Below are 288,358 nucleotides of genomic sequence, written 5' to 3'. Positions count from 1 at the left end.
CCCTTCTGCCCCTCCCCCCACAGCCCCTCAGCCCCCAACCCTGTCCTACCTGCCCTGGACCTTCACCCCCTGGACCCTCATTCTGGCTTCTTCTCTGGCCTGTATTTCATTCTCCCTTCATCCATCTCTTCTCAATTTCTCTTTCTGGTTTCTCTGCCTCTACTCTTCCCTGTGAGCCCTGGTGGTCTGAAGGCTCTATCCTCAGCCCTCCTGGTGGACAGACAAGGAGGCAGAGGGGGACAGGGACTGATGAGAAGAGCAGAGAGGACCCCATGCGGCCCCAGCCATACCCACACACTTTCACTAGACAAGCTCATCCAAATCATGGCTTAAATGTCTGAGTCAGGGGTCCCCAAGACCACCACCATGCCTGATGTTTTGCTAGAAGGACTTCCAGGACTCAACATATAGTTGGATTCAGGGCTGTGATTTATGACAGCGACCTTGAGCCTTAAACAGTGCTATCATGGCTCTGTCTCCCTAGAACATAGTAGGTGCTCAACAAACGAGTCTTGCACTGACCCTTAGAGCTTCCGTCATCAAGCACCCCTTATACACATCTCCCCTAGAGACCCAGGTCAAGAGACCCTAGAGACCCACAGCCAAGTCTTGCATCTTTTCCCAGGGGCAGGGCTTCCTGGGGCCAAGCCCGACGTGATCTCCCGTCTGGAGCGAGGGGAAGAGCCAAGGATGGAGGAGAGAGAAGCCCAGCGGGTTATTTGTCCAGGTGGGTGAGAACGTCCAACAACAACAAGCCCTGTTCCTAACTCTATCTGTCATCGTCAGTGACTTCATTGAACAATGAGGCAGCATAACACACAGGCTATAATTGTGGGCTTTAGAGTCAGGCAGCCTGGGTTCAAATCCCAGGTCCACTGCTTCCTGGCTCTGTGACCTTTAGAAAGTCTCTTAACCTCTCTGTGCCTCAATTTTCTCATGTATAAAATGGGAGCTATCATAGTTGGCGTAGTGGCACAGTGGTTAAGAGGTATGGCTGCTAACCAATAGGTCGGCAGTCTGAATCCACCAGGTGCTTCTCGGAAACCTTATGGGGCAGTTCTACTCTGTTCTATAGGGTTGGTATGAGTCAGAATAGACTTGACATCAACAAGTTTGGTTTTTCTTTTTGTTGGGGAGGAGGTTATCACAGTTCCTATATCCTAGGGTTGGGAGGATAAAATGAGTTAACACATACTCATGGTGGCCCCATGTGACAGAGTAGAACTGCCCCATAGGAATTTCTTTGGCTGTAATCTTTACCAAAGCGGATCACCAGGTCTTTCTCCTGTGGAGTGGCTGGGTGGGTTCAAACCACCAACTGTCCAATAAGCAGCCAAGTGCTTGTTCGTACCACCAAATCAAAAATAAATAAACCCATTGCTTTTGAGTCTACTCTGACTCATAACAACCCTATAGGACAGAGCAGAACTGCCCTATAGGGTTTCCAAGGCTGTAATCTTTAACGAAGCTGGCTGCCACATCTGTTGCCTGTGGAGCAGCTGGTTCAGATGGCCAACCTTTTGGTTGGCTTATCAAATGCGCTGCCAGGGCTCCTTTAATCTCGTTTGTCGCTTCAAAAAAATTCCTCTCTTAACATTTTAATGTAGTTCCTTTGAATAATCCCCCCCCCAATATCTTTATTGCCTTTTCAAATTACAAAGGTAAATAAGAATGGTAATTTAAAAACTCTCTTCCACCACATATACACCCATGCACATAAATACATAGAAGATCTCGAGAGGATTCATAAACAGCCTGAAACTGTAGGAAAAAGGGAAGAAGGGTGATACACTTTACACTGTAGTCACTGTTATGGATTGAACTGTGCCCCCCCAAAATAGGTGTTGTAAATCCTAACCTCTATACCTGTGGTTGTAATTCCATTTGGGAATGGATTTTCTTTGTTATGTTAATGAGGCAGTATTAGTGTAGGGTGTGTCTTGAGTCAATCACTTTTGAGATATAAAAACAGTAGATTAAGGAAGGGAGGAAGTAGAGATGGGGGTCTCCAAGGAACCAGGAAACAAGCTGAAAAGAAACAAGGACATTCCCCCAGAGCTGATAGAAAGAGCCTTCCCCCAGAGCTGGTGCCCTGAATTCGGACTTCTAGCCTCCTGAACTGTGGGAAAATAAATTTCTGTTTGTTAAAGCCACATACCTGTGGTACTTCTGATATAGCAGCACTAGATAACTAAGAGAGAATTTGGTACTGAGAGAGTGGGGTGCTGCTCTGACAGATACCTAAAGTGAAACACATTTTAAAATTCTTAAAGTGAATAAAACACTGCAAATACATAATGTAGAAATTTCCTTATATTCTTATCAATTCGCTTATTGTTAAACAGCTTTTTTGAGATGTAATTCACATACCATAAAATTCACACATTTAAATTGTATAATTCAAAGGCTTTTAGTATGTTCACCAAATCGTATATCTAACACCACAACTAATTTTAGAACATTTTTATTGCCACCACTTGAGGGAGGCCCAGTTGAATCTTAAGAGTCCAGGGATCTTAAAGAGAGTTGTTCGTGTAGGCACATACCTGCCGTGTAACCAGCCATGGTGCAGACCCCAAACCAGGCACCAGGTACACAGGATTCTTCATGTTTACATTAAACAATGATGACAGCCTGGTATGTCTTGCTTCTTGGCACACCTCAGGCATACAAAATAACATCTTCAACCAGTAACTGTGTAAACATTCTAGAAGTTTAGTTGTCAGCTGTTGGCCCAGGGTCATTGCCATGGTTACAGAGATAAACAAGAACTGAGTAAAACAGGCCTGTGTTAACCCTTTCCTTGCACACTCCTACCAACACAGTGTGAAGATGCCTTGGATATTATGAATATTTTTAACATTTTCCAATCTGAAAACTATAAAATGGTATCTGAGTAACTTGATTTTTTAGACTATTACTGATGTTGAGCATATTTTCATGTATTTATCAGCCACTTGTTTTTCTTCTGTGAATCATCTACTTATATTCTTGCTTTACTAGTTTATTAGATTCTTTTTTGTATTGATTTGTAAAAATTCATTGTATAATACAGTTAGTAAACCTCTGTACACATAAGCTATTTTGCACCTTGGTTCTTTTTCATTTTTAGAATATATTGAGGCCATCATTCCATGTCAGAATGTGAATCTCTACCTCATGCCTTCTAAAATAGTGTCTAGCATCTGAACTCACCCAGATTCCTGAGGGATAAGAACCAGGATCAGCAGAAAGCTGGTTCCTATGAGATGGAGGTCAGACATACAGGTCTCCCCTGCTATCCAAAAGCAGAGCGGTCCTATGAAACTTTTCGTAAGGCAAAATGGTGTACAGCGAAGACACAATTAACGTTAGTTTATACGGGAAAAAACTTTGAGCATTCCCAGACCCAAAAGCTAATTTACCAAATCATAGCAAATAACACATAAAACCCTTACGAGCTTTCTTAGGCTTTTCTGATACCTTAAGACACATCTTGCTAATTGATGCACAAAATAAACTGAGATAAAGCACAGATGCTCACAGACACAGTTCAAAGCTATGGCAGCTTGATGCTGAGATGCTGAGTGTAGTTCCTGGAGAAGGAATGTTCTGATGCCACTCTTGCTGCTTGGGGTGCACGCTGCCTCTTTAATGGTTGGCTGCAAAATAAATGCTGAATGTTATTTCCGCTTTTCGCCTCTTTTTTGGTAAAAGCAAAAATCTTCCTCTGATTTCTTTTGGTTAGTGAGAACAGGTATTAAAGTAGGTCTTTCGTAGAAGTGGCGTAAAGTGAAAAAGCAGGGGATACCTGTACCTCCACCCTCCAATTTCTTCACCATTTCTGACACCAGCCATCCTCCCCATGGCACTCTCTACTTCTCTCCTGGGTTTGATAATTCGTTGCAGTGGCCACACAGAACTCACAGACCATACTTACAGTTAAGTGGTGTATGAGGGAGATAACAGGCTATAACTTGGGATCAGAATCAACTTGAAAGTAACATGAACAACTCAGGATCAGGATCAGGAAGCACACAGGCAAGGTTTGAAAGGCTCTCCCAAGGTTGAGAGCACATCCCTCCCTTCCTTGGTTCAGGACAGCTTCCAAGCAGGACAGCTCTATCAGGCCATTCTTGGCTAAGTTAGGAGGCAGGCCCTCCTCTCGGCCGTGCACACCCCCTCTCAGCCTTGCAGGCCTCCTTTCAGCCATGCTAGCAGGCCCTTCTCTCAGCTGTGCTAGCCTCCTCTCAGCAATGCAGGGCTCTCTGCCTTTAGCCTCCCGGCCGTCAGCCTCTCCACTGCTAACTAGCCCAGCTTATAGCCAGTATAGCAGCTTGCTCGGCTCTCTTAGCTGGTTTCCTAGCTGCAGCTTTCTGCCTGTTACCACCAACTCTGCCACAGGGCCCCTACCAGGCCTGTTGATGTCTTCAGTGTTATAGCCCTTGACCTGTATTACCGCTCTTTTAGTAGGTTTCTCACCTCCTCTCTTTCTGCTTCTCCTCTCTTCTTGCCTCTAAAAAAACCTTTGTGAGTTTGGCTATTTATATAAGCAAACTTTTTGTCAATTTCAAGGCATGGCTCTCCCAGCAGGACCATGAACTGACCAATCTCCTTGGTGGATGCAAGTCACTCAATTTGCATAGTAAACCTACCAATCCCTGCGAGGTGTGTAAAATAGACCAATCACAGGGAAGACTGCAGCTCTGGGCTGAGCAAAAAGTATCCAATCATCAAGTTGTTTACAGTTTACCCAGGAGATGTCAATCAACTTGGACAAAGTAATAAGCCCTCTGGGGTAAAAAACAACCTGGGGGCCTCGCATCCCCCAAGTTGCTTATCCAAAGAACTCTGGCAAAGGTAATCTCTCAGAGTTTAGGGGGAAAATCTCCCAAGATGTTTTTCCAAAGAACCAAGGCAAAAGGCCACACAAAGGAACTCATTTCACCACAAATAGCAAGATAAACTTTAAAAAAAAATTAGTGGTGAAAATGTACATAACAAAACATAACACCATCTGAACAATTTCTACATGTACAATTCAGTAACACTGATTACATTCTTCAAGTTGTGCAATCATTCTCACTGTCCTTTTCCAAATCATTCCACTACCATTAACAGAAATTTAATGCCCCTAAGCAAAAACTCCCCCTCTCCCCTAAAATAGTTACGTAAACTTTGAAATCCTTCTTTTTAAAAACTATGATGCAAATTCCACATAATCAGGTTCTTTTCTCCTGGTACAGATGATATTCATATTTTCTATTTCTTTCAGACTTGGAGACGAGCTCTGTGTCTACTCAGGAAACGCCACCAAAAAAAAGCATTTCTGAAGAGTCAATATCCCTCATGGGAAAGATGCAGGGAACTGTGAAGAGTGTGTTTGGAGATGTCAAGTTGGGAGAATCCTGGGCATGTCACTGTTGGTTAGAGGACCAGGGAAACCAGGAAAAACCCTTAAGGTGTCTGTTTTCTACTGCTAAGGAAATTCCCTCTGGGGAGAGAGACTTTAGCTGTACTGAGCTTGGGAGAAGCCTCAGGTTGACTTCAGCCCTTGTCAGGAAGCAAAGAGTGGCTGGTGGAGAGAGAATCGGGAAATGGCATGGGCCAAGAAAGAGCTTGAAATACCAGAGGACCTTCGTGGAGAAGAAACCATTTCACTGCACGGAATGTGGGAAAGCCTTCACTTACCATTCGGACTATATTCTCCATCAGAGAGTTCACACTGGAGAGAAACCCTACAAGTGTAATGATTGTGGGAAGGCATTCAGCAACAGCTCCTATTTCATCCAGCACCACATCATTCACACAGGAGAGAAGCCCTACTCATGCAATGAATGCGGTAAGACCTTCACCCAGAGCTCATCACTCACTGAACATCAGAGGATTCACACTGGAGAGAAACCCTACAAATGTAAAGAGTGTGGGAAGGCCTTCACGCAGAGCTCCTCCCTCATTAAACACCAGCGTTGCCATACTGGGGAGAAACCCTATAAATGCAACCAGTGTGGGAAGTTCTACTCACAGGTTTCCCACCTCACCCGCCACCAGAAAATCCACACTGGGGAGAAGCCCTACAAATGCAGTGAGTGCGGCAAGGCCTTCTGCCACACTTCCTCCCTGACCCAACACCAGACGATCCACACTGGGGAGAAGCCTTATAAATGTAACGAGTGTGGAAAAACCTTCAGCCACAGTTCCTCCCTGACTCAGCATCAGCGAGTTCACACTGGAGAGAAACCCTATGAGTGCTCTAACTGTGGCAAAGCCTTCAGCCACAGTTCTTCGTTGACTCAGCATCAGAGGATTCACACTGGTGAGAAGCCCTATGAGTGTAATGAGTGTGGGAAAGCTTACACACAGATTTCCCACCTCATGAGGCACCAGAGTATTCACATGGGGGAGAAACCTTACATATGTAATGAGTGCGGGAAGGCTTTTAGTCATACCTCATCTTTTACTCAACACCAGACTATTCATACTGGCGAGAAGCCCTACAAGTGCAATGAATGTGGGAAAACTTTCAGCCAGAACTCTTCCCTCACACGCCACCAAAGGATTCACACCGGGGAGAAGCCCTATGAATGTAAAGTCTGCAGGAAGGCCTACACCCAGATTTCACACCTCATTCAGCACCAGAGGATTCACACTGGAGAGAAGCCCTATGAGTGCAGTGAGTGTGGGAAAGCCTTCAGCCGGAGTACCCACCTTATTGAGCACCAGAAAATCCACACAGGTGAGAAACCCTATAAGTGTAAGGAGTGTGGGAAGATGTTCAGTCACAATTCATCCCTCACTCAACATCAGAGGATTCACACTGGTGAGAAACCGTATGCCTGTAAGGAATGTGGGAAAGCCTTCAATCAGAGCATCCACCTCATTCAGCATCAGAGAATTCATACTGGAGAGAAACCGTACAAGTGTAACCACTGTGGGAAAACCTACACCCAGATTTCACACCTGATTCATCATCAGAAAGTTCACAGCAGTGGCAACCGCTATGCATGCAAAGAATGTGGAGAGGGTTTCAGCTGGAATTCACACTTTACTGAACATCAGAGACTTCACACTCGGCAGAAAGCCTATGTCTGTGATGATTTTGACAAAGCCTTTGCTTGGAGCACACAGCTGGCTGAACATCAGAGAACTCATGCTGACTAGTAATCTACCAGAGTGTGCTGTTCAGTGAAGTTCAACCTTCATCAGCACTAGTGACTTCCTTAAAGAGAGGAACCCAAAAACTATATATTCAGACAAGTTTATTTCCTACAGGGAGGATGGCACAGTTTACCACCAGCTGGGAAAGTTTCTGATCACTTTGCAGCTTCAACCCACATTATTTCCTCAATCCTATAGTGTCTCTAGGTGGTGGTATGGTTAGGGAGTAGTCTAAATCATCTGAGATCTTTAATAAGAACCGTTATCTCTGAGCTTTTAAAATTATTAATCATACATTAAGATGGAGTCTGAATACTCCAGGGGAGGAAAAAACCCCAGAGCTGTAAAGATTAACCCTTTAGAGTAAAAAATCATAAATATATGTAGCTAAATATAAATGCTAGATTTAATTTCCTTTAAGACTTTAAACTACAGTTTTCATAATCTGTGGTTGGCTTAAACACTATCTTTCACATGTTTACAACTATTTTTTATGTCCTATTGTTTCTGTCTTTTACATTTCCAGGATTTAAGCTTTACAAAGAAATTGCCCTATTAAACATTACTTTCACCTGATTTTATTCATGGCCAATGGGAGGTTTTTCTTTCCTCATACTTTTGAAACATAGTATTTTTTTAATTGTGAAAATAATATATTGGTACTTTTGTAACAGGAAAAATGTATACAGTAAAACCTGTGAAAGCCAAAACCTGCGTAAAGCAGAAACCCATCAGAGAACGAAAATTAAAATATTTCCCACTAAAACAAGGGATAGAAAAGTGGTAAGACTGCACACTGTCAAAGGCAGAAAACTTGCAAGACTCAGAAAAACAAGGCAATCCCATCGAGTTCAGGCTCTCACAGGTTTCACTGTAATAATGTGTGCTCATTGTGAAGGGAAATTTGGTAAGTATAGACAAATATGAACAATAAGAGCAATTTCCCATAATCCTACCGCCCAGAGAGACTCACTAGGCATTTATGGAGTGTATTCCTTTCTGGTTTAGTTTTGCTTTGCATTCCATATCCATATTTTTAATTGTTGGAAATTTTGAATCAAACAATAAAAGCCATATGCTCACCTACAATTTAGCCACACTCAGAAGTCATATTGTTTTTAGTTTTTTGTGTTTCTTTCGAAGTCTCATTTATAAATAAATGTAACCTTATTTCACTGTAGTGTGTTCAGACAATTTCAGCTTCTGCATTTCATGTTCATTCCATCATCACTGTAGTAATGAGATTTCATTGAGTGGGTATAATCTACAAATCCATTTCCCTGTTTAGGTTTTGCTCTAAGCCACAGGTTATTTCTCTAATGAATAATGGTATAATGAGCATTTCTGTGCTTGTTAGTTCCTCCCTCCTTTTGGGAGAATTATTTCTGTGAATTGAATTTCCAGGGAATGATAGTAGCCAAGACTCTAACCATTCTCCTAATTCTGGGAACATTTTGCCAAATTGTGTTCCAATGGGGCTGAACTTAACCTACCTGCCACAAGCAGGGTCTAAGAATCACCGTTTCACTAATTTTCACCAGCACTGGGTGTCAATCATTTAATTTCTCCCCCAATGTCAAACATGTAAAATAGCTAGTGCTTTCAGTATGCTTACTGTGTATAGACTCTAAGTACCTGGCATATATGAACTCCTTTCATCTTCACGGCAGCCTCCCCTGTTGGTGCTGTATTGTCCCATTTTACAGATGAGTACACTGAGGTACAGAGACGTGAAGTGGCCATAGTCTTACAGCCACAAAATCATGGAATTTGGACTTAACGTGGAGCCCATGAACTGACCTCTACTACATTATATTGGGATTAAACATATCTCACATGTAATATTTCTTAAAATAATACTTCTTGTCTTCTGTTGTTGTTGTTAACTGCCACTGAGTCAATTCCAACCCATGGCGACCCCATGTGTGCAGAGTGGAACTGCTCCATAGAATTTTCAAGGCTGTGACCTTTTGGGAAACCCTGGTGGCATAGTGATTAAGCGCTACGGCTGCTACCCAAGAGGTCGGCAGTTCAAATCTGCCAGGTGCTCCTTGGAAACTCTATGGGGCAGTTCTACTCTGTTCTGTAGGGTCGCTATGAGTCGGAATCAGCTTGACAGCAGTGGGTTTCGTTTTGGTTTTGGGGACCTTTCGGAAGCAGATTGCCAGGCTTTATTTCCAAAGTGTCTCTGAGTGGGTTTGAACCACGAACCTTCTGGTTAGTAGTCCAACACTTTGTGCCACCCAGTGGCCCCTTACTATCTTTACTTGTTATAAAAGCCAATACTCACTTATTATGGAAAAAATTTAAAAATCCAAGGAATCATGAAGACAAAAATAGACATCACCAAAAGTCCAGTGCTACCCAGAGATAAATAGCGACACTTTGATACATTTCTACTCTTAAAAATGTAATATATATTGTTGTTAGTTGCTGTGAGGCTGATTCTGACTCATAGCGACCCTATGCACAAAAGAACGAAACACAGCCCCATCCTGTACCATCCTTGCAATTGTTTCTATGCTTGAGCCCATTGTTGCAGCCACTGTGTCAATCCACCTTGTTGAGGGTCTTCCTCTTTTTTGCCGACACTTTACTTTACCAAGCATGATGTCCTTCTCCAGGGACTAATCCCTCCTGATAACATGTCCAAAGTATGTGAGATGTAGCCTGGCCACCCTTGCTTCTAAGGAGCATTTTGATTGTACTTCTTCCAAGGCAGATTAGTTTATTTTTCTGGCAGTCTGTGGTATATTCAATACTCTTCACTAACACCACCATTCAAAGGCCTCAATTCTTTTTGGTCTTCCTTATTCATTGTCCAGCTTTCGCATGCATATGAAACGACTGAAAAAACTATGGCTTGGGTCAGGCGCACCTTCGTCTTCAAGGTGAAATCTTTGCTTTTCGACACTTTAAAGAGGTCTTTTGTAGTAGATTTGCCCAATGCAGTGCATCTTTTGAGTTCTTTCTTTTTTTAATTGTACTTTAAGTGAAAGTTTACAAATCACGTCAGTCTCTCACACAAAAACTTATGTACACCTTGCTACATACTCCCAATTGCTCTCCCCCTAATGAGACAGCCCACTCCCTCCCTCCACTCTCTCTTTTCGTGTCCATTTCGCCAGCTTCTAACTCCCTCTACCCTCTCATCTCCCCTCCAGGGAGGAGATGCCAACATAGTCTCAAGTGTCCACCTGATCCAAGAAACTCACTCCTCACAAGCATCCTTCTCCAACCCATTGTCCAGTCCAATCCCCGTCTGAAGAGTTGGCTTTGGGAATGGTTCCTGTCCTGGGCCAACAGAAGGTCTGGGGGCTATGACCACCAGGGTCTTTCCAGTCTCAGACCATTAAGTTTGGTCTTTTACGAGAATTTGGGGTCTGCATCCCACTGCTCTCCTGCTCCCTCAGGGGCTCTCCGTTGTAGCCAGGCACCATCTAGCTCTTCTGGTCTCAGGCTGATCTCTAGTTTATGTGGCCCTTTCTGTTTCTTGGGCTCGTAATTACCTTGTGTCCTTGGTGTTCTTCATTCTCCTTTGATCCAGGTGGGTTGAGACCAATTGATGCATCTTAGATGGCTGCTTGCTAGCATTGAAGACCCCAGGCTCTTTTGATTTGATGGCTGCTTCCATAGCTGTTGACTATGGATCCAAGTAAAACGAAATCCTTGACAACCTCAATCTTTTCTCCGTTTATCATGATGTTGCTCACTGGTCCAGTTGTGAGGACTTTTGTTTTCTTTACGTTGAGGTGTAATCCATACTGAAGGCTGTGGTCTTTGATCTTCATCAGTAAGTGCTTCAAGTCTTCTTCACTTTCAGCAAACAAGCTTGTGTCATCTGCATCATGCAGGTTGTTAATGAGTCTTCCTCCAATCCTGATGCCCTGTTCTTTTTCATATAGTCCATCCTCTCAGATTATTTGCTCAGAACACAAATTGAATAGGTATGGTGAAAGGATACAACCCTGACACACACCTGTCCTGACTTTAAACCATGCACTATCCCCTTGTTCTGTTTGAACGACTGCCTCTTGATCCATGTACAGATTCCTTATGAGCACAATTAAGTGTTCCAGAATTCCCATTCTCCACAATGTTATCCATACTTTGTTATGATCCACACAGTTGAATGCCTTAGCATAGTCAACAAAACACAAGTGAACAACTTTCTGGTATTCTCTACTTTCAGCCAGGGTCCATCTGACATCATCAACGACATCCCTAGTTCCACGTCCTCTTCTAAATCCATCTTGAATTTCTGGCAGTTCCCTGTGGATATACTGCTGCAGCTGCTTTTGAATGATCTTCAGCAAAATTTTGCTTGCATGTGATATTAATGATATTGTTCGATAATTTGTAGCTGTCTCCCAAATTCCTTGGCATAGAAGAGCGAGTACTTTCAGTGCTGCATCTTTTTGTTGAAACATCTCAATTGGTATTTCATCAATTCCTGTAGCCTTGTTTTTTGCCAGTGCCTTCAGAATATATTATATATGCTTTCTCAATTCTCGGGTGTACTGAATATACAGTTTAGTGCCCTCTTTTTATTTAACTTTATATCATGAGCATTCACACACATCATTAAATAATCTTTAACAATCTGATATTTTGTGGCTTATGTGTATTCAACCAGTGCATTCGTTAGTCCCTCCCTGGACATTTTGTTTTCCAGTTTTTGGCTTTTTTAAATGTGACATGGAATATTTCTTGCACTAAAATTTTGGCTGAGGGCCTGTCCATTTCCTGGGCGAAATCCTACCTCCGAGATCATGACTGGTTGGCAGTTCGCCTGGCAGTGTATGGGAACATGACTCCACCTTCATCCGTGGTAATTATTAACATGTTCAAAAGTTTTTGTCCAGGTATCTCTTATTATCTTCTGGGGCTTCTTTTACTGATGATTGAAGTACTACATGTTTATTGTGAATAATTCAGACAACATATAAAATGAAGAAAGGTATGGCTCCTTATCAGTCTTCTTTCCAAAGATTCTAGGTTTTTTTCTGTGACTATGCACCTTTTTTATGAAATCAGTATATATGTTATACATTTATATTCTACATATTGCAAATATATGTGCATATATCCTTATTTTTAATGCTGTTGTTGTTAGGTGCCGTTGAGTCGGTTCCGACTCATAGCAACCCTATGTACAACAGAATGAAACACTGTCTGGTCCTGCACCATCCTCACAAGTATTGCTGTGTTTGAGTCCATTGTTGCAGCCACTGTGTCCATCCACCTCATTGAGGGTCTTTCTGTTTTTCCCTGACTCTCTACTTTTAATAGCTGCATAATATTTTATGCTACAGTTTCTTGAATTTATTTAAGCAGTCCCTATTAATGGGCTCTTTTAAGTTATGTTCATTTTCTTTTCCATCACTGGACATTTGACACTTGAGCAAGTACCTCCACACCTCCATAAAATGAATTCCTCGGTGTAAACTTGTGGGATCACAGAGTACCCACGTTTAAAATTTTAGTTATTACTAAATTCCAGTTCGTTACGTTGAGTCGATTCAGACTTACAGCAATGCCATGTGTGTCCACAGTAAAACTGTGCTTCACAGGGTTTTCACTGTAAGCAGATCACTAGGCCTTTCGTCCTGTTGCTAAAGTCTTCTGGAAGGGCAAACAAATTTACACAACTCCTGCAAGTGCATATGAGTGCCTATTTCTGTTTCTTCACTTCCTTAGCAAATACTTGGTAACTGTCTTTTTAAAAAACATTTTTAAATCACTAGCTATTAATAGTGAGATTAATGACTTTTTAATATGTTTATTGATGTTTTGCATTCTGTGAATTGCCTATTTATATTCTGTCCATTTTCAATTGGGCTGCCTTTTTGTATTGATTTATAGGAGCAACTCTTTATATATTATGCATATTAACCCTTTGGTATATAAGTTAGTAATATTTCCTCTCAATTTGTTCATCGTCTTTCAGTTTTATAGTGTATTTTGCTATATAGAATTTAAAAAATTTCAGGCATTCAAATCTATTCGTATTTTTCTTTATACTTCCTGGACCTAATTCCTCATTACAAAGGTTATATAAAAAACTTTTTTGTATTTTATTCTAGTGCTTTTATGATTTACAACAATTAAATATTTACCCCACCTGGAATCTATTTTTATTTATGGTGTAAACTAGACATTTATTATCAGCCAGAGTATTTGCTTTCTAAGGAAGACAGGGAACTTATTGGTGTATTAGTTTCCCAGGGATGCTGTAACAAAATACTATAAACTGGGTGGCTTTTAAGAACAGAAGCTTACTGTATTACAGTACTGGAGGCAGGGAGTCCAAGATCAGGGTGTCAGCCGTGTTGATTCCTTCTGAGGCTTTGAGAGAGAATCTGTTCCAGGCCTCTCTCCTAGCTTTTAGCTCAAGGAACTACTTGGCTTTTTAAAAATTATTTTATTGTGTCTTAGGTGAACATTTACACAGCAAATTAGATCCCATTCAACAATTCATACACAGATTGTTCTGTAATATTGGTCGCAACCCCTGTAACGTGTTGGCACTCTCACCATTTCCACCCACCTACGCAGTTTCCACCCATCCAGTTTCCCTGACCCTCCTTGCCTTCTCATCTTTGCTTTTGTGTAAATGTTGACCATTTGGTCTTGTATAATTGGTTGTTTAAAGGAGCACATTCCTCATGACTGTTGCTTATCTTATAGGCCAATCTATTACTTGGCTGAAAGGTGACCTCTAGGACTGGTTTCAGTTCCAAGTTAAGGATATCTTAGGGCCATGGGCTTTGGGGTTTGTCATGGATTGAATTGTGTCCCCCCAGAATGTGAGCCAACTTGGCTAGTCCATGATTCCCAGTATTGTGTGACTGTCCACCATTTTGTCATCTGATGTGATTTTCCTCTGTGTTGTAAATTTGACCTCTATGATTTTAATGAGGTGGGATTAGCGGCAGTTATGTTAATGAGGCAGGACTCAATCTATAAGATTAGGTTGTGTTTTACATCAATCTCTTTCAAGGCATAAAAGAGAAAAGCGAGCAGAGATGGGGGCCCTCATACCACCAAGAAATATGAGCTAAGAGAATAGCGCACCCTTTGGACTTGTGGTCCCTGCACTGAGAATCTCCTAGACCAGGGGAAGATTGATGACAAAGACCTTCCCCCAGAGCTGACAGAGGGAGAAAGGCTTTCCCTGGAGCTAACACCCTGAAGTCAGACTTCTAGCCTCCTAGACTGAGAGAATAAATTTCTCTTTGTTAAATCTATCCACTTGTGGTATTTCTGTTATAGTAGCACTAGATAACTAAGATAGGGTTCCTCTGGTCTCTCTCAGTCCAGTAAGTCTGTTTTTCTTAAAGAATTTGAGTTAGGTTCTACATTTTTCTCCCATTCTAACTGGGACCTTCTATCGTGTCCCTGATCAGAATGATTGGTAATGGTAGCCAAGTATCATCTAGTTCTTCTGATCTCAGGCTAGAAGAGTCTGTGGTTCATGTGGACTGTTAGTCCTGTGGACAAATTTCTTCCTTGAGTCTTTGGTTTCCTTGACTCCCCTTTACTCCAGATAGCAAGAGACCAAGGGTTGCATCTTAGAAGGCTGCTCACAATCTTTAAAGACCCCAGATGCTACTCACCAAACTAGGATTTAGAATATTCCCTTTATGAACTAACTTATGCCAACTGACCTAGTTGTCCCACAAGACTATGATCCTGAACCTTCAAACCCAGTAAATCCCATGAGGTGTCTGGGTATACCTAGGAAGTATCCACAACTGTGTGCCCCATGTACTTTATCATACGTTCCTTGGCTTTTAATTGCAGTGTCATGTGGCATCCCTCCTCTGTCTCCTTGTCTCTGTGTCTCTTCTCCTCTTTTATAAGGACACCAGTTATACAGGATTAGGACCCACCCTACTGCAGTATGACCTCATGTTAATCGAACTGATCACATCTATAAAGAGCCTATTTCCAAACAAGGTCATGTTTGGAAACATGGTTAGGTAACAGGTTTAGGACTTCAACATATCTTTTTTGGGAACGCAATTCAAACCATAACAGATGGTTTATTATTCTGCTTTGCCATGGTTCCAAATAATCTCCCTATCTTGCTGGTTATGACAGCAAGTATAGCTTTCGCACACATATTACACATAGGTCAGTGGAATATGTGCTACTCTTCCATGTTTAGCCTTCATTCTAGAACCCAGGTGGAAGGAGCAGCCCCCATCTAGGACATGCCATTCTTTTGGGAAAAGTGAACCACGGTGGACCTACCAGGCAATGGCTCTACAAGCTTAGGCTCAGAACTAGTTCGCCATTACTTCCACTCACATTTCATTGGCCATAACCAGTCACATGACCAAGCCTGGAGTTAAAAGGGGAAAGGAAGCCAGCTCCTCTCCTAGGAAGTACTGAAAGTCACATGACAGCTCTTATGGGTGGTGTTGTTGTTAGGTGCTGTTGAGTTGATTCCTGTGCCATCCTCACAATCACTGTTGCAGCCACTGTGTCAATCTATCTCATTGAGAGTCTTCCTCTTTTTCACCGACCGTCTACTTTACCAAGTGTGATGTCCTTCTCCAGGGACTGATCCCTCCTGATAACAAGTCCAAAGTGTGTGAGACGAAGTGTCGCTATCCTTGCTTCCATGGAGCATTCTGGCTGTACTTCTTCCAAGACAGGCTTGTTCGTTCTTCTGGCAGTCCATGGTATATTCCATATTCTTTGCCAGCACCATAATTCAAAGGCATCAATTCTTCAGTCTTCCTTAGTCATCATCCAGCTTTCACATGCATATGAAGCAACTGAAAACACCATGCTTGGGTCAGATGCACCTTAGTCCTTAAAGTGACATCTTTGCTTTCTAAAATTTTAAAGAAGTCTTTTGCAGTAGATTTGCCCAGTGCAATGTGTTGTTTGACTTCTTGATTGCAGCTTCCACGGGCTTTGATTGTGGATCCAAGTAAAATGAAATTTTTTACAGCTTCAATCTTTATTGTGTTTATCACAAGGTTGCTTACTGGTCCAGTTGTGAGGATTTTTGTTTTCTTTATGTTAAGGTGTAGTCCATACTGAAGGCTGTAGTCTTTGATCTTCATCAGTAGGTGCTTCAAGTCCTCTTCACTTTCAGAAGGCAAGGTTGTGTCATCTGCATATCACAGGTTGTTGATGAATCTCCCTATAATTCTGATGCCATGTTCTTCCTAATGTAGTCCAGCTTCTCGGGTTATTTGCTCAGCACACAGATTAAATAGGTATGGTGAAAGGATAAAACCCTGATGTACACCTTTAAACCACACAGTATCTGCTTGTTCTGTTCGAACAACTGCCTCTTGGGCTATGTACAGGTTCTTCACGAGCACAATTAAGTGTTCTGGAATTCCCATTCTTCGTAATGTTATCCATACTTTGTTATGATCCACACAGTCGAATGCCTTCGCATAGTCAATAAAACACAGCTAACATCTTTCTGGTATTCTCTGTTTCTGCCAAGATCCTACATCAGCAATAACATCCCTCGTTCCATGTCCTCTTCTGAATCTGGCCTGAATTTCTTATGGGTAGGGGGAGTGAATAACTGGGAACAATAATACAATCTATCACAATAAATCTGAACTAGTTTCACCCCGATCCTTGCTGTTGGAAAGCAAAGCTGTTGTATGAGATATATTTCTCACATATTTAAGATATTTATGGATGAAATGGTGGCCTTTACACTGCCAATGACAGAAGTGAAGGGGCCCTCAAACTCTGCAAGCTCCTGGCCAAGGTCCTCTCTTTCCATGACCTCTTCTCTTCCATCTATCCTATCCTCTGACATATCTTAGCCACTTGCTCCCAGTGGTTCCCAGCCTCAACTGCACATTATAATCACCTGTGAAACTTTACAAACCTACCGATGCCTGGAGCCTGCTCCAGACCAACCACATCAGAATATCTGGGATGGAGCCTGGAGGCTGAAATTTTAAAAGCTCCCCAGGTGGCTGCACTCACAATGGGACTTGAGAACGACTGCTTTAGACATTGTTATGACCAGTAACCGCTCCCTTCGTAATCCCACTTTCAAGTATCGAAAACTTCGCCTATTGCCTCCTATCATGCCAGCTCATTCCTTCAGCACCCTGATTCCTGTCGACCTCCTACTCATCCCTCAAAGCTTTAATCAAATACCACTCTTCCTCTGAGAAAACTTCTTTCATATCAACTCTTTCAGTCCTGCCCTACCCAGTTATTCCTCCCTTCCTTGTATTCCAACATAAGTTTTTCACCAATTTTTACTGCCAAATCATGAACTTTTGGAAAGCATTTCTGCTCCTTAAAAACGCCTCTAATTAGGTGGCCCTCACTTAGAGCACCGGCAGTTGCCTCGAAACGAGCTCTGCAGCTACTTCAATCTATGTGTCTGTGTCAGGTAGGAAGGGGTGGCTCACAGAACATAGCCTGTGATGACGATGAAACGCTTGCTTCAGTCGCCTTCTCCTTCTCCAGCTCGCATACAGAAGCCACAACAAGGTTCTGGAATCTGTAGCCCAAGTGAAAGCGCCGGAAAGCCAGAGCTCCTTCCGCCCCTGCCTGCAAAGGACGGTGGCCCCGAGTAGTCCGAATCTTACCTCATTCTGGGAAACAGCGTCTCAGGGAGTTCGCGCAGGCGCAGAGGCGCACACCGCTCAGGCGCTGGGTATGCAGCGGTCCTGCCACGGTGGGAAGCGAACTCTGCGTGGGAGGCCGACCCGAGTTCCAAAGTCCCAATTGTCCGATACTTGAGGGCCCGATGTCTAATGGCCCTCATCCTTACTCTCCCCATCTTTAGCTGGAAGAGAGGTCACCTGCAATCTCCCAGGCTTAGGCTGCTGAGGAGGAGGAGATACGCTAAACCAGCGGCAGTCAATGGGGCTTCAGGAGCGTGGCTACCGTCCTTCCTATTGCGGTGTGGGGGCGGGGCTGTGTTGGGGCGGGGCTATGGGAAGGCGAGGCTAGGGGCAGGGCTAGTGCGAGGATTGGCTGGAGTTGACATGGAAGGGCGGGTGGTTGTGCTTCAGATTAAAGGCGGGACCTCAGGTGGTAAAAGCATGCTTTATTGTCTCATCTGCTGTTTTTGTTCCTGAGAAGTCTTCATAAAAATAGAGAAATTTTACTCTAGATTTGTTTATAAGAGAACTTGAGGGTAATCTGATATCCTGTCATAAGGGAATAGTTAATAAATGGTAATGCATCCCCTAAAAGAATGCTAAGGAGTCCTACCCATAAGAGCTGCCATGTGACTTTCAGTACTTTCTTGGGGAGGAGCAGCCTTCCTTTTCCCTTTTTAACTTCAGGCTTGGTCATGTGACTGGTTATGACCACTAAAAGGTCTGCAGTTGAATGGAACAGCCACTCTGGGAGAAAGATGTGGCAGTCAAATGAGAATGAAAATATATCTTACCAGAGCTTTGGGACGCAGTAAAAACAGTGCTTAGAAGTCAATTTATGGAAATAAATGCACATATCCAAAAAGAAGAAAAGGTCAAAATCAAAACATTAACCCTACAACACGAACAAATAGAAAGCAGCAAAAGGAGCCCTCAGGCACCAGAAGAAAGGGAATAATAAAGATTAGAGCAAAAATATTGAAGGCTTCTGATTTGTAAGATTAAACCAAGGGGGTGGGTGTGGCTTCTTTTTTCAGTTTCCTTCAGCCTGGAAGACCAGGATGGAGGCCATAGGGCCACCTAAAAAGGAAAGCCCTTCCAAAGAGCCTAGGGCAGGGACCACGGAGAGAGCTCTGTCCTCGCCCCACCCTGGGGTTGAAGGTAGAAATTCTGAAGGTAAGACCAGCTGAAACTGTTCTCAATGAGAAGAGGCATCCAGTTGTCCTGGCTGGGAACATGGAGTCTTCTTTGACTCCATTTTCTCTTTCTCCTTACATATTTAATGTATCACTGTCCAATAGAACTGTCTACAATAATGGAAATGTCCCATGTGGACTGTCTGCTATGGCAACCAATGGCTTCACATGGCTCTTGAGCACTGGAAATATGGCCATTGTGATTGAGGAACTGGATTTTTAATTCATTTAAATCAAAATTTAAATAGCAACATGTGACTTGTTGTTAGGTGCCATTTATGGTGGGCCCTAAACCCAGTGACTGGTGTCCTTATAAAAGAAAGGAGAGGGAAATTTAGACACACTGAAACATAGGGAAGAAGCCAGTGTGAGGACGGAGGCAGAGATTAGATTGATGTAGCCACAAGCCAACAAACTGGCTCCAACTCAGGACTGTGAAAATTGAGTACTAGTACCGGTAGCAGTAGCATCAGAACCTATCTAACTTCAGGGGAGGGTAATAAGAATCACCATCAGCACGCAGCTGATTTCCATAAAGTGAAGGTCAGACATCCCTCCATCCTCCAACCTTTTTACCAATTCTTACACCAGCCATCCCTCCTGCAGGACTCTCTACTTCTCTTCTTGGTTCGATAATCTGTTGCAATGGCCACACAGAACTCACAGACCATACTTACAGTTAAGTGGCTTATTTAGGAACAGGGAACGACTCAGGATCAGGATCAATGGGCTACAACTCAGGATCAGGAGGCATGTAGGCGAAGTTTCCCTTCTTCAGTGCAGGACAGTGCTCTCAGCTCCTCTCAACCATGCAGGTTCTCTCAGCCCTCTCAGAACAGGCTCCTCTTGGCCCTGCCCTATGTTGCCACTAGCTCTGCCTCTAGGCCCCTTCTGGGGCTCTCGTCTTCAGTGTTACAGCGTGTCATAGATTGAATTGTGTCCCCCCAAAATATCTGTCAACTTGGTTAGGTCATGATTCCCAGAACTGTGTGGTTGTCCTCCATTTTGTAATCTGATATGATTGTCATATGTGTTAGCCTATCCTAACCTCTATGATGTTAATGAGGCAGGACTAGAGGCAGTTATATTAATGAGGCAGGATTAGGTTGTATCTTGAGTCAATCTCTATTGATATATAAAAGAGAGAAGCAAGAAGAGAGGAGATAGGACCTCATTACCACCAAGCAAGAAGAGTCAGGAGCAAAGAACATCCTTTGGACTTGGGATTCTTGGGCTGAGAAGCTGCTAGACCAGGGGAAGATTGATGATAAGGGCCTTTCCCCAGAGAAGACAGAGAGAGAAAGCCTTCCCCTTGAGCTGGCACCCTAAATTCAGACTTCTAGCCTCCTGAACTGTGAGAGAATAATTTCTGTTTGTGAAAGCCGTCCGCTTGTGATATTTCTGTTATAGCAGCACTAGGTAACTAAAACATAGTGCTTGACCCATGCTATACCTCTTTTAGGAGGTTCCTTGCCCCCCCCCCCCCCGCTTCTTCTTTCTTCTGCTTCTCTTCCTGCTTCTTTCTGTCTGAAAAACCTCTGTGGGATAACTCCTCAGGGCTTAGGGGAAAAATCTCTCAAGCTGTTCTTCCAAGCAACCAAGGTGAAAGGCCACATAAAGGAACTCATTTCACCACAGTGACCTTTACATATGACAGTATGTAGTATTGCCTGGTCCTGCACCAAACCTTTGCCCAGTTTCTGCTGCAAAGAAAAACCCTACTTTTGTCTCTATGGATTTGTGTATTGTAGACATTTCATATAGGTGGAATCACGCATTCGTTCCTTTGTGTTTGGGATCTTTCATTTACATAATGTTTTCAAGGTTCACGTGTGGCTCATGACTATCATATCGAACAAAGAGCTCTAGAGTATGGATAGTTGTTGAGAATACAGACTCTGGGGCCCAACTCCCTGGGTTCAATTAGAAGCTCCATCACTTTCTGGCTATGGGATTTGGGACAAGTTATTTAACCTCAGTTTCCTCATTTGTAAAATAATGATAAAACCGTCATTAGGGAGCTTGGAGGATGAAATGAAATATGCACCATGCTTTGGATGGTACTGACCACTGTAAGCTGGTACTGGCTAGCCATGTTAACCCCTTTCTTCATAACCCCTAAATACAGTAGTGTGTATTTCCTGAGAATAAAGACTTTCTCTTACATAACCATAGTTCATTATCCACTTTAGTAAACATAACGCTGATACAGTACTTTTTAATATATGTTGTGTATTCAAGTTTATTCAAGTTTTATGTATTTCTATGTTTAATTAAGGAGCACTAGTGGTGCGGTGGTTAAGTACTTGGCTGGTAACCAAAAGGTTATGGGTTGAACCCACCAGACACTCTGTAGGAGAAAGATGTGGCAGTATGCTTCAATAAAGATTTACAGCCTTGGAAACCCTATGGGCAGGTCTACTGTGTCCTCTAGGGTTGTTATGAGTCAGAATCAACTCGTTGGCAACTAGTTTAACTAGTGCCCTTTTTAAAAAATTTTTTTTCATTGTGGTAAAATATATATATAACATAAAATTTGCCATTTTAAGCATTTACATGTGTACAATCCAGTGGCATTAATCACATTCACAGCCTTTACCACCATCTATTTCCAGAACTTTCTCATCACCTCAAACAGAAATTCTAGCCATTAAACAATAACTTCCCCTTTCCCCCTTCCCCAGCCCCTGATAACCTCTAATTTACTTTTGTCTCAAAGGATTTGCCTGTTCTAGATATTTCAATACATTTTCCTTCTGTGTGTGGCTGGCTTCCTTCACTTAGAGTAATGTTTTCAAGGCTTATCATATTGTAGCATGTATCAGGACTTCATTTCTCTTTATGGCTGAATCATACTCCATTGTATGCATAGACCATGTTTTGTTAACTGATAATGACTTCAAACAAAAACTCTAATTTCCAAACAAGGTCACATTCACAAGGACAGGGGTAAGGTCTTGAACGTATCTTTTTTGAGGACACAATTCAATCCATAACAGGGACCCTAGACACAGTCCTTAATAAACATTTGTGGCACAAAATAACACACGTTCTTCCCACAGGAGAGTAGGCCTCCTGGTGTGACTCCTATGGACACAGCTTCCAAGGAATTTCAAATCAAGATGAATCCCAGGGTATTATGCTGATAAGAAATCCACAGACTGTCCTCCTGAAGTGGGGTAGCCTTCAGCCACCATTTCAACTTCCTGTGACAATAGAAATCACATCCTGTATGTGGACTCTTTGGGAGCAAGGACTATGGAAAACTAGTTGAAAGCTCACACTCTGCCCAGCATCCAGTTGCTTCCACTGGAGAGAGATTGTATAAGTACACCTTGCAGAGCACTGGTAGGTCCCTGTGGGTGAGAAACCCTACAAATGTGGTGAATTTGCCAAGGCCTTTGGTCACAGTGCCTACCTGGCCCAGCACCAGAGGGCCAACATCTGGGAGATGCCCTACAAGTGTGGCACATGTGGCAAGGCCTTCAGCTACCACTTGGCCATCACCTAGCACCAGCTGACACATTTGGATGAGAAGCCCTCTGAGGTGGTGACTGTGGCAAGTCTTTGGCAGTGCCTACTTGGCCCAGCACTGCAAGACACATGTCAGTGAGAAGCCCTAAGAGTGCAGCATGTGGCAAGGCCTCAGCCACCACCTGGCCATCACCCACCACCATATCACCCACACAGGCAAAAAGCCCCCGAGTGTGTGGAGTGCAGTGAGGCATTCAGCTACAGTGTCCACGTCATACACCACCAGTGGACCCACTAGAGAGACCCTATGAGTGCAAAGAATGTGGGAAAGCCTTCAGCCACAGCTCCACCCGCATCCAGCACCAGATCACACACACGGGTGAGAAGCCCTACAAGTGTGTGCGGTGCAGTGAGGCCTGAAGCTGCAGTGCCCACCTCACGTACCACCAGCAGACCCACACAGTGGAGAAACCATATCAGTACAAGGAATGTGGGAAAGCCTTCAGGAACAGCTCCACCTTCCTGGAGCACCAGTTCATGCGCATGGGCAAGACGCCCTACAAATGAACTGAGTGTGGAAAAGCCTTCAGTCGGAGCATATACCTCATGCAGCATCAGAGGATCTACACGGGCGAGAGGCCCTATGACTGTTCCCAGTGTGGGAAATCCTTCTAGCTCTGCTTCACTCTCACCCAGCACCTCATTGTTCACACAGGTGAGAAGCCCTATATGTGCAATCAGTGCAAGAAGGCCTTCAGTCAATTTTCAACTCTGATTTGACACTAGAGAATTCATACTGGTAGGAGATCCTAGAAGCAGGTGCCTAGGGGTCAGCATGGTTGGGTGAACAGGGCACTGGTCTTTGAGCCACGGGATAACTATCCTTTTACTTCTACTCTGTGTGCATTCTCGGAAAACCGTTTACCTCCCTGAGCATGGATTTCTCCTTCTGTCACATGTCTTGGTTGGACACAATGACTTAGTGGGTCTCATTGGTGTCTGAAAGTTCATGAAATGCAAAGACATATTTAAGCTTGCATCTTAGTTACCTAGTGCTGCTACAACAGGATTACCACAAGTGGGCGGTTTTAGTGAACAGAAATTAATTTTCTCTAGGTTGAGGAGGCTGGAAGTCTGAATTCAGGGCACTAGCTCCAGAAGAAGTTTTGCTCTGTTGGTTTTGGGGGAAGGTCTTTGTTCCTTGGTTCCTTTGTGATCTTCATGTGGCTTGGAATCTATCTTCCACTATCTTCTTGCTTGCTTGTCCTAATCTACTCTTTTTATATCTCAAAGATCATTAGCTTAAGACACACCCTACACTGATATGGCCTCTTAATATACCAAAGAAAATCCATTCCTAAATAGGATTATAACCACAGGTATACCCCACAGGGTTTCCAAGGCTGTAATCGTTTTTTATTTTTTAATTGTACTTTAGATGAGGGCTTGCTGAACAAACTAGTTTCTCATTAAACAGTTAACATTCTCCCTTCTCGACCAAGGAAGGCTGTAATCTTTACGGAAGCAGACTGCCATATCTTTCTCCCAAGGACTAGCTGGTGGGTTTGAACTGCTGGCCTTTTGGTTAGCAGCTGAGAGCCTTAAGCATTGCGCCACCAGGGCTCCTATCCACAGATATAAAAAATCCTGTTGTTGAGTCAACTATGACTCATAGCAACCCTATAGGACAGAGTAGAACTGCCCCATAGGATTTCCAAGGCTGTAATCTTTATGGAAGCAGACTGCCATATCTTTCTCCTGTGCCACCAGGGCTCCTAACCACAGGTATGAGGGTTAGGATTTACAATAAATATTTTTTGGGGACACAATTCAATCTATAACAGCTTGGTTGGAACCTTGCAGAATCCTGATTGAACGGACCAGGACTGGTTTGGACACCAATATGAAAATTGTAACAGTTGGCATCACTTCGAGCTGCACCCAGTCTGGGAGGTGTGGTGGTTGAGGACCAGGGCATTTCCTCCACGGATTTGGGGCTGCAGCTGGTAAAGGGGGAACGCTGCTGGGTCTACCAAGTTCTGATTTTGGTTTGCACACTGGTGGGGGCTCCGAGTTCCAGCCTTTTGTGAAGAGCTCTTAGCAGGGTTATCATTTCTGATAGGGGGTCCCCACCTCTGAGCCATTAGGGGAGGACTTGGCCCTGAGCAGCATGTTTCTGCTGCCTTTTATCTTGCCCACATGTGAGACTGTTTGTCTTTGAGTCAGCCCCTTAGGTGTTGGAATTTGCCATCTTGGCCGTACTGTCAGTTTATTGTACTGTGCTGGCTTGCATGTTGCTGTGATACTGGAAGCTTTGCCACTGGTATTTCAAATACCAGCAGGGTCACCTTTGGTGGACAGGTTTCAGCAGAGCTTCCAGAGTAAGACAGACTAAGAAGGAGGATCTGGCAGTCTACTTCTGAAAAAATTGGCCAGTGAAAACCTTACGAATAGTAGCGGAACACTGTCTGATGTACTGGGCAGTGTTTCATTCTGTTGTACATAGGGTTGCTATGAGTCAGAACCAAACTTACAACAGCCTTACTGGAAGCCTTACTGGGTGGTGCAGTTTGGGATCAACTCCTAACCTAAAGCTTGGCAGTTTGAACCTAACCAGCAGCACTATGGAAAAAGGCCTGATAATCTGCTTCCGCAAAGATTACAGCCAAGAAAACCCTATGGGGCAATTTTATTCTGTCACATGGGGTCATCACGTAACAGAATCAACTTGATGGTAACTTTCTTTTTTTTTAATCCTTCCTTGGCATGGGCTCCTTTAGCTGGTTTCTGTTATTGCATTTATTCTCTGATGTTTAGGTGGAAGTGGTAGATCGGAAGGGGAAACACAGGGATGAACCTGAGAGTGGCCAGTGTTCTGAGACAGGAAGTTTGGGTTCCTGACCCCTGACCCTATGAGGAAAGGGTGATGTTATTACTGAATTTAACTACTAAGGTGAGACATTCAGAAAACCCACATGTAAAAATGAATTTCCCCACGTTCCACTGATCCCACTGGCATCAGAGGCGACTCAGCTTAATGATTTCCCTTCCTATGATGAGAGGCCTGAGCTGAAGTCCGTGGGTCCCATCCTCCATAGAGTGGACCTCACCTGGCTGACCAAGCTGTCTGCAGTGGAGCCTGGAATGGTGGTGTGGTGGGAAGCAGTGTGAGAAGACTGGCTCTTTGTGTAGTGTTTGTAGGTAATCCCTGGATTCCCCGGGTGGTGCAAATGGTTAGCACACTTGCCTGTTGACCAAGAGGCTGGAGATTTGAGTCTACCCTGAGGCACCTCAGAAGAAAGGCCTGGTGATCTAGTTCTGAAAAATTAACCACTGAAAACCCTATGGAGCACGTTTCTACTCTGACACACAACGTACTGCCATGAGGCAGAAATGATTGGACGACAACTAGGTTTTTTAGGGTAAAAAAATCCTTTTTCCCTTTGCTTCTCTAAGCCTCAGATTCCTCAGCCATCCAGGTGGGATCACAGTATATACTTCGGACATGGGGATCCTACAAACAGAAAGTGCTTTATCAGCAGCCAAGTGCCACTGTGGGGTGTCTCAGCTATCTAGTACTGCTATAACAGAAATACCGTAAGTGGGTGGCTGTAACAGAAATTTATTTTCTCATGGTTAAGGGGCTAGAAGTCCAAAATTAGGGCACTGGCTCTATGGGAAGGCTTTCTCTGTCTACTCTGGGGAAAGGGTCTTGTCTCTTCTATGCCTTGGCTCCTTGGTGATCTTCATGGCATGGCATCTATCTTCCCTCACCTCTGCTTGCTTAACCTGCTCTTTTGTATCTCAAAAGAGATTGATTTAAGACATCCACAAGCCAAAAACCAAACCCATCACCATCAAGTTGATTCCAACTCATAGCGACCCTATAGGACAGAGTAGAACTGCCCCATAGGGTTTTCTAGGCTGTAATCTTTATGGGAGCAGATTGCCAGGTCTTCCTCCTGCAGATCCACTGGGTGGGTTCGAATCACCAACTTTTCAGATAGCAGCTGAGTATTTTAGCCATTGTGACACCAGGGCTCCTTTACCAGTAGGGTGGGCCCTGATCTTATATGTCTAGTGTCTTATAAAAACAGAACAGGCTTTTAAACAGAGTCACACATAAGAGGAAGATGGCGCATAAGGATCTGTCTACAAGCCAAGGAACACCAAGAAACACTTGGGGCTACAGAAGCTGAAAGAGACAAAGAAGGATATTTCCCCTAGAGCTGGCAGGAGAGATCATAGACCTGCCGATGCCCTGAATTCTGACTTACAGTCTCCAGACCTTTGAGAAAATAAATTTCTGTTCTTTGAAGTTACCTACTCTGATATTTTTTATGGCAGCCCTAGGAAACAAAGTACTGCTGTTTCTTATTTTCCTGTTAGTAAGGTGATTTTGCCCCCCTGCCAGGGGATATTTGGCAGTGTCTAGACATTTTTGGTTATCATAACTGGCATGGGGGTGGTGTATGTGCCAGTGGCAACTAGCAAGTAGAGGCCGGGGATGTTGTTAAACATCCACAGTGCATAGGACAGTGCCCACAACAAAGAACCATCTGGCCCCAAATACCAACAGTACCGAGGCTGAGAAACCCTCTCTATGCTTTTCAGGATGCCCGACATATTTTATCATTAAAAAAAAAAAGTAATCCTCAGCCATAAAGAGAAATGACGTTCTGATATATGCCACTACATGGCTGAACCTTGAAAAAATGCTAAGTGAAAGAAGTTAGACACAAAAGAATAAATATTGTTTCATTGCACATATATGAAATATCTAGAATGGGCAAATGCAGAGACAGAAAGTAGATTAGTGGTTACCAGGTGCTGAGGGGAAAGGCGAGTTAGAAAAAAAAAGAGTGTACTTTCCCTAGAACTGAAATGGTTGGGGAAATGTAATTCAATGCTTATAGAAGTGAAAACCCAAAACCCCACTGCCGTCAACTCCAACTCATAGTGACTCTGTAGGACAGAGCAGAACCTTCCCCATAGTTTCCAAGGAGCGCCTGGCGGGTTCGAACTGCTGACCTCTTTGTCAGCAGCCATAGCACTTAACCACTACGCCACCAGAGTTTCCTATAGAAGGGAAAAGGATGTTCTAATATGACCCACAACCAAAAAATCAAACAGACTGCCATCCAGTCGATTCCGACTCATAGTGACCCTATAAATGAGAGAGTAAAACTGCCCCAGAGGGTTTCCAAGGCTGTTATCTTTATGTGAGCAGACTGCCACATTTTTCTTCTGCAGGGTGGCTGGTGGATTTGAACAGGTGACTTTTTGGTTAGCAGCCAAGTGTTTAATCACTGTGCCGCCAGAGCTCCTTTTAATATGGCAGTATTTGTAAATTGTGTACTGGCTTCAGGGTTCAAAAAAGTTTCTTAAGGGACTGCCTCAGTGGGCAGGCCTCTCAAGACCCTAAGGCCAGATTCCACAGCTCTGCTTTGTGCTGAACGTACCCACTGCTCTTCATTCCCACAGTACAACAGCCTCCTCGCTGGCCTCCCTCCCTTCACCATTGTTGTTAGGTGCCCTCGAGTTGATGCCAACTCAGAGTGACTCCTTGTGAGAGCAGAACTGCTCCATAGGGTTTTCTAGGCTGTAATCTTTATGGGAGTAGACCTTCAGGTCTTTTCTGCCACAGAACCTCTGGGCGGGTTCAGAACTGCTAAACCTCAAGCCACCAGGGCTCCTTCCCTTTGCCATTACACCTCTTGCTACTCATTCCCTACAAGGATATCTTTAAAGTTGCCTCAAATTTTTTAATTTTTCACACCTGCCAGACTCATTCCAGCCTTTACCTTTGCTGTTCCTTCAGCATGAAATGCTCTTCTGATACTTCACAGATGGTTCCTCCTAAGAGCCTCTGTTAAATGCCACCTTCTCACAGATGCCTTCCCTGATCATTCTGCTTAAAGCGGTCTGCCTCCCCCGTTATTCTCTATCACATTACCCGCCTTTGCTACCTTTTACCCTTATCACAAAGAGCCCTGGTGGCACAACAGTTAAGCGTTCAGCTGCTAACCGGAAGGTTGGCATTTCGAGCCCACCCAGCAGCTCCACAGGAGAAAGACCTGTTGATCTGCTTCCATAAAGATGACATCCTAGGAAACACTATGGGGCAGCTGTACTCTGTCACATGCGGTTGCTGAGTTGACGTACCCAATAATTCTTATCACTGGGAGTCCCTGGGTGGTACAAACGGTTAAAGTTGCTAACTGAAAGCCTGAGTCCATCCAGAGGTGCCTCAGGAGAAAGGCCTGGCAACCTACTTCTGAAAAATCAGCCATTGGAAACCCTATGGAGCCCTGTTCTGACATACATGGGGTCTCCATGAGTCTGGGTTGACTGCAGTGGTTACCCTTAACACTATCTTGATTATCTGTTATCTTAGTTGTTCCGGAATCACTAGATTTTTAAACTTCATTAAGAGCAGGGACCCTGTTTCATTCTCCACTGTGTCCTCGGCTCCAAGAACTGAGCCAGGCACAATGATGATGTGTGGTGAATGCTGGCCGAATGAATGAAATGAGTGAATACTGCTTGTTTGTTAAGAACAAAGCATTCCAACCCTCAAGAGTAATGCGGGAAAGATGCACTGGTAGGGTGGGTCAGGACACTACCTCCCTCCCCTTACCTTACCCTCTAGCCTAGTGCACAGTGCTCACGAGACACTCTCCCTGTTGGGAAATGGCCAGACTCTACACCTGACATACGGGCTAAGCAGAGGCCTTGGGCCCAGAAAATTCTGTCGAGGCTAGGCATTGCGTTTCTCTCTCTCCCAGTCCCTTTTGTTTATTGGAGAAGGCTTCCCCCTGTTCTGGGCACAGAGTAACGTTCTGTCTCTTGCTTATGCAAGGGCACCATATAGCACCTGGCCAACCCAACTTTTCTATCTGTTCACATGGCGAGGGAACAGGGTTTCCCTTGACTGCACCATGAGGGGTGTCTGTGGAACACCTGCCTTCCACTGGCTGCAGAGGGTGACTCACTGGCCATTGGAGACTGGCATCTACGAGTGAATCTCATCCGTCTCTTCTTCATGTAAGCAGAGCATTATCTCATGCACAATTAGAGTGTATCTTTTGTCAACCTTGAACCCTGGTACACTTCCCCTTCCCTGCCTTTATTCAGGCCGTTTCCTCTGCCTGCTGTGCCCTTATCCCCACCTTCACCGATAACACTGTTCTTTGCCCCTTCAAGGTTCATCTCAAATGTTATCCCCCCTAATCCCCTCGCCACAAGCCTTCTCTCCCATGTTTCTCTTCTCCCGTTTGTTACCCTTTTATCAAGTAAAAACTGCCACTTCTGTCTGTAGTTACTTGTGTATTTAGTTCCCTCCCACACTGGAACAGGAGTGTTTCATGGGGTCCCTGCAACCCCACTGTTTGGCTGGGTGTGTTGTGGCATCAGGCGGAAAGAAGGTATGAACGTTTTCATGCTCAAAACTTTAATCAGAGAATAAACATGCACATATGGAGGGTGGTCTGCACTGGCCCACAGCAACAGAGGTAACAAATTACAGAGACTGCCCCCAATGGCTGCCAACCTTCCACACGGGCTCTGACCTCTCTTTGGTGTCAACACTCTCAGTGAACACGAACCTATCAATTTGGGTGCCCACCTCTGACCTGCCCCACAACGCTTCCCACATACCTTTAGTGTGTAACAGACCTGTTTCCCAGACTGGACAGGGTTCTGGAGGGCAGGGGCTATGTGCAGGGAGTTGAGGGTTAGCTGTTTGAAAAGCAGTGTGCTCTCCACTGTGGTGTGGGCCCTATGGTAAGTTCTCAAACAGCGTAAACAACAAAACCAACCAGCAAAACTCAAGGTGCAAGGTTTCAAAAGCCCAAGAGTACAGAGCACACACCTGTAAACTTTAAGCACCAAAACATATGAAAGATTAGTGTGTCAGTCCACCGTCTTCATGAGGTTCCACTGTGCTTCAGCTAACGTATGACTGGTTTACTTAACCTGCAGGACACAGATGCCCAGAGTTGAGGCTCCATCAAGAGGGAGCTGGCCATGTGGCTCCATTAAGTGAGTCTCAGGTTATGGAACATGCTTGCCCAAGGTGAATGGTTTACTCGGGGGCTCCAAAATGAAGGATGTTTCCTCACTGGACTCTCCAACAATCCTTGGTGGCCACAGACCTTGATAGGTGACATGAGCATCTTAAGATGTCGACTGTCAACCAGCAGCACTCCTCTGTGAACTTCAGGCCATTCATTTCCCTTTCACTCACCAGCAGCACACCTGGTGAGTGAGTGCTGCCTTGGATGTTTGGTGAGTGGTAAGCATCCCAGCAATCTTTTCCCTAGAACACGATTTGAATCACCACGCACTTCTGTATAGGTCGTTTCCTGGGTGGTAATATTCACTGCAGCTTTTCTGAGTTCAGTGGTGTTTTCGGTATTGTTAACTCCCATGCTAAAATGGGTCTCACTTAACCAACAGCTTTAAATTGGGGAGGGAGTAAATGGGAAGAGGTGGTGTGTGTATGTGGGAGGGGCACCCTTTTTGAGTGAGAGGTTTGGGAGGTTGAAAGTTGAAAGTTTCAACCATTTGAGGTTAGGTGTGATAAGTTTGCATGCTTCTCTCGGCTTTCTGTGGGTTAGTTAAGAAAAAACCTAAGACAAAGCAGAGACAGAGGAAAAGGGAAAGACCAGAAGTCAAGACAGCATGGAGTTGGGTTTTTAGAACCAAATTAAGCCAACGGTAATTTCAGAGAAAAACTTCAAGTTATAGCCATGCATAACATTTAGTAAGGATATCAAGTGCAGTGAACAGAGAGATGAAAGGTTGCCAATTCTTTTTCTCCTTTTAATATAAGAGTATATTGATGTTATATTTATAGCTCACACTTGGTGTGCTGGACACTCATTCTAAGTGCTTTTCATTTACTAATTAATCTTCACAAGAGCTCGCTGAGGTAGTAACTATTATCATTCCCATTTTACAGATGAGGAGACCAAGGCCCTGAGTGGTTCCATAATGTTTCCAAGGTCACTGAGGTAATAGATAACAGAGTTGGGATTTAGCTCAGGAAGACTGGCTCCAGAGGCTACCTTTTAATTCCAACACTATATTGGTTCTCAGTGTTTTCATGTAACTCGTGTGTAAATTTTATAAGTATTTTTTAGTAAAAAGATTTATTCGGGAGCAGAGAGCATGCAATGTGGTTTCAACGTTGGAACTCAGATGAACTATGCTAGCATCTGTGACTCTGCTGCCACCTACTGGCCACGGAAAAATACGGCTACTTTCTACTTGTTTTGAGTGTGAACTCGCTGGTGTCGGCTGAGGCCTGAGCAGCATCTAAAGGCTTTCTGACAATGTTGACACTGATAAGGTTTTTCTTGACTGTGAATTCTCTGGTGCTGACTAAGATGGACACTGAGGCCAAAGGCTTTGCCACACACATTGCAGGCATAAGGCTTCTTGCCAGTGTGAATTCTCTCGTGTTGTGTCAGATTTGCTTTTTGGGCAAAGGCTTTCCCACATTCGACACATACGTAGGGCTTCTCGCCAGTGTGAATTCTCTGGTGAACGGAAAGGCATGAGCTCTGGCTGAAGGCTTTCCCACATTCCTTACAAGTGTAAGGCTTTTCCCCAGTGTGAACTCTCTGGTGTCGGGTAAGCTGGGTGCCCAGGCTGAAGGTCTTGCTACAGTCACTGCATTTGAAGGGTTTCTCGCCTGTGTGAACTCTCTGATGTTTGGAAAGGCACGAGCTCTGGCGGAAAGTTTTGCCACACTCTTTACACTCAAACGGCTTCTTTCCAGCATGAATTCTCTGATGCCGAATGAGGTAATTTACCTGGGTGAAGATTTTGTCACACTTGCTACATTTGAAAGGTTTCTCTCCAGTGTGAACTAACTGATGTTCTGAGAGATGTGTGCTTTGGCTGAAGGTCTTTCCGCACTCATTACATTTAAATGGGTACTCACTTGTGTGGGTGGCCTGATGCTCGGTGAAGGAGGAGCTGCGGCTGAAGGTTTTCCCACATTCGCCACATTCATAGGGTTTTGCTCTAGAGTGGGTTCTCTGATGGCGAATAAGCTGTCTGCTTTGGCTAAAGGCTTTCCCACATTGGCTACACTCAAAAGGCTTCGGCCTGGTGTGAATCCTCTGATGCTGATTTAGGTACTTGTTTCGGCTAAAGGCTTTCTCACATTTGTTACACTTGTAGAGCTTCTCTCCAATCCTTAGGTACTCTGTAGGTTGTGAGTCCTGATTCAAGATCTTCCCATTCTCATCCAATCCTTGTTTTTCTCTGGTGTGAACATCCTGATGATAACTTAGGGTTGAGCTGCAAATGAAGCGTTCTCCACACTCCTGACATTCGTAGGGGGCTTCTACAGTATGGATCTTCTGATGCTGAATAAGGCGTTCATTGTGGCTGAAGGTTTCCTTGCAGTCAGCACAGCTGTAGGGTTTGTCTGTGCTATGAGTCGACTGATGTCGAATCAGGTGTGACGGCCGGTTGAAACTCTTGACACATTCAGGACATTTGTGGGGCCTATAGCCCGTATGAGTTCTCTTATGTTCGCTAAGATGAGTGTTCCGGCAGAAGGCTCTCCCGCACTCGCTGCATTTGTAAGGTTTCTCCCCACTGTGAACCCTCTGATGGATCTTTAGAGTTGAGGCATGCCTGAAGAGTTTCCCACATTCGTTACACTTGTAAGGCTTCTCTCCCGTGTGGACAGACTGGTGTTCAATGAGTGATGCACTGCACCTGAAGGCCTTCCCACATTCCTGACATTTGGAGGTAGTTTTTACAGCATGAGTCTTCTGATGTCGGATGAGATGTTTACTCAAGTTGAAGGTCTCGTTGCATCTGGCGCATTCATAGCGTTTCCGATTGTGGGTCTTCTGATGTCTAGTGAGATGGAAGGCTCGGCTGAAAGTCTTGCTGCATTCATTACATTTGTAGAGTCTGCCAGCTGAGTGAGTTTTCTGAGGCTGCACAGGCTGCACACTGTTACTGAACGAGTGGTTATTGTCTTGACTCTTGCACAGTTTTTCTCCAGTGTGAATTTTCTGATGCCACAGGAGGTGTGTATTCTGATTAAAAGTTTTCCCACACACGTTACACACACAGGATTTGTAGCCTGAGTGAGGCACCTGCTGCACAAAAAGGCAAGAACTCTGGTTGAAACTTTTCTCATTGTCCTGGGACATGGTGGTGGCTTTCTCTCTAGTGTGAATGACCCAGTGCTGGATAAGGTGGTAACTCCGACTGAAGGTTTTCCCACATTCACTACATTTATATGGTTTCTCGCTGCCCTCGACTGTATCATCCTGTTGGCTCCGGTCTGAGCAGTAGCCAATGTCATTCTGAAATTCCTGAGGCTTTGCTGGTGTGAGGCTCTCTTCAGGACGATCATGCACCATGGTATCCTCTCCTGTGAAGAGGAAGGAGCTAGGACTAAAGCCTCTCTTGAGCTCTGGGCTACTGCACTTTGTGGGACTTTCCTTGTTGGTGGCAAAGTCAGGCCTCAGAAGACTCTCAGGATCTCCTAGCAGATTATCTAACCAGCTCTCACCGATACAGGCTTCTCCCAAACTGGAGTACCAGTGTGCATCCTTTGAAAAGGTCTCCATTATCTCCTGGGATAGTCCTTCTTCCAAGAAGTCTTGCTTAAGAGGGGAGCTCTTGGGTTCAGCCGTATCTGAAAGAGATGGAAAGTGCAAATGTCTCCTGTTCCCGAGGGTGGAGAAATAGAAACTGCCGGGTGAGAAAGTAGACAAGAGGGAGTATGGGTCCTGGGTCAAGTCTCTCACTCAAGGGGATAAATGAAAAGGGGCCAGAAGTGGTGGTCTGGCTTGAACCAGCATCACAGAAATCAAAGAGCACATTCCCAGGAGGTCTAAGATGGAAGATGGGGAACAGCAAGGTTTCAATAGGAAAGGAGATCCTCTCAGCAAATATTCCCCTCCATCACCCTCATACCTAAACTACTGAGCAAGTTCCCTAAAGTCTCCAGGATGCATCTCCTTCCTCTCCTCCACCCTATCCTTCGCTGTTCCCAAGATCTTGCTCCTCTTATCCTTAGTCCCCCAACCCAGTACAGCCATCCATCCAATTCTCCGAGCCAGAATTCTAGAAGTCAGCCTTCATTTCTCCCACCTCCCTCAACTTAGGTACCGATTTCCTTTAAATTTTATCACCCCCTCTCCTTCATCATCAACTCCCATCTGGGCCCAGGCCTCCAGTCTTTCTAGTCCTCCATGCTAGCCCTGACGGACTTTCTAATAAACATATCTGACCACACCACCCTCCAGATTAAACCCTTCCGTGGCTCATCTGGAGAAGTACATACGTACTGGCCCCTAATTCTTTGTGGCAGCCCCACAGAACTCTTGCAGTTCCCTGAGTCCAGCATATTCTCACCTACCTACGTGTCCTTATTAATGCCCAGCTTGGGTATCACCTTCCTCTGAGGGGCTTCTTTGATACTCTGGTATGGATGGAATTGTGTCTTTCCAATAATAGATGTGTTGAAATCCTAACACCTGTACCTGTAAATATGACTGTTTGGAAGTAAGGGGTTTGTTATGTTAATGAGGTCAGTGTAGGGTGGGGTCACAATCCTAATCATTTCTGAATTATAAAAACCATAGAATAGACACAGAGATACACATAGGAGGAAGAGGACGTTAGATGATGGAGACAGATTCATCTACAAGCCCAGGAACACTAAGGACTGCTGGCAGCTCTGGGTTCCTAAGTGTCACGAATAGTTAAGAGCTCAACTACTGGCCAAAAGCTTGGTGGCTGGAGCCCATTCAGAGGCCTTGGAAGACAGGCCTGGTGATCTGCTTCCCAAAGGTCACAACCTTGAAAACCCTATGAGGCAGTTCTACTCTGCACACTTGGGGTTGTTATGAGTTGGAGTCGACTCACAACTAAAAATGACAATACTAGAAACTGAAAGATACAGGAGGGAGCTCCCCCTACAGCCATGCCCTGAATTTAGATTTCTAGCCTCCTGAACAGTGAGAAAATACATTTCTGTTCTTGTAAAGCCACCCACTTGTGTTATTTCTTTTATATCAGCACAGGTAACTAAGACTTGCCTCCACACCCTACTTACTCTGCTTTAAGCACCAAACCCTGTATTCTCTAAACTACGGCTGAACACTTACCACCTGCTGTTGTAATTATATATCACTGGGTCTGATCCCTGGCCAGATGGTGAGCTTTTTGGTGGGGACCTTCCATTGCTCATCTGTGTATCTTCAGGGCCAGTGCTGGAGGCTACAGGAAATGTTCACTGAGGGGAATAATCCCCATTTACAGTGTGTTTGTTCACTGGGAAGGGCATTTCTGGCGCACCCTCAGTGACACCTTACAGCCACCCTGTAAGGAGGGCACTTTTATCCTTTTATACAACTAAGTGAGCAGCAGAGCTAGGGTTCAAATCCAGGTCCATCAGACCCTTACTCCCAAGCCGTATGTCTTAGTTATCTAGTGCAGCTGTAACAGAAATACCAGAAATGGGTCGCTTTAACAAACAGAAATTCATTTTCTCACAGTTTAGGAGGCCAGAAATCTGAATTCAGGGTGCCGGCTCTAGAGGAAGACTTTCCCTCTCTGTCGGCTCTGTAAAGTCCTTGTCTCTGTTCAGCCTTGGCCCCTTGGTGATCTTCGTGAGGCGTGGCTTCTATCTTTCCCCATCTCTGCTCTTATATGTCTCAAGAGATTGACTTATGACACATCCTACACTAATACTGATATACTAACATAACAAAAACTCCATTCATAAATGGGATTACAACCACAGGTATAAACAAACAAATAAACAGCAACTGCCCCAGAGGGCTTCCGAGGCTGAAAGGCTGAAATCTTTATGGAAGCTGATTGCCACATCTTTCTCCCACGGAGCAGCTGGTGGGTTTGATCCACAGGTATAGGAGTTAGGATTTATAACATGTATTTCTGGAGAGGACACAATTCAATCCATAACACTCTACTACTCTCTGGGAACCACCCAACACAGCGTTACTCTACTCCATCCTGTACCGTCGTCACCCTTTTCCAAGCCTGTTCCTCCTCCTACAATTTCTTGGCTTACCATCTATCTACTACTCCGGAGACTGCTCACTGTCTTTCAGCCTGGAATTGAAATGAGCAAACTAAAGCCTTTCAAAACCAGCTCTTGGCCTTCATGGTCAAGCTGGCCTCTACTCTGTCTCCCATGGACATCTGGTTCATGCTGCTCACCAACCTTTGCTCATACTGCTCTACCCACCTGGGATGCATCAATGCTCATGTAACAGGCACCTCATTGTGCCAGAAGCCGGAAACACAAAGATGAATCAGCTAAGGTCTAATTCCTAGAGAAGTGCACTGTTAAAGGCGGAAGGAGATAGACATTCTAACAATATGATTGTTACTACCGACGAAGAAAAGGGTACGAAATTAAGCATATAGGAGGTATTTGGCTGAGGTGCTCACTCTGCTACTAACTGAAAGGTTGCCAGTTTGAGTCCACCCAAAGGCACCTCAAAATAAAGGCCTGGCAATTGACTTCTGAAAAATCAACTACTGAAAACCCTATGGAGCACGGTTCTACTCTGACACAACGAGGCCACCATGAGTCAGAATCAACTCAACAGTAACTGGTTACTGGTTAAAGGTATGTCTGCATAAGCTTGGAACCATCCCCTATATCAAGCTGGTAGAAACAGGAACCAGAGGTGGTGGGAGTCTGCGCCCGGATTAGTTAACTACACAGAAATGTTGGCAGGATGAAGAGAAGGCTGCACAGGGCTCACAAAAGGTGAGCCAAGAACAGAGGCTGAGCAGGAAGCGTAGAAGCTAAGACTCCACTGCACAGGCACCACGCCTACGACCTCTGGTTCCAGAGTCCTCCTCATGTCAACAGTACTGTGATGAGAAGAGTCACCTGTGCTTCAGGCCAGGTACCTGCCTCTACTTCCTCTCACTGGGGAGATCATCACCAAATGTGATACCCCGGGAATCCTCACTGCCTAACCTGACCCACCTGAAGGAACCCTGGGCTGGGCGATGGCAGAGTGAGTGCTCTTGATGACATTTATGCCTGAGTTTGAGTTACTCACAAATGTGGCCATTTGCTGTCCCCCTTGGGGCCAGGAAGGAGGGCTCAGTCTGCACAAAGAGGGGTCAAATATGTATACTGGGGATCTGCAGTGCTCAGGGCACATAAGGCAGGAAGTGGAGAGAACCAACCCTGGGAATGGGAGGCCCCCCTGTTCCTGAGGCAGGGAGGAATGAGGGGGTGAAGGAAAGGCGCCAGGACAGACCCATAGTAGGCAGGTCAGAGTGAGGGTTCAAGTGTCCCCATCTCAGCCGGGACAAGGAAACAGAAGCCAGCCAATGGTAGAGTGAAGCCCAGAAGCCGAGTGTCAAGATATGTGGGAGATGTGCTAGAGGGTTGGCTGGGGCCTCTAGATGGAGGCTCAGAGGATGAAGAGTATGACAAGGGCCATTCCCATGACCCCACTGCCACTGCAGGAGATGGGTCTGCCCTCCCCACCTGCCTGGGTCACCCCCACTTACCAAGGTCCATTGCTTTTGAGCTTTCTCTTCCCAGGGCTTCCAGTTCTTCTCCATCACCTGGGTGGGAGGTCACATTAGGTCTGGGGGGGTCTGCAGGGAGAGAATGGGAAAGTCATCCACCAGGACTTGTGGGTCTGCCCCAATGCTCAGTGGGAGCCTTCTGGCTTTCCTCTCTGATTATTTATCCCACACACAACCTCCTGTGGGCCAGATCTTGTGGGCCCGGTCAGGGTGGTCAGTTGGCCCAGCCCTGCTCTGGAGGATTCCCAGCCTGGGAAAGAAGAGAGACCCAGGCCCAGGTGGTCACAATCCAGGGTGATAGGAACTGTGACACCTGGAGGTGGGGGTACAAAGGACCTAAGATGGGTTGTGAAGGATGAGATGCATATGCTGCCTCATCCAGTCACAATTCACTCACTCACCCAGGTATCACACATCACCCCAAGGCCTCTAAGGGCCACGCCTGTGATGGAAGATGCTGGGGATCCAGAGTCCAATTAGTCTAGTGAAGAAATCTAGCACAGCCCAGGCAGGAAAGGGAGCTTCTAAATAGAGCCTTGAAAAAATTTATAAGTTGGACAACAGAGAAAGGAGAGTGACAGGAGAAGTGACTGTATGTGCAAAGGCCCTGGGGCTGGAGAGAGGGGCTGAGTGTCTGGACAGCATCCTAGGCAGGGACAGAGAGCAGGCGATGGGGCAGGGGGATGGGGTGGGTAGAGGCCACAACACCATAGGGCTTGAATGTTGGGCTGAGGAATCAGGGACTTCCTCTCCACCTTGGGGCCCTCCCAGGCTGGTGGAGGAGACAGGGACGTTTGAGAGAAAGTTATAACTAAAAGGGATCAGGGCTGTGACAGAGGTAGACCCCGGGGCTGGGGGAGCAACTGCCTGCTTGGAGAGCTCAGCAAAAGCTTCCAGAAGATACTCTGAAATGGATTTGGAAGAATAAGTAACAGCACATCAAGTAGAGAAAGGTATAAATTGATTATTTAGACAGGGGTCAGCAAACTTTTCCTTAAAGAGGCAGGCTGTAAATACCTGAGGCCCTGCTGTCTCTGTGGCAACTACTCAGCCCTGCTGTTGTAGCAGTATGAGAGCAGCCACAGAAAAGATGTAAGCAAAGGGCAGGTTCTAATAAGGCTTTGTTGACAAAGCTGGTGGTGGGCCGACGGGCCTGCGGGATGCTGTTAGCCAGCCCCTGATTTAAACCAACACTTCACGGAGGGATCCTGAGTTCCAGACCCTGCAGATGCAGCACCGAACCACAGTCGGTCTTGTCCAAGGACCTGTGAGTCTGCCTAGTGAATCACAGATGGGAAGGTGAATTCCCCTCATTAGACCTCAGTTCCCTTATCGGCAAAACAGGAACAACCAAACTTTCTTGTGAAATTACCGGAGGAGAGAACGAGACCATTCTAAGTGCTCGGCTCGCAAAGCCAGGACCTGGCTCCAGACAATGCAACTTCTGGGGCTTGTTCATTTATTAATTTAACAGATATGTACTGAGCCCTATAGCAAATACTGTTTGTTCTAGGCACCAGGGCTACCCCAGTGAGAAAAACAGATAAAAAATTCCTGCCCTCATAAAGCCCACATTCTAGCAGAGGAAAACAGGTAATGAAATAAGTGGTTAGAAAGCAGTGGAGTTACGGAGCAAGGTAAGCAGGAGAGGGAGGTATGGAGTGCTAACGGGGCCACAGTTTACAGTCTGAAACAAGGGAAGCCTCAGTGCAGGGAAGGGATGACAGCATTCTAGGCAGAGGGAAGAGGAACTGCAAAGATCCTGAAGTGCCAGCTTGAGGAATTACTCTGTAATTATAAAGAACAAAGGGCTGGAGAGGGGCGGGGGATAGATCAGGGCTCTCAACCTTGACACTACCGATGTTTGAGGCTGGATGGGTCTCTGTGATGGCGGCTGTCCTGTGCACCGTAGGATGTTGAGCAGCATCCCTGGCCTAGATGCCAGTAGCACTCCACTCACCCAAGCGGTGACAACCAAAATTGTCTCCACATTGTTAAATGCCTTGTGAGGGGCAGAATTACCCTGGGCTGATTCTGAGGAGCTCAGGAGCTGGAACTTCACCCTGAGTGTGGCGGGTGACATGGAAGAGTACCGAGCAAGGCTGGGGCTGGAACCTGGGGGTCAGGGCAGATACTCACTGAGCAGGAAGAGGTTCTGGTAGTTGTCCAGTGCTGTGTCCCAGAACAGATCCCCCTGGTCCAGCCCCAGCTGCTCCCAATCCTCCAAGGTGAAGTCCATGGCCACGTCCTTGAGGGTCACAAACTCCTGAAAGGCAACACATTGTCAGTCACTCAGGGTCTGGGGTCAGGAAAAAAATAAGAAAATAGAACAGTTGCTGCTGAGTCAATTTTGACTCATGACAACCCCAATGTGTACAGCGTAGAACTGTGTTCCACAGGGTTTTCAATAGTTGATTTTCTGGAAGTAGATCACGAGGCCTGATTTCCAAGGCGCCTCTGGGTGGACTCGAACTACCACCCAGGGACTCCACACAGCAGTCCAGCCCTTAGAAATTCTCAAAATGGATCCGCCAGAGCTACCTCCTAGGGAAGAACTCCTTATTAAAGGAAATACTTCTGGGAATAGATTAAAAATTGGGCAGGGCCCTTTTTTCCAGTCCCTGGCATTTCGGGAGCTGCAGGAGACGGTGCAGACATGGCCAAGTCGAAGAACCACACCACGCACAACCAATCCCGAAAATGGCACAGAAATGGCATCAAGAAACCCTGATCACAACGATATGAATCTCTTAAGGGGGTGGACCCCAAGTTTCTGAGAAACATGCGCTTGGCCAAGAAGCACAACAAGAAGGGCCTGAAGAAGATGCAGGCTAACAACGCCAAGGCCATGGATGCACGTACTGAGGCTATCAAGACTCTCTTAAAGCCCAAGCAGGTCAAGCCCAAGATCCCAAGGGGCGTCAACCGCAAGCTCAGTCGTCTCACCTACATTGCCAATCCCAAGCTTGGGATGCGTGCTCGGGCTCGCATTGCCAAGGGTCTCAGGCTCTGCCGGCCAAAGTCCAAAGCCAAGGCTCAAAGTAAGGCCGAAGCTCCAGCCCAGTCCTCCACTCAAGTTCCGGCTCCAGCTCAGGCTCCCAAAGGTGCCCAGGCCCTCACAGAGGCTTCAGAGTAGAGTTCTCCATTCGAGGACAGAAGGAGTGGTGTGACCCCTGGGCTGCCATCTGCATGGGGCTGGTGTCCTCCTGTGCTGTTTGTACAAATAAACCTTGAAGCAGGGGAAAAAAAAAAATTGGGCAGGAAGGGGCAAAAAGGGAAGGAAAGAGATGGTTCAGACCAAAGTGCAAGAACAGACAGAGCTAAAAAAACCCAGAAAGCAAGCTGCCATATATCACTGAGCACTACAGAAACACACCAGTAGAGGAAGCTCTGTAAAGTTAGAAAAGCTACCCTAGTTCAAGAAAACAAACTTCAACCAAAAATGAAGTCCTGGTGGCACAATGGTTAAGGGCTTGGCTGCTAACCGAAAGGTTGGCAGTTCAAACCCACAAGCTGCTCCGCTCCATGAAAGACCTGGTGATCTGCTCCTGTAAAGATTACAGCCTAGAAAACCCTATGGGGGCCATTCTACTCTGTCACACAGGCTAGCTAGAGGTCAAAATTGACTTGACAGCACCTAACAACCACAGTTCAAGAAAACTAACTTCATCTAAAAATCAGAGAGACCAAAGTATCAAGATCAAACCCGCCAAGAGCAGAGTAACAATCCCACACACGTTAAAAGTACACCAGAAAGGCGTATCTAGAAAGCAGATCAAAACGGGAACCTAGACTTCAAAATAAGCTAAAGAATATTAAGAAAATGACAGATATAAAAGAACAACGTAAAACAGAATTATAAAAAATCAGAAGTTAGGGATAGAACTCAAGAAAGAATTAGCAATAAAAGAAAAAAAAATTTCAGAAATGAAACTAAAGCAGAGAATAACAAAAGTAAATAAATATAACAGATAATGCCTCAAGAGAAATAGGTGATGAAGGGAGGGCATTTTTCAAAATAAAAAATAAAGAGATAAAAAGGATTTGTGACAAAAAAGAAAAGAAACGAAGATCAAATCTCTGGTTACAGGAGTACCTGAAGAAGAAAACAAAATGAAAGGAATAAGAGAAATAAAAATACTGTAATTCAAGAAAACATAACTGAAACTACGGACCGGGAAAAAATTTTTGGCTACAACAAATCCAGTCAGCATCTAATTTCTGAAATCTATAAGACACTGCAAACTCCAACAACAAAAAGACAAATAACCCAATTAAAAAACGGGCGAAGGATATGAACAGGCACTTCACCAAACAAGACATTCAGGCAGCTACCAGACACATGAGGAAATGCTCATGATCATTAACCACTAAAAACAAACACAAAAAACCCAGTGCCGTCAAGTCGATTCCAACTCATAGCGACCCTATAGGACAGAGCAAAACTGCCCCATGGAGTTTCCAAGGAGCGCCTGGTGAATTCAAACTGCCGACCCTTTGATTAGCGGCCGTAGCACTTAACCACTACGCCACCAGGGTTTCCCGTTAGAGAAATGCAAATCAAAACTACAATGAGACACCATCTCACCCCAACAAGGCTGGCATTAACCCAAAAAACACAAATTAATAACTGTTGGAGAGGTTGTGGAGAGACCAGAACACTTCTACACTGCTGGTAGGAATGTAAAATGGTACAACGACTTTGGAAATCAATTTAGCGCTTCCTTAAAAAGCTAGAAATAGAACTTCCATATGATCCAGGAATCCCACTCCTTGAAATATATCCTAGAGAAATAAGAGCCTTTACACGATCAGATATATGCACACCCATGTTCGTTGCAGCACTGTTTACGATAGCAAAAAGATGGAAGCAACCAAGATGCCCATCAATGGATAAATGGATAAATTAATTATGGTATATTCACATAATGGAATACGATTAAGAACGATGATGAATCTGTGAAACATCTAATAATATGGATGAATCGGGATGGCATTATGCTGAGTGAAATTAGTCACAAAAGGACAAATACTGTATGAGGTTGCTATTATAAGAACTCAAGAAAAGGTTTAAACACAGGTGAAAACATTCTTTGATAGTTATGAGGGTGGGACGGGAGGGAGTAGGGTATTCACTAACTAGATAAATACAGTAGATAAGAATTCTTTCAGGTGAAGGGAAGGATAACACACAATACTGGGGAAGTCAGCACAACTGGACTAAATCGAAAGCAAAGAAGTTTCCTGAATACAACCAAACACTTCGAGGGACAGAGTAGCAGGAGTAGGGGCCTGGGGACCACGGTTTCAGGGGATATCTAGGTCAATTGGCATAACAAAGTTTATTAACAAAATGTTCTGCATCCCATTTTGGTGAGTAGCATCTGGGGTCTTGAAAGCTAGAGAGTAGCCATCTAAGATACATCAGTTGGTCCTAACCCACCTGGAGCAAAGGAGAATGGACACCAAAGACACAAGGAAAATAGTAGCCCAAGAGATGGAAAGGGCCACATAAGCCAGAGACTCCATCAGCCTGAGATCAGAAGAACTAGATGGTGCCTGGCTAGCACCAATGACCACCGTCAGGGAACACAACAGAAAGTCCCTGATGGAGCAGGAGAAAACTGGAGTGCAGAACTCAAATTCTAGTAAAAAGACCATACTTAATGGTCTGACTGAGACTAGAAGGACCCCTGACTCTCTGTTAGCCCAGAACTGAAACTATTCCTGAAGCCAACTCTTCAGACAAAGATTAGACTGGACTCTAAGACATAAAATGATACTCGTGAAGAGAGTGCTTCTTAGCTCAAGTAGGTACACGAGACTAAATGGGCAGCTCCTGCCTGGAGGTGAGATGAGAAGGCAAAAAGGGACAGGAGCTGGTTAAATGGACACGGGAAATCCGTGGTGGAAAAGAGGAGTGGATTATAGGGAGAGCAACGAGGTCACATAATCATGTGTTTGTAAATTTTTGTTTGATAAACTAACTTGAACTGTAAACTTTCACTTAAAGCACAATAAACAAAAAAACAAAACAAAAAAATCCCCTGAAGTCATCTCAAAACCAAGTAATACTTTAGCTTAACTAGTAAAAAATGTTTGCCTCCAGCAGTGTGCTCTTTTAAGAGTTATCTATATGGGCTCAAATTGACAACAGCAACTTGAAAGATTAGACAGGAATCCAAGAGGCAGTGAGTTTATATTAATGTGGGAGGAACAACTTAGAAAGTGAGGGTGAGAATGGTTGTGCTGGAACAATCTTATCATTCTCACTAAATTACACATGTAGAAACTGTTGAATTAGTGTAGGTTTTGCTGTGCATATTCTCAAGAACAACAATAACAAAAAGCCAAAGGGAACAGTCTGAGCAAAGGCTGGGAAGCTGGAATGTACAGCTTAACGTTTTTACCCCCGGTCAGTGTGGGGATGCATCAGAAGACGACAGGTAGGTAGGCAGGGCCCAGATCATGCAGGAATGCGCTAAGAAACTTGGACTTCATCCCGTAAGGAACAGGGATCCTTGGAGGTGTATTGAGCTGGAGAACAACAGGATGAGAGCTTTACTTTAATAAGGTCACTTGAGGGCTGCCATGGAATAGAGAGCCAGAAGAACGGAAGGCCACCTCTCCAGCTTTTGGGGAGGGTCAATTAAGATGAAGGGACCCTCCTTTAAACCTTAAACCAAAGATATCCCTTGAAGTCTTCTTTAAACCAAACAATACTTTAGCTTAACTAGTAAAGAATATCCTCCTTGAGCATTACGCTTTTTTAAAAACTACCTATATGGGATCAAACTGACAGCAGCAACATGAAAGGTCAGACAGGAAACTTAGTGGGTAGTGAGTTTATGTGAATGGGGGAAGAACAACTCAGAAAAGGAGAGTGAGAATGGTTGCACAACTTGAAGAATGTAATCAATCTCAATGAATTCTAACATGTAGAAAGTTGAATCGGTGTATATTCTGTTGTGTACGTTTTCAACAAAAACAAAAGAATTATTTACAAATAAGTAAATTAATAAAAAAGATGAAGGGACCCTCAACTCACCTCAGTCATAGCTGACTGGGGCCCAGTGCCTGGAGTCCCTGTTTAAGCTCCTCCTCCTTCCCCTCCATGTTTCCGGCTGGTAGGGCTGCAGGAAAGACAAGGGAGCCACGAGAAAGTCTCCCTTCTTCCTATAGTTGACTCCCTGTCCATGCTGGATGAGACCCTAAAACATCCAAAAGTTTGAGTCACAACGTCAGTCCTCCTAAAGGAATCGCAAAGACAACTGTAGTTATTGAAACTCCCCTAACTTTACATTTTCATTGTGCTTCAGAGCCTACATAACACCTTCACAACCATCGTCAGCACTTATCACCATCAGTAAATACATGTTTCAGGGATTTGGTGTTCAAGGTCTGTTGCCTCTGTGGGACCTTATCTGTCTGCTCACTGCTGGGTCTTAGCACCAGCACAGTGCCTGGCATACAGTAAAACCCAAACCAAACCCAGTACCGTCGAGTTGATTCTGACTCATAGCGACCCTATAGGGAAGAGCAGAACTGCCCCATAGTTTCCAAGGAGCGCCTGGCAGATTTGAACTGCCAACCCTTTGGTTAGTAGCCGTAGCACTTAACCACTACACCACCAGGGTTTCCAGCGTACAGTAGGTGCTTTTTAAAAATCTGACAGAACAAATGTGTCTCTCTAAACCCTAAGCTGAACCTCTGAACTGAACCCCTATAAAGACTTGAGATTTCCCACTATCATCTCTAGAATTTGAGATGATTGATGAGTTCAAAATTGTTGCTATTTGTACCACAGCACTATCTCTTCAATTTTTCTTTCATGACCCACAGTAATGAAGACAACATGTCGTGACTCCCACCCACCACCGTCAAGTTGATTCTGACTCACAGCGACCCCACAGGGTTTCCAAGGCTGTAAATCTGCGTGGAAGCAGACTGCCACATGTTTCTCCTGCAGAGCCTTTCACTTAGCAGCTGACTGCTTTAACCACTGCGTCACCAGGGCTCCTTTTATCATTACTACTGATGCACATACACCGATCACTGAGACAAAAGCTTAATGAAACAACGCTTATTCTTACAACTTCACTCTTACAGTGTAGGATATACTAGGACACTTTCTGTTTTCTTCCACTTCATTAAAGAACAGTTAAGAGTTACTGTCCACTGAGTTAATTTCATGACCCATAACACTCAAACTACAGGGGTTTTCTCACATTTGCGTCCACCGTGTACTTTTCAAATAGCATGTATCTGCTGCTACTGTTGAAAGCACTTATCAGACAACCTCAATGAAGCAGCAGGATGACCTTCACAATGAACAGCTGCTGTCACTGCCACCATGACCAATTTCAACTCCATGTGTGTCAGCGTAGAACTGTGCTCCACAGGGGTTTTCAATGGATGATTTTTTCAGAAGGAGAATGCCAAGCCTTTCTCCCAAGGTAACTCTGAGTGGACTTCAATCTCCAACCTTTTGGCTAGCACTGGAGCGTGTTAACGTTCTGCACCACCTGTGGCCGTTGTTGGGTGCTGTCCAGTTGATTTGGACTCATAGAGACTCCATGTGACAGGGGAGAACTGCCCCAGAGGGTTTTCTAGGCTGTAATCTTTGCGGAAGCAGATTGCCAGGTCTTTCTCCCGCGGAGCTGCTGGGTAGGTTCAAACTGCCAACTTTTAGGTTAGCAGCCAAAAGCTTAACCACTGCACTGCCAGGGCTCCTTTGCACTACCTAAGGACTCCTGAACAACGAATGACACAGGCCCATCATTCTTTAGTCTGAAACCTCTGGTGCCAGATGTGGCCTGAAATTCAGAAATTTCCAGACTTTAAAAAGGCGACACGACATATATACCATATATTTAATTAAAGTCCCAGTGCAGGCAGCATTTCATAATTTAACATTTTAATACTTGTAGAGTGAAGTGTATAAATACTCACATTAGGTAGGATAATTAAAGGTTATAGACAACTCACAGCAGTTCAAGTCAGGTTTAAGTGCTAAATTTATGAGAAAAAAAGAGTTACATTTTCAGAGTTTTCTGGGTTTTGTGATTGCAGATAAGGGAATGAGGTAGACCCGTAGTAAGTGCTTACATTTATTGAACAATGAGTTTTTTCACATGATGGAGGTTAAGCTGTCACTCGTGAGTATTATTCAGTCCAAAAAAACCCAAACAAACACCAAACCAGTTGCCACTGAGTGGATTCGGACTCATGGCGGCCTCATATGTGTCAGAGTAGAACTGTGCTGCACAGGGATTTCAATGGTTGTGATGTTTTGGAAGCAGATCACCAGTCTTTCTTCTGAGGTGACTCAGTGGATTCAAACTGCCTACTTTTCAGTGCTTAACAATTTCTGCCGCCCAGGGACTCATGTTTTATTTGGCCCACACAGTAACAACTGATAGAAAGTTGTGGAGGAAAATTCTTTTAAGTAGGCCCAAACCTGAAAATTGGAAAATTTCACCTGAAAATTAAGATTTCCACCTTCTGAAGAATCCTGTGATTTGGCAACAATGGGCCTGCACTCCCCAAGGTTAGTTAACTGGAGCTCATTCATAGCCACCCCCTCAGATGTAGCAAGTGCTCCCAATGCTCACACACCCCTCACCCAGGCAGATTCTCTCCTTTAGCTTGTCTGCCCGGCCCTCAGAGACATCTGAATTTGAGGCCTTTGTCTACAATTTTCAAATCACTGTTCAGTCCACATCTCATACACGTTCTACCCTAGGAGGGATGGAACTGATATGCCTGTGATGTTATGAAGCCCAAAGTCACTAAGCATGTCAGAGAAACTCAAGTCAGAACAATTAGGGGACTGAAAACCTTGGGCACTCAGTTAGGGAGTCTTGCCACTTCTTAGCATGGGATCATAGGTAGATAAATTACTAACCCTCTGTGAGCCTCAGTTTCCAAATGTACAAAATGGGGTGAACATAGGACACACACTTATCTGCAATTCCAAAATCCAAAAAGTTCTGAGAACCTAAACTCTGCTCACAAATTGGCAACAAAACTTGATCTGGATTGTCACCACGCTATTTATAATCTTTATTCCATTCAATGTGACTGTTCATATATTTGCTGCAGAAATATCTGATTCTGCAGCAAATATATGAACAGTCACATTGGATGGAATAAAGATTATAAATAGCGTGGATTACCCAAAACTGCCCCAGATCCTACTAGGGGTGTGTTACCTAATTATAAAATACAGACCCTCTAACTTTGCCCATGGAAGTAGCAGTCAAGAAATCAAATGACGTATTGCATTGGGTAAATCTGCTGCAAATCTCCTTTAAAGTATTAAAAAGCAAAGATGTCACCTTGAGGACAAAGGTGTGCCTGACCCAAGCCATGATATTTTCAATCACTTCATATGCATGTGAAAGCTGGACAATGAATAAGGAAGACCAAAGAAGAATTGATGCCTTTGACTTATGGGGTTGGTGAACAATATTGACTATATCCTGGACTGCCAGAAGAACAAATTTGTCTTGGAAGTACAGCCAGAACGCTTATTAGGAGCAAGGATGGCCAGACTTTGTCTCATGTACTCTGGACATGTTATCAGGAGGGGTCAGTCCCTGGAAAACATCATGCTTGGCAAAGCGGAGGGTCAGCGGAAAAGAGGAAGACCTTCAAGGAGATGGATTGACACAGTGGCTTAAACAGTGGGCTCAAACATAACAACGACTGCGAGGTCGGTGCAGGACCAGGCAGTGTTTCGTTTTGTTGTACAAGGGGTCACTATGAGTCCGAAACAACTCGACAGCCCCTAACAATGACGACTTCCTAAAATTTGAAAAATTCTGATTTCCAAGATGATCCTGGTGCCAGGAAAATCAGATAACAGACCAAGGACCTGCACTTCAGTTAAAAGAGAAAATTTGAATCCAGCGCCTGGCACACGTTAAACGCTCAAATAAGCGTTAATATTCACTGCTATCCCTCGGACCTCCTGAAAAACTCCAATTCATCCTTCGAGACTCTGCCCAGCTTTGCCCAGCGACTTCAGATCTCCCTCCTTTGCCCTCAGTTTCCTCAGCCAAAAATAAACTAAGCTCGCTCTCACGACAGCCACTGAGGATTGGAAACCACTTTAGTAAGAGCATAACCCGTAACACGCTCTTAACAAGGGTTCAAGACTCCACCAAGACAGTCACCCCGAAAGCGACGCGGCTTTTGCCGAAGTCGCCTCACAAGCATTCCCTCTCCCCCTCAGGAAGGACCGGGTTCCCAACCCTCCAGGGTCCTCAGCAACCCCAGCTCAAGCGTCTACGCACCTCGAGATTGCTGTCCGCCCGGTTAACAGACGCGACCGCAGCCCCGAGGGAGCCAGGAACCCAACTCCTCTTACTCGCGCCTCCTCACAGCTACTTCCGGTGCCGCGCGAATCTCCTCAGAGCTACTCCGCCCAAAATCCTCCGCGCCGGCGCCAAGACTCCATTTCCCAGGAGGCTGTGCGGGCGCCTTCCCTTAGGCTTTCTCCACTTTTAGAGGCTCTGCTGAGCACTCTAGGGAAAAAGATTACGTAGAAACCAGGTGGGATTGTAGTCCAGTATTTACTCGATTGAAGGACAACTTAATCAGGATTCTCCCGCCTTTCCTAGAAGCCTTTTCCATTTCGGAAGTGGACAACCAAAACGTTGGCATGGAAACGCATTGTGGAGGAAGTTGGGCTCCCTAAAAGGCGCGTGAATATGAGAGGCAGATTTGAGAGAGGAAACGATAGTTTGATCTTATTGGTGGAGAGATGCCCCGTGTAGTGCGTGGCTCCTTACCATTGGCTCCATGCTTGCACATGCGCAATAGAAGGAGGCAGTGTTCCAAGTGGGCGTCTGGGAAATGGAGTTCCCAGGTAGGCATATCCCGGGGGCAGTGGGGAAGTCAGCAGCGCCTGCGCGGGCGTTGTCCTGCCTCGGGGCAGAGGATGCGCGCGCAGCGCCTCTGTCCCTAGCGGAAGTGTCCGCGGGGCAACTGAGAAGGTGAGTACCTGGCTCCGTGGAAGGCCCGGGGTCTCTTTGGTCGCATATCCCTGGGCTCCCGCCCCACCGCCCAAGTATAGAGGTGAGGGAAAGGGGAGGTGAAGCACTGGGAGGTGTTCCCAGACCCGTAGCCTTGGCGCGGTCGAGGTTTTTGTGATGTCAGCTCGACCTTTTGTGGGACGCGGAGCCCCAGCGTCCGAGGGTTAGAATGGGAGAGGCTCCTGCTAGCTGAGATGACCGGCCCGCGGCTTGTGACGGTGGGCCTGGCTACGGGGGAAGTGGGCGCGGCTTATGAGGGGTTTGACAAAGGCCCCTCCTTGGCAACTACGTCATTTCGCATTTCTGTGGAGGGCGGGGCCGACGCCTGTCGCTGTCACCTAGGCAACTGGCTCTCTGGCGGTAAGACTGCAGACTAGTCCTGAGCCCTTTTGTTAAGTCTCAGAACTGTCTATAAGGAGTGCAGTACTTGACAGTGGCAGATGTTCAGAGAGGCTGGTAGTGCAGTGGTTAAAGCGCTCGGCTGCTGACTGAAAGGTTCACCCATGTGTGTCATAGTAGAACTCTGCTCCATAGGGTTTTCAATGGGTGGTTTGTTGGAAGTAGGTCGCCAGGCCTTTCTTCCGAGATACCTTTGAGTGGTCTCCAATGTCCAACCTCTTAATTGGCAGCCAAGCTCCTGAATCGTTTGTACCACACAAGGATGGTGTTTAAACCAAAACTCCTTGCCTTCCTGTTATTGTTGTTGTCGTTGGGTGCCATCGAGCCAGTCCCAACTCAAAGCGACCCTGTGTACAACAGAATGAAACACTGCTCCTTCCTGTGCTATCCGCACAATCGTTATGCTTGAGCCCATTGTTGCAGCCACTGTGTCAGTCCATTTCATTGAGGGTCTTCCTCTTTATCACTGACCCTCCACTTTACCGGGCATGAAGTCCTTCTCCAGGGACTGATGCCTCCTGATAACATGTCCAAAGTATGTGAGACATAATCTCGCCATCTTTGCTTCTAAGGAGCATTCTGGATGTACTTCTTCCAAGACAGATTGGTTCTTTCTTTTGGCAATCCATGGTATATTCAGTGTTCTTCGCCAACACCACAATTCAAAGGCATCAATTCTTCTTCAGTCTTACTTATTCATCGTTCAGCTTTCACATGCATCTGAGACATGTGATGTTAATGATATTGTTCGATAATATCCGTCTTCTGTTGGATCACCTTTTTTTGAAATAGGCATAAATATAGATCTCTTCCAGTAGGTTGGCCAAGTAGCTGTCTTCCAGATTTCTTGGCATAGATGATTGAGCAAATTAGTTTCTCATTCAAAAATCTATATACAAATTGTTTCATGACATTGGTTGCAATCCCTGCAATGTGTCAGCACTCTCCCCATTTCTACTCTGGGTTCCCCGTTTCCATTTGATGCCTGGTTTTCCTGTCCCTCCCTGCCTTCTCATCTTTGCTTTTGGGCAGGTGTTGCCCATTTGATTTTGTGTACTTGATTAATCTAAGAAGCATGTTTCTCGCATGTGTTATTTGTTTTATAGGCCTGTCTAATCTTTTGCTGAAAAATGAACTTCAGGAGTAGTTTCAGCTCTGAGTTACAAGAGTGTCCAGGGGCCATAGCATTGGGGGTTCCTCCAGTCTCTGTCAGACCAGTAAGTCTGGTCTTTTTTTGTGAATTGTAATTTTGTTCTACATTTTTCAGTCCAGGACCCTCTATTATGATCTCTGTCAGAGCAATCAGTGGTGGTAGCCGGGCGCCATCTAGTTCTCCTGGGCTCAGGCTGGTGGAGGCTGTGGTTCATGTGGTCTGTTAGTCCTTTGGACTAATATTTTACTGTGTCCTTGGTTTTCTTCATTCTCCTTTGCTTTGGACAGGATGGAACCAATAGATGTATCTTAGACGGCCACTTGCAAGCTGTTAAGACCCCAGACACTACTCACCAAGTAGGATGTAGAACATTTTATGAACTGTGTTTTGCCAGTTGATCTAGATGTCCCAGAGACCATGGACCCCAGCCCTCAGCCCCAGTAACTTAGTCCCTCAGGGTATTTGGATGTGTCTAGGAAGCTTCTATGACTGTGCCCTATTGTATATATGAATGTACAAACTTTACATACAAATATGTCTGTAAAAATATACACAGCCCAACCTATATATGTATGTGGGTATACTCCCATATGTCCTCCTTCTCTGTTTCAGTCCACCTGTTTGCCTGTGTATCTGCTTATAAGTTATTATTTATTTTTACTGTTCCTGTAGGGTTGTACATGCTATAGTATTTACTGTGGTTGTGTTCCTCTAAGTGTCTTCCTTTGCCTTGGTCAAGCTGTGCTGACTTCCCCAAAGGTAACGCTTCTCTACTATCTAGTTAGTGATTTCTGCTCCCCACCCCTCCCTTCCCTTGTAAGCATCAAAGGTTGTTTCTTGTGTTTTTATAATAATGATGTCATAGAATATTTGTCCTTTTGCAATTGATGTATTTCACTCAGCCTAATACCCTCCAGGTTCATCCATGTTGTGAAATGTTTCGCAGATTCATCATTGTTCATTATTGTTGCGTAGTATTCCATTGTGTCTGTGTACCATAATTTGTTTATCCATTCATTTGTTAACAGGCACTTAGATCGTTTCCATCTTTTTGCTTTTGTGAACAATGCTGCAGTGAACATGGGTGTGCCTATATCTATTCGTGTGATGGCTCTTATTTTCTAGGATATGTTCCTAGGAGTGAGATTGCTGGATTGTATGGTATTACTATTTCCAGCTTTTTAATGAAGTGCTATATCGTTTTCCATGGTAGTTGTACCATTTTATATTTGCACCGGCAGTGTATGAGAGTTCCAGTCTCCCTATAACCTCACCAGTGTTTATTGTCTGAATTTTTGATCACTGCCATTCTTGTAGGGGTGAGATGGTATCGCATCGTAGTTTTGATTTGTATCTCTCTAAAAAAAAAAATTTTTGTTTTTTTAATGACTAAAAAAAAATTTTTTTTTTTTTTTAATGACTAATGGAAGCCCTGGTGGTGCAATGGTTAAGAGCTTGGCTGCTACCAAAAAGTCAGCAGTTCGAATCCACTAGCCGCTCCTTGGAAATTCCATGGGGCGGTTCTGCTGTGTCCTGTAGGGTCACTGTGAGTCGGAATCAAGTCAATAGCGATGGGTTTTCAATCTTTATAGAAGGAGACTGCCACGTCTTTCTCCTGCAGAGAAGCTGATGGGTTCGAGCCACCGATCTTCTGGTGAACAGCTGAGCGCTTAACCAATGCCCCACCACATCTCCTCGCAACTAGTTAGGTGCTCAGTAAATGATTACTGAAGGAATGCAAGAAAATGAATGAATGAATGAATGAAAGAAAGCCAGCACATGCTGGCTATGTGGCCAGTGTGCAGGAAACATTAACCATTATCTTTAACTCAAACGTGAAACGAGTCAGATTCAGCCTCTCTACTTACGTTCACTTACAGGGCACTGTTAAGATGAAATTTGCAGGCCAGTGACCCCAAGGGCCACACCGTAACCTCATAAAGGTATGTTTCAGCTTCCCAGGTGTAAACTAGCGTCAGAACTTGCCTAGATTAATGAGCGATCAGAATCAGGGTAAGCACAAAGCTGGTTTCTGTGAGGTGAAGGTCAGATATACCTCTACTCTTTAACTTTTTCACCGTTTCTGACTCTGTGAATTTCCCTCAGTATTCTCTACTTCTCTGCTGGGTTTGATAATTCATTGTGATGGCCGCACAACTCACAGACCGTACTCAGAGTTATGGGGTTTATCAGGGAAGTAACAGGCTACAACTTGGGATCACGATCAACTTTGTCAACCAGGACAGCTTTCCACCAAGACAGCTCTCAGCTTCTTCTCAGCCATGCCAGCCAGCGACCCTTCTCTAGGCCTCTTTCCTGCATGGGCCAGTGGTACAGCTCTTTAGTTCCACCGACAAGTGCCTGAAGGCACCCCTGTCTATCAGCAATCCTCCTGCTCGAAGGCACTTGTCTTAGTTATCTAGTATTGCTAAAAACAGAAATACCACAAGCGGATGGCCTTAACAAACAGAAATTTAGTCTCTCACAGTTTAGGAGGCTAGAAGTCCAAATTCAGGGCACCAGCTCTAGGGGAAGGTTTTCTCTCTCTCAGCCTTTAACTTCTTCAGCCAGAAAATGACTTCCACTCGCAGTCCATTGGCCAGAACTAGTCATGTAATGTCTTAGTTGCTTAGTGCTGCTGTAATAGAAATGCCACAAGTGGGTGGCTTTAAAGGATAAAAACAGGAGGCTAGAAGTCTGATATCAGTATGTGGCTAGAGGTTTTTGGCTGGATGGTCAGGGACTTGGAAGGAACATGATTGGAAAATTGGAGACGAGGATTTGTGGGGAAGATGTATGTGGATAGACCTCTCCTAATGGGTCAAAGAAGTGAAGATATTTTTGTCTTATGTGAATGCTCACCAGTAGGTGACCTCAGCAGAGGATGATTTTAACAATCTAGTGGATAGGATGATGAGTTCTGTAGAAACCACTAATCCTCTTTCCCAGCTACTCCCATCATTGCCCAATGGGCTCATGAACAAAGTGGCCATGGTGACAGGGATGGAGGTTATGCATGGGCCCAGCGACATGGACGTCCACTCACCAAGGTTGACCTGGCTATAGCCAGTGCTGAGTGCCCAATCTGCCAGCAGCAGAGACCAACGCTGAGACCCCGATCTGGCACCATCCCTCGAGTTGACCAGCCAGCAACTTGGTGGCAAGTTGATTTACATTGGGCCACTTCCATCATGGAAAGCGCAGCATTTTGTCCTTTCTGGAATAGATGCTTACTCTGGATACAGACGTGCCTTCCCTGCATACCATGCTTCTGCCAGAACTACTATCCATGGACTTACAGAACACCTTATCGACCATCATGGTACCCCACACAGCATTGCCTCTGATCAAGGGACTCACTTCACAGCAAATGAAGTGCGGCAGTGGGCCCATGCTTATGGAATTCACTGATCCTACCATGTTTCCTATCATCCTGAAGCAGCTGGCTTGATGGAATGATGGAATGGTCTCCTAAAGACACAATTACGGCACCAGCTAGGTGGTAATACCTTGCAGAGTTGGGGCAGTGTTCTCCGGGAGGCTGTATATGCTCTTAACCAGTATCCAATATATGGGTCCAGGAAACAAGGGGTGGAAATGGGAGTAGCACCACTCACTATTACCCCTGGTGACCTGCTTCCAAGATTTTTGCTTCTTGTCTCCTGGACCTTATGCCCTGCAGGCCTAGAAGTCTTAGCTCCAAAGGGAGGGATGTTCCTACCTGGAGACACATCACTGATTCCATTGAACAGGAAGCTAAGAATGCCACCTGGCCGCCTTGGGCTCTTTATGCCTCTGGATCAACAGGCAAAGAAGGGAATTACCTTACTGGCTGGTGTGGTTGATTCAGACTACCAAGAGGAAATCAGATTGATATTACGTAATGGAGGTAAAGAAGAGTATGTTTGGGATGCAGAAGACCCATTAGGGTGTCTCTTAGTACTACCATGCCCTGTGATTAAAGTCGGTGGAAAACTACACCAACCCAATTCCCACATGACTACTAATGGCCCAGACCCTTCAGGAATGAAGGTTTGGGTTACCCCACCAGGCAACGAAACATGACCAGCTGAGGTACTTGCTGAGGGCAAGGGGAATACGGAATGGGTGATGGAATAAGGTAGTTCTAAATACCAGTTACGGCCACGTGACGAGTTGCAAAAACGAGGACAGTAATTGTTATGAGTATTTCTGCTTTGTATGTGTGCATCAGATGTTTTTGTTTCCTTCACTTATAAGATGTGAACGGGGCTAGTGCATTTTTTGTTTACGTGTGTTAGTTGTATCATGTTAGGCGCAAGCATAACTTTGTAATTGTGTTTATTCAGAGATTATGTATGGTTTGGGAAGCTGTGTACAGATGCCAGGTTGACAAGGGGTAGACTGTGATGGTTAAGATTGTGTGTCAACTTGGCTGGGCTATGATTCTCAGTGCTTTGGCAGTTGTATAATGTTGTGATCACTTCCCTGTTGAAATTTGATATGTGATCACCCCATGATGGAATCTGCTGAGTGGTACTGCGGTGGTGCGGCCTGTGGCGGTTCACCGCCCCTCAGCATTCATCTCTCCGCCTTCTGCTGCCTACTTCCTTTCTGCTCACCTTGCAAATGTTGTTGGCTTGTTCTGGATCCAACAGCTGTCTGTGGTCTGACCTCTGGTTCTTGGGACTTGAGCTAACAGCTTACCTGTCCATCTTGGGATTCGCCAGTCTTCATGGCCTGCGAGCAAGAGTCCTGCTCCCTGACCTTCCTATCTTGGGTTTGCCAGCCCCTGCAGCTACGTGACTCAGGAGACACCTTGCAGTCTTGCCTGTCGACCTTAGGGATTCCTCAACCGTCACAACCTGTGAGCGGGATCCCCGCTCTCCAACCTGCTCATCTTGGGTTCAACAGCTTCTGGGGCTCTGTGAGGTGGGAAAGGACTCTATCCAGGTCCAAGGACTTGGGACGTTCCAGCCCCTACAATCGCATGAGCTTTTTCCTTAATGTAAGTTTCTCTCTGTATATTTATATGCATTGCTGGTTTTGCTTCTCTAGAGAACCCAGCCTAAGACAAGGACACAGCCTACACTGGTTGTGTCCTGTCAAGTCGGTGTCTACTCAGTAACCCTATGTGAGAGTAGAAGCCCCATAGGGTTTTCTTGGCTGTAGTCTTTTTTTTTTTTTTTACCTTTTCTCTATACTTATTTATTATTTTTGCAATTAACAAGTATCTTTTTTGCAAGAATAGTAATGGTTTTAAAATTGTAAGAAAATTATCAACACTCCAATAAATAGATACGTAATTATTATGAGCGGAACCATCAGTTTTTTTTTTTTTTAAATTGTGCTTTAGGTGAAAGTTTACAGCTCAAGTTAATTTCTCATACAAAAATTTATACAGCTGTTGTTATGTGACATTAATTGCGGTCCCTGCAATGTGACAGCACACTCCGCCTTTCCACCCCGGATTTCTTGTGTTCATTCAACCAGTTCCTGTCCCTTCCTGCCTTCTCATCCTGCCTCCGGACAGGAGCTGCCCATTTGGTCTCATGTATCTGATTGAACTAAGAAGCACACTCCTCATGAGTATTATTTTTTATCTTATAGTCCTGTCTAATCTTTGTCTCAAGAGTAGGCTTCGGGAATGGCTTTAGTTCTGGGTTAACAGAGCATCCGGGGGCCATAGTTTCGGGGGTTTCTCCAGTCTCTGTCAGACCATTAAATCTGGTCTTTTTATGTGAATTTGAGTTCCGCTCCACACCTTTTCTTTTGTTACTTTTTTTTGTGTGCTTTACATGAAGTTTTACAGAGTACATTTACAGAGTACATTAGCTTCTCATTAAGCAGTTAATACACATAATGTTTTGTGACATTGGTTACCAACCCCACAACGTGTCAACACTCTCTCCTTCTTGACTTTGGGTTCCCCATTACCAGCTTTCCTGTCCTCTCCTTCCTTCTTGTCTTGCCCCTGCGCTGCTGTGCCTATTTAGACTCATTTTGTTTTATGGCCTGTCTAATCTTTGGCTGAAGAGTAAACCTCAGGAGTGACTTCAGTACTGAGTTAAAAGGGTGTCCAGAGCCGTATTCTCGAGGTTTCTCCAGTCTGTATCAGACCAGTAAGTCTGGTCTTTTATTGTGAGTTAGAATTTTTGTTTTACATTTTTCTCCAGGACTCTTTATTGTGATCCCTGTCAGAAGAGTGGTGGTAGCCGGGCACCATCTAGTTGTGCTGGACTCAGTCTGGTGGAGGCTGTGGTAGTTGTGGTCCATTAGTCCTTTGGACTAATCTTTCGCTTGCATCTTTGATTTTCTTCATTCTTCCTTGCTCCAGACAGGGTGGGTCCAGTGGAGTATCTTAGATGGCCGCTCACAAGCTCTGAAGGCTCCATACGCTACTCACCAAAGTAGGATGTAGATCATCTTCTTTATAAAGTATGTTATGCCAGTTGAGGTACATGTCCCCCGAGACCGGGTCGCCAGCCCTCAGCCCAGTGATTCAGTCCCTCAGGGAGTTTGGATATGTCTATGAAGTTTCCATGACCTTGCCTTGGTCAAGTTGTGCTGACTTCTCCAGTATTGTGTACTGTTTACCCTTCACCAAAGTTACCACTCACTTATTGTCTAGTTACTGTTTTTCCCTTCCCACCCTTCCCCTCCCTGGTAACCATCAGAGATGGTTTCTTTCTGGATGTAAACCTTTTCATGAGTTTTTATAGCAGTGATCTTGTACAGTATTTGTTTTTCTGTGATTGACTTATTTCACTCAGCATAATGCCGTCCAGATTCATCCATGTTGTGAGACGTTTCACAGATTCGTTATGGTTCTTTATCATTGCATGGTATTCCGTTGTATGTATGTACCATAGTTGCATCTCCATTCATCTGTCAATGGGCTCTTAGGTTGTTTCCTGTTTCCATCTTTTTGCTATTGTGAATAATGCAGCAGTGAACATGGGTATGCATATTTATTCACGTGATGGCTCTTATTCTCTAGAAAATATTCCTAGGAGTGAGATAACTGGATCATATAATACTTCTATTTCTAGTTTTTTAAGGAAGCACCATATCATTTTCTAAAACAGTTGTACCATTTTTCCATTCCTACCTGCAGTGCATAAGAGTTCCAGTCTCCCTGTTGCCTCTCTGACGTTTGTTATCTTCTGTTTCTTTGATTCCTGCAGGTAATGGTCGCAGTGAGATGGTATCTCATTGTAGTTTTTGCTTCCATTTCTCTAATGGCTAGTGATCGTGAGCATTTCCTCATGCGTCTGTTAGCTGCCTGATGTCTTCTTTGGTGAAGTGTCTGTTCATATCCTTTGCCCATTTTTTAATTGAATTATTTGTCTTCTTATTGTAGAGATGTTGGATTTTCCTGTAGATTTTAGGGATTAGACCCTCACTGGATTTGTCATTTGTCTGTAATCTTTATGGGAGCAGATTGCCAGGTCTTTATCTTGCAAAGCTGCTGGGTAGGTTCAAACCACTGACTGTTCGGTTAGCAGTTGAGTGCTTAACCATTGCGCCACCAAAGCTCCTTCCCTACATTGATAGGACCTTATTAACATAACAAAAAAAACCCTATTTCCAAATAGGATTACATCCACAGGTATAGAAATTAGGCTTCCAATACTTTTGGGGAACAAAATTCAATCCATAACATGTAGCCCCAACCTAACTGCAGGGGCAGTTGGGCAATGGAGGGAACATATAACTACTTGGTGAGCATGACTGTCTCTCCCATACCCGTCTTACAGTGTAAGAAAAGAACATCACAAGTACTGTTGAAGACGCTGGATCCTTCTCCTCAATGTTGACTGTGATTGGCACAGTTCTCCTTTGACGCAGGCAGTGCATATCTCTTGTGAGGTCTTCAGTTTCACCTTGCCTTTGTTCTGCTCCGTGCCAGTACTGAACCCCTAGTACAGACAGATGGCTAGAGGCTCAAGGCCAAAACCCAAACCAAACCTGTTACCATCAAGTTGATTCCAACTCATAGCGACCCTATAAGACAGAGTAGAATGGCCTTGTAGAGTTTCCAAGGCTGTAACCTTTACAGGAACAGATGGGCGTACCTTTTTCCCGAAGAGTGGCTGGCGGGTTCAAACCACCAACCTTGCGGTTAGCAGTTGAGCGCTTACCCCTGCACCAGTGGGGCTCCTTAGAGGCTGAAGGCAGTGGGTGAGACTCCGTTATAGAAGTGGCCAGTTCCTTAGGGAACCTGTGTTGTTGTTAGTTACTGTGGAGTCAATTCCGACTCATGGTGACCTCATGTGTACAGGATAGAACTGCTCCATAGAATTTTCAAGACTGTGACCTTTCAAAAGCCGGGCCTGCCTTCCAAGTTGCCTGTGGGTGTGTTCGGCCGCCAGCCCTTTGGCTAGTAATCAAGCACTTAATTGTTTGCACCACCTAGGTACTCCCAGTGGGGTGCTTTAGTAAAGCAACTTGCAGAGAGAAAGCTTTAGATGAGGTGAGCAAAAACACCACACCAAACCTGTTGCTGTCGAGGCGATTCTGACTCACGGTGACCCATGTGTTAGAGAATAGAACTGATGGCCACAGAGTTTTCTTGGCTGTCATGTTTACAGAAGCAAATCTTCAGGCCTTTCTTGTGAGCCACATCTGGATAGGTTTGAACCACCAATCTTTTGATTTGTCGTGAAGCACTGTTACAGATTGAATTGTGTCCCCCCAAAATGTGTGTCAGCCTGGCTAGCCCATGATTCCCAGTGTTGTAAGATTGTCCTCCATTTTGTGACCTGATATGATTATCCTATGTGTTGTAAATCGCATTCTCTATGATGTTAATGAGGCAGGATTAGAGGCAGTTATGTTAATGAGACAGGACACAATCTATAGGATTAGGCTGTGTCTTGAGTCAGTCTCTTTTGAGACATAAAAGAGAGAAGTGAACAGAGAGGAGAGGGACCTCATACTACCAAGGAAGAAGAACCAGGAGTGGAGCGTGACCTTTGGACCCGGGGTCCCTGTGCCGAGAAGCTCCTAGACCAGTGGAAGATTGATGACAAGGATCTTCCCCCAGAGCCAACACAGAAAGAAAGCCTTCCCATGGAGCTGGTGCCCTGAATTTGGACTTCTAGCCTCTTAAAATGTGTTTAGCCATCTCTTTGTTAAAGCCATCCACTTGTGGTATTTCTGTTATAGCAGAGCTAGACAACTAAGAGTGGAAACAGTGGTGGCATAGTGGCTAAGTGCTACTGCTGCTAACCAAAAAGTTGGCAGTTTGAATCCGCCAGGTGCTCCTTGGAAACTCTATGGGGCCGTTCTACTCTGTCCTATAGGGTCGCTATGCGTCGGAACCAACTCGACGGCAACGCTTTTTTGAGATAACTAAGACAAGCACTTAACCATTTATGCCATCCGGGGGACTCCTTTTAGGGAATGTATTCATCTCTTTGCAACCTGTAACTAGAGAGAACTTAGGTGGTATAAAGTCTTCCTCTGCTCAGTGGCAGTTTTCCTTTCAGCTTCCTGTCCCTTCCTCCACTTCTGTGTTGTAGCATGGTCACCTTCTGTCCAGAGTGTGGCAAAAGTATCGAATCAACGTTCAAATTCTGCCCCTACTGTGGAAAATGTTTGCCTATAGAGGAGCACGGGGAGTCTCCAACCTTTGTCAAACCACGGGCATCATCCTTCCGAGGTAAGAGCCTGGGCTTTGAGCTTGTCCCTGGGGTAGGGCAGGTGGGTGCATGCACGTGTGTCTGGGGAGCTTCCTGGGGCTGCTATAACAGAAATACAACAAGTGTGTACTTTTAAAAAACAGAAAATTATCTTTTCACAGTTTAGGAGGCTGGAAGTCTGAATTCAGGGCACTGGCTCTAGGAGAAGGCTCTCTGCCTGTTGGCTTTGGAGGGGAGTCCTTGTCTCTTTCAGCTTCCGTTGCCCTGACATTCCTCATTTCCTTTGCCAGCTTCACATGGTATCTACCACTCCCATTTATGCTTCCTTGTCTCTGTCTATGCTGTTCTTTATAACTCAGAAGTGATTTGGTTTAGGACACACCTTGCTTTGATATGGCCTCATTAACGTAACAAACCACTTGATTCAAACTCATGGCACCTGCATAAGTGTCAGAGTAGAGCTGTGCTCCATAGGGCTTCCTCTGTGGTGCTTCTGGGTGGATTTGAACCTCCAACCTTTTGGTTAGTAGCCAGTCGCAAACCATTTGTACCACCCAGGGACGTTCTAACATAACCAAGAAAATCCTATTTCCAAACAGGGTTACATAGCAGACATAAAGGTTAAGATTCCAGCACGTATTTTGGGGAGACACAAACATAACACCCAGGCTGTGAGTATATGTGACTAAAAAAATTCCTGCTGATGTCATTTGTCTAGTGTGGGCATCATGTGTTTGGCCTCCTCTTGCTATTTAGGGTAAGGAATCTTTGCTTTACCAACAGGGTGAATAAAAGATGGTCAGAACACACATATCCAATCCTTCAGCAAATCTTGCCGGCTCTCCCTTCAGAATAAATGCAGAATCTTAAACCAAAAACATCCCCCGAAGTCCTCTTAAAACCAAACAATAGTTTAGCGTAACTAGTGAAGAATGTTTGCCTTGAGCATTGTGCTCTCTTAAGAACTGTCTATATGGGATCAAATTGACAACAGCAACTCGAAAGTTTAGATAGGAACCTTAGGGGGCAGTGAATTTACGTTAAGGGAGGAGGAACAGTTCAGAAAAAGATGAGAGTGGTTGCACAACTTGAAGAACATAATCAGCATCACTGAATTGTAAGTGTAGAAACTGTTGAATTAGTGTATCTTCTGTTGTGTGTATTTTCAGCAACAATAAAAAATGAGGTCCACCCAAAAATATATAAGTGTTGTGCTTTTTTAAAGAGCTATATATATGGGATCAAACTGACAACAGCAACTTAAGAAAAAAAAAGTACATCTGCTCCACCCACAATACTCCCTATCCCCCTTTTCTGCTTTATGTTTGCTTTTGGTCCTTATCAATAAGAAACATATCAAATACAGTATTTGACCTATTTATATTGCTTCCTGTCTGTAAGCTCCATAAGGCCAGGGATTTAATATATTTTGTAATCTGTGTTTATTGTGGTTTTGTAACCTGCTATTGACATAGCACCCAGCATAGTGCTTAGCATAGATTGGGTGCTGAGAAACATTATTGACTAACTGAATGAATGGAGTATCAGTACTAGGAAATGTAAAGCCCAAGTATAAGGACTACATTGGTAAATCAAAAAGGGTTTACTTGTCTGAAGGACACAGAAGGAAGTTGGCATACGTGGCTGGGAGTTCATATACAACATACTGAGTAGGGATGAGTGAGTGGAAAAATAGGAGGAGTCCAGGTCCCTTATGATATCATGCGGAGGGACACCATCCCGATACTGTACTGTCCCCTCCAGAATTTTTGCTACTAAGAAAAATAAACCCATTCACTTATTGAAACTCTTATAGTAGTATTTTCTGTTACTTGCAGCCAAATGCAAACCCAGATGATAAAATGAACATTGCCTTGTATACCAGCTTTTTTTTGTATCTCCTGGGAAGTCATAACCAAAAATTTATATTTTCACCAGTTTGGAGGCAAATTTCATACTGATCTGTGTGGCCCCACAAAAAAAAACCTAGGCTGAAAATTTAGTTTCAGTTGGTGAGGTTGGTGTCATCATACCCTTGACAAGTTTTCTCTTGAGCAACACCCTTTAAAGACAGAGCTCAGAGAATTCCTACAGGCAGACTTCCAAGGAACATCAACTCCCAGTAAAAAAATCAACAGTGACACCAAGGAACAGGCCGTTATGAAAATCAGCAGAAACAACAAACTGCAGGATCAGGCCTGCAATGATGACAGACATTGAAATTACTAAATCAGAATATTTAGAAAACGCATTTCATGTGTTAAAGAAATAAAAGAAGAAATCAAAAATACACTAAAGATACAAAAGTTAGTTCGAATTGATCAGGCAGATTTAAAAAAGAATCAAATCAATCCTCTAATGATGAATAATATAGTCATTGCAATTAGAAACTCAATGCGTAGCTTTAAACAGCACACTAGACACAGCTGAAGGAAGAATTAGTGAACTGGACAATAGATATGAAGAAATTACTGGGAAGAGAGAACAGGATGACAGGATAATGGAAGAAGATATAAAAGAGAGACTAAGACACAGAGGAGAGAATAACTAAAAGGAAGGAATAGTTTGCTTAGATATTTAGATGACAGAAGAAGCACCATTTGACTAGGAATGCTGAGGGAGGATGAGAGTGGTTGAATGACCTCAAGGTTTCTGGTTTGATGGTGCCTGGAAAGGGCCTGTGTGACTCCAGCGTGCATTTTTTCTACTTTTCTAGGCTCCAGGAAAGATCTGAACTCCAGTTCTGAAATCTCTTGCAAGAAAGTGAAATGGTCCAGCTCTGTCATCTCTCCCCCATCATCTCTCTTCTCAGACAGTGACAGTTCTGAGTCTGAAGAGTTCTTGAGTCGGTCTGAGAGGCCCAAAGGTACAAGTTGGGGTCAGTCTGGCCTGACTCCAGATGGGAAAAAGGCTGCCACAGCCCCAAATCAAACATCATCCATCATCCACTCCTGCCTGTACCCTCACCCTGCACCTTCCCTGGCCTGCCATCCTCCAGTCTCCCTCTGTAGTCTGTCCCACATGGCCCCAGAGGGATCTCTGCTGACAGTTGACTGTTGTTCTCATCACCCCACAGTCCAATCTCTTCAGCCTGGCATCTGAAAGCCTTACCATTTTAACCCTCGCCACAACCCTGTCTGCAGAGTACTCAATGTTTGGAAATATTTTTTGGGAGTTTCAGCTTCTGGTCTTGGCTACAGCTGTTCCTTCTGCCCAGGATGTTCCTACCTCTCTTCTTTGTCTGCCACTTTTCCAACACTCAAGGGATCCAATCTCTAGGAAGCTTTGCTTGAGTGCTGTAGGCTTGCACAAGGCCTTGTCTTGTCCCTCCAGAGCTTCTCTTCAACTTCCCTCTAAACCTCTGAGCCTTTGTACTTGTCGTTCCCTCTGTCTGGGTGGTTCTTCCTGCATCGGTGTCCCCTCACATCCTTCAGGTTTTTATTCTGTTATTACGTTCTCAGCGAGGCTTTCCCTGACATCCCTAACTAAAAGTATTTCTCCTCTACTCACAACATCCCCTGTCCCTCTCTCCTGCCTTGTATTTCCTCTTTGTCCTTTCAGTAGCAAGCATATTAAATACGGTATTTGACCAATATATATTGCTTCTTGTTTGTAAGCTCCATAAGGCCAGGAATTTATCATATCTTGTAAACTATATTGTGATTTGTAACCTGTTGGCAGAGCAAGGAGCCCTGGTGGCACAACAATTAACCTCCTAGCTAGTAACTAAAAGGTTGGTGGTTTGAACCCACCAGCTGCTCTGCAGGAAAAAGACCTAGCTAATCTGCTCCCATAAGGATTAAACCAAAAAAACCAAAACCATTGCCATTCGATTCCGACTCATAGCACCCTGTAGGACAGAGTAGAACTGCCCCATAGGGTTTCCAAGGCTATAAATCTTTATGGAAGCAGACTGCCACATCTTTCTGCCACAGAGTAGCTGGCAGGTTTGAACTGCCAACCTTCTGGTTAGCAGCTAAGTGCTTAAATGCTGTACCACCAGGGCTCCTTCCCCCATAAAGATTATTTTGTGGGGTAATTCTGCTTTATCACATGGGGTCTTCATGAATCTAAATCAACTTGACGGCACCCAACAACAACCTTGGCACAGCACCCAGAACTGTACTTCGCCCAGAGTTGAGTGTTGAAAAATACTGACTGACTGAATGGGTGGAGTATCGTTTGTCTGGGTTCCTACTGTGCCAGCCACCACCCTCATGTGAGCCCATGTTTCCCTCTAGGTTCCACATCCCTTTCTGCCTCACTCACTGGACTGGGAGTCTCTCGTGGGCATGGAGCAGGTATGGCTTACTTGTATACGCCCCATGTCCAGCCAGTGCCCAGGACCTGGGGGGCTTAAGGGATGTGTGCACCCATCTCCCTCCCGCCAGACCCCTTAGTGCTTCCTGTTTGCCCCCTTGTTACCCTCTGGACACCAGAGGCCTCCTCCCATTCTGAGCCTTGAGTGGATGGGTGAGTGGGAAGAATGCAGAAGGTAAAGTTATCTTTTCCTCTGTCCATGTCCGTCTCCTCACCACACTCACCTCAATCTCTCGCCAGTATGGGATCCCTTTAAGGGCAAAACCTTAGTGTAATGAAGTCTGGTCCCTCATATTCTGCACAGGGCCAGGTCCACAGGATGTTTCAGGATGGATTTTTTTTTTTGGTATCGTGGTGAAAATATACATAATGTCTTAGTTATTTAGTGCTACTATAATAGAAATATCACAAGTGGATGGCTTTAACAAACTGAAATTTATTCTTTCATGGTTGAGGAGGCTAGGAGTCCAAATACACAGCACTGTTTGTAGGGGAAGGCTTTCTGTCTCTGTCAGCTCTTGGGGAATGTCCTTGTCTGCTTTCAACATCGGTGGACCCGGTATTTTTTGGAGATCTCCATGTGTCTTGGCATCTTCTCTTGGGTCTAGGAGGTTCTCAGTGCAGGGACACCAGGTCCAAAGATCATGCTCCATTCCTGGGTCTTCTTTCTTGGTGGTAGTGAGGTCCCCACTGTCTCTGCTTGCTTCTCTCTCGTGTTATCTTTTGTAACATAAAAGGTGTGACTCAAGCAAGGTTGTGACTTGAGTCACATCCTCTTGTAAGCCTATGACTCAAGATACTGATTCTGCCTCATTAACATATAGGAGTTAGGATTTACACCACATCACAAAATGGAAGATCATTACATCATATCACAAAATGTAGGACAAACACAATACTGGCAATCATGGCCTAGCCAAGCTGATACATATTTTTTCCTTTTTTTTTAATGTACTTTAGATGGTTTACAGAACAAGCTAGTTTGTCTTTAAACAGCTAGTATACATATTGTTTTATGACATTGGTTAACAAACCCACAACATGTCAACACTCTTCCTTCTCAACCTTGGGTTCCTATTACCAGCTTTCTTATTCCCTCCTGCCTTCTAGTCCTTGCCCCCAGGCTGGTGTGTTCCTTTAGTCTCATTTTGTTTTATGCCTGTCTAATCTTTGGCTGAAGAGTGAACCTTGGGAGTGACTTCAGTATTGAACTAAAAGGGTGCCTGGGGGCACACTCTTGGGGTTTCTCCAGTCTCCGTCAGGCCAGCAAGTCTGGTCTTTTTTTGTGAGTTAGAATTCTCTACTACATTTTTTCTCCAGCTCTGTCTGGGACCTTCTGTTGTGATCCCTGTCAGAGCAGAGTTGAACCATATTTTTGGGGGACACGAGTCAGTCCATGACACATAACAAGACATATGCCATCTTGACAGTTTCTACATGTACAACTCAGTGACGTTGATTGCATTCTTCCAGTTGTGCAGCCATTCTCGGTGTCCTTTTCCAAATCATTTCACCACTGTTAACAGAAACTCAATGTCAGAATATTTTTGGTTAAATGTCTGGAATTCCCATTCTCTCCCTAATAAACTTCTACTCAGAGACCCTGGGTAGTGCACATGGTAGATGCTCGACTACTAGCCAAAAGATGGGCGGTTTGACCCTACCCAGAGACGCCTCGGAAGACAGGCCTGGCAGTCTGCTTCTGAAAGGTGTCAGCCTTGAAAACCCTATGGAGCATAGCTCTACTCTGCACACATGGAGTCACCATGAGTCGGAGTCGACTCGACGGCAACTAGCAACAACAACATCAAACTTCACTCATCCAATAAGGCCCGTTCTACTCAACCAGTAAGACCCAGACCAAATGTCCTCTCATCCCAGAAGTCTCCCCTGAGTTCTCTAGGGAGTCAGTCTCTTTCTTCTCTGGGTCCCCATATCCTTCGGGACTGTCCTGCCTCAGGGTCAGATCTGACTGGCTGGGTCCAGGTCTGACTCCCCCACCAGACCTCGGGTTTCCAAGGGAAGGTTCTGGGTCTCACTCCTGTTTGGGTCCCCAGCATCATTCTGCAAAGGACTTGGTTCATAGAAGGTCACAGGAAGCATTTGTCAAATGAGTGGACAAACAGACGAACAAATGAATGAATGAATGGGATCCCAAGCACCTGCTCATCCCCATCTGACTCCTCACTCCCATTTGCTTTTTCTTCATTAGTCCATCCTCCTGCAGGGACCTGGAACAAACCTCCAACCCCCAAAGGCAGCCCGCAAACTGCCCGGCGAAGCCCCCAGACCGCCCGGCGAAGCCCCCAGACCGCCCGGCGAAGCCCCCAGACCCTGAAGCGGAGCCGGGTGACCACCTCACTCGAGGCCCTGCCCACAGGGACAGTGCTGATAGACAAGAGTGGGCAGCATTGGAAGCTGGGATCCCTCCAGACCAGGGACGACCAGGGCATTCTTTACGAAGGTGCACTTTGTCCCTAGGCGGGTGGGTGCTGGGCTGGGTCAGGCTGTTTTAGGGGTAGAGCAGGGGTAGGGGGATTCCCAGCTGCTGATCTGCCTCTAGGCAGCTTTCCCTTAGACCCAGGATCGCAGACCTACCACCTACAGGAGTGAGGCAGGTTGTGTAAATGAGTACAGCAGGCTGAAGTAAGGTAATTGAGAGTGGGGGGACTTTGGCCAAATGGAGAGCATGTACCCTGTGTAAAGAGTTCTTCAGCTCCACCTACTATTGCCATGGGGGAATGTGGGCCCAGTGTGGCCACATGATAAGGACAGTGATGATCGTTGTGGCCACCCTACAAAAACAGCATGGTCCCCCACCTAAAATTCGGTTCTGATGTCAAGACTGATGATGTCATACAAGTGTACACACCAAGAGAATCTGGGAAAGTTTACTACTTATGTAATTGAGGTCTCTGGGGGAGCAGGGCAGGCCAGTCAAGCAAGTTTGAAATGGCTTGAGAGAGTAGGGAAAGGAAACTTGTTTGGGGCTTTTATTTTGGTTAGGGTTGGGGTTGGGATGAGGGTTTCCATGGGTAGACGGGGGCTTGTGTGCCGTTGAGTCAATTCCGACTAATAGTGACCCTATAGGACAGAGTAGAACTGCCCCATAGGGTTTCCTACGCTCTAATCTTTACGGTAGCAGATCGCCAGGTCTTTTCTCCCATGGAACAGCTGGTGAGTTTGAACCACCAGCCTTTTAGTTAGCAGCCAAGTGCTTAACCACTTCACCACCAGGGCCCCTGAACAGGGTCTTACACGGTTTGAATCTCCCACCAGCACCAAAAGAGGGAGCTTCTTGGCTTTTTTATCAGCTCTCCAGATGTGGGGCAGGAGGGGGAGAGGAAGGGTTAAGACTTAAAAGCTGTCAGAAAAACAAACGTGTCAGCAGTCAAATGTCAAAAAACAGGGTCCAACTCTTTATTACGTGAAAAAATGATAACAATGGTGGTAGTATTAGTATTAATAGTACTTAACATTTGTTAACAGGGGCAGTGGTGGGTCAGTAGTAGCATTGTCGCCTTCCATGCAGGAGACGTGGCTTCAGTTACCGGCCGAGGCACCTCATGTGCCGCCACCACCCATCTAATAAGTGGAGGTTTGTGCGTTGCTATGATGCTGAACAGGTTTCAGCGGAGCTTCCAGACTAAGATGAACTAGGAAGAAAGATCTGGCAATATATATAGGCAAATGGGTATAGCTGGTGGGCTGGGCGCCCCGAGACCACCCCCAGGTTCAGGGAGTCTAGCAGGATTCAGCCTATAGTTGAACACACAGCTATGATTTTACTACAGTGAAAGGGTACAAGGTAAAGTCAGCAAAGGGAAAAGGCATGTGGAGCAAAATGCAGGGGAAACCAGGAGCAAGCTTCCAGAATCCTCTCACCGATTCCCAAAGCAGTGAGTTGTGACAAAATGTGTGAAGTGTCCCCCAGGGAAGCTCATTAGAGACTTAGCGCCCGGAGTTTTTACCGGGGGCTGGTCACCTAGATACCCCCTGTGTCAGCCACCTAGTGCTGCTGTAACAAATCACATGTGGATGGCGTTGACAAGCAGAGATTTATTCTCTTGCAGTGAAGTAGGCTAAAAGTCCAAATTCAGCGTGACAGCTCCAGGGGAGGGCTTTCTTTTCCTGTTGGCTGTGGAAGAAGGTCCGTGTTGTTGCTTTTCCTCTGGTCTAGGAGCTTCTCAGGTGCAGGGACCCTGACCCCAAAGGACACGTTCTGCTCCTGATGCTTTCTTGGTGGTATGAGGTCCCCATGTCTCTCTGCAGGCCTCTCTCTTTTGTATCTCAAAAGAGATTGATTTAAGACATAGCCTAATCTTGTTGGTTGAGTTCTGCCTCATTAACATCATAGAGGCAGGATTTATAATACATAGGAAAATCACATCACATGACAAAATGGTGGACAGTCACACAATACTGGAAGTCATGGCCTAACCAAGTTGACAGATATTTTGGGGAGACACAGTTCAACCCATGACACTCTACCTGACACATACCCAAATTCCAGACTCCCACAAGGAAAGCATGTGTTCAGCATAAACCACAGTTTGTCCAAACAGTCTAGGCAGAGTGAACCACTGTTAACTGTTAGAGAATGGAGGGAACTGCCATCCCATGAGTCAAGGTGACTGCCCCAGCTCCCACTGTCACATCTGCGTTCCTGCCACCTTGCAAGCTAGCCTCTCAAAGGAGGCCTGCTATGTGAACTCTTCTCTGTATGGCTGAATATTGAGAGAGAGAGAGAAAGGGGGAAGAGGAAGATGAGGGAAAAGAAGGCTGAGAGGGGGTGCGGTGATTTGGAAAGAAATTGGGGGACAGGGTAAGAGAAAAAGGGGGAAGGACAAGGTATGTGTGTGTGAGAAAAACAGAAAGGGAGAGAAACAGCGACAGGAAGAGAGAGGAAGGAGGAAGAGGGAGAACAAAGAACCTACTTGAAATCAGGAAGGCTGAAGGAAGGAGCAGATCTTGAAAGCCAAGGATGCACTTGACCGTGGGGAATTGGGACGCTGTAACCACTCCTTCTTCCTCAGAAATTGAAGGCCAAGGACCCTGGCAGCCCTGCAGATGATTACTTCACTAGCTATACCCATTTGGCTGTGTATCTTTTTTATATTGCCAGGCCTTTCTTCCTAGTCTGTCTGGGGCCCTATAACCACTCCTCCTTCCTAGATAGTGGGCGGTCTAGGCCTCAGACTGCCGTGCAGGTGATAACTTCCGCTGGCTCTGTTCTCCCACAGCTGAGCCTGACTCCGCCCCAGCCTCGACCTTCACCTTCCAGTCGAGTCCCCAGAAACAGAGATTCTCACTCAAACTAGTGAGTGGATCCCTAGAGGTGGGGGGTGGGCAGCGCAAAGGGGAGGGCCTGGGGCTTTGCCAAACGCGCCATCACCTTCGAGCCCTTCTGAGGGCTGGGGCAGGTGGGAGACCACAGCCCGGGATCGTGCCCCTCTTGGCCTCTGGGTTAGTTTCCTTGAGCTGCCAGAATCAAACTCCACCAACTGGGTGGCTTAAAATGGTGGAAATGAATCAACTCACAGTTCTGGAGGGTTGTTGTTATTGTTAGTTGCCATCAACTCAGTTGGGACTTACGGTGACCTTGTGTATAACAGAATGAAATGTCTGGTCTGGTGCCATCTTCATGATCATTGGTATGTATGAATCCATTGTGGTTATTTTGTTGCTCCATCTCATTGAGGGTTTCCCTCATTTTTGATGACCCTCTATTTTACCAATCATCTTTTTCTAGCAATTGGATTTTCCTGATAACTTGTCCAAAGTAAGCAAGCCAAAGTCTCACCATCTGCTATAGGGTAGAAGTCTGAATTCAGGATGTTAGCAAGGCCGGGTTTTCTCTAAAGGCTCTAGTGGAAGAGCCTTTCTTGTCTCTTAGCTTCTGGTAGCCCCAGTGCTCCTTGGCTTGCAGCTTCAGCATTGCTCTGATCTCTGCCTCCACCGTCAAATGGTGGTCTTCCCTCTGTGTCCCTCTCTGTGTCTCTTCTCTTTTATAAAGGCACCAAACTGATAACCAGACCCATTGCTTTTGGGTCAATTTTGACTCATAGTCGACCCTATAGGACAGAGTAGAACTGCCTCATAGAGTTTCCAAGGAGCGCTTGGTGGATTTGAACTGCCAACCCTTTGGTTAGCAGCCATAGCACTTAAGCACTATACCACCAGGGTTTCCCCGTAAGGGTACCAATCATGTTGAATTAGGACCCACTTTACTCTGGCATGGGGCCCCGGTGACACAGTGGGTAAGAGCTTGGCTGCTAACAAAAAGGTTGGCACTTTGAATCCACCAGCTGCTTCTTGAAAATCCTGTGGGGCAGTTCTACTCTGTCCTATAGGGTCACTGTGGGTCGAAATCGACCCAATGACAACGAGTTTGGGGTTTTTTTTTTTGGTTTTACTCTAGCATGACCTCATGTTAACTGATAATATCTGAAATACCCTCTTTCCAAACGAGGCCACATTCACAGGTGTCTGGGGTTAGGACTTCAGTGTATCTGTTCAGGAGACACGATTCAGTCCCCCCCACACACTGATAGGTAGTGCTGTCTGTGCTCTCTCAAGGACACTCTGAGCTCGTGTGCAGCACATCGGTTCTCCAGTCCTCATAGCAGTCCTCTGTGCTGTTGCTGTTACAAGCCCATTGGACAGAGGAGGAGAGCAAGGCACAAATATATGGTTTGGCTGCTATTAAAAAAAAAAAATTACTTGATATTAATAATGGCTTAAGCAAAATAATTTTATTTCTCTTTCATTTGAAAGTCTGGGCTACTTGAGCGTTGTGCTTTTTTAAGAAGTATCTATATGGGATCAGAGACAGCAGCAACTCAAAAGTTTAGAGAAGAAACTTTGGGGGCTGTGAGTTTGTTAATAGGGGAGGAGTAACTCAGAAAAGGAGGGTAAGAGTGAAGAGTGTAATCAGTGTCACTGAATTTTTCATGGAGAAATTGGTGAATTGGCGTGTTTTGCTGTGTACATTTTCAACAACAAAAGTGAATTACAGTAAAATCTGTGAAAGCTGGAATCTAATGTAAGGTGGAAACCTGTCAGAGAAGGAAAATGCAAATATTTTCCACTAAAACGAGCGACAGAAAAGCGATAAGACTGCACACTGTCAAAGGCAGAAAACTTGCAAGACCAGGAAAAACAAGGCAGTCCTGTCAAGTTCCAGCTCTCACAGGTTTCACTGTATTTTTTTCAAAAAAGCCTGGGGCACGTCTCAATTCAGCCTAGCCGTGTATCATGTGCTCAGTAGGTAAATGTGGCCGGTGGTTACTGCGTTGGACAGCGCAGGTATAGAGCATAAGTTTAAGCCTGATTTTATTTTCTTTGTGGGATCCTATTTTTTTTTTTCTGCTTTGAAGGTAATTTTTTATATTAAAAAATTGAATTTAACTGGACTATGTTTAGTTCTTTATTTTTTCCCGCAATATTTTTGCCTGCTGTTTAGGGATTCTTTTAAAACTATACTTCTACTCTTTAACACTGAAAATGTTTTCTTCTAGTATATCTCTGGTAATTGCTTTGGTTCCAGTCTTGTTTCTTCTTTATAACACTAATTATTTGTATATTGGGTCTCCTTTACCTATTGCCTGTCATTTCTCTGTCACTGTGCCATCTCTTTGTCTTTTTCTTTTGCATTCTGGGGAAATTTTTAAAAATTTATTTTTGTTGCTGAGAATATGGACAGCAAAACATTCGCCAATTCAACAATTTCTATATGTACAATTCGATGACATTGATTACCTTCAAGTTGTACAGTCATTCTCACCCTCCTTTTCTGAATTGCTCCTCACCCATTAGCATACATTCACTGCCCCCTAAGTTTCCTATCTAATCTTTCGATTTGCTGTTGTCAATTTGATCCCATATAATTCTTTTTTTGTGCTTTAAGTGAAAGTTTACAGAGCAAATTAGTTTCTCATTCAAAAATTTATACACTGATTGTTTCCTGACATTAGTTGCAATATCTGCAGTGTGTCAGCACTCTCCCCCTTTCCACCCTATGTTCCCCATTTCCACTCATTCATTTTTGGTGTCCTTTCCTGCCTTCTCGTCTTTGCTTTTGGGCAGGTGTTGCCCATTTTGTCTCATATACTTGATTGAGCTAAGAAGTGTGTTCTTCATGTGTGTTTTGTTTGTTTTATAGGCCCGTGTGATCTGTGGCTGAAAGGTGGGCTTTGAGAGTGGCTGTAGTGTTGAGTTTGAAGAGTATCTGGGGTCCATACTCTTGGGGGTTCCTCCAGTCTGTCAGACCAGTAAGTCTGATCTTTTTAGTGAATTTGAATTTTGTTCTACACTTTTCTCCCACTGTGTCTGCGACCTTCTATTGTGATCCCTGTCAGAGTGGTTGATGGTGGTAGCCAGGCACCATCTGGTTTTTCTGGGCCCAGGCTGGTGGAGGCTCTGGTTTATGTGGTCCTTTAGTCCTTTGGACCAGTACTTCCCTTGTATCTTTGGTTTTCATCATTCACCTTTGTTCTGGACAGGATTGGACCCATAGAAACGTATTTTAGATGGCTGCTCTAAAGCTTTTAAAATCCCATATGCTACTCCCCAAAGTAGGATGAAGAACATTTTCTTTATGACTGTGTTATGCCAGTTGGTCTAGATACTTCCTGAAACCATGGTCCCCAGCCCTCAGCCCCAGTAACTCAATCCCTCGAGGTGTTTGGATGTATCTAAGATGCTTCTGCAACTGGCTTGGTCAAATTGTGCTGACTTGCTCTGAGTTGTGTATTGTCTTTCCCTTCATCAAAATTAACACTTGTCTGTATTAGTGATTTCCTTGGGAAATTTTTAGTTTTTCCTCCATGTCTTAGTCAGGGTTCTCTTGAGAAATAAAACCAGTGAGATATACTTATATAGAGAGAATGATTTACTCAAGGGATTGGCTCACAAAATTGTGGGGGGCTGGCAAGTTCCAAAACCAGTAGGGCAGGCGGAAGGTGGAAACTTCTGCAGGCTTGTGTCCCAAGATCCACAGGTCAGGCGAAGAGTTCAGAGTGGAGAGAAAGAGCAAGTTTTACCAGAGTGTCTCTTTATAATCTGAAGGCAGAACACACCCTAAGGAAACTTTTTTCAACTGAATGATTGCATTCACCTAGATTATATCATGGCAGGTGATTGCATTAGTGTACACTGTGGAACAGCAGCAAGTCTAGTATTTGGCAAAGCCAATGGGAACCCATAGCCCAGCCAAGTTGACACATAAAATTACCTGTCACACTCCATATCACTGCTTACATTTGTCTACACTTTTGTTTCTTATCTGTATAGGCTTCTAACAAAGACTGAAGTGTTACTTAGAGTCTTTCCTCATCTAGCCCTGTTTTTATTTCTGCCTGCCTCTGTCTTATAGGTTTGCTATGAGTCGGAATTGACTCGACAGCAACAGGTTTGGTTTGGTTTGGTTATCAGTCAACTGGCTCTTTTTCTTTCTAAATCTTCTGGGCTGGTATGGTGGTTTCATAAATAAGGGGCCCAGTTTTCTTCTGTCTTGTTGCTTCTATATCTTGTACCCCTGATTTCTGTCTCATGGGCCAAGGTGGCTGCTCTAGCTCCCTCTGTCATGTCTGCGTCCCAGCTACCTGGAATAGGAGAAGGGGAGAGCCTGCTTCAACACTTTAAGGGTATAATCTGGAAGTTGTCTGCTCACATCCTGGCCTGTCTTAGTTTTCTAGTGCTGCTATGACAGAAATAATACAAGTGGGTGGCTTTAACAATTTATTTTCTCACAGTTTAGGAGGCTAAAAGTCCAAAATCAGGGCATTGGCTGTAGGGGAAGTCTTTCTCTCTCTCTCTTTTGGCTCTGGGGGAAGGTACTTGTCACTTCAACTTCTATTCCTTGCCTCCTTGGTGATCTTCATGTGACATGGCATCTGTCATCTCCCATCTCTGCTTCCTCGCTTAATCTGTTCCAGGAGCCCTGGTGGTGCAGTGATTAAGCACTCGGCTGCTAACCGAGGGGTCAGCAGTTCAAATCTACGAGCCGCTGCACAGGAGAAAGATGTGGCAGTCTGCTTCTGTCAAGATTATAGCCTTGGAAACCCTATGGGGCAGTTCTGCTCTGTCCTATAGGGTCACTATGGATGGGAATCGACTCAGTGACAATGGTTTTTTTCTTTGTGTCTCAAAAGAAGTTGACTCAACAGACACCTTATACTGTCGCATCAACATAACAAAAGAAAATCCATTCCCAAATAGGATTGTAACCATAAGTATAAGGGTGAGGATTTGCAACACATATTTTTGGGTGACATAAGTCAATCTATAACACATCCCCTTTGGCCAGACTTATCATATGATTATACCTGGCTGCAAAGGAGACTGGGAAATGTAATTTTTCACTGTTGGCCATGCATCTGGGGAACACTTGTAGATCCTGTTATAAAAGAAAGGGGAAGCCTGGGTACTGGGAGACTACTCAGAGTCTGTGATAATGTGTCACATGCAGCACCCCGGGGAGTTCAGTTCTGATGTGGGGGACTTAATGGCGAGCCCTGGTTGTTGCTGGCATTGCTCGGGGGAGTGATGCGTGGACAGTGATGCTTGGGGGCTCTTGTCTAAGAGAGTTCAGTATGACAGCCTTTTCTTCCTCTGGTCTCCACCAGGATGCCAAGGATGGGCGTTTGTTCAATGAGCAGAACTTTTTCCAGCGAGCTGCCAAGCCTCTGCAAGGTATTCTGCAGGGAATGGGCAAAGAGGGAGAGAGTCTGGGTACCAGCTTGGAAGGGACAGCCAACCTCTCCCTGTGGGCATGGGAAGAATGGGGATCTGAGGCCCAGATCCGTGTCTTATCTGTGCCCACAACCTGCCTCTGGTTACTCCTTAGGCCTCCGGCATCCGAGGACAGACAGTGAATGCTGGGGCCAGCTGGTACCAGCTCTTTTTGTTTGTTTTGTCATGGTGAAAATATACACACCGAAACACTGCCAACACAGCAACCGCCACATTTACAATTCAGTGACATCAGTTACATTTTTTCATGTTATGCCACCATCCTCACTATCCTTTTCCAAAATATGCCACCACTATTACTGTATTTTTACACAAATAATGCATACATTCTATGTTTTTTGCCAACCGTGCCCTCTCCCTACAAGGTATTTTGTAGGCACACTATTCTAATTTTGTTTTTAAGGCAACATGTGAAAAAAAATTGGCATAGTGGGGTTTATGAAAATAACTGGCGGTGGCAGGAGCGGGGAGGACATGATTGGGAAACAAATGTAGAAGGTGCGCATTATTTTCATAAAAATATGGTAGCATAAGCCCAGTGCCCCCCAAACAAAAGATTCCTCTCTCTCCCACCAGTAAACATCAGTAATCCTTGGTTTCTATATATTATTTCATGTAACTGAGATCATACAGTAGTTGTCCTTTTGTGACTGACTTGTTTTGCTCCATATGTTCTCAGTGTTCATTCATGTTATAGCATGTATCAGTACTTCATTTCTCTTTATGACTGAGTAATATTTCATTGTATGGCTAGACTATGTTTTGTTTGTCTGTTCATCTATTAATGGACATTTTAGTTGTTTCTGCTTCAAACCATTTTTGACAGTTAAGCATTAAATTTTCAGGAGTGTTGCAAGCTGGTAATTAAACACAACCATAATTAAAAATTAAATTGTGTATACAACCAAACACCTCATGGCATTTGGTTTCTTGGTTTGGAAGTGTAGAGTCATGGTTTCATGGGACATACCAGTTAATTGGGCTTATAACATGTTTAGTGCTTCTGTTTACCTGCTTTATTACATAGTACTTGGGATCTTAAAAGCTTGCAAGCAGCCATCCAAGGCACAACAATTGGTCTCTATTTGTCTAGAGCAACAGAGGAAGAAGGAGAGTCAGGAATAGGAGGAGGAAATGAAATGTGTGGCTAGTTACCCCCATGAACAAGTACCTCCTTTGCTGTGAGACCAGAAGAACTGGTTGGTACTTGGCTACTATTACAAAACATTTTGATTAAAGATTCCATAGAAGAATCCTGATCGAAAGGGGGAAATTGCAGAACAGAATTTTAAATTTTTATGGACTGTAGAGTTTCTGGAGCCGTGGAGGGTGGATGAACCCCTGAAACTATTGCCCTGAGAAAACCTTTAAATTTTAACCAAAAATATTTCCTGAAGTCTTTTTAAAATGAAGCTGTAGCTTAGCTTAACTAGTAAATGTCTACCTTGAGCATTATGCTATTTTAAGAACTGTCTCTGGGATCAAAGTGACAGCAGCAACTGGAAAGATTAAATAAGAACCTTGGGCAGTAAGTTTATGTTAACAGAGGAGGAACAACTCAGAGAAGGAGGCCGAGAATGGTTTCACAACTTGAAGAATATAATCAATGTCATTGAATTGTACATGTAGAAACTGTTGAATTGGCGTATATTTTGCTGTGCATATTCTCAACAGCAACAACAGAGTAAATAAAATTGAAAAAATAATAAAATACCACAAAAAATTAAATTGTATAAACTTGCAATCAAATAGATTATATTAAAAACAAAGGTAATACACTCTCAAAACTCAGTATGTCCAAATTATTTTAGTGTATTTTCTGTTATCTGTGCTCCTGAGATTACTGTGTTTATGTGATTTGTTGCTGTTGTTGTTGGGTGCCATGGAGTGGATTCTGACTCATACAGACCCCGTGTGACAGAGTAGAACTGCCCCGTCGGGTTTACTAGGCTGTAATCTTTACAGCTACTGGGTTGGTTCGAATCACTGACCTTCCTTGCCGTCAGCAGCTGAGCACTTAATCATTGTGCCATCTAAACTCCTTATTTATATGGTGGAAATACTACATAATATACTGGTCTACTGTGCTTTTCTTCCCAACTCCACAATCAGTGATATTACATTGGTAGCTTGAAATTGCCCATGGTGGAAAGTCTTTAGACCTCTCTGGGTGGCATAAACTCTTGTGTTTGACTACTAACCTAAAGGTTGGCAGTTCAATCCTACCCAGCAGCAACATGGAAAAAAGTGCTGGTGATCTCTTTCCGTAATGATTATAGCCAAGAGAACCCTATGCAGCACAGTTCCACTCTATGACACATGGGGTCGCCATGTGTTGGAATCATTCTATGGGAATTTTTTGGGGGGAGGGGGTGGGTAGTCACACCATGGAAATAGGCAAACACTACCAACCAGGGAAGTTTTTCCCTGGGCAGCCACTTGTTAAACTTTTGTCAGGACACCCCTGGCTCTGTACTACCACCTGAGTGCCTGGAAGGTAGATGGATCAAATTACAGTGACACCACGGCCAGGGTAGGCGTTTATTGATCTGATTAGCTGTGCATGTGAATTCAGGAATTATTCTACCATTCTTCCACTCCAGATTTGCATATGCTTTGTCAGATGCTACCAGCGTTCACCCTTGTCACCCGCAGACACGGTTTACAGGCAGTTCAGGGGTCATCTACTCTGTCCTGTCCCCACCCTGCTTTCACTGTAGCCCACCCACAAGGAGGTAGTCTCCCTCAAGGGTCGAGTTGGGTGTGGGGTTGGGCACTCTCTATTTCTGGTTCCTGTGCACCTGGGGCAGGTGAACTCTAACTTCTCAAGCCCCTGCTTTCCGCAGTGAACAAGTGGAAGAAGCTGTACTCCACCCCCCTTCTAGCCATCCCCACCTGTGTTGGTTTTGGTGTCCACCAGGACAAGTATAGGTGAGCTGCCCCGTTGCCACCCACCCGTCTGTCCCTTGTCCTTCTCCCCTGTCCTGTGCTCTGTATGACTGGGACTCTGGAGCCACTGGCCGGGTAGTTTCTTCCTCCCTTCCCCCCAGTTTGGAGCTGGGTTGGTGCCGAGCTGTGTTAGTTTCTTAGTGCCGCTATAACACAGATAACAAAAATGGGTAGCTTTCATGAACAGAAATTTATTTTTCTCACAGTTTAGGAGGCCAGAATTCAGGGCACTGGCTCTAGGGAAAAGCCATCTGTCCACTCGGGGGGTAATCCTTGTTTCTTTCAGCTTTTCTTCCTCAGTTCCTTGGTCATTTCCACTTGGCATCAGCACATATTTTGGGGGACAAATTCAATCCATAACCCCAGCTATCCAGAACCCTTCTTCTTTCCCCCTGGGACTAAAACCATCTAGTCGCCTGGATGGCCTACGTTCCTCCCCTTCCTTGTTCATCTCTCCTGCCCCTGGGTGGGCTCAGCCCTGGCCCTGCCTCGCCCTGCCTGATTCAAGCCTCGTGTTCTCCAGGTTCATGGTGTTCCCCAAGCTGGGTAGGAGCCTCCAGTCGGCCCTGAATGACCACCCAAAGCACATCATACCGGAGAGGTCTGTGTTCCAGGTGGCCTGCCGGCTGGTACGTACACACCCACCCAGTTCTCGCACTGGGCACGGTGCTTTTCGTTTCAGTCTGTTTGTCGGTTAACTGACAGCGTTTGGTGCTTGCTGAGTGTGTGCTCAGGGTGATCTCTAGAGTCCTGTCTTTGTTACCTAGTGCTTCTACTATTGTTAGGTGCCATTAAGTTGATTCTGACTCAGCGACCTGTAGGACAGAGTAGAACTGCCTCACAGGGTTTCCAAGGCTGTAACTTTTACAGAAGCTGACTGCCACATCTTTCTCTCGTGGAGTGGCTGGTGGGCTCGAATCACTGATCATTCGATTAGCAGCTGAGCAGTTAACCCCTGCACCACCAGGGCTCCTTTATCTAGTGCTGCTAAAACAGAGATACCACAAGTGGGTGCCTTTAACAAACAGAAATTTTAATTTTTTCACAGTTTAGGAGGTTAGAAGTCCAGATTTAGGGCACTGGCTCTAGGGGAAGGCTTTCTCTCTTTGTTGGCTCTGGGGGAAGATCCTTGTCTCTTTTCAGCTTCTGTTCCTCCGTCCTTGGCGATCTTCACGTGGCATGTATCTTTGCCTCTGTGCTTCCTGCTCTGTGTCTGTTGTTGCTGTTGTGTGCCATCAAGTCGATTCTGGCTCATAGTGACCCCATATGATAGAGTAGAACTGCTCCATAGGGTTTTCTAGGCTGAAATCTTACAAGAGCAAATTGCCAGGTCTTTCTCCTGCAGAGCTGATAAGTAGGTTTGAACTGCCAACCTTGCACTTAGCTACCAGGTGCTTTAGGGTTGGGCTGCTAGGGCTCCTTCTCTGCGCAATCTGCTCTTTTATATCTCAAATGTGATTGGCTTAAGACACAATATAGTGGTATGGCCTCACTAACATAACAAAGAAAGCCCTATTCCCAAATGGGATTACAGCCAAAAGTGTAGAGGTTTAGGATTTACAACTATTTTGGGGGGAAGTAGCCCAGTGGCGTAGTGTTAAGTCCTACGGTGATTCGAACCCACGAGCTGCTCCACAGGAGAAAGATATGACAGTCTACTTCTGTAAAGATTACAGCCTTGGAAACCCTATGGAGCAGTTCTACTTTGTTCTTACAGAGTCGCTATGAGTTGGAATTGATTGGGGATGCAAGTCAATCCATAACAAGGCTGTTACAGTCATCCTGTCATAGCAGTGGTGGCGTGGGCCAGGGCAGGAGCTGTGTGGGTGTAAGAAGTGGATGCTCAGGTGTGCTGGAGGTGAACTGGATATGGCCTGTGAGAAAGAAAGAGGGAACAAAGGTGACTTCTGGCTTAACCAGATTTGTGGTTGAGCTATTTATTGAGCAGGGAAGACCAGAAGAGCAAGTTTGGAAGTGAAAACCTAGAATTCTGGCTTGAACATTTTAGGTTTGAAATGACTTTTTGATGTTCAGGTGGAGCTAACACCTAGGCAGTTCAATACGTAAGAGTCCCTGGGTGGCGCAAATGGTTAAGTACTCGACCACTAGCCAGAAGATTGGCAGTTCAGACCCACCAAGAGGTGCCTCAGAAGACAGGCCTACTTGGCAGTCTGCTTCCAAAAGATCACAGCCTTGAAAACCCTGTGGAGCCCAGTTCTACTCTGCACACATGGGGTCACCATGAGTCGGGATCGATTTGAGGGCAACTAGCAACAAGTTCCATCGATATATGAGTCTGGTGCTCAGCAGAAAAGTCGGAGCTAGAGATAAAAATATAAACTGCTGAACTAAATTTATTTCTGCTTGCTAGGTGGCTTTTTTTTATTGTGGGGAGGGGAGATCAATAACCCCCTTCACCTCCTGAGTTTGCCATCATCTAAGAGATAGATACAGGGGTTAGATAGAAACCAACTAGTAGCTTTAGTGTTGTCATAGTGGGCTTCCTCATGCTTCACTGAGAACGTCTCAGACCTGTCCTCTCAGTTACAGGCAGCGCCATATGACCCCAGGGCTAACAGTGAGAGTTCCTACACCAGGCTTTGCATCAGAGCGTCTCTGTGTTAGTCTTCCTACTCACAGATGCTCTCTTCCTTCCTCCCCCAGCTGGACGCCCTGGAGTACCTCCACGAAAACGAGTATGTTCATGGAAACGTGACAGCTGAGAATATCTTTGTGAATCCAGACGACATGACCCAAGTAAGAGCCAGGTGCTCCCCACCTTGGGTTCAGATTCCCACCTATCTCAAAGCCTCAGTTTATTTCACAGTGTTTATTCCAGACAGAATTGATACCCATCATATACAAAGAGTACCTTCAAATACATAAAAAAAATAAGTAACTAAGTAAAAAAAGAATAGGAAAAGCTGTTCATAGAAAAAGAAACCCACAAGTTAGTCAGATACATGAAAAGGTACTCAATTGGCATAGTAATCATAGAAATACAAGTAAAAATTAGATACTATTTTTCATCTATTGGATGGGTAAAATTAAGAAGAATGGTAATATCGATTGCTGGTAAGGATATAAGGGAACAGGCCTCTGTATCCACTGCTGATGGAAGTGTAAACTGGGCAGCTTCTCTGCAAGTAAGTTGGCGCTAGCGATCAAAATTTTAAATACATCTGTGTCTTGGTCCAGCAGTTCCTCTTTTAGGAATGTATTCTATCCGTGTATTCACAGGGCTATTCAAAGGTATACGTACAAGGTATTCCTGACGACGATGATTGTAATAGAAAAATGAGAAATCCCTTAACCGTATTGTCCCCGTAGGATACTGACTAATGTTTCAAAGTTAATTCTGTTAGTCAGGACTCTTTAGTTGCAAATGACAGAAACCCAGATTAACATGGGTTAAGCAAAAAAAAAAAAAAAAATGAGGGGGGAAGGGATGTAATTTCTTGGTTCATGGAACAGAAAAATTCAGGACTTGACTGGCTTCAAACATGGCTGAATCTGGGACCTCAAATCATTTCATTGGGAAGCCGTCTCTTCCGTCTTTGGGCTCTTTTTGCTTCTGCATTGCTCATTATCCGATAGACTCCCTTCTTGGTGATGAAATTGCTGTGAGCCCTCCCAAAACAAACAGACCCAGTTGCCATGGAGTTGACTCCAATTGATGGCACCCCTTTTTGTGCCAGAGTAGAACTGTGTTCCATAGGTTTTCAGAGACTGATTTTGCAGAAGTAAATCACCAGGCCTTTCTTCCAAGGTACAGCTGGGTAGACTCAAATTGCCAACTTTCCCATTAGCAGCTGAGCACGTCCACCATTTGCACCATCCAGGAAAAAAAAATCCCAGCAAAGTCAGGCTTAGATCCCCTCAACGCAGCAACCCCAGTGAAAACCTCAGGTGAGCCCCACCTGCATCACACGGACTGAGGAGTGATCCTATAACTCGATATAGAAGAAGGGGACGTAGGTCCCACATAGACAGAATCAACACTTGTCACCTAGCTGTGTGATAGAATAAGATGTAGCCACTAAAAAGAAGACGATATAGTTGGCTTTATTTATGTATCTGGAAGATCAAGACTTTAATTTTTGTTTTGAACTCATTAAAACCTCCAAACCTGTGTGAGGTGGGGACTGCTATTGTAATTTTACAGACGACGAAATCAAGGCATAGAGACGCTTCCCTAACTTGCCTGAGGTTGTACAGCCACTAAAGGGTAGAGCTGGAGGAGTCCCTGGGTGGCGCAGATAGTTAAGCACTTGGCTACTAACAGTAAATTTGGCAGTCCAGACCCACCCAGAGGTACCTGGAAGGAAAGGCCTGGCAATCTACTTCCAAAAGGTCACAAAAACCCTATGGAGCAGTTCTACTCTGCATACGTCAAGTCAGAATTGACTCCATGGCAACTAACACCAGCACAACATTAGTGGATTACTTCTAGATAATGAGTTTAGGAAGCAATAGGAATGGTTGGTCTGGGACTTTTTGCTTAGCACCGCTCTGTACTGTTTGGCCTTTTTGCTATGAGCATGCCTTAATTTTATAATTTAAAAATATGTCATTTGTCATGGGTGGGTTGTTTCAAGTTGTATCCTCAGTTGAAATCTCTGGCTTCGTGAGTCCTGCCCAGCTCCTAACCTGCAAACTGTATGGCTTCTCCCTACATCTGCAGGTGACCATGGTAGGCTACGGCTTCACCTTCCGGTACTCTCCAGGTGGCAAGCATGTGGCCTACATTGAAGGCAGCAGAAGCCAACACGAGGGGGACCTCGAGTTCATTAGTGTGGACCTGCACAAGGGATGCGGTAAGAGCCAGAGGAGGGCTCAGGTTCAGGACCATGGACACGTGCTCCTCCCTCAAGGGCAGCTCTGGAGGTTCACAGGGGTCCCTGGGTGGTGCAAACATTAACACACCCAGCTGCTAACCAAAAGGTTGACCAATCGAGTCCACCCAGAGGTGCCTTGGAAGAAAGACCTGGTGATCTACTTTGGAAAAATCAGCCATTGAAAATCCCGTGGAGCACAGTTCTAGTCTGACACGCATGGGGTCACCATGAGTCGGAATCGTCTTAAGGGCAAAAAAAAAAAAAAAAGAGGAGGGAGTTCAAAACCATGGATTGCAGATGGCCAGCCACAGGAGAGACTCTGTTAGCTCCCTAGGACCGCTGTAGCAAAACATTACGGGCTGGGTGGCTTACGTAAGGGCAGAAATTTATTGTTTCACTCACTGTTCTGGAGGCTAGGAGTCCAAACTTAGGGGTTGGCAGAATCATGCTCTTTCTGAAGGCACTAGGGGAGGGTCCTTTCTTGTTTCTTCTGGCTTCCGGTCGCCCCAGACATTGCTTTGCTTATAGAAGCATCTTCACATGGCCGTTACTCCTCTCTCTCTGTGCCTTCTCCTCTTTTACCAGGACACCACTCATGTTAGATTAGGACCCACCCTACCCTAGTCTGACCTCATATTAACACCATCAGAGAGCTTATTTCCAAACAAGGTCACATTCACAGGTACTGGAGTTAGGACTTCAGCCTATCTATTTGGAGAGTCCCTAGGTGGCACACATGGTTAAGTGGTTGGCTGCTAACTGAAAGGTTGATGGTTCAAACCCACCAGCTGCTCCACAGGAGAAAGATGTGTAGTCTGCTTCCATAAACATTACAGCCCTGAAAACCTGGTGAGGCAGTTGTACTCTGTCCTGTAGATCACTATGAGTCAGAATCGACTCGTAGGCTACAGGGGTGGTTTAGAGAGCCTAGCAGTTCAGCAGTGTGGACAGCAGGTGACCATTACAGAGGGAAGTGCCAGGACATGGGATTCAGCACCACAGACAGCGAGTAGCTGGACACAAAGGAAAGCTGTGTAGCTCTAAGGTGGGAATGCAGGATACAGGGCAAGACTCACCCGGGGGGGCTGTTGAGGAGGCAGGTGGCGCTCCGTATCTGGAGTAGTGTAGGGAAGTCGGGGCTGGAGGCTCAGCTCTCGGGGTATCATAAGAATTGTCAGCCGACACCCTGGGAGAGATTGAGATTATCTAGAGAAAGAGCATGGAATGAGGAGAGGACTCGGGGTGGATTCCTTGAGGAGCCTCAGCCCCACTTACTTAGATTTCTTTATATCACAACCACCCCTGTGCTGAGTCACTCCAGACTCTCAGAAAAAGCATTTTAGATTTTTAGAAAGTTTGGGGGTCACGTGTGGGCTCATCACTGTCCCAAATTCAAACCTGGGTGTAAGGATGGTCACAGTGCCAGTAATAATCATTTTATCTGTGCAGCCTACCTGCTTAGGCATATTTTAGGCTCCTTCATTAAAGAGTCTAAGTTGCCATCTTTACAAATATGTACATATGTTCATTATATGGCAAATGCCTGTCTATGTGGAAAGGTGAAGGAACGTGATGTGCTGATTAATTGAGTATTCTGGAAATGAATTTACCTCATTCGGCACACTAAATGAAGTGTCAACATTTTATTACAACACACACACTGGGCTGCTGTGAACAGCCTGTAATCTCTCATGACTTGGGGACACATCTGAGTCTTTTTTTCCTGCCAACGTGCCCTAACAAGAATCAGTTGTCACTGCTCAGTGTTGTGGGCCTGGGAGGTTGGCGTGAAACTGTCTGATCTCTACAGAAGAATCCTGATTAGAAGCGGAAAATGCAGAACAGAATTTCAAGTTCTCCTGGAATCCCAACTTTCTGGGGCCATGGAGGCTAGGTGAACCCCCTAAAACTATAGCCCTGAGATAATCTTTAATCTTTAAACCAAAAAGATTCCCTTAAGTCTTCTGAAAACCAAACAGTAGTTTAGCTTAAGTAGTAAAGAATGTCTGCTTTGAGCATTGTGCTCTTTTAAGAACTATTTATATGGGGATCAAATGGACAGCAGCAACTTGAAAGGTTAGATAGGAACCACCGGGGGCAGTGAGTTTATGTTAATGGGGGAGGAACAATGAGGAAAGGGAGAATGAGAATGGTTGCGCAACTCAAAGAATATAATCAGTGTCACTGAATTGTACATGTGGAAACCTGAATTGGTGTGTGTTCTGCTATGTGTATTCTCAACAACAGAAAATCAACGAATAATTAAAAAAGAAAAAACAGTCATCTCACGCTGCGAGGTAGCTACTTGTTGACTTCGCATCTGTCTTTTCTGCCAGAAAACCTAGTCAGAGCTGGGTGGAGAGAAATCTTCACTACCAGGTTGCTCCCGTTGTTGAGACAGCATCAGGACTGACAATTGCATTTTGGCTGATGACTCAGCTTGTGCTTCTTCCACGTTTCCCTTTGTGTGTTTGTGAATGTGAGTGTACAGGGTGGCTCAGGCCTCCCACGTCAACTACAAGCCGGAAAGCAGCTTAGAGCCCATCTCTGTTGAGGCGAGTCCATGATGCCATTTCTTTTTTTTTTTTAATAATATCTCGTTGTGTTTTTGGTGAAGGTTTTACACAGCAGTTTGTACACAGAGTTGTTTGATGACGTTGGTTACATTCCTCGCAGTACCTGAACATCCTCATCATTTCTGTTCTGGTCGTTCTGTTTCCATTAATCTAGTTTCCCTGCCTCCTTACTTTCTCATCTTTGTTTTAAAATCATTTTTGACTGTTTGGTCTTATATAGAGGATTTTTTAAAGGGGCACAGTACTTAACGGGCGATATTCTTTATTTTGTGAGCCATTTTGTTATTTAGCTAAAAGGTGATCTCATGAGCTAGTTTCAGTTCAAGATTTATTTAAAAAGAATCTCAGGGAGTTCACTAGTCTCAATCAGTCCAGTAGGTCTGCCTTTTTTCTTTTTTTTTTTTAGGATATGAGATCCTGTTTCACATTTTCTCCCATTCTATCAGGACGTATCTATCGTGGGTCCGTGGTGCCATCTTTGTGCCGGTTTTGCTCTAGTTCCAGTATTACATCTAATAAAGCCTGATGCTTCTCTAATACTGTTACATTTAGAAATAGACAAACAAAAAAAAAAAACCACCCACGTGCCTGTTCACGTCCCCCCACCAGAATGAGCTCCCTGAGGGCAGAAGCAGCATCTGTGCCTCCAGTGTCTTTTGGTAGAAGGCCCGGTTTCATCAATGCTTGGTGTCTGGTGAATGCTTATGTGAGGAGTTGTCTGAATGTTGTGACTAGGAGGCTTGAGGAAAACAAAGACACTTTCTGTTTCTGTCTTAGTTATCTAGTGCCGCTGTAGCAGAACTACCACAAGTGGGTGGCTTTAATCAACAGAAATTTATTTTCTCACAGTTTAGGAAACTGGAAGTCCAAATTCAGGGCGCTGACTGTAGGGGAGGGGTTTCCGTCTTTGTCAGCTCTGGAGGAAGGCCCTTGTCTCTTTAGCTTCTGTTCCTTCACTCCTCCGTGACCTTCATGTGGTGTGGTATCTGTCTTCCCCCATCTCTGCTTGTTTGTTTAATCTCTTTTATATTTCAGAAGAGATTGACTCAAGACAGACCCTACACTAATACGGTCTAATTAACGTAACAAAGAAAACGTGTTCCCGAATGGGATCATAACCACAGGTATAGACCAAACCCACTGCCATCTAGTCGATTCCAACTCACAGTGACCGTATTGGACAGAGTAGAACTGCCCCATAGGGTTTCTAAGGTTGTAATCTTTACAGAAGCAGACTGCCACATCTTCCTCCTGTAAAATGGCTGGTGGGTTTGAACCACCGACCTTTTGGTTAGCAGCTGAGCTCTTAACCGCTGCATCACCCAGGCTTCTTAACCACAGGTATATAAAAAAAAAAACAAAACGGTATAGGGGTTAGTAATTACCGCACATATTTTTGGGGACACAATTCAAGCCATAAAGTCTCCTTTGCCTGACCTGACTAGGCTGGGCTTGGTGTCCTCCCTGAGTAACCTCTTGGGCTGTTCTGTCTCCTTTGTAGCTCAGGTCAACCCACACACCAGGAACATCTTCCCCTCTCAACTGCTCGCTCATTTACTCAGTGCTGCCATGTTATGGATTGAGGTGTGTTCCCCAAAAATGTATTGTAAGTCCTAAACCCCATACCTGTGGATGTAATATAATTTGGGAATGGAATTTTCTTTGTTATGTTAATGAGACCATATCCTGTAGGGTGTGTTTTAAGCCAGTGACTTTTGAGATATAAAAAGAGCAGATTAGCACAGAGAAGGAAGCACAAAGGAGGGGGAAGATACACGTCACATGAAGATCACTGAAAAGAGACAAGGACCTTCCCCCAGAGCCCACAGAAAGAGAAAGTCTTCTCCTTGAGCCAGCGTCCTGAATCTGGACTTTTAGCTTCCTGAACTGTGAGAAAATAAATTTCGTTCTTTAAAGCCACCCCGTGTGGTATTTCTATTACAGCATGTCTGACTTTCCTAGTGCTGCTATAATGGAAATACCACAAGCAGGTAGCTTTAAAGAACAGAAATTTATTTTCTCACAGTTCAGGAGGCTAGAAGTTCAAATTCAGGGCACCAGCTCTAGGGGAAGGCTCTCTCTCTGTCAATTCTGAGGGAAGATCATTGTTTCAGCTTCCACAGTTCCAGAGTTCCTCAGTTCCTTGGCCATCTCCATGTGGCATCTCTCTTCCCCATGTGTGCTTGCTTGTGTCTGTGTCTAATCTGCTCTTTTATATCTCAAAAGTCACTAGGTTTAAGCCACACTCTGCATGGATATGACCTCATTAACATAACAGAGAAAACTCTATTCCCAAATGAGATTGCATCTGCAGTTTTAAAATCCTAAAACCCACCACCATCAAGTTGATGCTGCCTCATAGCAATCCTACAGGACGGAGTAGAACTGACCCACGGGGTTCCAAGGCTGACATCTTTACGAAAGTAGACTGCCACATCTTTCTCCCATGTAGCGGCTGGTGTGTTTGAACCACTGACTTTTCACTTAGCTGCCGACTGTTTAATGACTGTGCTGCCAGGGCTCCCATCCACGGGTATAGGGGTCAGGAATCCAGCATATATTTTTGAGGGACACAGTTCAATCTGTAACAATTGGCAAGGGCCGGGACCTAAGTAAACACTTGTCTGGGTTTGCAGAATGAAGCCTGGGGCCCGGCACAGTGGGCACAAAGGACCATTTGAAAGAGTGAGTGCATGAAATGAAAGGGTGAAAGGATGAGAGTGAGCTAGGGAAAGAGTGGGTGAAAAAAGTATGGGGAGAGTGAACAGGAGTAATTGAGACAATAAGAGAATTGAGAATGTTGTTGGGTGCCATCAAGTTGATTCCAACTCATAGCAACGCATGTGTCACGGATTGAATAGTGTCCCCCCAAAATATGTGTCAACTTGGCGAGGTCGTGATTCTCAGTATTGTGTGACTGTCATCCATTTTGTGATCTGATGTAATTGTCCTGTGTGTCATAAATCCTAATCTTTGCCTGTGGTTAATGAGGCAAGATTAGGTTATGGTAAAGAGGATAATTCAGGTCACAGCCCTGATCCAGTGTAAGGGGAGTTTCTCTAGGGTGTGGCCTGCATCACCTTTTATCTTACCAGAGCTACAATGGAGAGAAGCAGGCACAGAGATAAGGACCTCATACCACCAAGAAAAAAGGGGAAGCAGAGCCTGTCCTCTGGACCTGGGGTCCCTGTGCCGAGAAGCTCCTAGACCAGGGGAATATTGATGACAAGGACTTTCCCCCAGAGCCAACAGAGTGAGAAAGCCTTCCCCTGGAGCTAGTGCCCGAATTCATTTGGACTTCTAGCTTTCTAGACTGTGGAAGAATAAATTTCTGTTTGTTAAAGCCATCCACTTGCGGTATTTCTGTTATAGCAGCAGTAGATAACTAAGACACCATGTGATGGAACAGAACTGCCCCATAGGGTTTCCTGGGCTGTAATCTTCACAAGAGGAAATCTCCAGACCTTTATCTTGAGGAGCAGCTGGGTAGGTTTGAACGACCAACCTTTCACTTAGCAGCTGAGCACTTCACCATTCTCCATCAGGGTGAATGGAAAATGAAGGGATGGATAAGACAAGCCATGTGTTTGGATGGTTGAAGTGAGTGCATGGCTGAGAGGCAGACAGAGTCAGGAGGGCATGGATATGACAGTGAGTGGAGCATCCAACTGAGTCGCCTCCCCTTCCTCCCCAGGGCCCTCCCGCCGCAGTGACCTCCAGACCCTGGGCTACTGCATGCTCAAGTGGCTCTATGGGTGCCTGCCGTGGACAAACTGCCTCCCCAACACTGACGACATCATGAAGCTGAAGGAGAAGTGAGTCTGGCGGGGGGCAGGTGGGGCGGAAGCTCAGAACCAGACAAGAAGGAGGGGTCAGTGGCCCTCGGATGTGCGCTCTGCCGTCCAGCCCAGTGGACGAGGCCGTGGGTCCCAGATACACACCGCCTGGGCTCACCTTCCAGCCCAGAGGGTCCTTGATCCTGGTGGGGTGGTACCCTCTTCCGTGAGAGGGGGTCCTGTCAGCACCCACCTCCTGGGGATGTAGGAAGTTGGGGGAGGCATATACACACGGGACTTAACACAGAATCTGCCCAGAGGAAGTGCTCACCGGGCTTTGGCACCAGGACTCACTGGTTCTCAGGGCAAGAATGCGAGCAGATCAGGCCTGGGCTCTGCCTTAGCCAGCACCATCAACCGGTCAGGGTTCACGCTTCAAATAAGGTTGTTGCTATTTCAATCTGAGTTTTCTAGAGGAGCAAAATCAGTGAAACATATATGCAGGTAGTCCCTGACTTATAACAGAGCTCCGTTCTGATGACTCTGTCCTGAGTTGAGTCTGGTGTAAATCAGTTACCTCATTTTTTTTTTTTTCCTATTTGTCGTTATTATTGCCTTTTATTAGCAGTTACTTTCATTATTATTGCCTTTATAAATTCAATCTTTGTCTCTGGGGGTTGGAAACATTACGTGTAAACTTAGATATATTTTGCTACTTATCAATATTAAAAAACACAAATCATAAATATTTACTCTGATGATGAAGAAGAGTTGGACGATTTATTGGCGTTTTGTCAGTTGTGGTAATAGCTCCACTTGTGGAAGGTTCTGGATCATCTGGATTATTCCTGGGGATGGGGATGGCGTTTCTAGTGGGAAATTTAGTGAGACTTGTCCGTGTGGTTCTTTTCTTTTTTCCTTCATATATTTCACGGCAACATCTCACTACTTTCCAAATCTGCCTTACTGACTTTAGCAAAGTGATCAGCGTTTGGGTCTAAGTTTTCAAGCAACTGAAGCCCCTGATTTAGCTTAGAAAACTAAATCTATACAGCATTGTTTTGAACAGTAAATCATAAAATTGAACAGTTGAGAGTGAACATCTGAGAGTGATAACATCAGCAAATTATAAACTGCAATACTGTATGTAGTACATATTACTAATGATAAGATGTACAAAAAAAAAAAGATGGTCGTAAGCACGGTTTGTCATAACTCGATTATGTCTTAACATCAGGGACTACCTGTACAGTAAAACATGTGAAAGCCAGAACCTGCATAAGGTGTAAACCTGTCTGAGAAAGAAAGCTCAAATATTTTCTACTAATAGAGAGTGATAAAGAAGTGATAAGACTGCACCCTGTCAAAGGTGGAAAACTTCCTAGACCTGCAAAAACGAGGCAGTCCCATCAAGCTCCGGCTCTCACAGGTTTTACTGTGTAAATATACAGGGACAGATTTACTTCCAGGAAATGGGTCATACAATTTTGGAGGCTGGCACATCCCAAATCCATGGGTTTGGTGGCAGGCTGGAGACCTCTGCTGGCTCACAGGATTGTGTGGGTTGGCAAATCCAAGATCTGTAGGTTAGGTAGCAGGCTGGAAACACTTGCAGACTTATATCCCCAGAACCAGAAGTCAGGCAATGAGAAGAGTGCAGGGTTGAGGAAGAGAGTGAGCTTTGCCAGAACATCCATTTATATACTGGAGGCAGACCATAGCCCCAAGGAAACTCTGTCTTAGCTATCCACAGAAATATCACAAGTGGATGGTTTTAGCAAAAAGAAAAGCTCTCACAGTCTAGGAGGCTGGAAGTCCAGATTCAGGGTGCCAGCTGCAGGGGAAGGCTTTCTTTCTCTGTCAGCTCTGGGGGAAGGTCCTTGTCATCAATCTTTGCTGGTTTAGGAGCTTCTCAGCTCAGGGACCCCGGGTCCAGAGGACACGCTTTTCTCCCGGCCGTTCTTTCCTTGTGGTAGGAAGTCTCCTCTCTTTTATATCAATTTTCTGTTTTGTATCTCAAAAGAGATTGACTCAAGATATAACCTAATCCTGTAGATTGAGTCCTGCCTCATTAACATAACTGCCTCTAATCCTGCCTCAATCACATCATAGAGGTAGGATTTACAATACAGGATGATCACATCAGATCACAAAATGATGGATAACCACGCAATACTGGGAATCATGGCCTACCCAAGTTAGCACGCATTTTTGAGGGGCACAATTCAATCCATAATACCTTCCAACTGATTGCTTGGATCAGATTACAAAATGAAAGATGATTACATAGTGCCTGCTGAACCACTGAGAATTAGAGTCTAGTCATGTTGACACAGAATGTTGTGGTTTTGTGCTGTCAAGTCGATTCCAACTCATAGTGACCCCATGTGACAGAGTAGAGCTGCCCAATAGGATTTCCTAGGCTATAATCTTTACAGGAGCAGATTGCCAGGTCTTTTTTCCTGAAGAGTGGCTAGCAGGTTCGAACTGCAGACCTTTCAGTTAGCAGCAGAGCACTTAACCATTTCACCACCAAGTCTTCTGCATATAACTCACACACACACACCTGTTGCTGTTGAGATGATTCCAACTCATAGCGAATCTGTAGGACAAGAGTAGAACTGCCCCATAGGGTTCCTAGGCTGTAATCAAGGACATCATACATGAAGAAAGCAAAAGGTCATTAAAAAGACAGGAAAGAAAGATAAGACCAAAATGGATGTCAGAAGAGACTCTGAAACTTGCTCTTGAACATCGAGTAGCTAAAGCAAATGGAAGGAAGATGAAATAAAAGAGCTGGATGGAATATTTGAAAGGGCAGCTTGAGAAGACAAAGAATTATAATGAAATGTGCAACGACCTGGAGTTAGAAAACCAAAAGAGAAGAACAAGCTTGGCATTTCTCAAGCTGAAAGGACTGAAGAAAAAACTCAAGCCTAAAGTTGCAATATTGAAGGATTCTGTGGGCGAAAAATTGAACAATGCAGGAGGCATCAAAAGCAAATGGAAGGAATACACAGAGTCACTGTACTAAAAAGAATTGGTCAGTATTCAACCATTTCAGCAGGTAGCATATGATCAAGAACTGGTGGTACTGAAGGAAGAGGTCCAGGCTGCACTGAAGACATCGGTGACAAACAGGGCTCCAGGAATTGACGGAATACCAGTTGAGATGTTTCCTTAGATGGATGCAGCACTGGAGGTGCTTGCTTGTCTGTGCCAAGAAATTTGGAAGACAGCTATCTGGCCAACTGACTGGAAGATATCCAAATTTGTGCACGTTCCAATGAAAGATGATCTAACAGAATGCAGAAATTATCAAACAATATCATTAATGCCACACACAAGTAAAATCTTGCTGAAGATAATTCAAAAATGGTTGTAGCATTACATCATTAGGGAACTGCCAGAAATTCAAGCCAGATTCGGAAGAGGACGTGGAACCAGGGATATCATTGCTGATGTCAGGTGGATCTTAATGGCAAGCAGAGAATAACAGAAAGATGTTTATCTGTGTTTTATTGGCTGTACAAAAGCATTCCACTGTGGATCACAACAAATTATGGGTAACATTGCAAAGAATGGGAATTCCAGAGCACGTAATTGTGTGCAACCTGTACATAAACCAAGGTGCAGTCTTTTAAACATAACGAGGGGACACAGTGTAGTTTAAGATCAGGAAAGGTGTGCATCAGGGTTGTATCCTTTCACCATACTTACTCAATCTGTATGCTGAGCACATAATCCCGAAAAGCTGGACTATATGAGAGTAAGTCAAAAAGCATTGCAACAAAATCATATAAACTTTTATTAAACAAAAATATTAAAATGTAAAGCTATTGTTTCTCGACATATCCTCCATCTAGGCCTATACACTTCTGAATGCGGTGTTTCCATCTATCTACCCTTCCCTGGTAGCATAGTGGTTAAAAGCTATGGCTGCTAAGAAAATGGTTAACAGGCGCTCCTTAGAAACTCTATGGGGCAGTTCTGCTCTGTTCTATAGGGTTGCTATCAGTTGGAATCGACTTGATGGCAGTGGGTTCAGTTTTTTTTTTTTTTTTTTGTAACCCTTCCCTGAAGAATTCTGAGTTCTTCAATTTACACTATGTCAAAATGGCAGTTTCGACATCCTTCAGGGACTCAAATCCTGTTCCTTTTAAATGTTTTTTGAGTTTTGGGAACAAAAAGAAGTCTGAAGGGGCAAGATCAGGGCTGTAGGGTGGATGGGGTAAAGTTTCCCCACAAAATTCTCAGAGGACAGCCCTTGCTACCCTTGAAGAATGAGCAGGAGCATTTGTCATGATGGAAAAAAAAATCCCTTGGCGTGACTTTCGTGGTCTTTTTCTCACCAATGCAGTTTTCTGCTTTCTTAAAACTTGTTTATAATAAGTCCCTGTGATCATCCTGTGTCTTGTGAGAAAATTTATTAGATTATCCCTTTGGAATTCCAAAAAACAATCTCCATAACTCGAGTGGTCTTCTCTCTCTTGGCCCATCTTTGAGGTCTTCCCAACCTTCCTTAAAATGCTTGGTCCATCTAAAAACTTGTTTTGTGTGGGGCAGCGCTCCCATAGACTTGTTGCAAAGCTTCAATGAATTGGGAAGATATCCACCTTTTTGTTAAAAATTTCATACTAGCCCTGACCTCAAAATCATTTTTTCCATGGGACAAAAAGCATCTTTTTCTTTTAAAGGCACTGTAACGATACTGAGACAAGTGTATTACTGAGAGAACTTGTCTGCATCCATCCACTGAGCACAGAGACATGTTTAAACACATTTTGTTTGGAATAAACACATGCATGTATAAACTGGAACCCTAGTAGCAATATTTTTTTTATATAACCTCATATGAAGAAGAAGGTAGTGTCAGGATTGGTAGAAGACTCATTAACAACCTGGAATATGCAGATGACACAAGCTTGCTTACTGAAAGCAAAGAGGACTTGAAACACTGATGAAGATCAATATGGATTACACCTGAACCTAAAGAAAACAAAAATCACCACAACTGGAGCAATAAGCAACACCATGATAAATGGAGAAAAGATTGAAGTTGTCAAGGATTTCATTTTACTTGAATCCACAATCAACAGCCATGGAAGCAGCAGTCAAGAAATCAAATGATGGATTGGGGAGATATGCTGCAAAACACCTCTTTAAAGTCTTGGTAAACATGATGTTACTTTGAAGACTAAGGTGCTCCTGACTGAAGCCATGATATTTTCAGTTGGCTCATAAGCATGCAAAAGCTGGACAATGAATAAGGAAGACTGAAGAAGAACTGGTGCCTTTGAATTATGGTGTTGGCAAAGAATATTGAATGTACCATGGACTGCCAGAGGAACGAACAAGTCTGTCTTGGAAGAAATACAGCCAGAGTGCCCCTCAGAAGCAAGGATGGCAAAACCTTATCTCATGTACTTTGGACATGTTAATGGGAGGAACCAGTCCCTGGAGAAGGACATTATGCTTGGTAAAGTAGACGGTCCGCAAAAAAGAGGAAGACCCTCGACGAGATGAATTGACACTGGCTGCAATGATGGGCTCAAACAGCAATGATTGTGAGGATGGTGCAGGACCAGGCAGCGTTTTGTTCTGTTGTACATAGGGTCACTATGAGTTGGAATCGACTCAACAGCACCTATCAACAACGTAAGAATCTTTACAGAAGTAGACTGCCACATGTTTCTTCTGTGTAGTGGTTGGTGGGTTCAAACCACTCACCTTTCAGTTAGCAGCCAAACACTTAACCACTTTGCCACCAGGGCTCCTGCCGCTTCTGGTTTAAACATTCAGCACCGTGGAGAGCAGGTTTTTTCCTGCAAAGGGGAAGTGTTAGGGCATGAAATTCAGCACCATGGATAGCAGATGGCGTTACAGAAGGAAGTGCGAGAGCATGGAGTTCAGCACCATGGACAGTGAATAGCTGGGCAAGAAGCGGAAGCTCTGCAGGCCTGAGGTGGGAATGCAAGATTACAGGATAGACTTGGAGGGTGAGAGTTGCCTAAGACTCACCCAGGAGTGGCTGTTAAAGGAGGCAGTTGACTCCATATTTGGAGGACAGGAGGGAGGTCAGGGCTGAAGGCTCAGCTCTTGGGGTGCGTTGAGTTGTCAGCAGACACCCTGGGAGAGGATGAGATTATCCAAGGAGTGTGGGCTGGGAAGAGGCGAACCCTCCAGTGAAAAGCACTGAGTCACCGTACCTCACAGTTCTCAGTGTGCTGCGCTGTGTCAGTGGGTCATTTCATTTCGACACTACTACTGTGTCACTCTCATTTTACTTTGCCCTCCTCATCTCCAGCCTCTTTGGAAGCACAGGCACCCACTCAGACTTGCTTAATATTACTTCTACTGGCAGGTTTGTTTAGATGAACTTGTATCCTTAAAATTATATTGATGAATGGATAAACAAAATATGTTATATCCATTCAATGGAATATTATTGTTGTTGTGTGCTCTCAAGTCAATTCTGAGTCATAGTGACCCTGTAGGCCAGAGTAGGACTGCCCCATAGGGTTTTCTAAGCTGTAATCTTTATGGGATCAAATTGCCAGGTCTTTCTACTATGGAATAACTAGTGGGTTCAAACCGCCGACCTCTCGGTTAGCAGTTGAGCACTTAACCACTGTGCCACCAGGGCTCCTTAATGGAATACTACTCATCCATAAAGAGAAATAAAGTCCTGATTAATCTACGACATGGATAAACCTTGAAAACATTATGCTGAGTGAAATACGTCAGTCATAAAAGGATAAATACTGTATGATTTCACTTATATGAGATAAGCAAATATATAGAAGTCAAAGATTACTAGTGGTTACCAGGTGGTGCAGTGGTTAAATGCTCAGCTGCTAACCAAAAGATTGGTGGTTCAAACCCACCCAGTGGCTACATGGGAGAAAGACGTGGTGATCTGCTCCTGTAAAGATTACAGCCTAGGAAACCCTATAGGGCAGTTCTGCTTTGTCACATGGGGTCACTATGAGTTGGAATTGACTCCACGGCACCCAGTAACAACAACTATAGGGTAGGAGAGGGAGGGAGAAAAGGGGAAGCACTGCTTAGGGGGTACTGACATTATGTTAACGGTGGGAGAATAATCTGGAAAAGGCTAACAGTATGATTGCACAACATGAAGAGTGTAATCGTCACTGAATTATACGTGTAATTGTTGAATTGTAAATATACGTATGTGTAAAAATTTTTTTTCTTTTTTTTATATGTGTATGTATATATGTGTGTATGTATATGTATATGCGTATATGTATATATATGGAGCCCTGGTGGCACACAATACAGACATGCATAGTGTTGGCGGTGTGTGTGTTTGATTTGCGTAGATGATGTCCTTTCCCAAATCTCAGCTGTTCTGAGTGCTTTTCGCACAACACTGTGTTTTTTTTTTTTTTAATAACTTTTATTAAGCTTCAAGTGAACGTTTACAAATCCAATCAGTCTGTCACATATAAGTTTACATACATCTCACTCCCTACTCCCACTTACTCTCCCTGTCTTGAGTCAGCCCTTTCAGTCTCTCCTTTCTTGACAATTTTGCCGGCTTCCCTCTCTCTCTATCCTCCCATCCCCCCTCCAGACAAGAGTTGCCAACACAATCTCAAGTGTCCACCTGATATAATTAGCTCACGCTTCATCAGCGTCTCTCTCCCACCCGCTGACCAGTCCCTTTCATTTCTGATGAGTTGTCTTCGGGGATGGTTCCTGTCCTGTGTCAACAGAAGGTCTGGAGAGCATGGCCGCCGGGATTCCTCCAGTCTCAGTCAGACCATTAAGTTTGGTCTTTTTATGAGAATTTGGGGTCTGCATCCCACTGATCTCCTGCTCCCTCAGGGGTCCTCTGCTGTGCTCCCTGTCAGGGCAGTCATCGATTGTGGCCGGGCACCAACTAGTTCTTCTGGTCTCAGGATGATGTAGGTCTCTGGTTCATGTGGCCCTTTCTGTCTCTTGGGCTCTTAGTTGCCGTGTGGGCTTGGTGTTCTTCATTTTCCTTTGCTCCAGGTGGATTGAGACCAATTGCTGCATCTTAGATGGCCGCTTGTTAGCATTTAAGACCCCAGAGGCCACATTTCAAAGTGGGATGCAGAATGATTTCATAATAGAATTATTTTGCCAATTGACTTAGAAGTCCCCGCAAACCATGTTCCCCAGACCACCGCGCTTGCTCTGCTGAGCATTGAAGCATTCATTTTATCCCGGAAACTTCTTTGCTTTTGGTCCAGTCCAGTTGAGCTGACCTTCCATGTATTGAGTGTTGTCTTTCCCTTCACCTAAAGCAGTTCTTATCTACTGATTAATCAATAAAAAACCCTCTCCCACCCTCCCTCCCTCCCCCCCTCGTAACCACAAAAGTATGTGTTCTTCTCAGGTTTACTATTTCTCAAGATCTTATAATAGTGGTCTTATACAATATTTGTCCTTTTGCCTCTGACTCATTTCGCTCAGCATAATGCCTTCCAGGTTCCTCCACGTTATGAAATGTTTCAGAGATTCGTCACTGTTCTTTATCGATGCGTAGTATTCCATTGTGTGAATATACCACAATTTATTTACCCATTCATCCGTTGATGGACACCTTGGTTGCTTCCAACTTTTTGCTATTGTAAACAGAGCTGCAATAAACATGGGTGTGCATATATCTGTTTGTATGAAGGCTCTTGTATCTCTACGGTATATTCCTAGGAGTGGGATTTCTGGGTTGTATGGTAGTTCTATTTCTAACTGTTTAAGATAACGCCAGATAGATTTCCAAAGTGGTTGTACCATTTTACATTCCCACCAGCAGTGTATGAGAGTTCCAATCTCTCCGCAGCCTCTCCGACTTTTATTATTTTGTGTTTTTTGGATTAATGCCAGCCTTGCTGATGTGAGATGGAATCTCATCGTAGTTTTAATTTGCATTTCTCTAATGGCTAATGATAGAGAGCATTTTCTCATGTATCTGTTGGCTGCCTGAATATCTTCTTTAGAGAAATGTGTGTTCATATCCTTTGCCCACTTCTTGATTGGGTTGTTTGTCTTTTTGTGGTTGAGTTTTGACAGAATCATGTAGATTTTAGAGATCAGGCGCTGGTCGGAGATGTCATAGCTGAAAATTAACACTGTGTTTTTTAACTTCAGCCCCGTCATCACTATATGTGCATCTAGTTCACTACTTCTGCCTCTGGCTTCTGGATACGTGTGTATAAATGTATCCGTGTCCTTGGGAAATAGATGGTGGTGTCATTTGCATTTAATTTGCATAAATGACATTGTACTCTAAATCTCATTCTGTCTCTTGCTTTCACTCAACACTGTTGTTTTTAATAATTTATTTTGTTGTTGTTGAGAAAATGCACAGCAAAACATACCAATTAAAGTTTCTACATGTCCTTTTCTGTGACATTGATAACATTCTTCGAGTTGTGCCAACACTGTGTTTTTGAGCTTTAGCTGCATAGCTAGTTCATCACTTCTGATCACAGGCAGTCCCTGGGCTATGAACGTCCAAATTATGAACAACTCATACTTAAGTATGGGCTGCCATAAAGCCCACTACATATATTAAAAATTTGAGTTAAATACATGCAATGATTTGTAATAAGGAATGCAGGCACTACTTTGTGAGGCTCATGAAAACACTGAGCAGTTTGAAAGTATTTCTTAAGTTTTATATGCATGGAAAGGTAAAATACATACTATATACTAAGACATTTGATTAACTGAAGCTAAATAAGATCCGTATGTACCTGTTCCTACTTACCTACAAATCCAACTTACAGACAGACTTTGGAACAAACCTTGTTCATAACTCAGGGACTACCTGTACTTCTCCTGAATCAGCTTGCTTTAATCTATTCTTGTCCTTGGGTAGTATGTGGCATTGCTGTGATTGGTCCAAATGGTTACCATTCTCTGAGTCTCATTCTCCTTCAGGTTTCAGTTCAAATGCCCCCCCCCGCCCCTGCAGGGCAGCTGCGCCCTGGCCCCGGCTAGATCAGGTGCCGTGCTTGTACATGCTTCGAGGGAGGGACATGTCCTCCATCACCTTTGACCTGCTTGTAATGACCTGTTAGAGGTGGGCTTCTGACCTACTTATCTAGTGCAGCTGTAACAGAAACACCACAAGTGGGTGGCTTTAACAAACAAATTTATTTTCTCACAGTTGAGGAGGCTAGAAATCCGAATTCAGCTCTAGGGGAAAGCTCTGTGTCGGCTCTGGGGGAAAGTCCTTGTCTCTTTTCAGCTTCTGTTCCTTGGTTCCTTGTCAATTGTATATGGCCTGTATCTTCCCCTCCCTTTGTGCTTGCTTGCTTAATCTGCTTTTCTATATCTCAAGAAAGATTGTTGCTATGAGTCAGAATCGACTTGATGGCAGTGGGCTTTTTTTTTTTAAAGAAAGATTGACTTAAGACACACTCCATACTAATACTGCTACATTAACATAACAAAGAAAACCCATTCCCAAATGGAATTATTACCACAGGTGTGTAGGGTTTACAGCATGTGTTTTTGGGGGACACAATTTAATCTATAACATTTTCCCTGTCTGAGGATAACATTTCTCCTATGCTTGTCTCTGCTGGGTGCTGCGCCTGTGCTTCCCCACATCACCTTTGTAACACCTCTCAGGTGAGTGGGCGCCTTACCTGAGAGCTCAGGTAATCAACCCCAGCCTCACAGCTACTAAAGAGAGGTGCTTGGGCTCAAACCCAGGCCCAGACTCAGAGAAGGGCCTTTTCATCTCGACTCCAGAGTTTCCCAAGTGTTAGAAAGGCTGATTGGTGGTAGCCAGACACAGCAGGCTTCACCCAGCAAATACATATTGAGCACCTTTGCCTGAATAATAGCCGACATAAGGCTGATTTTCAAAATATGAAGCTAACTCATATCCCCACGTTCCCACTTCATCATTTTGACGCCAGACACCCACACGGCACTTCCTCTCTCTGACCTGAGAAACTGTTTTAATTCTCCTGGAATCCAGATTTCTGGGTCCATGGAGTTGGGGTGTCCTCTAGGCACTTCGCCCTTGGTTGTCCTTTTGGACCTTGAACCTTGGAGAAATTGGTTCCTGGGTGTCCGTTTGAGTCAAACAAAGGTCTGGATAAACTAATAAGACCATTTTGGCCTTGGGTATTATGCTCTTTTGAAGAATTCAGTCAGTTTCTGGAAATAGGCTCAGACTAGGAGTTATTCTTAGGGTAAATCGGTAATTATTTTAGTTGTTCTTCATAGCTCCATGTGAAAATCCTTTCTGACCACAAATTTGTTTATCGGTTCTGTTCCCACCCTTTTTTCCATGGCAGTGCTGGTAAGATTTGGTATAAGAAGAGTGTCTTGAGGTTCTCTTATCTTCGGAAGATGTTTAACTCTCTAGTCAAAATATTACCCTGATATGCAAATCATATATTATGTAAACTCAATTTCTGTTACTGGCTTAATATGATTTTTGTTTTAACAGACCCTAACCACCCAGACCTGTGTCTCCACAAGTTAGGAATCTGTCCTTCCAACCCCTGTCAAATAGGCAAACACCAGTGGTTTTACTAATTTGCTAGAATGACTCACAGAACTCACAGAGACTACTTATATTTGCCCATTTATTATAACCAGAAAGGATAAAAGCACAGAGATATATCAGGCAAGGTCTAGGGGAGGTCCCAGCATGAGGCTTCCAATACTAGAATCCCCAAAAGTCCCGAGTTCCCTGGTCACTGGGAATGGAGCCTTAATGTATAGTTGTGATCAGTCCAATCAGTGAATATCCATGTTGCATCATGCCCTCCTCCCTTCCTGATGCCTGTAGCCAGGGTAGGGCCTATGTAGCCCCCTACTTATTTACACTTGTTTAAGGGCCTGTGTCCAAAAACCCACTGCCATCCAGTCGATTCTCACTCATAGCAAGTCTATAGGACAGGATAGAACTGCTCCATAGGGTTTCCAAGGCTGTAAATCTTTATAGGAGCAAACTGCCACATCTTTCTCCCATGGAGCAGCTGTGGGTTCAAATTGCTGACCTTTTGGTAAGCAGCCGAGTGCTTAACCACTGTGGCATCAAGGCTCCTAAGCACCTCTGTAGCCCTTACCTATTTATACTTGTTTAAAAAGTAAAACCAGAATGCCCTTTAGAAGCAAGGATGGTGAGACTGTCTCACGTACTTTGGACATGTTGTCGGGAGCGATCAGTCCCTGGAGAAGGACATCATGTTTGGTAAAGTAGAGGGTCAGCGAAGAAGAGGAAGACCCTCAACGAGATGGATTGACACAGTGGCTGCAACAATAGGCTCAAGCATAACAACGATTGTGAGGACGGTGAAGGACAGGATCGGCAGTGTTTCCTCTGCATGGGGTCGCTATGAGTCGCTTGATGGCACCTAACAACAACAAAGCTTGGCCTTGCTGTTTTAGAGGACAAAGAGCACCTTGATTGCTATTTTCAAAAAAAGAGCCCTGGTGAAGCAACTGTTAAGTGCTGGGCTACTAACTGAAAGGTTGCTGATTAGAACCCATCCAGTCCCATGGCATTGGGTTTGGGAGTGGCTCCATGGGAGAAAGACCTGGCGATCTGCTCCGGTGAAGATTACAGCCTAGGAAACTCTCTGGGGCAGTTCCACTCTGTTACATGGGGTCACTATGAGTCAGAATCAACTGGACAGCACATAACATTTTCAAAAACCAAAGACAAAAAGCCAGACTTAGTTTTTTGTCCACAACCTGCTATGTTCCAGGCTCTGTTCTGTGCCCTGGGGACACAGGAGTCCATAAGACAAACAAAAATCCCTGCCCTCGGGAAGCTGACAGTCTGGGCGGGGGAGACAGACAATGAAGTAGTAGAGTGAAGCAGATGCCCTGAGATAACCTTTAAACCACAAGCCAGAAATATCCACTCAAGTCTTCTTTAAACCATACAGCAGTTTAGCTTAACTAGTAAAGAATGTCTGCCCTGAGCATTGTGCTCTTTTAAGATCTGTCTCTATGGGATCAAATTGACAGCAGCAACTTGAAAGTTTAGATAGGAACCTTAGGGGGCAGTGAGCTTATGTTTATAGGGGAGGAACAACTCAGAAAAGAACAGTGAGAATGGTTGCACAGTATCACTGAATTGTACATGTAGAAGTTGTTGAATTGGTGTATATTCTCAAAAACAAGAGAGCACACTCTGCTACTAACCGAAAGGTTGGCTGTTCGAGTCCACCCAGAGGTGCCTCAGAAGAAAGGCCTAGTAATACGCTTCCAAAATGTCACAGCTAGGTGGTGAAGAGTAAATAAAACAGGTCGTTGCAGTCGTTCTGATATCACTGATGTCAATGTAAGTGACAGTAACTCTGAAGCCACTGCTCCTCAGCACAGACACAGAGGCCCCACGGAGAGGACTGAACCCGTTGTGACTGCCACCAGGTCAATTCTGACTCGTGTAGAATGGTAGAATTGCCCTACAGGGCTGCCAAGGCTGTAATCTTTACAGTCTGTCTGCTGCAAAAGATCTCTTTAAAGTGTTAAAAAGCAAAGATGTCACCTTGAGGACTAAGGTGCCTGACCCAAGCTGTGGTGTTTTCAGTTGCCTCATATGCATGTGAAAGCTGGGCAGTGAATAAGGAAGACCAAAGAAAAGTTGACACCTCTGAGGTATGGTGTTGGTGAAGAATACTGAATATACCACGGACTGCCAGAAGAACGAACAGATCTTTCTTGGAAGAAGTGCGGCCAGAATGCTCCTTAGAAGCGAAGATGGTGACACTTCATCTCACGTAGTTTGGACATGTTATTAGGAGGAACCAGTCCCTGGAGAAGGACATCATGCTTGGTAAAGTAGAGGGTCAGCGGAAAAGAGGAAGACCCTGGATGAGATGGATTGACACGGTGGCCGCAACAGTGGGCTGAAGCATAACAACAATTGTGAGGATGGTGCAGAACCGGGCAGTGTTTTCATCAGTTGTACATTAGGATTGCTATGAGTCGGAACCGACTCTACTGCACCCAACAACAACAATCTTTACGGGAGCAGATCTCCAGGTCTTTTCTCCCTCAGAGCCGCTGGGTGGGTTTGAACCACCGACCTTTTTGTTAGTAGCCAAGTAAGTGCTTAACCACGGTGCCACCAGGGCTCCTGGGAGAGGGTTGAGGATGTTCTTTTTAGACTCACTAACTGAGCCTGGAAGTGACTTGAGGCAATAGCACCACCAGGACCACCAGGGGCAGTGTTGCTACACGAACGTTTTCTGCCCCTCTCCTCACTCTGGCCCCCCGACATGCCTTCCTCCTCTGGGACTTTTTACTGGTGTGCATATCCTTTTCCCACTTACCAAACAAGTGTTCATTTTCTGTCCATTCTGGTTCATGGCAGAATGAATGAATAGAAGGGAGAGAGCCAGGTGGATTCCCCAAGGCCACCTGTGTACAAGTCTCAGGCGTGTATCAGTGTGTGTGTATATATATGTGTATATATCTCTATGTATGTGTATGTGGTGTGTGTATGCATATATACAGTCTGTGTATATATGTGTGGATATGCATGTATACAGGCACATTGATACATGTACACATGTGTATATATGATCTGTATATGTGTGTAGTATGTGTATACGTGTATATATTTGTATAAAAATGGTGCAGTGTGGGGACGTCTGACCTCTAAATTCAGAAGGGAGGAGAGTCACAATGAACATCAGTCCAAGGCTGATTGCTCTGAGGTGGGGGTCAGGCATGTCTCCTCTCTCCAACCTTTTTACCAAATCTGATACCAACCGTCCCTCCTATGGCACTCTCTACATCTCTTTTGGGTTTGATAATTCGTTGAAATGGCCACACAGAACTCCCAGACAATATTCACAATTGTGGGGTTTATTAGGGAAGAAGCAGGTTACAATTCAGGATCAGGATTGACTCAGGATACAGTTCTTTGATTGGGACACCTTCTTCTCAGCCATGTACGAAGGCAGGCTTCTCTCTGGCCCTTGGCCCCTCGGCCCTTGGCCTGGGATCTGCCCTGCTCGGGGAAGCATTACAAAGCTTCTTAGCTCCAACAATAAGTGCGTGGGGACACCCTACTCTGCCAGAAAGCGTCCTGCCCAAAGACTCTCAGCTCTGTTGCCCCATGTATTGGTACACCCACTGTAGCTGCCTGGTCTGTAGGCCAAAAAGCCCACCACACCATCTCGCATCAGTCTCCTGGTTCTGCTGCCGTTGTTTCTCTGCTGCTATTTCTCGCTCTCTCTCACTGTCTCCAGTGTTACAGCACTCTGTCTCCTGGGTCTAGGAGAGCCTGAGGACAGGGACCCCAGGTCCAAAAGACACATTCTGCCCCCATCTGTTTTTCTTGGTGATAGTGAGGTCCCCTTTCTGCTCAGGGATTGGCTCTCTTTTTAAGCCTAGCAGAATGGCACAACTGGCCAATCCCTTCATTAGGGTTCAAAACACCTTATTTGCATAGTTCTACCCCCACAGGGGTTCCATGCACCTTATTTGTATTAGCAGGCTGTCTCATCCCCTTGGTGGGCCATAAACACCTTCTTTGCATAGTCCCACCCAAACATTCTGTAGTAGTCGCAAGACCACGGCAAGAAAAGCCACACAAAAGTGATCTATCACATGGCAATATGTATATAAGTGTGTATATCTGTGTGTACCTGTGTGTGTATATATGTTTGTTGTGCATATACAGTGAAACCTGGGACAACTGGAACTTGATGGGACTGCCTTGTTTTTCCAGGTCTTGCAAGTTCTCATCTTTGACAGGGTGCAGTCTTACCACTTTTCTATCCTATTAGTGGAAAATATTTGAATTTTCCTTCTCTGACAGGCTTCCACCTTACACAGGTTCCAGCTTTCACAGGTTTTACTGTATACATATGGCAGTGGTGGTTCAGTGTTAGAATTCTTTCCACTCATGTGGGAGACCTGGGTTCTATTCCTGGCCAGTGCACCTCATACACAGCCACCACCCATCTGTCATTGGAGACTTGCACGTTGCTATGATACTGAACAGGTTTCAGTGGAGCTTCCAAACTAAGCCAGACTAGGAAGAAAGGCTTGATGACCTACTTCCAAAAATCATCCTTTGAAAATCCTATGGATCACAATGGTCTGGTCTGCAACCACTCATGGGGATGGCACAGGACTGGGCATCATTTTGTTCCATTGGGAATGGGGCGGCCATGAGTCAGGGGCTGACTGGATGGTAGCCAACAACAGCTATACGTGCGTGCGTGTGTGTGTGTGTGTGTTTAGACATTCTGTTTAAGAAAGCGGCTCTCCCTTTCCCGAAAGACTTTTCACACCCCCCTCTGTCCTACCAGGTTCCTGGACAACCCAGAGTCCCTCGTGGAGAAGTGCAGCAGATGGAACAGGCCCTCAGGTACGTCCTGCAGAGTGAGGGGACAGGTGGGGCCATGGTGGGACCAGGCTGGCTCAGGCCAATTCTGGGGTTGCCTCTCATCACATGCCTTTGTTTTCTCTCTCTATTAGAATTTTTCAAACTGCACATGTAACATGTGCCCATTGGAGAAAAACCAAAACCTTCATATAAAATAAACCCAGAAGTGTCCCTGAACAACAACAAGAACATCAAAAACCATATACGTATATATTTTTTAATAATTTATTTTACTGTTTGTGGTTGAGAACAATACCGGTTCAATGATTTCTACATGTACAATTAAGTGAGATAGATTACATTCTTTGAGTTGTGCGATTCTCACCCTTCTTTTTCAAATTGGTCCTCCCCCTTTAACATAAGCTCACTACTCCCTAAGCTTCCTGTCTAACCCAGTAAAAAAACCCAGTAGCTGTTGTCAATTTGATACTATACAGACAGTTCTTTAAAAACAGCGCAACGCTTACATATTCTTACATAATTTATTTTATTTTTTGTCATCGTTGAGAATCTACACAGCAGAACATACACCAGTTCAACAGTTTCTACATGTGCAATTCAGTGACATTGATTAAATTTTGCGAATTGTGCATCCATTCTTACCCTCTTTTTCCAAGTTTTTCCTTCCCCATTAACATAAACTCATTGCGCCTTAAGTTTCCTACCTAATCTTTTGAGTTGCTATTGTCAGCTTGATCCCATGTAGATAGTTCTTAGCACAATGCTTAAGGCAGACATTCTTTATTAATTAAGCTAAACTACTGTTTGTTTGAAGAAAACTTTAAGGGGTATTTTTGGTTTTAAAGTTTAAGGTTTAAAGATGATATCAGGGCAGTAGTTTCAGGGATTCATCGAGCCTCCATGGCTCCAGAAAGTCTGGATTCCATGAGAATTTAAAATTCTCTTCTGCATTTTCCCCTTTTGATCAGGATCCTTTTATAGACTCTTTAGTCAAAATGTTCAGTAATTGTAGCCGGGCACCATCCAGCTCTTCTAGTCTCATGATGAAGGAGGCTGTTGTTCGTGGAGGCAGTTAGCCTCACATTCCATTTCCTCCTGCTATTCCTGACTCTCCTTCTTCCTCTGACATATATATATTTTTTAATGGAACCATATAACCTATGTTGGTCTCCAAGTTGCCTTTTTCCTCATTTAAGAAGAATAGATCTTGGAGATTTTCTGTGTTGGTGCTTAAAGAATTTTGTCAGTATTTTGTCCCCTCTGAGCACCCCTCCCAGGCTCTGGACTGGCTACACCACTCAGGTCTCTCTCATGGCGGTGGGTATCTTGTCCACAGAGACCCTGCAGGAGTACTTGAAGGTGGTGATGGCCCTCAAATATGATGAGAAGCCACCCTACACCATGCTGAGGAACACTCTGGAAGCCCTGCTGCAGGACCTGCGGGTGTCAGCCTACGACCCTGTGGACCTGCACATGGTGCCATAGGTGGTGTCCAGGTGGGAAGAGACCGTGAGTCTGAACCCCATGCACTCCCTGCCCGCTTCCCCAGCCCTGACCAGTATTCCATTCTGAGTCACAGGTCTGCTTCACAGATACTTTTTTTTTGTAAAAATGTAGATAGCCCACAGCATTTGTCATTTGAATATTTTTCACATTTAGTGAGACCAGTTACATCATGTTATGAACCATGAGAAATATCCATTGCAATATTTTCTATCCCCATAAACAAAAACTCAATGCTACTTCAACAGTGACTTTTCCTTTTCTCTGTCCCTCCCACCTGTTGCAACCAATCACTATTAAATAGATACATTTGCCCACTCTAGGTATTTAATATTAGTGAGATCATATAATACGTGCCCTTTTGTGACTGGCTCATTTCCCTCAGCGTGATGTTTTCAAGGTTCATCCATGTTATGGCAGAACTTCATTTCTCTTTATGGCTGAGTTGTAGTCTGTTGCATATATAGACTACATTTGGTTCATCCACGCATCTGTAGATGGACGCTTGGGTTGTTTCCACTTTTTGACCCTTGTGAATAGTGCTGAAAATGAATATTAATGTACATACATATACTATTGGATGTTTGGAGCCCTGGTGGCGCAGTGGTTAAGAGCTCAGGCTGCTAACCAAAAGTTCGGCAGTTTGAATCCACCAGCCACTCCTTGGAAACCCTGTGGGGCAGTTCTGCTCTGTGCTATAAGGTCTCTAAGAGTTGGAATCAACTCAGTGGCAATGGATTTGGTTTATTGTATGTTTACAGCTGGGGCCAGTTTCACCGTTAGACTCTCGATTGTTCATGGAACTCTTGATCTTTCTGAACCCCAGTAATTGCAACTAGCAGAAACCCGACTCAAGTTGGCTTGAAGAGAAGGCAGAATTGATCAGTTCTTGTTGCTGGAAAATTCCAAGGGGGAAGCTTCAGGCATGCCTGGCTTCAGGGCCTTGAAAGTAGCATCAAGACATCGTCTGTTTAAAAAAAGAAGGGAAAACAAAAAAAGATATTGTCTATAGACACCTCTGTCCACTTAGCTGTTCACGCCCGATGTTCAACACCTATCACCACCGAATGAATGAGTCCATCTTCCTGTCAGTACTGACCCCCTCTTTCAGTTTCCTAGGACTGCTGTAACAGAAACACCACAAGAGGGTAACTATAAAGAACATAATTTATTTTCTCACAGTTCTGGAGGCTAGCAGTCTGAATACAGAGTATCAGCATGGCTGTGCACTCTCTCTGCCCTCTCTAGGAGGGGTCCTTCCTGGTCTCATTCAGCTTTTGTAGCCCCAGGCATTTCTTGGCGTTCTGGGCTTATAGACGGATCCTCACATGCTCTCTTCCCCGTGTGTGTCTCTCTGTGTCTGCACTCCCCTTTATAATACACCACTGAGAAGGGATTAGGTTTAGGACCCATCCTATTCCAGTTTGACGTCATAAACATAATAAAAGGAAGCCCTCATTTTCAAACAAGGTCACGTTCATTGGTACTGGCATTAGGAGTTCCACATATCTCTTGGGGGTACAATTCAATCCGTAACACCTGCCTAACATTATTTTCCTATCCACATAGTACAATGAAACTCTAAAATCTCGACATGTTACAGCCCCTTCTGGGATCATTATAGCTTCACATACGCTCAACTTAAGCAGTGGCAAGTTTAGTTAGGATGGAATGATCACCACCGAGTAGTTGGGGACACACTGTCTGAGGAGCCCAGTGGTGTCCGAGTAACCTGAAGAATTGTGTTTGATTGATGGCAGCTCTGTGCCTTGGCTTTGTAGATAACCTGACCTCCCCTTCGCCCTACTCTGCAGCCAGCCATGCTGTCCCAACCTCCACCCCACTCCCATCCACTGTGCGCCAGCCCAACTGCCCCTTCCCCATCACACCACCCCTCGCCATCCACCACCCTCCTCTAGGATTCTAGACTAGGCTGAGCTCAGTCCCACCTCTGGAGCTTTGCCCATGCCATTCCCGCTTTCTGGAATGCTTTTCCCCTTTTGTTTTGCTCACCGACACCTTCTCACACCTGACTCTCAGACCCTGAGGTTGTCCTGATCACCCCAGTGAAGTGCCTCTCCACCTCCTGCCCACCCGCTCTCTCACTACATCTCCCTGTCCCAGCCAAGAAACATTTGTTGAATTTTCAGCACCTCCACCACATTGGAAACTCCAAGAGGGTTTCTCATCCGTCTTGTTCATGACGGTGTCCTCGGTGCCTACAAAGGGCTTGGCACACAGGGGCTTCAGGGGTGTTCCTTGAATGACCAGGATACCAAAAGCCATTTTTCTTGTCTTCTAGAACTTTCCAGAACTTCCCTGAACTTGCAGTTTGACACAGACAAAAGAAGAAATGTGATTCATGGCCTGCTGTTTAATCACAGATGAGCTTCTAGAGAGAACCTTCAGCGTGCAGTCGTGCTGTTTCCTTACGTGGTGCTCTGCACACCGATTAGCCTCAGGGAGCTCACAGATACACCCCAGACAATGTGAATCTCCTCCTTTTGATTGTCTTGTACTTTTAACCCTCGTCTCCAACCAGCTGCTTGGGGTGTGGATGGAGACTCCTGACCCACGGGCGAGGGTGGGGCTGGCCCCGTCAGTGGGGACCCTACCTACCATTTCCATCACTGTGCTTTGATAATAAATCGTTTGATTTGAGCTGGAGGAGTCTGTCATCTGCCAAATAAGTTCCTCTGGGAAAATTTTAGCTCCTAGTTTATTTCTGTCCATCCACCCAGCCTTTCTTCATTCATCTATCTACCCATTCATTCCCTTCAACGTTTCATAAGACTGTTCACTCTTTAATTCATCTATCTAAACTTTCGTGCAGACAGCTCTCCATCCCTTCTTCCACTTAACCATCCATCTAACCATCTATCCACCCTTTCGTACAGACATTCACTATTTCATCCATCTATCCAAACTTTGATGCAGACATTCCTCCATCCATTCTTCCATTTACTCATCCATCCATTTGTCCCTACATCCATCCCTTCCATCCATCTACCCTCCTATCCACCCACCCATCCACTCTTCCTCTTTTCATCCATCTACTCATTCATCCTTTTATCCAACTAGTCACTCTTCCATTCATCTGTCCAAACCTTCATCTAGACATTTATCCATTCATTCTTTCACTTATGCATCCATCCCTGCTCCCACTCTCCCTCTTTCATCTAGCCATTCCTCCATTCATACTTTCATCCATCCATTCATTATCCATTCATTCTTCCATCCGTTTGCCTTTCCTCTCTCCCATATTTCATCTTCCTTTTATTCAGCAAAATTCAGCACGTATTTATTCAATGTGTGTTGTCTGATGTGTATTGTGCTGCATGGGGGATACCGAATGAACAAGACATACCAGAATGACTTAGGGCTCTCTAGAGAAACAGAACTAGTTAGCTATAGATACATACGTAGAGAGAGGTTGGTTTACTTTTAAGAGATTGACTCATGTTTTTGTGGGGGACTAGCAAGTTCAAAATTGATTGGTCAGGCGATAGTCTGGAGACTCCAGCAGGCTTGCATCCCAAAATTCATAGGTCAGGCAACTGGAAGAATAAGAGTGTTCTGGCAAATGTCTGTTTATAGTCTGAAGGCAGAACACATGCTAGGGAAACTCACTTTTTTTTTGCTCTTAAGGCCTTAAACTGATTGCTTAAGCCTTACCCACATTATGGAAGGTAATCTGTTTTAGTTGAGGCTAGGTGATTTAACCACGTATAACTACTCTATATCAGTGACTAGACTAATGGTTTACCAAACAACTGGGTATTATAGCCCAGCCAAGTTGACACATACAGTTAACCATCACAGTCGACCCCTTGTCAACTAGGCACACATACACATCTCCTTAAACCATGTTTAATCTCAAAGACAAGAGCAAAGTCATACTTCCACCTAACATGATACAACTATCCTGCATACAAATGAAAAGTACTTACCCATTTTCCAGAGAGGATGCAGAGTTAATAAAGCTTATGTTTTATGATAAGTAATGGGATAAGAGAGAAAATAAAACAGATATTTTATATATATAAACTATGTATATGTATGTACTTATGTATATATAATTATTATGAGCATTCTTTCCTTGTGAATCAGTTTGCAACTGGTCCCATGGTTGTTGCTGGTATTTGTAGTTACCTTCTTCCACTACCCATTCCACATTCCCTTTGCCTTCAGCAGGCACCTCAGCTGGTTGTGGTTCTTCGGGAGTGTAGTGCACCTCCTCATGGGCCACACTTTGTGCTTCACTTTTTGGGGTCTGCTGGGACTTGAGTCTAGTTATAGGTCTAGAAGCAGAGATGCGTGGTGGTGGTGGGTCTTGAGGACAATAAGCAGTGTCTTTCAAGACATCTGCCTCATGGGAGATCATTACAGTTTCCTCAGGCAAAGTTGGATTAATCTCCTCAGATGGGGGCAGAAGGGCGGATACTACTAGCAGAGATGACTGAACATAATTTAGGGACTCAGTGCCCCCAGTTTCATCGGTATCTGCCCATATGTCCCCATTCCAGCTTCAGAATCCCATTTCTTCCCAGTCAGTGCTCTCACTTTAACCTCAGACACCTTGCGAGGTTGGGAATTCAATTGGTGTTGCAATTCAGCCACTTGTAGGATGAGACCTCTGGGTTTGGTTTTCAGCAATCTAAGCTCTGTGACTTAGCTCTGTGAAGAGCAGATAAGATTTTCTTTCAGACCACACATAGCAACTTTTGGATTCTTTATGCAGCACATGAGCCAGGAATTTGAAGCCCTGAGCTTATCCTGTTCTTTCTCCACCTTGTCCATCAAAAGTAGGATCAACCAGTCAATGTCATTATACTTGTCAGTTTGACAAAAATGTTCTAATGTATCAAATACATGATCACTCAAAACCTTGTCTTTCCTAAGTATTTGATTTAGAATGTCCATTGGTGATATTTTGCATATCTTGCCACATCATGCCATGGACTACCAGTGCCTTCTTTACTACTGGAAATAGAGTCATTCATGCCTTTAAATCTAACCAGTTCCAGTAAAAGGAGATAGTATTTAAATGAGACTATTTCAGATTGTGATAAGTACTCCTAAAGAAACAAAAACATGGGGCGTGGTCAGCATAGGGATGTGAGGAGTCCTATGTGCACACAGGGAGTGACTGGATACACAGAGACCATGGAGGACACTGGTGCACTATCCACACCCATGTGGTTGAAGCTTGGGCCGGGACAGTAGGAAAGTGCAGGTGGTGGGAGGAAGGGAGGAACTGGGGGGAGATTGCAAAGGCAGGCTGGCTAGCACTTGATGAACAATTAGATTTGAGAATTAAGAGCTACTACCACCTACCTTTCAGTGTATTGTAGTGTGGTGGCTTGCGTGTTGCTGTGATGCTGGAAGCTATGCTACTGGTATTTCAAAAACCGGCAGGGTCATCCATGGTGGGCAGGTTTCATCAGAGCTTCCAGACTAAGACAGACTATAAAGAAAGGCCTGACAATCTGTTTCCAAAAATGAGCCAACAAAACCCTAGGCATCACAGCAGAATGTTGTCCAATATAGTGCTGGATGATGAGCCTCCTAGGTTGGAAGGTGCTCAAAATACACAGGGGCCACAACAATGGACTCAAGCACACTGGTGATCGTGAGGATGGTGCAGAACCATTGCTTCATTCCATTGTGCATGGGGTCATCATGAGTCAGAGCCAACATGACAGCAACTAACAGCAACAAGAGGCAGGAGATAAAGATGCCTCCCTGGATAAGCCCAACTGGTTGTGGCAGAATAAAGAGTTGACTATTATGAACTCTGTTGGTAGTGACAAGAAACCTTGGTGACCCAGTGGTTAAGAGCCTGGCTCTTAAGCAAAAGGTTGGCAGTTCAAATCCACCAGCCACTCCTTGGAAACCCTATGGGGGCAATTCTACTCTGTCCTATAGGGTTGCTATGAGTCATAATCAACTCAGTGGTGATGAGTTTTGGTTTTGGTTTGGTAGCAACAGTTGCAGCTACTGTCACAGAAGTGGTGTCTTTACTATTAAAAAAAAAAAAATAGAACAGATTAATTCAGCCTCTGGTAACACAGAACATGGCTATTGATCCGGTGAATGTATTCTTTACATACTCATCAAGAAGGAGGATTAGAAGCAGTTCACATTCACCTCTGGTGGGTGACAGGCTACAAAGATGCACACACACGTGCAAATGAATGCATGCGTAACTGGTGAAATCGGAATAAGCTCTGTGGATTGCACCAATATCAAATCCCTGGTCTTGATATTGCACTATTGTTATGCAAAATATTAATAATTGAGGAGGCTGGGTGAAGGGTGAACAGGACCTCTCTGTACATTTCTTTGCAATTCCCGGTGACTCCAGAGTTGTTCCAAAATAAAAAGGCACTCCTTCTTAAGCGCTTGTGAGTAGTCATCTAAGATACAACTATTGGTCTCTACTTGCCTGGAGCAAAAGAGCAAGAAGAAAACCAAAGACTCAAAAAAGAAACTCGTCTACAGGACAAATAGTCTACACAAACCACAACTTCATCTACCCTGAGACCAGAAGAACTAGATGGTGCCCAGCTACCACTACCAACCATTCTAATCAAGGCCACTATAGATGGACCCTGACAGAATGGGAATAAAATGTGGAATAGAACCTCAAATTTCTAAAAACAAAACCAGACTTACTGGACTGGTTGATACTGGAGGACTCCCAGAGATTATTGCCCTGAGATGCTCTTCAAACCTTGAACCAAAACTAGCCCCAGGGGTCACCTGGTAGCTGAATAACAAATTGGCTCAAAAAATAATATCACCTCTAAGTACTGTGATCCTTTTAAAAAAATCACCTATATGAGACCAAAGAATCCACAATTACTTTAAAACAAAGATGGAGAGTGTAAGGGGGCAGAGAAACTAGATTAATGGAACAACCAGAACAGAAAAAATGAGAATGTTCATGTATTGTCAAGAATATAACCAATGTCACTGAACAACTTAGGTAGAAATTGTTGAATGGGAACCTAAAGTGCTGTGTAAACCTTCACCAAAAATGGTAAAATAATAGTTAAAAAAAAAGTCTCTCCTGAAATATAAGGGACAGGTTAAATATTAAAATTAAAATTTTCAAATAAAAACTTTGAGATATCAGGCACAGAATATACAATTCACTCATTTAAATGTGTACAATTCAATGATTTTTAGTATGTCCACAGAGTTCTGCAACAATCACCACAATCAATTTTAGAACATTTTCATCACCCTAGAAAGAAAACTTGTGCCCATTAGGTGTTATCCTCCAATGCCCATATTCCTCCCAGGCTTAAAAAAAATTAGGCAACCATAAATCTACTTTCTGTCTCTATAGATTTTCCTATCCTGGACATTTTATATAAATGGGATCATACAATGTGTAGCCTTTTGAAACTGGCTTTTTTTCACATAGCATGATGTTTTCAAGGTTCATCCATGTTGAGGCATATATCACTACTTCATTCCTTTCTATGGCTGAATAATATTCCACTATATGGGTAGACCACATCTGTTTATCCAGTCATCAGTTGACAGACATTTGAATTGTTTCCAGTTTTTGGCTATTATGAATAGTACTGCCGTGAATATTCGTGTACAAGTCTTTGTCTGAATGGCATATACTTTTAGTACACTTTTTTGAACACTAAAACTTTACAACAATTTCATTGATAAATATTCCTAAAAATTAAGTTTCAAATGTTATTTAATGGATAGTATGTCACAGGTTGGGTTCCCCAGTGTTACAGATTGAATCATGTCTCCTAAAGTTATATTGAAGTCCTAACCCCTAACCGTTGGCATCACCAGGGCTCAGTCCACAAGTGTAGGGGTTAGGATTCCAGCACATATTTGGGGCGGGGCGGGGGGCAGGGTACAATTCCATCCATAACAGATGCATCACGTTCATTACTTCCTGACTCCTCATGACAACCCTGTGACTTAGGTTTGTTAAGCCCATTTGACAGAGGAGGAAACTGAGCAGTGAGGTGACTTGCTCAAACTCCTGCTCTTAGTTGGTGATGGGACTGAAAGCTGAGCCCAGTTCTGTCTGTCCCCACACTGTGAAATTCACATGTTCTTGTCAGGTGCCGTCTAGTTGATTCTGAATCATGGAGACCCCATGTGACAGAGTAAAACTGCCCCATAGGGTTTCCAAGGCTGTAATCTTTACAGAACCAGACTGCACATCTTTCTTCCCTAGAGCAGCTCGTGGGTTTGAACCTCCGACCTTTCGGTTAGCAGTCTGGTGCTTAACCACTGCGCCACATCCATACGGTAGTTATATCTGTTCATGTGAAGAGTCGTTGACTCAGGAATCCCCCTCAAGTGTCCCTTCCCAGGGAAGCCCTGGGCCCTAAGCGAGTCCTCACTGATGGATCTTGATCTCCGAGTACTCCGTGGTGCTGGTAGCCTCCTGAGGCTCCCGGAGCCTCAGCCCATGGAAGACGAGGGAGGCGTAATGGAGTTCCTGCTGTTCTCCAGAGGTAGGGGTGGCCACATCCGGGGGTGGGCAATCTGGGGAGCCGCCTGGCCGGGACTCCTGCTGGTAACCCTGAGTGGAGGGGGGAGAAGGGGATTGAAGTAGGGTAATGGGGGCCAGGAGAAGGAAGCAGGTTCCACAAGCAAACCTGGAAACCAAGCATTTGGTTTTTGATTCATTCATTACACAAACATTTGCCAGACCCTCATTCATCTAACAAACATTTAAGAGTAATAGTGCCTGGCTAAGGAGCCCTGGTGGTGCAACAGTTAAGTGCTCGGCCGCTAACAAGAAGTCAGCAGTTTGAATCCACCAGCCGCTCCTTGGAAACCCTATGGGTCAGTTCTGCTCTGCCCTGTTGGGTCACTATGAGTCTGAATTGACTCAGTGGCAATGGGGTTGGAGTTTTTGTGGAAGGAACCTTGGTGGCACAACAGTTAAGTGCTCAACTGCTAATCCAAAGGTTGGTGGTTGGAACTCACCCAGTGCCTCCAAAGGAGAAAGATGTAGCAATCTGTTTCTGAAAAGATTACAGCCTAGGAAACCCTACTGTACCCGCATCGGTTGCTTTCAAGTTGATTGCAACTCATAGCGACCCTATAGAACAGAGAAGAGCTGCCCCATAGAGTTTCCAAGGAGCATCTGGTGGATTCAAACTGCTGACCCTTTGGTTAGCAGCTGTAGCTCTTAACCACTATGCCATCAGGGTTTCCAGGAAATCCTACTGGGCAGTTTTACTCTCACATGGGGTCACTGTGAGTCAGAATCGGCTCAACCACAGCCAACAACAACAACGCCTGGTCCTTGCTGATCAATTGCCAGTCTCATAAAATCCTCCCAAAAACCCACTGGGGAGGTACTGTTGTTGTTAGTTTCTGACTCATGGGGACCCCATGTGTTTTGGTTTTGTGGGACCTTACCTTCGGGGAGCTCTCAGTATTTCACAGGTTCAGGTATCTGGATGCAGTTGTGAAATTGTATTACAAAAAAAACCAAACCCGTTGTCAAGCATTTCCAACTCCTAGCGACCCCACATGATAGAACTGTCCCACAGCGTTCCCTAGGCTGTAATCTTTGCAGGAACAGATAGGCAAGTCTTTTCTCCTGCAGAGCTGCTGGGTGGGTTCAAACTGCCAACCTTTAGGTTAATAGCCGAGCACTTAACCATTGCACCACCAGGGCTCCTAGCACATGCAAAGTCACAAAAAGTCACTAGCTGCCTGGGAGCAGCAAGGCATGTCTGTAGTTGGGACACAGTGTGGGGGCATAGTGGGTGGGAGACAGGGAGAAGGGAAGGTGAGACACCTCTAAAGTCAGACCCCATCAGGCCTTGATGGGAATTAAGGAGTTTGCGCTTGATTCTCTAGGCAATACGGAGGAGCCTGAGGCATGTAAGCTCAGGGACAAGAGGGTGTGCAGTGAAGAACTGGTATCAGAAGTGACTGTGGTCTTGGGTCCCAAATTTGCAGTTAGTGTCAGAGCTGAGGGTGGCTTGGGCCCCCCAAATTTGCAGTTGGTGTCCGAAGAGAGGGTAGCAGTGTAGTTATCTCAAATTTGCAATTGGTATCAGAAGTGGGGTGGTCTACTGTTCTCCAAATTTATAGTTGGTGTCAGAAGTGATGGTGATCTTGGGGACTCTTGAACTTTATAGTTGACAGTAATTATTCTGGGGAGATCCCTCTGGCTTTTTGTCTTGGGGAAGCAGGGAGAAAGTGGGCCAGGGGTCCAGATAGAAGCGAGGAGGTGGGAACAGGAAGGGCCCAGTTGGAGCTCAGCAGGCCTTGGTGATCATCCAGCTCTGGGAGACAAGACAGAAGGCACAGGGAAGTGACTCCTGGGTTCCTGGACTGGGCAACTGGGTCGATGGGGACCCAGGAGAAAAAGCCTATTGGGGCAAGATGATAACCTAAGTCATCAGAGGAGCCTGGTGACGGTCATCCGGGAGAAGTAACCAGATGGGACCTCCATGGACAGAGGACTCGTCACTCACCCATGCAATGGTTCCCAAGACAGAGGGGGCATCCGATCCTCCAGCTGCTGTCTTGGTTGCCTTCTTCCTTCGGGTCTTCACCCTGAGGGAGGAGCCCAGGACCTTCAGGCGACTGGCTCAGGACTTGGGTTAAGACTACTGCTCCCTGCTTAAGAGGCTAGAAGGGCTGACCCAGGCTGGGAGTGGTGTGGGCACTATGTCTAGCCTGATGAATTTTATTAGGAGAACACACGCTCTCTCCTGGAAAGCTGGGCTCAGGAGTGGGAATTTACCCCTGCTCTGAATCTCTTCCCAGCTGCCATGGAGTCAGTTCTGACTCATGGCAACTCCATGTGTGTCAGAGTAGAGCTGTGCCCCACAGAGTTTTCAATGGCTGATTTTTTTTGAGAAGCAGATCACCAGGCCTTTCTTCCGAGGCACCTCTGGGTGGATTCGAATCATCAACCTTTCAGTAGCTGAGCATTTAACCGTTTGTACCACCCAGGGACTCTATGAATCTCTGCCAGCAGCTTAATGTTTTAGGAGTCCCTGGTAGTGCAGACAGTAAAAAGCTTGACTGCTAACCAAAAATTGGCTATTCAGACCCATCCAGAGGTGCCTTGAAAGAAAGGCCTGGCCACCTACTTCCAGAAAATCAATGATTGAAAACTGTGTGGAGCACGGTTCTACTCTGACACACATGGAGTCGCCATGAGTTAGAGTCAACTTGATGACAACTGTGAGTTGGAACGGACTCAACGGCAACTAGTTTGGTTTTTGGTTTCAAGTTCCTAGGTCCCTGGATGGCACAAATGGTTTGGCTCACATGGGGTCGACACCAGTTGGAATCGACTGCGGAAACTGGCTTTCTGAATCTCTGGCCCAAGACCCAATTCTCATAGCAGTCACTGGATCATTCAGATTCCTTCATCTAGGACTCTCAGGGACTCCAGGGCCTGAACCCCCTCCCACCCAAAGGGAGGACACTCACATGGGGAAGATGAGGCAGGAACAGAAAAAGAGCAAGGCGGCAAGACCAGCTCCCATGAAGGCTGCCTGAACAAATTCTCTTCCACGCTCCGGTTTCCTTGCTGACAAGCAGGATTTAGGACGACTTCCCTCTGAGCCCCAGGCCCCTGGAGTCCCCTCCTCCCACAGAATGTGAGCTCACCTTTTCATCAGCCCCCAGCCCTCAACCCCAAACGCACCCTTTCCCTTCAGCCCCAGGTCCTCTGCCCCAAGTTCTAGAATTGACACTCCTTCCCCCCCCCCCCAGCCCGAGCTGACCCCCCAACCTAGCAGAAGCAGCACAGTGACACTGTGGGCGCCATGGTCGTTCCGAGCCTCGCAGTGGAGCCTGAGACCAGGGCTGAGGCCCCCGCGGATGCTCAGGGAGCTGTTGGCCCAGGGCCCGGCGGAGCAGGAGGTGACCGTGACAGAGGCGTTGCTGCTGTTCCCCTCCACCAGCCAGTCCCCAACCCGCCAGCGCAGGGAGGGGGCCGGCCGGGCTCGGGCAGAGCAGCTGCAGTGCAGACCCTCGGCCTCCCAGGAGCAGGAAGGGCTGAGCAGCTGGGGGGCGTCTGTGCGGAGGGAGGGGAGGACTCAGCGGCGGCCACTCCCACCCAGGACCTGGGCTTCCTGCCCCCAGGGGCCCCGCACACTCACAGAGCACGGAGAGGCGCAGAGAGGTGTGCTGGGAGCCCAGCCGGTTCTGAGCTTGGCAGATGACCTCCCCTTCATCATCCTTCTGTACCCGAGGCAGTTCCAGGACCCTAGGGTCCGAGGGCTGTGAGGGGCTCAGACGCTGGCTCCTCCAAGCCCAGCTCAGCGTGGCTGGGGGGCTGCTGTCAGCGACACAGACAAGGCGCAGGGACTGACCCTCCAGGACTGGGAGGGATGTGCCATTCCTGAAGTTGTCTAGGACTGGGGGGCAGGGAAAGGCAGGATAGACATGGAACTGAGGGTACAGGGACCCTCTTTCACACCAGTGTTCCAGATACCCAGGCCCACAATGTGGTTCTCTGTCCCTTCTTCATACCTGTCCTGTTTGCTTGGGACACCATCACTCTCAGGTTCTCTGGAGGGTCTGAAAGGGAGGCGGGGGCCCAGCTCAAGGCGCGCAGAGGCTTTCCTGTGGGCAAAGGGAGGCTTCCCGAGCCTGGGGAGGGGGGGATTGCTGAGCCCCAGATAAAAACCATGCCAGACAGGTAGGAAGTCTGCTGCCATCACCTTGGGGACAGGATCCCTTCCAGCTCTGACACCCTGTCCTCAGAGCCCTGGCCCCCAAACCGTCCCCCCTTCTGGAAACCAACCCCGCTCACACTCACACTGCACAGAGAGGTCCAGGGAGAACTCCTGGGAGCCCAGCCTGTTCTCTGCATGACAGGTGTAGTGCCCTGTGTCCCCCGGCCCCACTGGAGGCAGCTCCAGCTCCAGGGTTCTGGGGCCCAAGAGGGGGGACCAGGAGAGCACCCTGTTGTCCAGGACCCAGCTCAGGATGGCTGGGGGCTGGCCGTCAGCAGCACAGAGCAGCCTCAGGAACTGGCCTTTCTGGACTTCGAGATGTGAGATGTTTCCCTGGGGCTCTGGGGCTGGAGAGAGAGGGGAGAGAGCTGCAGGAAGGGGCACCAGCTCACCTTTTTGTTCCCCAAAATGGACTGGCTCAGTGCCTGCTTAAATACTGTCCCACCCCCGCCCCTCCTCCGTCACACACACACACAGCGGGACCTGATGCTTTAGCCCTGGAAATGCTGATGACAATGTCTTTTGCGGCATCTGCAGCAAGATTGTGAGTAGGCTTTGGGAGGAACGTTTCCCCACAACCACAGAGAGCACCCCAGGAAAGACAGTGTGATGCCCCAGGGAGGACCAGGGACAGCCAGCACCACAGACACAGCTGTGATCAGAGGACTGGAGTTGTCCCAGTCACCTCCCAGGACGAAGGCAGCTTCCCAGGACCCGCTTTTCCTCCCATGGACCCTCTAGAGCTCCAGCCTACTGGCTCCCATGTCGATTTCTCACCTTCCTGTGCACCTGGCCTGTCCCTACCCCCAGAGTCCTGCCCCCAAACTCACAAGCTACACTGGGTCGGATTGTCCCCGCTGTGTTCACGCTATTCCTGGACAAGTCCACTTGACAGGTAAGCTTGGTGTTGTTGTCCTGGGATCTCAGTGCGAGGGTGAGCTCTGAGAAGAGGGAGCCTCATGGTCCAGCTCTTTGGGGAGAGACAGCCGCCCCTGACCAGGAAAACTTAGGGGCTGGATAGCCCTCAGAATTCCGAGGAAACACACAGAACAGTGTCGTCAGGCACCACATCTCCAGGGTGTCAGGGATGTAGACATCAGGCTTCTGTGTCAGGCCTGGGGCAGAGGGAGAGAGAGAGATCCTAGCCCCAGACCGTGGGGCTCCCAGCCGTGACTCCCCAGCCCATCCTGGCTCTAGCCAGGTCCGTACCTGTCACTTGCAGGGACAGCTTGTTCTTCAAGAAACTATATTTCAGACCATTTCCTCTCTCCACCTGGAAGAAATACGTGGCCGTATCCCTCTTCCGTGTGTTTCTGATCACCAGGGAGCAGCTGCCATTCTGGGGGTTCCCGACAAGCTGGAATCGGCCTGCAGTCTGAGGTTTTACTTGCCTTTTTGGGTTGTTTGTGGCCACTAAAGGATCCAACTTGGGATTGGCCTGTTCCTTGAACCAGAAGCCGAGAACTGGGTCAGAGTGGTCCCAGCCAGCTGGGGGGTAGGAGAAGGTACAAGGTATGAAGACACACAGGCCCTCCTGCACCGTCACAGACTTTTGCACCTGCAGCTGGTATTTGTCATCTAGATCCAGGGACCCTAGGGGAGACTGAGGATTAATGGGAGCCCCAGCCCCTGCCTGGGACCCCCAGCCCCCAACACACTTGATCCCCCACAACAGCAGCAGCAGTAGCAGCAGTCGTGGGCACATCTCTCTGCAGTCGGAGGAGCTGGACCTGGCAGCCTCTGGCTTCTGGGTCCATCTGTCGTTCTGGGAAGGGAGCTCCGACAGGAAGCCCCAGGCAGGGAGGGGAAGGACTGTCCACAGAAGAGGAACCTCAGCAGCCCAAGGTTCCTGGGGAATCGCCTGCCTCTTCTACTTCTCCTTCCATGGATGGCGCAGGACCAGCAGTGTTTCGTTCTGGTGTACTTAAGGTCGTGCACCGTCCTCGCAAACATCGCTATGTTTCAGCACATTGTTGCAGCCACTGTGTCAATTCATCTTGTTGAGGGCCTTCCTCTTTTTTCAGTGACCCTGTACTTTACCAAGCAGATGTCCTTCTCCAGGGACAGGTCCTTACCGTTAGAACATGTCAAAATCGTTGAATTGGCAAATCTTTTCTTATGCATATATTTACCACGGTTAAAAAAAAAATTGAAATGACAAATACTTTGTTATATATAATTTTATCACAATAGAAAGAAAAGAAAAAAGGGGGAAAAAACTGCAAGGACCATTTGAGAAATCATCACACTCACGAGGAGATTAAGGAGACATGTTGTTGGGTGCCTGGAGTCGATTCCGACTCATAGGGACTCTATAGGACAGAGTAGAACTGTCCCATAGGGTTTCCAAGGAGCGGCTGGTGGATTCGAACTGCCAACCTTCTGGTTAGCAGCCGATGCTTAACCACTGGGCCTCTAGGGCTCCATCCACAGTTATAAGGGTTAGGATTTACAACACATATTTTTGGGAGGCACAAAATTCAATCCAAAACAAGGCCTGATATGGAGGAGGAGCTTGATAAATACCAAATGAATGAATGAAAAAGAGACCAGGAACCTTCCCCATGAGGCCCACCCTGGGCACAGCTCTCTAGACAGCACTGAGGGGCCCTTGTGCCTGGCATTTCCCAGGAGCTCTGTACCCACGGCCCCATGGTCTCCCCAGCCTTCCTGGGGAGAGGCCCAGGAGCCTCAAACCCAGGTCCAGGTGACCCCAGGTTCTCGTTTCTCTGCCTCACTTTCTCCCACTCCCTCAGGCTGGCCCATGTGCAGTAAAAGGGTGAACCCAACAGACTTGGGTGTTCAAATCCTGCACGTTCCAAAGAAAGGACTAGCCCTTGTCCGGCTCCTGGGAGCTAACCTCTAAACCCCTGGGATATCCTGCCTAAGAAAACCAGTTGCTGTCAAGCCAACTTCAATTCTTGGTGACCTCGTGTGTCAGAGTAGAAATGTGATCCTTGTTTTTTTTCTTTTTTAATTTTGTTGTGGTAGTTGAGAATATACACAGCAAAACATACACCAATTCAGTTTTCACACGTGCAATTCAGTGACACTGATTACATTCTTCAAGTTGTGTAACCATTCTCACCCTCCTTTTCTGAGTTGTTCCTCCCCCATTAACGTAAACTCACTGCCCCCTGAGGTTCCTATCTATGGAGTTGCTGTTGTCACTTTGATTACATACAGACAGTTCTTTAAAGACCATAATGCTCAAGGCAGATATCTTTTACTAGTGAAGCTAAACTATTCTTTGATTTTTGAAGCCCTGGTGGTACAGTTGTTAAGAGCTAAAGGTCAGCAGTTTGAATCCATCGGCTATTCCTTGGAAACACTATGGGGCAGTTTTACTCTGTCCTATAGGGTTGCTCTGAGTTGGAATTGACTCGACAGCAACTAGTTTCGTTTGGGTTTTATTCTTTGATTTTAAGAAGACTTCGGGGGATATTTTTTGGTTTAAGGTTTAAAGATTATCTCAGGACCATGGTTTCAGAGGTTCATCTAGCCTCCGTGGCTTCAGAAAGTCTGGAGTCCATGAGAATTTGAAATTCTGTTCTGCTTTTCCCCCCTTTTGATGAGAATTCTTCTACATTCATGGAAGTTTCAATGGCTTTGATCTTTTGGAAGCAGATTGCCAGGCCTTTATTCCAAGGCATCTCTGGGTGGACATGAACCACCAACCTTTTGGTGAGGAGATTAGCACTCAACTGTTTGCGCCACCCAGAGACCCAGACACAGTCCATTTCCCTCCGCAGTCTGCAGTGCACAGAGTCACTCTCTCCCTAACTTAGAGGAAAACATTGCCTCCCTGCCTGGATCTGTTGACACCACAGACCAGTGCTCAGCATTCTCTGTGGGGCCCCTGCACTCAATGGACCCAGCTCTTGTCTGTGTCAGGGAGTTACTGAGGAGGAAGATTGCTGATTTTATCACAAAATCATGAAAGGAAATAGCATGAAAATAACTCAAAACTCACAAAGAAAGCATCAGTTCCTTCTCATTTTTAACCAAATAACCAAGTTTCCCTTCCCATGCACGTGTCCCCCAAAGATGAGGTGATTTTTGTTACTTAGAACTAAATGGTGCAGATTTTACCTCAGGACACCACACCACATGAGCAGAGCATGGCCCACCTGTGACCTGTCAGCCCAAGGTCCCTGCCTCCCTCAGCTGCTCTCCACCCCATAGCTGCCATGTCATCCACCTGTAGGCCTGTACTCCCAGGACAGCAGCCCAGGAAGTGGGTCAGGAGCTGCACTGTGAGTCCTCTCTCCCTAACTCGGTGGCTTTTTCTTGATTTGAGTAATCTTTTCAATTTCTGCTTAACTGAAAACAAGCCCATAAGAATATTGACTATACTATGGACTGCCCAAAGAACAAACAAATCAGTCTCAGAAGGGATACAACCAGAACCCTTAGAAGCAAGGATGGTGAGACTTAGACTTGCTTACTTTGGACATGTCATCAGGAAAGACCAATCGCTAGAAAAGGACCTCATGTTTGGTGAGTAGTTGTTAGGTGCTGTAGAGCCACCCTCTGACTCATGGTGAGCTTATGTGTGACAGAAGGAAACCTTGCCTTCTCCTGTGCCATTCTCACCATCTTCTCTGTGTTTGAGCCCATTGTTGCAGCCACTGTGTCTAATCATCTTGTTAGAGGTCTTCCTCTTTTCTGTTGACCTCCATTTCACCAAGCATGATGTCCTTCTCCAGGGATTGGTCCCTCCTGATAACAAGTCCAAAGTAAGCAACACAAAGTCTCACCATCCTCGCTTCTAAGAAGCATTCTGGCTTTACTTCTTCCAAGATTGCCTTGTTCGTTCTTCTGGAAGCCTGTAAAGTAGAAGATCAGTGAAAACAAGGGAAACCCTCAATGACATGGACTGACACAAGAGCGGCAACAATGGACTCAAACATACCAACCGTGAAGATGGCACAGGATGGGGCAACATTTCATTCTGTTATATATAAGGTTGCGATGAGTTGGAACCAACTTGACAGCAACTAACAACAACAAAAAATTGACCTTCTGTATTAGTCACAATTCTCCAGAGAAATAAAGCAAAAAGAAGATAAAAATGTAGAGATAGAGAGGGATTTATTTTAAGGAATTGGCTCACCCAGTTGTGGGGACTGGCAAATCCAAAACCCATAGGTCAGATGGCTAGCTGGAAACTCCAGCATACTTGAGGCAGAAATCCATAGGGAGGTGGTGGGCTAGAAGCTCTGGCAGGATTTCTATGTTACAATCTTGAGGCACAATTCTTTAGAAAACCTCAATTTTTGGCTTGTAGGCCTTGCACTGATTGGGTGAGGCCCACCAACATTATCAAGGGACATCTCCTTTACTCAAAGTCCATGGATTGCAAATGTTCCCATTGCCATTGACTTGATTCCTACTCATGGTGATCTCGCATGTATAGAGTAGACCTGTGCTCCGTAGGGCTTTGAATGGTTATAACCTTCCGGACACAGATTGCCAGGCCTTTCTTCCCAGGCACTTCTGGGTGTGTGTGAACCTGTACCCTTTCAGCTAGTAGCCCCATGCTTAACCACCTAGGGACTCCTGATGGGAAATGCTAATCACAAGTAAATACTTCTGTAGCAACATCTGACAGAGTTTAGAAGGAAATTGCCAGGTTTTCTTCCTAGTGCTTAACAAATCCTTTTGGGTATTTTAATATTTAACTTTGGCTTTGATTCTAATCTCCATGAGGAGGGAGAGCAGAGAATTACAGAAAACGGAAGGAGTCTTGTTGTCGTTTTCTGTCTAGTCAATTCTGCCTCATAGCGGCCTTATATGACAGAGTAGAACTGCCCCATAGGGTTTTCTAGGCTGTAATCTGTACGGGAGCAGATCGCCAGGTCTTTCTCCCATGAAACGGCTGGTAGGTTCAAACCACAGACCGTTCAGTTAGCAGCCAAGAGCTTAACCATTGCGCCATAGGCCCTCAATTTGTACTAGATCCTAGTTCAGTGCTTCTTCCTCCTGATGAACACACTGGAGTCCAGGGAGTTTAAATGCTGCCTGAGACCTCACACTGGTTAGAGAGTTTGCTTGTTTGTTTGTTTACCGAGTGCTTTTTATTTTTGTTCTATTCCTCATGTCATGATTCTTCACAATGCCGAACTGGGAGGGCAGTGGAGCTCCGTAAACACTATGGGCCAGCTCACTTTACTTCACCTCTAAGCTCTTATTGCAATCTACGTGAAGTCTGTTAGATTCAGCTGGTATACTTACTTGTCTGTCTATACCATGAGACAATGGTGGTTCATTGGTAGAATTCTCACCATCCATGCCAGAGACCTGGGTTCAATTCCCACCAATACATCTCACGTGCAACCACCACCTGTCACTCAGGTAGGCTTGCATGTTGCTGTGATGCTGAACAGGCTTCAGTGGAACTTCCAGACCAAGAGAGACTAGGAAGAAAGGCCTGGCAATCTACTTCCAAAAATCAGTCAATGAAAACTGTGATGGTTAAGGTTGTATGTCAACTTGGCTGATCATTTCCATGATGAGATTTGATATTATGTGATCACCTCCATGATGGGATCTGCTGTGAGTAGATAATCAGTTGAAAGGGAGTTTCCTTGGGTGTGTGGCCTGCATTGAGTATAAGTAGATATTCTGGCAAAGCTTGTGGGTTTTTGCTTGTTCTGGATCCTGCAGCTGGTTCCTGTTCATCTGACCTCTGGTTCTTGGGACTTGAGCTAGCAGCTTACCTGAGGTCTTGCCTGATGATCTTTGGAATTCATCAATCCTCAGATCTTCACAGTCTGTGAGGAAGAGTCCTGCTCTCTGACCTGCTGGTCTTGGGTTTGCCAACCCTGTGGCTATGTGCATCAAGAGAAGCCTCTATCCTGACCCATGGACTTGGGATGTTCCAGCCCCCACAACTACGTGAGCCATTTCATTAATATAAATCTCTCTCTCTATGTATATATTTATATGCTTTACTGGTTTTGCTTCTCTAGAGACCCTAGCCTAAGACAAAGCCCTGTGGATCACAACGGTCTGATCTGTAACCAATCATGGGGATGGTACAGGGCCAGGCAGCATTTCGTTCTGTTCTGCATGGGGTGGCCAGGAGTTGGGGAACGACTTCATGGGAGCAAACTACAATAACAACTGTCTATTCCACTAGCCCAGAGACAGGGTCCACTCTGGCCCTGGCCTGTGTCTGGTTGAGACCCCAGCTCTGATAGAGGACTTCGCCCTGGGGTCTGGCAGCCCCCAGTGGTATGAAGGAAGCTGGGTTCACTCCTACCTTGGGCAGTGTGGGGAGAAAAAGGGCCAGGACTGGGCATCAGAATCCCTGGACTCAGCTCCGAGTTCTCCTCCCAGGGAGTTAAAAAAAAAAAAAAAGTTGGTCTTGTGTATTCACTCCCCAGACTTTGGTCCTCAGCATTCTCTTCTGCAGAATGAGAATTTCTTTCTTTCTTTTTTTTGGTGAAAATATACACCCATTCAACATTTTCTACATGTACAGTTCAATTACATTGGTTACTGTTATGGATTGAACTGTGTCCCCTCAAAATATGTGTCAACTTCCCAGTATTGTGTGGTTGTTCACCGTTTTGTGATCTGATGTGATTTTCCTATGTATTGTAAGTCCTAATCTCTGCGTGTGGTTAATGAGGCAAGATTAGGTTATGTTAAAGAGGATTAGGGTGGAACGAAACACCCTTACTCAGGTCATGGCCCTGATCCAGTGTAAGGGGAGATTCCCTGGGGTGTAGCCTGTATCACCTTTTATCTTACAAGAGATTAAAGGAGAGAGAAGGGAGCAGAGAGGAAGGGGGATCTCGTGTCACTAAGAAAGAAGTGCCAGGAGCAGAGCATGTCCTTTGAACTCAGGGTCCCTGGGCTGAGAAGCTCCTAGACCAGGGGGAGATTGATGACAAAGACCTTCGCCCAGAACCGACAAAGAAAGCCTTCCCCAGGAGCTGACGCCCTGAATTCAGACTTCTAGCCTCTTACACTGTGAAGGAATAAATTTCTGTTTTTTAAAGCCATCCACTTGTGATATTTCTGTTACAGCAGCACTAGATAACTAAGACAGTTACATTCTTTGTAGTGTGTCACCAGTCTCACTACCTCTGCCCATGTTGTTTACCACCATTGAATCAGACTCTGTGTCCTCTAAACTTCTGCTCTGTGTTTCTGAGTTACTGTTGTCAGTTTGATCTCATATAGATAATTCTTTAAAAGAGTGCATTGCTCAGGGCAGACATTCTTTGCTAGTAGAGTTAAACTGTTGTTTGGTTCAAAGGTGACTTTATGGTATAGTTTCAGTTCAAGATTATCTCAGGGCAATAGACTTGGCAGTTCCCCTGTCACAACAGGGCCAGCAAGCCTGGTTTCCATAAGAATTTTAAATTCTGTTCCTCATTTTTCTTCCCTTTGATCAGGAGCCATCTATTGGGTTCAGAAATCATAGGATGGCACCATCCCATTTTTCTGGTCTCATGGCAAAGGCGGTATTAAGTAGTAGTTCGTGGAGGCAGTTAGACCTGCAGTCCACAAGTGGAAGGTTTTAACAATTGATTGAACAAACATATGCTAGGCCCCCTTTCTAAGTGCTTTAAATGTTAAGTCATTTAAGGCTCTGTCTTAGTCATCTAGTGCTGCTATAACAGAAATACCACAAGTGGATGGCTTTAACAAGGAGAAGCTTATTCTCTCACAGTTCAGTAGGCTAGAAGTCCAAATTCAGGGTACCAGCTCCAGGGGAAGGCTTTCTTTCTCTGTCTGCTCTGGAGGAAGGTCCTTGTCATCAGTCTTCTATTGGTCTGGGAGCATCTCAGTGCAGGAAACTTAGGTCCAAAGGATGCGCTCTGCTCCTGGCATTGCTTTCTTGGTGGTATGAGGTCCCCATGTCTCTCTTCTTGCATCTCTTTTTTATATCTCAAAAGAGATTGGCTTAAGACACCATCTAACCTGTAGATCTCATCAATACAACTGCCACTAATCCATCTTATTACATCATTGTGACAGGATTTACAACACATAGGGAAATCACATCAGATGACAAAATGGTAGACAGTCATACAATACTGGGAATCATGACCTAGCCAAGTTGAGAGTTATTTTTGGGGGACACAATTAAATCCTTGATAGGCTCATAAGAGCCCTATGAGGTAAGTGCTGATATTGTTCCCATTTTATAGCAGGGGAAACTGAGGCACTGAGAGGCTAAGCAAATGGCCCAGAATCACACAACTGGCAGGTGGTAGGGATTCAGACCCCTCCCACCCACCCCCAGGATGCCCACCCCAGAGCCATGGCCCTTCAGCAAAGGCAGGAGGCCTCCTTGTGAGGGGCTGGGAATCTGGTTTATGCTTCGTCCTCCCCAACTAGGAGGTGAGCTCTAGGAGGGGGAACCTGTCTGACCCGCAGCAGGCATTTACTGAACAATTCAAACCACTGACCTTTCAGTTAGCAGCCAAGCACTTAACCACTGTGCCACCAGGGCTCTTAGAGCTTCCTACTCTGCCATTTTGTGTGAAGTCATGCCCAGGGGCAAATTTTGGCATCATCTTTGTGCACTTATCTTTCCTTAATCTCCACATTCATTAGAAAATCCTGTTAGCTTGATCTTCAAATTATATCCAAATATATATCCTACCACCAACCTTGCCTCTTTGGTTTGAGCCGCCTCCATTTTGGGTCTATAGCCCCTTTCCAGTCTCTGTGACTGCCACTGTCCCACTCTGGCCTGTTCTTAGCAGAGCAGCCACGGGGATCCTGTTAAAATGAAAGTCCAATCACATTTCCTCAAAGGCTGCTGGATTGTTGCTTTGGCCATCAAGGCCTCTCACGGCCTGCACCATCCTCCCAGCCGCCCCACGACCCTCTGCCTCCCTGCTTCAAATGTTGCCCTGCTTATTTACACAGCAGGCCAGGAGCTTCTCCTCAGAGCGATTGTACCCACTGTTCCTCTTTGCTCTCTTCCTGTGACTCTTTGCTCTTAGGCACACAGAGCCATCTTCCTCTCCTCCCTCAGCCCTGTGCTATGGAACGTGGAACCCTCCTCCCCCCATATGCCTTCCACCCCTGTCCCTGCACTGTTATTCTCCAAACATGTCATTAACTACCGAGCTCTAGTTTTGTTTATTATTTATTGCTTTTTATCTCTGTCCCTGTCTCCAGAATGACAGCTACTAGATGACAGAGGTTTCTGAAGTTGTGTCCACAGTGCGATCCTGGCACCTAGGACAGTGTCCACACATAGTAGGTGTTCAATAATACTTGCTGAAGGTGTCTAAGAATAAATTACTTCACTCCTTTGATCAAAATCATACCTGGAATGTTACACACACATGCACACACATATAAACACACATAATACACATTTGTACATACATATTCATGCATGCACATACACTCACACAAATATACATGCATACATACACATATATAATGCATACCTACATATACACATACATGCATGCAAATAAACATGCGAAAATACAAGCATACATGCACACACGTATACATGCATACATATGCACAAGTATATGCATATACAAATACATACACATATGCATATATATATACATACATCCGTATACACTCATACATATACACACAGGCACACATACGTACCCACATACGTATACATATACATGCACGCATACATACATATGAATGTATACACACATACAAAAACACACACAAACAACTGGTTGACATTGAAGACTGAATCTGAAGGATAAACAAGACAAAGGCAGAAATGGGGAAGGAAGGGCATCTCAGGAGAAGGAACTGCCAGTGCAAAGTCGTAGAGACACAAGAGGGCTTGGCCGGGTTGGGTGTGGTGAGACACTGGTGATGCAGGGGGAGGTAAGGATCTGGCTGCGAGGTCCAGCAGGGGCAGGTCATGTGAGGCCTTGAAATCCAGGATGTGGCATTTGCTCCTCACTCTTCAGCCAAGGAGAGATAACGTCAGTGTTCACACTTTGCAGGAACTGAACGATAACTGCACCTGGAATCATAGTATGGAGGGAGACGGGATGTAGGGTTAGAGTTAGGAGCTGCAGGAATGACCAGAGTCAGGATGGACATGAGCTATGCTGAGGAGGAAGGACAGGCAATATGAGTGATTCACTGGGTCTGGGAGAGGGGAGGAAAGACAGAGTGGAGAATGACACCCTGGTTTGTATCTTGAGAGACTGGAGTCGAACGAGTCATTAGTGAGCTGGGACCCAGCAGGAGCAGTGGGTTGGGGAAGAAGATGAGCAGCTCAATGTTGACTATGCAATCATGGGGGCCTTCCTGGGGAAGGTGTCCAGGTGGGACAATGGGAGGTAAGGCGCTTGTGTCACTCACCTGAGAGACTAACCCGTGAATGTGTCTGCATCCTCGGTGCCTGGGTCCTCCACGCCCACTACTGGCTGTCTTCCTGTGGGATCTCACGCTGAGTGAAGAGAGCAGAGAGCCTCTCAGCTGGCCAGATCAGGGCAGTGGGTAGACGGACCTTCTGTTCCCTTTCAAGGGGCTAGAAGGTGGCTGAGGTGGGACAGGGCAAGACTCCCCCAGAGACATCCTGATGAGAGCTGGGACTTTCCATCCTGGACATTTGAGTCAGGTGGGTGACGTGGGAAATTCTCACCACCAATTCATCCTCCTACCAGGCCACAGGTACCTTTGACCCACTGGGGTCTCTCCAGAACTGAGGTTCTGGGGTTCAGCTACCTGGCCCCTTCCCTCTCCACATCTCCTTTCCTCCTGGGGTGGTGCTCACATGGAGAAGGTGAGGAAGAGGCAGAGGAGCAGGGACTTGAATGCAGCTGCCATGGGCCCTGGTGTCCCTGCGGGAGAGCGGGAGGAAGACTGAGTCACCTCCCACACCACATCCCTAGGTCCTTCCTGCTCGCAATAGGACAGGACATTTGTTCTCCAGATCCCTCCTGCATCACTGCATGGGGACCACACGCACCCAGGCCTCACCCCACCATGCCTTGATGTCCAGCAGGTGGACAGAGGTTTTGGATCCCACGGGCATCTAAGCCCAGAGGCAGGGTCTCCACTTAGCCACAGGGGACTGTTTGCTCAGCAGGTGAGCTGGAGGTCACTGGGGGAGGGGGATGACTGTGAAGTCCCTTGGTGCTCACTCTGCACAGAGAGACACAGAGTGGCATTCAGGGAGCCCAGCCTGTTCTCTGCTCAGCAGGTGTAATGCCCCGCATCCTTGGGCTCCAGTAGAGGCAGTTCCAGCTCCAGGGTTCTAGACCCTGAAGGAGGGGACCAGGAGAGCATGCTGTCATCCAGGATCCAGCTCAGCGTGGCCTGGGTCTGGCTGTCAGCTGCACAGAGCAGCCGCAGGAACTGGCCTTTCTGGACTTTCCAGATGTAAGACATTTCCCTGGAGTTCCAGAGCTAGAAAGAGAGGAGAGAGAGCTGCACGGAGGAGCGCCAGCTCCCTGTTGTTGTCATTAGGTGCCCTCGAGTTGGTTCCAACTCATAACGACCCTATGCACAACAGAATGAAACACTGCCGGGTCCTGAGCCATTCCCACAATCGTTGTTATGCTTGAGCTCATTGTTGCAGCCACTGTGTCAATCCACCTCATCCAGGGTCTTCCTCTTTTCCGCTGACCCTGTACTCTGCCGAGCATGATGTCCTTCTCCAGGGACTGATCCCGCCTGACAACATGTCCAAAGTATGTAAGACTCAGTCTCGCCATCCTTGCTTCTAAGGAGCATTCTGGTTGTACTTCTTCTAATACAGATTTGTTCGTTCTTTTGGCAGTCCGTGGTATATTCAATATTCCTAGCCAACACCACGATTCAAAGGCGTCAACTCTTCTTCGGTCTTCCTTATTCATTGTCCAGCTTTCACATGCATATGATGCGATTGAAAATACCATGGCTTGGGTCAGGCTCACCTTAGTCTTCAAGGTGACATCTTTGCTCTTCAACAGTTCAAAGAGGTCTTTGCAGCAGATTTACCCAATGCAATGTGTCTTTTGATTCCTTGACTGCTGCTTCCATGGCTGTTGATTGTGGATCCAAGTAAAATGAAGTCCTTCACAACTTCAATCTTTTCTCTGTTTATCACGATGTTGCTCATTTGTCCAGTTGTGAGGATTTTTGTTTTCTTTATGTTGAGGTGCAATCCATACTGAAGGCTGTGGTCTTTGATCTTCATTAGTAAGTGCTTCAAGTTCTCTTCACTTTCAGCAAGGAAGGTTGTGTAGTCTGCATAACGCAGGTTGTTAATGAGTCTTCCTCTAATCCTGACGCCCCGTTCTTCTTCATATAGTTCAGATTCTAGGATTATTTGCTCAGCATACAGATTAAATAGGTATGGTGAAAGAATACAACCCTGATGCACACCTTTCCTGACTTTAAACCAATCAGTATCCCCTTGTGTCCGAACAACTGCCTCTTGATCTATGTAAAGTTTTCTCATGAGCACAAGTAAGTGTTCTGGAATTCCCATTCTTCCCAATGTTACCCATAATTTGTTATGATCCACGCAGTCAAATGCCTTTGCAGCAGCTCCCTAGGCACCCCAAAACCTTTTGTTCCCCAAAATGGGCTGGTTCAGCTCCCACTCAAATCACCATTCCCCTTACCCCCCACCACCACACACACACTGGTACCTGACAATTTAGCCCAAGAAATGCTGATGACAAGGTCCTTCGGGGCGTCTGCAACAAGACTGTGAGCCAGCTTTGAGGGGAGCACTTCACCCACAATCAGAGAGAACACCTCAGGAAAGACACTGTGATGCCCCAGGGAGGACCAGGGACAGCCAGCCTGCAGACACAGCTGTGCCCAGAGGACCAGAGCCACCTCAGTCACTTCCAGGGCAAAGGCAGCCTCCCCCTGCTGGTTGCCGCAGTGATTTCTCACCTCCCTGTGCACCTAGCCTGTCCTGCCCCCCAGAGTTCTGCCCCTAAACTCACGGGCTACATTCAGTCGGACGGTCGTCCTGGTGCTCACGCCATTTCTGGAGAAGTCGACTTGACAGGTGAGCTCAATGTCGTGGCCCCGGGGACTTGGTGTGAGGGTGAGTGCTGATAAGAGGGAGGCTCGTGGTCCAGCTCCCTGGCAGGAAATGGCTGCCCCTGACCAGGAGAACGTGGGGGCTGGACAGCCCTGAAAATCCCTGGGGAACAGCAGTGTCGCCAGGTGTGCCTGCTCCAGGGTCTCAGGGACATAGACTTCTATGTCAGGCCTGGGGCAGGAGAGGGGGATCTTAGCCCCACACTGGGGCCCATCCACCACAGTGACTCCCCAGCCCATCCCTGCTCAAGCCAGCTTCGTACCTGTCACTCCCAGGGACATCGTGTATTTCATGAATCTAAATTTCACATGATTTCCTCTCTCCACCCAAAAGAAGTATGGGACCCTGTCCTCCCTCTGTGCATCTCTGATCACCAGTGAGCGGCTTCTGTTCCAGTGGTCCCCGAGGAGCTGGAATCGGTCTCTGGTCTGTTTCACTTCCCTACGTGGGTCGTTCGTGGCCACTGGAGTATCCTGTTCGTGATTGATGTTATAGGCCCCTTTCTGTAACCAGTAGCCAAGAACTGGGTCAGAGTGGTTCCAGCCATCTGGGGGGTAGGAGAAGGTGCAGGGTATGAAGACACAGGCCCTTCTGCACCATCACTGACTTTTGCATCTGCAGCTGATATCTGTCATCCATACTCTGGGCCCCTGGGAGAGACTGAGCTTTAGTGGAAGACCGAGACCCTGCCTGTGACCCCCAGCCCCCAGCACACTCAACCCGTCAGCACACTCAACCCCTCACGACAGCAGCAGCAGTGGCAGCAGCAGCGGGGGCACCTCTGCAGTTGGAGGAGCTGGACCTGGCACCCTCTGGCTTCTGGGTCCTTCTGTCTGTCTGGGAAGGAAGCTCTGACAGGAAGCCCCAGGCGGGGAGGGGAAGGGATTGGCCGCAGAAGAGAAAGCTCAGCAGCCCAAGGTTCCCCAGAGATCACCTGCCTCTTCCTATTTCTTCTTCTGCAGATGGAAACAATAGGTCAGAGAGGTGCGGAACTTGCCCAAGACCAGCAGGGGACCCCCTGGGCCAGGACCTCACGAGGGGAGCCCCAGGAGTAGGACGCTCATGGGAAATAGGTGAGGTCTTAGTTTCCTAAAGGTCCCTGGGTGGCACAAATGGTTTGCACTTGACTACTAACCTAAAGGTTGGTGGTTCAGTCTCACCCAGTGTTGCCAGAGAAGAAAGGCCTGGTGATCTGCTTCTCTCTAAGATTACAGCCAAGAAAACCTCACGGAGCACAGTTCTATTCTGACACACTTGGGGTTGTCATGATTTGGAGGCGACTTGATGGAAATGGGTTTGGGTTTTTGTTTTTATCAAAACAAAGTACCACAAAGTGTGTGGCTTTAAACAATAGAAATCTATCATTTCACAGGTCTGGAGGCTAGAAGTTTGAAATCAAGGGGTTGACAGGGCCATGCTCTCTCTGAAGGCTCTAGGGGAGGATCCTTCCCGGCCTCTCTCAGATTCTGGTGGTTCCCGGCAATCCTTGGTGTTTCGTGGCTTGTAGATGCCTCACCCCAGTCTCTCCCTCTGTCTTCACATGTCCGTCTTCCCTCTATGTCTGTCTCCTCTTCCAGTAATGACACCAGTCATATTGGATTAGGACCAACCCTACTCCAGTATGACCTATCCTAACTAATTATATCTGCAAAGACGCTGTTTTAAATAAGGTCACATTCACAGGTAGGACTATGAGCATATCTTTTGGGGGGACATAATTCAATGGATAACAGCACTTCACCTCTATGGTTTTCCTCACCCAAAACCAATAACCTCAGTATAATCATGATGAAAAACATCAGACAAATCCTAGTAGAGGAACATCCTACAGTATCCCTGACCGGTACTTCTCAACACTGTCAAGGCCATCAAAAACAAGAAACAAACATGGTGAACATCGTTAATGTCACTGAATTGTACTCGTAAAAAAATGTTGACCGAACAATGTAATCGGTGTCACTGAAGTTGTTGTTGTTGTTAGGTGCGAGCGTCAGACATGATGCTTGGTGACCCTATATACAAAAGAAGGAAACACTGCCCAGTCCTGTGCCATCCTCATAACCTTTGCTATCTTTGAGCCCATTTTTGCAGCCACTGTGTAAATCCATCTCATTGAGGGCCTTCCTCTTTTTCAGGGACCCTCTACTTTACCAACCAGGGACTGGTCCCTCCTGATAAAACATTTAAAAATTGTTGAGTTGGCAAATCTCTTCTTATGTTCATTTTTACCACAGGTAAAAAAAAAAGTCAAAATGACAAATGTTTTGTTATATATAATTTTATCATAATAAAAGGAATAAAAGTGGGGGGGGGGACCAAAAACTACAAGGAGCATTTGAGAAATTATCACAGTCAAGAGGACTTTAAGGAGATATGTTGCTGTTAGGTGCTGTCAAGTTGATTCTGACTCATAGCGACCCTATAGGGCAGAGTAGAACTGCCCCATAGAGGTTTCTAGGCTGTAATTTTTGCAGGAGCAGATCACCAGGTCTTTTCTCCCACAGGGCCACTGGATAGGTTCAAACCACCAACCTTTCAGTTAGCAGCTGAATGATTAACCATTGTGCCACCAGGGCTCTTTCTTAGTTAGTGTCTTAGTTATCTAGAGCTGCTATAGCAGAAATACCACAAGTGGTTGGCTTTAATAAAGAGAAATCCATTCTCTCAGAGTCCAGGGGCTAGAAGTCCAAACCAGGGCACCAGCTCCAGGGGAAAGCTCTATCAGCTCTGGGTGAAGGTCCCCATCGTCAGTCTTCCTTTGGTCTAGAAACTTGTCAGTGCAGGAACTTCAGGTCCAAAGGACATTATCCACCCCCATCATTGCTTTATTGGTGGTATGAGGCCTCCATGTGTCTCTGCTCGCTTTTCAATATCTCGAAAGAGATTGGCTTAAGAGTGACATCTGGGTTCTTAAAAGCTTTCCAGTAGCCATCTAAGATACATCTATTGATCCCATTCCACTTGGAGCAAAGGAGAATGAAGAAAAACCAAAGACACAGGAAAATACTAGCCCAAAGGACTAAAGGACCAAATGAACCAGAGACTCCACCAGCCTGAGAACAGAAAAACTAGATGGTGCCCAGGTACCAGCAATGACCACCCTGATGGGAAACACAACAGAGAGTCCCACACAGAGCAGGAGAAAAATGGAGAACAGAACTCAAATTCACATAAAAAGGCCAAACTTAATGGTCTAACAGAGACAGGAGGAACCCCTGAATGCACTGATAGCCCAGAAATGGAACGATTTTCGAAGCCCACTCTTCAGACAAAGATTAGGCAGGACTATTAAACAAAAAGTAATACATGCGAAGAATGTGCTCCTTAGTTCAATTAGATATACGAGACCAAATGGGCAGTTCCTGTCCAAAAGCAGGATGAGAAGGCAGGAAGGGACAGGAATTGGTTGAATGGACACAAGGAACTCAGGGTGGGAGTAAGGATGTGCTGTCACATTGTGGGGATTGCAACTAATGTCACAAAACAATATGTGTGTAAGTTATTGAATGAGAAATTACATTGAGCTATAAACTTTCACTAAAAAAAGTAAACATAACCCAAAAAAGACAAAAGAATAAAAAATAAAAAAAAGAGAGGTTGGTTTAAGACACAACCTAATATTATAGATTGAGCCCGGCCTCATTAACATAAAAAAACTGCTGCTAATTCCACCTCATCAAATCATGTTGTTGTTGTTGTTACATGCTGTTCTTTGTTCCAATTCACAGCAACCCCAAGTACAACAGAACAAAACACTCCCTGATTCTGCACCATCCTCACAATCGTCATGCTTAAGTTCATTATTGCAGCCACTGTGTCAATCCATCTTATTGAGGGTCTTCCTCTTTTTTGCTGACCCTCTACTTTACCAAGCATGATGTCCTTCTCCAGGGACTGATTCCTCCCGATAACATGTCTAAAGTATGTGAGAGGTACTCTTGCTGTCCTTGCTTCTAAGGAGCATTCTGGTTATACTTCTTCCAAGGCAGATTTGTTCATTCTTTTGGCAGTCCATGGTATATTCAATATTCTTTGCTGAGGCCACAATTCAATGGCATCAGCTCTTCTTCAGTCTTCCTTATTCATCATCCAGCTTTCACATGCACATGAGGCAATTGAAAACACCATGGCTTGGGCCAGGAGTGCCTTAGTCTTCAAAGTGACATCTTTTCTTTTCAACGTTTTAAAGAGATCTTTCGTAGCAGATTTGCCCAATGCAATGCGTCTTTTGATTTCTTCACTACTGCTTCCATGGGTGTTGACAGTGGATCCAAGTAAAATGAAATCCTTGACAATGGCAATCTTTTCTCCATTTATCATGATGTTGCTTATTGGTCCAGATGTGAGGATTTTTGTTTTCTTTAAGTTGAGGTGCAATCCATACTAAAGGCTGTGGTCTTTGATCTTCATCACTAAGTGCTTCAAGTCCTCTTGATTTTCAGCAAGCAAGGTTGTGTCATCTGCATAATGCAGGTTGTTAATGAGTCTTCCTCCAACCCTGGTGCCCTGTTTTCTTCATATAGTCCACTTCTGGGATTATTTACTCAGCATACAGATTGCATAGGTATGGTGAAAGGATATAACCCTGACTCACACCTTTAAACCATGCAGTATTCCCTTCTTTTGTTCGAACAACTGCCTCTTGATCTATGTACAGGTTCCTCATGAACACAATTAAGTGTTCTGGAATTCCCATTCTTCCTAATGTTATCCATAATTTGTTATGATCCACACAGCTGAATGCCTTAGCATAGTCAATAAAACACAGGTAAACATCCTTCTGGTATTCTCTGCTTTCAGCCAGGATCCATCTGGCATCATCAATGACAGCCCTGGATCCACATCCTCTTCTGAATCGGGCTGCAATTTCTGGCAGCTCCCTGTCAATATACTGCTGCAGCTGCTTTTCAATGATCTTCAGCAGTATTTTACTTGCGTGTGATATTAATGACATTGTTCAATAATTTCCTTATTCTATCGGACCACCTCTTCTGGGAGTAGGCATAAATATGGATCTCTTCCAATCAGTTGGCCAGGTAGCTGTCTTCCAAATTTCTTGGCATGGACAGTGAGCACTTTCGGAGCTACACTTGTTTGTTGAAACATCTCAACTGATATTCTGTCAATTCCTGGAGCCTTGTTTTTCACCAATGCCTTCAGTACAGCTTGGACTTCTTCCTTCAGTACCATTGGTTCCTGATCATATGCTATTTTAAAATGGTTGAACATTGACCAATTCTTTTTGGTATAGTGACTGTGTGTATTCCTTCCATCTTCTTTTGATGCTCCCTGCGTCGTTTAATATTTTCCCTGTGGAATCCTTCAGTATCGCAACTCAAGGCTTGAATTTTTTCTTCATTTTCCTTTCAGCTTGAGAAATGCCAAGCATGTTCTTCCCTTTTGGTTTTCCATCTCCGGCTCTTTACACATATCATAGTATTTTACTTTGGCTTCTTGAGCTGCCCTTTGAAATCTTCTGTTCAGCTCTTTTACTTCATCAATTCTTCCATTTGCTTGAGAACTACTTGATGTTCAAGAGCAAGTTTGATTCTCTTCTGATGTTCACTTTGGTCTTTTCTTTCTTTCCTGTCTTATTCATGGCCTCTTACTGTCTTCATGTATGATGTCCTTGTTGTCATTGCACAACTTGTCTGGTCTTTGGTCATTAGTGTTAAATGCATCAAATCTATTCTTGCAATGGTCTCTAAATTCAGGTGGTGTATACTCAAGGCTGTACTTTGGCTCTGGTGGACTTGTTCTAATTTCCTTCAGTTTCAATTTGAACTTGCCTATGAGTAATTGATGGTCTATTCTGAAGTTGTCTCCTGGCCTTGTTCTGACTGATGATATTGAGCTTTCCCATCTTCTCTTTCCAGAGATGTAGTGATTTGTTTCGTGTGTATTCCATCTGGTGAGGTCCACGTGTATAGTCGCTGTTTATGTTGGTTAAAAAAGGTATTTGCAATGAAGAAGTCGCTGGTCTTGCAAAATTCTTTCATGTGATCTCTGGCATCATTTCTATCACCAAGGCCACATTTTCCAACTACTGATCCTTCTTTGTTTTCAACTTTCACGTTCCAATCACCAGTAATTATCAATGTAAACTGACTGCATGTTTGATCAATTTCAGACTGCAGAAGTTGGTAAAAGTCTTCGATTTCATCTTTGGCCTAGTGGCTGGTGCATAAATTTGAATAATAGTCTTATTAACCAGTCTTCCTTGTAGGCTTATGGATATTATTCTATCACTGACAGCATTGTACTTTAGGACAAATTTTGAAATGTTCTTTTTGGGGATGAATGCAATGCCATTCCTCTTCAAGCTGTCATTTCCGGCATAGTAGACCATATGATTGTCAGATTCAAAGTGGCCAATACCAGTCCATTTCAGCTCACTAGTGCCTAGGATATCGATGTTTATGCATTTGTCTGAGTCATCTAGTGCTGCTGTAGCAAAGAGAAATTTATTCTCTCACCATCTAGTACTCTACAAGTCCAAATTCAGGGCATCAGCTCCAGGGGAAGGCTTTCTCTTCTCTGTCAGATCTAGAGGACAGTCCTTTTCATCAATCTTCACCAGTCAAGGAGCCTCTCAGTGCAGGAACCCCAGGTCCAAAGGAGGCGCTATGCTCCCAGTGCTTCTTTCTTGGTGGTATGAGGTCCTCCTGTCTCTCTGCTTGCTTCTCTCTTTTATATCCCAAAAGAAATCAGCTCAAGACACAATCCAATGTGGATTGAGCCCTGCCTCATCAACACAACTGCCACCCGTCCCCCCTCATTAACATCATAGAGGCAGGATTTACAACACATTAAAAAATCACATTAGACGACAAAATGGTGGGCAATCACACAGAGGAAATCATGGTCCAGCCAAATCGATACACACATTTTTGGGGAACAAAATTCAATCCACGACAGTGTTTCATTTCATTTTTGACAGTTTCCAATTTCCTGGATTCATACTTTGTACATTCTGTGTTTCGATTATTTATGGATGTTCACAGCTGTTTTTCCTCATTTCGAGCCATGCCACATTAGCAAATGAAGGTCCTGAAAGCTTGACTGCATCCACGCCATTAAGGTCGACTCTACTTTGAGGAGGCGACTCTTCCCTAGTCATATTTTGAATGCCTTCCAACCTGAGGGGCTCATCTTCCAGCACTATATCAGACAATGTTCTGCTGCTATTCATAAAGTTTTTCACTGGCTAATTCTTTTCAAAAGTAGACCTCTGGGTCCTTCCTCGTCTGTCTTAGTCTGGAAGCTTAACTGAAACCTGTCTGCCATGGGTGACCCTCCTGGTATTTGAATACGGGTGGCATTGTTTCCAGCATCACAGTAACATTAAAGCCCGCACAGTACCATGCCGGGGGCCAGCCTCAGCAATGAACAGGGTTACCAGAGGAGGGGTAGAGTTCGGCGAAAAAAGAATGAGCGGTAGAGTGTCTTATATTTTCATTCTGCAGAAGAAGAAGCCTCTCTTTATTTTTTACATGGTCTTTTATATCATAAGCTTACAAAAGCATAACATCGCATGATCAACAAAGGGGCAGTATAACATCATTTCCCAGAGACATAATTTTCCAAGTGACACATAGTACAGTTCCGCATACATACACAAGTACAACGAGTTTTTTGTTTAATTGAAGAGAATATTTTGTTGATATATTTTTACACAAAATAATAATTGACTTCATATTGCTTTACACTTATGCTTAATCTTGCAATACCTTCCACAGTTTTTATAACAATTAATCTTTTTGCAAAATCATTGTTACATAGGCTTTGTCCATCTTGTCCAGGGTGGTCAAGTTCCTGAAGCCCAGCCACTTTGGGTTACGTCATATTGTCCACGATTATGCCAAGGACAATTAGCCCAATCTCTATACCCAAAGACCAGTCAAGCGCAGCAGTGAGCGGGGTGGACGAGAAAGTTGACCTGTAATTGGCTGAGAGATTGGCTGAGAGAACTCACTGCCTTTTGTTTTTCCACTTTTATGGGGTCATGTGTGGGTGGTGGTTTAATCACAAAAAGGGCCTTGGTAAATACCAGGATTTCACCATCCTATTCTTGTTTTCCATAGTCGAGCTATTTGTTTTTCCCCTAAGACAACTTCATGTTGATCCCCAAGTAACACACGGGCTGTCCCTACCCGAGATTTCACCAGGGGATTATGAGTAGGACGCCCCCCGTCCAAAGGTCCCTAAATCTATAATGGAATTTTATGCTTATACATTCTGCTATACACAGGCTGAAAATGAAATAGAAACATAACACAGATGACAGAGATATTCCTGACTTTTCAGGAATTCTTCGATGTTTATGCTAGGGGCAGTGGGTGCAGAGGGGCCGCCCTTGCAGCCTGGCTCTTCCTGACTTTTCAGGAATTCTTCAATGTTTATGCTGGGGGCAGCGGGTGCAGAGAGGCTGCCCTTGCAGCCTGGCTCCCAGCATCTCCCCCTTTTTTATTTTTTAATTTCGCTAGATGAAGATCTGAAGCCACCTTTTGGATAGCTTGATTTAAGATTCGGAAGATGACTGGAAGAAAGAACAACAAAATCAAGAATAAACATAAAGAAATACCCGTGTTTAACAGAATGTTTTTAAGACTATGTTTTTGAATAAAGGAATTTAAGGAATCAATAAATTGTTTGGCTGTTTGAGAAGAGGAAAAATCTTTTTCTGCATTTGTAATATCTTGTATTTCCATATGTAATTTATCAATATTAAAACTCAAATCGGAATGATTCCATATGCCCTGGATATGATTTTTGATTTTTTCCCAATTATGTATGGTAGTATTTACAGGCAGTGGAGTAACACAAATCCATCTGAAACTTACATGGCATCTCAAAGTAAGTCGCACTTTGAGATTAGTGATTTCTTGTCCTATATATAGAATTGCTTCTTCAAGGGCATTAACTTCTTGTTGTAATTTTCTATCAATGGCTTCTTGTGTGGCTAAGGCTAAAGTAATATTTTTACTTAAATTATTTACATAGTTTGCAGTATGAATCTGTTGTGTTAACGCCATAGCAGAAAGTGAAAGAGAAGTTGCTAAAGCTATGAGAGCAGAAATCCCCAGTATTAAAGCTGCTACAAACCGTTTGGCTCGAGATAAAATAGCAGAAGCTTGTTTTAAGGCTTCTAGGCCTGAATCATCATACCAATCTTCTTGTAAATGTACAGGAATCATAATATATTTTGGCTGTTGTAAAATCATCATACTTTCAACAGGAATTGCAGGATTTATACAACTGGTCAGTATACAGTTTTCACAAGAACTAACATAATGTGTTTTCTTGTTTTCTATAACAATACTAGAGTGATTACTGCGGCTAATTAATAACACATATGGAGCAGGTACACAAGCTTGAATATCAAAACTCTCATTATTAAAAGGACGGGACAAAGTGACATTGCCGGCAGCAGTTGCCAGTCTCCACAAAGATGGATGTATGTTACCCGTGAAGGTAGAAAGAATAGGGGGAACCCATCCATTTATATGCCAACGATTAACTTTTTGTGGGAGAGGGACTAAGGTATCTTGCCAATTAAAACGATATCGAGCTGATTGTAAAAATAGACGATAATCATCTTCAGGATTTAAAATACTACAATCAATAAGACGTGCAGACATTTCAGGCAAAGCATATACAACTTGTGAATTATACATACAATTTCTCCAAATAGGAAATCCTTTTGAAGGGTCAATCATAGCCCAATCTTGATTGCTCTTAGAATCCTCAGGAGGCGACTTATCACAGGTAGGAAAAAGAGGAGTGTGTACTTTTGGGATACCTTTAAGAAAGTCAGTTTTTTCTGGAAGGATGAGGCGTAGAGCCCATAATAATCTATAAGGCCGTTGGTTTTGATTTCCATTAGGTGAGTCAGTAATCATTGATTTGAAGCCAAAAGGAATACAGCCAGGGATAGTTTTTTGCAAATTTCTTAATTGAATACAAATAGGAGGATTTTTGGTGGTGTTTGGGTCTTGCATGTCTGATGAGTCTGTCGGGTATCCACAAAGGGGAAGTTTCGTCCTGTAGGAAAACACAAGCATAGCCTCTTCCACAAGAGATTAATGGGTCAGGTCTTTTCCATTTTCCATAACAAGAAACTACCCCCTGGTAAGCAGGTTTTTGCCAGCTGATACCAATCATAAGGAGTCATCCAGCTGGTTGACAGAATATCTATTAACGACAATGTGTATGGAGACAGGGGTCCATAATCTTTGCAGGCATTTTTAACCTCCTTGAGGAATTTATAAGAAAGAGGAGTCCATTCTGCATCCTCATCAAATTCCCCGCTATAATGTACTGGAAAGCACAAAGGGAGGGTAACGTCTCCCTCAGACAAGCCTTGTTTTAAGGCTGCTTTGATTTTTGATTTTCCTGCCAGAGAAGGAGGTGGGGGAGGTAAAGGTACTCTATTTCGAGGAGTAAAGGTCAATGATTTAACCTCATACTTTGGAGGCTGTGACTCAATTTGCAACTTTCGTAAAGGAAGAACAATATCCTCATCCTGATGATATCTAGCAGCCTCCTCCTCTAGATCGACTTGCTCCTCCGGGCTCAGAGTGTCATTCGTGATTGGATTAGATAGACCAACCAAGGGAGGGGCTGAAGGGGTAGACACTACAGAAGGATGTTTCTGAAGCAGAGGTGTTTCTTCCTCCTCTAAAGTGGGGTCAGAGTCAGGATTGTCTAGTACTTGGAATGCTTTAACAGAATCGGGAGTTGGGTCAAGAGTATCTCTGATAAGCATCCATAATGCAAAAGCATCAACAGGCACCCCCTCAGGACCACATCTAGTATAATATTTTTGTAGCTGTTCTCCCACAGCTTTCCATATGTCCAAATTAACCGAGCCTCCCTCTGGGAACCAGGGGCATTGTTCCTGAACAAAATGTAAAAACCGAGCTACTTGGCTTCTAGTCACTGCGGTTCCCCTTTTTTTGAGCATACACGTGATGATATCAATAAACAGTTTCCTTTCTGCAGAGGATGTTTGTCCCATAGTGTTTTTCTAGTATTCTCCTGCTTATACAGGGGTCTAACAACTTCTCATATGTTTTGCCTATCTTTCCTTTCCTATCCCCGTCCTCTCTAACGACGGGGTGGCTAAAGGGAGCTTTTCTCCTTTCTTATTTAGCTCTAGGCAACAGCCCTATCTACCCCGAGACGACAATGCTTACCTTCAGGTCCCTGTTCGGGCGCCAGTTGCCGGGGGCCAGCCTCAGCAATGAACAGGGTTACCAGAGGAGGGGTAGAGTTCGGCGAAAAAAGAATGAGCGGTAGAGTGTCTTATATTTTCATTCTGCAGAAGAAGAAGCCTCTATTTTTTACATGGTCTTTTATATCATAAGCTTACAAAAGCATAACATCGCATGATCAACAAAGGGGCAGTATAACATCATTTCCCAGAGACATAATTTTCCAAGTGACACATAGTACAGTTCCGCATACATACACAAGTACAATGAGTTTTTTGTTTAATTGAAGAGAATATTTTGTTGATATATTTTTACACAAAATAATAATTGACTTCATATTGCTTTACACTTATGCTTAATCTTGCAATACCTTCCACAGTTTTTATAACAATTAATCTTTTTGCAAAATCATTGTTACATAGGCTTTGTCCATCTTGTCCAGGGTGGTCAAGTTCCTGAAGCCCAGCCACTTTGGGTTACGTCATATTGTCCACGATTATGCCAAGGACAATTAGCCCAATCTCTATACCCAAAGACCAGTCAAGCGCAGCAGTGAGCGGGGTGGACGAGAAAGTTGACCTGTAATTGGCTGAGAGATTGGCTGAGAGAACTCACTGCCTTTTGTTTTTCCACTTTTATGGGGTCATGTGTGGGTGGTGGTTTAATCACAAAAAGGGCCTTGGTAAATACCAGGATTTCACCATCCTATTCTTGTTTTCCATAGTCGAGCTATTTGTTTTTCCCCTAAGACAACTTCATGTTGATCCCCAAGTAACACACGGGCTGTCCCTACCCGAGATTTCACCAGGGGATTATGAGTAGGACGCCCCCCGTCCAAAGGTCCCTAAATCTATAATGGAATTTTATGCTTATACATTCTGCTATACACAGGCTGAAAATGAAATAGAAACATAACACAGATGACAGAGATATTCCTGACTTTTCAGGAATTCTTCGATGTTTATGCTAGGGGCAGTGGGTGCAGAGGGGCCGCCCTTGCAGCCTGGCTCTTCCTGACTTTTCAGGAATTCTTCAATGTTTATGCTGGGGGCAGCGGGTGCAGAGAGGCTGCCCTTGCAGCCTGGCTCCCAGCAGTACCACAAACTGACAGACTCATGGGGGATCAACATCATAGAGATAGAATTTACAATAAACAGGAAAATCACATCAGATGATAAAATGGGTGACAATCACACACTACTGAGAATCACGGCCTAGCCAAGTTGACAGACATTTTTGGGGGATACCATTCAATCCATGACAGTCACCTAGTGCTGCTATAACAGAAATACCATGAGTGAGTGGCTTTAATGAACATAAATTTATTTTCTCAGTTTAGGAGGCTAGAAGTCTGAATACAGGGGACTGGCTCTAGGGGAAGGCTCTCTCTCTCTCTGTTGGCTCTGGGGGTAAATCCTTGTATCTTTTCAGCCTCCGTTCCTCCATGTTTTGATGATCTCCATGTGGCATCTGTCTTCCCCATCTGTGCTTCTTTCTTCTCTGCCTAATCTGCTCTTTTTATATTTCAAAAGTGATTACGTTTAGAGAGGCAGAGCCAACATGGGACCATGCTGTCCCTTTGCAGCAAAGACCTGAAAAACTAAGTAAAAGAGATACGGACGTCAATGCTGGAACCCTAAGCATCAAATAAAGGAATAAAGAACTCGATCCAGCACTGAATGGAATAAGAAAGTGACAGAGAACAGAGAATGAGGAGAGCTATGGAGTGGAGGTCCCTACCAGCTAATGCAGTCTCGTCATCTTAAATCTCAGTCACCAAGGAATGCAGACAAGGAGTATGGGAAGGCAACTCCATGGAGCTCCCAACAGGAGACGGAACACCCAGGGATACATGGTATCCAACCCCCATGCCGTTCTTCCTTGTATGAGGCCTCCACTGCTTTCCCACAGACCATAGTTGTTCAGCCAGAGAGACACCAGCAAACTGCCCCCTGGGTCCACCCTGCTCCCACTGGCCAGCCCCTTCAGCAACATTTTTTGTTTGTAATTTATTTATTTATTTTTACTTCTCTTTCTCTCCCTTCCCTCCTTTCTCTTCTCCTGCCCAACTAGCCCCATGTGCCATCCCCTCCCCTTCTTGACAGGCTGTGATTTTTTGGTTTGTTTGCTTTGTTCTTTTTCTTTTCCTTCTCTCTCTCTTTTCCTTTCTTCTGCCCACCCAGCCCTGTGCACCAACCTTGCCCCTCTTTGAGCGGCCATACTGCACTCAGCTGTGGAGAGTCACTGTACCTGGCCTCCGCAGGTCTGCTCCACTATCGCCTACCAGCTCCGTCAGCACCATGTTATCAATTTATTGTTTTGTTTTTTCTTGCTGTTGTTTCTTCTCTCTCTCTCCTTTCCTTCCTTTCCTTTGTCCCACCCACCTAGCCCCGTGTACCAGACCCCCATTCTTGGCAGGCGGTGCTATGCCTCTTGGCTGGAGAGCCTTTGGCACATGGCCTCCCTGGGTCTGCACCACCTCTACAGATGAGCTCCCTCAATGCGATATTTTTAATTTTTCTTTATCTTCTCCCTTCTCCCTATTCCTTCTCCCTCTCACCTAGACCCTGCTCTGCCCCCACCCATTCCTGACAGGCCATGCTGTGTCACCTGGTGAGAGAGACATCAGTTCACTGCCACCCCAATTCCACTCCACCCTCAATGGCTAACTCCCCCTGTGTGTGTGTGTGTATAGGTGTCGTTGGTTTTATTTTTTTCTGCTTTATTTATTTTTATTGTGCTTTAGTTTACAAATCAAGTCAGTCCCTCATACAAAAACTTATACACACTTTGCTATATTCTCCTAGCTGCTCTCCCCCTAATAAGACAGCACACTTCTCCTCTCCACCCTGTATTCCCTGTGTCCATTCAACCATTCAGCTCCTGCCCCCCTCTGGCTTCTCATCTCGCCTCCAGACAGGAACTGCCAACATAGTCTCATGTGTCTCCTTGAGCCAAGAAGCTCATTCCTCACCTGTATCACTTTTTGTCTTATAGTCCAGTCCAATCCCTGTCTAGTCTTGGGCTAACAGAGGGCTTGGGGACCATGACCTCTGGGGTCCCTCCAGTCTCACTCAGACCATTAAGTCTGGTCTTTTTATGAGAATTTGAGATCTGCATCCCACTGTTCCCCTGCTCCATCAGGGATTCACTGTTGTGTTCCCTTTCAGGGCAGTCATTGGTGGTAGCTGGGCACCATCTAGTTCTTCCGTTCTCAGTCTGACCTAGTCTCTGGTTTATGTGGCCCTGGTAGTGTAGTGGTTAATGCTACAGCTGCTAACCAAGAAGCCAGCAGTTTGAATCCATCAGCTGCTCCTTGGAAACTCTATGGGACAGTTCTACTCTGTCCTGTAGGGTTGCTATGAGTCAAAATCAACTCAACAGCAGTGGGTATATCTGTCTCTTGGGGACATCTTTACCTTTTTTTCTTTGGTGTTCTTCATTCTCCTTTGCTCCAGGTGAATTGAGACCAATTGACGGATCTTAGATGCCACGTGCTAGTGTTGAAGACCCCAGACGCCATTCACCAAAGCGGGATGCAGAATGTTTTCTTAATACATTTTCTTATGCCAATTGACCTAGACGTCCCCTGAAACCATGGTCCCCAGACCCCCATCCCTGCTATCCCGTGCTTCGAAGTGTTCAGTTGTATTCAGGAAGCTTTTCTGCTTTTGGTTTAGTCCAGTTGTGCTGACCTCTCCTGTATTGGGTGCTGTCTTTCCCTTCACCTAAAATAGTTCTTGTCTACTATCTAATTAGTGAATATCCCTTTCCCTCCTTCCCCACCCTCGTAACCATCAAAGAATATTTTCTTCTGTGTTTAAACTGTTCCTCAAGTTCTTATAATAGTAGTTTCATACAATATTTATCCTTTTGCAACTGACTAATTTCACTCAGCATAATGCCTTCTAGATTCCTCCACATTATGTTTCACAGATTCATCATTGTTCTTAATCATTGTGTAGTATTCCATTATGTGAATACACCAAATTTATTTATCCATTCATCCTTTCATGGGCACCTTGGTTGCTTCCGTTTTTTTGCTATTGTAAGCAGTGCTGCAGTGAAAATGGGTATGCATATATCTGTTGGTGTGAAGGCTCTTATTTCTCTAGGATATATCCCAAGGAGTGGGATTGCCGGATAATATGGTAGTTCTATTTCTAGTTTTTTAAGGAAGTGCCAAATTCAATTCCAAAGTGGTTATACCATTTTACATTTCCACGAGCGGTGTGTAAGTGTTCCAGCGTCTCCACAACCTCTTCAACATTGATTATTTTGTGTTTTTTGGATTAATGCCAGCCTTGTTGGAGTGAGATGGTGTCTCATTGTAGTTTTGATTTGCATTTCCCTAATGGCTAGTGATCTTGAGCATTTCCTCATGTATCTGTTAGCTGCCTGAATGTCTTCTTTGGTGAACTGCCTGTTCATATCCTTCGCCCATTTTTTCATTGGGTTATTTGTCTTTTTTTTGTTGAGTTTTTGCAGTATCATGTAGATTTTAGAGATCAGATGCTGATCGGAATTGTCGTAGCCAAAAAGTTTTTCCCAATCTGTAGGTAATCTTTTTACTTTTTTGGTGAAGTTTTTCGATGGGCATAAGTGTTTGATTTTTAGGAACTCCACTTATCTAGTTTTTCTTCTGGTGTTTGCACATTGTTAGGAATGTTTAGTATACTGTTTATGCCACGTGTTGGGGTTCCTAGCATTGTCCCTATTTTTTCTTCCATGGTATTTATCATTTTAGATTTTATATTTAGGTCTTTTATCCATTTTGAGTTAGTTTTTGTGCATGGTGTGAGGTATGGGGCTTGTTTCATTTTTTTTTTGCAGATGGATATCCAATTATGCCAGCACCATTTGTTAAAGAGACTGTCTTTTCCCCATTTAACTGACTTGGGGCCTTTGTCAAATATTAGCTGCTCATATGTGAATGGATTTATGTCTGGATTCTCAATTCTGTTCTATTGGTCTATATATCTGTTGTTGTACCAGTACCAGGCTGTTTTGACTACTGTGGCAGTGTAATATGTTCTAAAATCAGGTAGTGTGAGGTCTCCCACTTTGTTCTTTTCAGCAATGCTTTACTTATCTAGGGCCTCTGTCTCTTCACATATGAAGTTGGTGATTTGTTTCTCCATCTCATTAAAAAATGTCATTGGTATTTGGATCAGGATTGCATTGTAGCTATAGATCGCTTTGGGTAGAATAGACATTTTTATAATGAGTCTTCCTATCCATGAGCAAAGTATGTTTTTCCACTTCTGTAGGTCTCTTGCAGTAATGTCTTGTAGTTTTCTTTGTATAGATCTTTTACATGTCTGGTTAGATTTATTCCTAAGTATGTTCTTGGGGGCTATTGTAAATGGTATTGATTTGGTGATTTTCTGCTTGACATTCTCTTTGTTGCTGTAGAGAAATCCAGCTTGTATCCTGATACTTTGCTGAGCTCTTCCATTAGTTTCAGTAGTTTTCTTTAGGGTTTTCTGTGTATAAAATCATGTCATCTGCAAATAGAGATACATTTACTTCTTCTTTGCCAATTTGGATGCCGTTTATTTCTTTATCTAGTCTAATTGCTCTGGCTAGGACCTCCCACACAATGTTGAATAAGAGTAGTGATACAGGGCGTTCTTGTCTGGCTCCTGTTCTCAAGGGGAATGCTTTCCGAGTCTCTCTGTTTAGGATGATGCTGGATGTTGGCTTTGTATAAATGCCTTTTACTATGTTGAGGAATTTTCCTTCTATTCCTATTTTGTTGAGAGTTTTTATACTGAATGGGTGTTGGACTTTATCAAATGCTTTTCCCACATCAGTTGATAAGATCATGTAGTTCTTATCTTTTGTTTTATTTATGTAATGGATTACATTAATTGTTTTTCTAATGTTGAACCATCCCTGCATACCTGATATGAATCCCACTTGGTCATGGTGAATTACTTTTTTGATATTTTGTTGAATTCTACTGGCTAGAATTTTGTTGAGGATTTTTGTGTCTAAGTTCATGAGAGATAGGTCTGTAATTTTCTTTTTTTGTGGTGTCTTTACCTGGGTTTGGTATCCGGGGTATACTGGCCTCATAGAATGAGTTTGGGAGTATTCCATCCTTTTTATGCTCTGAAATATCTTTAATAGTAATGGTGTTAACTTTTCTCTGAAAGTTTGATAGAATTTTCCAGTGAAGCTGTCAGGGCTAGGACTTTTTTTGTTAGGAATTTTTAAATTACCTTTTCAATCTCTTCTTTTGTTATGGGTTCATGTATTTGCTCTACCTCTGTTTGTGTTAGTTTAGGTAGTAGTGTTTCTAGAAATTTGTCCATTTCTTCTAGGTTTTCAAATTTGTTAGAATACAATTTTTCATAGTGATCCGATATGAGTCTTTTAATTTCAGGTGGTTCTGTTGTGATATCCATTTTCATTTGTTTATTTACATTTATTATTCTTTTTTTGTTTCTTCTCTCTTTTCCCTCTTTCCTTTTCTTTTTCCCTCCCACCTAGCCCCATGTGCCACCCATGCCCCTTCTTGACAGGCTGAGCCACACCGCTCAGCTAGAAAGCCACCGGCACAAGGCTTTGCCAGGCCTGCCTTGCCCCCACCTGCTGAATCCTACCATGCCATCATTTTATTTGTTTATTTTCTTTTACCTTTTTTCCTCCGTTTTTGGCCTTTTTCAGTTTTGTTTCTCTCTCTTCTTTCAATCACTGGCTTAGTTCTGTACATCACATGCTCTCCCTTCTCTCCTGCCTATCTGCACAGTGCACCTAGAACCACACCCCCATGCGGCACCAACGCGGTTCCCCGGGCCCCACCCTGCACGGTTCCCTGGCACCTCCTCATTGGCCAGAGTTTGTGCCACAAACTACCCATCCCCACCCCTCCACCCCCACTTACCCTCTCTACTGCACCGTAGCTAAGTGACCAGCCCTGCCTACTTTGACAAGATGGTGAGAAGTATTATGCCACAGGTGAGCTAGCAACAAAACATACCCAGCCTGCCTACTGAGACATAACCAAATAAGACAAAAAATCAAAATGAAACAACAAATCTACCATCAATAAATGAAGAAAATAATTCCTGAAAGTCCCGGAGACAGCAGACAATATCAAAACATAAAGAAACAGGACAGGATAGCTCCAGAAAGTGATCATAATAAAACACCAGATGACCTTCCGGTAGAAGAAAATGCACTGGAACTACCTGATAGGGAATTCAAAACTAATATTCACAGTTCTCTAAGAGATGAAGGAAAATGCAGACAAAAATAAAGAGTAAAATAGACAAAGTCGTGGAAAATACAGACAAAATCGGGGAAAACACAGACGAAGCAATGGAGGAATTCAAGAAAATAATGCAGAAACAAAATGTCAAAATAAATAAACAACTAGAAATCATACAAAGACAGCAATTAGAAAATCAAAAAGATAAACAAGATTTCAGAAATGGACAGGGCAATAGAAGGCTTTAGGAACAAATTTGAAATAATTGAAAACAGGATCAGCAAAACTGAAGACAAATCCTTGGATACCACTTTCTTTGAAGAAAAATCAGAGAAAAGAATGAAGAAAAATGAAGAAACTCTGAGAAAGATGTGGAACATAACCAAAAGCAAAAATTTGTATGTGCTTGGAGTTCCAGAACAGAGGGAGAAAACAGAAAACAGAGAGGATCATTGAAAATTTGCTGACAGAAATCTTCCCTAATACCATGAAAGATGAAAAGCATACCATCCAAGAAGCTCAACAAACCCATACAGGATAGACCTCAAGAGAAAATCACCAAGACATATTGTAATCACACTCGCTAAAACCAAAGACAGTGAAGGAATCCTGAGAGCATCTTGAGAAAAACAAAAAGTCACATACAAAAGGGAAAAAATAAGACTAAGCTCTGATTACTCTGCAGAAACCATGCAGGCAAGAAGGCTATGGGATGACCTATATAAAACCTTGGAAGAAAAAAAACTGCCAACCAAGAATAATATATCCTGCAAAATTCTCACTAAAATATGATGGCAAAATTAGGACATTTCCAGATAAACAGAAATTAAGGGAATATGTAAAAACCAAATCAAACTTACAAGAATTATTAAAAGGAGTCCTTTGGTTAGAGAACCAAAAACATCAGACAACAACCTGAATCTAGGACACAAGATAGCATCAACCAGATACCAAGCTAGGTAATGAGCTCTCAAGAATAAGACAAAACTAAAAGATTTACAACAGGGAACCAGAGAGGTCAACCTGTAAGTGACAATAATGTCAGAACAATAAAACAGGGAATAAATGGTGTAGGTATAGAACTTTCAATTGGAAAGGAAGTTAAGGCAATATCAACTAATAAAAGATTGATTTAAACTCAGGAAGATAGGGGTGAATTTCAAGGTAATCACAAAGAAAGTTAACAAACCTACTCATCAATATAAAGAAGAAAAACGTAAAGTCTCAGTAAACACAAAATCTACAAAAGCAAAAGAAATGGGGAAAAAATCCACAAAAAAAAGGAATTCAGCATATGAGAGTAAGAGGAACAAAGAAAACATTAACACCACAAAAAAGCAGTACACAATGACAGCAATAAACTCACACTTATCAATAATCATAATGAATGTAAATGGCTTAAATTCACCCATAAAGAGACAGAGAATGATAGAATGGATAAAAAAAAAGGACCCATCAGTATGCTGTGTACAAGAGACACCTTAGAAATAAAGACATAAATACATTAAAAATCAAAGGATAGAAAAAATATATATCAAGCAAACAGCAACCAAAAAAGAGCAGAGTGGCAATACTAATCTCAGATAAAAGTCTTAAAAAAAAAAATCTACCATAAAAGACAAGGAAGGACATTATATAATGATTAAAGGGACAATCCACCAGGAATACATAACCATAATAAATATCTACACACTGAATGACAGGGCTCCAAAATATATAAAACAAAACAAACTCTAACAGCACTGAAAAGAGAAACTGACAGTTCCACAATAATAGTAGGAGGCTTCAACACATCACTCTCAGTAAAGGACAGAACATCTAGGAAGAAACTCAGCAAAGATACAGAAGATCTAAAGGCCACAATCAACCAAGAGGGATGTAAAAGACCTTTACAAAGAAAACTACAAAACATTACTGCAAGAAACCAAACGAGACCTACATAAACAGAAAAACATACCTGCTCATGGACAAATAGACTCAATATTTTGAAAATGTCAATTCTACCCAAAGCAATCTACAAATACAATGCAATCCTGATCCAAATACCAACAGGATTCTTTAACTTTACATGGAAAGGAAAGAGGCCCCAGATAAGTAAAGCACTACTGAAGAAGAATAAAGTAGGAGGACTTATACTACCTGACCTCAGAACCTACTATACAGCTACGGTAGTCAAAACAGCCTGGTACTGGTATAATGACAGACACATTGACCAATGGAACAGAATTGAGAACCCAGATGTAAATACATCCAACTACGGTCACCTGTCCCCAGGCATCTGTCAGTTTGTCGTACTGTGGGGGGCTGCATGTTGCTGTGATGCTGGAAGCTTATGCCACTGATATTCAAATACCAGCAGGGTCACCCCATTGTCTTAGGCTAGGTTCTCTAAAGAAGTAAAACCAGTAAAGCATATAACCCGTAAAGCATAGAGAGAGAGAGAGAGAGAGAGATTTATATCAAGAAAATGGCTCATGCAGTTTTTAGAGGCTATAATGTCCCAAGTCCATGGGGCAGGAAAACAATTCTCTCGATTCACGATTCACGTAGCTGGAGGGGCTGGAGAACCCAAGATTGGCAGGCCAGAGAGCAGGGCTGTAGCAGGCTCTGAAGATCAACAAATCTCAAGATCCGCAAGCAAGCTGCTAGCTCAAGTCCCAAGAAATGGAGATCAGACAAACAGGAGCCATATGCAGGATTTAGAATAAGCAAAAGCCCTGGCAAGGTGAGCAGGAAGATATAGGCAGCAGTGGGTGGGTAGATGAAGGCTGAGGCGTGGTGAGCCATCACAAGCACCGCCCCTGCTGGCACCACTCAGCAGATCCCATCATGGGAGTGATCACATATCAAATCTCAACAGGGAAGTGATTACAGCATTATACGACTGCCAAAACACTCAGAATCATGGCCCAACCAAGTTGACACACAATCTTAACCATCATAGTCCACACTTTCTGAACTTGGCACCTGTGCACATTTCCCCAAACCATATGTAACCTCTGAATAAAAACGATTACAATGTCACACTTGCACCCAACATGATACAACTAACACAGGTACAACCGAAAATGCACTATCTCCGTTTACATTTTATGTTTTATAAGTGAAGAAAACAAAAATATTGATGCACACATAAAAAGCAGAAATACTCAAAACGGTTACAGTCCTCGTTTCTGTAACTGGTCATGTGACCGTAACTGGTATTTAGAACTACCTTCTTCCACCACCCATTCTGTATTCCCTTTGCCCTCAGCAAGCACCTCAGCTGGTTGTGGTTCTTTGCCTGGTGGAGTGACTCAAACCTTCATTCCTTCATGTTGGTATTGGGTTGCTGTAGTTTTCCACCGACCTTAATTACACAGCGTGGTAGTACTAAGAGACACCCGAAGGGATCTCCTACATTCCAGACATACTTTTCTTTGTCTCCATTATGTAATACCAATCCAATTTCCTCTTGGTAATCAGGGTCAAACACACCAGCCAGTATTGAAGCTCTCTTTTTTGCCTGTTGATCCCAGAGACATAAGGAACCCAGAGTAGCCAGGTGGCATTCTTAGCTTCCAGTTCAATGGAATCAGTAATGTGTCTCCAGGTAGGAGCATCCCTGCCTTTGGAACTTAGATTTCTAGACCTGAGAGCATAAGGTTGTGGGGAAAGGAAGCAAAAATCTTGTGAGTGGGTCACGAGGAGTAACAGTGAATGGTGCCACTCCCATCTCCACCCTTGATTTCTGGGTCCATGGATCCTGGCTATGCAAGTACAGCAGCATATATTGGACTCTTTTTTTTTTTTTTTCTAGTTTAGAGCATATACAGCCTCATGGAGAACATTGCCCCAACCCTGCAAGGTATTGCCACCTAGCTGGTGCCGTAATTGTGTTTTCGAAGGCCATTCCACACTTCTATCAAGCCACCTGCTTCAGGATGATGGGGAACATGGTAAAAACCAGTGAATTTCATGGGCATGGGGCCACTGCTGCATTTCATTTACTGTGAAGGGAGTCCCTTGATCTGAGGCAATGCTGTATGCGGTACCATGACAGTGGATAAGGCATTCTGTAAGTTCATGGATGGTAGTTTCGGTAGAAGAATTGCATGCAGGGAAGGCAACTCCTTATCCGGAGTAAATGTCTATTCCAGTAATAACAAAATGCTTCCCTTTCCATGATGGAAGTGGTCCAATGTAATAAGCTTGCCACCAGATTGCTGGCAGATCACCTTGAGCAATGGTGCCATATTGGGGACCCAGGGTTGGTCTCTGCTGCTGGCAGATTGGGCACTCAGCAGTGGCTGTAGCCAAGTTGGCCTTGGTGAATGGACGTTCACATCGCTGGGCCCATGCATAAACTCCATCCCTGCCACCATGGCCACTTTGTTCATGAGCCCATTGAGCAATGATGGAAGTAGCTAGGGAAAAAGAATGAATGGTTTCCACAGAACACATCATCCTATCCACTTGATTGTTAAAATACTCCTCTGGTGAGGCCACCTTTTGGTGAGCATTCACATGAGACAAAAATATCTTCACTTCTGTTGCTCATTCAGAGAGGTCTATCCACATAACTCTTCCCCATAAATTCTTGTCTCCAATTTTCCAACCATGTTCCTTCCAAGTCCCTGACCATCCAGCCAAACCACTGGCCACGCCCATGAACAAGTACCCAATCACACATCTGGCCATTTCTCCTTCCAAGCAAAGTGAACAACAAGGTGCACTGCTTGAAGTTCTGCCCATTGGGATTTTCCCTTCATCACTGTCCTTCAGGGAGTTCCCAGAAATGGGCTGTAGTGCTGCCGCTGTCCACTTTTTCGTGGTGCCTCCATATCACACAGACCCATCTGTCAACCAGTCATGAGTTTCCTCTTCTTGGGTCAATTGATCATAAGGAACTTCCCACAAGGCTATAGGTGCAGACTGGGAGATGGAAGGTAATGTGACAGGAGTGGAGACCATGGGCATTTGGGCCACTTCCTCATGCAAATTACTTGTGCCTTCAGGTCCTGCTTAGGCCTGATCTTGTATATACCACTTCCAATTAATGATGGAGTGCTGCTGTGTGTGTCCAACTTTATGCCTCTGTGGGTCAGACAACACCCAATTCCTGATGGGCAGCTCAGGTTGCAAGGTGGCTTGGCGTCCCATGGTTAAGCGTTCAGTCTCTACTAAGGCCAGTAACAAGCCAAAGGCTGTTTCTCAAAAGAAGAGTAGTTATCTGCAGAGGATGGCAGGGCTTTGCGCAAAAATCCTAAGGTTCAGTGCAGTGATTCACCAGTAGGGACCTGCCAAAGACTCTAAACAGCATCTCTATTTGCCACAGATTCAAGCACCATTGGATTAGCCAGATCATATGGTTCAAGTGGCAGAGTGGCTTGCACAGCAGCCTGAACCTGTTGCAGAGCCTTCTCTTGTTCTGAACCCAACTCAAAACTAGCAGTTTTAGAGTCACTTGATAAATAGGCTTGAGTGCACACCCAAATGAGGAATATGCTGCCTCCAAAACCAAAGAGGCCCAGCAGGCATTGTGCCTCCTTTTTAGTTGTGGGAGTAGCCAGATGCAATAACTTCTCCTTCACTTTAGAAGGAATAGCTCGACATGCCCCACACCACTGGACCCCTAGAAATTTCACTGAGATGGAACGTGCCTGAATTTTTGTGGGATTAATTTCCCACCCTCTGGTGTGGAAACGTTTTACCAATAAGTCCAGAGTCATTGGCACTTCTTCCTTACTAGGTCCAATCAGTACAATATCATCAATGTAATGGACCAGTGTGAAGTCTCATGGAAGGGAAAGGCGATCAAGGTCCCTGAGGACTAAATTATGACATAGGGCTGGAGAGTTGATGTAACCCTGAGACAGGCAACTGAAGGTATATTTCTGGCCTTGACAGCTAAAGGCAAACTGCTTCTGATGTTCTTTTGAAACAGATATGAAGACAAAGGCATTAGCCAGATAGTAGCTGCATACCAGGTACCAGGAGATGTATTAATTTGCTCAAGCAATGAGACTACATCTGGAACAGCAGCTGCAATTGGACTCACCACCTGGTTAAGTTTTTGATAATTCACTGTCATTCTCCAAGAGCCATCTGTTTTTGCACAGGCCAAATAAGTGAATTGAATGGGGACGTGCTGGGAATCACCACCCCTGCATCCTTCAAGTCCTTGATGGTGGCAGTAATCTCAGCAGTCTCTCCAGGAATGTGATATTGCTTTTGGTTTACTATTTTCCAAGGTAGAGGCAGTTCTAATGGCTTTTACTTTGCTTTTCCTTCCAAAGAAGCCCTTAAACTCCATTTGTCAGGGATCCAGTGTGGGGGTTCTGCCAGTTGCTGAGTATATCTATTCCAGTTATGCATTCTGGAACTGGGGAGATCGTTTCAGAATGGGTTTGGGGATTCACTGGACCTGCTGTGAGACTGACATGAGCTAAGAATCCATTAACAACCTCACCTCCATATGCCCCCACTCTGACTGGTGGGCCATGGTGACATCTTGGGTCTGGTGGAATTAGTGTCAGTTCAGAGCCAGTATCCAATAATCCCTGAAAAATCTGACTATTTCCTTTTCCCCAAAGAACAATTACTCTTGTAAAAGGCCATAGATTCCTTTGAGGAAGCCTGGGAGAAAGATTAACAGTCTAAGTTTTTGACAGTGTATTGGAGTCCTTCCTCAATGGGACCCAGTCTCACCTTCAGTCAAGTGGTTGTGGGTTTGTAAACTCACTCAAGTCTGGGAATTGATTGAGGGGCCGTGACTCTCTATTCTGGTGATTTTAATTTGCTGTTCACTTGACCTAAAACTCATCTGTTTGCACACATCAAGTAAATACCTAGTAGACTTCCTATCTATTTTACTCCTAGGGACACCATGACTAAGCAGCCAACACCATAAGTCCATATGGGTCAGACTGTTTTAATTACTATCTTGACTCTGCTGTCCATTGTGGTAAACACGGCCACATTCATTTTTCCCTCTTTCCTTTTCTTCTGGATCATCAACATGCTGATCTACATCAGAATCATCATAAGCATTGAAGTCAATAGAAATCTCACTGTTGCTGGGTCTGGGTTCCATCAAGTATACTGTAAAGATAACGATTTTGAGCATGGTCATTCGGTAGCATGTGTAAGTGCCATGATGATTCGAGATCTCCTTTTTGTGATCCTCATGATCTGGATCCATGTCCACATGGTGAGTGTTCTCTTCAGACACCGCAGGAGGGCCCAGCATGTCCAGAGCACCAGCCTCTCTTCTGGGCTATCTCCTGAAAACAAAGCCACTCACAGCATCCTCTGACTGGTAAGTTGCTTTGTTGTCTTTTACTGCATAAACAGCTGCCTCTCCGTTAACTCATATCGTGAATCTGTGAAAAACCTAAGAACGGAGAGCATTACTGGAATCATTTCATCAGGTTACCCAACCATCTGCCCTTTCATGTTGTTCAAAAATAATAAAATTATTCCCAAGTTTACTTTTTATCTTTCAAGCATGAGAATTACCTTTTCTTCAAGAATGTTCAGTGGCCAATCCAATACCCCTGGCAGTTCTTTTGGCAGCCTGTTTTGGAGGAGGTACATCCAGAATGCACCTTAGAAGTGAGGGTGGCCTGGACTTCATCTTGCTTATTTTGGACATGTTATCAAGAGGTATCAATCTCTGGAGAACAACATTATGGTTGCAGATGGGAATGTAAAATGGCACAGCTGTTGTAGAAAACACTTGACAGTTCCTTAAAAAACTAAAAATAGAACTACCATAAAAAAACAAACTAAACTTACTGCCATCAAGTCAATTCTGACTCATAGCCACCCTGTAGGGCAGGGTAGAACTGCCCCATAGGCTTTCCAAGGAGCGGCTGCTGGATTGGAACTGCTGACCTGTTGATTAGCAGCCAAGCTCTTAATCACTGTGCCACCAGGGCTCCAGAATGACCCAGAAATGCCACTCTTAGGTAAACACACAAAAGACTTGAAAGCAGAGGCTCAAACAGACATTGTACACTAATGTTCATTCCAGCACTATTCACAATAGCCAAAAGGTAGAAACAACCTAAATGCCTATCAACAGAAGAGTGGATAAAAAAAATGTGGTACATACATACATTGAAATACTACTCAACCAGTAGGAGAAATCTGCTACAATATAGATGGAACTTGAAGACATTATGCAGAGTGAAATAAGTCAATCACAAAAGAACAAATATTGTGTGAGCTCATGTATATAAAAAGACAAGAAAAGGCAAACATATAGAGACCAAAGTTTATTAGTGGTTACCAGGTGTGGGAAGGAGGGGAACAGGGAGGGTTATTGCTTATGGAGCACTGAGTTGCAGTTTATGAGAACAGAAAAATCACAGTGATTAAGGGTAGGGTTGTACAGCCAGTTATTTTAAGTGTGTCATGGATTGAATTATGTCCCCCCCAAAATGCGTATATCAACTTGGTTAGGCCATGATTCCTAGTACTGTATGGTTGTCTTCCATTTTGTGATTGTAATTTTATGTTGAGAGGATTAGGGTGGGATTGTAACACCACCCTTACTCAGGTCTCCTCCCTGATCCAAGGTAAAGGGAGTTTCCCTGGGGTGGGGCCTATACCACCTTTTATCTTTCAAGAGATAAAAGGAAAGGGAAGCAAGCAGAGAGTTGGGGACCTCATACCACCAAGGAAGCAGCACCAGGAGTAGAGCGCATCTTTTGGACCTGGGATCCCTGCACCTGAGAAGCTCCTTGACCATGGGAAGATTGAGGACAAGGACTTCCCTCCAGAGCCGACAGAGAGAGAAAGGCTTCTCCTGGAGCTGACACCCTGAATTTGGACTTATAACCTACTAGACTGTGAGAAAATCAATTTCTCTTTGTTAAAGCCATCCACTTGAGGCATTTCTGTTATGGCAGCACGAGATAACTAAGACAATGTGCCATCAATAAGTTCGACACCTACAAAAAGTTGAATTGGCAAAATTTGTGTGATAGACATATTTGCAACAATGACAAAAAAAAAAAAAAAAGAATAGCAGTTGAGGCTGATTATGTACAACCAAATACCTCATGGGATTTGATTCTGTGGTTTGGAGGTTTAGGGTTATGGCTTCATGGGACATCTCAGTTAACTGGCCTAATAACATGTTTAATGCTTCTGTCCCACCTCCCAGTTTGTTGGGTAATACCTGGGGTCTTAAAAACTTGCAAGAGGCCACAGCTTGATCCAGGAGAGTTCCAGCTGTGGAGCTGCCACTTGTCCTCTCCCAGTGGAATCATACATACATGGAGTATTGCCAACCAGGAAAGCTCACCCAAAACTTTGATGTCCAGAGTTTTTACTGGAGGTTGCTCATGTAGACCCAGATGGATGACCTTAGTCTCCAGTCCCTCCAGAATTCAAGCTGATACCCCATTGGCCTAAGTCCCCACCATTAGTAACAAAGCTATCATGGACCTTCTGGCAGATTCAAGGCCTCCAGGTAAACAAAGACACTCATATGAAATAGGATATTCCAAGGACTTAGAGGTTACTTGCCAGGAATCAGAGGCAAAAGCCAAACATGAGTCAGGTGACAAGTTTGGGCGTCTGAGGTCGGTCACAAGGTAAGGGTCTCTTTCTTTGAGGCTCCTGTAGAGCAACTCCAGGGCTCGTTTCCCTTTGTTCTGCACCATGCTTAACAGGGTCTCGTTCTTCTTCTGCCGTGTCTGTGCCTGTTCCACCAGCTTCTTCTCACTCTCCGTGAGGACCTCATTGTTCTGAAGATTGTCCAGAACCCCACCCAGGTCCCATATCCTGGCTTGGAGTTGCCGGTAGTGCTCCTTCACAAAGGCTGCTCCTGGATGGAAGAAAGGATTGCAGACTCAGACAGGAACAACGTACATAAGCGATTCAGGACATATGTACATACAAAAGTCATTTATCTGGGGTGGGGATATTGTTGCTTGTCTTACACCCACACATTCACAAGGTAAAGAGTACACTGACAGTGGCCCATGAATTTAGGCACATTCAATGAATGTGACTTCCTCAATCTCTTCTCTCCCCTATGAGCTTTGACAGCTTCTCCTTTCCTAGCTTTTGCTTTTCATTTAAACCCTAGACTGGTCCCTATATTGGTGTACGTTCATATATTCATTACTGTTAACAATACAACAGAAACATTCAAGTCCATAAATGATCAGAAGCTGGGCCTGATGCTGGAGATATGAAGATGGATTTGGCAGTTTCCTGGTTCTCAAGGATTTTTCTGCTAAGCTGTGCAGGAAGAAATTTAAATGAAGAGCTACCACACAGGGTAACAGAGAAGCCTTTGGGGAAAAACATGGCATTTTTCCATCATGCAGACTTAGGGTTCATAGTGGCTCCCTATGTAACATTGGCCAAGTCAAATCACTTCCCTGCACCTTTGTTTTTTCGCTAAGAGAGGGGTTACTTTTTTACATTCAGATGGTTCCTTGCAAACTTCTTTTATTACAACACTGGCAGGGATAATTAATGCCGTGTTATCTGGGGCTATAATCAAGGCTGTGAAGTCTTGGGATTTATGTTGAAAAATTCATTGAAATTTTATATTCATTATTTCCTAAATTTGAGTGAAGTTACTGCCACAAAAAGATTTTTCTTAACTCTTTTTGCTGCCTGGATTTTTTTCTGCACCTCCCATTTGTCTAGCAACTTCTCATCAATCTTCTGACCTTGACATGAACTTCACTTTTTTACTTTCTCAGGAATGCTCTCTGTGACTTTCTCATTCCCTCAAGTTTAGGTCAAAGGATTCTGTTATAGACACTCCTAAATCCCCCAAATTTTTCCTTAGAATACATATCATAGTTGTATTTAAAAAATCACCGTGTTGCTGCTTGTGAAATACGGTGAACAAAATTTGTATCACTGAGTGTACATGTAAAAATGGTTGAAGTGGCAAATTTTTTGTTATATATATTATACTAGAATAAGAAAACTCTAGTTTCATTTTAGTCACTTTGATAGACTATAAACCCCATGAGGGCAGGGTCTGTGTCTATTATGTGCGTCATTGTGTGCTCAGAGATACTCAATACATGACTGTTAACTCCTGAATGCTTCCGTGTTTACCCTGATGCTACTCCATGTTTCTCAGTTGTAGCCCAGCTAAAGTGGACTGACAACATTAAATTAAATGATGGATTTAAAGCACACATACAGGTCCCAGAATATTTATCATACTAGATATGTCTGATAAATTGCATTTACCTACATTACCATTGTCATCTTCATCATCATCATCTTTGCTATTATTATAAATGCTATAAAGGAGAAATGTAACAATTGTATTCAGATCACAAAGGAGGAGACAATTAGACCTTGGAGGCAAGTGAGGCTGGTAAAGTCTTCACAGAAGAGTTAGTATCAAAGAAGGGTCTGAAGGAGTAGGATTTTGGTTCTAGAGCCCAGACAACACCAGGGAAATAGGAAAAGAGGGAGGAAAGAGTGTGGATGCAGTGCAGTGTGCATGGTGGCTGTGATGAGGAGTTGATTCAAGAGGTAGGCTGGGGCTAGCTTGTGAAAAGTCTTGTACACTAAGCTAATGAGCTTAGATTTTATCCTGCAGGCAACAGATGACATCTCTTGCTCAAGAGCCCTACATATTTAAGAAGTATAGAGACCACCACCTACAGGGAAGTTCTTTGAATTTCCTTCATGAACTCACTTTTACCTGATTCTTAACCATACTCTTTAGTCGAGTTTGACCTGAATTGCAACTACAGGTGTTGGACATGATTTATTTACACTAGTCTGCCTCACTGAACCTCCTGGCAACAGGAGTGGCCAGGAAACGAGCTTGTATCAATTCCACGTCAATATGACAACTTGAGGAGCCTTCTCTTCACTGGAAGGTATCAGAAGATGCTCTCTTTCTTCTCTGGGTGGTCTGTTGTGAGATGTGAGGCTTGCCTTTTAGACTATGTAGATTCTGACAATGAAGACAACATTATGGAAGGCAGAGTGGAGACATGGAGTGATACTGAATCCTTGTGACATCATCACATGAGCCAATGGATCAGCCTCATATAAAGTCAGTCCTATCTCTTGCCCATTTATTCACCTGAGCCAGGATACTCTCTTTATCATTAGGTCAATTTAAGTTGAACTTTCTGTCATTGCACACACTATGTTTAAACAGATACAAACACAATGGTGATTACTGCTTTGTGAGATTTATAATGTTAATATGGAGATGAGGACATCAGAAGACAGATATTTGCAGACCTGAATCCACTGCTTAGCAGATTATGGACTTAAGAAAAATCCATAGGATGTTATTTTTGTGTGTGCCTAGAGTAGCAGGGTTCTGGATTTTAAGAATTATTTTATTTTTGATTCAGGCCTTTGTATTCAAATAAAAAATAGAAATAATAACTTCTATGTTAGAGAATCCAACCTGAAAGATACCACCACAAATGTGATTTTTTTCCTTGCTTTGTCACAACATAATTCTCTTTTGGAAAAAAAAAAAATTCTCTTGTAGGAGAGCTCTAATCTTTTTCCTCTCCTAAATTTTTCATTTTTATTCCTTTCAAACTCTTAGGTTAATGAATAATTGCCCAACCCCTAACTTTCATGTGTTCTGCCCTGCAAGTTTTTCTAAAGGTTCAGTTTTTTAATAACAGCTTTATTGAGATACAATTCTCACAATATACAATTCATCCATTTAAAGTAGACAACTGAATGTTAAAAACAAATAAACGAGTTATTTACAGAGTGGGGCAACAAGCACCATCACCACACCTTGAACATTTTCATCACCAAAAAGAAACCCTGTGCCCATTAGCAGTCACTTCCCTTCCCTCCTCAACTACCAGCTCTGGGCAACCAGTTTTCCGGTTGTATGGACCTGTCTATCGTGCACATTTTATATAAATAGAATCATACAAAATGTGGTCTTTCATAGCTGTCTTTTCTCATAATGTTTTCAAGGTTCATCCACGTTGTAGTGTGTATCAGTGGCCAAATACTATCCCATTGTATGAATATACCACATTTTGCTTATCCATTCACCAGTTGATGGACATTGGGGTTTGCTCCAGTTTGAGGCTATTATGAATAATGTGTACATATATATATACACACTCTAATTTTATCTACTGAAATGATTTAGGGAGAATATAACCCCAGCAACAAGAACCTGATATATCGACCTAGAGTCCATATTTTGGTCTCTAAATTTCTAAAACTGATTATATAAGAGAGCAACTCATTGTGGAAACTAACCATTTTTACGTTGTCGTTAAGTGCCGTTGAGTCGGTTTAGACTCATAGTGACTACAGAAAGAAACACTGCCCAGTCCTGCACCATCCTCACAATCGTTGTTATGCTTGAGCCCATTGTTGCAGCCACTGTGCCAGTCCATCACATTGAGGGTCTTCCTCTTTTCCACTGATCCTCTACCAAACATCATGTCCTTCTCCAGGGACTGATCCCTCCTGATAGATAACATGTCCAAAGTATGTAAGACGTAGGCTTGCCATCCTTGCTTCTAAGGATGATTCTGATTGTGCTCCTTCCAAGACAGGTTTGTTCATTCTTTTGACAGTCCACCCACAGTCCACAGTATAGTCAATATTCTTTGCCAACACCACAATTCAAAGGCATCTTCTTCGGTCTTCCTTATTCATAGTCCAGCTTTTGCATCCGTATGAGGTGATTGAAAACACCATGGCTTGGGTCAGGTGCACCTTAGTCTTCAAGGCAATATCTTTACACTTTAACCCTTTAAAGAGATCTTTTTGCAGAAGATTTGCCCAAATTAATGCATCTTTTGATTTCTTGGCTGCTGCTTCCATGGGTGTTGATTGTAGATTCAAGTAAAATGAAATTCTTAACATCTTCTATCTTTTCTCCCTTTATCTTGATGTTGTTTATTGGTCCAGTCATGAGGATTTTTGTCTTCTTTATGTTGAGGTATAACCCGTACTGAAGGCGGTGGTCTTTGATCTTCATCAGTAAGTGCTTCAAGTCCTCTTCACTTTCGAAAGCAAGGTTGTGGCATCTGCATATCGCAGGTTGTTAATGGGTCTTTCTCCAACCTGATGCTCTGTTTTTCTTCATATAGTCCAGTTTCTCAGATTATTTGCCCAGCATACAGATTGAATAGGTATGGTGAAAGGATGCAACCTTGATGCACACCTTTCCTGACTTTCAACCATGCAGTATCCCCTTGTTCTGTTTGAACAACTGCCTCTCAATCTATGTACAGGTTTCTCATGAGCACAATTAAGTGTTCTAAAATTCCCATTCTTTGCAATGTTATCCATAATTTGTTATGATCCACAAAGTCAAATGCCTTTGTATAATCAATAAAACACAGGCAAACATCTTTCTGGTATTCTCTGCTTTCAGCCATAATGCATCTGACATCAGTGATGATATCTTGCACTCCACGTCCTCTTCTGAATCTGGCTTGAATTTCTGGCAGCTCCCTGCCAATATACTGCTGCAGCCATTTTTGAATAATCTTCAGCAAAATTTTACTTGCATGTGATATTAATGATATTTTTCAATAATTTGCACATTCGGTTTTATCATCTTTCTTGGGACTAGGCATAAATATGTATCCCTTCCAGTCGGTTGGCCAGGTAGCTGTCTTCCAAATTTTTTGACATAGACAAGTGAGCACTTTCAGTGCAGCACTCCTTTGTTGAAAACGATGGAATGCGGAAATTATCAAACGATATCATTTATATCACATACAAGTACATTTTTGCGGAAGATCATTCAAAAGTGGTCACAACAGTACATCAGCATGGAACTTCCAGAAATTCAAGCCAGATTTGGAAGAGGACATGGAATGAAAGATATCATCGCTGATGTCAGATGCATTATGGCTGAAAGCAGGAAATATCAGAAAGGTGTTTATCTGTGTTTTATTTGACTCTGTGAATTATAGCAAATTATGGATAACATTATGAAGAACGGAATTTTCAGAACACTTAATTGTGCTCATGAGGAACCTATACATACACCAAGAGGCAGTCTTTCAAACAGAACAAGGGGATACTGCATGGTTTAAAGTCAGTAAAGGTGTGCATCAGGGTTGTGTCCTTTCATCATACTTATTCAATTTATATGTTGTTGTCGTCAGGTGCTATTGAGTCAGTTTCGACTCATAGCAACCCCATGTACAACAGAATGAAACACTGCCTGTCCTGCACCATCCTCACAATCGTTGTTATTCTTTAGCCCATCGTTGGAGTCATTGTCAATCCATCTCATTGAAGGTCTTCCTCTTTTTTTGCTGACCCTGTATTGTACCAAGCTTGATGTCCTTCTCCAGGGACTGATCCCTCCTGATAATATGTCTAAAGTATATGAGCGGTAGTCTCACCATACTTGCTTCTAAGGAGCATTCTGGCTCTACTTCGTCCAAGACAGATTTGTTCCTTCTTGTGGCAGTCCATAGTATATACAATATTCTTTACCAACACCACAATTTAAAGCCATCAATTCTTCTCTGGTCTTCCTTATTCATTACCTAGCTTTGGCATGCATATGAGGCAATTGAAAACACCATGGCTTGGGTAATAATCTGAGAGCCTGGACTAGATGAAGGAGCATGCAGCATCAGGATTGAAGGAAAACTCATAAACAACCTGTGAGAGGCAGATGACACAACCTTTCTTGCTGAAAATGAAGAGGACTTGAAGCACTTACTAATGAAGATCAAAGACTACAGCCATCAGTATGGATTGCACCTCCATATAAAGAAAAATCCTTATAACTGGACCAATAAACAACATCATGATAAACAGAAAACATTGAATTTGCCAAGGATTTTATTTTACTTGGATCCACAATCAATGCCCATGGAAACAGCAGTCAAAAAATTAAGCAACATATTGAATCGGGCAAATCTATGGCAAAAGACCTCTTTAAAGTGTTCAAAAACAAAGACCTCACTTTGAAGACTAAGGTGTGCTTGACTGAAGCCATGGTATTTTCAATCACCTCATATGCATTCAAAAGCTGGACAACGAATAACGAAGACTGAAGAAAAATTGAATTATGTGCCAATTATGGTATATATTGACTATCTCATGGACTGCCAAAAGAAGGAACAAATCTGTCTTGCAAGAAGTACAGCCAGAATACTCTTTAGAAGCAAAGAAGGTGAGACTTCATCTCAGCAAAAAAGAGGAAGACCCTCAACAAGATGGATTGACACAGTGGCTAAAATGATGAGCTCAAGTATATCAACAATTGTGAGGATGGTACAAGACCAGACAATGTTTGGTTCTGTTGTACATGAGGTTGATATGAGTCAGAAATGACTTGACAGCACCTAGTAAGAACATCAACATGGGGAAGATGTATTAGGGGCTCCTTATTCACACATGAAGCTCTATGAAGGAGTGGCACAGGGCATAAAATCTTCATTTTCACCCCACAGACTATAGTTTCTTTTACCTATGTTTCATTGTCTTGTGGTAATTAAGCGGAACATAAGGGGTGGGGCTGGAACTTACAGTTTGCATGATTTAACCATGAGACCAAGGTTGTGGTGTGTTTTCCAGTGTGTGTACACTAGATCTCCATTCACGAAAGTGTAGTTATAGAATTTTCATATAGAGGGGAAGTCAAGGCGATATCAAGAAATAAAAGACCATTTTGAACTTAGGAAGATAAAGGTAAATTCCAATGTAACCACAAAGAAAGTTAACAAACCTACCATCAAAATAAAAAAGAAGAAAAGCATAAAGACTCAGTAAACACAAAATCGATAATAAAAGAAATGAAAAGAAAATCCACAAACAAAAAGAACTCAGCACAAAAAATTAAGCAGAACAAAGAAAATGTCGACACCACAAAAAAAGTACAAAATGACAGCAGTAAACTCATACCTATCAATAATTACACTGAATGTAAATGGATTAAGTGCACCAGTAAAGAGACAGAGTGGCAGAATGAATAATAATAATAATAAATGATCCATCAATATCCTATTTACAAGGACACACCTTAGACACAAAGACATAAACAAACTAAAACTCAAAAAATGGAAAAAAATATAACAAGCAAGCAATAACCTAAAAAGAGCAGGCGTGGTAATATTAATCTGATAAAATTGACTTTAAAGCAAAATACAGCATAAAAGATAAGGAAGGACACTATATAATGATTAAATGGTCAAGCCACGGCCATAACAGCATTGAAAATACAAATAGATAGTTCCACAATAATAGTAGATTTCAACACACCACTTTCAGTGAAAGACAGAAAGTCTAGAAAGAAACTCAATAAAGATACAGAAGATCTAAACATCACAACAAACTCAACCTCATAGACATATATAGAACACTCCACCCAACAGCAGCAAAGTATACATTCTTTTCCAAAACACATGGAACATCCTCCAAAATAGACCACATTTTAGGCCACAAAGCAAACCTTAATGAAATTCAAAAGACTGAAATAATGCAAAGCACCTTCTCTTACCATAATGTCATAAAAGTAGGCCCTCCATAGCTGCGGTTCCAAATCTGCAGACTGAAACAACCACAGGTTGAAAATATTTGAAAAAAAAAAAAAAGGAAGGTTCTGAAAAGCAAAATACCTCACGCCAAGCACTGTGCTGAATCCACCTGAATGAAATGATATGTAGGCATACCCTGCTGTAGCCTCCCATCATTTCACAGATACTACAGCACTCATTTTTTGAGCATTGTTTGCCTTGTGTCTTGTCATTATTCCCTAAGCAATACAGTACTGTATAACAACTATTTATATAGTATTTACATTGTATTATCTATTATAAGTAATCTAGAGATGAACTAAAATATATGGCAGAATGTGCATAGGTTATATGTAAATACCATGCCATTTTATATAAGGGACTTGAGCATCCGCAGATTTTTCCTGTGGGGTGTCCTGGAACCCCCACTGATACAATGCTTTAAAAGTAGAAATCAGTAACAGGAATAGCAAGAGGAAAAAAGCCAAATACATGGAAACTGAACATCTCCCTTAAAAACCACTGGGTAACAGAAATAAAAGATGGAATGAAAAATTTCCTAGAGTTTAATGAGAATGAAAACATATCTTACCAAAATCTTTGGGACATAGCAAAAGCAGTGTTTGGAGGTCAATTCACAGCTATAAACGCACTCATCAAAAAAGAAGAAAGCTTCAAAATCAAAACATTAACCCTACAACTCAAACAAATAGAAAAAGAGCAGCGAAAGAAGCCCACAGTCACCAAAAGAAAGGAAATAATAAAGATTGCTGCAGAAATAAAATAGAGAACAAAAAAACAATAGTATCAACCAGACCAGAAGTTGGTTCTTTAAAAGGATCAACAAAATCAACAAACCATTGGCCAAAATGACAAAAGAAAAGCAAGAGAGGAATCAAATAACCCAAATAAGAGAGTGGTAATACCACAACAGAAGCAACTGAAATAGAATCCTAACAGAATTCTATGAAAAACTATACTCCTACAAGTCTGAAAACCTAAAGGAAATGAACGAATTTCTAGAAACACACTACCTACCTAAACTAACACAAACTGGTAGAAAAACTGAAAAGACCAATAATAAAAGAAGAAATTGAAGAGGTGATAATTGATTTTGTAATGTTGAACTGTCCTTGCATACCCGGTATGAATCCCATTTGGTCATGATGTATTATTTTTTTGATAAGCTGTTGAATTCTAAGGAGACCTGGTGGTACCTTTCAGTTAGCGGCCAAGTGCTTAACCACTGTACCACCAGGTCTCCATGGGAGAAAGACATGGCATCCTCCTTCTGTAAAGATTATAGCCTTGGAAACCCTAGGGGCAGGTCTACTCTGTCCTATAGGGTCGCTATGAGTCAGAATAGACTTGATATGCAAGGACAGTTCAACATTACAAAATCAATCAATGTAATCCACCACATAGACAAAGCAAAAGAAAAGAATCACATGATCTTCTCAATCAATGCACAAAAGGCATTTGCTAAAGTCCAACACGCGTTCCTGATAAACACTCTCAGCAAAATAAGAACAGAAGAGAAATTCCTCAACACAATAAAAGATGTTTATAAAAAAACAAATATTTTTCTTAATGGAGAAAGACTGAAAGAAATCCCCTTGAGAAGGGTGTCCTTTATCATTACTCTCATTCAACATTTTGCCGGAAGTGCTAGTTAAAGCAATGGGATAAGAAAAAGAAATGGTGTCCGAATAGGTAAGGAAGAAGTAGAATTCTCCCTATTCACAGATCATACAAACCTATACATATAAAACTCCAAAGATTATACAAGAAAGCTACTGGAATTAATAGAAGAATTCAACAAAGTAGCAGGACACAAGATCAACATACAAAAATCAACTGGATTCCTCTACATCAACAGAGAGAACTTCAAAAAGGAAATCAGGAAATCAATGCCATTTATAATAGGCTCTAAAAAGATAAAATACTTAGGATTATATCTCACCAGGGACATAAAAAAATCCAAAAGCACACCCACTGCTATCGAGTCGATTCCGACTCATAGTGACCCTATAGGACAGAGTAGAACTGCCCCATACGGTTTCCAAGGAATGCCTAGTAGATTTGAACTGCCAGCCTTTTGGTTAGCAGCCGTAGCTCTTAACCACTATGCTAATCAGGGTCAACTTCTAAAAACTATTGCAAGAAACCAAAAGAGATCTTGTTGCTGTTATTATCGTTAGGAGCGATCAAGTCAGTTCTGACTCATAGCGACCCTGTGTACAACAGAACCAAACACTGCCCAGTTCTGCACCACCCTTACAATCATTGTTATGCTTGAACTCATTATTGCAGCCACTGTGTCAATCCATCTCATTCAGGATCTTTCTCTTTTTCGCTGATGATCTATTTTACCAAGCATGATGTCCTTCTCCAGGGACTGATACCTCCTGATAACACGCCCAAAATATGCGAGAGGAAGTCTCGCCATCCTTGCTTCTAAGGAACATTCCGCTTGTACTTCTTCCAAGACAGATTTGTTCGTTCTTTTGGCAGTCCGTGGTATATTCAATATTCTCGATCAACACCATAATTCAAAGGTGTCAGTTCTTCTGTGGTCTTCCTTATTCGTCCAGTTTTCACACGCATATCAGGCAACTGAAAACACCATGGCTTGGGTCAGGCGCACCTTAGTCTTCAAGGTGACATCTTTACTTTTTAACACGTTAAGGAGGTCTTTTGCCACAGATTTGCCCGATGCAATGGGTCTTTTGATTTCTCGACTGCTGCTTCCATGGGTGTTGATTGTGGATGCAAGTGAAATGAAATCCTTGACAACTTCAGTCTTTTCTCCGTTTATCATGATGTTGCTTATTGGTCCAGTTGTGAAGATTTTTGTTTTCTTTATGTTGAGGTGTAATCCATACTGAAGGCTGTGGTCTTTGATCTTCATCAGTAAGTGCTTCAAATCCTCTTCACTTTCAGCAAGCAAGGTTGTGTCATTTGCATAACGCAGACTGTTAATGAGTCTTCCTCCAATCCTGATGCCCCATTCTTCTTCATATAGTTCTCGGATTATATGCTTAGCATACAGTTTGAATAAGTATGATGAAAGAATACAACCCTGACACACCTTTCCTGACTTTAAACCATGTGGTATTCCCTTGTTCTGTTCGAAAGGCTGTCTCTTGATCTATGTACAGGTTCCTCATGAGCACAATTAAGTATTACGGAGGAACAACCCTAGGGACCCTAATACATGGCATAAAGAGAATACAAACCATAACTGACGGTGCACAAACACCAGAATATAAGCTAGATAACTGGAAACTCCTAAGAACTCAACACTTACGTTCATCAAAAGACTTCACCAAAACAGTAAAAAGAGAACCTACAGACTGGGAAAAAAATTTGGCTATGAAATATCCAACAAGGGTCAATCTCCAAAATCTATAGAATACTTCAACACCTCAATAACAAAAAGACAAATAATCCAGTTTAAAAATGGGCTAAGGATATGAACAGACACTTCATCAAAGAAGACATTCAGACAGCTAACATACACATGAGGGAATGCACTCCATCATTAGCCATTACCCAGAAAAAAAAAACAAACCAGTGCCGTTGAATCGATTCCGACTCATAGCCATTAGAGAAATGTAAGTCAAAACTATAATGAGATACCGTCTCACCTTGATGTTACTGATACGAATCACAAAATGACAAATGTTGGAGAGGTTGCAGAGGGATTGAAACTCCTATGCACTGCTGGTAGGAATGGAAAATGTTGCAACCACTATGGAAAATGATATGGCGCCTCCTTAAAAAGCTAGAAATATACAATCCAGCAATCCCACTTCTAGTAACATCTCCTAGAGAAATAAGAGCTGTCACATGAATAGACATATGCACACTCATGTTCATTGCAGCATTATTCGCAATAGTAAAAAGATGGGAAAAACCTAAATGTCTATCAGCAGATAAACAAATTACCCTACATAAAAAAGCAATGAAATACTACATGATGATGAATCCGAGAAACATTCTACAACCTGGGTGAATCTGGAGGGCATCATGCTGAGTGAAATAAGTCAGTCACAAAAGGACAAATATTATATGAGACCACTGTTATAAAAACCCAGGAAAAGGTTTACACAGGGAAGAAAACAATCTTTGATGGTTACAGGGGAGAGGAGGTGAGAAGGGGAAATCACTAACTAGATAGTACCAGTTGCCGTCCAGTGGACTCCAACTCATAGCGACCCTATAATACAGAACTGCCTCATAGGATTTCCAAAGAATGGCTGGTGGATTCAAACTGCCAACCTTTTGGTTATCAGCCAAGCTCTTAACACCAGGGCTCCAACTAGATAGTAGACAACTGTTAACTGCGGCAAAGCAAAAGACAACAAGCAATACAGAAGTCAGCACAACTTGATGAAGGCAAAGCCGTAGAAGCTTCCTAGCTAGACTCATCCAAACACCTTGAGGAATCAAGTGATTGGAGCCAAGGGCTAGGTACCATGGTCTCGGGGGACACCTTGGTCAATTGGCATGACACAGTTCATAAAGATAATGCTCTCAATCCTACTTTGGTGAGTAGCATCTGGGGTGTTAAAAGCTTGCATGCAGCCATCTAAGGTACATCTATTGGTCCCACCCCATCAGAACAAAGGAGAGTAAAGAAAACCAAAGACACAAGGAAAATATTAGTCAAAAGAACTAACGGACCACATGAACCACAGCCGCCCTCAGCCCGAGCCCAGAAGAACTAGATGGTGCCCGGCTCCACCACTGACAGCTCTGACGGGGATCACAATAGAAGGTCCTGGACAGAGAGGGAGAAAAATGTAGAACAAAATTCAAATTCACAAATAAAGACCAGACATACTGGTCTGACAGAGACTGGAGGAACCTCTGAGGCTATAGCCACCGGACACCCTCCCAACTCAGAACTGAAGCTTCTCCTTTAGTCTACCTTTCAGCCAAAGATTAGGCAGGCCTGTAAAACAGACACACTTGAGGAACATGCTTCTTAGTTGAATCAAATATACCAGAACAAATGGGCAACAAGTGCCCAAAAGCAAAGGTGAAAAACCAGGAAAGGACAGGAAAACTGGACAAAAAGACACTGAGAACCAAAGGTGGAAAGGGAAAGGGAGAGAGTGCTGACACATTGTGGTGATTGCAACCAATGTAACAAAACAATTTGTGTATAAATATTTTTAATAAGAAACTAATTTGCAGTGTAAACTTTCACCTAAAACACAATAAAATTTTAAAAAAAGGATCAGAAGAAATAATTCATAAAAATCAACAACTATTTGAAACACAATGAATCAAATAAATCCACTGCCGCCGAGTCGATTCCGACTCATAGCGACTCTATAGGACAGAGTAGAACTGCCCCATAGAGTTTCCAAGGAGCACCTGGCGGATTTGAACTGCCAACCTCTTGGTTAGCAGCCATAGCACTTAGTCACTGCGCCACCAGGGTTTCCACACAATAAGTGGAAAGGGACAAATATTTCCATGATAAAATATGTCCTTCAGGTCAAAGATGGAACCATACTTAATGTGGAAACTATGAAATGATCCTACTAAAGTCCAGAAAATGGGAACGTGTACATCAACACTCTTTATTAACATATTGGAAGCATTCATTAATACTGCTAGAAAAGATGAATAAATTAAAAAGAAAAAATATTAAAAGGGAAGAGATTAAAGAATAAATAATTGCAAATGATATGATTCCATAAGCAAGCCCAACAAATTATCTGAAAATGGCTATAAAATTAATAAATTATGTAAGTTAGGGGATAAATAAGGAGCCCTGATGGAACAGTGGTTAAAGTGCTAGACTGTTAACCAAAAGTTCTGCGGTTCTAACCCATCAGCCACTCAGCGGGAGAAAGATATGGCAGCCTGTTTCCATAAAGATTTGCAGCCTTGGAAACCCTATGAGGCAGTTCTACGGTCACATGAGTTGGAAATGACTCCACAGCAATGATTTTTTTTGTATCTTTGTTTTCATCTTTACGAGTTGGAGCCCTGGTGGAGCAATGGTTAAGTGCTCAGCAGCTAACCAAAATGTTGGTTGGCTTGAACCCATCAGCTGCTCCCTTAGAGAAAGATGTGTCAGCCTATTTCCATCAAGATTTACAGCCATGGAAACCCTCTGGGGCAGTTCTATTCTGTCCTTCAGGGTCACTATGAGTTGGATTGACTCTGGCATCAGGTTTGGTTTTTTTTATGGTTAGTGGTCATAACGAGGTTTTATTTCATAAAAGTTCAATGTGCTTGTTGGTCTAATCTACCTTGCTGAGAATTTTAAGGAGAGAGGAGATTCTGAATTTATATTCCACCTTCATCCCTTGTTGGTGCCCAAGACAAGAGAGACCCTAATGTGATTGACTGAAACTCCAGAGCCTCAGTGAGATGATGTATGTGTTATATGAGCCCATATGACCCTGGTCCTCTGCTTCTGCTTCCTGCTTCTGCACAGGGAGCTGCTCTGGGCAGAGCACGAGAACAGTCAGAGGGAAGGAAATGCTGGATATTTCACTCCTTTTTCTTCTTCTGTGAGGAAGACTTATTTGGGGCTTCTGATTCAGACATGAAGCTCTAAGAAAGAGAGGAGCAGGGCACAAAATCCTCATTTTCACCCCACAGACTATAGTTTCTCTTTCCTCGGAGTGATTCTCGTAGGTGATTCAAGCTCGTCAGAAGAGCTGGAACTTAACCTTTCCTTGATCGGAGCATCAGATGGAAGTTGTGGTTAAGTCTTGCTGTCTGGATGTACTGGAACTCCCTGTGTGAAGCCTGGGAAAAATACAAGGGGAGATGTAAAGTGAGCAGGTGGAGGTACTGGGTGTTGGGACAGTCCCTTCATTGTGATGCAGTGGAAGGGGCTCAGGTCAGGGGTCCCGTCTTGAGAGATGCCTTCTCTGATGCCTGTCCTATAGCAAGAGTCCATTCCTCCCTATTTTTCATTGAATTTACTACACCTCTGTCTCTGTTCTTATCTCAGGAGGCATGCATCATTCCATTCCCAATCCCTAATGCTTGTAACAGAGCCCCTGGGTAGTACAAATGGTTATGTGCTCGACTGCAAACTGAAAGGTTGGCAGTTCAAATTCACCCCGTGATGCCTGTAGATCTACTTCCAAAAAATCACAGCCATTGAAAGCCTTATGCAGCACAATTATAATCTGACACACATGGGGTTCTCATGAGTTGGAAAATTTACTTCATGGCAACTGGTTTTGATTTTAATGCGTTTGTCGTTGTTAGTTGCCCTCAAGTTGGTTCCGACTCATGGCAACCTTATGTATGACAGCCCGGTCATCCTCATAATCTTTGTTATGTTTGAGCCCATTGTTGCAGCCATCGTGTTAATGCATCTCATGGAGGGCTTCCCTCATTTTGCTGACATCTACTTTACCTAACATGATGTTTGTTACGGTGCCTGTTACTTGGCAAGACTCATTCTATGCTTGTCGAAGGACGCTACATTCTTGAAAACTGTAGGAGCAGTGGTGTCGCTAGCAGGGGACGGGAGTGCAGACTGCATCGAGTGACACTGTTAAGGGGGGGTGACACCAACATGAGTGCCTGTAAAATTTCTGTACAGTGTTTCAGCGGTAATTTATTATTTTTGATAAAAACATCCCTGCAGTTAGTTATAACAAAAGTATTTCTTATAAGCCCAGTTTACGCGTGTCAATATACCTACAAGGCTAAAACTCTATGCTAATTTGCTTTTTGGTCCTTCTAATGACTCGACGGCAATGGGTTAATGCAGTCCAGTCCGAGCTGTCATAATTACCATAATGCTTCGAATCACGTGGTTTCATCTGCACACACTATAAGCACATGCTGTTGTTTTTGTTGCTGCCGGTTTTGTTTTGTTTTTTATAATAGCAGATTTTGTCCAATTATCTCATGTTTTAGTTACATGGGGGAAGGGTGACACTAACCCTAGTGATGCCACTTATAGGAGGATAAAAATTCCCTATTTCCTGTATCTTCAACTGATTCAAAAGAGGAAAGAATATTAGCCCGTTTAAGTTAAATTGAACTAAATTTCTTAAAAATCAGTTTCTCTGTATTTAGTGTGATTTTCTCATGAACTGCAAAGACCATAGGAGTCCACGGTGCCACAAGCGGTTAAGCGCCCTACTACTTGCTGCTCAAACCCACCCAAAGGCAGCTCGGAAGACAGGACTGTCCATCTGCTTCTGAAAGGGCACAGCCTTGAAAACCCTGTGGGGCAGTTCTAGCCTTCACTCATGGGGTCGCTGTGAGTCAGAAAAGGGCTCGACAGCAACTGACAACAATAGTCCTCCTCCCCTGGTGGTGAAAAGGTTCAAGTGCTTGGCTACTAACCTCAAGTTGGTGGTTTCAATCCACCCAGAGGCAACTTGAAATCTACTTCCAGAAGCCCACAGCCTCGAAAATCCTATGGAGCAGTTCTACTCTGACACACATGGGGTAGTCCTGTGTAGGAATCAAATCTATGGCAACTAATGACAATAACATGAAAAACAAAGAGCCCTGAATTCAGTGCCTGTATTGCCCTTTCTTAGCAGTTACATTCATGACAAAATTGCTGTTTAACCTCTCTTCTCGTTGTTGTTAGGTACCACGGAGCCAGCTCTGACCCACAGTGACCCTATATACAACAGAATGAAACTGCCCGGTCCTGCACCATTCTCACAATCGCTGTTGTACTTGAACCCATTGTTGCAGCCACTGCGTCGATCCATCTCGTTGAGGGTCTTCCTCTTTTTCACTGATCCTCTGGTTTACCAAATATGATATCCTTCTCCAGGGACTGATCCCTCCTGATAACATGTCCAAAGTATGTGAGACATAGTCTCACCATCTTTGGTTCTAAAGAGCATTCTGGTTGTACTTCTTCCAAGACAGATTTGTTCTTTCTTTTAGCAGTCCATAGTATATCCAATATTGTTCACCAACGCCACAATTCAAAGGTGTCAATTCTTCTTCGGTCTTCCTTATTCATCACTCAGGTATGCATATGAGGCAATTGAAAACACCATGGCTTGGGTCAGGTGCACCTTAGCCTTCAAGGTGACATCTTTGCTTTTCAATACTTTAAAGAGGTCTTTTGCAGCAGATTTGCCTAATGCAATGCATCTTTTGATTTTTTGACTGCTGCTTCTATGGGCATTGATTGTGGATCCAAGTAAATGAAATCCTTGACAGCTTCAATCTTTTCTCCATTTATCATGATGTTGCTTATTGGTCCAATTGTGAAGATTTTTGTTTTCTTTATGTTGAGGTGTAATCCATACGGAAGGCTGTGGTCCTCTTCACTTTCAGCAAGCAAGGTTGTGTCATCTGCATAACGCAGGTTGTTAATGAGTCTTCCTCCAATTTTGATGCCCTGTTCTTCTTCATAGAGCCTAGCTTCTCAGATTATTTGCTCAGTATACACATTGAATAGGTATGGTGAAAGGATACAACCCTGAAGCACACCTTTCCTAACTTTAAACCACTCAGTATCCCCTTGTTCAGTTTGAACGGCCACCTCTTGATCTATGTACAGGTTCCTCATATGCACAATTAAGTGTTCTGGAATTTACATTTCTCATAATTGGTTTGACGTGTGTGTGTGGTGTTTTTTTTTTTTTTTCTGCTCTCTAAGTGTGCATGTGTGCGTGGTGTTGAATATAGAATTCAGCTTTACCTTGACTTATCTGTACGACAAAAATCAAAGCATCAAAGCACCGGAATTGTGACTGAACTCATCACAATATCTGGTGGCCAAGTTTAACCTATAAACCAATGACCACCATTGCCCATCTCTCACACGAACATAGCGTCTTGCTTAATTTCAGGATTACTGGTGTGTTTTTGATTTGCCCCTGAGTAATGCGAAGACATCAGCAGCTTTTATTATCTAAAAATTGGGCTGTTGGGCTTGTTTGTTTGTTTCACAAATAACCACGAACAGAGCAAAGCATTCCCTAGCATGTCTCATAGGAATGTTCTTTTTAGTTGACAAGAAGCTGGCATACTGTTTACCTGACTTCCAACAATAAAAAAAAAGATCAGTGAAAATGGACCACTAAGAATGTACTTCCGTCATATTGAAGAGGTAAACTATAGTGAGTTGCACCTCAGTTTTTATCTCAGGTGAGTAGTCATTTACAGGGAGTAAAAGGTTGTTGGTTTTGGGTGCCATTGAGTCAATTCCCATTCACAGCGACCCTACGACAGGGTAGAACTTCCACATGGGGTTTTCTAAGCTGTAATCTTTACAGGAGAAAATCACCAGGTCTTTTCTCCCTCAGAACCTCTGAGTGGGTTTGAACCACCAAACTTTACATTAGCAGCGGAGTGCAAAACCATGGTACCACCAGGGCTCCTCGAGTAAAAGGTTAAGTAGCTTTTGAAAAGACAAGAGGAATGAGAAGCACGCAAGCGTGGAGGCCTGGAAACATTCACGTGGGTGATGACATTTGAGCTGAGACTTTTGTTTTTCAAAGAATCAGTGTCATGTGAGATACAAGCAAGTGCAAAGACATCAAGATGAGAAATAATATGGCATCTTGTTGTCAGCTATGTTGTTCCTTAGGACCAGCCATGGTATATGTGAACAGCAATTGTAGAGCAGGAGTTGTCATAGGAAAGGGACATAGGACAGTCTGAGAAGAAGTGTGTAGAACTCCATCAGTGTGTAGGACACCATCGTGGGTTAATGAGCACAGGAGTGATACAGTGATACAGTGAGATATGCGATTATTCCAAGACCTCCAGGTTTCTGGGAGAGAGGGCAGGCTAGAATTTAGAAGGCTCACGGTTTCATAGGAGCCCTGGTGGTGCAGGGGTTAAAGCATTCAGCTTTAACCAAAAGGTCAGCGGTTCAAACCCACCAGCCACTCCACAGGAGAAAGATGTGGCAGCCTACTTCCATAAAGACTACAGCATTGGAAACTCTATGGGGCAGTTCTGCTGTGTCCTACAGGGTCGCTATGAGTCAGAATCGACTTGATGGCAATGGGTTTGAGTTTTTTCATGGTTTCATCTCAGTATGAGATGCCAAGTTTCTGCACTTACATAGTGGCAGTGGTTAGAGGCTCTAGAACAATTCTCAGAAGTATTTAGGAGGGGGAAAAATGTTGCTGTTAAGTCAATTCTGACTCATGGTGACCCCATGTGTTACAGAGTAAAATTGAGCTCCACTGGGCTCTTGGTGTGATTTTTACAGAAGCAGATTGCCAGGCCTCTCTTCCTCAGCACCATCAGGTGGATTCAAACGGTCAACCTTTAGGTTGGTAGTCGTGTGCAAGCCATTTGCACCAGCCAGGAACCTATTTGTTGTTGTTAGGTGCTGTATATTTGGTTCTGATTCACAGTGACACTATGCAGAACAGAACGAAACATTGCCTGGTCCTGTGCCATCCTCACAATTGTTATATTGTGCCCATTCTTCCTGGCATTGTGTCAATCCATCTCGTTGAGGGTCTTCCTCTTTTTCTCTGGCCCTCTACTTTACCAAGCATGATGGCCTTCTCCAGAGACTGGTCCTTCCTGATAACATGTCCAAAGAATGTGAAACACAGTTTTGCCACCCTTGCTTCTAAGGAGCATTCTGGCTGTACTTCTTAGAAGGAAGAATGGCCATAAAGAGAAAAAAATATACTTTAGTGGAAAGCTATGCATCATTTTGATCATAGGCTTCCAGATTATCTGATTCTAATCTCATTGTCCTTGAGCTATTTTTTTTAATAATTTTTATTGTGCTTTAAGTGAAAGTTTACAAATCAAATCAGTCTGCCACATATAAGCTTATACACACCTTACTCCATACTCCCACTTACTCTCCCCCTAATGAGTCAACCCACTCCCTCCTTCCAGTCTCTCCTTTCGTGACCGTTTTGCCAGTTTCTAACCCTCTCTACCCTCCCATCTTCCCTCCAGACAGGAGATGTCAACACAGTCTCAAGTGTCCACCTGATACAAGTAGCTCACTCTTCATCAGCATCTCTCTCCAGCCCATTGTCCGGTCCCTTCCATGTCTGATGAGTAGTCTTTGGGAATGGTTCCTGTCCTGGGCCAACAGAGGGTTTGGGGACCATGACCGCCAGGATTCTTCTAGTCTCAGTCAGGCCGTTAAGTCTGGTCTTTTTATGAGAATTTGGGGTCTGCATCCCACTGTTCTCCTGCTCCTTCAGGGGTTCTCTGTTGTGCTCCCTGTCAAGGCAGTCATCGGTTGTGGCCGGGCACCTTCTAGTTCTTGTGGTCTCAGAATGATGTAAGTCTTTAGTTCATGTGGCCCTTTCTGTCTCTTGGGCTCATAGTTATCGTGTGACCTTGGTGTTCTTCATTCTCCTTTGATCCAGGTGGGTTGAGACCGATTGATGCATCTTAGATGGCCGCTTGTTAGCATTTAAGACCTCAGACGCCACACTTCAAAGTGGGATGCAGAATGTTTTCATAATAGAATTATTTTGCCAATTGACTTAGAAGTCCCCTTAAGCCATAGTCCCCAAACCCCTGCCCTTGCTCCACTGACCTTCCAAGCATTCAGTTTATCCCGAAACTTCTTTGCTTTTGGTCCAGTCCAGTTGAGCTGACCTTCCGTGTATTGAGTATTGTCCTTCCCTTCACGTAAAGTAGTTCTTATCTACTAACTAATCAGTAAATAACCCTCTCCCACCCTCCCTCCCTCCCCCTCCTCGTAACCACAAAAGAATGTGTTCTTCTCAGTTTATACTATTTCTTTGAGCTATTTTTATAGATAATTATTGCTGTTGTCGTTGTGTACATGTGACATAGTAGAACTGCCCCATAGGGTTTTCTAGACTGTAACTTTTACAGGACCAGATCACCAGGCCTTTCTCCCTTGGACCCGCTGGATGGGCTTGAACTGCCAAACTTTCCTTTAGCAGCTGAACACTGAACCATTGCACCACCAGGGCTCCTTGCAAAAGAAAGTAACCTATGCTGCCATTCCCGGAGATCGCCTGTCAGCCAAGCAATAAACAGGCTCGTAACATAAACAATAACACTCGAAAGGAACGTGCTCCTTAGAACAATCAATTACACAAGATCAAAAGGGCAACATTTGCCCAAAAGCAAAGATGAGAAGGCAGGAAGGGGTAGAAAATCAGGACGAAAGTAAACAGGGAACCCAGATGGAAATGGGGAGAGTGGGGACACATTGTGGGGGATGAAGCCAAGGCCATGGAACACTTTGTGTACAAACTATCAGATGGGTAACTAATTTGCTCTGTAAGCTTTCACCTAATGTGCAAAAAAAAAAAAAATTCTTTTTAAATCCCACCACAATCATATCATTAAAAATAACTGTTATTTGATAGCAATATTGTCATTCACGTCACCAGATTTAACAAATAAAAATGGAGACATCCAGATAAATTTGCATTAAAAAGTAACCCCTGCTAAATCACTGACAACATAACCTCGAGAGTCACTTCCTACTCATAGCGACCCCATGTGACACAGTAGAACTTCCTCATAGGGTTTCCTAGGCTGTATCTTTACTGAAGCAGACTGTCACATCTTTCTCCCATGGAACGACTGACGGGTTCAAACCTCCAACCTTTCAGTTAACAGCCGAATGGTTAACCATTGCCCCACCAAGGCTCCTTGGAAATAAAAATAAGCTGTGCTAAATCACTGTGTGTACTAACGACATAAACTTGGGAAGTCGCTTCTTTGTTGTGAATGGTATTTTCTTCATGGATGTATTTTTCGTAGATCAAAGAATGCTTAGGAGATGAAACAAACTAAACAGATTACCTCTCCTAGAAGCATGCCACTTATAAATCTTAACTGAGTATTTCTTTTAGTGAATGAATTCAGTGATTTTTCATTAATTCATTGCTTTGTTTTCAAGGGTTAACTGGACATGCCAAAAATTCAACATCACTGCAAAGAAAACTGCGTATATTTGGTTTAACATGCACTGTGAGTATGACCATCCCTCGTGAGCTGTGGTACTTTAATGGCAAGATAGCATTGCACTTACTAAAGAGCCCTGGTGGCACAATGTTTAAGCACTCGGCTGCTAACCAAAAGATGGATGGGTCGAGCCCCCCAGGTGCTCCATGGGAGAAAGCCCTGGTGATCTGCCTGCATGAAGATTACAGCCTAGGAAGCCCTATGGGGCAGTTCTACTCTGTCACATGAGGTCCCTATGAGTCAGAATCAACTCAATGGCACTCAGCAACAACATCACACTTACTAGGTCCCTGGATGATGCTTGACTACTAACCTAAAGGTTGGTGGTATGAACCCCCCAATGGTGCCGTGGAAAAAAGGCCTGGAGATCTCCTTTGGTAAAGATCACGACCAAGAAAACCCTATGGGGAAGTTTTACTCTGTAACACATGGGGGCGCCATGAGCCAGAATCAACTCAATGGCAATGGGTTTGGATTTTTGGATTTAGTAGTGGGAAAACAATTTATCTTAATAAAGTATGTCTTGAACACGGTGCTCTTTTAAAGAATTATATATATGAGATAAAATTGACAGTGGCAACTCAAAAGATTAGATGAGAAGCAGTGAATCAACGGTGGTGGAACAATTTGGAGGACAGTGAGAATGGTTGCACAACTTGAAGAGTGTAATCAATGGCACTGAGTTGTATACGTAGAAACTGTTGAGATGATGCATGACTATATATTTTCATCAAAATAAAAAAAAAGGGAGGCAGGGCCAAGATGGTGCAGTAGTCAGACGCTTCCAGTGATCCCTCTTACAACAGAGACCCAAAAAAAGAAGTGAAATGATTACATTTATGACAATCTAGGAGTCCTGACCATCAAAGGCAACCTTAGAAAATGGACCGAGTGGCAGGGGGAGGGAGAGATGGTTCAGAAGTGGACAGGAGTTGCTGGACCTGAATCACTGGGAACCCTCAGGCACCATTCCCAGGAGCGACCACTGTGGGCTGATGGTAGCGTTCTGGCTGCAGTTTCCTCAGGGAGAGAGAGCCAGCTGCACAGCCTACTCATAACCCTGGAGCCAGAGAAGAATGGTGCTCTCAGCAAAAGCTAAGTACTTGCATATATTTTATTGCGCCCCCAGCCAGCTTCAGTGGCTGTCGACTTCCCTGGGCCTGAGATAGGTCCTGCTGAGCATCCTGAGCCATTTTTCCAGCCATGGAGAAGGAATAAATTCACAGTTGGGGAAAAAGATAATCTGCCAGCTCCACTAACCTGGGGATCTCAGGACAGAAGTGGCTCCTGTCCAGGCACAAATCACCTGTGGACTTTGAATACCTTTCCCCCCTGCATGGACCTGTGTGGAGCTATTTCAGAATAGGCCCTTGTTGGCAAGACTGCAACTGTTTCAGCTGTGTGATGGAGAGGTGGGTGTTTGATGTGTGACACTACTTTGCCTGTTAAACAGGGTCCTCACCTACCCGCATCAGGGGCCTGAGGACTGGTATCTCCATCCACATCACCCAGCCACCTGCAACAGGGATCCAAGGATAACTGGTACCTCCCAGTCCTTACAACCAAAAGCATTGGGTGCCCATGATCTGTCTGCAGAACTCAAGCACCTGTGCACTCTAGGGAACAGGGACACACTTTGCTCACAGACACTTGGGGGACAGTTGTCAGCCCCCTGCCTTGTTCACAGCTTGACCCGTGCTGCAACCAGATACCAGTACCTACACTAATCACCCCTGCCCCTCCAAGACTGTAGGATAGAGCCTGTACCACACACTCGATGACCAACTACCTGGACACCTGATCTGAATCCATATAGGAAAAGTGGATGAGAGACTGAAAAAAAGCACAATAAAAATTATTTAAAAAAAAAAAAAGTGGATGGACTCCTAGGCTCATATACCTGGTAACAGCTCTAGCCATCTGGTGACAGGACGTTACAGCTTCAAATGTGAAAATAATCAAGCCACCTCACTGAAGAAACCTATTTGGCCATATCAAAACAAAACAAAGCAAGACACTAGGATATAGTAAGCAAACATAAAATAAACTAATAAATAACTTATAGATGGCACAGAGACAACAGTCAATATCAAATCACATAAAGAAGCAGACCATGATGGCTTCAACAAGCTCTCAAAACAAAGAATCAAGGGGTCTTCTGGATGAATCATGTGGGACTCTATCAAGAGAAATAACCTACGAGTGATTGGAGTACAAGAACAGGGAGGATAACAGAAAATACAGAGAGAATTGTTGAAGATTTGTTGTCAAAAAACTTCCTTGATATCGTGAAAGATGAGAAGATATCCATCCAAGATACTCATTGAACTCCACATAAGGTAGATCTCAAAAGAAAGTCACCAAGACATATTATAATCAAACTTGCCAAAACCAAAGATAAAGAGAGAATTTAAGAGCGGCTAGGGATTTTTTTTTTTTTTAGGGATAAACAAAAAGTTACCTACAAAAAAAAATTTTTTTTTTTTTTTTTTTACCTACAAAGGTGAGTCAATAAGAATAAGCTCGGACTACTCAGCAGAAACCATGCCAGCAAGAAGGCAATGGGATGACTTATATAAACCATGGAAGGAAAAAAATTGCCGGCCAAGAATCATATATCCAGCAAAACTGTCTCTCAAGTATGAAGGTGAAATTAGGACATTTCCAGATAAACAGAAGGTTAGGGAATTCGTAAAAACCAAACCAAAATTACAAGAAATACTAAAGGGAGTTCTCTTGTTAGAAAATCAATACCAGATATCAACCCAAGACTAGAACACAGGACAGAGGAACCAGATGTCAACCAGATAGGGAAATCACAAAAATAAATCAAGATTAAAAAAAAAAGCTCAAAACAGGGAAATAGGGATGTCATTATGAAAAAGAAGACAACATTAAAACAATAAAGAGGGACTAAGAAATACAGTCATAGATCTTTCATATGGAGGGGAAGACAAGGCACTATAAAGAAATAAAAGTTAGGTTTAAACTTAGAAAAATAGGGGTAAATATTAAGGTAACCACAAAGGAGACTAACAATCCTACTCATCAAAATAAAATACAAAATAAAAAAAAATGCAGATTCAGTGGTGAAGCTACCGTCATTAGTGTTAACCCCTTCACATATGAAGACACTGAGGACCTGAGCAATTATCAAGTTAGGTAGTTGCACAGAATGAAATGTGGATATCAAGATCTGGGTCAACTGATCCGCAGCGATAGATTAAAAAGCATAGATGCTAAAGAGAAAGGCTCTGGTACCAGATATTCTGGGTGGAAATCTTGGCTTTGCCGCCAAAAAACTTCTTTATTTTTATGTGCCTCTTTCCTTCTTTTCTCTTCCTTCCTTCCTTCGTTCCTTCGTTCCTTCCTTCCTTCCTTCCTTCCTTCCTTCCTTCCTTCCTTCCTTCCTTCCTTCCTTCCTTCCTTCCTTCCTTCCTCCCTCCCTCCCTCCCTCCCTCCCTCCCTCTCTTTCTTCCTTCCTTCCTTTCAAAATAAATTTTTTTGTTGTTGAAAACATACACAGCAAAACATACACCAATTCAACAATTTCTACATGTACAATTCAGTGACAATTACATTCTTCAAGTTGTGGAACAATTCTCACCCTTCTTTTCTGAATCGTTCCTCCCCCACTAACATAAGCCTCCTATCTAAACTTTCCAGTTGCTGTTGCCAATTTGATCCCATATAGATAGATCTTAAAAGAGCACAATGCTCAAGGTTTTTTTTTTTTATTGTTTGGTGCAATGGTTAAGAGGTCAGCAGTTTGAATCTACCAGCTACTCCTTGGAAACCCTATGGGGGAACTCTACTCAGTCCTGTAGGGTCGCTATGAGTTGGAAAGGACTTGAAGGCAACAGGTTTGGTTTTTGATTATTGTGTGGTTTTAAGAAGACTTCAGGGGATATTTAGTGTGCCAGTTTATTATTTCTGTAAAAGTGGTAATAATAACACCTACTTCTCAGGGTTCCCCCATGTGTCTGTCAGTTTGTCGTACTGTGGTGGCTTGCATGTTGCTGTGATGCTGGAAGCTATGCCACTGGTATTCAAATGCCAGCAGAGTCATCCATGGAAGACAGGTTTCAAGTGAGCTTCAGACTAAGGCAGACTAGGAAGAAGGACCCGGCAGTCTACTTCTGAAAATCAGCCAGTGAAAACCTTATGAATAGCAGCAGAACATTGATACAGTGCTGGAAGATGACCCCTCAGGTTGGAAGGCACTCAAAATATGACTAGGGAAGAGCTGCCTCCTCAAAGCAGAGCCTACCTTAATGAGGTGGATGGAGTCAAGCTTTCAGGACCTTCATTTGCTGGTGTGGCACAACTCAAAATGAGAAGAAACAGCTGCAAAAAGCCATTAATAATTGGAATGTGGAATGTACAAAGGATGAATGCAGGAAACTTGGAAATCATCAAAAAAGAATATGGAATGCATAAACATCAAGTTGCTATTGTCAATTTGATCTCACAAAGATAATTCTTTAAAATAGTGCCATGTTCAAAGCAGGCATACATTACTTATTAAGACAAACTTTTTGGGGGGAGGGCTTCAAAAAAGACTTCAGGGGATAGTTTCAATTTGAGGTTAAAGTTTAATGAATCTGCACGTAAAACATATAAAACACATTTACTTATTAGGTTCCACTGATGCAGGGGGAAAAGTAGAGCTACTTAACAGTAAAAGGCGTCAATGTTTGGAGTCCCTGGGTGGCGCAAACTGTTCATGCTCTCAGCTGCTACCCAAAAGACTGGCCTTTCAGGTCCACCTAGAGGTGCCTCAGAAGAAAGGCCTAGCTGTCTGCTTCCAAAAAATCAAGCATTGAAAACCCTGTGGAGCAAAGTTCTACTCTGACATAAATGGGGTTGCCACGAGTCAAACTGGATGGCAAAGGTTAGTTGTTTTGTTTTTGTTTTTTATGAGCAGTACAAAAACCCAACTTCCTTTTGTTTTGTTTTTTGTAATCTATGTAGAACATAATCAACACTATAAGCTACCCCTTAAATAATTGTGTTTTAGATCTATATTGGTATTGAAGTTTAAAAATAATTTAACAATAAAAATTAGTATATTAATCATTATTATAATACAGAAGAAATACCAGAATATATTACACAGAGCTTTCTTTAAAGCTATTAGAAGTATTTGCTGTGACTCATAAAAGTAGTAATTTGAATGAGCCTCAAAGGTGTCATTCTTAAGCTTTCTGGTACATAAATTCTCAAGTTCACACACATAATATATGCTTTTCTTTAGAAAAAAATAATGACTTGCATTTGATCTCATCTTTGTTGTATATAATTTTGTCTATCAATCAATGAATCCCTGGGCAGTGGTGGTTCAGTGGTAGAATTCTCTCCTTCCAGGCAGAAGACCCAGGTTCGATTCCCGCCACTGCATCTCATGTGCAGTCTGTCAGTGTAGGCTTGTGTGTTGCTATGATGCTGGACAGGTTTCAGCAGAGCTTCCAGACACAAACTAGGAAAAAAGGCCTGGTGATCTACTTCCAAAAATCAGCCAATGAAAACTCTATGGGGCACAACAGTCCAAAACCCTGTTGTGCGTGGGGCCGCCATGAGTTTGGCTGACTGGACACCAGCCAACAACAACACAATTCAATGAGTCACCATATTTGCAGCAACCGGAAGTGATAGAGATGAAATAAAGTCATTGAGCATTTGACACAGAGCCCTCCAATCAAAATGTGGCAACTTCCTTCTAGATTTCAATTTGCTTCCCACTTATTTTCCCATTTCAATAATATCCTGTTTTCTCTCCTCAGTGTTCATGTTTTCTCTTCTAACTTACGTCCCTTGTTGCCTTCAAACTCCATGTTTTCTGCCATCATTGCTTCCCTTCCTACTTTTTACTCTTCTATCATGTTCTCTGCGGGAGCCCTGGTAGCACAACAGTTAGGCACTTGGCTGTTAACCGAAAGGCTGGCAGTTTGAACCCACCCAGCAGCTCTATGGGAGAAAAGATCTGGCAATCTGCTCCTGTAACGATTACAGCCTAGGAAACCCTATGGGGCATTTCTACTCTGTCACATGGGGTCACTATAAGTTGAAAATCAACTCAATGGCACTCAACAAGAACAACGTCATGTCCTCTGGTGTAGCTGTCAACACCAAAGCAAAAAACCAAACCAATCGCCATGAATCCCGACTCTGGGCGGCTCCCTGTGGGTCAGAGTAGACCTGCGCTCCACAGGGCCTTCAGTAGCTGGTCTTTCAGCAGTAGATCACCAGGACTTTCTTCCAAGGCACCTCTGGGTGGACTTGAACTGCCAACCTTTGGGTTAGCAGCCACGATCTTAACCGTTGTGCTACCAGGGCTTCTCTCCACAGGTATAAGGGTTAGAATTTGCAGCACATATTTTGGGGGGACATAATTCAATCCGTAACAGATGCACTGCCTGATACGGACTACAGATGAGTCATGTCGACATTTAAAATGTCACTAATCAATGTCTTCCAACATTAAGGCAAGATTTTCTATCCATCCTGACACATGCTATATGACATGGATGAGCCTTGGAAACATTATGCTGAGTAGGTCAGTCACTAAAGGACAAATATTGTATGATCCCAATTATATGAAATATTGAGAATAGGCAAGTATATAGAGACCAAAGTGTCATGGATTGAATTGTGTCCCCCCAAAAATATGTGTCAACTTGGTCAGGCCATGATTCCCAGTATTGTGTGGTTGACCTCCATTTTGTGATTGTAATTTTATGTTGAAAGGATTAGGGTGGAGTTGTAACACCACACTTCCTCAGGTCACCTCCCTGATCCAAGCTAAAGGGAGTTTCCCTGGGGTGTGGTCTGCACCATCTATTCTCTCTCAAGACATAAAATGAAAGGGAAGCAGGCAGAGAGTTGAGGACCTCATGCTATCAGGAAAGCAGCACCAGGAGCAGAGTAAGTCCTTTGGACACATGGTTCCTGCAACTCAGAAGCTCCTCAACCATGGGAAGATTGACGACAAGGACCTTCTTCCAGATCCGACAGAGAGAGAGAGGCTTCCCCTGGAGCTGACACCCTGAATTTGGACTTGTAACCTACTAGACTGTAAGAGAATAAACTTCGTTTTGTTAAAGCCATCCACTTGTGGTATTTCTGTACAACAGCACTAGATGACTAAGACACAAAGTTTATTAAGGTTCCCAGTAGTGGGAGGAGGGGTAAATGGAGAGACACAGTGCTTAGGGGGCAGTGAGCTTCTGCTAGGGTGATGGAAAAATTCGGGAACCTTTAATGGTGATGGTTGGACAACATGATGGATGTGATTAACGTCACCGAAGTGTACATGTGAAGACTGTAGAAAAGGCAAATTCTGTTACCTATATACTTTGTGGGAAACCCTCATGGCATAGTGGTTAAGTGCTACAGCTGCTAACCAAAGGGTTGGCAGTTCGAATCTGCCAGGCGCTCCTTGGAAACTCTATGGAGCAGTTCTACTCTGTCCTATAGTGTTGCTATGACTTGGAATCGACTCGATGGCACTGGGTTTGGTTTTGGTTTAAATACTTGTTGTTAGTTGCCATCTTGTCAATTCTGACTCATGGCAACCCCATGCATGCAGGGTAGAACTGTGCTCCACAGGGTTTTCAAGGCTGTGACTTTTCGGAAGCAGATCGCCAGGCCTGTCTTCCTAAGTGCTGCTGGGTGGGTTCAAACCGCCAACCTTTCAGCTAGTCATCGAACTCCTAACCATTTGCACCACCCAGGGACACCACCCATATACTTACCACAATAAAATAAAAATAAAAAATATTTTCTACCCATCTTTCTTTTGCTCACAGACTCAGGGATAAGCTATTTAGATGTAGTGGACTTTACCAAGACAATATGTATAATTTTTTCAGTCAACATTAGTGAGGACAGCAAAGTGATATCCCTGATGGTGGCCCTCAGTAAGTATCACTGCCTCACCCTTTGGGACAAACGAGGTGGCCTTAATGCAATTCTGTTGGCATCTGTTTTTATATAGCCTCCTGGGTAAGAAAGGAGCCCTGGTGGTGCAGCAGTTAAGCGCTCAGCTGCTAAGCGAAAGGTCAGAGGTTCAGAACCCACCCAGTGGTTTTGCAGAAGAAAAGACCTGACCATCTGCTCCCATCAAGATCACAGCCTAGAAAACCCTATGTGGCACTTCTACTCTGTCCCAGAGGGTCACTATGAGTCAGAATAAACTCAGTGGCACACAACCACACCGACACTGGGTATTTATCACATTTACTCTGTCAGAAGAGCCTGGGTAGGAAGTGTGGTAACTCCTCTGAAAGACGCCAGTGGTTTTTCTCAAGATTCTGATATGTAGGGGGATAAATCCCTCTTTCCTTCTGACATAAACTAGTAAACACCAGTTGCCATTGAGTTGATTTTGACTCATGGCAACTCCATATGTGTCAGAGTAGAACTGTGCGCCATAGAGTTTTTTTTTTAATTTTTATTGTGCTTCAGGTAAAAGTTCACAAATCAAGTCAGTCTCTGACACAAAAACTTATATACACCTTACTACATACTCCCAATTACTCTTCCCCTAACGAGACAGCCCACTCCCTCCCTCCACTCTCTCTTTTCATGTCCATTTTGCCAGCTTCTAACCCCCTCCACCCTCTCATCTCCCCTCCAGGCAGGAGATGCCAACATACTCTCAAGTGTTCACCTGATCCAAGAAGCTCACTCCTCACCAGCATCCCTCCCCAACCCATTGTCCAGTCCAATCCCTATCTGAAGAGTTGGCTTCGGGAATGGTTCCTGTCCTGGGCCAACAGAAGGTCTGGGAGCCATGACCACCAGGGTCCTTCTAGTCTCAGTCAGACCATTAAGTCTGGTCTTATGAGAATTTGGGGTCTGCATCCCACTGCTCTCCTGCTCCATCAGGGGTTCTCTGTTCTTTCCTGGTGAGGGCAGTCATCGGTTGTAGCCGGGAACCATCTAGTTCTTCTGGTCTCAGGATGATGTAGACTCTGGTTCATGTGGCCCTTTCTGTCTCTTGGCCTCGTAATTACCTTGTGTCCTTGGTATTCTTCATTCTCCTTTGATCCAGGTAGGTTGAGACCAATTGATGCACCTTAGATGGCTGCTTGCTAGTGTTTAAGACCCCAGATGCCACTCTTCAAAGTGGGATGCACAATGTTTTCTTAATAGATTTTATCACACCAATTGACCTAGATGTCCCCTGAAACCATCGTCCCCAAAACCCCACCCCTGCTACACTGGCCTTCGAGGCTTTCAGTTTATTCAGGAAACTTCTTTGCTTTTGATTTAGTCCAGTTGTGCTGACCTTTCCTGTATTGTATGCTGTCTTTCCCTTCACCTAAAATAGTTCTTATCTACTATCTAATTAGTGAATACCCCTCTCCCACCCTCCCTCCCTCCCCCCTCTTGTAACCACAAAAGAATGTTTTCTTCTCAGTTTAAACTATTTCTCAGGTTCTTATAATAGTGGTCTTATACAATATTTGTCCTTTTGCAACTGACTAATTTCACTCAGCATAACCCTTTCCGGGTTCCTCCATGTTATGAAATGTTTCACAGATTCCTCACTGTTCTTTATCGATCCGTAGTATTCCATTGTGTGAAAGTACCATAATTTATTTATCCATTCATCCGTCGATGGGCACCTTGATTGCTTCCATGTTTTTGCTATTGTAAACAGTGCTGCAATAAACATGGGTGTGCATATATCTGTTCATGTAAAGTCTCTTATCTCTCTAGGATGTATTCCGAGGGGTGGGATTGCTGGATTGTATGGTAGTTCTATTTCTAGCTCTTTAAGGAAGCACCAAATGGATTTCCAAAGTGGTTGTACCATTTGACATTCCCACCAGCAGTGTAGAAGTATTCCAATCTCTCCACAGCCTCTCTAACATTTATTATTTCATGCTTTTTGGATTAATGCCATCCTGTTGGAATGAGATGAAACCTCATTGTAGTTTTGATCTGCATTTTTCTAATGGCTAATGATCGTGAACATTTCCTCATACATCTGTTAGCTACCTGAATGTCTCTTTAGTGAAGCGTCTATTCATATCTTTTGCCCATTTTTTAATTGGGTTGTTTGTCTTTTTATAGTTGAGTTTTTGCAGTATCATGTAGATTTTAGAGATCAGGCCCTGATTGGAAATGTCATAGCTAAAAACTTTTTCCCAGTCTGTAGGTAGTCTTTTTACTCTTGGTGAAGTCTTTGGATGAGCATAGGTGTTTGATTTTTAGGAGCTCCCAGTTATCTAGTTTTTCTTCTACATTCTTAATGTTTTGTATACTGTTTTTGCCATGTATTAAGGCTCCTAACGTTGTCCCTATTTTTTCTTCCTTGATCTCTATCGTTTCAGATTTTATATTTAGGTCTTTGATCCATTTTGAGTTAGTTTTTGCGCACGGAGTGAGGTATGGGTCTTGTTTCATTTTTTTGCAGATGGATATCTGGTTATGCCAGCACCATTTGTTAAAAAGACTGTCTTTTCCCCATTTAACTGTTTTGGGGCCTTTGTCAAATATCAACTGCTCACATGTGGATGGATTTATGTCTGGATTCTCAATTCTGTTCCATTGGTCCATGTCTCTCTTGTTGTACCAGTACCAGGTTGTTTTGACTACTGTGGTTGTATAATAGGTTCTAAAATCAGGTAAAGTAAGGCCTCCCACTTTGTTCTTCTTTTTCAGTAATGCCTTATATATTGGAGGCCTCTTTCCCTTCCGTATGAAGTTGGTGATTTGTTTCTCCATCTCATTAAAGAATGTCGTTGGGATTTGTATCGGAATTGCATTAAATGTACAGATCGCTTTTGGTAGAATAGACATTTTTATAATATTAAGTCTTCCTATCCACGAGCAAGGTATGTTCTTCCACTTATGTAAGTCTCTTTTGGTTTCTTGCTGAAGTGTACTGTAGTTTTCTTTGTATAAGTCTTTTACATCCCTGGTAAGATTTATTCCTAAGTATTTTATCTTCTTGGGGGCTACTGTAAATGGCATTGATTTGGTGATTTCTTCTTCGATGTTCTTTTCGTTGGTGTAGGGAATCCGAATGATTTTTGTATGTTTACCTTGTATGCCGATACTTTGCTGAACTCTTCTATTAGTTTCAGTAGTTTTCTGAAGGATTCCTTAGGGTTTTCTGTGTATAAGATCATGTCATCTGCAAATAGAGGTACTTTTACTTCTTCCTTGCCAATCTGGATGCACTTTGTTTCTTTATCTAGCCTAATTGCTCTGGCTAGGACTTCCAGCACAATGTTGAATAAGAGCGGTGATAAAGGGCATCCTTGTCTGGTTCCCGATCTCAGTGGGAATGCTTTTAGGCTCTCTCCGTTTAGGGCGATGTTGTTGGCTTTGTATAAATGCCCTTTATTGTGTTGAGGGATTTTCCTTCTATTCCTATTTTGCTGAGAGTTTTTATCATGAATGAATGTTGAACTTTGTCAAACGCCTTTTCTGCATCAATTGATAAAATCATGTGATTCTTACCTTTAGTAGCAGTGGTGTTAACTCTTCTCTAAAAGTTTGGTAGAACTCTGTAGTGAAGCCATCAGGACCAGGGCTTTTTTTTGTTGGGGGTTTTTTGTTTACCTTTTTAATCTCTTCTTTTGTTATGGGTCTATTTAGTTGTTCTACCTCTGTTTGTGTTAGTTTAGGTAGGTAGTATGTTTCTAGGAATTCATCCATTTCTTCTAGGTTTTCAAATTTGTTAGAGTATAATTTTTCATAGTAATCTGATATGATTTTTTTTAAATCAGCTGGGTCTGTTGTAATATTGCCCATCTCATTTTTTATTTGGGTTATTTGCTTCCTCTCCTGTTTTTCTTTTGTCAGTTTGGCCAGTGCTTTATCAATTTTGTTGAGTTTTTCAAAAATCCAGCTTTTGGTCTTGTTAATTCTTTCAATTGTTTTTCTGTTTTCTATTTCATTTAATTCAGTTCTAATTTTTATTATTTGTTTTCTTCTGGTGCCTGTGGGTTTCTTTTGTTGCTCTATTTGTTCAAGTTGTAGGGGTAATTCTTTGATTTTGGCCCTTTCTTCTTTTTGGATGTGTGCATTTATTGATATAAATTGGCCTCTGAGCACCGCTTTTGCTGTGTCCCAAAGGTTCTGATAGGAAGTGTTTTCATTCTCATTGGATTCTCTGAATTTCTTTATTCCATCCTTAATGTCTTCTATAATCCAGTCTTTTTTGAGCAGTTTCCAAGTGTTTGATTTCTTTTCCCTGCTTTTCCTGTTATTGATTTCCACTTTTATGGCCTTATGGTCAGAGAAGATGTTTTGTAATATTTCAATGTTTTGGATTCTGCTAAGTCTTGCTTTATGACCTAATATGTGGTCTATTCTAGAGAACGTTCCATGTGCAGTAGAAAAGAAAGTATACTTGGTGGCTGTTGGGTACAGTGTTCTGTATATGTCTGTGAGGTCAAGTTGGTTGATTGTCGCATTTAGATCTTCCGTGTCTTTATTGAGCTTCTTTCTGGATGTCCTGTCCTTCACCGAAAGTGGTGTGAAGTCTCCTACTATAATTGTGGAGCTGTCTATCTCACGTTTCAATGCTAATAGAGTTTGTTTTATGTATCTTGAAGCCCTGGCACTGGGTGCTTAAATATTTAATATGGTTATATCTTCTCGGTATATTGTCCCTTTAATCATTACATAGTGTCTTTCCTTACCCTTTATTATGGATTTAACTTTAAAGTCTATTTTGTCAGAAATTAATATTGCCACTCCTGCTCTTTTTTACTTGTTGTTTGCTTGATATGTTTTTTTCCATCCTTTGAGTTTTAGTTTGTTTGTGTCTCTAAGTCTAATGTGTGTCTCTTGTAGGCAAGCATGTAGACGGATCATGTGTTTTAATCCACTCTGCCAGTCTCTGTCTCTTTATTGGTGCATTTAGTCCATTTACATTCAGGGTAATTATGGATAGGTATGAATTTAGTGCCATCATTTTGATGTCTTTTTTTGTGTGTTGTTGACAGTTTCTTTTTCACACTTAATTTTATGTGCTCAGTAGATTATTTATGCGCTCAGTAGATTATGTATTGTCCTTTCCTCATATTCGGAAACCCCGGTGGCATACTGGTTAAGTCCTACAGCTCCTAACCAAAGGGTCGGCAGTTCGAGTCCACCAGGCGCTCCTTGGAAACTCTATGGGGCAGTTCTACTCTGTCCTATAGGGTCTCTATGAGTCGGAATCGACTCGACGGCACTGGGTACTGGTTCCTCATATTTGTTGTTGTTGATTTTGTTTCTGTGGGTCTCTATTTTTTTCTTGTATTTTATTTTGATGTATAGGATAGTTTGTCCCCTTTGTGGTTACCTTATTATTTACCCCTATTTTTCTAAGTTTAAACCTAACTTTTATTTCTTTGTATCTCCTTATCTTCCTCTCCATATGGAAGATCTATGACTACATTTCTTAGTCCCTCTTTCTTGTTTTAATGTTGTCTTCTTTTACGTAATAACATTGTTTTTACCCTGGTTTGAGGTTTTTTTTTTTTTTTTTTTTTAATCTTGATTTATTTTTTTGACTTCACTGTCTGGGTTGACTTCCCAATTGCTCTGCCCAGTGTTCTAGTCTTGGGTCGATACCTGATATTATTGATTTTCTAACCAAGGACTCCCTTTAGTATTTCTTGTAGTTTTGGTTTGGTTTTTTACAAATTCCCTAAACTTCTGTTTCTCTGGAAATGTCCTAATTTCACCATCATATTTGAGAGACAGTTTTGCTGGATATATGATTCTTGGCTGGCAATTTTTTTCCTTCAATTTTTTATATAAGTCATCCCATTGCCTTCTTGCCTGCATGGTTTCTGCCAAGTAGTCTGAGCTTATTATTATTGGCGCTCCTTTGTAGGTGACTTTTTCTTTATCCCTAGCTGCTCTTAAAATTCTCTCCTTATCTTTTGTTTTGGCAATTTGATTATAATATGTCTTGGTGACTTTCTTTTAACATCTACCTTATGTGGAGTTCGATGAGCATCTTGGATAGATATCTTCTCATCTTTCATGATATCAGGGAAGTTTTCTGCCAACAAATCTTCAACAATTCTCTCTGTATTATCTGTTATCCCTCCCTGTTCCCGTACTCCAATCACTTGTAGGCTATTTCTCTTGATAGAGTCCCACATGATTCTTAAGTTTTCTTTGTTTTGTTTTGTTTTTAATTCTTTTATCTGATTTTTCTTCAAGTATATTAGTGCCAAATGCTTTATCTTCAAGTTCAGAAATTCTGCCTTCCACTTGCTCAAATCTGCTCCTCTGACTTTCTATTGAGTTGTCTACTTCTGTAATTTTATTGTTAATCTTCTGAATTTCTGATTTCTGTCTGTCCATGGATTTTTCAAGTTTATTTAATTTTTCATTTTATTCCTGAATAACCTTTTTAATTTCTTCAATTGCTTTGTCTGTGTGTTACTTGGCTTATTCTGCATATTGCCTCATTTACTTCCTGATGTCTTGAAGGGTTCTGTATATTAATCTTTTCTATTCTGCCTCTGATTATTCCAGGAAGGCACTTTTATTTAGAAGATCCCTGGATTCTTTGTTTTGAAAGCTTGTTGAGGTGACCATGGCCTGTTTCTTTATGTGACTTGATACTGACTGTTGTCTCTGGGCCATCTATAAGTTATTGTATTAGTTTATTTTATGTTTGCTTACTGTGTAATAGCTTCTTGCCTTGTTTTGTTTTGATATGCCCAAATGGGTTGCTTGAGTGAGCTAGCTTGATTATTTTCACCTTTGGAACTCTGACATCCTGTCCCCAGGTGGCTAAATCTGTTATCAGGTATATCAGTCTAGGATTACATTCACTTTTCTTGTATGAATACAGCTCAGGTGTCCAGGTAGCTGATCATCAAGTGTATGGTACAGGCTCTAACCTACAGTCTTAGAGGGGCAGGGGTGTTTGGTGTAGGTACCGGTAGGTTGCAGTAGGGGATCACAGTCTGAACAAGGCAGAGGGCTGAGAATCATCCTCCATGTGTCTCTGAGGAAAGTGCGTCCCTGTTCCCTACAGTGTGCAGGGGGGTGGGTTCTGCAGACAGACCATGGGCACTCAATGTTTTTGGTTATAAGGACTGGGAGGTACCAGTTATCCTTGGACCCCTGTCGTGGGTGGCTGGGTGACCTGAGTGGAGCTACCAGTGCTTAGACCCCTGATGTGGGTAGGTGAGGACCCTGTTTAATAGGCAAAGCAATGTCAAACATCAAGCACCCACCTCTTCGCTGCACAGCTGAAACAGTTGGAGTCTGCCAACAAGGGCCTGATCTCCCAAAATAGGCCCATACATGTCCATGCAGAGGGCAAAGGTACTCAAAGTCCACAGATCATTTATGCCTGGACAGGAGTCGCTCTGTCCTGAGCTCCCCAGGTTAGGGGAGTTGGCAAATTATCTTCTCCCCCATTTGCAAATTTTTTCCTCCTCCAAGGCTGGGAGGATGGCTCTAGGCACTCAACAGGGCCTATCTTAGGCCCAGGGAGGTCAGCCGCTAAAGCCAGCTTGTGGGGGGGGGGGGCGGTAAAATATATGCAAGTACTTAGCTTTTACTGAGAGTGCCATTTTTCTCTGGTTCCAGAGGTGTGAGTAGGCTATGTGACTGGCTGCTTCTCCCTGAGGAAACTGTGGCCAAATGCTAGTACCAGCCCACCGCCGCTGCTCCCCAGAATGGTGCCTGAGGGCTCCCTGGGATTCAGATCCAGTAACTCCTCTCCGCTTCTGAACTGTCTCCTCCTTCCCCTGCCCCTTGGTTCGTTTTTTAAGCTTACCTGTGATGTTCAGGGCTCCTAGCTTGTCATAAATATACTCATTTCACTTGTTTTTTCAGGCCTTAGTTGTTAAGAGGGCTCGCCAGAGGTGTCTGTCTATTCTGCCATCTTGGCTCCACCTACCACCATAGGGTTTTTGATGGCTGACTTTTCAGAAGCACATCATCAAGCCTTTCTTCTGAGGTGCCTCTGAGTAGATTTGAACCTCCAACCCTTTGGTTAGCAGCCAAGTGATTAGCTGTTTGTGCTTCCCAAGGATGCCGTGCTTAATTAAATAGATGTTTATTAAGTATCCAAGATCATGAATGGTTTTCAGTCTCCAAATCACCCACAGGGCATATGAAAGGTTCTCTTCAGTGTTCCTGTTGTTGCTGTTGTGTGTCGCCAACTCGATTCTGACTCATAGTGACCCTGTATATGACGGAGTAGAACTGCCCCATAGGGTTTCCTAGGCTGAAATCTTTATGGGAGCAAATTGCCAGATCTTTTACTCTGTGGAATGGCGAGTAGGCTCAACTGCTGACCTTTTGGTTAGCAGCCAAGTGCTTAATCACTGCGCCACTAGGGCTCCTCTTAGTGGCTCTAGTAATAAGGTTTATGGACTCTCTGGGTGGCACAAATGGTTAAACACTCGACTACTGGCAGGAAGGTTGGCAGTTTGAAACCACCCACATGTGCATCTGAGGAATGGCCTGGTGATCTCTGCTTCTGAAAGGTCACAACCTTGAAAACCCTATGGAGCACAGTTCTACTCTGCACACACGGGGCCATCATGAGTTGGAATCAACTCAGGGACAACTAACAACACAATAGTAGGGTTCAGACTCTGGAAGCTGAGCTGCTAGAGAAAAGGCCAGCAGTTCAAACCCCCTCTCTCACACACACAGCAGCCTGGAATTCCCTATAGGGCAGTTCTACTCTGTCCTGAAGGGTCACTATGAGTCTGAACTGAGTCAACAGTATCTAACAACATCAATAACAATCTTAACGGAAGCAGATCACCAGGACTTTATTGCACCACTGGGTGAGCTCAAACCCCCAACCTTTAAGTTCACACTGGAATGTAAACCGTTTGCATCACCCAGGGACCTTGAGGCCTGAGAACTGCTTTCCTCTTAGAATCAAGTTTTCATTTCATATTGGGAATGTCTAAGGAATCTAATGACTAATAATTGAGAACTTTATTCTCTGATTCAAGCCAAAAGCCATGATGCAAGCCCTGAAGACTATGGGAAATTTGAAGTGGCAATAAAGGAAAAGGTTGCTCCATCAAAAAACATTGTTAAACTCAGTGAAACAGGTAAGTTGCTGTCTTCTGTTTTCTGTATTTTTCATGTAACAAGAAAATATAATGTCAAGAACTGAATTGATCCTAATATATTTATTATCAGATAATATATATCATTAAGTTTTTAAGTAGAGAAAAATTATTTATTACGTCATCTTCTTTCACAGATACCTGTGTCTAGGACACTGATTAGGTGAGCGTACATCCTTTTAACATAGATTCTTCCTGAATTCTATCAGGCGGGAAAGAAGCCTGGTCAGCAGGTTAGATTTTTGGGTCCTTGAGCATTCAGTGTCGTTGCAAGGTTCTTTGCCAAAAGTTATCATTCATCTCTCATCTAAATTACTAAATTTTTACCACAAGAGATATTCCTAGAGTCCCTGGGTGGCGCAAACAGTTAACACACACAGCTGCTAACCAAAAGTTAGAGACTCCCGTCCACTCAGAGATGCCTAAGAAGAAAAGTCTGGAAATCGACTTCCAAAAACTCAGCAACAAAAAAGAGAGAGAGAAAAAGTAATTCCTTTGGTTCTTGAGTTTATTTCGGTCTTCATATTCCCATTATTTGGCACTATTCTTCAGCCATGGATCAGAAGTATAGCATACACCTACTCCTCACTTACCGACTATCTCTTTATCCGACATTTCACATTTATGACAGTGGTAAAAAATCTACCATCTGACTATTCCACACATTGACAATGTACATCTGGCAGTAATGAATGCCGAGGTGCGAGGCGAGAGTAACGCCGGCTGTGATGGTTAATTTAAGGTTATATGTCAACTTGGCTAGGCCGTGATTCTTAGTGGTTTACCAGTTATGTAATGATGTCATTTCACAGTTGTGTCATGATGTAGTCAGCTTCCATTTTGTGATCTGATGTGGTCATCTTCCATTTTCACAGAATGCTGATTTTCCAGTAACAACCTGATTTTTGGAAACTGACCATGTCAGTAAGTGAGGAGTGAGTGTATTTATTGACAAATGGATTACTGAATTTTCATGATTAGAATAAGACCTTTGGAAAGAGTTGGAACTGTCAGGATTTAATAAAAGTTGAGAGTGACAAAGACAGACTAGATCTTCATAATTTTGCCATGTCGACCCCACCTTTGTATTTTCTATGGTAATGGGACAGGAGGTTGTGGGAGAATCACAGATAATCCTTGTTTTGTTTTGTTGAGGATCTAGTATTCCAGAAAAGGATCCCTGGTGGTACAGTGGTTAAACACTCGGTTGCTAACCGAAAGGTCAGTGTTTCGACCCACCAGCTGCTCCATGGGGGAAAGATGTGGTAGTCTGCTTCCATAAAAGATTACAGCCTGGGAGGCCGCTAAAACAAAACAAGACTGAAGGGGCACACCAGACCAGGGCCAAGGACTAGAAGGCAGGAGGGGAGAGGAAAGCTGGTAATAGGGAACCCAAGGTTGAGAAGGAACAGTGTTGACATGTTGTGGGGTTGGTAACCAATGTCACAAAACAATATGTGTGCTAATTGTTTAATGAGAAACTAGTTTGTTTTGTAAACCTTCAACTAAAGTGCAATAATTAAAAAAAAAAAGAAAAGCACAGTCTACATGTGGGCCTTCCTCTAACAACCATGGCTTCCTCGAATGCGAAACCATCCATCCATTTTCTGTTAAAAGCTTTATAGGAGGGGGAAAAAAAATTACAGCCTGTGAAACTCTGTGGGGGCAGTTCTACTCTGTCCTGTAGGGTAGCTATGAGTCGGAATTGACTCAATGGCAAAGGGATTCATATTCCAGGAACTTGTGTGTATTATCTAACTTAACACTTAGGAAGAAAACTACAAATCAGACGTCATCTTTTCCCGTTGATGAATTCAGAGAGTCGACAGGGTGTGATCAGTGTCGCTGAGCTGTACGTGTAGAAACTGTTGAATAGGTGTGTGTTTTGCTGTGTACATTCTTAACAACAAAAAATACATAAATTATTTTTTAAAAATGTAAATCTTGAAAAGAGAGAGAGAGAATCAGCAGGCAGATTGAAGGGACTTTACCACCAACACATAATTAAAAAAGTGGGAGTCAAGATTAAAATCTAGAACAAAAACCAAACCTACTGCCATCAAGTCAATTCTAACTCATAGTGACCCTATAGGACAGAGTAGAACTGCACCACAGGGTTTCCAAGAAGCGCCTGGTGGATTTGAAATGCTGACCTGCTGGTTAGCAGCTGAGCTCTTAACCACTGCACCGCCAGGGCCCCAGTTTAGGTTAATAGTCAAGCGCAAAAAGTTTGTGCCACTCGGGGACTAGGACTTTCAACATTTTATGAAAAAAAATTTTTTTTTTAATTGTCTTGGGATAAAATTGGAAAGAAAGCCTTTAATCCACAAATAATTAATAAACCCACGACTGCCAGATCTAGGAGATAACTTAAATCCACGTAGATATTTCACTTCTAGAGCTTAATTGGGGTGGAGAGAGGGCAATGGAACTACAGCCGACAAACAAGGAATTTCTGTGTAGCCTCAGGCATTGATATGCAAATGAACAATTCCTGAAATTAGTTCTGGTTCAAGGTCCCACCAGAGGACAGTTCATGCGGTTGCCTCCCCACTGTGTTTCCGGGAGAATTACCCATGAGAATTATTCAAACACACTCCTAACACTTTCTTTTCCCCTTTTAGCTACTTCTCCTCTCCTTCGGCCTGTCTGTTTTCACTGTGTCAAATCAGCCGCAAGCTTTCCGCATTTGGAAGACGCAAACACCGAGAGCCATCAGATTCATCCGCATGAAAAAAATTCGCCTTTGCTTTCAAACATGTTCTCTATTCTCTCTCTCCTGTTCTCCAGACCTATTCTCCCAATCATGTTCGTGACGTGTTTCTTAATCCTGGGTTTCTCAATCTCTTTTTTAACTTTAAATAAATGCATTCAATAGAAATGTCTTTGGAGATCATTATTTTGTTGTGGTAGACAATATATGGCCCCTTGTTGTTGTTGTTGTTGTTTTTGTAGGATTTTATCTTAGAAACTTAATAGAGAGATAGGTTTATCATGCATATAAACTTGTTCTGTTTACTGCAAGGTAGTCATGGCAAGTCATGCACGTAGGCTCTCAAGACATCATTTAGAAGCAGAGAATCGTAATTAACAATTACAATTAAAATGTTAGTTCAGCACAACTAGATGGTGCCCAGCTACCATCACGGATTGCTCTGACAGGGATCACAATAGAGGGTCCCAGACAGAGCTGAAGAAAACTGTAGAACAAAATTCTAACTCGCAAAAAGAAGACTCGACTTACTGGTCTGACAGAGACTGGAGAAACCTGGAGAGTATGGCCCCCAGACACCCTTTTAGCTCAGTAATGTAGTCACTCCTGAGGTTCACCCTTCAGCCTAAATTTAGACGGGTCCCTAAAATAAAACCAGACTACAGGAGCACACGGAAACCCTGGTAGGGTAGTGGTTAAGTGCTACCGCTGCTGAACCAAAGGGTTGGCAGTTCAAATCCGCCAGGCGCTCCTTGGAAACTCTATGGGGCAGTTCTACTCCGTCCTATAGGGTCGCTATAAGTCAGAATAGACTGGATGGCACTGGGTATGGTTTTGGGTATTTAAGCGAGCACACACACCAGCCCAGGGGCAAGGATGAGAAAGCAGAAGGGGACAGGAAATCTGCTAACAGGAAGGGGAGAATGTTGACATGTCACGGGGTTTTTCCCGAGGGCCCCTTTCTCGGTGGAGCCCAGCCGGATTCATGCCGCCCAATAAGACTATTAAGGCAGCCTGGAGTCACACAAGCAAATTTATTTTGCCAGCAGCTAGCAAAAGAAGCCAGCAAGGGCTAGAACCTTCAGAGAGACTGTCTCACTGATTTGCCTACGGAGCTAAGTATTTAAGGGTTTCAAGAAGGAGAGCAGGAGGGGTTTTGATGTTTATTCATGAGATGGAGGGGAAGGGCGGAGATTAATGAGGAGGGGTTGGGTTATGCAAATACAGGTGTGAACCCAGGATTTCTTCAAGGCGGAAGTCCTTCAGTTCCCCTTGACATAACACATTATGGGATGTGACGCGGGTGCACTGGTTCCCTTTGTCACATCGTCCCTTTTGGCGAGCATGGGAAGGACAAACTGGTCGCTTTTACCTCTTTTGCACACACTCTGCATCTGTGGAGTCCTGCAAGAACTATATTAACAGTTTATTTGCAACATTTCAGGTCGTACCACCGCTCAGCAGGAACATTTCGCCCCACAGGGGCCTGTGTGTTCTGTTCTCCTCTCCAGAAGGTGGGTTATGGTTGTACCAGGTTGTTTATTCCACTCTCTATCCTGCTTGCCCTTTTCCTCCAGCCTATGTGCAAAGGAGGGGGCGGAGGGCAACCGGCCCTGCTCTAGCCTAGTCCTGTCTCAGGGTCGGCAACCAATGTCACAAGGCAATATGTGTATTAATTGTTTAATGAGAAACTGCTTTGCTCTGTAAACCTTCATCTAAAGTACAATAAAAAAAATTTTTTTTAAGTCATCACTAGGTACTATTAGGTAATCATTGTTGCAGGTAAAATTCCACCAATGGATAATAAATTCCAGGGGCTAAAGTTTGAGAAGAAAGACGATACTTGTACAGTCCCAAGATGTTTATTAATTACAGAGGAAGAATGGTAACTTTACTTTGGAGAAACCCAGCAGACATCACCATAACCAAGTGATCAAGATTAACATCCTCAGCAGTAAGACACAGTGACACCCTGAACCCCGATATCATGGGCTGGGAAGAACACAACAACCCTTCTGTTGATAGTACTGCCAAAAATGCATTACCAAAAAAAAAAACCAAACCCGGTGCTGTCGAGTCGACTCAGACTCATAGCGACCCTATAGGACAGAGTATAACTGCCCCATAGAGTTTCCAAGGAGCGCCTAGAGGATTCGAACTGTCAACCCGTTGGTTAGCAGCGGTAGCACTTGGCCACTGCACTACCAGGGTTTCCAAAAGAGCATTACCCCAAACTAATTATGAGAAAAAAATCAAACAAACCCAAACTGGGGGACAGTCTTCAAAATAACTGTTATCTATAAATAGTTGACACCCATGTGTCCAGTGTCAATGTGATGAAAGACAAAGGAACACTGGGGAACTCTCAGACTGAAGGAGACCAAGGAGATGCGATGACTGTATGCCATGTGGGACCCTGGAATGGATCCTGGAACAGAAGAAGGACATTGATGGGAAAACTGGTGCAAGTTGAATTGTACGAAGAAAAAAAAGAAATCAGGCACTGAAACCCCTCTGGAGCACAGGCCAACTCTGACTTATGAGCCAGGTTAACTCCCAGACGACTGGTCTGGTGGTTGAAAGAAAAGAAGTGACTTAAGCGACTCAAAAAGAGGTTAAAAGCTTTATCCGACTGGTACACAGGAATATCATCAGGTGACTCCCCAATTTAAGCAGGTTCGGTTTGTTTGTTTGTTTTACAACTTCACTTGTTTTTGTTTTTTTAACTGAGTCCATATCCTTGTGGTTTGGACTTAGGCAGCCGTCTCTGACTTAAACTGTAACTTGGGGTTGGAGGCCGTTCCTGTCTCAGGAGTCCCTCACTGGGTGGGGGTTGTTGGTGTTGTTAGACGCTGCGGAGTCCATGCAGACTCATGGCGACCCCGCCTGTGCAGAGCAGAACTGCTCCACAGGGTTTTCAAGGCTGTGATCTTTCAGAAGCAGATTGCCAGGCCTTTCTTCAGAGGCGCCTCTGGGCAGGCCGAATTGCCTACCTTTCAGCTAGTAGTGGAGTGCTTAAACGTTTGCACCACCCAGGAATCCTATAACCATCAGAATAGTCTGCCCCGAGAACTGGTTTTGTGGTTTATGAGCTAGACAAAGTTCACTGAGTGGGGGAGGTAGGCAGCATAGATTCAAAAGGTGGCGGGGGGCGAGAGGGAGAGTGGAACCCTCTCTCATATCCGTTTCAGTCATTTTACAGGACAGAAAAAACCCTATAAACCAGTGGGAGTGTAACCAACAGGGTTAACTGCTCCCCCGCCATCCACCACACCCCGGGTCTGTTGTCAACTCGCTTCCCGTTAAGTCAACCTGTGTAGCAGCTCAAGGTCACTTCACTGCTCCCCCTCCATTTGGACATGAACAACAAGTCGCAAAGCAGTCCTTAGATTAACCGCATACATCACACTCCGAAAAACAACCCCCCAGCCGCCATGACACTGCACCCCCACACAAGTTAATTAGTTCCCAGAATTGCCCGCCTATTCTCAGAAGCTTCATAAATTATGCCTAAGTTCCTTGTCCTGAGCCCTAAAACTACCCTGGAATCCCCAACCTCAGGGGGCTCCATTTGAGAGTCTCCGAGCTCCTTGCTTCACCCGCTTGTAATAAGTCTACTTTCTCTTCCTCAAAGGCCTGGTGTCTCTCAACTGACCCGGGCGGGGCGAGGGGGGAACCCGGAGGGACCCACCCTCACCGGGTAATAGGAGGAACGCCGGCAGTTCTTCGACTCTCCGGAGCTTGCTCACAAAGTCCGCCAGGGGGCGCGCTGGAGCTGCGCAAAGCAGGAGCTGGGAAGCCTGGAAAACCCGGAATGGTGCGCAGGGTGGAGGGGAGTGTGTGGGATAAAGGTTGGGACGCCAGACTGACGCTGGCAGTCCTGTCGCCACCAAGTAACCGCTCGAGATCACCAGCTGAGAGCGTCTGGGCAGAATGTCCTGCAAAATGTGTGGATCAGCTTGGGGTGCGATCAAACCCTGGGCGCCTGGGTCAGGTCGCAGGGGCGGGGCGGGGTTGCAAACCCGGGCATGCCCCTCCTGACTTTCGGCTTTCCTCTCCCCAATCCCACTGCCCTCTGTTTTGAGGAGGGGATCTGTGAGCAGGTACAGATCGCTTGGGCCAGAGCTCTGGGTGGGAACAGCAGCAACAGGAATCGCTGGCTGTAGTCTGTGGTTGTAGAACAGAGGGTCATGGGGAGAATCACAGGTTCCTAGGCCCTCGTTATTTTTATTATTTTTTTAAGTTGCATCCCTCATTATTTTTTTAAGTTGCAGCCCAGCAGCCCTCAATTTTATTTGCACGCGCAGAAGACGCGTGCAAAAGACGCCTACAGAAACATCTAGAAGCAGGCGAGAGTGAACCGGTAAAAGTGCAGGGTTAGTGCAGACGTGCAGGCTGAGAGCAGGGCCAGGTGGGTTCCAGGGACCTGGAAGCAGATGTCTGCAAACTCCCGCGTCTTGCCGCCTGGTGGGAAAGGGAACACCTTGGGCGTCAACGTGGTAATTCCAAAGCGTGCCCACCACGTTGCCCCAAGGGTAAGGGAAACCTCCCTCCTGGCTGCAGCCTTGAAAAAGCTTGCTTCCTTAGACTTGGGCAGTGTAGATAGCCACAGGCAGTGGTCCGCGCGGTTGTGTTACTGTGGCTGTGGCTTGTCCGTTGGTTGGTTGTTGCTAATTGCCGTTGAGTCCCTTCGACTTATGGCGACCCCAAGTGCAGAGTAGAACTGTACTCAATAGGGTTTTCCATTTTTTTTAATGATTTTACTTTTTTGTTGTTCTTGTTGAGAATACACACCAATTCAATAATTTATACGTGTACAACTCAGTAACATTGATTGCATTCAAGATGTGCAACCATTCTCACCCTCCTTTTCTGAATTGTTGCTCCCCCATTCACATAAACTCACTGCCCCCTAAGTGTCCTATCTAATCTTCCAAGTTGCTGTTGTCATCTACATGGGATCAACCTATGAGATCCCGTATAGTTAGATTTTAAAAGAGCACAGTGGTCAAGGCATTCTTTACTAGTGAAGCTATTGTTTGGTTTTAAGAAGACTTCAGGGAATATTTTTGGTTTTTCAATAGGGTTTTCATGGCTGTAACCTTTCCGAAGCAGGTCATCAGCCCTGTCTTCAGAGGCACCTCTGGGCGGATAGTAGTCAAGTGTTTAACCGTTTGCGCCACAAATTGTCGGCGTCAGATTGTGTGTGATTAGAGTGAATGAAAAATCCTGGGCACATCAGGTTGAGAGGAAGCCCATTTGGGTTTTCTTGGAGGCCCTGGGTGGCACTTGGCTGCAGATTTCACCCTCAGACACCGTGCATGTGGCAGGTGGCCTTGGCTCCGTTCCCTGCAGATAGTAAGCTCTCGGGCTGGTGTTCCTGCTCACATCCCAGACTTAATGTGACCCATGGAGCACCGGGTGGGTCCAGGGGTCAGGAGCTGGTGGGAGTGGGCCCCAGAGGAACTGATGTGCAGGTCAGGGCCAAGGGAACTCAAGGAGAGGACATCACAAAGTCACAGTCAAATTAACAGACTGGACATCAAGTTCCCTTCTTGGGAAATGGGGCTTTTAATCCCTTCCTCAGCAGCAGTACAGGTCACAACCTTCTTTTCTGGTTTCGGGTAAAACTGGGCTGCTCTTACTGTTGTTGGTGGTGGTGTGGTCAAGTCGATTCTGACTCATAGTGACCCCATGTGACAGAGTAGAATTGCCCCATAGGGTTTCCTAGGCTGTCATCTTTGTGGGAGCAGATCACCAGGTCTTTCTCCCACGGAGCCACTGGGTGGGTTCCAGCCTCCAGCCTTTCAGTTAGTAGCCAAGAGCTTAACCATTGCACCAGCAGGGCCCCTCCTTTTGGGCTGCTCTAGCTATGTTTTATGCCTGTGTGCACGGGCGCGTGTGTGTGTGTGTGCACGTATTAGTTTCTTAGGGCTGCTGTAACGAAGTACTTACAAACTGAGTGGCTTAAAACAACAGGAATTTATTGTCTCACTGTTCTGGAGGCTAGAAGTCCAAAATCAGGGTGTCAGCGGGGCCATGCTCTCTCTGAAAGCTCTAGGGGACAGTCCTTCCTTGTCTCTTCCAGCTTCTAGTGGTCCCTGGCAATTCCTGGCTTTCCTTGATGTTCCAAAATCTGCCTCCATCTTCACCTGGCCATCTTCCCTTTGTGTTTATCTCTGTGTCTTTTCTCTTTTATGAGGACATCAGTCATATTGCATTGGGTTCTACCTTATTCCAGCATGACCTCATGTGAGCTAGTAACATCTTCAAGGACCTTATTTCCAAACAAAGTCAGGTTCACAGCTACCAGGGTTTAGGAGTTCAGCATATCTTTTTAGGAAGATACAGTTCAACCCTTAACAGTGGGTACATGTGTATATCTGTGGGTGTGTCTGTGTCTGTCTGTCTGTCCAGATGTGCTTGCTCAGATTAGTGACAGGCATTGTCCAGGAATGCAAGGATGCGTGCGTTCTCACAGTGCCTTTCTTCTCCCTGAGCTCAGCCTTGCCTGTCTCCCTCATGGAAACCCAGAGAAACAAGGACTGGCTGCTGCACTGACGACAAGAATGTCTCCGGTAAGTACGCAGTTAATCCTCCCCTAGAAGAACATTCTTCCTCCCCCCGTGTGAGCATGCCTCTGCAAAAGGCCAGGAATTGATAAAGCAAGTGGAGCCAACCATTGCCCAGATGGCCCCCATCTCTGCACCTCTTGTTAGAGAGAAGCTCAGGACCCCCCAGTATTGACTGATCCTTTCAGCTCCTCATCCAGCCTGACTGTGGGCTTCATGTTGTGCTGCAGAGCATACTCATAAAAGAATATGAAATATCTTGATCAAAGATTCTGTAGAATCCTGATCAAAAGTGGGAAGAATACAGAACAGAGTTTCAAATTCTCATGGAATCTAGCCTTTCTGGAGCCATGGAGCCTGGATGAACCCCTGAAACTATTACCCTGAGATAATTTTTAAACCTTAAAAACCAAAACTATTCCCTGGAGTCTTCTTTGAACCAAAAAAAATAGAGTATCTTAATAGGTAAAGTATTTCTACTTTGAGCATTATGCTCTTTTAAAGAATTATCTATGTGAGATTGAATTCACAACAGCAACTTTAAAGGTTAGTTAAGAATCTTAGGGGTGGTGAAGTGGAACATTTCAGAGGATGGCAACAATGTTTGCACACCTTGAAGAATGGAATCAGTGTCATTGATTTGTACACACAGAAACTGTTAAAATGATGTATGACTGTATATTTTCACCAAAATTAAAAACAATAAAAGAATACGAAAGTGTTTTTGTCCCACGGAACCCAGGTTTTCACTGTGGCGACAAAGTAGATTAGTGGTTGCCTAAGGGATGGCAGTGGTGGAGAATGGGAGTGACTGCTTAATGGGTACTGGCTTCCCTTTTGGAGTGATGAAAATGTTTTGGAACTCGGTAGAGGTGGTGGTTACACAACACTGTGGATGAATGTTCTAAATGCAACCAAACTGTTCACTTTAAAATGGTTGATTTTATGGTATGTGAATGTCACCTCAATAACAGGAACAAGCATTGGTCTCCTGCCAGGAGTATATATGAGACTGTTCTAGACCTTGGAGATAACAAGGGAGAAGCATGGTAGATAGCACGATCTCTTGGTAGAGATTTAATGCCAGTTGTGTGTTGAGGTGTTCTTGAAGCTGTGGGTCAGGATGAAATGACTTGTTGTTGTTGTTTTATGTTACTGTCGAGTGGATTCAGACTCATAGTGACCCCATGTGTGCAGAGTAGAACTGCTCCACAAGGCTTTCAAGGCTGTGACCTTTTTGAAACAGATCTCCAGGCCTTTAGTCTGAGGCACCCCTGGGTGGTTTTGAACTGCCAATCTTTTAGCTAGTAGTCAAGCACTTAACCGTTTGTGCCACCCAAGGACTCCTATGAAATGACTTGTTGTTTTTATTGGGTGCCATCTAGTCAATTCTAACTCATAGTGACCCCATGTGACAGAGTAGAACTTCTCCATAGAATTTTCTTGGCTATAATCTTTAAGGAAACAAAATTCCAGGCCTTTTTTCTGTAGTGTAGCTGAGTAGGTTCGCATTATCAACCTTTGGGTTAGTAATTGAGCACTGAACTGTTTGTGCCACTTAAAGACTCCTGTGAAGTGACTTGGGGGTAACTACTGGGGGAGAGGAGAAGTGGCTGAGATTTCACAGAAACCATAAGACTTGTGGCCATCTTGGAAGTGAGGGTGGACAGAGAGAAGAACCTGAGATGAGAAACCATAGCTGTCAGCTGCATCCCCTGTGACCTGGAGATTCTCCAGGGCTGTGAGTCACCACCTTCTCCTGGGTACACTGGTGTTCATGGCTCCCCTGTCTTAGTTACCTAGTGCTGCTGCAACACAGATACTGCAAGTGGGTGGTTTTAAAGAACAGAAATTTATTGTCATATGGTTCTGGAGGCTCAAAGTCCAAATCAGGGTCTCAGCCCTGTTGATTCCTTCCTCGTCAGTAGCCTGGGCATTCCTTGGTTCCTTGGCGATCCTGACATGTATTTGTCTTCCCCACCATGTGCGTGTCTCTCTGCCTATGGTGTTGTTAGTTGCTGTTCAGTCGATTCTGACTCATGGTGACTCCATGTGTGCAGAGTGGAACTCCTCCATTGGGGTTTCAAGCCTGTGACTTTTCAGAAATAGATCACCAGGCCTGTCTCCAGAGGCACCTCTGGGTGGGTTTGAATTCATGCCATCCTCTTGGCTAATGGTTGAGCATTTAACCATTTGCACCACCCAGGCACCCCTCTGTGTATGCTGCTTTATATAAAACTCACGAAGCATTAAATGTGGGATCCACCCCACACTGGTGTGACCTCAATTGATTGATTGCATTGCATTGCATTACACTACGTCACATCATGCATTGTTTCACATACATTATGTTACATATATTACATCACATTACATATATTACGTGCATTACATTACATGCCTTACCATATACACATTACGTTACATACATTACATTGCATTGCATTATGGAAGATGATTACTTTAGATTACAGCCACAGTGTAGGGGTTAGAATTCCAACACGTATTTTGGGAGGGGGACACAATTCAATCCACAACATCCCCTAAACCAAAAATGGGTCTGTTGTTCTAGAACTCCGTGACCTTCAGGGATGTGGCTGTGAACTTTACCAAGGAGGAGTGGGACCTGCTGGATCCTTGTCAGAGGAAACTCTTCTGAGATGTGGTGCTGGAGAACTACAGGAACCTGGTCTCCATAGGTAAGTATGGCACTCCTTCACTGACTCACCGATGGGACGAATGGTAGGTTAGCACCTCCAGTGGTCCGGGATGTGTGCTGAGAGACATGGCCGCAAGGGGCAGACATCGGTTTCCCCACGAGACTGAAAAATCTATCCATTGCACTGCGTTCTTATTCTCTTCAAGATTAAAAGCCTTTGGGGATCTGTGAGTGGGGACAGTGGTGGGTTCAGTGCTAGAATTCTCACCTTCCACTCAGGAGACCCGGGTTCAATTCCCAGCCAAGCACCGCATACACAGCCACCACCCATCTTGTCAGTGGAGGCTTGGGTGTGGCTATGATGCTGAACAGGTTTCAGTGGAGCTTTCAGACTAAGAGTAGGAAGAAAGGTCTGGTGATCTACCTTCAAAAATCAGCCAGTGAAAACCCTGTGGATCGCAACGGTCCAATCCACAACCAACCAGGAAGTGTTTTGTTCCGTTGTGTATGGGTCGCCGTGAGTCGGGGGCTGACTCCACGGCAGCTAACAACAAGTAGGTGACATGGGGCACAGAAAAGGGTAGTTCGAGCCCTTTGGACAGAGTTTAGGTGCATCATAAGAAAGGTGAAGGAATTGCTGGGCTGCTTGGATCCTCACATATCCTCACATTTGCTCAGCTGCAGAACCCCTGCAAACCAAAGCAGGGGCTCCCCCTTCATGGCAAGTCTTGTTGTTCCGGCACCGTCTCCTCACATCCTGTGCTTTCCCAGTGAGCAGGATCTCAACTAGGCAAACCCTCTGTGATCTCTCATTTGGAACAAGAAGTGGATCTAGAGATATAAACAAAAAACTTTGAGTCAACCCTGACTCATGGCAACACCGTGACTGTCAGAGTAAAACTGTACTCCATAAGGTTTTTAATGGCTGTGACCATTCAGAAGTAGATTGCCAGGACTTTCTTCCAAGGCACCTCTGGGTGGCTTCGAACCTCCAACCTTTCAGTTAGCAGCTGAACACTTAACCATTTGCACCACCCAGGGATTCCTTCTAGGGACGTGTTGTTGTTGTTGTTAGGTACCATCAAGTAGGTTCCAACTCATAGCAACCTTATGTACAACAGAATGCAACATTGCTTGGTCTTGTGCCATCCTCACAATCGTTATTATGCTTGAGCCCGTTATTGCAGCCACTGTGTCAATCCATCTCGTTAAGCGTCTTCCTCTTTCTCCCTGACCCTCTACTTTACCAAGCATGATGTCATTCTCCAGGGACTGGTCCCTCCTGATAACATGTCCAAAGTATGTGAGATGAAGACTCAGCACCCTTACTTCTAAGGAGCATTCTGGCTATACTTCTTCCAAGACAGATTTGTTCGTTCTTCTGGCAGTCCATACTACATTCGGTATTCTTCACCAACACCATAATTCCAAGGCATTGATTCTGTTTGTCTTCCATATTCATTGTCCAGCTTTCAGATGCATATGAAGCGATTGAAAATACCACAGCTTGGATCAGGCACATGTCAGTTCTTAAAGTGATATTTTTGCTTTTTAACACTTTACAGAGGTCTATTGCAGCAAATTTGCCCAATGCAGTGTGTCGTTGATTTCTTGACTGCTGCTTCCATGGGCCTTCATTGCAGATCCAAGTAAAATGAAATCCTTTACAACTTAAATATTTCTCCGTTTACTGATATATTGCTTATTGGTCCAGTTGTGAGGATTTTTGTTTTCTTTATGTGGAAATGTAATCCATACTGAAGGCCGTGGCTTTTGGTCTTCATGGGTAAATGCCTTAAGTCCTCTTCACTCTCAACAAGCAAGGTTGTGTGTCATCTGCATATTGCAGGTTGTTAATGAGTCTTCCTCCAATCCTGACGTCATGTTTTTCTTCACATAGTCCAGCTTTTCAGATTATTAGCTCAGCATAGAAATTGAATAAGTATGGTGAAAGGATACAACCCTGACTCTAAACCACGCAGTATCCTCTTGTCTGTTCGAAAGACTGCCTCTTGGTCCATGCACAGGTTCCTCAGGAGCACAATTGAGTGCTCTGAAATTCCCATTCTTCGCAGAGTTACCCATAATTTGTTATGATTCACACAGTCAAATGCCTTTGCATAGTCAATAAAACACAGGTAAACATCTTTCTGGTGTTCTCTGCTTTCAGCCAGGATCCACCTGACATAAGCAGTGATATCCGTGGTTCCGTATCCTCTTCTGAATCCAGCTTGAATTTCTGGCAGTTCCCTGTTGATGTACTGCTGCAACCACTTTTGAATGATCTTCAGCAAAATTTTATTTGAGTGTGATATTAATGATATTGTTGGATAATTTCTGCATTTTGTTGGGTCCCCTTTTGTCTTAGTTATCTCGTACTGCTATAACGGAAATACCACAAATGGATGGCTTTAACAAAGAGAAATTTATTCTCTCATAGTCTAGTAAGTTACAAGTCTGAATTCAGGGTGTCAGCTCCAGGCGTAGGCTTTCTCTCTTTGTTGGCTCTGGAGGAAGGTCCTTGTCCTCAATCTTCCCATAGTCGAGGAGCTTCTCAGGCACAGGCACCCGTGTCCAAAGGACGCGCTCTCCTCCTGGTGCTGCTTTCTTGGTGGTATGAGGTCCCCCACTCTCTGCTTGCTTCCCTTTCCTTTTATCTCTTGAGAGATAAAAGGTGGTGCAGACCACACCCCAGGGAAACTCCCTTTAAGTTGGGTCAGGGAGGTGACCTGAGTAAGGGTGGTATTACAATCCCACCCTAATCCTCTTAACATAAAATTACAATCACAAAATGGAGAACAACCACACAATACTGGGAATCATGGCCCAACCAAGTTACTAAATACACATATTTTACCACCCCCACTGCTGCATATTTTAGGGGGGACATATTTCAATCCATGACACCTTTCTTTGGAATGGGTGCAAATATGGATCTCTTCCAGTTGGTTGGCCAGGTAGCTGTCTTCCAAATTTCTTGGCATAGACGAGTGAGCACTTCCAGCGCTGCGTCCATTTGTTGAAACATCTCAATTGGTATTCTGTCAATAACTGGACCCTTGTTTTTCAGCAGTCCCTTCAGTGCAGCTTGGACCTCTTCCTTCAGTACCATCAATTCATGATCATATGCTCCGTCCTAAAATGGCCGAACATCGACCAGTTCTTTTTGGTACGGTGACCTTGTGTATTCCTTCCATCTTCTTTTGATGCAGCCTGCATTGTTTAATATTTTCCCCATAGAAGTCTTCAGTATTACAACTCAAGGATTAAATTTTTTCCTCAGTTCTCTCAGCTTGATAAATGCCAAGGGTGTTCTTCCCTTTTGGTTTTCTATCTCCAGGTCTTTGCACATTTTTTTATAATGCTTTACTTTGTCTTCTCCAGCCACCCTTTGAAATCTTCTGTTCACCTGTTTTACGTCATCATTTTTTCTTTAGCTTTAGCTACTCTGCATTCAAGAACAAGTTTCAGAGTCTTTTCTGGCATCCATTTTGGTCTTTTCTTTCTTTCCTGTCTTTTTAATGACCTCTTGCTTTCTTCATGTATGATGTCCTTGATGTCATTCCACAACTCATCTGGTCTTCAGTCTTTAGCATTGAATGCATCAAATCTATTCTTGAGATGGTCTCTAAATTCAGGTGGGATATACTCAAGGTTGTACTTTGGCTCTTGTGGACTTGTTCTAATTTTCTTCACCTTTAGCTTGAACTCGTATATGAGCAATTGATGGTCTCTTCCACAGTTGGCCACTAGCCTTGTTCTGACTGATGATATTGAGCACTTCCATCATCTCTTTCCACAGATGTAGGCCATTTGATTTCTGTGTATTTCATCTGGCAAGGTCCACATGTATAGTCGCCATTTTTGCTGGTGAAAAAAGGTATTTGCAATGAGGAAGTCATTGGTCTTGCAAAATTCTATCATGTGACCTCCAGCATCATTTCCATAACCAAGGCCATATTTTCCAACGGCCAGTTTTTGTTGTTTTTTTTTTTTTCGGTCCTTCTTTGTTTCCAACTTGCGCATTCCAATCACCAGTAATTATCAATGCATCTTGAGTGAGGATGGGGGAAAATGGGGAGTGACTGCCTAATGGTGCTGTCGAGTCGATTTTGACTCAAAGCAACCCCATGTGACAGAGTAGAAGTGCCCCATTGGGTTTTCTAGGCTGTAATCTTTACAGGAGCAGATCACCAGGTCTTTCTCATGGAGCCACTGGGTGGGTTCGAACCACCAACCTTTTATTTAGCAGCTGAGAGCTTAACCGTTGCACCACCAGGACTCCTTGCTTAATGGGTTCCAGGTTTTATTTTGAGGTGATGAAAATGTTTTGGAACTTAATAGGAATGATGGTTCTACAACATTGTGAATGTACTTAATGCCACCGAATTGTATATTTTTAAATGGTTGCTTTAATTTTATGTGAATTTCACAAAGAAAAGAATCCATTTCACCTGAGAAGAAAGCCAGGGTGACTCTTCTATGTGTAATCTTCTTCAGGAATGCAGAGCTTTATTCTTCGACTTCCACCTCTCCTCTCATATCACCTTTTTTTTCTGAAAGACCTGTCCACCTTCTTTAAAATCACGCATGGACTCTATATCAAGCTCACTTCCACCTGGCATTTCTGGTCATGCCCTCGGTCTCCACAGAACCATTTATTAATAATTTGCCACGCATATTGAACCCCTGTCCTTATAGTTAAGCTCCAGGCACAACCCACATTCCAAGTGTCTTTCTCTGCTTACTAATATGGTCATGCACTGCATTACGTCCATTCAAGCAACATCTGACCGCGTATATGTCCATGGTCCCCAGGTTACAGATGTCCGACTTATGTACAACTGTAGTTACGAACCAGCCCCTGTAAAGACTATTATATTAAAAATTCGAGGTACATACAATGGTTCGTAATAACAAACGGGGGCTGCTTTGCGACACGCATCAAAACATTGTTATTATTATTATGTTAAAGATGTTTTAGTATACCTGGAAATGTTTCTTTAATGTTTTCCATGCATAGAAAGGTGCACTATATGTGAAGACAAACATTTGACTGACTGACATTAGATAACGAACCATACGTAACTATTCTGACTTACGTACTTCCATTAGCAGCCGAGCACTGAACCAGGACTCTTGTATATACTTACAGTTTTGAAGAGTCACTCTCCTTCCCTCATGGTTCTCAGTTCCCACCTGTAAAATTAGCATTTATAACTATTGATTTAACAAATTTATGCCAGGTCTCCTTCTAAGTGCTTTACAATACTAACTCAATGTTCATAACTGAGTCCCTCAGTGGTACAAACAGTTAAGCACTTGACTTCCAACCAAACAGTGGTTTGAACCCACCCAGCAGCACCTCAGACAAAGGCCTGGCAATGTACTTCTGAAAATCAGCCATTGAAAACCGTATGGAGCCCAGTTCTACTCTGACACACACAGGGTTGCCATGAGTCGGAATCGACTCTACCACAGCTAAGAACCACGTTCATAACAATCCTACGAAATAGGTGCCAATATTGTTCCCATTTTGTTGCCAGGTGGAAACCCCAGGTTCTCAGCATGATTTGTTACAGCAATAAACAAGAGGCTGAGGCAGGAGATCAGAAAGACACCTTTATTTTATTGGGCAACGAAAGGAGCAATCGGGGCCACTGCCTCCAAGAATGCTTGAAGGCAGTCTGGGGAGGTGGGCTTTTACAGAGAGCAAACAAGGGAATGTGAATTCATCGTGAATATTCAGGATTGTGCTCAGGGCTTTGGAATGACTATGCGTTTTCTCTAGACAAGGGTTCAATTCTCCAGGATGGAAGAAGAAGTGGATTTTCTTTCATTAGCATGTTAAGCCTCCACCCAGAGGTGGGGTGGTTATATGTATTTTTCACTTAATAAGCTGATCGGTCACTTGAAGTGTTAAGATGGGGTAGAAAACCTGCTAAAACCAGTTGAGGCCCAGTATGGCTGTTCCGTGGTTATCTGTGAAGGACAGTTTCAGACGAATGTGCTGCCTGTTCTGCTCCATGTAGGAGGATAAGCCAGAGCAGGTGTCTCTTAGAAGGGTTGGGCTCTAAGGCTCCCTGCCTCAATTTTATAGCAGGGGAAACTGAGGCACAGCAAGGCTAAGCAAGTGGCCCAAAGTCACACAGCCAGCAGGTGGTAGGGATTGGACCCCTGGGCTGTCTGCCTCAAAGCCGTGGCTCTTCAGCACTGGGCAGAAGGCCGCTACGTGAGGGACCAGGAATTTGGTTTATGCTCCCTGACTAGGACGTGAGCTCCAGGAGAGGGGCCCTGTCTGGCCCACAGCAGGCATCTAATGAACAATTTGTGGAATGAAGAAGGAAGGAAGGAAGACTTCCCATAACAACACCCCTTCTTGGCCGCCTGAGCCCTCCTGCAGCCCTCCGCTCCGGGAATTATATTCGTGGTCAGAGCTTCTATTCCCAGTAAAGGGGTCTTCCCAGCAACATGTGACTGGAAAAAAATCACAGGTTCTTATGGATCTGGGTACAGGATGGAGAAAAACACACTCAGAGCTGTGTAACTCCATTCCACACTTCCACCCGAAAAAAACATAACCCTTCATTTCTCCTCCTGGAGTCTCTGACATCCAGAAAGCAATTGTAAACCTTGAGGTATCTAAGGAGGTGGAATCTGCCCTGGATCTCTGTTATGGATTGAACTGTGTCCCCAAAAAACATGTTTTGTAAATTCAACCCCCTAACCCTGAGGTTGTAATCCCATGTGGCAATGGTTTTTCTGTGTTATGTTAAGTAGGGTGCCTACTGAGTCAATCTCTTTTGAGATGTAACAGAGCAGATTAGGCAAGCACAGCTAGGGGAAGATAGTTGCCAAACTACCTGAGATCTCCAAGGCACCAAGAAGCTGAAAAGAGACAAGGACCTTCTCCCGGAGCAGACAGACGCGACAAAGCCTTCCCCTAGAGCCAGCGTCCTGAATTCAAACTTCTAGCCTCCTAAACTGTGAGAGAATAAATTTCTGTTTGTTAAAGCCATCCACTTGTGGTATTTCTGTTATAGCAGCACTAGGTAACTAAGACAGTCTCTGCAGTTTTCGATCTGGCCACTAGAACACTGGGACGTAAACTGAATCCAACCCGAAACCAGTGGCCATGAGCTGGGGTAAGTCATCCCAGCTGTCCCAGGGTAGAATTGGAACAGAGCACAAGGACACACAGTCCCTCCTGAACTGTCACCGCCTCCTGCATGCGCAGCATGTGGTCACTCTGACCTTCAGCCCCTTCCCCCCCCGCCAGAGCTGGGGCAACACCACATCTGGCTTGGAGGTGCCAGGTCTTGCCTCGGGAATGCCTGTTTCTCAGGATTCATTTCTCAGGGAACTAATAGCTGCAAGATTTAGAAGGATCCCGACAGGAAGACAGAGTGAGAAAAGAACGTTGACCAATGAGAAACAATTTTAATTCTCATGAAATCCAGATTTCTAGGGTCCACAGAGTTGGGGTGACCCACCCGGGCCATTTGCCCTTAGATGTCCTTTTGAACTTGAGCCTTGAAGAAACTGGTCTCCTCAAAGTCACCTTTAAGTCAAACAGTATTGTTGTTGTTGTTAAATGCCATCAGGTCGGTTCTGACGCCTAGCGACCCCATGCACCACAGAACAAAACACTGCCCAGTCCTGCACCATCCTCACAGTTATGTTTCAGCCCATTGTTGCAACCACTGTGTCAGTCCATCTCATTGAGGGTCTTCTTTTTTTTCACTGACACTCTACTTTACAAAGAATGATGTCCTTCTCCAGGAAGGAGTTTGGACATGTATCAGGAGGAACCAGTCCCTGGAGAAGTCAAATAATAGTCTTTTTTTTAGTTAGTAAGATCCCTTTGCCTAGGGCATTGTGCTTTTGACAACTTCAGTGAGTTTCGGGGAAACAGAGACTCTGGGGTCTGACTGGAAAAAAAAATCCATTGCCATCGAGTTGATCTCGAATCAGAGTAGAACTGCCCATAGGGTTTCCAAAGAGTAGCTGGTGCATTCGAACTCCCAGCCTTTTGGCTAGCAGCTGTCATGGATTGAATTGTGTCCCCAAAATACACCTGTCAACTTGGCTAGATCATGATTCCCTTGTATGATTGTCTGCCATTTTACCTTCTGAAGTGATTTCCCTATGTGTTGTAAATCCTGTGACTATGCTGTAATAAGATGGATTAGTGGCAGTTATACTGATGAGGTCCACAAGATTAGGTAGTGTTTTAAGCCCATCTCTTTTTAGACATAAAAGAGAGAAGTGAGCACAGAGACAGGGGACCTCATACAACCAAGAAAGCAGTGCCGGGAGCAGAGCACGTCCTTTGGGCCTGAGGTTCCTACACTGAGATGCTCCCAGACCAAGGGAAGACTGATGGATCACAAGGACCTTCCTCCAGAGCCGACAGAGAGACAAAGCCTTCCCCTGGAGCCGGTGTCCTGAATTCAGACTTCTAGCTTACTGGACTGTGAGAGAATAAACTTCTCTTTGCTGAGGCCATCCATTTGTGGTATTTCTGTTATAGCAGCACTAGATGACCTAGACAGCAGCCAAACTCTTAACCACTGTGCCACCAGGACTGTGTTTTAAGGTAAATTGTTATATAAACACTGTTCTGTCCTGTTTCCATGGCAATACTGATAAAATGTGGCAGCATAAGAATTTTCAAAGTTCTTTTCATCTTCGGAACATTTTTGACTCCCTAGTCAAAATGTTACGGAGCCCTGGTGGCACAGTGTTTAAGAGCTTGGCTGCTAACCAAAAGGTCAGCAGTTCCAACCCACCAGCCGCTCCGTGGGAGAAAGATGTGGCAGGCTGCATCTGTAAAGATTACAGCCTGGGAAACCGTATGGGGCAGCTCTACCCTGTCCTCTAGGCCTCTATGACTCAGAATTAGGCTTGACGGCAGTGGCATTTAGTGAAAATGTTACCCCGATTTGCAAATCATATATTCGATAAACTTCAATTTCTATTATCGGCTTGACATGATTTTTGTTTTAACACCAGTGATCATGCTGAGAGGAGGAGTCTCAGACCCAGACACTGTCAGGGCAGGTCAGCCCTTGAGATCAACCATCGCCCCCACTAAGTCCACTCGTCCAGAGCCTTGGAAACCCTGTGGGTCGGTTACACTCTGTCCTATGTCGCTATGACACAGAATCAACTCAACAAAATGGGCTTGGTTTGAGACAGAAAGGGCCACATGAACCAGAGACTACATCATCCTGAGACCAGAAGAACTAGATGGTGCCTGGCCACAACCAATGACTGCCCTGACAGAGAACACAACAGAGAACCCCTGAGGGGGCAGGAGAGCAGTGGGATGCAGACTCCAAATTCTCATAAGGCCAGACTTAACGGTCTGACAGAGACTAGAATGACCCTGGTGGTCATGGCCCCCAGACATTCTGTTGGCTCAGGACAGGAACCATTCCCGAAACCAACTCTTCAGACATGGATTGGACTGGACAATGGGTTGGAGAGGGATGCTGGTGAGGAGAGAGCTTCTTGGATCAAGTGGACACTTGAGACTATGTTGGCATCTCCTGCCTGGAGGGGAGATGAGAGGGTGGAGGGGGTTCGAAGCTGATGAAATGGACGCGAAAAGAGAGAGTGGAGGGAGAGAGTGGGCTGTCTCATTAGGGGGAGAGTAATTGGGAGTGTGTAGTGAGGTGTATATGGGTTTTTGTATGAGAGACTGACTTGATTTGTGTACTTCTCTTTCCTTCAATCCCCACATTCATTAGAAAATCCTGTTAGCTTGATCTTTCACTTAAAGCACAATAAAAATTATTTTTTTTTTTAAATGGGCTTGGTTTGCTTTAATCTTTATGGAAGCAGACTGCCACATCTTTTCTCCCAAGGAGCTGCTGGTGGGTTGGAACTGCCGACTTTTCAGTTAGCAGCCGACCACTTAACCAGTGCTCCCTCCTCTGCCATTTTTCGTGAAGTCGTGCCAGGGACAAAGTTTTGATCTCATCTTTGTGCACTTCTCTTTCCCTCCATCCCCACATTCATTAGAAAATCCTGTTAGCTTGATCTTCAAATTATATCCAAAAATATATCCCACTACCAACGTTGCCTCCCTGGTTCAAACGACTTCTACGCAGGCCAGTAGCCCCTTTCCAGTCGCTGTGACTGCCACTGTCCCACTCTGGCCTGTGCTTAACAGGGCAGCCGTGGGGATCCTGTCAAAACGAAAGTCCAATCACATTACCTGAAAGACTGCCAGATTGTTGCATTGGCAGTCAAGGCCCCTCACGGTCTGCACCATCCTCCCAGCTGCCCCACCGTCCTCTGCCTCTCTGCTTTAAACATTGGCCTGCTTATTATTTACACAGAAGGCCAGGCTGCTTCGCCTGGGAGTGATTGTACCCACTGTTCCTCTTTGCTCTCTTCCTGTGACCCTTTGTTCTTAGGCACACAGAGCTGTCTTCCTCTCCTCCCTCAGCCCTGTGCTATCAAATGTGGAACTCTCCTCCCCAATACGCCTTCCACTCCTGTCCCTGCACTGTTATTCCCCAAACATACGTCACCAACCACCAGGCTCTAGTTTTATTATCTATTGCAGTTTATCTCTGTCCTTGTCTCCAGAATGACAGCTACTGGATGGCAGAGGTTTTTGAAGTTGTGTCCACAGTGCAATCCTGGCACCTACAACAGTGTCCATACATGGTGGGTGTTCAGTAATATTTGCTGAAGGTGTCTAAGAATAAATGACTTCACTCCTTTAATCAAAACCATATGTGAAATGCTACACACGTTCATGCATACCTACGTGTACACATGCATGCATACCTACATTACACACGCATGCATACCTACATATACACATGCATGCATACCTACGTATACACATGCATCCATGAATACATATATACATGCACACGTGCATACATGTATACATACACATATACAAATACATACACATGCATAAGTACATACGTACACATGTGCATTTATACATGAATGCATACACACATATACACATATATACTTATGTATATCCATATACTTACAAACACACACAACTGGCTGACATTTAAGACTGAGTCTCAAGGATAGGCAAGACTTGCAAAGGCAGAAATGGGGAAGCAAGGGCATTTTGGGAGCAGGAACTGCCGGTACAAAGTCATAGAGACACAAGAGGGCTTGGCCAGGTTGGGTGTGGTGAGACGTTGGTGATGCAGGGGGAGGGAGGGATCTGGCTGGAGGGTCCAGCAGGGGCAGGTCATGTGAGGCCTTGAAGTCCAGGTTGTGGCATCTGCACCTTATTCTCCAGCCAAGGAGAAGTAACATCTGTGTTCACACTTAGCAGGAAATGAACGATAACTGCACCTGGAAGCACTGTCCGGAGGTCTGTGTATGGAGAGAAACTGCAGACAGGGAGGTGAGGTGGGTTCAGTGATGGAGGGAAGTGATGAGGCCGCAGGAATGACCAGGGTCAGGATGGAGAAAAGGGCATCAACATGAGCTGTGCTGAGAAGGAAGGACAGACCAGATGAGTGATTCACTGGATCTGAGAGAGGGGAGAAAGGACAGAGTGGAGAACGACACCCTGTTTTGGAGTCGGCAGAGTCGCTAGCGAGCTGGGACCCAGCAGGAGCAGTGTGGGTTGGGGAGAAAGATGGCCAGCTCAACGTTGACCATGCAGTCATGGGGGCCTCCCTGGGGGAGGTGTCCAGGTGGGATGATGGGAGGTGAGACCCTCATGTCACTCACCTGAGAGGCTAACCCATGGATGTGTCTGCATCCTTAGTACCTGGGTCCTCCACTCCCGCTGCTGGCCCAGCCACCTTCTTCCTGCGGGATCTCATGCTGAGTGGAGACATCAGAGAGCCTCTCAGCTGCCCAGATCTGGGGCAGTGGGCAGACAGAGCCTCTGTTCCCTCTCAAGGGGCTGGAAGCTGACTGAGCTGGGACAGGGCTAGACTCCCCCCACCCTGCCCCCGAGATTTCCTGATGAGAACTGGGACTTTCCATCCTGGATATTTGGGTGGATGGGTGATGTGGAGAATTCTCACCACCAATTCATCCTCCCACCCAGGCCACAGGTCCCCTTGACCTGCTGGGGTCCCTCCAGAACTGGGGTTCTGGAATTCAGCGACCTGGCCCCTGCCCTCTCCTCATCTCCTTTCCTCCTGGGTGGTGCTCACATGGAGAAAGTGAGGCAGAGGCAGAGGAGCAGGGTCTTGACCACAGCTACCGCGATGGCCACCACAAACACATCCACCATCGGCCTTGGTGTCCCTGCGGGAGAGGGGGAGGAGGACTGAGTCACCTCCCACACCACAATCCTGTATCCTTCAGCTCTCAATAGGACAGGACATTTGTTCTCCAGGCTCCTCCTGCATCACTGCACAGGGACCACATGTGCCCAGGCCTCACGCCACCACGCCCTGACGTCCACCAGGTGGAGAGAGGGCTCTGGATCCCATGGGGATTTGGATTTCATACGTGAGTCTAAGCTTAGAGTTGGGGTCCCCGCTGAGCCGTGGGGGGCTATTCACTCAGCAGATGAGCTGGAGGCGACTGCGGTGAGGGGGTGATTGTGAAGCCCTTTGGTACTTACTCTGTACAGACAGACGCAGAGTGGCCTTCAGGGAGCCCAGTGGGTTCTGAGCTCTGCAGGCGACATCCCCTTCGTCCTCTTTCTGTATCCAAGGCAGTTCCAGGACCCTGGGGTCTGAGGGTTTCGAGGGGCTCACGGGGAGTCTCCCCCTGACCCAGCTCTGAGTGGCCGGGGGGTTGCTGTCAGCAACACAGACGAGGCACAGGTATTCCCCTTCCAGGACTGGAATTGATGAGCCATTCCCCAGGTATTCTAGATACTTCAGTTCTGGGGGAAGAGAGAGAGACAAAGAGACTGAGACAGACAGACACACAGAGACACAGAGAGAGCTGACCCCAAGCCTGGGGCTCTGAAGGTCTATCTCTTTTGCACTATTTATTGTATTTTTATTTATTTATTTATGAATGGGGGAGAGTGATCCCCACAGGTCATTTTTTAAGCAGCATTATTGAGATATAATTCACATATCATACAAATTTTTTTCTTTTGGTAAATTCAAATATGCAATAACCCATTGCCATGGAGTCCGTTCCAACTCATGACGCCCCTGTGTGTTACAGAGAACTGTGCCCCGTAAGGTTGTCTTGGCTGTCATCTTTGCAGAAGAAGATCGCCAGGTCTTTCTTCCACAGTGCTGCTGGGTGGGTTCCAACTGCCAACCTTTACGTTAGTAGTCAAGCGCAATCTGTTTGCGCCACCCAGGGGCCTTACCACCCACAGAAAGTGTACAATTCAACAGTTTTTAGTCTATTCGCAGAGTTGCACAACTGTTGCCACAATCAACTTTAGCACGTCTTCAACACCCTAAAAAGAAACCCCCCGCCCATTAAGCAGTCACTCCCCACTTCCACCCCAACCTCATCAGAGCTGAAAACCAGCCCTCATTGTGACCCCGTGTGTGTCAGGCAGAACTGTGCTCCATAAGGCTCTCAGTGGCTGATTTTCAGAAGTAGAGCTTCATGCCTTTCTCCCAGGGCACCTCTGGGTGGACTTGAACCACTAACTTCTGGGTCAGCAGGTGAGCGTGTTAACCGTTTACCCCACCCAGGGACTGCCCTTGTTAATGCTCGCTCCTGAGAACAGGCAGCCTCACCGTACAACATTCTCTGAGCTACTATCCGAGCTCACCGCCCTATCATCCCGCTTCCCCACACTTTTTCTCTAGCCTCGTTTACTCTCGTCTCTAGAAAAGAAAAATACTTTCTAACTCAAGCCGTTGGTGGATTTCTGAGTGTTCTCCCTATTACAGTAGTTCTCTCTCCTTATCAAAGTCTGGACCCGCAAAATATATACCGTCTCAGCCCTTCCTACATGCACAATTCAGTGTCACTGATGACATTCTCCAAGTTGTGCAGCCATTGTCACTGCCCTTTTCCAAATCATTCCACCACCATGAACACAAACTCAATGCCCCTAATGTTGCTGTTAGTCGCCCTGGGGTCGATTCTGATGTATGGTGACCCCATGTTTGCAGAGTAGAACTGCTCCATAGGGTTTTCAAGGCTGAGACCTTCAGAAGCAGATCTCCAGGCCTGTCTGGGCACCTCTGGGTGGGTTTGAACTGTCAACTTTTTGGCTGGTACTCGAGTGCTTAACCGTTTGTGTCCCCAGGGGCTCCTGCCCCCTAATGGGTCCTGCTCCCATCACAGTCACGGGGAGGGGGCTCCGACCCTACCTGTGCATTTTCCCCGGAGCAAGCTGATGGTCAGGTTCTGGGGCGCATCTGGCACAGAGAGATGGGGTGTGGAATAGAATTAGAGTGGACCTGTCCCCCGGGAGCTACAGAAACAGGAAGTGAAGGAGGCGTGTGTCCTTCCTGCAGCCCTGCATGACAACCCATGACCCTAGGATGCAGGCACCAGTTCCCCCTGCCCCCATTCCTCCACAGGCTCTCACAGGAAACATTGAGCATGACGGTCCTCTGTGTGGTCACCCCAGCTCTGGGGAAGGTCACCTGGCAGGTGAGGTTGGTGCCATGGTCCTCCGGGCCAGGGGTCAGCATGATCACTGAGGAGTCATAGGCCTCAGAGTGAGATTCCTGGGACCTGAGGGCAGTGCCCATCCAGGAGAAGGTGGGGGGTGTCCCCTTGTCACAGGCCCAGGGCACAGAGCACGTCACATGGCTGCGGCAGCCAGACTCCAGGGATCCCGTGATGATATCGGGGACATTTGTCAGTGCTGGGAGGAGAGAAGGGGAGAGAGAAAGTTCTGGAACTAGAGAATGGTGATGGCTGTACAATGTTGTGAACATACTTGATGTTGTTATCTGCCATCAGCCCCAACTCATGGACCCCAGGCACAATGGATCAGACCATTGTGATCCATAGGGTTGGCACTGGCTGATTTTCAGAAATAGATCTCCAGGCCTTTCTTCCTAGTCCATCTTAGTCTGGAGGCGCCTCTGAAGCCTGTTCAGCATCACAGTGGCACGCAAGCCTCCACTGACAGACAGGTGGTGGCTGTGCGTGAGGTACATACGCCAGGAATTGAACCCAGGTCTCCTGCGTGAAAGGTGAGAATTCTACCACTGAACCACCACCATCCCCTCTGAAGGTACTTGTTATTGATGTCAGTTGCTGTCAAGTTGATTCTGACTCATGGGGACCCCATATATGCAGAGTAGAACTTCACTCCATAGGGTTTTCAAGGCTATGACCTTTCAGAAGCAGATCACCAGGCCGTTCCTCCAAGGCACCTCTGGGTGGATTTGAACCACCAACCTTTCAGCTAGTAGTCCAGTGCTTAACAATTAGCACCACTCAGGGACTAAATACATTTTTAAATAGTTAAAATAGTACATTTTATGTTCAGTGTGTTTTACCACAATAAAAAAAGGTTAAAAAAAATCAGTAAACAACTTTCAGAAAAGGAGGGTGAGAATGGCTGCACAACTCAAAGAATGCCATCAAGGTCACAGAATTGTGCATGTGGAAATTGTTGAATTGGTGTATATTCTGCTGTGTATATTCTCAACAATAATAAAAAATTAAAAATAAAGGAAAAACAAAAAAAGCTTTGCAACAGACACACAGGACCACAGTATGTGCCCCTGAGGGAGGCTTCTACCCACCCCTGAACCAACCATGCTCCACCATCCCCCCTGTAAAGCTGAGGAGCGAAGATCCCCTGTCCCTCACATCGATTCCTTATGAACCTTCCGTACCTGTCACCTTCACCGTGAGCAGCGTATCCTTGTAACTGAACTTCTGCCCTCCTCTCTCCAACCGGAAGATGTATTTCCCACCGTCCTTCTTCTGGGCACCTGTGATCTGCAGGGAGCAGTTGTTGGCCTGGGGGTCCCCAAGGAGCTGGAATCGGCTTTTGGTCTCCTCTTTTACTTCCCTCTGTGGGTTGTTTGTGGCCACTAGAACATCTCGTTTCTGATTGATTTTATTGGGCCCTTGCCGGAACCAGTAGACGAGAACTGGGTCAGAGTCGATCCAGCCATCTGGGGGGTAGGAGAAGGTACAGGGTATGAAGACACACAGGCCCTCCTGCACCATCACGGAATTTTGCACCTGCAGCTGGTATCTGTCATCCAGAAGCCGGGACCCTTTGGGAGACCGATGATTAGTGGGAGCCCCAGCCCCTGCCTGGGACCCCCAGCCCACAACACACTCGATCCCCCACAACAGCCGCAGCAGTAGCAGCAGCAGTGGCAGCATCTCTGCAGTTGGAGGAGCTGGACCTGGCACCCTCTGGCTTCTGGGTCCATCTGTCTGTCTGGGAAGGAAGTTCTGACAGGAAGTCCCATGCAGGGAGGGGGAGGGACTGTCCACAAAAGAGGAACCTCCACAGTCCAAGGTTCCTGGGATATCCTCTGCCTCTTCCTACTTCTCCTAGACACATCCAAACACCTTGAGAGACCAAGTTGCTGGGGCTGATGGCTGGGGACCATGGCCTCAGGGACACCTAGGTCAAATGGCATAACATAGTTCATCAAGAAAATGTTCTACATCCTACTCGAGTGAGTACCTTCTCGGGTTTTAAAAGCTTGCTAGTGACAATCTAAAATACATGTCATGGATTGAATTGTGCTCCCCAAAACTATGTGTAAACTTGGCTAGGCCATGATTTCCAGTATTGGGTGATTGTCTGCCGTTCTGTCATCTGATGTGATTTTCCTCTGTGTTGTAAATTCTACCTCTCTGATGTTGATGAGGCAGATCAGAGGCAGTTATGTTAATGAGACAAGACTCAATCTACAAGGTTGTGTCTTAAGTGAATCTCTTTTGAGATATAAGAGAGAGAAGCAAACAGAGAGATAGGGCTACCTCATACCACCAAGAAACAGGAGACAGAATAGTGCATCCTTTGTACCAGGGTCTCTGCACTGAGAAGCTCCTTGACCGGAGAAAATTGATGACAGGGACCTTCCCTCAGAGCCGTCAGAGAAAAAAAAGACCTTTCCCTGGAGCTGGCACCATTAGTTTGGACTTTTAGCCTCCTAGAATGTAAGAGAATAAATTTCTCTCTGTTAAAGCCATCCACTTGCGATTTTCTGTTATGGCAGCCCTAGATAACTAAGACATCTATTGGGTCCATCACGTTTGCAACAAAGAGAATGAAAAAAACTAATGACACGAGGAAAATATTAGTCCAATGGACTGATAGACTACATGAACCACAGCCTCCACCAGACTGAGCCCAGAAGAACCAGATGGTGCCCAGCTACAACCACCAATTGCTCTGACAGGGATCACAATAGAGGGTTCCAGACAGAGTGGAAGAAAAATGGAAAACAAAATTCACATTCATGGGAACCAGACAAGGATGCCCTTTATCATCACTCTTATTCAACATTGTGCTGAAGGTCCTAGCTAGAGCAATTAGGCTAGATAAAGAAATACAGGGCATCCAGATTGGCAAGGAAGAAGTAAAATTACCTCTATTTGCAGATGACATGATCTTATACACAGAAAACCCTAAGGAAGCCTCCAGAAAACTACTGAAACTAATAGAAGAGTTCAGCAAAGTATCAGGATACAAGATAAACATACAAAAATCAGTTGGATTCCTCTACACCAACAAAAGGAACATCGAAGAGGAAATCACCAAATCAATGCCGTTTACAGTAGCCCCCAAGAAGATAAAATACTTAGGAATAAATCTTACCAGAGACGTAAAAGACTTGTACAAAGAAAACTACAGTACACTTCTGCAAGAAACCAAAAGACACTTACGTAAGTGGAAGAACATACCTTGCTCGTGGATAGGAAGACTTAACATTATAAAAATGTCTATTCTACCAAAAGCAATCTATACATTTAATGCAATTCCAATCCAAATCCCAAGGACATTCTTTAATGACATGGAGAAACAAATCGCCAATTTCATATGGAAGAGAAAGAGGCCCCGGATAAATAAGGCATTACTGAAAAAGAAAAACAAAGTGGGAGGCCTTACTTTACCTGATTTTAGAACCTATTGTACCGCCACAGTAACCAAACAGCCTGGTACTGGTACAATAACAGAGACATGGACCAATGGAACAGAATTGAGAATCCAGACATAAATCCATCCACATATGAGCAGTTGATATTTGACAAAGGCCCCAAAACAGTTAAATGGGGAAAAGACAGTGTTTTTAACAAATGGTGCTGGCATAACTGGATATCCATCTGCAAAAAAAAAATGAAGCAAGACCCATACCTCACTCCATGCACAAAAACTAACTCAAAATGGATCAAAGACCTAAATATCAAATCTGAAATGATAAAGATCATGGAAGAAAAAATAGGGACAACGTTAGGAGCCCTATTACACGGCATAAACAGTATACAAAACATTATAAAGAATCTAGAAGAAACACTAGATAACTGGGAGCTCCTAAAAGCAAACACTTATGCTCATCCAAAGACTTCACCAAGACTAAAAAGACTACCTACAGACGGGGAAAAAGTTTTTAGCTATGACATTTCTGATCAACGCCTGATCTGTAAAATCTACATGACACTGCAAAAACTCAACTGCAAAAAGACAAATAACCCAATTAAAAAATGGGCAAAAGATATGAATAGACACTTCACTAAAGAAGACATTCAGGTAGCTAACAGATACATGAGGAAATGTTCACGATCCATAGCCATTAGAGAAATGCAGATCAAAACTACAATGAGATTTCATCTCACTCCAACAAGGCTGGCATTAATCCAAAAAACACACAATAATCAAAGTTGGAGAGGCTGTGGAGAGATTGGAACACTTCTACACTGCTGGTGGGAATTTCAAATGGTACAACCACTTTGGAAATCCATCTGGCGTTTCCTTAAAAAGCTAGAAATAGAACTACCATACGATCCAGCAATCCCACTCCTTGGAATATATCCTAGGGAAATAAGAGCCTTTACGCGAATAGATATATGCACACCCATGTTTATTGCAGCACTGTTTACAATAGCAAAAAGATGGAAGCAACCAAAATGCCCATCAACAGATGAATGGATAAATAAATTATGGTATATTCACACAGTGGAATACTACGCATCGATAAAGAACAGTGAGGAATCTGTGAAACATTTCATAACATGGAGGAACCTGGAAGGCATTATGCTAAGTGAAATTAGTTAGTTGCAAAAGGACAAATATTGTATAAGACCACTATTATAAGAACTTGAGAAATAGTTTAAACTGAGAAGAAAACATTCTTTCGTAGTTACAAGAGCGGGGAGGGAGAGAGGGTAGGAGAGGGGCATTCACTAATTAGATGGCAGATAAGAACTACTTTAGGTGAAGGGAAAGACAGCATACAATACAGGGGAGGTCAGCACAATTGGACTAAACCAAAAGCAAAGAAGTTTCCTGAATAAGCTGAATGCTTCGAAGGCCAGTGTAGCAGGGACAGGGGCCTGGGGACCATGGTTTCAGGGGACATCTAAGTCAATTGGCATAATAAAGTCTATTAAGAAAACATTCTGCATCCCCCTTTGAAGAGTGGCGCCTGGGGTCTTAAACGCTAGCAAGCAGCCATCTAAGATGCATCAATTGGTCTCAACCCACCTGGATCAAAGGAGCATGAAGAAGACCAAGGACACAAGGTGATTACAAGCCCAAGAGACAGAAAGGGCCACATGAACCAGAGACTACATCATCCTCAGACCAGAAGAACTAGATGGTGCCTAGCTACAACCGATGACTGCCCTGACAAGGAACACAACAGAGGACCCCTGAGGGAGCAGGAGAGCAGTGGGATGCAGCCCCCAAATTCTCATAAGGCCAGACTTAATGGTCTGGCTGAGACTAGAAGGACCCTGGTGGTCATGGCCCCCAGACCTTCTGTTGCCCGGGACAGGAACCATTCCCGAAGCCAGCTCTTCAGACATGGATTGGACTGGACAAGGAGTTGGAGAGGGATGCTGGTGAGGAGTGAGCTTCTTGGATCAGGGGGACACTTGAGACTATGTTTGCATCTCCTGCCTGGAAGGGAGATGAGAGGGTAGAGGGGGTTAGAAGCTGGTAAAATGGACACAAAGAGAGTGGAGGGAGAGAGTGGGCTGTCTCATTAGGGGGAGAGTAATTGGGAGTGTGTAGTGAGGTGTATATGGGTTTTTGTGTGAGAGACTGACTTGATTAGTAAACTTTCACTTAAAGCACAATAAAAATTATTAAAAAAAAAAATCACATTCACAAAAAAGACCAGACTTACTGTTCTGACAGAAACTGGAGGAACCCTGGAGACTATGGCCCCGGACACACTGCTAATTCAGTACTGAAGCCGTTCCCAAAGTCCACCTTTCAGACAGAGATTAAACAGGCCTATAAAAGAAACAATAACACACATGAGAAAGATGCTTCTTAGTTCAGTCAAATATAGGAGACCAAATGGGCAACACCTGGCCAAAAGCAAAGAAGCGAAGCCAGGAAGGGACAGGAAAGCTGGACAAATGGGCACAGAGAACCCAGGGTGGAAAGGGAAAGGAGAGTGCTGACACATTGCAGGGATTTTAACCAATGTCACAAAACAATTTGTGTACAAATTTTTGAATGAGAAACTAATTTGCCCTGTAAACTTTCACCTAAAACAGAACAAAATTAAAAAAAAAAAAAAAGGATGTTGTCTATAGACAGCTCTGTCCATTTACTTGTAAAAACCAGATGTTCAACACCCATCACCACCTAGTGGTTTTAAAGAGTCCATCCTCCTGTCAGTGCTGACCTCTGTCTCAGTTTCCTGGAACTGCTGTAACAGAAGCACCACAAGAGGGTGGCTTGAAAGAACAGAATTTATTTTCTCACAGTTCTGGAGGCTAGCAGTCTGAATTCAGGGCGTCATCAGGGCTGTGCTCTCTCTCTGTGGGCTCCAGGAAAGGTCCTTCGTGGTCTCATCCAGTCTCTGCAGCCTCAGGGGTTTCTTGGCATTCCTTGGCTTGTAGACAGATCTTCACGGGTTGTCTTCCCCCTGTGTGAGTCTCTTGTGTCCACACTCCCCTTTATAAGATACCACTGAGAAGGAAATAAGTTTAAGACCCATTCTACTCCAGTTTGACCTCATAAACATTACAAAAGAAAGCCTTCATTGCCAAACAGGGTCATGTTCACAGGTCCTGGCCTTAGGACTTCCACGAATGTTTTTAGGGGTGCAATTCAATCCATATATAGAGTTGCTGTGAGTTAGGATCAACTTGAGGGCAACGGGTTTTTTGTTGTTTTTTTTTTTTTAATTCAATTCATACCACCTGCCTTACCTTGCCTTCCTATCCACTCAGTACAATGAAAATCTAAAATGTCGAAATGTAACAGGCCCTTCCGGGATCATCAGAGTTTCAAATATGCTCAGCCCCAAGGGGCACTTACGCAGTGGCAAGTTTGGTTAGGAAGGAATGATCGGTACCAACTAGCTGAGGACATGCTGTCTGAGGAATGACAAATATTGATGTACAAGTTTTTGTCTGAGTGGTGTACACTTTTTTCCACAGTGAATCTTTATTCTATAGTGATTTCATTGATACATATTCCTAAATGGCTGACTTTCAAATGCATTATTTTTTGAGTTATCTTTATTATTTTTAAGTAGATACTATATCACAGGTTGGGGTCCCCAGTGTTATGGATTGAATCGTGCCCCCTAAAGTTCTGTTGATGTCCTAGCCCTTAACCGTTGCATCACCAGGGCTCACTTCCACCAGTGTAGGTGTTAGGATTCCAGCACATACTTGGGGGGCACAATTCAGTCCATAACAGGTGCAACACGTTAATTACTTCCTGACTCTGCACAACAACTCTGCGACTTAGATTCGTTTTGCCCGTCTGAAAGAGGAGGAAACGGAGTGGCAAGGTGACTTGTTCACACTCCTGCTCTTAGTTGGTGATGAGGCTGAGAGCTGAGCCCAGTTCTGCCTGTCCCCACACTGTGACACTTCCATGTTTTTCTTATCAGGTGCCATCGAGTCCACTCCAACTTATAGCCACCCTATAGGACAGAGTGGAACTGTCCCATAGGATTTCCAAGGCTGGCGGGTTTGAAACTCCGACCTTCGGTTAGCAGCCCAGCGCTTAACCTTTGTGCCACATCCATACAGCAGTTCTATCCTGTTCATGTGAAGAGTTGTTGACTCTGGAATCCCCCTCAAGTGTCCCTTCCCAGGGAAGCCCTGGGCCCTCCAGCCAGACCTGGGCTCTGGGCAAGTCCTCGCTGGTAGATCTTGATCTCCGAGTACTCAGTGGTGCTGGTGGCCTCCTGGCCCTGAGGCCTCTGGGGCCTCAGCCCATGGAAGACAAGGGAGGTGTAATGAAGTTCCCGCTCTTTTCCTGAGGTTGGGGTGGCCACAGCCTGGGGTGGGCAGTCTGGGGGGCCACCTGGCCAGGACTTCTGCTGGTGACCCTGAGTGGAGGGAGGAGAAGGAGATCAAAGTAGGATAATGGGGCCAGGGGAGGGAAGCAGGCTCCACAAGCAAACCTGGAAACCAAGCATTGGTCTTTGATTCATTCGTTCTGTAAACATATGCCAGATCCTTATTCATGCAACAACTATTTAAAAGTAATAATCCCTGGTTAAGGAGCCCTAGTGGTACAAGGGTTAAGCACTTGGCTGCTAACCCAAATGTTGGTGGTTGGAACCCACCCAGCAGCTCCAAGGGAGAAAGATATGGCAATCTATTTCCGTTAAGATTACATCCTAGAAAGCCCATGGTGCAGTTCTCTTCTCACATGGGGTTACTAGAGTCAGAACCCAACAACAACAGTGCCTGGCCCTTGCTCACCAATTTCCAGTCCATAAAGTCCTCCCAAAACCTGCTGGGGAGGTACTGTCATTGTGGTTAGTCTTGGTTGAGTGTTGACCCCAAGTGTGCAGAGTAGAACTGCTTCCTTGGGTTTTCGATGCTGGGACCTTTCAGAAGCAAATCACCAGGCCTGTCTTCCAAGGCAGGTTCAAAGTGCCAGCCTTTTGGCCAGTCATTAAACACTTAACCGTTTGTGCCACTCAGGGGCTCCTGGGAAGGTGCTATTATCCACATTTGTCAGATGAAGAAGCTGAGGCTGAGATGCTTAGTAAATATCCCAAAATCACACAATGAGTTAGTGGTGAGGCCTAGATTCATGCCCAGGGCTCTTGAACTTCAGTGCCCACTGTCTTGTTGAACACCTCCCCTGTGCCAGGCCCTGAATGTTCAGAGAGGAGCTAAGCAGACACCATACTTGACCTCACACAGCTTCCAGTGTGGTAAGGGAGGCAGACATGAAACCAGTAGTCAATGAAATTACTATCTAATTGCAAATTGCAGTAGGATGAACAAGAATGGAGTGATGTCATGAGAACTGGGATTTGCTCAGACCTGGACAGTCCCCTAAGGAGCCCTGGTAACATAGTGGTTAACTGCTCAGCTGCTAACCAAAAGGTCGGCTGTTCCAACCAACCAGGCACTCCATAGGAGAAAAGACCTGCCAATCTGCTCCTGTAAAGATTACAGCCTTGGAAACCCTATGGGGCACTTCCATCTGTCACATGGGGTAGTTATGGGTCAAAATCAACTCAACAGCAATGGGTTTTGGTTTTTTGGGGCCCTGCCCTGAGGGAGCTCTCAGTATCTCACACACTCAGGCATCTGGATGCAATTGTGAAATTGTGTTACAAAAAAAAAACAAACCCGTTTTTAAGGCGATTCTGACTCATAACAACCCATGTGACAGAGTGGAACTGCCCCATAGGGTTTCCTAAACTGTAATTTTATGGCAGCAGTTGAGCAGGTCTTTTCTTCTGTGGAGCCGCTGGGTGGGTTTCAACTGCCAACTTTTCAATTAATAGCCAAGCACGTAACCATTCCACCACCGGAGCCCTATTGTTTTTGTTAGGTGCCCTCGAGTTGGTTCCAATGTATAGCTACTTGGCCGGAGTATTGAGGAGTGTCTGTAGCTGGGACACAGTGTGGGGGCATGGTGGGTGGGAAACAGGGAGGGGGAAGGTGACACACCTCTAAAGTCAGACTCTGTCAGGCCTTGATGGGAATTAAGGAGTTTGCACTTGATTCTCTAGGCAATAGGGAGGAGCCTGAGGCGTGTAAGCTCAGGGGCAAGAGGGTGTGCAGTAAAGAATTGGTGTCAGAAGCGATGGTGGTCTTGGGTCTGAAATTTGCAGTTGATGTCAGAAGTGGGGTGTCTTGGTTCCCCTAGATTTGTTGGTGATATTAAAAATGAAGGTGATTTATGGTTATCCCAAATTTGTAGCTGGTATCAGAAGTGAGAGTGGTCTCGGGGTCCTCCAAATTTGCAGCTGGTGTTAGAAGTGAACATGGTCTTAGGGACTCTTGAGCTTTGTAGTTGACAATAATTATTCTGGGGGGATCCGTCTGGCATTGTGTCTTGGGGAAGCAGGGAGAAAGTGAGTCAGAGGTCCAGACAGAAATGAGGAGGGGGGCACAATAAGGGCCCAGCTGCAGCTCAACAGGCCTTGGTGATCCTCCAGCTCTGGGAGACAAGACAGAAGGCAGAGGGAGGAGACTCCTGGGTTCCTGGACTGGGCGACCGGGTTGATGGGGACCCAGGAGAAAAAACTTACTGGGGCAAGATGATAACCTAAGTCATCAAAGGAGCCTGGTGACGGTCATCCTGGGAAGGTAACCAGATGGGACCTCCTTGGACAGAGGACTCATCACTCACCCACTCGATGGTGCCCAAGACAGAGGGGCCATCAGATCCTCCAGCTGCTTAGTTGCCTTCTTCCTTTGGGTCTTCACCCTGAGGGAAGAGCCCAGATCCTTCTGGTGACTGGCTCACAGCTTGGGATAGGACTACTCTCTTCCACTTAAGAGGCCAGAAGGCCTGACTCAGGCCCGGACGAGCACGGGCGCCGTGTCTAGCCTGATGACTTTTATTAGGAGAACATGAGCCCCCTCCTGGAAGGCTGGCTCAGAGATGGTAACTTACCCCTCATCTGAATCTCTTCCCACTTGACATCAAGCCGGTTCCGATTCATGGCTACCCCATGTGTATCAGAGTAGATGTGTGCTGCATAGGATTTCCAGTGGCCGAATTTTTTCAGAAACACACGGCCAGGCCTTTCTTCCCAGGCACCTCTGGGTGGATTTGAACCACCAATCTTTCAGTTAGTAGCTGAGCACATAACAATTTGCACCACTCAGGGACTCTATGAATCACTGCCAGGGCCTTAATTTTTTTGGTGCCACAAGGAAACTCTGGTGGCATAGTGGTTGAGAGCCTTTGAAAACGACCAGTGCACCTTCGAAACCCTATGGGGAGGTTCTACTCTGTCCTATAGGGTCACTAGGAGCTGAAATCCACTCAACAGAAACAGGTTTAGGTGTTTTTGTTTTTTTTAAGTGCTGCAAACAGCTATGACCTTGACTGCTAACCAAAAATTAGCTGTTCAAACCCTCCCAGAGGTGCCTCAAAAGAAAGGCCTGGCCATCTACTTCCAGAAAATCAGCCACTGAAAACCCTACGGGCACAGTTCTACTGTGACACACATGGAGCCACTGAATTAAAATCGACTCAACAGCATCTAGTTTGGATTTCGGTTTTTGGTTCTCAAATCCCTAGGAACCTAGGTGGCACAAACAGTTTGCAACCAACTACTAACAGAAAGGTTGGCAATTGAAATCCACCCTGACATACCATGGAAGAAAGGCCTGGCCATCTACTTCCAAAAAATCATCCATTGAAAACCTATGGAGTACAGTTCTCCTCTGACACACATGGAGTCAGCAGGAGCCAGAATCAACTCAACAGCTACTGGCTTTCTGAATCTCTGGCCCAAGACCCAACTCCCATAGCAACCACTGCCCCATTCAGAGTCCTCCACCTGGGACTCTTGGGGACTCCAGGGCCCACACCCCCTCCCATTCCAAAGGAAGACACTCACATGAGGAAGATAAGGCTGGGAGAGAAAAAGAGCACGGCAGCAAGACCAGCTTCCATGACGGCTGACTGAACAAATCCTCTCCCACACACGTGGATTTCCCTGCTGAGGAGCAAGATTCAAGGCGACTTCCCTCTGAATCCCAGGACCCTCAAGCCACCTCCTCCCACTGAATGTGAACTCTTCTTTTCATCAGCCTCCAGCCCTCAACTCCAAACACACCACTTCCCTCCAACCCCAGCATCTCCTCCCCAAGTTCTTCTAGAATCAATACTCCTTCCCCCACCAAGTCTTAGCCTGAGGCTACAACCGCCCCCCCCGCCCCGACCTGGTAGCAGCAGGACAGAGACGGTGTGGGTGCTGCCCAGTCACCTCTCAGGGAGAAGGCAGCTTCCCGGATCTGCCTTTCCTGCCATGCACCCTCCCAAGCTCCCGTCTGCTGGTTGCCACAGTGATTTCTCACCTCCTGGTGCACCTGGCCTGTCACCACATCCCAGATCCTGGCCCCCAAATTCACTGGTCACATTCAGTCGGATGGTCCACGCAGTGCTGATGCCATTTCTGGAGAATTTCACTCGACAGGTGAGCTCAGTGTGGTGGTCCTGGGTTCTGGGCTTGAGGCTGAACTCCAAGAAGAGGGAAGCTCCTGGTCCAGCTCCTTGTGGGGAGATGGCTGCCCCTGACTAGGAGAACGTAGGGGCTGGACAGCCCTCAAACTCCCAGGGAAACACACAGTGCAGTGTCACCGGGCGCCCCGGCTCCAGGGTGTCAGGGACGTAGACATCAGGCTTCTGTGTCAGGTCCGGGGCAGAGAGAGGAGGATCCTAGCCCCAGACCGTGACCTGTCCACCACAGTGACTCCCCAGTCCATCCTGGCTTGAGCCAGCTCTGTACCTGTCATTTCCAGGGACAGCTTGTATTTCACAAAACTAAATTTCACACCATTTCCTCCCTCCACCCAGAAGAAGTATGTGGCTATGTCCGTCTTCCCCGCATCTCTGATCACCAGGGAGCAGCTGCCATTCTGGGGGTTCCCGACAAGCTGGGATCGGCCTCTGGTCTGAGATTTTACTTGCCTTTCTGTGTTGTTTGTGGCCACTAGAGCATCTGACTTGGGATTGGCCGGTTCCCAGAACCAGTAGCCGAGAACTGGGTCAGAGTGGTCCCAGCCATCTGGGGGGTAGGAGAAGGTGCAAGGTATGAAGACACACAGGCCCTCCTGCACCGTCACCGACTTTTGCACCTGCAGCTGGTATTCGTCACCCAGATCCAGGTACCCTGGGGGAGACTGAGGATTAGTGGGAGCCCCAGCCCCTGCCTGGGACCCCCAGCCCCCAACACACTCGATCCCCCACAACAGCAGCAGCAGTGGTGGCATCTCTGCAGTTGGAGGAGCTGAACCTGGAACCGTCAGCCTTCTGGGTCCTTCTGTCTATCTGGGAAGGAAGCGCCAACAGGAAGCCCCAGGCAGGGAGGGAAAGGACTGTCCACAGCAGAGGAACCTCTCCAGTTCAAGGTTCCTGGGAGATCACTTGCGTCTTCCTACTTCTTCTGCTTGTGGAAGTAACAGGGCAGAGAGATGCGGAACTTGCCCAAGACCGTTAAGTGGGCCCCTGGGCCAGGACCTCGAGAGGGGAGCCCCAGGAGTGGAGTGCTCATGGGAAACTGGTGATGTCTTAGTTTCCTAAAATTCTCTGGGTGGTGTATTAACCTAAAGGTTGGTGGTTGAAACCCACCCAGTGATGCCACAGAAGAAAGCCCTGGTAATCTCCCTCCCTAAGGTTACAGCCAAGAAAACCCCATGGAGCACAGCTCTACTCTGACGCACGTGGGGTCGTCATGATTTGGAAGCGACTTGATGGCAATGGATTCAGTTTTTTGTTTTTACTGTAACAACTCACCACAAAGTGGGTGACATTAAACCACAGAAGTTTATTGTCTCACAGGTCTGGAGGCTAGAAGTTTGACATCAAGGTGTTAACAGTGCCAGGCTCTTTCTGAAGGCTCTAGGGGAGGATCTTTCCTGGCCTCTTCCAGCTTCTGGTGCTTCCCGGCAACCCTTGGCATTTTATGGCTTGTAGATGCATCACTCCAATCTCTCTCTCCGTCTTCACAAGTCTGTCTTCCTTCTGTGTCTGCTGTGTGTCTTCTCCTCTTCCAGTAATGACACCAGTCATATTGGATTAGGATCCACCCTACTCCAGTGTGACCTAGCCTAACTAATCACATTTGCAAAAACCCTATTTCAAATAAAGTCATGTGTACAGGTACAGGGTTAGGACTATGAGCTTTTCTTTTTGGGGGACACAATGAAACCCATAATAATACTTCACCTCTGTGGTTTTCCTCCCCCAAAACCCATAACCTCAGTATAATCATGATGAAGAAATCACACAAATCCTTGCAGAGGGGCATCCTACAATATCCCTGACCAGTGCTTCTCTACACTGTTGAGGCCATCGGAAACAAGGAACAGACATGGTGAACGTCATGAATGTCACCGAATTGTGCACGTAAAAAAAGTGGATCAAATGTTGATCAAAGAATGTAACCAGTGTCACTCTTGCTGTGGTTGTTGTTAGGTGCTGTTGAGTCAGTTCCAACTCGTAGCAACCCCAGTTATAACACAACGAAACACTTCTGATCCTACAAATCTTTTTTTATGTATATTTTTACCACAATAAAAAAAAAGTTGAAATGGCAAATATTTAGTTATACATAATTTTACTACAATAAAGGAAAAGAAAAAGGTGGGGGACCCAAAAACCACAAGAACCATTTGGGAAATTATCACAGTCAAGAGGAGCTTAAGGGGACATGTTGTTGTTGGGTGCAATCCAATCTGTTCCAAATCGTAGTGACCCTATAGGGCAGACTAAAACTGCCCCCTAGGGGTTTCTAGGCTGTAATCCTTACAGAAACAGGCCTTTTCTCCCACAGAGCCGCTAACCAAAAAGTAACCCAAACCCATTGCATAAAGTTGATTCCAACTCACAATGACCCTGTAGGATAGAGTAGAACTGCCCCATTGGTTTCCAAGAAGCAGCTGGTGGATTCGAACTGCCCATCAATTGGTTAGCACCCAAGCTCTTAACCACTGAGCCACAGGGTGAGTTCAAACCACCAACCTTTTGTTTAGCAGCCCAATGGTTAACCATTGTGCCACCAAGTCCCTTGTTGCTTACCTAGTGTTGCTATAATAGAAATACCACAACAGCGTGGCTTTAATGCATATAAACTTATTTTCTCATAGTTGAGGAGCCAAGGGCGCCAGCTCTAGGGGAAGGCTCTCACTCCCTCTGGGCTCTGGAGGAAGGTCCTTCTCTCTTTTCAGCTTCTGTTCCTTGGTTCTTTGATGATCTCCATGTGTTTTCTATCTTCCCCATTCCTGCCTCTTGTTTCTGTGCCAAATCCACTCTTTTTATATCTCAAAAGTGATTAGGTTTAAGACATACCCAAACTGATATGGTCTCATTAACATAATGAAGAAAGCCTTTTTCACAAATGGGATTACATCCACAGGTGTAACCAAAACCGAATCCATTGCCATCAAGGCGATTCCAATTCCTAGGGACCATAAAAAACAGAGTAGAACTGCCTCGTGGGGTTTCCAAGGCTGTAATCTTTCCGGAAGCAGACTGCCACATCTGTCTCCATCTGCCGATAGGTTTGAACCACCGACCTTTCAGTTGGCAGCTAAGCACTTTAACCAGGGCTCCAGAGGTATAGGGGTTAGGATTTACAACACACATTTTGGGGGGCACAAGATTCAATCCACAACAAGTGACAATGGCTGGTACCTTACCAAATGTTTGTACAAGTTTTCAGATGAGGGACGGGGCCTGGCATAGTGAGCAATGAGGATTCATTGAAAGAGTGAGTGCATGAATGAAAGACTGACAGGATGAGAGAGCTGGCAAAGGGAGGGTGGGGAGAGTGAATGGGAGTAACTGAGACAATGAGAGCGTTGAGTGTTATTGGGAGCCACCCAGTCGACTAGCGACTCCATGTGACAGAGTAGAACTGCCCCACAGGGTTTCCTAAGCTGTAATCTTTACAGGAGCTGATTGCCAGGTCCTTCTTCAGAGGAGCCCCTGGTGGGTTCAAACCTTTCTGTTAGCAGCCCAAGCACTTAACCATTTAGCCATCAGGGTGCATGAAAAATGAAAGCAGGGATGAGACAGCCCATGTGTTTGAATGTTGAGGATGTGAGTACATGGTTGAGAGATAGATAGACAGGGTCAGGAGGGGGAGGGTGTGGACATGTCAGTGCATTGGGCACCAAAGTGAGCCACTTCTCAGAGCCTTCCCTCTGCAGTGACCCCCAGACCCTGGGCTCCTGGATGCTCAAGTGGCTCTATGGTGCCTGCCTGGACAAACTGCCTCCCCAACACCAATGACATCATGAAACCGAAGGAGAGGTGAGCCTGGGGGCCAGCAGGTGGGGTGGACACTCAGAACCCACAGGAAGGAGGGGGTTACGCCCCTCGGATGTGCGGTCTGCCGTCCAGTGGTTGAGGCTGTGGGCCCCAGATCCACACCGCCTGGGCTCAGCTTCCAGACGTGAGGGTCCTTGATCGAGGCAGGGCGGTGCCCCCCTCTGTGAGAGGGGGTCCTGTCAGCACCCACCTTTTGGGGATGTGGGAGGTTGGGGAGGCAGGCACACAGGGCACTTAGTACAGAGTCTCACCAGAAGAAGTGCTCAGTGCACTTAGGACGCCAGGACTCACTGGTTCTCAGGGAGAGAACTAGAGAAGGTCATGCCTTGCCCTGCCTCAGCCTGCACCACCAACCCGTCAGTGTTCATGCTTCAAACAGGTCCATGCTGTCTCAGTCTGGGTTCTTCTCTTAGTTATCTAGTGCAGCTGTAACAGAAATACCAAAACTAAGTGGATTTAACAAATAGAAAAATTTATTTTTTCACGCTTTAGGAGACTAGAAGCCCAAATTCAGGATGTCGGCCCTAGGGGAAGCCTTTCTCTCTCTGTTGGCTCTGGAAGAAGGTCCTTGTCTCTTCTGAGCTCCTGCTCCTGGGCGATCTTCATGTGCCTTGGCATTTCTCTTCCCCCATCTCTGCTTCTCCCCTGATTATTTAATTTCTTGGACCTGAAAAGAGATTGACTCTAGACACATCCTACACTAATCCTGTCTCATTAATGTAAGAAAGACAACCCATTCCCAAATGAGATCTTAATCACAGGCATAGAGGTTAGGATTTACAACACATATTTGGGGGAACACAATTCAATCCATAACAGTTCTCTAGAGGAGCAAAGACAGTGAAATGTTTATACAGGAATTTCCCAACTTATGATGGGGTTCCATTCCAGCAACTCCGTGGTAAATCAGTTCTGATGTAAATCTAATACCTTGTTTTTTGTTTTTTTAGTTTTTATTGTTATTGCCTTTATTGTCAATTTTCATTATTATTGCCTTTATAAATATTATCTTTATTTGTCTTTCAGGATTGGAAACATTACATATAAACTTACAAATATATTTTAATACATACATACATGAAAAAATACACAAATCATAAAAATTTACTCCAACAATGAAGAGCTGGATGATGTTATCATTTTGTCAGTTGTGGTAATAATCCAGTTGTGGAAGGTCCTGGATCAACTGGATTCTCCCTGGGAATGAGGATGGCGTGTCTAATCAGAAAATTAGTGAAAGTTGTCTGTATGATCCTTTTCATTTTTTCTTCATATATTTCAAGGTAACTTCTCACTGATTCCTAAGTCTGCCTGTCAACTTTAACGAAGCAATCAGGGTTTGGGTCCATGTTTTCAAGCAACTGAAGCCCCTGATTCAGTTTAGAAAACTAAACCTACAGGGCAGTGTTTTGAACAGAATATTTGCGAATGATAACATCAGTAAATTACATGCTGCAACATTGCATGTTACAAAAAAAACAGATGGTCATTAAGTGCGGTTCATCATAACTCAAATATGTCCCAAGTCAGGTACTACCTGTATGCGAAAACAGGAACCTGCATAAAGCTGCAACCTGTCAGGCACAACCAGGGCTCCTGCATAACACACACACACACACACACACACACACACACACACACACACACACACCCATTGCCATCAAGTCGATTCTGACTCATAGGGACCGTAAAGGATGGAGTAGAACTGCCCACATAGGGTTTCCAAGGCTGCGGTGTTTACAGAAGTAAACTACCACATCTTCCACCCACGGAGCAGCTGGTGGGCTGGAACCGCTGACCTTTCAGTTAGCAGCCAAGCGCTGAACCATTGTGCCTCCCGGGCTCCTCCCAGTCCTGGTTTAACATTCAGCACCTTGGACAGCGATCCGCTAACCGCAGCTCAGAGATGGGGATACAGCGGATGCAGGACCCAGGGTAGACTTGGAGGACAAGCGCCACCCCAGACCCAGCCAGGAGGGGCAGTTGAGGAGGCAGTTCACTCTCCATATCTGGAGGACAGGAGGGAAGTTGGGGATGGAGGCTCAGCTCTTCGGGTGCCTTCAGTTGCCAGCCGACGCACTAGAAGAGGATGAGATTATCCAGGGGAGAGGGAGCGGCGGGAAGAGGCGAACTCTCCAGTGAACAGCGTTGAGCCCACTGTACTTCACAGTTCTCAGCGTGTGGTGCCCTGTCACTGGGTCATTTCATCCTGGCACTCCTCTATGTCACTCTCTTTCGTTTTACTTTGCCCTCCTCACCTCCAGCCGCTTCTCAAGCACAGCCACCCACTCAGACGTGCTTAATATTACTTCTACTGATAGGTTTCCTTAGATGAGCTGGTATTCTTAAAATTGTATAGACGAATGGATAAACAAAGTGTGGTGTATCCATACAATGCAATACTGTTGTAGTTGTTGTGTACTATCAAGTCGATTCCGACTCATAGCGACCCCACGTGACAGACTAGAACTGCCCAGTAAGGTTTTCTAGGCTGTAATCTTTACTTTTTTTGGGGGGGGGGGAGGTTAATCTTTACGGAAGCAGAGTGGCACATCTTTCTCCCTCAGAGTGGCTGATAGGTTCAAAACACCAACCTTGTGGTTCGTAGCTGAGCGCTTAATTACTGCACCACCAGGGCTCCTTGGAGAAGGTTGAGGATGATGTTATTTTCATTCCAGGTCCACTAGCTCAGCCTGTTGAGTGACTCGAGTCTGTAGGGCCACCAGGTGGCAGTGTTGCTACATGAACATTTTCTGCCCCTCCCTTCACCCACTGCCCCCACCCCCCTAAACCTGCCTTCCTCCTCTGGGACTTTTCACGGGTGTGCTTGGCCTTTTCCCACTCACTCAACTCCCAAACCCAGTGCTCACTAGTATTTATTTATTTTCTGTCCATTCTGGTTCATGACGGAATGAGTGAATAAAAGAAGGAAGAGAGCCAGGTGGATTCCCCAAAGCCTTCTGTGTGCAAAGCACCAGGCATGTGTATGTATAAATAAGTGTGTATATATGTGTTATATGTGTGTGTGGTGTGTATATGTGTGTGTATACGTGTGTGTGTGTGTATGCATGTACTCATTGCCACTGAATCGATTCCAACCGGTAGCAACCCTATAGGACAAAGTAGAACTGTCCCCTAGGGTCTCCAAAGAGTGCCTAGTGGATTCGAACTGCCGACCTTTTGGTTAGCAGCCATAGCTCTTAACCACATATGTATGTATGTGTGTGTATATAGGTGTGTATATCTGTATGTGTGTTCATAGTGTGTACATGCGTGTATGTGTGTGTATATAGTTGCATAAAAATGGCATGATGCAGGGGTGTCTGATCTCCTCTAACTTCACAAGAGAGGAGGAGAATCACCATCAACATCAGCCCAAGGCTGATTGCTATGAGGTGGAGGTCAGGCATGCCTCCTTTCTCTGCCATCTTCATCATTCTGACACTAACTGCCCCTCCCATATCGCTCTCTACTCCTCTGCTGGCCTCCATAATTCATTCCAATGGCCACACAGAACTCACAGACAGTACTCACATTTATGGGGTTTATAAGGGAAGTAACAGCTTACAATTCCAGATCAGGAATGACTCAGGATCCGTTCTTAGATCAGAACAACTTCTCAGCCGTACCTGCCAGCAGGCCTCTCTCTAACCTTGGCCCCTTGGCCCTCAGTAAGGCTTCTGCCCTGTTAGGGCAAGTATTGCAAAGCTCTTTAGCTCTAACAATAAGTGCCCAGGGGGCACCCCACTCCACCAGGAGGCCTCCCACCCCAAGGCTCTCAGCTCCTGCTCTTGGTTTTGCTGCCACCATTTCTCTGCTGCTGCTTCTCACTGCCTCTCACCATCTCCAGTGTTAACAGCTCTCTGTCCTCTGGGTCCAGGAGGTTCTCAGCACACAGATCCCAGCTCCAAAAGACACATTCTGCTCCTGTCTCTTCTTTTTGGTGATAGTGTGATACCTTCTCTGCTCTCTTTTAAGCCTAGTGGGATGGCAAAACCAACCAACCCCTTGTTAGGGTTCCATACACATTATTTGCATGGTCCCACCACCCCAGGGGTTCCATGCACTTTATTTGCATTACTAGCAAGCTGTCAAATCCCCTTGGTGGGCCACAAACACCTTACCTGCATAGTCCCACACAATGATTCTGTAATAGTCACGAGACCATGGCAAGAAAAACCATATAAAAGCGATTCATCTCACTATAATATGTATATACGTGTGTGTGTATGTGTGTGTGTGTGTGTGTATGTCCATTGTGCACATACAGTGAAAAACTGTGAGAGCTGGAATTTGATGGTATTGTCTTGTTTTTTGGGTTTCACAAGCTTTTTGCCTTTGACAGGGTACAGTCTTACCATTTTTATATCCTCTCTATTAGTGGGAAATATTTGAGCTTTCTTCCTCTGTTAGGTTTCTGCTTTATCAGGTTCCAGCTTTCACAGGTTTTACTGTATATGTATGACACCGGTGGGTCAGTGTTAGAATTCTTTGCACCCATGCAGGAGACCCGGGTTCGATTCCTGGCCAATCCACCTCATGCGCAGCCACAACCCGTCTGTCAGTGGAGGTCTGTGTTTTGCTATGATACTGAACAGGTTTCAGCAGAGCTTCCAGACTAAGCCTGACAAGGAAGAAAGGCCTGGCAATCTACTTTCAAAAATAGCCAATGAAAATCCTGTGGATCACAATGGTCTGATCCACAACCGATCATGGGGATGGCACAGGACTGGGTGTTGTTTTGTTCTGTTGGGCATGGGGTGGCCATAAGTCGGGATGACTGATAGCAGCTAACAACAACTCTGTGTGTGTGTGTAGACATTCTGTTTAACAAAGCTGCCCTCCCTTTCCTAAAAGACCTTTCACATCGGCCTCTGTCCCACCACATTCCTGGACAACCTGGAGACCCTCGTGGAGAAGTGCAGCAGGTGGAACAGGCCCTCAGCTACATCCTTAAGGGTGAGGGGACAGAGGGGCTGTGGAGGGACCAGGCTGGCTCAGGCCAATCTTGGGGTTGCCTCTCATCGCACTCATTTGTTTTCTCTCTTTGTTAAAGTTTTTCAAGCTGCATATATAACATGTGCCTATTGGAGAAAAGCCAAAGCCACCATTCAAAGTAAATACAGAGGTGTCCCTGGACAACAGCAAGAAGAACATCAAAAAAATATATAATATATATATTCTTTTTAATTTTACCTTTTGTTGTTGTTATTAAGAACAACACTAATTCAACAATTTCTACATGTATAATAAAGTGACATTGATTACGTTCTTTGAGTTTTATAACCACTCTCACCCTTATTTGCCTAATTGTTCCTCCCCCATTAACATAAATTCACTGCCCCCTAAGCTCCCTATCTAATGTTTCAAGTTGCTCTTGTCAATTTGATCCCATACAGACAGTTCTTTAAAACAGCACAATGCTTACAGATTCTTACATAATTTATTTTATTTTTGTCATTGTTGAGAATATGCACAGCAGAACATACACCAATTCAACAGTTTTTACCTGTACAATTCAGTGACATTGATTATATTTTTTCAAATTGTGCAACCATTCTTTCTTTCCTTTTCTGAGTTTTTCCTCCACCATTAACATAAACTCACTTCCCCCTAAGTTTCTAATCTTTCAAGTTGCTCTTGTCAACTATATCCCATATAGATAGTTCTTAAAAGAGCACAATGCTCAAGGCACACATTCTTTACTAGTTAAACTAAACTACTGTTTGGTTTAAAGAACACTTTAGGGAATGTTTTTGGTTTAAGGTTTAAAGATGGTATCACGGCAGTAGTTTTGGGGATTCATCCAGCCTCCACGGTTCCAGAAAGTCTGAATTCCATGTGGACTTGAAATTCTGTTCTACATTTTCCCCCTTCTGATCAGGATTCTTCTGTAGAATCTTTGATCAAAATGTTTAGTAATGGTGGTCAGGCACCATCCAGTTCTTCTGGTCTCATGGTAAGGAAGCCAGTTGTTCTTGAAGTCAATTGGCCACACATTCCATTTCCTCTTTCTATTCCTGACTCTCCGTCTTCCTCTGACCCCAAAAACCAAACCCAATGCCGTCGAGTCAATTCTGACTCATAGCGACCCTATAGGACAGAGTAGAACTGCCCCATAGAGTTTCCAAGGAGCGCCTGGCGGATTCGAACTGCTGACCTCTTGGCGCTGTAGCACTTAACCACTACACCACCAGGGTTTCCCTTCCTCTGACATATATATATATATATATACACACACACACACACACACTCACATACATATTTGTTTATTTATTTATTTATGGAACCATATTATCTATATTGGTCTCCAACTCACCTTTCCTTCACTTAAGAAGAATAGATCTTGGAGATTTTCTCTGTTGGTGCTTGAAGAATTTTATCGATATTTTATTCCCTCTGGGCACCCCTCCCAGGCTCTGGGCTGGCTGCACTGCTCAGGTCTCTCTTATGGTTGGGGTGTCTTGACCACAGAGACCCTGCAGGAGTACCTGAAGTCGGTGATGGCCCTCAAATATGACAATAAGCTGCCCTATGCTGTGCTGAGGAACACTCTGGAAGCCCTGCTGCAGGACCTGCGGGTGCCAGCCTACGGCTCTGTGGACCTGCACCTGGTGCCATGGGTGGTGCACAGGTGGGAAGAGATTGTGAGTCCAAACCCTGCACACTCCCTCCCTGCTTCCCCATCCCTGACCAACGCTCAATGCTGAGTCAACCCCGAAGGGCTGCTTCACAGATACTGTTTGTTTGTTTGTTTGTAAAAATATGGATAGCATAGCATTTGCCATTTGAACACTTTTCACATATACAATTTAGTGAGACCAATTACATTAATCATGTTTTGCAACCATCACCAATATCCATTGCCAAATTTTCCATCCTCATAAAAAACTCAATGCTACCTAAACAATGATTCCTCTTTTCTGCGTCCCTCCCACGCCTTGCAACCACTGTTAAACTGATCTCTATACATTTGCCTACTTTAGGTATTTAATATTAGTGAGCTCATATAATATGTGTCCTTTTGTGATTGACTTGTTTCAGTCAGCATCATGTTTTCAAGGTTCATCCATGTTGTGGCAGAACTTCATTTCTCTTTATGCCTGAGTAGCATTCCACTGAGTGTATAGACTACATTTCATTCATCCATGTATCTGTAGATGGACACTTGGGTTTTTTTTACCTTTTGGCTCTGTGAGTAGTGCTGTAGTGAATATCGATGTACATACAGATACTGTTGAATGTTCACAGCTGGGCCAACTTCACTGTTAGACTCTAGATTATTCACAGGGCTCTTGAAATTTCCAAACACCAGTAATTGCAAGTAGCATAAACTCAACTCAAGTTGGCTTGAAGAGAAAGCAAATTGATTGGTTCTTGTCACTAGAAAATTCCAAGGGGGGAATTTTAGGTAAGACTGGCTTCAGGGCCTTCAAAATAGCGTCAAGATAGTGTCTGTTACAACAACAATATGGGGAAGTCAACACAACTTGTCCAAGGCAAAGCCATAGAAGCTTCCTAGACACATCCAAACACCTTGAGGGGCCAAGTTGCTGGGGCCAATGGCTGGGGACCATGGTCTCCTAGACTGTGAGAGAATAAATTTCTCTTTGTTAAAGCCATCCACTTGTGGTATTTCTGTTATAGCAGCACTAGTTAGATAAGACAACATCTATTGGTTCCATCATGTTTGGTACAAGGAGAATGAAAAAAATTAAAGATACAAGGAACATATTTCTCCAAAGGACTAATGAACCACATGAATCTCAGCCTCCACCAGCCTGAGCTTAGAAGAATTAGATGGTGCCCAGCTACCACTTACTGCTCTGACAGGGATCACAATAGAGGGTCCCGGACAGAGCAGAAGAATAATGTAAGACAAAATTCAAATTCACAAAAAAAGACCAGGAAGGCGGAGCCGGGATGGCAGAATAGACAGACTCTTCTGTCCAGCCCTCTTTACAACACAGACTCAAAAAAACAAGTGAAACGAGTATATTTGTGACAAGCTGGGAGCCCTGAGCATCAAAGGCAAACTTAGACAATGAACCGAGGGGAAGGGGAAGGAAGAGACAGTCCATAAGTGAAGAGGAGTTCCCGGACATGAATCTCGGGGAGCCCTCAGGCACCATTCCCGGAGCAGCGGCAGCGGGCTAGTACTAGTGTTCGGCCACAGTTTCCTGTGGGAGAAGCAGCAGCCACACAGCCCACTCACACCTCCGGAACCTGAGGAGAAGGGCGCTCTCAGCAAAAGCTAAGTACTTGCATGTATTTTACCGTGCCCCCACTCCCACCGCCAAGCCAGCTTCAGCGGCTGAATCCCTAGGCCTGACATAGACCCTGGTGAGCACCTGCAGCCATCCTCCTGGCCTTGGGGAAGGAAAAAATTTGCAACTGGGGGGAAAAGATAATTTGCTAGCTCCATTTTTTTTTATTAACTGGGGGAGCTCAGGACAGAAGCGGCTCCTGTCCAGGCATAAACCATCTGTGGACCTTGAGCACCTTTCCCTTCTGCATGGACCTGTGTGGGCCTATTTCGGGAGAATAGGCCTTTGTTGGCAAACTCCAACCATTTCAGCGGTGCAGTGGAGAGGTGGGTGTTTGACTTTTGACATTGCTTTGCCTATTAAACAAGGTCCTCACCTACCCACAACAGGGACCTAAGGACTGGTGGCTCCACTCGGGTCACCTAGCCACCCACGACAGGGGTCCAGGGATAACTGGTACCTCCCAGTTCTTACAACAAAAACTTTGGGTGCCCATGGTCCCTCTGCAGAGCCCACCCACCAGCACACTCTAGGGAACAGAGACATGTTTTTCTCAAAGACACTTGGGGGCCAGTTCTCAGCCCCCTGCCTTGTTCAGACTGTGACCCCCTGCTGCAATCAGATACGGGTATATACGCCAATCACCCCTGCCCCTCTAAGACTGTAGGACAGAGCCTGTACCACACACTTGATATCAGCTACCTGGAAACCTGAGCTGAATTCATACAAGAAAAGTGAATGGACTCCTAGACTGATATACCTGATAACAGCTCTAGCCAACTGGGGACAGGACACCAGAACGCCAAAGGAGAAAATAATCAACCTAGCTCACTCAAGCAACCCATAGGGGTATACCAAAACAAAACAAACAGCTACAACACAGTAAGCAAACATAAACTAATACAATAACTTATAGGTGGCTTGGAGACAACAGTCAATATCAAGTCACATAAACAAACAGGTCATGATCACCTCAACAGGCTCTCAAAACAAAGAATCCAGGGATCTTTTAGATGAAGGTGCATTCCTGGAATTACCAGATGCAGAATACAAAAGTTTAATATACAGAACCCTTCAGGACATCAGGAAGGAAACGAGGCAATACGCAGAACAAGCCAAGGAACACACAGATAAAGCAACTGAAGAAATCAGAAAGATTACTCAAGAACATAATGAAAAGTTTAATAAGCTGGAAAAATCCATAGACACACAGAAATCAGAAATTCAGAAGATTAACAATAAAATTACAGAATTAGATAACTCAATAGAAAGTCAGAGGAGCAAAACTGAGCAAGTAGAAGCTAGAATTTCTGAACTTGAAGACAGATCACTTGGCACTAATACATTTGAAGAAAAATCAGATAAAAGAATTTAAAAAAAGGAAGAAACCTTAAGAATCATGTGGGACTCTATCAAGAGAAATAACCTACAAGTAACTGGAGTACCAGAACAGGGAGGGATAACAGAAAATACAGAGAAAATTGTTGACGATTTGTTGGCAGAGAACTTCCCTGATATTGTGAAAGATGAGAAGATATCTATCCAAGATGCTCATCGAACTCCACATAAGGTAGAACTTAAAAGAAAGTCACCAAGACATATTATAATCAAGCTTGCCAAACCAAAGATAAAGAGACAATTATAAGAGCAGCAAGGGATAAAAGAAAAGTCACCTACAAAGGAGAGCCAATAAGAATAAGCTCGGACTACTCAGAAGAAACCATGCAGGCAAGAAGGCAATGGGATGACATATTTAAAAAATTGAAGGAAAAAAATTGTCTGCCGAGAATCATATATCCATCAAAACTATCTCTTAAATATGAAGGTGAAATTAAGACATTTCCAGACAAACACAAGTTGAGGGAATTCTAAAACCAAACCAAAACTATAAGAAATACTAAAGGGAGTTCTTTGGCTAGAAAATCAATAATATCAGGTATCGACCCAAGACTAGAACACTGGGCAGAGCAAGCAGAAGTCAACCTAGACAGGGAAATCAAAAAAAAACAAAGTGAGATAAAAAAAAAAAAAGCCCAACACAGGGTAACGGTGATGATATTATATAAAAAAAGACAACATTAAAATAATAAAGAGTGACTAAGAAATGTAATCATACACCTTCCATATGGAGAGGAAGATACGGCGATACAAAGATATAAAAGTTAGTTTTAAATTTAGAAAAACAGGGGTAAATAATAAGGTAACCACAAAGGAGACAAACTATCCTACTCATCAAAATAAAATACAAGCGAAAAATACAGACTCAGCAGAAACAAAATCAACAACAACAAATATGAGGAAAGGACAAAATACAAAGAAAATCTACTCAGCACATAAAATCAAGTGCAAAAAAGAAGCTGTCAACACACAAAAAGAGATATGAAAATGATAGCACTAAATTCATACCTATCCATAATTACCCTGAATGTAAATGGACTAAATGCACCAATAAAGAAACAGTGGCAGAATGTATTAAAAAACAAGGTCCATCTATATGCTGCCTACAAGAGACACACCTTAGAGACACAAACAAACTAAAACTCAAAGGATGGAAAAAAATATATCAAGCAAACAACAATCAAAAAAGAGCAGGAGTAGCAATATTAATTTCTGACAAAATAGACTTCAAAGTTAAATCCATCAGAAAGGATAAGGAAGGACATTATATAACGATTAAAGGGACAATACACCAAAAGGATATAACCATATTAAATATTTATGCACCCAATGACAGGGCTGCAAGATACATAAAACAAACTCTATCAGCATTGAAAAGTGAGATAGACAGCTCCACAATAATAGTAGAAGACTTCAACACACCACTTTCGGTGAAGGACAGGACATCCAGAAAGAAGCTCAATAAAGACACGGAAGATCTAAATGCCACAATCAACCAACCTGACCTCGTAGACATATACAGAACACTCCACCCAACAGGAACCAACTGTACTTTCTTTTCTAGTGCACATGGAGCATTCTCTAGAATAGACCACATATTAGGTCATAAAGCAAGCCTTAGCAGATTCCAAAACATTGAAATATTACAAAACATCTTCTCTGACCATCAGGCCATAAAAGTGGAGATCAATAACAGGAAAAGCAGGGAAAAGAAATCAAACACTTGGAAACTGAACAATACCCTGCTCAAAAAAGACTAGATTATAGAAGACATTAAGGATGGAATAAAGAAATTCAGAGAATCCAATGAAAATGAAAACACTTCCTATCAGAACCTTTGGGGCACAGCAAAAGCTGCGCTCAGAGGCCAATTTATATCAATAAATGCACACATCCAAAAAGAAGAAAGGGCCAAAATCAAAGAACTATCCCTACAACTTAAACAAATAGAAAGAGAGCAACAAAAGAAACCCACAGGCACCAGAAGAAAACAAGCAATAAAAATTAGAACTGAACTAAATGAAACAGAAAACAAAAAAAACAATTGAAAGAATTAACAAGACCAAAAGCTGTTTTTTTTTAAAAAACTCAACAAAATTGATAAATCATTGGCCACACTGACAAAAGAAAAACAGGAGAGGAAGCAAATAACCCAAATAAGAAATGAGATGGGCGGTATTACAACAGACCCAACTGAAATTAAAAAGAACCATATCAGATTACTATGAAAAATTATACTCGAACAAATTTGAAAACCTAGAAGAAATGGATGAATTCCTAGAAATACACTACCTACCTAAACTAACACAAACAGAGGTAGAACAACTAAATAGACCCATAACAAAAGAAATGATTGAAAAGGTAATCAAAAAACTCCCAACAAAAAAAAGCCCTGGTCCCGACAGCTTCACTGCAGAGTTCTACCAAACTTTCAGAGAAGAGTTAACACCATTAGTACTAAAGGTATTTCAGAGCATAGAAAAGGATGGAATACTACCAAACTCATTCTATGAAGCCACCATATCCCTGATACCAAAACCAAGTAAAGACACCACAAGAGAAGAAAATTATAGACCTATATCCCTCATGAATGTAGATGCAAAAATCCTCAACAAAATTCTAGCCAATAGAATGCAACAACATATCAGAAAAATAATTCACCATGACCAAGTGAGATTCATACCAGGTATGCAGGGATGGTTCAACATTAGAAAAGCAATTAATGTAATCCACCACATAAATAAAACAAAAGACAAGAATCACATGATTTATCAATTGATGCAGAAAAGGCATTTGACAAAGTTCAACACTCATTCATGATAAAAACTCTCAGTAAGATAAGGGGGCCAAGATGTCTGACTAGGTAGAAGCTACCTCGGATCCCTCTTGCAACAAAGCCTCCGAAAAACAAGTGAATCGATCACATACATGACAATCTACGAACCCTGACCATCAAACACAGATCTAAAGAGTTGACCTGAGTGACAGAGACTGAGAACGAGCAACCACGGGGAAGCAACGACTGTTTTCAGAGCCTGGAGCCAGTGTCCCAGTCAGAAAACCTTGGCGCCGGGCTTTGGACTAGGCGCAGGAGGGTTGAGCAGGGCATCCTGAGACGGCACAAACATGGGACGCAGCCCTAGCCCCCAGAAGTGACCTTGGGGGAAGCCCAGCCAGTGCACACAGGCAGCGCAGCGACGTGGCTGACAGGAGGAGAAGTCACCGGGAGGCAGTGACTGATTTTGGAGCCAGGAGCCGGGGAACCTTGGTTCTGGGCTGTGGACTGGGAGCGGAGGAACTGACCACGGCTTCTGAGACAGCACAAGCACAGGACGTGGTCCTGACCCTTGGGGGCAACCTCGACCCAGCCAATGCACACAGGCTACACACCCCTCGGGAATCTCAGAAAAGGCACTCACCACCAAGCAAGATAAGTAACTTTGTCTATATTCCAGGGTTCTACTCTCTCGTATCTATCTGATCCCTCCCCTCCCCTTCCCAGGAGGCTTCATTAACATTGGAATTTCCTGAGCCTGAAAGTGAAGTGCTCTGAAGTTTTTTTTTTTTTTTTTTTTTGGTCTTTTCCTAACCATTCTCCGGGCCTGAGAGAAGCAGCTACAAAAAACCAAGGGACCAAAAATCCTTCCCTGACTTCCCGAAATTGGACTAAAAATACAGAACCAGCTCTAGCCAAGCATATGAGATCCACAGTCTTGGGCTTTCATCACTACAGGGAACAAGGTGGCTATTATAATGCAAAGGCAATTCTGATAGGGATCTGACTGTAATTGTTTTAGCGGATTACTGGAAAAAAAAGTTTCCCAGGTCTGATATCTCTGCGTATTAAACAGAACCCTCACTGACCCACAACAGGGAACTGAGGGCTGAAGCTCCCACCAGACCACCTAGCCTCCTGCCTTAGGGGTCTGAGGATGGTGACACCTACCAATCTGTAGAGGTACATGCATTGGGTGCCTAAGGTACAGCTGCAGAGCCCACCCACCAAAGTGCTTTAGGAATAGAGACACACCTACCTCACTGGCACTTGGGGGAACCCTGTCAGCATCCTGCCCGCCCTTGAGTGTGGCCCTCTGCTGCTACTAGAATCTGGTGCACACAACTATCACCACTACTCCTCTAGGTGGATAGGTGACAGTCTGCACCACACACTTGGTGACCCAAAATCAGATTCTACTCAAGAATAGTGAATGGACTCTTAGGCTTATATATCTGGTAATAGCCCAAACCAGCTGGTAATAGGACATAAGTGATTCAAGGGCTACAACAATCAAGACAGCCCATCTACATATATTGAAAGAAAACAAAACAAGGTAAGACTCAGTGAGCAAATATAAAATAAATCATTACAATATCTTATAGATGGCTCAGAGACAGCAGTCGATATCAAACCACATAAAGAAGCAGACCATGATTGCTTCTACAACTCCCCAAATTAAAGAATCAAAATATTTCCCAAATGAAGATACAATCCTGGAATTGCCAGATGCAGAACATAAAAAACTAATTTGCAGAATGCTTCAAGACATCAGGGATGGCCTCATAAATGAAATAAGACAATCTACAGAAAAAGCCAAGGAACACACTGATAAAGCAGTTGGAATCCATAGAGAGACAGCATTCAGAAATCCAAAAGATTAACAGTAAAATTACAGAATTAGACAACTGAATAGGAAGTCAGAGGAGCAGAATGGAGCAATTGGAATACAGACTGGGGGATCTGGAGGATAAGGGAATTGACACCAATATAGCTGAAAAAAATCACATAAAAGAATTTAAAAAAATGAAGAAACCCTAAGAATCATGTGGGACTCTATCAAGAAGAATAAGTTGCGTGTGATTGGAGTTCCAGAACAGGGAGGGATAACAGAAAATACAGAGAGAATAGTTGAAGATCTGTTGGCAGAAAACTTCCCTGACATCATGAAAGACGAAAGGATATCTATCCAAGATGCTCATCGAACCCCATTTAAGATTGATCCAAAAAGAAAATCACCAAGACATATTATCATCAACCTTGCCTAAACCAAAGAGAAAATTTTAAAAGCAGACAGAGATAAAAGAAAGGTCTCCTACAAAGGAGAATCAATAAGAATAAGTTCAGACTACTCAGCAGAAACCATGCAGTCAAGAAGGCAATGCGATGACATATATAGAGCACTGAAGGAGAAAAACTGCCAGCTAAGGATCATATATCCAGCAAAACTCTCTCTCAAATATGAAGGTGAAATTAAAACATTTACAGATAAACACAGGCTTAGAGAATTTGCAAAAACCAAACCAAAGCTACAAGTAATAGTAAAGGAAATTGTTCAGAAAATCAATAATATCAGATACCAGCACAACACAAGGTCACAAAACAGAACATCCTGATATCAACTCAAATAGGGAAATCACAAAAACAAATTAAGATTAATTTTAAACAGAAAAAAATGCTCAAAACAGGGAATCATTGAAGTCAATATGTAAAAGATCACAATAATCAAAAAGAGGGACTAAATACAGGAGGCATAGAACTGCCATATGGAGGAGGCATAGAACTGCCATATGGAGAGGAAAACAAGGCGATATAGGACAATACAAGTTAGGTTTTTACTTAGAAAAATAGGGGTAAATATTAAGGTAACCACAAAGAGGTATAACAGTTCCATAACTCAAAATAAAAACCAAGAAAAACATTAACGACTCGGCAAACACAAATTCAACTACTATGAAAATGAGGAACACACAATTTACAAAGAAAAACGTCTCAGCACAAAAAGGTAAGTGGAAAAATGAAATTGTCAACAACACACACAAAAAGGCATCAAAATGACAGCACTAAACACATACTTATCTATAATTATGCTGAATGTAAATGGACTAAATGCACCAATAAAGAAACAGAGAGTCTCACACTGGATAAAGAAACACGATCAGTCTATATGCTGCCTACAAGAGACACACCTTCGACTTAGAGGTACAAACAAACTAAAACTCAAAGGATGGAAAAAAATATATCAAGCAAACAACAATCAAAAAAGAGCAGGAGTAGCAATATTAATTTCTGACAAAATAGACTTTAAAGTTAAATCCACCACAAAGGATAAAGAAGGACACTACATAATGATTAAAGGGACAATTGACCAGGAAGATATAACCATATTAAATATTTATGCACTCAATGACAGGGCTGCAAGATACATAAAACTAACTTTAACAGAACTGAAAAGTGAGATAGACTCCTCCAGAATTACAGTAGGAGATTTCAATACACCACTTTCGGAGGAGGACAGGACTTCCAGTAAGAAGCTCAATAGAGACACGGAAGACCTAATTGCTACAATCAACCAACTTGACCTCATAGACTTATACAGAACTCTCCACCCAACTGCTGCAAAGTATACTTTTTTTCTAGCTCACATGGAACATTCTCTGGAATAGACCACATATTAGGTCATAAAACAAACCTTTGCAGAGTCCAAAACATCGAAATATTACAAAGCATCTTCTCAGACCACAAGGCCATAAAAGTGGAAATCAATAACAGACAAATTAGGGAAAAGAAATCAAATACTTGGAAACTGAACAAATACTCTGCTCAAAAAAGACTGGGTTATTGAAGACATTAAGGAGGGAATAAAGAAATTCATAGAATGCAACGAGAAAGAAAACACTTCCTACCAAAACCTCTGGGACACAGCAAAAGCAGTGCTCAGAGGTCAATGTATATCGATAAATGCACACATACATAAAGAAGAAAAAGCCAAAATCAGAGAACTGTCCCTACACCTTGAACAAATAGAAAGTGAGCAACAAAAGAATCCATCAGGCACCAGAAGAAAACAAATAATAAAAATTAGAGCTGAACTAAATGAATTAGAGAACAGAAAAACGATTGAAAGAATTAACAAAGCCAAAAGCTGGTTCTTTGAAAAACTCAACAAAATTGATAAACCATTGGCCAGACCGACTAAAGAAATACAGGAAAGGAAACAAATAACCCAAATAAGAAACAAGATGGGCCATATCACAACAGACCCAACTGAAATTAAAAGAATCATATCAGATCATTACGAAAAATTGTACTCTAACAAATTTGCAAACCTAGAAGAAATGGATGAATTCCTAGAAAAACACTACCTACCTAAACTAACACAATCAGAAGTAGAACAACTAAATAGACCCATAACAAAAAAAGAGATTGAAACGGTAATCAAAAAACTCCCAACAACAAAAAAAAAAAGAAGCCCTGGCCCGGATGGCTTCACTGCAGAGTTCTACCAAGCTTTCAGAGAAGAGTTAACATCACTACTACTAAAGGTATTTCAAAGCATAGAAAATGATGGAATACTACCTAACTCATTCTATGAAGCCACCATATCCCTGATACCAAAACCAGGTAAAGACACCACAAAAAAAAGAAAATTACAGACATATATCCCTCAAGAACATAGATGCAAAAATTCTCAACAAAATTCTAGCCAACAGAATTCAACAACATATCAAAAAATTAATCCACCATGACCAAGTGGGATTTATACCAGGTATGCAAGGCTGGTTTAATATTAGAAAAACCATCAATGTAATCCACCGTATAAATAAAACAAAAGACAAAAACCACATGATCTTATCAATTGATGCAGAAAAGGCATTTGACAAAGTCCAACACCCATTCATGATAAAAACTCTCAGCAAAATAGGAATCGAAGGAAAATTCCTCAACATAATAAAGGGCATCTATACAAAGCCAACAGCCAACATCACTCTAAATGGAGAGAGCCTGAAAACATTTCCCTTGAGAACAGGAACCAGACGAGGATGCCCTTTATCACTGCTCTTATTCAACATTGTGCTAGAGGTCTTAGCCAGAGCAATTAGGCTAGATAAAGAAATAAAGGGCATTTGGATTGGCAAGGAAGAAGTAAAATTATCTCTATTCGCAGATAACATGCTCTTATACACAGAAAACCCTAAGGAATCCTCCAGAAAACTACTGAAACTAATAGAAGAGTTTGGCAGAGTCTCAGGTTATAAGATAAGCATACAAAAATCACTTGGATTCCTCCACACCAAAAAAAAGAACATCGAAGAGGAAATCACCAAATCAATACCATTCACAGTAGCCCCCAAGAAGATAAAATACTTAGGAATAAATCTTACCAAAGATGTAAAAGACCTATACAAAGAAAACTACAAAGTACTAGAGCAAGAAACTAAAAAGGACCTACGTAAGTGGAAAAACATACCTTGCTCATGGATAGGAAGACTTAACATAGTAAAAATGTCTATTCTGCCAAAAGCCATCTATACATACAATGCACTTCCGATCCAAATTCCAATGACATTTTTTAATGTGGTGGAGAAACAAATCACCAACTTCACATGGAAGGGAAAGAAGCCTCGGATAAGTAAAGCATTACTGAAAAAGAAGAAGAAAGTGGGAGGCCTCACTCTACCTGATTTTAGAACCTATTATACAGCCACAGTAGTCAAAACAGCCTGGTACTGGTACAACAACAGGCACATAGACCAATGGAGCAGAATTGAGAACCCAGATATAAATCCATCCACATATGAGCAGCTGATATTTGACAAAGGCCCAGTGTCAGTCAATTGGGGAAAAGATAGTCTTTTTAACAAATGGTGCTGGAATAACTGGATATCCATTTGCAAAAAAATGAAACAGGACCCATACCTCACACCATGCACAAAAACTAACTCCAAATGGATCAAAGACCTAAACATAAAGACTAAAACAAAAAAGATCATGGAAGAAAAAATAGGGACAACATTAGGAGCCCTAATACAAGGCATAAACAGAATATAAAACATTACCAAAAATGATGAAGAGAAACCAGATAACTGGGAGCTCCTAAAAACAAACACCTATGCTCATCTAAAGACTTAACCAAAAGAGTAAAAAGACCACCTTCAGACTGGGAAAGAATTTTCAGCTATGACATCTCCGACCAGGACCTGATTTCTAAAATCTATATGATTCTGTTAAAACTCAACCACAAAAAGACAAACAACCCAATCAAAAGTGGGCGAAGGATATGAACACGCACTTCACTAAAAAAGATATTCAGGCAGCTAACAGATACATGAGAAAATGCTCTCGATCATTAGCCATTAGAGAAATGCAAATTAAAACTACGATGAGATTCCATCTCCAACAAGGCTGGCATTAATCCAAAAAACACAATGTTGGAGAGGCTGTGGAGAGATTGGAACTCTTAAACACTGCTGGTGGGAATGTAAAATGGTACAACCACTTTGGAAATCTATCTGGCGTTTTCTTAAAAAGTTAGAAATTGAACTACCATTCAACCCAGAAATCCCACTCCTCGGAATATACCCTAGAGAAATAAGAGACTTTACACGAACAGATATATGCACACCCATGTTTATTACAGCTCTGTTTACAATAGCAAAAAGCTGGAAGCAACCAAGGTGTCCATCAACGGATGAATGGTTAAATAAATTATGGTATATTCACACAATGGAATACTACGCATCGATAAAGAACAATGAGGAATCTGTGAAACATTTCATAACATGGAGGAACCTGAAAGGCATTATGCTGAGTGAAATTAGTCAGATGCAAAAGGACAAATATTGTATAAGACCACCATTATAAGATCTTGAGAAATAATATAAACTGAGAAGAACACATACTTTTGTGGTTATGAGGGGAGGAGAGAGGGTGGGTGGGAGAAGGTTATTTACTGATTAGTTAGTAGATGAGAACTACTTTAGGTGAAGGGAAGGACAATACTCAATACACGGAAGGTCAGCTCAACTTGACTGGACCAAAAGCAAAGAAGTTTCCGGCATAAACTGAATGCTTCGAAGGTCAGCAGAGCAAGGGCGGGGGTTTGGGGACTATGGCTTAAGGGGACTTCTAAGTCAATTGGCAAAATAATTCTATTATGAAAACATTCTGCATCCCACTTTGAAGTGTGGCGTCTGGGGTCTTAAATGCCAACAACCGGCCATCTAAGATGGATCAATTGGCCTCAACCCACCTGGATCAAAGGAGAATGAAGAACACCAAGGTCACATGATAACTATGAGCCCGAGAGACAGAAAGGGCCACATGAACCAGAGACTTACATCATCCTGAGACCAAAAGAACTAGATGGTGCCTGGCCACAACCGATGACTGCCCTGACAGGGAGCACAACAGAGAACCCCTGAGGGAGGAGGAGAACAGTGGGATGCAGACCCCAAATTCTCATAAAGGCCAGACATAATGGTCTGTCTGGGACTAGAAGAATCACGGAGGTCATGGTCCCCAAACCTACTGTTGGCCCAGGACAGGAACCATTCCCGAAGACAACTCATCAGACATGGAAGGGACTGGACAATGGGTTGGAGAGAGATGCTGAAGAAGACTGAGTCACTCGTACCAGGTGGTCACTTGAGACTGTGTTGGCGTTTCCTGTCTGGAGGGGAGATGGGAGGGTAGAGAGGGTTAGAAACTGGCAAAACCGGCACAAAAAGAGAGACCGGAAGGAGGGAGCAGGCTGACTCATTGGGGGGAGAGTAGGTGGGAGTATGGAGTAAGGTGTATATAGGCTTATATGTGACAGACTGACTTGATTTGTAAACTTTCACTTAAAGCACACAAGAAAAATTATTTTAAAAAAAACTCAGTAAAATAGGAATAGAAGGAAAATTTCTCAATATAATAAAGGCCATTTATACAAAGCCAACAGCCAACGTCACCCTAGATGGAGAGAGCCTGAAAACATTCCCACTGAGATCGGGAACCAGACAAGGATGCCCTTTATCACCACTCTTATTCAACATTGTGCTCGAAGTCCTAGCCAGAGCAATTAGGCTAGATACAGAAATAAAGGGCATCCAGATTGGCAAGGAAGAAGTCAAAGTATCTCTATTCGCAGATAACATGCTCTTATACACAGAAAACCCTAAGGAATCCTCCAGAAAACTAATGAAACTAATAGAAGAGTTCAGCAGAGTATCAGGATACAAGATAAACATACAAAAATCAGTTGGATTCCTCTACACCAACAAAAAGAACATCAAAGAGGAAATCACCAAATCAATGCCGTTTACAGTAGCCCCCAAGAAGATAAAATACTTAGGAATAAATCTTACCAGAGATGTAAAAGACTTATACAAAGAAAACTACAGTACATTTCTGCACGAAATCAAGAGACTTACATAAGTGGAAGAACATACCTTGCTCGTGCATAGGAAGACTTAACATTATAAAGATGTCTATTCTACCAAAAGCGATCTATACGTTTAATGCAATTCCGATCAAAATCCCAAGGACATTCTTTAATGACATGGAGAAACAAATCACCAATTTCATATGGAAGGGAAAGAGGCCCTGGATAAATAAGGCATTACAGAAAAAGAAGCACAAAGTGGGAGGCCTTACTTTACCTGATTTTAGAACCTATTATACCACCACAGTAGTCAAAACAGCCTGGTACTGGTACAACAACAGAGACATGGACCAATGGAACAGAATTGAGAAAAAAATCCAGACGTAAGTCCATCCACATATGAGCAGTTGATATTTGACAAAGGCCCCAAAACAGTTAAATGGGGAAAGGGCAGTCTTTTTAACAAACAGTGCTGGCATAACCGGATATCCATCTGCAAAAAAATAGAACAAGACCCATACCTCACTCCATGCACAAAAACTAACTCAAAATGGATCAAAGACCTAAATATCAAACCTAAAACGATAAAGATCATGGAAATAAAAATAGGGACAACGTTAGGAGCCCTAATACATGGCTTAAACAGTATAGAAAATACTATAAAGAGCTTAGAAGAAAAACTAGATAACTGGGAGCTCCTAAAAATCAAACACTTATGCTCATCCGAAGACTTCACCAAAAGAGTAAAAAGACTACCTATAGACCGGGAAAAAGTTTTTAGCTATGACATTTCTGATCAACGCCTGATCTCCAAAATCTACATGATACTGCAAAAACTCAACTGCAAAAAAGACAAATAATCCAATTTAAAAATGGGCAAAAGATATGAATAGACACTTAACTAAAGAAGACATTCAGGTAGCTGACATACGAGGAAATGTTCACAGTCATTAGCCATTAGAGAAATGCAGATCAAAACTACAATGAGATTTCATCTCACTCCAACAAGGCTGGCATTAATCCAAAAAACACAAAATAATCAATGTTGGAGAGGCTGTGGAGAGATTGGAACACTTCTACACTGCTGGTGGGAATTTCAAATGGTACAACCACTTTGGAAATCGATTTGGCACTTCCTTAAAAAGCTAGAGAACTACCATACGATCCAGCAATCCCACTCCTTGGAATATATCCTAGAGAAATAAGAGCCTTTACACGAACAGATACATGCACACCCATGTTTATTGCAGCACTGTTTACAATAGCAAAAAGATGGAAGCAACCAATGTGCCCATCAACAGATGAATGGATAAATAAATTATGGTATATTCACACAATGGAATACTACACATTGATAAAGAACAGTGAGGAATCTGTGAAACATTTCATAACAGGGAGGAACCTGTAAGGCATTATGCTGAGTGAAATTAGTTGCAAAAGGACAAATATTGTATAAGACCACTATTATAAGAACTTGAGAAATAGTTTAAACTGAGAAGAAAACATTCTTTTGTGGTTATGAGAGGGGGGAGGGAGGCAGGGTGGGAGAGGGGTATCCACTAATTAGATAGTAGATAAGAACTACTTTAGGTGAAGGGAAAGACAGCATACAATACAGGGGAGGTCCGCACAATTGGACTAAACCAAAAGCAAAGAAGTTTCCTGAATAAACTGAACGCTTCGAAGGCCAGGGTAGCAGGGACAGGGGCCTGGGGACCATGGTTTCAGGGGACATCTAAATCAATTGGCATAATAAAATCTATTAAGAAAACATTTTTCATCCCACTTTCAAGAGTGGCGTCTGGGGTCTTAAACTCCAGCAAGCAGCTATCTAAGATGCATCAATTGGTCTCAACCCACCTGGATCAAAGGAGAATGAAGAACACCAAGGACACAAGGTGATTGCGAGCCCAAGAGACAGAAAGGGCCACATGAACCAGAGACTACATCATTCTGAGACCGGAAGAACTAGATGGTGCCTGGCTACAACTGATGACTGCCCTGACAGAGAACACAACAGAGAACCCCTGACGGAGCAGGAGAGCAGTGGGATGCAGACCCCAAATTCTCATAAGACCAGAATTAATGGTCTGAATGAGACTAGAAGGACCCTGGTGGTCATGGCCCCCAGACCTTCTGTTGCCCCAGGGCAGGAACCATTCCTGAAACCAACTCTTCAGACATGGATTGGACTGGACAATGGGTTGGAGAGGGATGCTGGTGAGGAGTGAGCTTCTTAGATCAGGTGGACACTTGAGACTATGTTGGCATCTCCTGCCTGGAAGGGAGATGAGAGGGTGGAGGGGGTTAGAAGCTGGCGAAAAGGACGTGAAAAGAGAGAGTGGGCTGTCTCATTATGGGGAGAGTAATTGGGAGTGTGTAGTAAGGTGTATATGGGTTTTTGTGTGAGAGACTGACTTGATTTTTAAACTTTCACTTAAAGCACAATAAAAATTATTTAGAAAAGATCAGACTTACTGGTCTAACAGAGACTGGAGGAACCCCCAAGGCAATATCCCCCAAAAACCGTGTTAACTCAGAATTGAAGCCACTCCCGAAGTCCACCTTTCAGCTAAAAATTAAACAGGCGTATAAAACAAACGATAACACACATGAGGAATGTGCTTCTTAGTTCAGCCAAGTCTATGAGATCAAATGGGAAACACCTGCCCAAAAGCAAAGACAAGAAGGCAGGAAGGGATTGGAAAACTGGACAAATGGACACAGAGAGCTTAGGATGGAAAAGGAAAGAGAGTGCTGACACATTGCAGGGATTGCAACCAATGTCACAGAAGAATTTGTGTATAAATTTTTGAATGAGAAACTTATATGCTCTGTAAACTTTCACCTAAAACACAATAAAATTAAAAAAAAAAAAGGTATTGTCTGTAGACACCTCTGTCCATTTAGCTGTTCAAGCCAGATGTTCAACACCTATCACCACTGAGTGAACGAGTCCATTTTCCTGTCATTGCTGACTGCTGTTTCAGTTTCCTAGAGCTGCTGTAACAGAAACACCACAAGAGGGTGGCTTTAAAGAACAGAATTTATTTTCTCACAGTTCTAGAGGCTAGCAGTCTGAATTCACGGTGCCATCAGGGCTGTGCTCTCTCTCTGTGGGCTCTAGGAAAGGTCCTTCCTGGTCTCATCCAGCTTCTATAGCCTCAGGGGTTTCTTGGCCTTCCTTGGCTTGTAGACAGATCTTTACAGGCTGTCTTCCTCCCGTGTGTGTCTCTCTGTGTCTACACTCCCCTTTATAAGACACCACTGAGAAGGAAATAAGTTTAAGATCCATCCTACACCAGTTTGACCTCATAAACATTACAAAAGAAAGCCTTCATTGCCAAACAGGGTCATGTTCACAGGTCCTAGCGTTAGGATGTCCACAAATCTTCTTAGGGGTGCAATTCAATTCACATAAAGAGTTGCTGTGAGTCGGACTCAACTTGAGGGCAACGAGTTTTTGTTTTTTTTTTTTTTTTTAATTCAATCCATACCACCTGCCTTACATTGATTGCCTTCCTATCCACCCAGTACAATGAAAATCTAAAATGTCAAAATGTAATGACCTCTTCCGGGATCATTAGAGCTTCAAATATGCTAAGCGTCCAGGGGGCGCTTATGCAGTGGCAAGTTTGGTTAGGACAGAATGATCACTACCAAGTAGTTGAGGACTCACTGTCTGAGGAGCCTGATGACCTCTGAGTAATCTGCAGAATTGTGCCTTTGATTGATGGCAGCTACGTGCCTTGGCATTGTGGGTGACCTGGCCTCCCCAGCCCTATTTTGCAGGCAGTCATGCTGTCTCATCCCCCACCCCACTACCATCCACTATGCACCAGCCACCCCGCCCCTCCCCTGTCCACTCTGCACTGCCCACACCACCCTCCTCTCGGTTTCTAGACTAGACCAAGCTCAATCGCACCTCAGAAGCTTCGCACATGCTGGTCCCGCTGTCTGAGATGTTTTTCCCCTTTTGTTTTTGCTGGGCTGTGCCTTCTCAAACTCAGCTGTTGGACCCTAAGGTTGTCCTGATCACCCCAGTGAAGTGTCTCTTCACCTCCCACCCACCCGCTCTCTCACCATATCGCCTTGTCCCAGCCAAGAAGTGTTTGTTGAATTTTCAGCGTCTCCACCAAATTGGAAACTCCAAGAGGGCTTCTTGTCCCTCTTGTTTATGGCAGTGTCCTCAGTCCCTGCAAAGGGCCTGTCATGAAGTAGGGGCCTCAAGGGTGTTCCTTGAATGACCAAGATACCAACAACCATTTTTATTGTCTCCTAGAACTTTCCAGAACTTCCCAGAACCCATAGTTTGACATAGACAAAAGAAGAAATGTGACTCACGGCCTGCTGTTTAATCACAGATGAGCTTCTAGACAGAACCTTCAATGTGCCGTCCTGCTGCTTCCTTAGGTGGTGCTCTGCATCCCAGTTAGCCTCAGGAAACCCACAGATACACCCCAGACAATGCGAATCTCCTCCTTTTGACTGTCCTATCCTTTCAGCCCTCATCTCCAGCCAGCTGCTGGGGGTGTGGATGGAGGAGACATCAGACACATGGGCGGGAGTGGGGCTGGCCCCCCAGCAGGGACCCTACCTACCATCTCCATCACTGTGCTTTGATAATAAATCGTTTGATTTGAGCTGGGGGAGTCTAGTGTCTGCCAAACAAGTTCCTCCAGGAAAATTTTAGCTCCCAGTTGTTTCCATCCATCCACCCAGCCTTTCTTCATTCATCCATCCACCCATTCATTCCTGTCAACCTTTCAGACAGCTACTCATTCTTTCATCTATCTATGTAAACTTTCATGCAGACACCTCTTTTGGGGGAACACAATTCAATCCATGACAGCTGGCTTGCATGTTGCTATGATGCTGGAAGCTATGCCACCAGTATTTCAAATACCAGCAGGGTCATCCATGGTGGACAGGTTTCAACAGAGCTTCCAGACTAAGACAGACTAGAAAGAAAGGCCTGACAATCTACTTCCAAAAATGAGCCAACAAAACCGTATGCGTCACAGCAGATTATTGTCCAATATCGTGCTGGAAGATGAGCCTCCTAGGTTGGAAGGTGCTCAAAATACACAGTGGCCACCACAGTGGACTCAAGCACACTGGTGATCGTGAGGATGGTGCAGAACCATTGTTTCATTCCATTGTGCATGGGGTCATCATAAGTCAGAGCCAACATGACAGCAACTAACAGCAACAAGAGGCAGGAGATAAAGATGCCTCCCTGGATAAGCCCAACTGGTTGTGGCAGAAGAGAGGTGACTACTACGAACTCTATTGGTAGGGACAGTGGCAGCTACTGTGGCGGAAGTGGTATCTTCACTGTTGTTGTTGTTGTGCTGTCAAGTCGGTTCCGACTCATAGTGACCCTATAGGACAGAGTAGGACTGCCCCATAGGGTTTCCAAGGAGTGGCTGGTGGATTCGAACTGCTGAGTTTTTGGTTAACAGCCTGAGCTCTTAACCACTTCGCCACCTTTACTAGAACAGATTAATTCAGCTCTGGTAACACAGAACGTGGCTATGGATCTGGTGAATGTATTCTTTACATACTTACCAAGAAGGAGGATTAGAAGCAGTTCACATTCACCTCTGGTGGATGATAGGCTACACAGACACACACCACACAAACACACACAAACAAGTGCATACATAACTTGTCAAATCTGAATAAGCTCTATGGATTCTACCAATATTGAATCACTGGTCTTGATATTGCACTATTCTTATGCAAAATAGTAATAATTGGGGAGGCTGGGTGAAGGGTGAACAGGACCTCTCTATACTTTTCTTTGCTACTCATTGTGACCCTAGGGTTATTTCAAAATAAAAAGGCACTCCTTCTTAAAAGCTTGTGAGTGGCCATCTAGGATACAACTATTGGTCTCTACTTGACTGGAGCAAAAGAGAAAGAAGGAAGCCAAACACCCACAGAAGAAAGTAGTCCACAGGACAAATAGTCTACACAAACCACAGCCTCATGTATCCTGAGACCAGAAGAACTAGATGGTGCCCAGCTACCACTACCAACCATTCTAATCAGGGCCATGGTAGATGGACCCTAACAGAATGGAGAAAAATGTGGAACAGAACCTCAAATTCCTAAAAACAAAACCAGACTTCCTGGGCTGGTTGACACTGAGGACTCCCAGAAATTATTGCCCTGAGATACTCTTCAAACTTTGAACTGAAACTAACTCCTGAGGTCACCTGGTAGCTAAATAGCAAATTGGCTCAAAAAATAATGAATATAGCCTGTAAGTACTGGGATCCTTTAAAAAATCACCTACATGAGACCAAAGAGTCAACAATTACTTTAAAACAAAAATGAGAATGTAAGGGGGCAGAGAAACTAGATGAATGGAAATGGAACAACCAGAACAGAAATAACGGGGAAGTTCATGCATTGCAAACAATGTAACCAATGCCACTGAACAACTTGTGCAGAAATTGTTGAATGGGAACCTAAACTGCTGTGTAAACCTTCACCGAAAACACAGTAAAACACTATTTTTTGTAAAAAAAGGCAGTCATTAAATATAAGGGACGGGTTAAACATTAGAATTTTCAAATAACAACTTCGATGAGATATCAGTCACAGAATACACAATTCACTCATTTAAATGTGTACAAGTCTTGGTTTTTAGTATGTTCACAGGGTACTACAACCATCACCACAGTCAATTTTAGAACATTTTCATCACCCCAAAAAGAAAACTTGTACCCATTAAGTAGCACCCTCCAACCCACCCCCACCCCCAATTCCTCTCAGGCCTAGGCAGCCAGTAAACTGCTTTCTGTCTCTATAGATTTACCTATTCTGGACATTCTATATAAATGGAATCACACAATGTGTAGCCTTTTGCAACTGGCTTCTCTCACATAACTTAGTGTTTTCAAGGTTCACCCATGTTGTAGCATGTATCACTACTTCAGTCCTTTTTATGGCTGAGTAATATTCCACCGTGTGGATAGACCGCATTTTGTTTATCCACTCATCAGTTGATGGACATTTGGGTTGTTTCCACTTACTGGTTATTATGAATAGTACTGCTGTGAATATTGATGTACAAGTTTTTGTCTGAGTGGGGTACACTTTTAGTACACTTTTTTCCACAGTTAAACTTTATTCTGTAACGATTTCATTGATGCATATTCCTAAATAGTTGAGTTTCAAATGTGTATTATTATTAGAGTTACCTTTATTATTTTTAAATAGCGTGTCACAGGTTGGGTTCCCCAGTGTTATGGATTGAGTCATGCCCCCTAAAGTTATGTTAATGTCCTAACCCCTAACCATTGCATCACCAGGGCTCACTCCACAGGTGTAGGGGTCGGGATACCAGCACATGCTGTGGGGGGCACGATTCAGTCCATAACAGATGCATCACAGTAATTACTTTCTGACTCCTCACAACAACCCTGTGATTTCAGTTTCTCGTGCCCATTTGACAGATGAGGAAACTGAGCACTGAGGTGATTTGTTCAAACTCCTGCTCTTAGTTGATGATGAGGCTGAGAGCTGAGCCCAGTTCTGCCCATCCCCACACTGTGACATTCCCATGTTGTTCTTAACAGGTGCTGTCGAGTCAATTCTGACTCATAGAAACCCTATAGGACAGAGTAGAACTGTCCCATGGATTTCCAAGGCTGGTGGGTTTGAACCTCTGACCTTCAGTTAAGAGCCCAGCCCTTAACCCTTGTGCCACACACATAAGTAGTTATATTCTGTTCGGGTGAAGAGTTGCTGATTCAGGAATCCCCTTGAAGTGTCCCATCCCAGGGAAGCCCTGGGTCCTCCAGCCAGAACTGGGCTCTGGGAGAGTCCTCCCTGGTGGATCTTTTTTTTTTTTTTTTTTTTTTTTGTGCTTTAAGTGTAAGTTTACAAATCAAGTAAGTCTCATACAAAAATTTATATGCACCTTGCTATATACTCTTAGTTGCTCTGCCCCTAATGAGACAGCACACTCCTTCTCTCCACCCTCTTTTTTTGTGCCCATTCATCCAGCTTCTGACCCTCTCTGCCTTCTCATCTCCCCTGCAGACAGGAGCTCCCACATAGTCTCATATGTCTTCTTCATGCAAGTCACTGGCAGGTCTTGATTTCCGAGTACTCAGTGGTGCTGGTGCCCTCCTGGCCCTGAGGCTCCCAGGGCCTTAGCCCATGGAAGACGAGGGAGGCGTACTGGAGTTCCAGCTCTTCTCCTGAGGTGCGGGGGGCCACAGCCCGAGGTTGGCAGTCTGGGGGGCCACGTGGCCGGGATTCCTGCCGGTGACCCTTAGTGGAGGAGGAAGAAGGGTGTCAAAGTAGGATAACGGGGGCCAGGAGAAGAAAGCAGGCTCCAGAAGCAAACCTGGAAACCGAGCATTTGGTCTTTGATCCATTCATTCCGTAAATATTTGCCAGACCCTCATTCATGCAACAAATATTTAAGGGTAATAATACCTGGTGAAGGAGCTCTGGTGGCACAACGGCTAAGTGATCTGCTGCTAACACAAATGTTGGTGCTTGGAACCAACCCAGCAGCTCCAAGGGAGAAAGATGTAGCAATCTGTTTCTGTTAAGATTATATCCTAGAAAACTTATGAGGCAATTCTATTCTCACATGGGGTCACCATGAGTCAGAATCCACTGAACCGCACCCAGCAACAACATTGCCTGGCCATCACTGAGCGATTATCAGCCTACAAAATCCTCCCCCAAACCCGCTGGGGAGGTGCTGTTGTTGTGAGGTGCTGTTGAGTGTCGACCCCATGTGTGCATGAACTGCTCCATAGGGTTTTCAAGGCTGGGACCTTTCAGAAGCAAGTCACCAGGCCTGTTCTTCCAAGGCACCTCTGGGCAGGTTCAAACTGCCAACCTTCCAGCTAGTAGTCAAACACTTAGCCTTTTGTGCCACTCAGGGACTCCTGGGAAGGTGCTACTATCCACCTTTGTCAGATGGAGAAGCTTAGGCTGAGAAATGACAACCAAATATCCCCAAATCAAACACTGAATTAGTGGTGAGGCCTAGACTCATGCCCAGAGCTCTCTAACTCCAGTGCCCACTGTCTTGTTGAACACCTCCCCTGTGCCAGGCCCTGGATGTTCAGAGGGGAGCTAAGCAGACACCACAATTGACCTCACACAGCATCCAACGTGGTAAGGGAGGCAAACATGAAGCCAGTAGTCAATGAAATGACTATCTAATTGCAAATTGTGATAGGATGCACAAGAATGGAGTGATGTCATGAGGACAGGGATTTGCCCAGACCTGGACATTGCTCTAAGGAGCCCTGGTGGCACAGTGGTTAAGTACTCAGCTGCTAACCGAAAGTTTGGCCATTTGAACCCACCAAGCACTCCGCAGGAGGAAAGACGTGCCAATCTGCTCCCGTAAAGATTACAGCCTTGGAAACCCTATGGGACACTTTTATCTGTCACATGCATTCGCTATGGGCCAAAACCGACGCAATGGCAATGCGTTTTTGTTTTTTGGGACGCTGCCCTCAGGGAGCTCTTGGTATCTCACAGGTTCAGGCATCTGGATGCAGCTGTGAAATTGTGTTACCAAAAAAACCAAAGCCATTGTAGTCAAGGCGATTCTGACTCATAACGAGCCCATGTGTCAGAGTAGAACTGCCCTATAGGGTTGCCTAAGTTGTAATCTTTATGGGAGCAGATTGAAAGGTCTTTTCTTCTGCGGAGCCACTGGATGGATTCGAACTGCCAATCTTTCGGTTAATAGCAAGCGCTTAACCATTCCACCACCACAGCCCCTGTTGTTTTTCTTAGGTGCCATCGAGTCAGTTCTAAGTTATTGCTAGCTGGCTGGAGTATCGAGGCATGTCTCTAGATGGGACATGGGTTAGGGGCACAGTGGGTGGGAGACAGGGAGAAGGGAAGGTGAGACACCTCTACAGTCAGACCCCGTCAGGCCTTGATGGGAATTAAGGAGTTTGCACTTGATTCTCTAGGCAATATGGAGGAGCCTGAGGCGTGTAAGCTCAGGGACAGGAGGGTGTGCACTAAAGAATTGGTGTCAGAAGCGAGGATGGTCTTGGGGTCCCCAAATTTGCACTTGGTGTCAGCAGTGAGAGTGGTCTTGGTTCCCACAAATGTGTGGTTGGTATCAAAAGTGAGGAAGGTGTTGTGGTTATCCCAAATTTGCAGTCGATATAAGAAGTGAGGGTTTTCTTGGGGTCCCCCAAATTTACAGTTGGTTTCAGATGTGATGGTGGTCTTGGATCCCCAAAATTTTCAGTTTGTATGAGAAGAAAAGGTAGTCTGGTGTCCTCTAAATTTGCAATTGGTGTCAGAAATGAGGGTGGCCTTGGGGACTCTTGAACTTTGTAGTTGACAATAATTATTCTGGGGAGATCCCCCTGGCATTTTGCCTTTGGGAAGCCGGGGAAAAGTGGAGCAGGTGTCCAGACAGACAGAAATGACGAGGTGAGGACAGGAAGGGCCCAGCTGGGGCTCAACAGGCCTTGGTGATCCTCCAGCTCTGGGAGACAAGACAGAGGCAGAGGGATGTGACTCCTGGGTCGCTGGACTGGGCGACCGGGTTGATGGGGACCCAGGAGAAAAAGCTTTTGGGGGCAAGATGATAACCTAAGTCATCAGAGGAGCCTGGTGACAGTCATTTTGGGGAGGTAACCGGATGCGACCTCCATGGACAGAGGACTCATCACTCACCCACGCAATGGTGCCCAAGACAGAGGGGACATCCAATACTCCAGCTGCTGTCTTGGTTGCCTTCCTCTTCCGGGGCTTCACTCTGAGAGAGGAACCCAGGACCTTCAGGAAACTGGCTCAGGGCTTGGGGTAGGACTACTGCCTCCTGCTTAAGAGCCTAGAAGGGCAGACCTGGGCTGGAAGGGGCTTGGACACCATGTCTAGCCTGATGACTTATATTAGGAGAACATGAGCTCCTTCCTAGAATGCCGGGTCAAGGGTGAGAACTTGCCCCCTCTCTGAATCTCTTCCTAGTTGCCATCAAGTCAGTTCCGACTCATGGCAACCCCATTTGTGTCAGAGTATATCTGCGCCGCATACGGTTTTCAGTGGCTGATTTGTTTTCAGAAAGAAATGGCCAGTCATTTCTTCCCAGGCACCTCTGGGTGGATTCGAACCACCAACCTTTCAGTTAGTAGCTAAGCAGTTAACCATTTGCACTACCCAGGGACTCTATGTATCTCTGCCAGGGGCTTAATTTTTTGGAGTCTATGGGTGCTGCAAACAGTTATGAACTCAACTACTAACCAAAAATTAGCTATTCACACTTACCCAGAGATGCCTCAAAAGAAAGGCCTGGCAATCTACTTCCAGAAACTCAGCCACTGAAAGCCCTGTGGAGCACAGGTCTACTCTGACACACAAGAGGTCACCAAGAGTTGGAACTGACTCAACGAGAACTAGTTTGGTTTTTGATCTTTGGTTTTCAAGTTCCTAGGTCCCTGGGTGGCACAAATACTTTGCACTAGGCTACTAACAGAAAGGTTGGTGATTAAGATCCACCCTGATGTACTGTGGAAGAAAGACCTGGCCATCTACTTCCAAAAAATTACCCATTGAAAACCCTATGGAGCACAAGTCTCTTCTGACACACAGGGGGTCACCAGGAATCAGAATCTGGCTTTCTGAATCTCTGGCCCAAGACCCAATTCTCACAGCAACCACTGCCCCATTCGGATTCCTCCACCTGGGACTCTCGGGGACTCCAGGGCCCACACCCCCTCCCACCCCAAGGGAGGACACTCACATGAGGAAGATGAGGCAGGGACAGAGAAAGAGCAGGGTGGTGAGGCCAGCTCCCATGAAGGCCGCCTGAACAAATTCTCCCCCACGCTCACGTTCCCCTGCTGACGAACCAGTTTTAGGGCACCTTCCCTCTGAGCCCAGGACCCTCAAGCCCACTCCTGCCATAGAATATGAGCTCTCCTTTTGGTCAGCCCCCAGCCCTCAACCCCAAACACACCACTTCCCTCCAACCCCAGTGCCTCTGCCCTAAGTTCTTCTAGAATCGACACTCCTTCCCCCCAAGCCTCAGCCCGAGCCGACCCCCAGACCTGGCAGCAGCAGAAGGGTGATGCCAGGTGGCATCCAGTCACCTCCCAGGGAGAAAGCAGCTTCCTGGGACCTGCCTTTTTGCCCAGGGACCCTCCTGAGCTCCAGTCTGCTAGTTGCCAGTGCAGTTTCTAACCTCCGTGTGTACCTGGTCTGTTTCCACCCCCAGAGTCCTGCCCCTAAACTCACGGGTCACGTTCAGTAGTATGGTCCTGGAAGTGCTCACACCATTTCTAGAGAAGTCCACTCGACAGGTGAGCTCGGTGTCGTGGTCCTGGGGTCTCGGTGTGAGCGTGAACTCCGAAAAGAGGGAAGTTCGTGGTCCAACTCCTTGGGGGGAGACGGCGGCCCCCGTCCAGGAGAATGTGGGGGCTGGACAGCCCTCAGAGTTCCCAGGAAACACACAGAGCAGTGTCACTGGGCGCCCCAGCTCCAGGGTCTCAGGGAGGTAGATACTGGGCTTCTGTGTCAGGCCTGGGGCAGAGAGAGGGGGATCCTAGCCCCAGACCATGGTTGTCCCCTACAGTGGCTCCCCAGCCCATCCTTGCTCCAGCCAGCTCCATACCTGTCACTTCCAAGGACAGTGGGTGTGTCACGAAACTAAATTTCACGTAATAGTTTCTCTCCACCCGAAAGATGTACGCTGCCGTGTCCTTCATCTGTGCGTCTCTGATCACCAGCGAGCAGCTCCCATTCCAGGGGTCCCCAAGGAGCTGGAATCGGCCTTTGGTCTCCTCTTTTACTTCCCTATGTGGGTCGTTTGTGGCCACTGGAGCATCCGAGTTGTGATTGATGTTACCGGCCACTTTCTGGAACCAGGAGCCCAGAACTGGGTTAGAGATTCTCAGTAGGGTGTGGGGTAGGAGAAGGTGCAGGGTATGAAGACACACAGGCCCTCCTGCACTGTCACAGACTTTTGCACCTGCAGCTGGTATCTGTCATCCAGACCCCAGGACCCTTTGGGAGACCAAAGATTAGTGGGAGCCCCAGCCCCTGCCTGGTACCCCTGGCCCCCAACACACTTGATCCCCCACAACAGGGGCAGCAGTAGCAGCAGCAGCAGCGTCATCTCTGCAGTTGGAGGAGCTGGACCTGGCACCCTCTGGCTTCTGGGTCCATCTGTCTGTCTGGGAAGGAAGCGCCAACAGAAAGCTCCAGGCAGGGAGGGACAGGGACTGTCCACAGAAGAGGAAGCTCAGCAGCCCAAGGTTCCTGTGAGATTGCCTGCCTCTTCCTACTTCTCCTTCCACAGGTGGAAGCAACAGGGCAGAGAGGTGCAGAACTTGCCAAGGCTAGCAAGGGGCCCCCTTAGCCCTCAGGGAGCAGAGCCCCAGGAGTGGGGTGCTCACAGAAAATAGGTGATGTCTTAGTTTCCGAAAGTCCCTGGGTGCCACAAATGGTTTTCACCTGAATACTAACCTAAAGGCTGGTGGCTCAAACCAGTGGCACCACAGAAAGGCCTGGTGATCTGCTTCCATGAGATTATAGCCAAGAAAACCCCATGGAGCACAGTTCTACTCTGACACACACGGGGTCGTCATGAGTTGGCAGCGACTTGATGGCAATGGGTTCCGTTTTTTGTTTCTGCTGTAACAAAGTACCACAAACTGGGTGGCATTAAACAACAAAAATTTATTGTCTCACAGGTCTGCAGACTATAAAGTTTGAAATCAAGCTGCTGATAGGGCCATGCTCTCTCTGAAGGCTCTAGGGGAAGCTCTTTCCTGGCCTCTTCAAGCTTCTGGTGGTTCCCAGCAAGCCTTGGCGTTTCTTGGCTTGGATTGCATCACCCCTATCTCTCCCTCCATCTCACCTGTCCATCTTCCCTCTGTGTCTGTCTGTGTGTCTTCTCCTCTTCCTGTAAGGACACCAATCTTATTGGACTAGGACCCACCCTACTCTGGTATGACCTAGCCTAACTAATCACATCTGCAAAGACCCTATTTCAAATAAGGTCATGTTCACAGGTACAGGGTCAGGACTACGAGCATGTCTTTTTAGGGGACACAATTCAACTCATAAAGGAAATTCACCTCTATGGTTTTCCTCTCCCAAAACCCATAACCTCAATATAATCATGATGAAAAACATCAGACAAATCCCAGTAGAGGGGCATCCTACAATATCCCTGACCTGTGTTTCTCTATGCTGTCGAGGCCATAAAAAACAAGGAACAGACCACAACTACCAAAGCCTCACCAAACTGAGTCCAGCATAACTAGATGGTGCCCAGTTACTACCACCAACTTCTCTGGAAGGGATCACGTTGGAGGGTTCTGGACAGAGATGGAGAAAAATGTAGAACAAAATTCAAACTCAAAAAAAAAGAGAAGACCAGACTTACTGGTGTCACAGACTGGAGAAATCCGAGAGTATGACCTCTGGACATCCTTTTAACTCAGTACTAAAGTCACTCCCAAGGTTCACCCTTCAGCCAAAGATTAGACAGGCCAATAAAACAAACAATGACACCCATAGCTCAACCATGTATGTGAGACTAAATGGGCACACTAGCCCAGGAGCAAGGTCGAGAAGGAGGGGGCAGGAAAGCTGGACGAACGGAAATGGGGGGCCCCAGGGTTGAGAAGGGGAGAGTGTTGACATGTCGTGGGGTTGGCAACCAATGTCACAAAAGAATATGTGTATTAATTGTTTAAGGAGAAACTAATTTGTTATGTAAACCTCTATCTAAAAACAAAAAAAAGGAACAAACATGGCAAACATCATTACTGTCACTGAGTTGTACACGTACAAAATGTTGACTGAGCAATGTGTCACTGAAGTTACTGTTAGGAGCCATCTAGTCAGTTCTGACACATGGTGACCCTATATAGCAAAAGAAGAAAACACTGCCCAGTCATGCACCATCTTAACAACGGTTGCTATGTCCATTGTTGCAGCCACTGTGTCAATCTAGCTCATCAAGAGTCTTCCTCTTTTTCACTGACCCTCTTCTTTACCAAGCTTTAAGTCCTTCTCCAGGGACTGATTCCTCCTTACAAGACATGTAAAAATTGTTGAATTGGCAAATCTTTTCTTATATTTTTACCACAATTTTAAAAAAAGTCGAAATGGCAAATGCTTTGTTACATATAATTTTATTGCAATGAAAAGGAAAGAAAAAGGAGGGGGAGGACCAGAAAGATCTTTTGAGAAATAATCACAGTCAAGGGGGAGAAATTTAAGCAGACATGTTGTTGCTGGGTGCCCTGGAGTCAATTCGGACTCATAGCAAAGCTATAGGGCAGAGTAGAACTGCCCCCATGGGGTTTTCTAGGCTGTAATCTTCACAGGAGCAGATCGCCAGGTCTTTTCTCTCGCAGAGCCACTGGGTGGGTTCAAACCACCAGCCTTTCAGTTAGCAGCCAAACAATTGCCCGTTGTGCCACCAGGGCTCCTTCTTAGTTACCTAGGGCTGCTATAACAGAAATACCACAAGAAGGTGGCTTTAACAAACAGAAATTTATTTTCTCACAGTTTAGGAGGCTAGAAGTCTGAATTCAGGGTGCTGGCTCTAGGGGTAGGCTCTCTGTCTCTGTTGGCTCTGGAGGAAGGTCCTTGTCTCTTTTCAGCTTCTGTTCCTTGGTGCTTTGGTGATCTCCATGTGGCATCCATCTTCCCATCTGTGCTTCTTGCTTCTGTGCCTAATCCACTCTCTTTATATCTCAAAAGTAATTAAACCTGTTGCCACCAAGTCATTTCTGACTCATAGTGACCTTATAGGACAGAGGAGAACTGCACCACAGAGCTTCCAAGAAGCTCCTGGTAGATTCAAACTGCTGGCCTTTTGGTTAGCAGCCGTAGCACTTAACCACTACGCCACCAGGGTTTCCGAAAGTGATTAGGTTTAAGAAATCCCCTGCACTGATATGGTCTCATTAACATAACAAAGAAATCCCTGTTCCCAAATGGGATTACATCCACAGGTGTAACCAAAACCAAATCCATTGCCATCAAGTCAATTCCAACTCTTAGTGACCACAGGGTTTCAGAGGCCGTAATCTTCACAGAAGGTGGCTGCCACATCTTTCTCCCGCTGCTGATAGGTTCAAACCGCCGACCTTTCAGTTAACAGGTGAGCACTTTAACCACTGTGCCACCAGGGCTCCTTATCCACAGATATGGGGGTTAGAAATTACAACACATATTTTGGGGAGATACAAGATTCAATCCATAACAAGGCCTGATATGGAGGAGGAGATTGATAAATATCAAATGAATGAATGAACAAGAGAGACCAAGAACCTCCCCCACGAGGCCCACCCTGGGCACAGCCCTCTAGGCAGCACTGAGGGGCCCTCGTGCCTGGCATTTCCCAGAAGCTCTGCATATATGGCCCCCATGGTTTCCCCCCAGCCTTCCTGGGGACAGGCCCAGGAGCCTCAAACCCAGGTCCAGGTGACCCCAGATTCTCGTTTCTCTGCCTCACTTTTCTCTCACTCCCTCAGGCAGGTCCATGTGCAGTAAAGGGTGAACTCAACAGACCTGGGTGTTCAAATCCTGCACGTTCCAAAGAAAGGACTAGCCCTTGTCCAGCTCCTGGGAGCTAACCTCTAAACCCCTGGGTTATCCTGCCTAAGAAAACCAGTTGTCACCGAGTGGTCTTCAACTCATGGTGAGCCAATGCGTGCCAGAGTAGAAATGTGCTCCAACGGGTTTTCTTTTCTTTTTTTAATTTTGTTGTTATTGAGAACATACACAGCAAAATATACACAAATCCAACATTTCCACGTGTACAGTTCAGCAGTGACATTGATTACATTCTTCAAGTTGTGCAGCCATTCCTACCCTCCTTTCTGAGTTGTTCTTTCTCCATTAACATAAACTCACTGCCCCCTAAGCTTCCTATCGAATCTTTCCAGTTGCTGTTGTCACTTTGATCCCATATACATAGTTCTTAAAAGAGCAAAATGCTCAAGGCAGACATTCTTTACTAGTTAAACTTTTTTTTTTTTATTTTAAAAACTTCAGGGGATATTTTTGGTTTAAGGTTTAAAGATTATCTCAGGGCAAGAGCTTCAGGGATTCATCCAGCCTCCATGGCTCCAGAAAGTCTGGGATCCATGAGAATTTTAAACTGTGTTCTACATTTTCCTCTTTTGATTAGGAGTCTTTTATCTCCATAGGGTTTTCGATGGCTATGATCTGTTGGAGGCAGATTGCCAGGCCTTTATTCCAAGGCACCTCTGGGTGGACACGAACTGCCAACCTTTCAGTGAGGAGCCTAGTATGCAAACATTTGCACCACCCAGGCACCCTGACACAGTCCATTTCCCTCCTCAGTCTGCAGTGAACCGAGTCACTCTCTTCCTAACTTGGGGAGAGACATTGCTCCCCTCCCTGGACCTCTTGACGCCACAGATCATCACTCAGCGGCCTTGGTGTGCCCGAGGGTGGACCTGTGGGGTCGTTGCTCAACAGACCCAGCTTTTGTTTACCTCACGGAGTTGCTGAGGAGGAAAACTGAGTTTATTGCAAAATCATGAACGGAAGTGGGATGCAAATAACTGGAAACTCACATTGAAAGCATCAGTTCCTTTTTATCTTTACCAAGTATCTTTAACCAAATTTCATTTCCCACACACACGTCCCTCAAAGGTGAAGTGATTTTTATTACTTAGAACTAAATGGCACAGATTTTACATCAGGACACCACACCATTAGCAGAGGATGGCCCCCCTGTGACCTGTCAGCCCAAGGTCCCTGCCTCCCCTGGTCCCTCTCCATTCCATAGCTGCCATGTCATCTACCTCCAGGCCTGGACTCCTGGGAGAGCAGCCCAAGAAGCCAGTCAGGAGCTGCTCTGTGAGGCCTTTCTCCCTAACTCAGTGGCTTTTCTTTGACTGGATTTGAGTAATCTTCTCAATTTCTGCATAACTGAAAACAGGCCCCTAAAATATTAACTATACCATGGACTGCCAAAAGAATGAACAAATCAGTCTTAGAAGGAACGAACAAATTAGTCTTAGAAGGAACAAACAAATCGGTCTTAGAAGGAATACAACCAGAAGTTCCTTAGAAGCGAGGATGGCGAGACTTCAACTCACCTACTTTGGACATGTCATCAGGAAAGAGCAGTTGCTAGAAAAAGACATCATGTTTGGTGAACTAGTTGTTGTTAGGTGCCATTGAGTTACCTCCGACTCATGGTGAGCTTATGTATGACAGAAAGAAACCTCGCCTTCTCCTGTATCATCCCCACAATCTTCGCTGTGTTTGAGCCCATTGTTGCAGCCACTGTCAATCCATCTCATTGAGGCTCTTCCTCTTTTCTGTTGACTTCTGCTTCACCAAGCTGATGTCCTTCTCCAGGGACTTTTCCCTCCTGGTAACATGTCCAAAGTAAGCAAGACAAAGTCTCGCCATCCTCACTTCTAAGAAGCATTCTGGCTGTACTTCTTCCAAGACAGACATGTCGATTCTTTTGGCAATTCAGAAAGTAGAAGGTCAGTGAAAACAAGGGAAACCCTCAATGACATGGACTGACACAAGAGCGGCAACAATGGACTCAAACATACCAACAACCATGAAGGTGGCACAGGATGGGACAACATTTCATTCTGCTATATATGAGGTTGCCATGAGTTGGACCCAACTCGACAGCAACTAACAACAAAAAACAATTGACCTTCTGTATTAGCCATGATTCTCCAGAGAAATAAAGCCAAAGAAGATAGATATAAATACAGGAATACAGATGTATTTATTTTAAGGAATTGCCTCACCCAATTGTGGAGACTGGCAAATCCAAAATCCATAGGTCAGGGGGTTGGTTGGCCGGAAACTCCAGCATTCTTGAGGCGGAAATTCATTGGGCAGGTGGTGGGTTAGAAACTCTGACAAGATTTCTATCACAGTCTTGAGGCAGAATTCCATCTTCAGGAAACCTCAATTTTTCACTCATAGGCCTTCCACTGATTGGATGAGACCCACCAACAATACTGGGGATCATCTCCTTTACTCAAAGTCAACAGATTATAAATGTTCCTGTTGCCGTCCAGTCAGTTCTGACTATGGAGACCTCATATGTGCAGAGTAGAACTGACTCCATTGGATTTTCAATGGCTGTGACCTTCCAGGCATAAATTGCCCTCCAGATATAAATTGCCAGGCCTTTCTTCTGAGGCACTTCTGTGTATGTTTGACTCACCAACCTTTCAGTTAGTAGCCATAGGCTTAACCATTTGCACCACCTAGGGACTCCTGGTGGTAAATGTTAATCACACGTAAATACCTTCGTAGCAACATCTACACTGGGCTCAGAAGGAGATCACCAGGCTTTTCTTCCTAGTGCTTAATAAATCCTTCATGGCATTTTATTATCTAACTTTGGCATTGATTCTAATCTCCATGAGGAGAGAAAGCGGAGAATCACGGAACATGGAAGTGAAGCCTCCGCCAAGACTTACCCACCTCCCCCCACCGCTCTGCGGCTGCCCCCTGCCCAGCCCAGCTTGCAGCCCGCCAAGTCACAGCTTCTAACTGCGTTTTGGCTGGACCACACTGCCCTAACCACGCATTTGATGCCAGAATCCTGCGCATGCGTGAACCAAGACTTTGGCGCATGCGCGGGACCTGAAGGGCTGTGTGCTGAATCGGTCCTTGAACCTGAAAAAAAAAAAAATTGACATCGCAAAAATGGTTCAGCATCCGGACCTCCATATGTGGACATGGGCGGGCTAAGGGCAGAGAGTTCCGGGCACCAAACCCAGCCCCCAGACGCCGTTGGAAATAAAAATCTCCCCAACCCCCTCAGACAGTGAGCACGTGGCTTTAGGGTTGCTAGACCCCGCTTTGCTCCTTGTCTGCACAGACAAGTATCTACTTTCTGTTTCCCTTGCAACTGGTGGCGTGGAGTCCGTCTTATTTCGATCGGCTAATAGGACAGAACAAGAACCCTCCTTCGGTTACAGAAGGAGTCTTGTTGTTTGCTGTCTGGCCTATTCTAACTCATACCGACCTTATGTGACAGAGTAGAACTTCCCCTTAGGGTTTTCTAATCTAAAATCCTTACGGAGCAGATTGCCAGGTCTTTCTCACATGGAGCAGCTGGTGGGTTCAAACTACAGACCTTTCAGTTAGCAGCTGAGCACTTAACCATTGCACCACAGACCCTCAATCTGGACTCCATCCTAGTTCAGCACTTCTTCCCCCTGAGAAACACACTGGGGTCCAGGAAGTTTAAAGGCTGCCTGAGACCCCACACTGGTTAGAGGGTTTGCTCGTTTGTTTGCTTACCGTGCACTTTTTATTTTGGTTTTACTCCTCCCCTCATAATTCTTCACAATGCCGTACTGGGAAGGCAGTGGAGCTCCATAAACGCTATGGGCCAGCTCACTTTACTTCTCCCCTAAGTTCTTATTGCAATCTGGGTGAAGTCCACTAGATACAGCTGATATGTTTACTTGTCTGTCTATTCCTTGAGACAATGGTGGTTCAGTGGTAGAATTCTCGCCTTCCATGTGGGAGACCCGGGTTCGATTCCCTGCCAATGAACCTCACGTGCAGCCACCTCCTGTCCGTCAGGGGAGGTTTTCTTGTTGCCATGATGCTGAACAGGCTTCAGTGAAGCTTCCAGACTAACATGGACTAAAAGAAAGGCCTGGTGATCTATTTCCAAAAATCAGCCAATGGAAAACTCTATGGATCACGACAGTCCAATCCACATCAGATCATGGGGATGGCCCAGGACCAGACAGCGTTTCATTCCATTGTTCACGGGGTCGCCATGAGCCAGGGGACAACTCCATGGCAGCTAATATTCAATAACAACTGTCTATTCCACTAACCGGTCTCAGCCTGTGTCTAGCTGAGGCCCCAGTTCTGTCTGATTGAGGATTTCATGCTGGGCTCCAGCAGCCCCCAATGGTATGAAGGAAGCTGGGTCCACTTCCACCCCAAGCACAATGTGGAGGAAAAGGACCAGGACTGGGCATCAGAATCCCTGGACTCAGTTCTGAGATCCCCTCCTAGGGGAAAAAAAAAAAATTCCTTTGTGTAGTCACTCCCTGGACTTTGGTCCTCAGTTTTCTCTTCTGCAAAATGGAATTTTCTTTCTTTCTTCTTCTTCTTTTTCTTTCTGTGTGTGTGTGAAAATATACATAAAAAAAACTTATACCCAGTTCAAAATATTCTACATGTACAGTTGAATGACATTGGTTACTGTTAGAAATTGAATTGAATTCCACCCAAAATATGTATCAACTTGACTAGGCCATGATTCCCAGTATTTTGTGGTTGCCCACCATTTTGTGATCTAATATGATTATGCTATGTGTTGTAAACCCTAACCTCTGCCTGTGGTTTGTGAGGCAGGATTATTTTATGTAAAAGAGAATTAGGATGGGATGCAACACCCTTACTCAGGTCGTAGCCCTGATCCAATGTAAGGGGAGTTTCCCTGGAATGTGTCCTGCATCACTTTTTATCTTATAAATGATAAAAGGAGGGAGAAGATAGCAGAGAGGGGGGAACCTCATGCCACCAAGAAAAAAGCACAAGGAGTGGAGCGAGTCCTTCAGACCCAGAGTCCCTGGGCTGAGAAGCTCCTAGACCAGGGAAAGATTGATGGCAAGGATCTTCCTGCAGAACTAACAGAAGACAGAATGCCTTCCCCAGGAGTTGGAGTCCTGAATTCAGACATCGAGCCTCCTGGACTGTGAGAGAATAAATTTCTGCTTATTAAAGCCATCAGCTTGTGATATTTCTGTTATAGCAATACTCGACAACTAAGACAGTTACATTCTTGCCATTGTGTCACCATTCTTGCTGTATCTGCCCACATTGTTCACCACCATCGAATCAGACTCTCTGTCCCCTAAATCTCACTGTGTTTCTGCTGTCTGTTTGATCTCATATAGATAATTCTTTAAAAGAGCTCACTGCTCAAGGTGAACATTCTTTACTAGTTGAGCTAAACTGTGGCTTCGTTCAAAGGTGACTTCATGGGATAGTTCCGGTTCAAGATAAATATTAACTCATTTAAGGCTCATAAGAGCCCTATGAAGTAGGTGCTGATATTGTTCCCATTTTATAATAGGGAAAACTGAGGCACAGAGAGGCTAAGCAACCAGCCCGAAGTCACACAGTCAGCAGGTGGCAGGGATTCAACCCTCCCCATCCCATGGCTGTCCACCCCAGAGCCCTGGCCCTCCAGCTCCCTGGCCCTTCACCAGATGACGGGCTGGGATTCTGGCTTATGCTCCATCCTCCCCAACAAGGAGGGGAGCTCCAGGAGAGGTGGCCTGTCTGACTCACAGCAGAAGTTTAATGAACAATTTGTTTAATGAAGGTCAGAAAGGAAGAACTTAGGGAAGGAGGGAGGAGGGAACAAGGGAAGGAAGGAAGAAAAGAAGGACTCTAGATAATTACAGCCCTTCTTGGCCACCTGAGCCCTCCTGCAGGGCTCCACTCCAGAGATTATATATTAGTGGTCTTGTTACCCAAAACTATAGTATAGGGTAGCTATGAGTCGGAATCGACTTGACGGCGGTGGGTTACCCAAAGCCGGTCCTGCTGGGTGCAGCTTCTCGTCAATAAGGAAACACCGAGGTGAGGGGGGAGGAAGAGAGTTTATTTCCAGCATGCAGGCAAGGAGTAAGGAGGTGTATACCTCAACTCAAGCTCCCCAAACAAGGAGAGGCTTATCTTTTTATACCATCTCTCACAAGGAAATACATACAAACATGGACTACATAGGTTAGCATGGTGTGCAGGTGTGGTAAGAAAAAACTGCATTTTTCTCAGGTATGTAGGCTAGTAAATTTAGTTTGACTGGCTTGAGCCACACCCAGCTCTTTGAGGAAAATGGCCAGGAGGGGGCAGGCTCCATTTGGTCTGAGCAGCTGTTAATTGAGCCAAACCCAGAATCCAAAGTTTTGTTTGAAAACAGCTAAGCAGCTCCTGGCTGCATTGGCTGTCACTCAGAGCTTCTATTCCCAAAAAAGGGGTCCTCGTTTTGACATGTGACCTGAATAAAATCACTGGATCCTACAGGTCTGGATCGAGGATGGAGCAAAACACACTCAGAGCTGTGTAACTCCGTTTCACACTTCACCAGAAAAAAAAAAAACAAAAAACCCTTATGTCTTCTCCTGGCGTCTCTGAAGTCCAGAGAGCAGGTATAGGCCTTGAGGTGTCCAAGGAGGTGGAATCGAGCCTGGGTCTCAGTTATGGATTGAATTGTGTCCCCCAAAAATATGTTTTATAAATCCTAACCCCTATACCTGTGGAAGATGGAAGGAATACACAGAGTCACTATACCAAAAAGAATTGGTCAATGTTCAACCATTTCAGGAGGTACCATATGA

General features: G+C 44.4%; 6 protein-coding genes, 2 long non-coding RNA genes and 1 pseudogene across 24 annotated transcripts in view; 4 read left to right on the top strand and 5 right to left on the bottom strand.

The window, feature by feature from the left end:
* LOC100655527 (zinc finger protein 883) overlaps nt 1-9,060 on the top strand; it is a 17,619-nt gene extending 8,559 nt beyond the window's left edge. Inside the window, exons 3-4 of one of the 2 annotated variants that reach the window (XM_064294041.1) lie at nt 626-727; nt 5,255-9,060. In XM_064294041.1, the coding sequence (XP_064150111.1) occupies nt 691-727; nt 5,255-7,140 (1,923 nt within the window). In that variant the 5' untranslated portion in view covers nt 626-690 and the 3' untranslated portion in view covers nt 7,141-9,060. The remainder of the gene's footprint in view (nt 1-625; nt 728-5,254) is intronic. The other variant, XM_010586968.3, reaches the window with a different exon arrangement.
* Nucleotides 1-18,040, bottom strand: part of LOC111749552 (uncharacterized) — a 22,867-nt gene extending 4,827 nt beyond the window's left edge. Inside the window, exons 1-2 of the long non-coding RNA XR_002784672.2 lie at nt 17,733-18,040; nt 2,547-3,641 (exon numbers count right to left, since the gene is read on the bottom strand). This is a non-coding gene — a long non-coding RNA (uncharacterized LOC111749552). The remainder of the gene's footprint in view (nt 1-2,546; nt 3,642-17,732) is intronic.
* A 9,655-nt stretch (nt 18,041-27,695) lies between these two features.
* ZNF473 (zinc finger protein 473) lies at nt 27,696-50,277 on the bottom strand. 2 transcript variants are annotated; one of them, XM_010586544.3, is made up of 5 exons: nt 49,294-50,277; nt 45,042-45,204; nt 40,133-40,259; nt 37,973-38,062; nt 27,700-34,097 (listed from the first exon to the last, which is right to left on the bottom strand). In XM_010586544.3, the coding sequence occupies exons 2-5, from the start codon at nt 45,048-45,050 to the stop codon at nt 31,690-31,692; spliced, it is 2,634 nt and encodes an 877-aa protein (XP_010584846.2). In that variant the 5' UTR covers nt 45,051-45,204; nt 49,294-50,277; the 3' UTR covers nt 27,700-31,689. The 2 variants fall into 2 exon arrangements, with proteins under 2 accessions (XP_023399062.2, XP_010584846.2); XM_023543294.2 differs by lacking the exons at nt 45,042-45,204; nt 49,294-50,277 and adding an exon at nt 40,940-41,052 and having other exon boundaries at nt 27,696-34,097.
* Nucleotides 40,635-41,129, top strand: LOC100664633 (large ribosomal subunit protein eL29-like; annotated as a pseudogene).
* On the top strand, nt 49,875-110,942 carry VRK3 (VRK serine/threonine kinase 3). Of its 13 annotated transcripts, none has more exons than XM_064294046.1 (15): nt 49,980-49,995; nt 61,060-61,232; nt 63,929-64,078; nt 65,454-65,513; nt 67,760-67,996; nt 70,776-70,852; nt 76,161-76,227; nt 79,134-79,218; nt 79,760-79,865; nt 81,901-81,993; nt 83,921-84,053; nt 90,345-90,465; nt 106,725-106,783; nt 108,099-108,258; nt 110,568-110,939. In XM_064294046.1, the coding sequence occupies exons 2-14, from the start codon at nt 61,094-61,096 to the stop codon at nt 108,245-108,247; spliced, it is 1,476 nt and encodes a 491-aa protein (XP_064150116.1). In that variant the 5' UTR covers nt 49,980-49,995; nt 61,060-61,093; the 3' UTR covers nt 108,248-108,258; nt 110,568-110,939. The 13 variants fall into 13 exon arrangements, with proteins under 13 accessions (XP_064150115.1, XP_064150120.1, XP_064150123.1 ...); XM_023543297.2 differs by having other exon boundaries at nt 49,981-49,995; nt 67,745-67,996; nt 110,568-110,938; XM_064294050.1 differs by lacking the exons at nt 70,776-70,852; nt 76,161-76,227; nt 79,134-79,218 and adding exons at nt 53,467-53,529; nt 67,131-67,380 and having other exon boundaries at nt 49,939-49,995; nt 61,093-61,232; nt 67,745-67,996; nt 110,568-110,941.
* Nucleotides 110,943-116,654: 5,712 nt separating this feature from the next.
* On the bottom strand, nt 116,655-241,116 carry LOC104845557 (sialic acid-binding Ig-like lectin 11). The gene is made up of 10 exons (XM_064293165.1): nt 240,664-241,116; nt 240,456-240,562; nt 134,898-135,100; nt 134,592-134,639; nt 121,065-121,328; nt 120,776-120,823; nt 120,403-120,660; nt 119,909-120,317; nt 118,759-118,840; nt 116,655-116,840 (listed from the first exon to the last, which is right to left on the bottom strand). Exons 1-10 carry the CDS (start codon nt 241,114-241,116, stop codon nt 116,655-116,657), a joined length of 2,058 nt encoding a protein of 685 aa, XP_064149235.1.
* Nucleotides 204,307-216,955, top strand: LOC111749551 (uncharacterized). Its single transcript, XR_002784670.2, has 3 exons — nt 204,307-208,432; nt 211,121-211,193; nt 213,760-216,955. It is a non-coding gene; the product is annotated as an uncharacterized LOC111749551 (long non-coding RNA).
* LOC100654674 (sialic acid-binding Ig-like lectin 8) lies at nt 226,946-230,487 on the bottom strand. Of its 2 annotated transcripts, none has more exons than XM_064294054.1 (3): nt 229,590-230,487; nt 228,381-228,604; nt 226,946-228,149 (listed from the first exon to the last, which is right to left on the bottom strand). In XM_064294054.1, exons 1-3 carry the CDS (start codon nt 230,089-230,091, stop codon nt 228,132-228,134), a joined length of 744 nt encoding a protein of 247 aa, XP_064150124.1. In that variant the 5' UTR covers nt 230,092-230,487; the 3' UTR covers nt 226,946-228,131. The 2 variants fall into 2 exon arrangements, with proteins under 2 accessions (XP_064150124.1, XP_023399061.2); XM_023543293.2 differs by having other exon boundaries at nt 226,958-228,149; nt 228,323-228,604; nt 229,590-230,416.
* Nucleotides 241,117-268,845: 27,729 nt separating the features above from the next.
* Nucleotides 268,846-278,305, bottom strand: LOC104845459 (sialic acid-binding Ig-like lectin 11). Of its 2 annotated transcripts, none has more exons than XM_064294055.1 (5): nt 277,615-278,305; nt 277,239-277,523; nt 276,745-276,844; nt 275,679-275,760; nt 268,846-273,278 (listed from the first exon to the last, which is right to left on the bottom strand). In XM_064294055.1, the coding sequence occupies exons 1-5, from the start codon at nt 277,706-277,708 to the stop codon at nt 273,087-273,089; spliced, it is 753 nt and encodes a 250-aa protein (XP_064150125.1). In that variant the 5' UTR covers nt 277,709-278,305; the 3' UTR covers nt 268,846-273,086. The 2 variants fall into 2 exon arrangements, with proteins under 2 accessions (XP_064150125.1, XP_064150126.1); XM_064294056.1 differs by having other exon boundaries at nt 268,847-273,278; nt 276,745-276,841; nt 277,615-278,295.
* Between the last annotated feature and the right edge of the window lie 10,053 nt (nt 278,306-288,358).

Source organism: Loxodonta africana, chromosome 11, assembly GCF_030014295.1.
Source record: "Loxodonta africana isolate mLoxAfr1 chromosome 11, mLoxAfr1.hap2, whole genome shotgun sequence".
Classification (NCBI taxonomy): domain Eukaryota; kingdom Metazoa; phylum Chordata; class Mammalia; order Proboscidea; family Elephantidae; genus Loxodonta; species Loxodonta africana.
Note: the sequence above shows the minus strand (reverse complement) of the source record. Positions and strands in the feature narration are given on the sequence as shown.

Bases quoted from the DNA above. Each gene is read 5' to 3' on its own strand.
- ZNF473 (XM_010586544.3), bottom strand. The intron at 38,063-40,132 runs GTGAGTATCTGC...CTCTCCCTGCAG, and splicing joins CCAGAACCTCTTCCTGCTCA to ACCCCCCCAGACCTAATGTG. The intron at 34,098-37,972 runs GTAAGTGGGGGT...CATCTCTTTCAG, and splicing joins CTCAAAAGCAATGGACCTTG to ATACGGCTGAACCCAAGAGC.
- VRK3 (XM_064294043.1), top strand. From the start codon at position 61,094: ATGGTCACCTTCTGTCCAGAGTGTGGCAAAAGTATCGAATCAACGTTC. The intron at 79,866-81,900 runs GTACGTACACAC...TTCCTCCCCCAG, and splicing joins TCCAGGTGGCCTGCCGGCTG to CTGGACGCCCTGGAGTACCT. The intron at 90,466-106,724 runs GTGAGTCTGGCG...CTGTCCTACCAG, and splicing joins ATCATGAAGCTGAAGGAGAA to GTTCCTGGACAACCCAGAGT.
- LOC100654674 (XM_023543293.2), bottom strand. From the start codon at position 230,091: ATGCTGCCACTGCTGCTGCTACTGCTGCGGCTGTTGTGGGGGATCGAG. The intron at 228,605-229,589 runs GTACGGAAGGTT...CTCTCCTCCCAG, and splicing joins GCTCACGGTGAAGGTGACAG to CACTGACAAATGTCCCCGAT. The intron at 228,150-228,322 runs GTGAGAGCCTGT...TCTCTGTGCCAG, and splicing joins CGTCATGCTCAATGTTTCCT to ATGCGCCCCAGAACCTGACC.
- LOC104845557 (XM_064293165.1), bottom strand. From the start codon at position 241,116: ATGCCACCACTGCTGCTGCTGTTGTGGGGGATCGAGTGTGTTGGGGGC. The intron at 240,563-240,663 runs GTGAAATACAAG...GTCTGGGGCTAG, and splicing joins ATGGTGTGAAATTTAGTTTT to GATCCTCCTCTCTCTGCCCC. The intron at 120,824-121,064 runs GTGAGTGTGAGC...CCTCCCTTTCAG, and splicing joins CCTGGACCTCTCTGTGCAGT to ACCCTCCAGAGAACCTGAGA.
- LOC104845459 (XM_064294055.1), bottom strand. From the start codon at position 277,708: ATGAAGGACACGGCAGCGTACATCTTTCGGGTGGAGAGAAACTATTAC. The intron at 277,524-277,614 runs GTATGGAGCTGG...TCTCTGCCCCAG, and splicing joins ACTGTCCTTGGAAGTGACAG to GCCTGACACAGAAGCCCAGT. The intron at 275,761-276,744 runs GTGAGTGTCCTC...TTCCTCTCTCAG, and splicing joins CCCTGCCTCATCTTCCTCAT to AGTGAAGCCCCGGAAGAGGA.